This window comes from Lissotriton vulgaris, chromosome 8 (genome assembly GCF_964263255.1).
Source record: "Lissotriton vulgaris chromosome 8, aLisVul1.2, whole genome shotgun sequence".
Classification (NCBI taxonomy): Eukaryota; Metazoa; Chordata; class Amphibia; order Caudata; family Salamandridae; genus Lissotriton; species Lissotriton vulgaris.
Window position 1 is genome coordinate 1,371,809,769 of NC_141696.1, and position 288,358 is coordinate 1,372,098,126.

Here is a 288,358-nt window from a genome sequence, read left to right on the forward strand (position 1 = left end):
GCAAGGAATTTGAGCAAGAAATAGAAGGGAAAAAAAGAAAATAGAAGAACGAAAAAGGAGGAAGGAGAGAAAGAGAAGAAAACATTGGGTTGGAAAGCAGGAATGAAAAAGAATCCGCAAGAGTGACTTAAAAAGACAGAAAGTGTAGGGTGGTAGAAGAAAGAGCCTTGAGGTGGAATCAAAACAGGGCAGCCTTGGTGTTCTGCAACCCGAACACTCAGCAGCACTGGTGGCGAGCTTCTAAGAAAAGCTTTGGGTCCCAGCATGTATTTATTTTTTTCATTTACTTAATTTCTTTACAATTTCAGCACAGATTGCAACATCCGCTCTTTCTCTCTAATTCCACAGAAATGCACCAACAGCAAATGTGCAGGCGTAGTGTTGTCGCCATTTATGAATGAATAGCAAGATCAATGTTGTTATTTTTTTCGAAACTCTCATCGCACACTTCCCAAATTTTCTGCACATATTCTTACCTTGTCCCACCTTCTTCAGCACAGTTCCCTGCTTACACAGTAAGAAACAGACAATAGCTTTCTTTGGCCGCTTCAGAACCGAAAGTTTCAAGAGATCTTCTTTTGTCTGTTTGTTTAATTCTTTTTTTAATGTGAAGCAAGAAAGAAGGCATTTTGTTTTGTGTATTTAATGTTCAATTAAATCATTTATACAACGGATTTCCAGCAGCAGTCAATCGATAGGTAACCAAATCACATACCATCAATAAGCATACATGAAAACAAAAAAAACAGAACAAACCAGACTTACAGGGAAAAAAAAACAGAACAAACCAGACCAGATATGCCTATTATAAACATATAACAGGAACACCTTTGGGATGTGCGATTTCATGAATACAATCTCAATGATGCTGGAGAGTGGACACAGGCGGTTACTGGAATAAAGGTAGTGCGGGATGGGAATGTCTTAGAGTCACACCGTGCTTCTAAAATCCACTTAGCTTTCCCGCTCACCAAACGGAGCAGGGACTGTTCATGTAATGGCCGCCATCAGCAACGCGTGACGTATCTGCTTCTCCGCGCGCGTGCTTGACTGATTGACTCTGGGCTTCAGAGCTGGATGACCTGCCTCCTTCTCACTTCCTTCTTCTGCACCATTTCCATCGAGACAATGGCTTCATACAATGGGACAGGTTCATCCAACTGAGGCCTAATAGAGACAGAAAAAGGTCAGTGGGTGTGCACAGAGAAGCGAACAAACAGCCCCTTCTCTGGTGATGCACATTTCTCGTATTTTACTAATTTAACTTTTATGCGGAATAAAAAGTAAAGTTTCCCAAATGTGCTGGGAAGAAAAGCAATCGAATTCTCCCCCCCCCCCCCCAACTCGGTGAATAGCACTTGGTTCTGTCTTTGAGTTTGCAGCCTCACAACTACACTAGATAGGTAACTATCAATCAGTTCAGCTAAGATAGACCTCTTTACAGTTAAATGACACTGAAGATAACTGGTATGCAAAGAAGCCCATGTGGCAGTCTTCACGATTCCTTCTTGAGATGTTTGTGCGGCCCTAGCAGATGGAGTCTTACGGCCTCCAGATACTCAATCATTTCACATTGACAGATTGTGCACAAACATTATCTCTTAATGAGCACCGTGTAGTCGCTGATATTCTTAATCACTTTGTAAATCAGGGCACTCATATTTTAAACTATAGTTAAACTATGTTAGAAACAACTCAAATTGGACAGTCATGGAAAAAATTGTGTCGGAAACAAACAACAAAAAGAAGCGTGGTTTTGGGATGAGATGGCCAATGTCATAGGTTTTTAGTGTTTACAACATAACCATAAAATGTTTGAGCAAATTTTGCCAGTGACTGCATATATTGATATGAGTATGCTGGCAGTGTCACGTAGTGCTGGAGAAAGGTTCCTATATGGTACCCATTTTTTGAAGTTGACCGGAATGCTCTTCTCCGTGTTCTAACATTGTGTTTCTCCACCAATAAAGACGTAAGTTTCAAGGACATAAAAAGAATAAGTCAGGAGGTTCTAGGTGCACTATTAAGATAATAAAAAAAAACAAAGGCAACAGCACTACTAATGTAAGGATTACAAGTTTGCAACAGCGTAGCATGACTGATTTTCCAAGCTAACCTAAATATTCCAGATGACAGTTTATCCATCACATCTTTCAGGATATCTGCAGTGGAAATTAAGGAATGGATGCACAGTATTGAAGTATAAAGTTAAATATTCAGAAAGTGTGTAGTTAAGAGTGCCATGTATCTGGAGTTTAATGCAAACATAACATTAATCTTAATCTGAGAGACGCACAGCCGCAATGCTTGGAATAGGTATAAATCTAGTGTACCATATTAGCGGGCTCTGGAGTCTGGACAGAGTAGCACCAAGCGAATTCTGAGTAGCTAGAGATTGTTTTACCACATTAGCGTCACAGGAATACCCATTTGCCAGCTCATCTTTATAAAAAGAAAATGAGTCTGAAAGGTAACTGGACACAACCATCTTCGCTGCTCCACCCATAAACAAGCATCTGCAATGCAATAGGTCTCGCATTTACGCCAGTTTGAGCTGTTGGCATTGGAAATAACAATGCCTTTTATTTATGATTTGGTTTTCAAAACATAAATAAAAGGCATTGCCATTTACAATGCCAATAGCTTAAACTCTCACAAATGCGAGACATATAGCATTCCAAATGCTTGTTTAAAATTGTGTGTGAGTGGGGGGGTTGCAAACAGAAGGTAGCAGAAGGAACACAGACGAGGAGGGTGTGGGGAAGCAAAACAGGGTGCGGTGTGGGTAAGCAAAAATGATGACGCAGTGGGGGAAGGGGAACGAAGGGCATAGAGAGGTAAACGATAGACAGAGCAATGTGGCGGGCAGGGGGAGAAAAGCAGATGAGAGAGAGCAAAGTTAAGCTGGGGGTTAACGCACACCCTTTACAGGAGCCGAGGAGCAAAGTGCAGCAAGCTGCTACTGTGGAACTGGAGAGCTGCTCAGTAAAGTGCTCCAATACCTTCCGGTTGAGTTCGCACTTGTGGTTGCGGGAGAGTGTGCCCAAAGAGGCATTTGAGCCAAAGAGTTTTTCTTTTTTGGATCCATTTTACAGTGGAAAAAAATGAGAAAAGAGGGTAAGAGCCCTTTGTTGAAGTCATGGTTTTTAGCAAGTGAGCAGAGCAACAAACCTAAAGCATATTCATGTTTAACATAGATGTTCAATCAGAAAATAAACACGCCAGATCTAGGGGGATTTACATCACGCACCTCTGACCTCCCTTAAGGCATTGTTGAGTTGCCCCCTTCTGTTTCCCATGGCCCCAGAAGTGCTCCCGGTTTGCTACAAGTTAAACAAGCTGGTGGTAACAACTGTACATGAGACCCTCCTGCAGTAAAAGAAACGTATTTAAGAAAATTGTCCTTACAGACTAAAGAAGACGTACTATGTAACAACCGAAGTTAAAGGGCCAGTCCTCATGGGAGGTTACAAATGAAGACAAGGCGGTACTAACGAGGGGCTAACAAGTCTAATAACGAATCAGAAGCCAGGATTTACGAAGGACAATGACACAAGCCAACGAAAAATATGGGCGGAGAGTGGGCGAGATTCAAGTACATATTCTAATACAGCATGGCTCACAGAGCAGAACATGCGCTGCCCAGGCTCGACCTAAAAAGGAAATGGACTCTCACAGAGCGGGGCATGTGTTGTTTATCCAGGCCAAGGACGCACCCGTCCACAGCAAGTTAGAGTGTTGGATTGGCCTGTCCCATAGCGTAAGCCTCCTGCACTTCATTTGCAATGGGTTCATTTTCTTCTATTTTGTGTACCGTGGGTAAGAAAAAAGCTCCTTGCAAGCAGCATCAGGATCAACCAGATAAGAAGCAACTACCAACCTTGCATGCTGACAAAGTTTTCTTGACAGCACAATGGGAGCCATTAGTGAAGACAAAACACAGACTGAGATGCCGAAAAATACTATGCATCCCATTAGCAGTTGACCAGGTAGCCCTGTTGATAGCTGTGATAATACTGTTGAAGACATGACTGAGCCTAAATTTGCAGAGGCAATTTTTCTTATGAAAGCTGAAGTGCATAAGGTCCCTGTTTGAGTCTCATGGTTTTGGCCACTATAGGTGTGACAGGGTATACTCAGACATGAGTCCCTTTCTCACTGCACCATCAGGATTCAAGCAAGCCGGGCCGAAGACGGCTGAAATGCCAGAAACCGGTCCCTGGTAGCTTGTCTCCTTTCTGGTGAAGAATTGGCTTGGTAGTTCAGTCTGCCCTGTTCCCATGATGCACTGGGCCAGGGACAGACAGATTTGCATATAGCCGGGTTCTGAGCTGGGATGGTGCAGTGAGATAAATAACGGTGATGGATCAAGCCCTGATCTTTGGACTGGGTAAGGGTGGTCTGCTTAATTCAGACACTCTGTTCATCACCACCCCCTTTTCTGAATCGTTTTTGGCCACTATAGGTGTGGCAGGGTATACTCAGACATGAGTCCCTTTCTCACTGCACCATCAGGATTCAAGCAAGCCGGGCCGAAGACGGCTGAAATGCCAGAAACCGGTCCCCGGTAGCTTGTCTCCTTTCTGGTGAAGAATTGGCTTGGTAGTTTAGTCTGCCCTGTTCCCATGATGCACTGGGCCAGGGACAGACTGATTTGCATATGGCCAGGTTCTGAGCTGGGATGGTGCAGTGAGATAAATAACGGTGATGGATCAAGCCCTGATCTTTGGACTGGGTAAGAGTGGTCTGCTTAATTCAGACACTCTGTTCATCACCACCCCCTTTTCTGAATCGTGTGTCTCATGGTTACGTTATCTTCTATTCCGGTTTTAGGTCATATTCAAACACGAAACCCTGTACTTAACTCTTCGGTATGACTGCTGCTCAAAGAAAATGTGGCCTTGATAATAAATGCTCTGGACATTAATTATGACACCCTTTTGGTTAGCCTTTTGAAGCACATCCATACTCTGATAATGTTGCTCTTTAAACCTCCTGCTTTGGCAGTTCGTTTCTCAAAAACATAAAAAATTTGGTGAATTTCTGCCGAGTAGAAACAGCAATCCACCAAACCTGTGTCTTCATAATGTTTGGTCAAACACAGATTCCTACAGTGCATGTATTAGTCCACCCAGTAGCATAGCAAGGTCAGGTGGTACCCAGTGCGGACAATTTCTTGTCACCCCGCACACATTGAAATTATTAAAATAAGGAAAAAAAAGATTGTTACACATATTTTTGCCATTTTGTCACCCCCCTCAGTGACATTTTGTCACCCCCCTTAGTGGTGACACTCGGGGCGACCTGCACCCACCGTACCCCCCTTCATATGTCACTGAGTCCACCGAGCCATAAGACTTGGCTGTGTCAATTGAATCAGAGTCCTGTCGAGTTTTCTGGAAAATGGTTCTTTGCCAATCAATTAGATAGAGAATATCTTCTTGCTAAAATCCAGTGAAATCAATACGATGTTTTGGGAGAAAGCCCATAGTGCTGATTTTAGGTCACAAGGAAAGACTTTGCGTTCATAGTGGTTCTTGCATTTCACAAAGCGTTAGAAGATCCAACGTTGCCTTGCAATCAAAATGTAAAAATATGTCTTACGGTTCTATCATGCAAATCCGGTTTTCTTGATGGAACCAAAAAAAGATCTGGTGAAGGGCTAATACCCTTCAAATCTCAATTTCAACTCATGGGTTTTTTGTTTTAAAATCAAAAATGGTTAATACATGTGTGTATCAAAAACTATTTCAAAATAATCCCCTTGTCTAACTGGGAATGACAGATCTGGTTGCAGGGCTTGCATCTGTAACTATAGTTGGACATCCTCTTGCAGACCTGAGAAGGAGTGGACTTTATGAGTGAAATAAAGAAAGAGGGTACTTCTCAGCATTGTCATTTTGGCCAATATTCAGAACCTATCTGATTGTCGTGATTTTCTGACAGACAATATAGGGTTTTCTTTCCTACCAGAGTATCAGATAAGGTCGATGGAACAGAGGAGTCACTATTTTGTGTTGTTATGGTGCTTTCCAGCTAACATGGTACACTAATGACTTGGATTTCCTATGGTGGTAGGACTGTTTATTCTTTTGCGGCTGATGTTGTGGTCAGAAGGTCAGTTGAACCCTGTGTTTCTGGAAACTTTAGATGACCTGCACTGAGAACTGAAACCTAACCTGTTTCATTTTCTCAAAGCCCACTCTGCAGGAGTATCTACGCATCAGAATTCATCTGGTGAATCACTTAATTTCTTAGAACTAATCACTTGATCGGAAAGCAGGAGCTCTTCGATTAGAATCTCTGTTAAATTCAGCATCTTATCTCTTGCGTATTATCAGAAAAATTCTGCATGGAATTCCCATAGTGGCCTGTCGTTTTCCTCCAAAACAGGTGAGGCCACTTTTGTAGTGGCTGAGGCTCAGGCATCACTTACCTTCCAACCTATGGAATCAATTTTATTCCCCACCTTCGCAATGGGAGATACGGATGGAAACCAAGAGTATATCTTTCTCACAGCAGAAACAATCAAAGAATCAGAAGATGGGGTTGATCTAAAAAAAGCAGACACTGCTTCCATAATTATAATTCTTTTGTTTGCAGGAAGCAAACTTTTTAGTAGCAGTCTGGGATAAGAACATCTCTACTGCTGGTTCACTGACATCCATGAGAAATTACAAAAGCTGAGTCCTCTGAACACATTTTGAATTATCACCACAAACAGTGGCCTGAAGAATAGACAAGGGGATCCCACGCTTTTTCTTGGCCAATGCCTCCTGGAAGGTTGTGATATTCTCAATTTGGGGCAGTTTTAACTGTAGGGGGAGGTGAGTAAATAACCGATTAGGAATCTGATGATTGGTCCCTGTTTTGTGTCACACGATGCCAGAGAGAGTGAGTGCTGCACTTTTATGGAGCTTAAATACATAAATTGCGATGGTACAAGGAAGCTCACTTTCTTCTTGGATTCACCTCAGGAACAGGCAGTTTCCTTTAAAGAGGTTCGTGCTTTTCCGAGATTGGTAATCTTGGGGGGAGGGGGGGCTTGGGGGGGGGGGGGGGGGGGGGGTGTTGCCAGTGTTTTTAAGTCCACGCTCTGAAGTGTTTGATTCTTAGGGTGTGAATATTTACAATATGTGGCTCTGTGATCACAACTTGTAGAAATACAAATTCTACGCATTAGTTTGAAATGTATGAAGAATATTTGTATTTCATTTAGCACTCATGTCTAGTGAATAGACTTATATTTGCTGTGTAAGATTGCACAAAAACAAAAAAGGATATGAAGATATTTTCCTTGCTGCCCACTCGATAAATTCCAAACTTCATCGTTAAGAAATGAGATGGTGGCTCCTTTGAGGAATAACAAATGGCTGTCTGGAGGGTCAATCTTTAAAAGTAAAAACATTCTATGTTACGATCCATATGAATTAATATTTGACAAAAGATAAATGCATTATACATTAGGTGTCCGTTTCCAACTTTCGTGCTACAAGTTGCTACTTGCCTTTATTTGAACACACAGAAACTCTGCAAGACGGTGCACCACTCCTGTACATATCAAGGCTTGAGAAAAATCCCAAAGAAACTGACATTGATGGATCAGAATGGATACAGCATGTTATCCTGCCCCCATCCTCCAGGCTGAACAAGGATTGGTGGTGGGGACCCAGAGGCCCTTGACACTTCTTTACATGTGTACACAAGGTGATAGGGAAAAGACTCAAAGGTAAACACCATATGACGTGCATTTGATTAATGACAAACTGAAGTATACAAAAAGTCATGGGTGGAATACTTGAATTATTCTCAGCCACTGTTAATTACTCGGGGCCTAATTCCAGTCCATTGTTATTTTGCACACCGTACCATCTAAGTTTGCACACAGCTATATGCAAATCAGTCTTGACTGTGCTCCGATAGACTCAGTCAAGCCCTAACTGCCCGGCCAGGTGCTCCATGAACCAGAACACAAGAAACACAAGACCGGTTTCACACTTATTAGGGCTCATCAATCAGGTGTAGCTTGGGACCGGTGGCACAGTGTGCACGGGATCCACGTCTGTGTATGCCCGTCCTACCTTGGACATAGAACTCAAGTATACTGTTCATGCTTGACTGTTCTTATTGGAGCAGGGCCAAGACTGATTTGCATTCAGCTGGGTTCAAACTTAGGTGGCCTGGAGTGCAAAATAACAATGGAAGGCTCTATTACTTACCGGTAATCTTCATTACCCCAGGCCCCGTTGTCCTTGTCTCATTCATTAACTAATTGGAGATAACCATCTCCTGACAGAAAAAAAGAGCAGAGGCATGCTGGGACCCTAATACTGCCCCTCCCACCGGGAGTACATAAGCAGTACTTACCCAGCATACCGTCTGTACAACCAAGCACAGACAGGAAGGCTGGCCGCCCAGGAGGGAGGAAGGGGCGCATGAATGGGATGAGGACAACGGTACCTGGGGTAATGAAGATTACCGGTAAGTAATAGAGCATTACCCCCAGGTGAATACCAAAGCAGAAAACCGGCCTTCCGCATTCACAAGCACACCCAGGAAACCACAACAAAACCAGCAACCCAAGGGAGCACGAGAAGGAGAAAAGGAAACCGCAGGGAACAACCGAGCCGCAGCCCAGGACAGCAGGGCCAAAACAAGGACCGGAGACAACCCAAAAAACAGAAGGCCAGGGCCCCAACAAGGAGGCCGCCAACCAGAAAATTCAGGGACAGAGCAACCGGAAGCAAGACCCAAAGGACACGGCAAAGCAACCCACCAGACAAGGCCGCCCAGTCCAGAACGGGAAGGCCCACAGGACACGCCAACCTCAAAGACACGGAGCAAACCGCGACCGTCCCGAAGAAGGCCAAAGAAAGAAGCCAAGACCGGCTAACAGAACACAGGCACAAGCACCCAGACCAACAAGGAAGGAGGAAAGCACAGGCCAGAAACCGGCCCACCCCACCAAACCTAGCGGCGCGCCCCCAGAGAGTCCAGAGCAGGGGCCGAAGAGGAGCGAAACCCCAACCAAACAGAACAGGGAAGGGGAAAGACACCAGAAAAACCCAGGAGGCCAAAAGACACCACAGGGAAGGAGGCCACCAACCAAACCAGGAAGGCCAACAAACCCAGAACAGCAGGGGTAAAGGAGGCCAACCCAAAGACCACAGGCCAGAGATGCCCCCAGAAGCACCAGCCGAAAGCCGACCAACAAAGGAGAGGCCAACAAGACCGGAAACCCACAATGAACAAGGGTGGGGACAGAGCCACAGGCCACAACCCCCAGAAAACCCCCAACCCCAAAAGGGAGGGAAAACAAAGCAGGACCGGAGGCCAGAGCAACCGGGAATACACAGCAGCCCCCATACCAGGCACAGAGGGCAGAAAAAAACAGGTGTCAACACAGCAGAGGCCCGTACAGGAACCCCACACCCAGGCCAAGCAAGCAGCAAGGGCAGGAGCAGCCAAAAAAAGAAACAGCCCCAGGGCGCACAGCACCCAGACCAAAAGCCCAAAAGGCCCGACTCCAGCAAAGCCGGAGAAGAGCCCTGAAAACAGCCCAAACCAGGGCAACAAATGCCAAAGGAACCAGGAAGAGAGGACCAGAGCCAGGCAACCCGACCATGCAGGAGGACCCGCAGGCCCAACCAAACCCCAGAAGGAGCCCACGCAGCGCCCAGGCCAGAGCAAGGGGCAGGGAGGAACAGGGACCCCCAACACACCACCGCCGGACCACACAGTAGGCCGGAAGGAAACAGAGGTAAGCGCCCAAGCGGAAGCCGGAGAAAGCTGAGAAGGCATAGGGCCAGGCAGCAGGAAACCCCAGACAACCCGCAGCCCGGAGGGAGGACCCCACCCAGGCAAGAGCACCACGGAACCGCACCTCAACCAGAGAGGGGGGGGGGGCACCCAAACAGACACACACCGGGCACAAAGCCCGTAGAAGCAAGGGAGGCAGAAGCAAACCAGGACACCACAACCAGGATACACCCAGCAAAACACCCCAAAGAGCAGGCCGAAACAGCCAGGAGGCCCAGAAGGCAGGGTTCGAGGACAACCATAACTAGCAGGAAGCTGGCAGACCCGGAGCCACAGGATCCCACACAGGCCCAACACAGAATAGAGCCCAGGCAAGGACGCAAAGCCCAAAAAGAAGACCAGTATTAAGGAGCGGAAAGCCCCAGCAGGCAACCAGCCAGGCACGGGAACCAGACGAGACCAGAACCCCCCAGGGAACAAACACACCAGGGCGCAGACAAGGCCCACAGCACCTGGCAAACTCACAGAAGAGGGGAAACAGGCGCGGAAAAGAAAGCAGTCGCCCAACAACTCCAGCTAGAGAAGCCGCACCAGGCCCCCACAGGAGGCCCCAACCGGGAACAAACCAGGCAGGAACACCGGCAGAACCAGGAGTTGCAGGCAGGAAATCCCAGAAGCAAGCCAAAGGCAAACACAGGAAGAGCTAGGGCAGGAGCAAACAAGAACAGAAGCAGCCAGTCCCCAGAAGCAACCAAGCACACACAAGGCCCCGGAACAACACCCGAAGCCCCAGGCCCGGAGCAAAGGAGAACAGAACAGGCTCACCCAAGGCAGCACGAACCACCCAGGCGCAGGCAGAGCGCCCCAGGCACGACACCAGGAAGCCGCAAGAGGGACCAAGCGCTGCCCAAGGGACGGGAGGAACAAGCCAAGAACCAGGAGCCCCGTCATACCAATCCCCGACCAACCAAGCCGAAGCCAGGAAGCGGAGGAGCACAACCAGAAACGCAAGCGGAGCAAAGGCCACAACACAACAGCCAGCCCGCAGCGGAGGCAAGGCCACGCGAAAAAAAGAGCCAGACGCAGCACAACCAGCACCAGGACACAACACCCGCCCCGTGACACCCCAAGAAGGAGGGATGCAGAGGGACAGAAAGAAAAGTGGGGAAACCCGCGGCAGGCAAACAGGAACCCAGGGGAGCCAACAGGACCACCCCCATGCACTCCCCCACCAGGAGCCGGAACACCGACCCACCACCAGCCGGGGGCAGGGAGCCGCAGAGGAACCTGAAGAAGGGGAGAAAGAGAAGCGCAACCCCAACAGGCCGCTGCCGAGGAAGCGAGAGGCGACCCCGACACAAGAGGAGCAGAGGGCAAGGTTGAAGCAAGCAGGCAGGGAGACCCAAACAACACAGGGAGCCCCAGGAGCAAGCACAGACAGAGCCAGCAAAATAAAATGGAACCAGCGAACCACAGAGGCGACAGGAACCAATGCCAACCTGCGGGAGGCCACCAAACAGAAGAGCGAATGCCAACAGCCCAGAGAAGCAGCAAACAAACCCAACAGAGAGGAGAAACCCCCAACAAGGCCCAGAACAAAATGCAAAAAGCACGCGAGGCCAGGAGCAAGGACACCACCCAAAGGCAGCGACCCAAAGGAAGAAGGTCTGCGGCGTAAACAGAAAACACCCACCACTCAGACCATGGGAAGAGAGCAGAGAAGCTCAGCCGGAAGAGGCAGCGGTGAGCCACACCACGCAAGCCACCCAACCGAGGGCCGCCCGCAACCAGGAAAAAACCGTGACCCCCAGACCACACACCGCAAGTAGGGGGCGGAGGCCAGAGACCGGAGCAACCAGGCAGAACAGAGAAACCCAGCCCCAACCAATGGTGCACCCGAACCAGGCAGAGCACGCTAGGAGCAGCGCGAGGGAGAGGAGCCCGTAGCATGCGAACCAAGAAGGAGGGGGACAGCAGCCCCAACAGGACGCTCCCAGAGAGGAGCGGCGCAAGCAAGAGACCACAGCAAGCCACCCACTAGGAGCAGACCAGCCCCAGCGGGAAGAACCCCAAGCAAAGCCGGCAGAAGGCACAGAAAGCCGACACTATGCCCCAACCCGGAAAGCCAGCGAAAAAAATCCGGCAGCCAAGTAGCAAGGCAGGAGCCAGAAGGAGCGCCCCACTGCCATAGGCACAAACCCCGGCAGACGGAGAAGGACCCGGACACACAGCCGGTAAACCGGCCGAAGGCAGAGCAAGGAGCCATGCACCTCAACACCACCGAAGCTGGGCAGCCCAAGCAAAAAGCAAACCAGCAGCACAGCACCAGCACGCAGGGAAGCCAGGAGTGCACCGACCGGAATGTAGCTCAGAGGCAGAGCGCATGCAAGCATGAGGTCCCGGGTTCATACCCCGGCATCCCCAGGAGACACCCGCAGCCCAACAACCAGAAGGGCCAGGTAAAACAACTGCCAGAACCCCCGCTCGGACAGGAACCAGCAACACAAAAAGGCAGAGGAAGGATCCACGCCACGGCAAGAAAGAGGCCCCGGGTTCAACCCCCGACATCCCCAGGAGACAGCGGTGCACACCCTGGCATCTGCCATCATGCAGAAACAAGAGGCACGCCATGCAGAAGGGTTGAGAACCCCACTAGAAACTCCAAATGTCGCCAAGACAAGAAAGGAGCCGTTGGCGGGACCCGAACCCATGCAGCGTAGGGGCCCACCACACCAAAGCCACAGGACACTGCCACCTGGGGAGCTGCAAACAAAACGTAGCAGGCACCAACAGCAAGAACGACAACCACACACAAGGCTGCCAAACTCAGCATGACTTTAACATAGTGCAGAATAAAATAAAAACTACTACGCAGGACTTACCCAGGAGGGAAGCCGGTGCAACACACACCATAAAGCCAACAAGGGCCCCTCCCCGCTTCGCACCAGCCCAAGGCACACCACAGGAACCAGGGCCGGGCAGACGGGCAGGAGCAAACACAGCACAACTTCCACACAGCCAGGCTCCAGGAAGACGCACCGTGACCCGGAAGAGACCCGGAGGCCGGCATACCAGTCGCGAAGGGCCGGAGCACCCAATATCCAATCCAGGAAGTAACCAGCCTCTCAGCAAGCCCGACAGGCCAGGAGGCAGGACAGCCAACACCCCAACCGAACAGCAAGGCAGCCGGATGGGGAGCACCAGAGAGGGAAGCCACTCAAGCCCAGTAGGAGCAGCATCAGCAACCAAAGCAAACTTCTGTCGACAGACAAAAAAAACAGACGAGATGCTGGGTAATTACTGCTTATGTACTCCCGCTGGGAGGGGCAGTATTAGGGTCTCAGCATGCCTCTGCTCTTTTTTCTGTCGAGAGATGGTTATCTCCAATTAGTTAATGAATGGGACGAGGACATAAGGGACCTGGGGGTAATAGGATGCTGATCCGAGTAATTAACAGTCGGTGAGATTAATTAAAGCATTCCATTCATCACTTTCTTGTATACATCAGTTTGGTTAAGAGCATGCAATCACCACATCCTCAGCGTCAGCTATGGAAAATGGTGCCTTTGCTACTTGTATTCCTGAATGAAATCAGGAGCTAAATTACAAAAAGATTCATGAATTAAGCATCACAAACATATACTAATTCACTTTAAAAAAATAATATTGGTGATGGTTTACCAAGCTGTTAAAAGCACAGGTCCCAGATTAAATTTTACTCCCAGTAAAACTTGTGCTCCGTTTTCTAAAGAAGTTGCTAAACTATAATTTCAGTGAAGGCCCATTATAGTGGATTATTTTAGCTGAAGGGTCCAGCAATATGTTGAGCTCCACGAATCTCCAAAATGAAAAAAATATTTGTATAAGAAAGAGCAGCTTCACACTAGTCAAGTTTCCTACATCTGACTTCACCTGAAGATTTTCCATTGTAGTCACCCAGTGGCCTCCTATCCCAAGGAGTGTGATAATGTCATGCTTGTGAGGCAGCAGTTGATCAGGACCATCTCCCTTCTGAAATAACTTGACTATAATGAAAATAAGAGAACACGTCAGACATTGATCCTTCTAATGCAATAACAGCTTTAGTGCTTTTTCCCTGTCCCCCGTTCTTTCAGACACTGCAATTCTTAACAATGTGCTCCATTACTTTTAGTAACAAAATCATTCAAGTGGCTGGAAATAATTTCTGATGTGTTATCTTCAAACCCTAGGTCTATCTTGTGAACTCTACAATCACTAGGCAAGCATCCATGAACATTCACGGCCTCAAGAGGCTTTCATGACATCAGGATGGAAGAACAGGCAAAGACTGCTGCCTCAGTGCTCCTATGAATGCCTACTTCAATGACCTATTAAGGCAGGAAGCCCTCCCTTCACATCTTCATCCCACATTCTAGAGAGATTCATTCCAACTTGGTCTGTCTCGGTTTGCCTCATTTAATTTTGATGGTTGGGTTATATTTTTGTTAAATTCCTATTTGTTGCACAGTTGCCATTTCCCATTCAAAATTAGGTTAGTCTTCACAATGTTTTGCTTCAACAAAAAGCAGGGTAATGATGGGTAGCAACTAGCAGGCTCCATTTTGCTACTGGAGTAGAGTTAACAAATGCTCAGGCATGACTGGTCAAAACATCTCGGTACAGTCACGATGGAGATGGAGGAATTGTATCTGATAACAGACACCACTGTGAATAATTGCTCTTTGGCCACAATAGCAGACAGTAATTACGCATTGTTCTATGGATCTTATAAAAAAATAGAAACTAACCTGACTTCTAAACAATTGAAAATCCCAATAGCCTGCATCAGACCTTTTTCTAAACATCAAAACACAGCTTTGGAATGTTTGGCCTCCACATGATAGGTAAATAAGTAATTAAAAAGCGCCATAATGGCAAATAGGCAATATTGCTCTTTCTGATACTGCTGCTGGATTAATAGACTTGTCACATCCTCTGGAAAATCTACTGTTTCTGTATTAAGACCTGGGATTCGCTGACCGAGTAAGCAAGCCCACAGAATGCTGTTGGTGCAGGGATTTGAAATCAGCTACATGCATTGATACTGCATGGAAGCAATGAATATGACCAATAAAAATTGTTCATCACACGTTAAAAACGCAAATAGAGGGTTCTAATGCAAAGTGGAAAGTAGGAACCTATCACCTGTGGCCGGTATAGCTATGAGGAAGGGTTCCATCATAGGCATGGCTTACATAAGCTGTGTACTTATTGGGTAGTTCAACATTCTTTGTATTTAATTTCATTGTAATAACCAGCATATACAATAAAAAACACAAACTCTGCTGAATGGGTCCCATGTATGACATAAGCGTGCCAATATACATACAAAACAGGGAAAATAATTATAATTTCAAGCATATTGTTTTTACATTAACTAAGTGAAGAAAGAATTTCAGATTTTTATTTAACATTTAATGATAATCACTTTGAACACTTTTTAACAGCTGATTTTGGTAGCAACAACAAACCTCCAGCATCAAGAACAATATCCACTCCCAAACCTCCGGTTTCCTCCAGGCAACTTCCTGCGATGTCACCTTTCCCACTGGACACATCTATCACTCGTGCTGTTTGGACCAGAAAGAATAGTTATATCGCGTTTCCAAAAGGAGTGTCAGAATAAAAGCAGAAAAAGACTGAATTCCTAAAAAATGGTGCAAGATTAATCTACAAAATACTTGAAAGAATATACTTTGTAATAAATTTGAGCACGTAGAGTCAGACATGAAAAAATGAACTCAGAACACCACAATCCCAGATCTGTCTTGTTTACATAAAATCTGTACCAAATGGAAAACCATTAAAAAAATGCAGAACTTTCTTCTCTTATATTCTAAGAGGGCAGAACTTTTTTCTCTTATATTCTAAGGGGCAGATGTATCAAGGGAATTTTTAGTCGCAAACGCTGTGATTCCCAAAAAAGCAGCGTTTGGGACTAAAAATTCGCTAAATGGAATGTATGAAGAAAAATGTATAGCAAAATTAAGGAATCGGAAAAATTGCGATTCCTTAATTTTGCATAAGCATTTAAGGAATTGCGAATTGCGATTCCTTAAATGCTATGCACCAAGCATTTCAATTTTGCGATTTTTCCTTAAGAAATCGCAAATTACCACCAACTTCAAAGTTGGTGGTAATTTGCGAATTCTAACACAAATGCACTTTTTTGCATTTGTGAAGGTGCCATGTGGCGCACATACATGTCCTTACGGCATGTATGTGCGCCATATGCGCACACATGTGAATTTCAGGGGTGCAGCAGGGTGTCCTTAGGACACCCTTGCACCCTTGAAATTATTCTCAATTTGTGAATCGCAAATTGAGAATAACTTCCCATTCGTTCCTATGGGCCTCCTGGCCAATAGAAATGAATGGGAAATTATTCCTTAATTGAGAAGGAATAATAAGAAATCGCTAAAAAATTGCGATTTTTTAGATACATACCATTTTGCAATTCTCAACTAGCGATTCTCAAAAAAATCGCTATTTGAGAATCGCAAATAGGTATTTTGATACATCTGCCCCTAAGATTCTTCCTTTGATTATCTCAGATTTGAAAAAAGTTACCACATTCTGCTACACAAGAAATATTATAACATTGGAACGCTGGGCGCTGAAAAATTATCCAGTAACCGGCTGAGAATAACTGCTTTGAAGAAAACTAAAAGGAGGTACATTAAGATCAAGTTCTGGCAAAGCCAAAAGGTCGTGGTCTTTTTTTTGTTGCAAACACATGCAATAGGCATTAAAAGTAATAGTAATTAAAAATGTTGCCCTCTTAAGGTAGCTGGAATATGTTTGCAACAAAAAAATAAAAAATTACTCATCTTAAAAATAAATAATTAAATATATATATTAAATGAAAGCAGATATCAAAAAAGAGATTGGCCTACTAAACCTGGGACTCAAATGGACTGCTTTTTAGGTACATGTGAACAAGCAGCATACTCACTTACACTGAAGTGAGTCTGTCGCTGAAGTGAGATGATCTGTTGCCTCATGAAATAAGCAGTGGTGGGTGGAAGCTAAATGTGTATGGCATTGTCCAGACCAATAGGGCTTACCAAAAGCCCTTGTACATTTATACAGCTAAATCGGTCTCTTGCCATGCCTAAAATGTTTCTTTTAATCACAATATTCTTTGCATTCCTGGTTGTGACTGACACCCACACCTAAGCCTGATTAGGCGCAGATATCATTTTCATTACACTGACATAATTCCATGCAAAGTTCCTAATTTTGCTTTACAGAAATAAGTGACATTTTTGCCACTTTGCATACAGCAAAATTTAGCATGATGTTTTGTCTGTGTGACACGGGTTTAAGCAGAAAATGTCTTGATAAGAGACATCAGTCTCTTGCAGTATCTTGACTAACTTTCTTATGTGGAAGTATGCCCTCACCAGGAAATGTCATGCAAGATATTGGCCCAAGGCATTTTTTAAGCAACTCTCGTAATTTTGTTGACATTTCCTGAAAATATGGGAAGGGGATACAAATCACACAGTTTACACTCAGCCCAGAAACTCAACTCCATTAGAGTACATAAGGGTGTTTCAGGAAGGAGTGTGCATCTAACTATGGTGCAGTAGGTTCCCTTGCAAATGTTTTACTTTAAAAATGTTTAAAGGTTTCACAGCAAATGTTTACCAGAGACCAAAGAACATCTGGTCTCAAGTTGCAGTGCTATTTTCCAAAAACTGAACTGCTCTCTTTGGGTAGAGGGAAAACAGCATCATTAGATTGCCAATGGATAGAAGACAACACCATCACACTTAGTTATCCCTTCAATAACTGCTTTTCATTATACAATTTCTATAGCTATCTAAGGTAAACATTTCGAAAGCAAAACAGGGTCCCATTTGACCCTTGTGTCTCAAAATGAGCAAATTCTCAGCCATACTTCAATCTCCTCAGTGAGACACTTCTGCTTATTCCCATATAAATAATAATCGATGCCTTTATATGTTTGTGGTTAAATTATGGCAATTGAATTTCCTTTGGCTTCCCATCCAAGCATATAACTTATTCACATCTTAGACGTACATGTCTTCTTGAAAATAAAATAGAGGCATAGTAGCCTGGGACTGATGGCACCATAATGGTTACCAGCCCAGAAATGCCTAAATTACAATACAAGTTTCACAAATCACAACCTTCTTTTCTGATGGACAAATTAGCTGCACACCGCCCTGTTCGTCATTTCACTCCTTCGATCTTTAAGTTAGACTAACAAAAAAATGCATCATGGAGGAAGAGCATTTTTAGAGCTGACAGGACAATTCTGGAACAATTTGTCGATTGACCTGAAAAAGCAACCAGAACATTTGAACTCAGCAGCAACTTTCTACCTTCTTGCTGAAAACTCTGTAGAGCCTAAGACTATGCCCCATAACGCCAAAAAGGAATAAACAAAAGCTCATAAAAAACTGAATTAATCTTTTCAACACAAAACTGATATGCATAGTCTAGCAGCATGACTGACCAAATCACTGACAAAGCGATAAAAGGAGTGTGTCTTAGTTAACCACTTCAAGATGACTCAATTAAATGGTACTTACAATGATCATTCATTTGAATGCTATATTTTACTTGAAGAAAATTATAGTTAGAAGACCACTGTTCTTTAGATAGATGAATACAATAAATATATTTTTTTTGTAAAGAATAATTGCCATTACTTTGCATAACTAATTTCAACCTGGGTTTCGCTAGGTCGGAAGAAATTTAAATTACGCCAGCTTCGTTCATGTAATTTCATGTTGTGCTTGTTATGCAAAATTACACCACCTCGCATAAGTACACTGTTTTTCACAGCAAAATTATAGAGTAGGAGTGCAGGAACATAGTGAACAACCGGAACACGAGCATCTGTTGTTCGAAAAAATTGTTTTGCTTTCCTATATTTTAGAACGTAATACGATCTCGCTTCAAAAATTGAACCAAGATGCATTTCATGCTAAAATATAGCACTGACAGATTAGCATTTAGTGTAATTAGGTATAACTGCATGCAATTTACTGGAAATTTAGTTTAATTGAGTGAGAAAACATTACACAAATTTAACGCAGCCCTAATGATTTTCAGATAAATTCCCTGTATATAACTTTATTTCACGTGGGTAACATGAACATTTGGCATTGATCTAGGCCCCTAAGAGCAGTGTTGGAAACCTTGCTATAAACATTATGTTGCGTACACTGTAACTCCGAATAACTATCCAACATACTTAACACATTAAAGCAGAAAATACAGGTGCTGCTGGGAAGACTATTGTTTTATGAGCAATCATACGTTCTAAACAAATATTAAAACATAATAACTGTGGGGCTGTATGCATATATACATAGGCAAGACAGAAAGGAAATCTAGAAAGTTTACTTACTCACTAAAGGTTGCTTAATGCCTTTTGAAAGTGAAAGAAAAGGAGAAGAACACGAGTCAGACTAAATCATTGCATACAAATACCACTCTTAAGGTTTCAAACAAATTCCTTGGTGTACAGTAACTGAATGCACTGCTGACAGACAGTGTTAGTAAACGCCCAAGTGCTGTTAAAGTATTTGCTTGACTTGTCAATGCTCATTGTTTGCAAACTACAGAACAGCATTCGTAATTGGATAAAAACTTGCTCTGAACAGGCCACGAATTACAAAGTAATTTACGTACCGTAGAGAGGTGTGCAAAAGGCTGTATTTACAATTGCAATTTCACAAAATGTGAATTTGCTCTCGTAAACTGATTTAGTCCCTCATACAATGGGTCTACTAGGATACTGTAACTTCATGTGTAAGAAAATCTACACACACAAAGGTGGGTGAACACATACAAGCTAATTTTTTAGAACATTCGTAAATATTTGCAGATAGCTCCACACCCCCAATAAAATTATAAACTTACTACTGCTTAGGGAAACATTAAGAACATATTTGGTGTGGGAAAGTGGAGGGAACTTTTTCACACTTTTGGAGGACCTCAGGAAAAGGGTTTCCCCACGTTAAAAATATATTCCCTAATGAGAAACACCAAAAATGTGAATCTTGTTTGTAATTTTTTTTATCGAGCTTAGGATGCCCAAGAGCGGAACTCTGCATGCATTAATTAATCAGCACATTTACAGTAAAAACAGGATGCAGAACAGCTCATGCATCCCCTATTTCATCAACATGTATGTATGAGAATCACACAAATCAGCCTCCAAACATCCATTGAAAGGGATAGTGGGCCTGGAATTTAACCGGGAAGCTGTATGCAGAGTGGCCTGCCGTCAAAACAGTCACTTCCAAAGAAGGTGCAATGGGAAGTTTAGAGCAGTGTTTTTTAACCTTTTGAATACTATGGCCAGGGGCAGAATCATTACTTGAGGCTTGGGATTCCCGCATACTCAATTCTTTTAAATTTTGAACAAAAACAATACACAAAAATAACGAAATTAGTATACATCAAACAAATACACTTATTGTGAAATATTTTATTCACTATACAAAAAAATATATAAACAAATCTAAATCTTAGCTGGAAGGTTGGAGATTTTAAAAATGTAGCTTTATTTCAAAAAGACAATGCGATGTTAGACTCTGAGATATATATCTTGCTTTGTCTTTTTTGCTCCTCTAACGCATACTTCTTTCTGTCCGTGCATACCAGAGGTGTTTCAATTGATGCCACCAATCCATACTAGCTTCCATTTGCTGTACTTGTGCTGCTTCCACAAATCAAGGTAAGGATACCAACCTAAACTTCTTTAACTTCTAATTTCAAATTCAGGGCATTTTAAAACAATCAATTTTGCTTTTCTTGTAAATGTACTTTATTATTTGCTAATATTATTTAATTTTATAAACTGCTGCAGACCCCTTGAGTACGTGTCCCTTACCAGCCACTGGTTTAGGGCCTTGGTATGTAGGCGGGCTGCGAGGCACACACCATTTAATGATAAATAAAAAGGTGTGGGCTGGCATGAGCGGATACATTACCAAACCGGTCCGAAGTGAAGGTAGTAGCAATTGAAGTTAAAGAGCTGAAGGCCCAGGTAAAAAGAGTCTCGCTTTGAAAATACTTATCCTTAACCACACAGTATATGTTTCCAAGAAACACATTCACAAAAAAAAAAAAGAAAATCAGCACATGATGAATCATAAAATATATCCAAATGCATTTTACTCCTTTTCAGGGTCTAAACATAATGGAGTGGCAATCGATACAAAACAGGGCCCCAAATTTATAATAAAAGGAGGATAAAAAGATGGACCAGGAGGTTAGATATTTGTTCCTATAAAACTTGCGATATGATTGCACAATCACTTTTGCCACAGTATACACCACAACTTAATCGCAGGACAATTGTAGAAGAGAATTTACTTTTCAAAGAAAGTTAAGTTTGCAAAAATAGATATTCATATTGCAGGGGACAACAATTTGACGCGGAAGGACAGATCGAATAAAGGAGAGAGGCAGGTAGAAGCCTTTTCTAAGAAATAAAAAATGGATTTATGGGAGATACCTGGAGTGAGCTACATATAAATTATGAGAAGTTCACATAATAGACATTTGTGTGCACCATACATATTCACATACTGATTACATACTAGTGTGAAATGCATTGGCCTCAGAAACAACAAGAGCAGCTATAGAGAGGATATGGGCCTGGGTTCATGAACTCCTTCAACTAGAATCCTTTGCACTAGAATGGATCAACAATGACAATATACCAGTGCTATGTGTGTTGCTTTCACAAAATATGCCCTATGTCCAGGGACAATGTATTTTTTCAATATCTGATACTGTTTTTTAACACCGCCTTTGTACCATTAGCGTTATAAATCTAATTATTCACATTTCTTCTTGGTCCATAAGCATTTCTACGATTTCCAAAGTTTCAGCATAAGAATGCAGTCCAGTTGTCAACAATTTGTGCACTGTAAAATATGCTTATTCTATATTGTCAATTATTTACCCCACTACGGATATTATGCCATTCCAAAATGCTAACATATGTTTTGCATACGGCTTGTAATCACCATTACCTCTCTAACAGCATTCACGGCAGCCGATGCCAGCGAGGCTTTTCCTGGTCTCAAATCAGTATTTCTGGTCACTCTTTCCTAGTAGCTTTCTTACTTCGTAATCATCATTGCTTACACATTCATCACTGCTGCCTACTACCTCAAACGTACTCATACATTTAAATGTTTTCCCATCCATTTAAATTTAAATCTACTTTTTATATAATCATAAATCACTTTCTCTACGGTTTCTATTTGTAGCACTCATTAACATTCTTGTATGAGCAGTGCAGAGCTATATACAAAACGAAAATAAAATAAAAGATAAATTATTCAAGGTCTGGCTCCTGAAGTCACTTTGATCATTTGCGCTTTCATTAATTTGGAGCGATCTTCAAATATGGCTCGAGGCCGAACAAAAAAGGCAATTCAACAAAATCAGTTAATAAAGGCAGCCTCCACGTGCTACTTTTCCAACACTACACAATAAAATAACCTGTAATATGACATCAAGGAAACAATCCTACAATGCATTTGAAGGAATTTGTTTGTTCTGTAACCGATTCTTCCTTATTGACATCCATTTAGCTTGCGCACCTCTCATCTAGAAATATGGCCTAGAAAAGGCAGATCTGAAGAGCTGTAAACCCATAACTCACTTTCCTCCCGTCTCCTACATAATGGAGAAGCTTCTGGCCAGAGGGTCTCCAGTTTCCTTGAATTCGAGCTCTTAGTCTAATCCTAGGCTGCACACCTCGGAGTCATTCCTGCTGGTAGCTCTATCTAAGCTATATGACTCTTATGGGCTGTCAATTATTAACTTTAAAACTAATGACACATTTGCTATTTTTTGTCTTGTGCTATTTGGCATTCATTTTCAATATATATATATTTTTATTTTATTTTCTTATAATTCACAATCAAACATTCAATAAAGACAGAAGTCCAGTTATCATAGGTGGCATTTTTGTGGTGGTTCATAAGGGCTTCATATATTAGTTCCCTTTCCATAAACATATTCCTATATTCTAGATAAGTCCAGTCATTACAGGTAACCTCTTTTCATTTTCATTCAAATAACAATACCTGGGCCATCAGCTACTGGATACCCCAACATTTACCTTATTGTGCTCAGAATATCTTTCCATAATAAGTCTTAGTTTAAGGCAGGACAACCTGTTTCTTGCAGCAAAGGTCATAATCTACTGGAAAACACCACTTTCAGTTTGGTGGATACTTAATACCAATCAATCACGATTCTCTATGCTCTACACATATAAAATGCTTTGGTAAAGCTCCCGAGACACGGAATCACGCTCACTCCGATATCAGTCGGGGGAAGTGCCGATTCTCAGATGTGACTCTGGAGAAACATGTACTTAATGAAACCTCAATGAGTCCTCCACATGCCTTAAAAATCCCCAGAAGTGCTTTTCCTCAAGGATCACAAAGATTCCTTGATTTGGTTGTCCCCTCATTTCTCTCTTCATTCAATCTACTCTTCTCTCTCAACCAAGGGTTAGAGATTGACAGAGTTAAGTACTGCCACAAAGACACCAAACTCCCAGTTGCCTTGTTCCCTGTTTTAGAAGTGGGGATAGTACCAGGTTTTTTGTCGCAAAGCCTAAAATAGCTCCACTGTCAGAAGCCTCTCACTGATCCACCTCAGGGACTCTGGTTAATGTACACTGAGGCCTTTCCTTTTTACGGAGATCCTCCTGACGCACTGTTTTCCTGTTCAGACTGACTGCCAGAACAGGAAACGGTCCAAATAACTCTCTCCCCACACTCCTCTTCAAAGGCGGAGGGAGAAAACTACCAAAGCAACAGGGCTATATGTCACGCTGGTACTTTTCGTCAACCGTTTCCCCACCGCAGGTTTCCGAGTATGACTGTATTATTTTTTTATAATGCATTAAAAATTTACATAACTGCATCTGGTATGTGTACATTTTTTAAATGTGAATTGGATTAGTGATTTTGTTTCACCGGCTTTGTCTGCTGTCTCGTATAAGTTACATTGGCAAATGTACAATAGACAGATAAATGGAGGTTTTTCGGGGTTAGCAACCATACTTTAACTTACCAACAGTAGGCCTAAGCTTTTCTAGGTACTGCTTATCTTCTACGCTGTAAGCTGTAGAAATCACTTTGGCTCCTCTGCTGTGGGCCAACTGAATGGCAATTGTACCAAGTGGCTGTAAACAAAGATATAGAAACGTATTACAGAGGCATATACTGGAATGTTTATGAAGAACATATTTTTTACATTCTTTGTACCGACCAAGCATTACGCACAAATATAGTTTGACAAACATTACAGCATAACACTGGCTGTCACAAATTATAATTTGAAGCAATATTTGTTTTGTCATGCACAAGCTGTGTGTTGTGCTATAAACACGCCAAACTTGGTGCTGCACAAGTGAAATTAGCAAAAAGCAGGTAGGAATGGGTTTGAATCCCTGGGTAGTGGCTACAGGGGACGCCTCGCACTGAACCTACGTCACCCACTTTCATAGGGTCAGGGGAAGCACTGTACTGTACATCAGGCTGAATATCAGTTTGGCTATCAAAGTATTTTTAGGCTAGGTGCTTTGTTCAGGACATCACTTCAAGGGACACAACTCTCAGAGGTGTGATTGGAAAGTTCACAGAAATGTGAAATACTTCTCAGGAAACAGAAATCTTAGTTTTTTTCCTGCTTTGTAGTTCTGTTTTCTAGCAGCAGTAAGGGTAAGAGAGAAAAAAGTCTAGGTGAGGTGTGAGGAGAAGTGGTTGATGCCACCAGGCAAGCACAAAGGCATCCCAAACAGACACAAAAATCAGCCTGACTGCCAACACACAAGTGTCCATATTTGTAGTTTGGAACACATAAGGACATGGTGGGAAAGATTCTTATACTGGATGATAAAGTCTATATGGATTGAGTCAAACCCCAGTTGTGTGAGGACCAGGGCTCTATGGGGATGGGTTCGCCTGGTGTGCTGGGGTATTGTGCAGAAAATATGATTTTAACCCCTTCGCTGCAGCGGCTATTCCGCATGCAGCGCTAAGGGGGCGGGGGGCCGCGCGGGGCGCCCATGCTGGTGACGGAACCGCTCCGTCATCAGCGGCGGTCGCGCTGTGCTCATGACGGAGCAGTTCCGTCACGGCCCCGCCCGCTTAATGGAACGCTCAGCACAGGCGCGAAATCCACGCCGCGCAGGCGTGCCGAGCGGGACGTGACGGAACCGCTCCATCACAGCACAGCGCAACCGCGGCTGGTGACGGAGCGGTTCCGTCACCAGCAGGGGAGGGGTTAAAACTCACTAGACAAGGAGCTGGTGATCCAAGTCCACATAGGAGTTTTTAAGAATCAAAGAATCAAAACTGGTCTTGCTCATTAGTTACTCGAACAATCACATGATCACTTAAGCTTATCGTATGATTATCATTAGCATTTGAATTACGGAGCATCTCTGAAAAAACCTACATTTTTTCACATGTATTTTGTAAATATATGAATAAAGAGAAACACATATTTATATACATTTTAAATGACAAGTCATATTCACAGAATGACCTCTTGATATATTCAAAGTTATAAATGAGTCTGGAAAAAGAATGACGAGCAGCCAATTTAAATTTTTTAGGAATGCTGCCAGGGTTTGGAAAAAAGCTTGTGATCCTTGATGCAGACCGCATTGAGGCTGTCCTAAACAGTGCTATCAGAATAAAATCCTGCAGTCAGAAGACCTATGGGTGGATTGATTGATTGGTCAATGTATTGCATTGATGGCAGTTCACAGCACACATTTTGGTACAAGTCATACTGTTATTAGTCACTGCCAAGAGAGTTATCACTTTCAAGGACAAACACAATTGTGTTGTTGAATTATCTCTGTGGAAACCGTGGGTGAAAGAAATGAGATGAAGAATATAAGTAAGCTCCAGCTGGTGTGAAAAGTAAGTGGCCTCCATTTCCCCAACTGGCAGTTTGTACTTGTTGTCAATATGGTACATACAGCTTATAACTCATTACGCTTTGTCAGGTAATCGCAATGTCAGATGCTCACCAATGGGGGCTCTCATTGGCAGGAGCCTCCGCTATTGGTCACTTTCCTAGTAAGGTTGCAAGTATTTTCCTGTGCATGCCCTTGCACATAAAACCTGCCACTTTAAGCAGCTTCAACCTTACATATGTGGTGGTGAAAGCAAACACTACCCATGTTTATCCCAGCAGCAATCTTTTTCTTGACAACTTAAGATTGATTTATTAAGTAAGACCCCGTTTGCAAGAGTGTCATTGGCTGTTGAAGGAATTACTCCCTACCGCGGTGTACAGTAATGCCACCATTATGTGTGGTCGTGGCTCTGGGACTGGACATGCAAAGAGCAAGGACTGGTCCGTTATATTCAATTTAATTTTAAGAATCTTTATTCGGCCACATGTGACCATAACAGAGAGAGCATTCATTTTCAAAAGCAAGTGAAGAAATAAATACTAAAAAGTTCAGTAAAAACATGCGATACAGCCAAGCGTTTCAAAACGTAAAAAACACATCAAATATCGAACCGCTGGCTGATTGCTCCTCAAACTTCACAAAGGCCATAAGTTATACAAATTTGAAGCAACAACCTTAAAATTCAGACAAGCTAATAAAAAATCTGGGTATGCAATTAGCAAAGGGAACGGCAGAAATAACAAGACAACATGTAAGGCACAAACTGGTAGCAAATACTGCCGATGGTGATTGGGTCCTTGCTTCAAACAACAGGCAGGGGAAAACCTCACTGAGGGGTAGCCTTCCATTGATTTTCTACATCTCACTGCAGCTTAAAGGAACGATTCAAACCTAAAACATGAGTCATGGCTACTCAACAATTGTAGATGGAATAATGCTTCTCTGCATTTACGATGACCCAGTTTTTTTAGTAGTGGTTTAAGAAAATGTCTACGCAGGATTTTAAGAATTTACCAATATTCTGAGGGGTCAGGAACAGGGCGGGCAATCCTAGTGTATGAAAGGTTTTTGAAATATATTCTAGCCATGGGATTGTACGCCATTTTGTCCAAACTGAGGCAATCTAAAACGGCTCTGGATTGGACCATTCACGAACCCACAATAACAAAGGGGCCAAATTGACCTTATCCGTTATATACTGCAAATGTAGCTCAGAGTGCATAATCAAAAGCTAGAGCTGGACAGGGGTAAATACATGATCCTGCGGCAGATGCGATATTCCTTGACTTGGGAGAGGGGGGATGTCATGATTAACCCATACCCCAGCCCCATAGGTGACAGCTGGAACACAATGGGCATTATAAACACTTAAAAGAGAAATGGTCCCTCTACTAAGCTTCGGTCATGATCTTGTTAAATAAAGCTACCAGGAACTCATGGAATTAAAAGTTACTCCCAAATAGCTGTAGTCATTCACACTGCTGAGCGACTGGCCCATAATAGAAAGCCTTGAGGATGTTTATTTGGCAGGCCCGTATGTTATGATGTGAGATTTTCCGAAATTTGTGACCAGGTCAAAGCTGCTCATGAAGACAACTAAATGGTCCACGAGCATCCGTAGGGCATTGGGGGTGAGCGCCAGTAGGTCCACGTCGTCTGCGTTTAGTAATGTGGGTACCTGGGTGTGGCCAATCCTAGGGGGTGTCACCAGGACTCTCATAATCAGTTGGGAGCATTGGCCATTGATGTAAACAATAAAGGCCCACATGTATGTAGTTTTTTTGTTGTCACAAACTTCCCGATTCGCAGAATAAGGCCATTTGCGACTACAAAAAAAGCCTTTTTGTCTGTACAGAACCCTATTTTTCGATTTGATAACCTCTTACCGAATCGCAAAATGGGTTAGTGATTCGGTAATAGGAAGGGGCGTGTTAAGGGCATCCCTTTCTAATACGACTCGCAGTCCCATGTACGAATGTTTTGCGACCAAAATGCAGTCACAAACCATTAGAATTTTATCGCCTATTTCAAGTACGTGGTAACCCAGTCACAAATGGAAAGGGGTTCCCAAGGTTCCCCTTTGTGAATGGTTGTGAAAACATTTTTTAAGAGCAGGCAATGGTCCGAGGGACCACTGCCTGCTCTTAAAAAAATGAAACTGAAAAGTTTCATTTTTGTTTTTGAAATGCATCCCGTTTTCCTTAAAGGAAAACGGGCTGCAATTCAAAAAAAGTTGCTTTATTTAAAAGCAAAAACAGACATGGTGCCCTGCTAGGTGGTCTGCTATCCCCAGCAGGCCACCATTCCCTCTGTTTTCAGGGATTCCGAATGAATCGCAAATTGCGACCTAGCGCATGAATAATAATGAGGTAGGTCAATTGCAACCCAATTAGGAATAGCTAAATGTGTAAAGGACACATTTGTACATAGGTGTTTGCGATTTCCTAATAGAGATTAGCAAAAATATGTCATTAGGAACCCGCTAAATAAAACCTACGTACATGTGGCCCAAAGAGTAACGGAGCTAAGATGCAGCCTAGGCCCTCCTCGCTTAAGGGAGAATACGGGGACATTTCCCCATTGATGCCTAGACTCACTTTCGCATCTATATCGGTGTGCAGGAGGTGCAGGAAATTCACTAGGGATAGCTCCACTCCCAGGTCTAATACCATAGGCCACAACTAGGTACCTATTCACACAGTCAAAGGCTGTGGATTGGTTCATGAAGGCCAGGCACAGGGGCAGTGCCTGGCATAGATGTATTTATTTAATAATTATCAGGCTCAGATTTAAAGATTGCTCAACTGTACCCAGTCCTGGGCGAAAACCAAACAGGAAGATGGAAAGGATGTTGTTTTCTTGAGCCCGTGTAGCAAGTCAATTAAAAACCACTCTACCTATGATTTTAAATGCACTGTCAATGAGAGAAATTGCCCTGTAACATTTAGGGGACACACAGTCTGTTTTTTAAAGAATGACACAATGGTAGACAGAGCCAAAGAGTGGCGAATGTTTGTATTCAGGCATCAATTAAAAAATGTAATGATCAGGGGGCTACACAAATCAACTCTGCATTTTATGAGTTTGATTGGGACTCCATCTGGCCCTGGAGCTTTCCCATTTGAGCTCTGACGTATAGCAGCTTCTACCTCTGATAAAAGCAGGAAGCGGTGAGTGCTTTAATCTGCTTTGCAGGGAATTGACCATGCCATATTCGCCTAAATGTGATATATGGCACTTAAATGCAAACCCCAATCAGACCCCGAGATGTTACAGTGCAGAAGCGGGTTTTCTGGGGAATTTCTGAGCCCGAGTCTCTTGACTGTTTCCCAAAAGATCTTAATGTTGTTTCTTGGTGCTTCCAGCCTCTCTTGTGCAGGAATTCTTTTCTAGATTTTGGGGTGAATTGGTAAGACAGGCGCAGTCCTAATCGCGTACCAGAGTCTTGGAGTAGCATTCCTTAGTCTATGAAATGCCACTGAGCACAGTTCATCAAACCAGCGAGGATCCGCGCTATCAGGCCGGGAGGGCTTAAGTAGTGAGTTTCTAATGCCAAGTTTTAAGCTGTCATAATGAGCTATCAAAACACCCTTGTTTACATCTGCCAGACAGTTGAGAAACAGAACCTGGAGCAACTTCAATAGGAGCCCAAAGTGTCGCCTGGATCTTTATGGTTCCAATGAGCCTGAGGCCGTCAGAGGAATGCTGTGTAATAGGAATTACTTTAGTAGGGCGTTTTGTGCCTGCTCAACAGCAGATGCCCTGGTAGAAAAAGAGCATTGTGGTCCCCCTGATCGGTCCACACCACCACTCCCTTAGAAAACCAGGGCAGGAAGTTCTTGGTCACAAACATGTAAACAAAGTAGAAGCACAACCAAGCCCTCTAAAAGACGGCAAAACTAGGCCACACCCCCTATAAAAGTTGACAAGATCAGCTAGGCCATGTGCAGCAAAATATGTGAACAATTCTTCCCCCCACCATCTTTGGTCTCCCCGGGGGATTCCTCCACTGTTGCCCCCAATGTCCGAGTATGTTCAACCAACTTACCATTAAAATCGCCACACAAAAGATAGCAAGGCTGGGACTTTATTCCTACTGCAGTAGATTGTAATTTTAAAAGAAAATTAAACAGGTGGGTTTAATGAATACAAACAGAACTGGTGAAGTCATTATGATAAAAATTGATCAACTAAAAAAATGAATATGCTACTTACCAGTATGCATCTGTTCTTGGCATGTAGGGCTGCTAACATTCATATCTTAGCATTAGATCGCCACCTAGTGTTGGGTCCGGATGATCGCACATTGTTGTCCTGGAAGAGTCTTCGAAGTATCCTGAGATGGGTGGCTCCTCCCCTGGACTACAGTGCGCATGGGCATCGGCTCCATCCCCAGATTGTTTTTCGCCATTGTGGCAGAGGATGGAGTGAAAAGTGTAAAGGATGTCCATGCTAATGATTGAATACGATAGTATATCTGCAGCTGCGACAGGCACCGGGGAGGAGGGTGGGCGATATGAATGTTAGCAGCCCTACATGCCAAGAACAGATGCATACTGGTAAGTAGCATATTCAGTTCGAGGCATGTGGGCTGCTAAATTCATATCTTAGCATAGAATACATAGCAGTCCCTCCATTAGCGGCGGTTGCCTGTGCCAGCTGCAGAAACCTGAAAAAGTGTTTTGAGAACAGCCTGTCCTACAGCCGCTTGCTGTTTGGAATGTACATCAACACAGTAATGTTTTGTAAAGGTATGTGGTGTAATCCACGTGGCTGCTCTGCAAATGTCCTCTAGAGGAATGTTACCTAGGAAAGCCATGGATGCCCCCAACTTGCGTGTGGAGTGTGCCTTTGGGGGTATTGTTAAAGTGCGCTTGGCCTTTTGATAACAGATTTGAATGCACTTAACAATCCATCTGGCTATTCCAGCTTTGGAGATCGGGTTGCCTTTGTGTTGTGGTGAGAAGGCAACAAAGAGTTGTTTCGTCTTCCTAAAGTGTTGTGTCCTGTCCATGTAGTACATCAGTGCCCTCCGCACGTCTAACGAATGGAGCATCCTTTCCGCCACTGTTTGTGGGTTCTGGAAGAATGCTGGCAAATCGATAGTTTGGTTGAGATGAAAGTTTGACACCACCTTTGGAAGGAATTTGGGGTTAGTACGTAGCACTACCCTATTTGGATGAATTTGAATGAAAGGCTCTTGTATTGTGAGTGCTTGCAGCTCACTAACACGCCTTAGTGACGTAATAGCAATTAGGAAAGCAACTTTCCACGTTAGGAATTGCAGTTCACACGAGTGCAGTGGCTCAAATGGTGGTCCCATCAGTCTGGTGAGGACCACATTGAGGTTCCAAACCGGAGCTGGCGGTGTTCTTGGGGGAATGACTCGCTTCAGACCTTCAAGAAACGCTTTAATGGCAGGCACCCTGAAGACCGAGAGATGCTGCCTATTTTGAAGGTAAGCTGCGATGGCGGATAGATGTATCCGAATAGAAGTGAACGCTAGTTTGCACTTATAAAGGTGTAACAGATAGCAAATGATGTTAGGGATAGATGCATCTAGCGGGTTTATGTCATTGTCCGCACAGTAAATGACAAAACGCTTCCATTTTGCGGCATAGCATGCTCGTGTTGAGGGCTTCCTCGCCTCCTTGATGATGTTCATGCATTCAGGAGGTAGGTTGAGGTATCCAAACTCTAAGATTTCAGGAGCCAGATCGCTAGGTTGAGCTGTTGCGGATCTGGATGCTGAATTTCTCCATGGTTCTGCGTCAGAAGTCTGGGCGTGAGGCGCAGTCTTTGATGCGGCACCACTGAGAGTTCGAGGAACGTGGTGTACCAGGCCTGGCGCGCCCACGTTGGAGCAACTAGGATGAGTGTCATCGAGTGTTGCCTTAGTTTTCTCGCCACCAGTGGTATCAGAGGTGTCGGGGGAAAAGCGTAAGCAAATTTGCCTGACCAGTTCATCCATATCGCATTGCCCTGCGATTGGGGGTGTGGGAACCTGGCGGCGAAGCTTTGGCATTTTGCGTTTTCCCTTGTGGCGAACAGATCTATGTCTGGACGACCCCACCTCTGGAAGTACGGCTGGAGTACCGATGGATGTATCTCCCACTCGTGCATTTGATGGCTGTATCTGCTGAGCAGATCCGCCATCTGATTGTCCTTCCCTGGGAGGTGTTCTGCCATGAGGAAGATGTTCCTCTGAATGGCCCACTTCCACATGCTCTGAGCCAGGTGAGACAGCTGTGGCGAGTGGGTGCCCCCCTGTTTTTGGATGTAGTACATCGCGGTCATGTTGTCCGTCCGGACTAACACCACCTTGTTGCACAGATGTACAATGAAGGACTTGAGTGCCATGAAGATCGCCATCAGTTCTAGATAGTTGATGTGCATCTTCTGTTGCTGCGTCGTCCATAGCCCCTGCACCGTGTAAGTGAGCAGATGAGCTCCCCATCCCTGGAGGGATGCGTCCGTTGTCAGGATAACCTGTGGCACTGGCTCCTGGAACAGTCGGCCCTTGCAAAGGTTGTGTGGAGTCCACCAATGCAGAGAGGTGTATGCCCGACTGGTAACCAACACTAGGTCTGTTAATTGTCCCTGAGCCTGTGTCCACTGATTTGCTAAACACTCCTGGAGCGGGCGCATATGCAACCGTGCGTGAGGGACTATGAAGATGCAGGAGGCCATCATGCCTATCAACTGCATGAACACTCTTGCTGGAAGTGAGTGTCCCGGTCTGAACTTGTGGATTAAAGACTGCATGCCGTCTATCCTGACCTGGTTTGGTTGCGCCTTGGCCGTCAGGGTATTGATTGTCGCACCCAGAAACTGTCGGACATGTGCCGGCTGAAGGTGTGACTTTGGGTAATTTAGCGAGAAACCTAGGTCGTGAAGGAGGTGAATGGTAGTTGACATGTCCGCGGCGCACTGCTGTTCCGACCTGGCTTGAACGAGCCAGTCGTCGAGGTAGGGGTAGACATGGATGTTCTGCCTCCTGAGGTGCGCTGCTACTGTCGCCAGACACTTGGTAAACACCCTTGGGGCAGTTGTGACTCCGAAGGGTAGGACTTTGAACTGATAATGCGTGCCCTGGATAGTGAACCTGAGGTACTTCCTGTGGGACGGATGTAGCGGAATGTGGAAATAAGCATCCTTGAGATCTAAGGTTGCTAAGAAGTCTCCTTTGTTTAACATAGGAAGAATCTGTTGCAGTGTAAGCATATGGAAATGCTCTGACAGTATGTACAGATTGAGGGGACGGAGATCCAGAATTGGTCTGAGAGATCCGTCCTTCTTTGGAATGAGGAAGTACAGGGAATATACCCCTGTGCCCTCCTCTCCCACTGGCACGAGCTCGATTGCCCCTTTTTGCAGCATCACCAACACTTCCTGCTGCAATAAGTGCAAGTGCTCTGCGGACATAGGTCTTTGCCTTGGCGGAATGTTGGGTGGAGTGGATTTTAACTCTAGACAATAACCGTACTGGATGAGCTGTCGCACCCACCTGTCTGTGGTGATGTTGATCCAGACGGGCAGGAACTGCTGTATTCTCCCCCCGACGGGTGTTAAGTGGTCGGGGGGCAGTGACAGCGAGTCACTGGCTGCTTGGGGCAGAGGAGCGTGAATTGTTGCCTCCTTTGCCGCGTCCCTTGTTGCTGTTTCCCCTGTAGCCCCTCTTGTTTTGTTTGGGGTACGAGGATTGTGCTCCACCTCTAGGGAACTGTGATTGGTGACCCATCTGTCCTCTGGTGATTCCACGGGCACCTGAGCGACGAAAATTATTGCCACGAAACTGCTGTGATTGCAGGGCCCCCATAGATTTAGCAGTTTCAGTATCTTTTTAAATTTTTTCCAGGGTGGTGTCAACATCTGGACCAAACAGTCTCTCCGGATTGACTGGTTGATTAAGTATGGTTGTTTGAATGTCAGGTTTGAACCCCGATATGCGGAGCCACGCCTGTCTTCTGAGCATCACACTGGTATTAATGGCCCTAGCGGCCGTGTCCGCGACATCAAGTGCACACTTTATGGCCGCGTTGGAAATCAGTTGTCCTTCTCGAATAATCATTTTGGTGCCCTCTTGAAACTGTGGAGGCAGGTGTTCGACAATCTGCTCTAGTGTGTCGTAATGTGATCTATCATAACGTGCCAGTAGTGCCTGTGTATTTGCAATACGCCAGAAATTGGCAGCCTGCGCAGCCACTCTTTTGCCTCCTGCCTCTAGCACTTTGGACTCCTTATCCGGGGGAGGAGCTTCACCCGTTGATTGGGAGTTGGCCCTTTTTCTTGCGTTTGCGACCACCAGGGAGTCAAGCGGCAACTGTCCTCGAATGTACGCAGGGTCCGCAGGCGCTGGTCTGTACTTTTTTTCAATACGTGGGTTGACCACCCTTGCCCTGGTAGGTTCCTTAAAGATGTCCGCCGCATGCTTGAGGACCCCTTTAAGCATGGGCAGTGTCTTGACAGTTTTTTCCGAAACCGAAAAAGTGTCGAACAGAAAGTCTTCCTCCACTGGGTCAGCATGCATGTCCACATCATGGTTAGCAGCTGCCCTCTCAATGAGTGCATGAAAACCTGCAGAATCCTCTGTAGGGGAAGCACGTGTACCGAAAGTCTGTGGGTCTTGTCCCATATCTTGGGTGCCTTGGTCCCCAATGACATCATATGAATCTGGCTGTGCCTCAGGTTCATTGACTGGGAATGTATATTGTTCATCTTCAGCATAGCCCTCACTTTCAGAGTGGTCTGGAGACGGTGTCGGGCTCCTTCTTGGAGGAGGCTGGATAGGTTCCATGAGGCCTGAGGCGTCATGTTGGTACTTCTTCTTCTTTAGGGGGATGACATAGGGTTCCACCGGCTGCGAAGTGATTTTCCTTTTGTAAAGGGTTAACTTCCCCGTGTCCGCATCTATGAAGCACTCCGAATCCACTTCTTGGTCGTGCACATGACCTGAAGATGCCCTTGCCGAAGAAGATTCCGACTTCTTTGGCGTCGATTTCGATGAAAAAGCCTTCGGCGCCACTTTTGGTGGTAGAAGGAAGAGGAGTTTACTTGCGGGCTTGACCGGGACGTCTGCCTCCTTTTGCGTCGATGGCGTTGGCGCCGACGAAGAAAAAGCCTTCTCCCTAATTCTTTGCAGTGAAGGAGCAACGAGAGATGCGTCGGTGACCGATGTCTTTGGCACCGACGAGGTGGCCTTGCCTTCGGATGCGACGTTCCGTTGGTCTTTTGGAGGGATGGACGGCGCCGACCTCGAGTCCTTGGAGCGATGCGCCGATGTTCCTGTTGGAGCCGGGGCTGCGTCGCTTGCTTTGGCTGGCTTTGCCGGCGCCGGCGCGCTTGTCTTGTGCGTGCCACCCTTTTTAGAGGATCTCTCCTCCGGCGCCGATTTCGACCCTGTGGAATCGCCGTGTTTCTTCGACTTCTGCGGACCGGAGGTCGACGGAGTCGATGAGGCTGCCGGTTTACTCGACTTTGCTGTAACGACCGCCATCTTAGGGACGATTGAGTCCTTAACTTTCGCTTTCAGTTTCGGGTCGGCCATTTTAGGTGTAGTCGAGACCGCTTCTTTCAGTTTCGGTTTCGATTCCCTCGGCGCAGCAAGTATGTCCGTGGCCGGGCCAGCAGGCGGGGCCGAGGCTTGCGCTACAGGGTCTTGGGTAAGGCCGACAGGCGATCCCGCGACCCTTTCCTGATGTTCGTCAACTTCGGGGCATAGCTCGTCCCCTGAGCTATCTTCCGCGGCCCCATAAACCATATTGTCGTCCCCTACCTCGTCGACGTATTCAAGGCCTTGATCCACGACCCCGTCGTCGTCATATTCCGGATCAGCCTCGACCTCCGTCTCAGGCGGGGAGATTTGAAGATGATGGCTCTGGTCCTCCTCTTCTTGGTCGTCGAAGATGTTTTCTGGATCCGGGGCCGTCTGCTTGGCCACCAGGCGCACCGCGCGCCGAATCGTGAGAGTCTTCTTCGACCTGAAACTCGCACAGGCCCTGCAACTTCCTTCGTCATGGTCTGGCGAAAGGCATTTATTACAGACCGGGTGCACGTCTATATGTGGGTATTTGGACCCACAGAGCGGACACAGCTTAAACGGAGTCCGCTCCATGTTGGGAACTTGGTGTCGAGTCGCGATGAGAAGGCCTCGATGTCCAAAGAGTTTGAAAAACTCCGCTGATTCCGGCTCCGAGAGACGGAAGAACTCGAGACCGTACGCAAACAATACCGACGTAAAGAACCCAAAGCCTTTTGGCCTTTAGAAATGATGTTTTTTCGGTTCCGACGGAGAGACGTCGAGACCGCATCCGAACCCAATGGCGGAAAAAAACAATCTGGGGATGGAGCCGATGCCCATGCGCACTGTAGTCCAGGGGAGGAGCCACCCATCTCAGGATACTTCGAAGACTCTTCCAGGACAACAATGTGCGATCATCCGGACCCAACACTAGGTGGCGATCTAATGCTAAGATATGAATTTAGCAGCCCACATGCCTCGAACAAACGTGTTATGGCTTGACTACTGGGGCCAAACAGTAGACTGTGAAGCAGAAACGGGAATCTGAAGTTCACTGTTACGCAGTCGCCCATGTCGTCAACTGGGTGTGGCCCAATCCAAGTGCATCTTCGGATCATCAAATGGTCAGTTATATTTTGTCAGGCCGTGTTCTGTGGTTTAGAAGAGCCGTGGTTTTTTACCAAATGTACCCACCTGCAGTAATCGGGTTATGAACCACCCACTCTGTAGAGGTTGTCCAAAAACAGCTAAACAGCGTTCATGGTTAGCAGGACCTACTGTTTGACTGAAATGCCTCTTCTCACTTCTGCAGAGGGTGCCCTGGTTAGCTTGACTGCTGTAATGTCAGTATTGAGATTATTGTTGTTGATTGTTGCGCTACCTGCCTACATGAGTGTGTGCCATCTTCTTTTGCCTGATGAGCGCATGCTCTTTTTGCATCTTGTTTGCTTCAAAAGAAAAATGAAATCGAGAAATGTGGAGGAAAATAGACTCATGAGCGAGTGGATTCCTTAAAAACCTCAGTCTCTTTGAGTTATGTGATGCAGCAGCGCTGACGATGAAGTAAACCCTGATCAATGAAATGCGTGAATGTGTTCTCACCGTCTCCAGGGAGACCAGCCACACTTTAATTATTGCTTCTGGGGCCATGAATGAATACACTCCGCTGACAGCAGACCAGCTCATCAATAATGCAGACCTTTATTGCATTACAGTCCATTAGAACACTTACTTTGAAGCATTACAATAACTGCTCCATTTGCTTTAAAGAGGTATGAGAAAAAAAGGAATCGTGTCACATTTCAGGGCACTTGATATGAAAGAGGCTAACCACTGAAAACAATTCTTCCCATCCTTGCAGGATTCCCAGATCGATTTTTAGTATGTATTTAGTCAAGGGACACTGACAGAGGCAAACTGTAATTTAAAATAAGGGCTCATAAAATGCAGAATGACAGAACAAGTACAAAGCGAAATATATACTTATTGTTCCCAGACACATTTGGTGCTACAGACTTCCTGGGGCCACAGAGTGAAGGGGGAGTCAAGGGCCACATCTGAGACACTCAGCTGTGCCTGATCAAGAGTCAGGGTAAAGTCAAGTGATTAACTACAAACTTCTTCCACAGAACTTAACAGAGGTGCAATGTCCTTTACTTCATGGTTGACTCATGCTTAGGTTTCAATACACATTTGAGACAGATGAGAAGCACCGCTTGTGGGAGGTGCAGAGCAGACCCTAAGTATAAGCACACCCAGCCTCGACATCATACTATCACACGCCACGCCTGATAGCGACCCAGCTTATGATTTTCATCCGTTCAGTGTGTTTGCGGTTGATACCACAATAAAGATACACTCAAATGCCCACAAATGTCAAACCGGTTACTACATACCGCCAGCACCTTTGCAGGAGGACAGTCTTTTCAGGTTTCTGACACACTGTGAATCTGTGGGGTATGGAAAGTTTGACACTACTTGGAAGTAAGAAGGTGGAGAATGTATTACAGTCTTAGCCTTGTAAAAACCATATATGGTTACTCTATCAAAATGGCCCACATTTCACACTCACCCTTCTGGCAGATATAGTAAATAACTCAAATGCAACAGTCGGGAAAGGCTTTTTGCATGGGTGAAAACGTAGGGTATATCGATGTGCTTAAACCTATGCTCACTTACAACTGGGGAGCAGGTTTCCTAACTAGGGGAAACACATTCCAAAGGCTCGCCAAGTCATCTCATCACAAGAATTAAAAGATGAAAAAATAAATTGCGAAGCCGATATTCAGAACATATTGAAAAGTGATACATGTTTGTTTAAGGAAGAATATTGAATGCTTTACCTTGCATGAGGCAACAGGAAAGGTTCCTCTTGACATCCTTGGTAGGCATATACTTTCTGGATGCATCACGTGTAAAATCACACCGACTTGAAAGCATAGGCAGTTCCTATGGAAGGTAGCTTTGCTTTGTTTATCATCAGCTTTCATTCAATTGACCATACTGGACATACTTTCCTGACCCGATCTTCATTCCAATCCCATTTTACTTTTCCCCTCTTCCTTCTATACCCCATAGGATGTGTGTTTATGTTTAAGATATGCTCTAGTATCTCATGTTACTGTGTAACACTGATTTTTTCCTATGTTGTACAAGGCTCCTGTAACTGACGTAATTTTATAACTTGCTAATCCTCATGTAAAGAGCTCTGATACCACCGGGTCTAGCCAGCGCTATATAAAACTCTGCAAATAAATAAACTACAAGACTTTAGGTTGCCAATGTCAAATTGTGATAGACCAGTTTGCATAGCAGCCAGTTAAATGGTTGGCAGACAACTGCATACGTCTGGGAAACACTACTGGTGAAACCAAATTATGAATTTCTGAAACTCCTGGAAATATGCTAAATTGAAGAAAAAAACTAAATATATCTAAAACTAAGGAATAAAAAGTGAATTCTTGTAATGTTATATGTATTTTATAGCGCCTTATAACAAGTGTGCATATCCTGGTGTGATTGCAGATGCCAGGTCTTCAGCTTCTTGAACAATTCAAGAAGACAGATGGGGGTTCTAATGTGGTGTGGGAGGTCATTCTATGCTTTAGGAGCGATGTATGAGAAGGCTCGACCTCCTGACCTGCTTTTGTGAATGCACAGGACGTGTGCTAGTGAGTGTCCGGCTGAGCGGAGGTGCCTGGTGGGTTGGTCGAAATGTCTGCTGCTGTTCAGGTAGGTTGGGTCTGTGTTATGTAGTGCTTTCTACATGTGGATGAGACGCTAAGACGGTGCACACATGTGTCTCGGAAGCCGATGAAGTTCTCTCAGGAGAGTTGTAATTCGAGGTCGGTGTTGGGAGTTTGTGGAAAAGTCTGGCAGCTGTGTTTTGGATCGTCTATATAGTCTTTTGATGAGTCACTTGGTGATTCCTGCGTAGAGGGTGTTTCAATAGACCAGTCTGCTGGTGATGAGCTCTTGGGTGATGGTCTTTCCTTAGATTCCCCAGATCCAGCTACCAGGAACCAAACCCTGGTAATCTTTTGTTTTATGATATAGCAAACAAACAGATTTATAGGAATCCCTATGACACAAACGTCAGGCTCGGAGATTCTCTTTTGAACAACTACCAATGATCTTTCAACAGCAACTTTCTGACCGGGTTTGCTTTGGTGTTTTATCTTGAGGTAGATGTGACCAGAGATAGGGCTTTCTTCAGAGCCCACTGGCACAGACTGAGGGTGGGGAGAGAGAGAGAGAGAGAAGAGAGAGAGAGAAAGCGAGAGAGAGAGAGGGGAGAGAGAGGAGAGAGAGCCCAATCTAGTTCCCCATTTCTCTCTGTTGCTTAGCAAAAGTTAGAAGAGAAAGATCACTGACCCAGGTACACTGTAAAATGTAAATGTAAATGTATGTAAATGTGTATTGGCATTTATATAGCGCACTACTTACCCGTAGGGTCCCAAGGCGCTTCGACCGCTGCGAAACCCTTCCTGGCTTCCCTGAGAGATGGTCCCTTAATGGGTATCTCCAGGGTGAGACCAGGCATCCCCGGCGGTCTGGTGGGGCCGTTAGTGAAGATGAGGCAAGCTAATGCCCAGAGTTGCCGAGTGTGATCGCTGATCAGAGTGGGCACCGAGGCGAGAGAATTATCGAGTCTGCTGACCCTGGTCCAGAAACCTGCCGCGCCGGGAATCGAACCCTGGTCCCGGGCCGTCCTCCGCTCTCGGGTCTGCCGCCTCTAACCAGTGAGCCACACTACTTCACCTACACTGCAATGAGAACAGGGACTGTCCCAATGTCATCATCCCTTGGGAAAAGCTTCTTGCCAGTCTTCCAGCCAGGGCCGGACTGGGAACAGAACTGGCCCTGGCAAACTGCTCAGCCGGCCCCCCATGGGGCAAGGGGGAGTGCAGCTGAGCAGTTTGCAAGGGCCAGTTCCAGCTGATTTTGTTACAGGGGGCCGATATTGCCGACCCAGGTAACAAAAACGGCACCCCAGGGGCCCAAATCCGGTCCCCACCCTAGCGGCCTACTGGGGAAACACCCGGTGCCCGCTATGGCCAGTCCGGCCCTGCTTCCAGCTGTTTCTTTATTCACCAACCACTGTTTAGGACTCTGGTCAGAAACAAAAAACAGGTTTTATTTTTCTGAAGGCTGGAAAGAAGTTTTTCCAAGGACTTCTGATGACACTCAATTATAAGGAATTAATAGCTGTGTGAGACTCAATTTTCATTCTGACGGTCTCATCATATAGATATGCACTAAACAATAGGTTTCCTGAAAAAGATAAGTCCAGATCTTTTTGTTGTACCTGTTCGAAAAACACGATCCACTCTTAAACCTTTTAGGAAGTCTGCACCATTCTATTAAGCAAACAAGCAAAGTGTAAGATTATTATGCAAAGCAGCAGCATGCCCACCTCACAATTACCATCTAATGCTGATGCTAACCCCACTCCTAGTTGCACGATTTTTATACATTTTCTACAAACGTTGCTGCAAATGAGAGTACAGGACAGAACATGAATTCGAAATCAGCATGTGCACAGCTTTTTCATGAGAAGAACACATACACTGCACCGCTCGCTAACAATTCAGCAAAATCCACTGACCTTATTATGTGGTTGTTTGTATACTACATGACCCTCGGCAAACATCTACGGATCAAATTGCTTCAATTCCAGGGGAAACTGTTATAAGAAACTACCCATTGTAGAGCAGAGAGGGCTATATGTTGTACATAAATTAAGTAGGCAGCAGAACACATCTTCCTGTAGTTAAGTTGGATTTATTAAGTTACAAAGGATAAGATAAACAGCAGAGTCTCATGACTGCGTACTAGTGTTCGGACTAGCAGCCCTCCAACCCAAGCACTAGTCTGACAGACAGTCTTGGCCGATGACTCATTCTCCTGGTTTTTTATTCCAATGATCCAGATGATGTGGACTAACAAGATCATTTTATTTCAGCCACAGGCACAATAACTAAATCTTCTAAAGGAGTTTGGGATTTCCTTTATGGCGTTTGCTGCAAAGATCATGTAAATGCTGGAGCCAAGAAACCCGATTTTACAGGCTTTAAAAAGCTAGCACGAAGAAGGTTACCTACTGTAAAGGTCATCATTTTCACTAAAGACATAGGTATCAGAATTAAGTGCATGCTTTCACAGATAATTCATGGGGACCAGTCTTTCTGAAACTATTTAGAACATGCCAGGTGGTGCGTGGCCATCACTTCCCTGGATCCATCCACTAGTGGCATCGCTAGAGGGGTGCAGATAGGGTCTGAACCCCAGCTCTCTTTCTTATGGGCACCAAGGGACCTACCACCGCAGCTGATGAATGTGCCAGAAGGCAACACAGAAAACAAAAAAACAGACACAGCGATCTGCTACGCATATTTGTTTATTGATCTACCTTTCACTACAAAGCAGTCTTTGTTCGAAGCAAAGTACAAGCCTACAAATTTGCTTAAAATGTTTAAATCTGACTTTTTATGTATGTATATAATGGACCCATATATACATTAACTGAACCAAACAAAGGTTAAAGTGCCGTTATGGGTAGGAATTGTAATATCTTAATTTGTAATATATTCACTGAAAGAAAACAAATGTTAAAGGGACGCCATAGTTAGATAAAAATGTCAGTTAAAACATACTGTTTTAAACAAACAAAACCAAAGAAATCCACCAGTTCTAGTTATCTCAAGTAACTGTAACTTGTGCCCTAAACTAACGATAACTCGCGCCCCTGCCATGCCCAGTGCTGTTATCAATTATGGTGTATATATATATATATACACCATTACTACAAAATAAATGAAATGGAGTAAAAATTGCCCACGGAGTGCTGGATGGAAAAGGGTCCAGATAAATACAACGCCCGTACCCATGGGGGCACCCATGTTGCATTATCTTCATATGGAAAAAAAAAGATTGCCAAGTCCGCCAAAGGTGCTTGGAAGTATTGGAGGATTGAAAAATGGTGATAAAACCAATAAGGAGGAAAACTTTCAGAACAAAAGACTGGCACAGCCACAACCGAGTGAGCGAAAGGGGAAACCCTGTCAAGAAAGAAAGAAGTCATCACCACCATGTGCGACTCCTCTGTAATGGTGGAGGAGCGTCGCCCCACTGCCAGCAGATGATAAATAAAATGACAATAACACGTTGTTATTATCGTTTTATTTATCTCTGTCAGAGTTAATTCAGTCTAACAGGAGTGGCCTGTGCAGGGAGGAGTACTGTGCACTTACAAGTGCGCATATGTGTATGGCCGACCATCTTAGGCCGGCCAAACACACATGCACACTTTTGTTTCTGCAACCCAGCTGTATTGTACAGCCGGGTTGGAGAAAACCCACAGGCTCCCAGGCATTGTCTGAGTGGCAAACAAGGCAGCTCAGACCAATCGTGGCTCTGCTCTCGTGCTAGAGAGCAGCGTCTGGATTGAGTGGGGAGCCGGTCCCTGAGGGACCATCCCCTTCCGGGACGCGAGGAGCAGGAAGAATAAGGTGTCCGACAGGGGGAGCAGAGCGGAGCGGCAAGTATGTGGTTTTTATTATGTTTTTTCTAATTCTCTAACCTCTCCCTACCGGTTGTTATTGCCGGCAGCCTCCACTGGTCACCACAAACCATAACCGTGGCCAAGGCAGATGCTCTGCACTGCCTAAAGGACGTTGGCAGCATAAGTGACTCACCTTAAAATGGTGTTGCCCTTTTACATATTCAAGCCCAAATTTGAGCACTTGATGGCAAGAATAAACTGGGAAGGAACAGACTTTTTCCTAAACATATCAGGGGTTGAGGACCTACATCATTTTGGTACAACTAAACAGACTGAGCTGGAGAAGACACATCATCAACAATATGTACAATGCAGAAATGTAAAATTAGAGAACATTCATGGCGGGGCTACTTTTTTCTTTTTTGGCAGAGGGCAATTGTTTGCAGGCTGCCTCCTCCCACCCCACTCTGCCTCCTTGCATACCTCCCTCTCCCTCTGTAGTCAGTAGATCCATCTGTGTTTTTAAAGCTGCGTCTGGTGGCTCTAGGGCAACTTCGGAATGAGTTCACAAACATTCGCACCGCCCACGTTTGCTTTCTGCTCCAGAAATTTAACAATAACCTTTAATACAAAGACAAAGCCTCCTCTCTTTAAAAGTCCGTTTCCCCTGATTATTGTGGAACAGAGACTACTTCCTCATACTTGCTATATCTTCCTCTTTCTTTTTTGCGCAATTACTACTGCATGACCTGCCTACACAGGTATTGGGAGAGCTGTGGCATAGCAGCCAGAGCAGATAACGGTTCGATCCCCGGTGCCGGCGGCAACTCAGCTCAGCACCCTGTGACTCTGGGCAATAGCGCACTTAATCTCCCCGAAGGCCGCCAGTACCTTGAAACCCATAAGGGCATAATATGATTGCGCTTTACAAATTGGAATTATTTAATATTATTACCTCCTTGGCGAATAAACCTCATATTTTTAAGTGCTCTATGCCTGGTATGGCAGTTCATTGTAGCTGGCTACAAGCACCACGGTTAGGATTAAAATGTACTGTGGACCTCAGAGTTCATTAGTGAAATGACAATCTCCTGGAAAGGATGCAATGCTTGGGCCAAGCTCTATGGGAGCGAAAAAAACACAAAGGTAAAGTGAAGCCGGGATGCGCTGACCACAGAAAATCAAGAAAATTAAAGTGACGATTAAGCCAGCCAATGATAAACCATGGGGAGGCTCTAAGCCCCTTGTAATCTAATAAAATGTCAAGCATGTGACAACACATGTGCTGTGTCAGGCAAGACCTAAAAACGATTATGTCCTATACAAAGATGTACTAAGTAACACCATGCTCTTTGCTGTTTCATTTTTGCAATAACTTTAAAACCTCTGGCTCTGAAAATGTGGTATAGAAGGGTTGTAGTTAGGGTTTTCACAGACTTTCGGGAACACAAGAATTCCCCTTTGCAGACATTACTTTACCATTTCCCAAATATACTGGAGAGCGATAATTTCCCTATAAAGTCCGGTATTTTATTTTATTTTTACAAGTGAGTTCTGAAGTCAGAACGCAACTGTAATAACAAATTATCATGCATAGGCACTCGTAATATATGCATGAGTGCATGGGTGAGCGACAAAGTACAAACATGATAAGTGATTTAGTACCTAAACTCATCAATCAAAGAACAAGCACCTTCAGTTATATGCCAAACCAAATGCACTGGCCACTGTTCGTTTACAACGGTGCCCAGAATGTAACAAACACAAACGGAGTGCAAAATGCGCATGAAGGGTATAATGATGCCGAAAGTGTGTGGGAAGGGTAGGTTTGTGCCCAGAGTGTGTCTAAAGGGTATACTGAATAAGAAAGAGAGACACTCGCACGCTTATAGTTCCACATAGTAATACCAGATCGCACTGCATCAAATAATCACTTTGACTCTGGCGTGGGGGCCTTCTCATGGTCTATGCTGTGAGTATGGAACTCTCCCACTCAAATCGCCAGCAGTTCTAGAAGCAGAAAACGTATTCTTTCCTCTGCATCTTTCTCAAACTGCTTTATTCCGCATTCATATGCTGTATTAAAATGGAATTTGATTTTATCTACATCAATTTTCAAAGTATAATGGTGTGGCAGCAATGGTTACTTAAAAAACAAGATTAGCGATGCAGAAAAAGTAAGGCACATGAAGCTGCAGATCAGTATCATTGGTTCTCTATATTACGCCATTCTAGCTAACTCTACTGAAGCCTCAGATTACTAATTCATACTGAATAAAAGGGGACACTCAAGGGGGCGTGGCCTACAGGGGGAATGGAGGTAACACGTGTGCAGTGGAAAAGCCTTCCAGTAGCAACTGTTGATGAACCACAGGCCCCTTGATAGCCCGCTGCACCTGGGGAGAGAGTCCAGACCCCTCTCCTAAACCCTTGAGAAGAGGACATTTGTAATACAAGTGAAGGCATGGAGCCCAGGACACAGCAGCCTGCGGAGAAACCAGCGTGATGGCTGTGCTGTCTCCGTCCGCCCGGGACGCCCAGAGCACTGAGCAGCGACCCAGGAAGACCTGCTTCCGGGAATACAAGTGGATCTCTCCGCCACCAACAGCCGCCGCTGGTAAGAAAACACAATGTTCCCACAATGGCACCCGAGGTCCATGCCAATGCCAATGACCGCATTCGGGCCTACACGTGATGTGGATATATGGTGTCCATGACCCCAGATGCTGTGTCCCTTAAAGGACTATAGCCAGGGGGATAGCAACCTCTATCAGGGCACCTGGGCCAGTGGCAGGGGCACGAAACCGACCCGGGGCACCTATACTGCATAACAACCATCAAGACCCCTATTGGTAATGTTGAGGACATTCCGGACCACAAGGCTGCTAAAGAGATGCAACCCAACGGTGCTGCCATGATCCCACGGAGAGGCCCCAGATGTTTTATCCCCTTGGACGCTGAGGGGGGTCTCTGCTGGGACGGCCAGGTCTGGGGTGAGGACTGGCTGCGAGTTTTAGCTGCAAAACCACAGAGGCAGCATCCTGCGAGGGCCCCCGATAAGACTGAAATCCAAACCTGGCTCGAACAGCACCCGCACATTCAATCTAAGAACCTTTGACTCCTCTGGAGCCTCCCCCGGCCCAGAGACCTATGGCCACACGGTCATCGCCAAATGATACCACCCCCTACCGCATGACCAACAGAGAAACCACTGGGGGTAATGTAGACAGTGATGGGGGGTGTATCACATTGCACTTGATGGGGGGGCCCAAGAGATACTAATCCAGTGACGGCAGCACACACTCAAACTGCCACTGGACACTACCACAAATTAAACACAGGAGAATGCAGGCTCAGGCATGCGCCGGGATCCCTGGGGAGACCCCATTGACCACATCCACCGCCAAAGTAGAGTGCAGGGGCCACGCCCCACTCTTAACCAGTCGGGCACATTTCTACTCTCCCCCTCCACACATGGTAGGGTTGAGACCATCAAAACTAAGCAACTTCCGACTTGTGAGGCCTTTAACTATGGGATAGCACTTGGCCAACAACACGGCCTCTGAGCTGCCCTGCAGGGACACTCCCATCAAAGACATGTTGTTCCCAGAGAACGCAAAAACAGATACAGCGACCAGAGCAGATTCCATCTGCTGTTGATAATCCCCCACTCCCTGCGAGTAATGCTATCTCTGAAAGCTTCCTGCAATCGTTCCTTAAAGAAATCAAAGACAAAATTAGATTGATCAGTGCTTACATCAAAGACTATCTGAGGGAGATCCAAAAAGATGTAACAGACCTGGGTAACAGAGTGTGGAACATGGAGCAAACAATGGATAAGCAGGTGGAAAAGGTCCACAACATAGGACAGGGTCTGACTTGTGGAGAAGTGTGGCTCAATGGTTAGAGCGGCAGACCCTGATGCAGAGGTCTAGCCCGGGACCAGGGTTCAATTCCCCGCCTCGGCGGGTCTTGGGCTCAAAATTCCACGGACCTGATAATTCTCGCCTCGGTGCCTATTCCAATCATGGAGTTCCACTCTGCAACTCTGGGCAATAGCTTGCTTAATCTCCACAACGGCCCCCACAATGCTAAGGATGCCTGGCCTCCACCTTGTGGGTGCCCAGGAGTGGACGCCTCACAGGGAAAGCCAGGATGGGTTCCACAGCGGTATTCGTACAAGCGCCTTGAGACCCTTGTGGGTGAGTAGTGGTGAGTGGTGGATGTGGAGGTGATGGTGGATGTGGATGTGGTGGTGGATGCGGTGGTGGTGGATGCGGTGGATGTGGTGGTGGATGCGGTGGTGGTGGTGGATGGGGTGGTGGTTGTGGTGGTGGATGTAGTGGTGGATGGGGTGGTGGATGGGGTGGTGGTTGTGGTGGATGCAGTGGTGGTGGGGGTGGTGGTGGATGTGGCGGTGGTGGATGTGATGGTGGTGGATGTGGTGGATGTGGTGGTGGATGTGATGGTGGTGGATGTGGTGGTGGATGTGGTGGTGGATGTGGCGGTGGATGTTGAGGTGATGGTGGATGTGCTGGTGTATGTGGTGGTGGTGGTGGTGGATGGGGTGGTGGTTGTGGTGGATGTGGTGGTGGATGTAGTGGTGGTGGGTGTGGTGGTGGTGGTGGTGGGTGTGGTGGTGGTGGGTGTGGTGGTGGTGGATGCGGTGGTGGTGGTGGATGCGGTGGTGGTGGATGTGGCGGTGGATGTCATGGGGATGTGGAGGTGATGGTGGATGTGGTGGTGATGGTGGATGTGGTGGTGGATGCGGTGGTGGTGGTGGATGCGGTGGTGGTGGTGGATGGGGTGGTGGATGTGGTGGTGGATGTAGTGGTGGTGGTGGATGTAGTGGTGGTGGATGTAGTGGTGGTGGATGTGGTGGTGGTGGATGCAGTGGTGGTGGTGGTGGTGGATGCGGTGGTGGTGGATGTGGCGGTGGTGGATGTGGCGGTGGTGGATGTGATGGTGGTGGATGTGGCGGTGGATGTCATGGTGGATGTGGAGGTGATGGTGGATGTGGATGTGATGGTGGATGTGGTGGTGGTGGATGTGGTGGTGGTGGATGTGGTGGTGGTGGATGTGGTGGTGGTTGATGTGGTGGTGATGGTGGATGTGGTGGTGTATGCGGTGGATGTGGTGGTGTATGCGGTGGATGTGGTGGTGGATGCGGTGGTGGTGGTAGTGGTGGATGGGGTGGTGGTGGTAGTGGATGTGGTGGTGGATGTACTGGTGGTGGGTGTGGTGGATGCGGTGGTGGTGGATGCGGTGGTGGATGTGGTGGTGGTGGATGTCATGGTGGATGTGGAGGTGATGGTGGATGTGGTGGTGGATGTGATGGTGGATGTGGTGGTGGATGTGATGGTGGAGGATGCGGTGGATGTGGTGATGGTGGATGCGGTGGTGGTGGATGTGGTGGTGGATGTGGCGGTGGTGGATGTGGCGGTGGTGGATGTGATGGTGGTGGATGTGGCGGTGGATGTCATGGTGGATGTGGAGGTGATGGTGGATGTGGATGTGATGGTGGATGTGGTGGTGGTGGATGTGGTGGTGGTGGATGTGGTGGTGGTGGATGTGGTGGTGGTTGATGTGGTGGTGATGGTGGATGTGGTGGTGTATGCGGTGGATGTGGTGGTGGATGCGGTGGATGCGGTGGTGGATGCGGTGGTGGTGGTAGTGGTGGATGGGGTGGTGGTGGTAGTGGATGTGGTGGTGGATGTACTGGTGGTGGGTGTGGTGGATGCGGTGGTGGTGGATGCGGTGGTGGATGTGGTGGTGGTGGATGTCATGGTGGATGTGGAGGTGATGGTGGATGTGGTGGTGGATGTGATGGTGGATGTGGTGGTGGATGTGATGGTGGAGGATGCGGTGGATGTGGTGATGGTGGATGCGGTGGTGGATGGGGTGGTTGTGTATATTGTCTAGAAGCCTTGTATCAGCAGAGCTGGGCATTAGAATCACTCACTCGTGGGTACAGAAGAGAAGGAGGGCACAGTCAATCTTAACGCAGGCAGACACAATGCAGCAGCGGTCAGTGGTCACACAGGGGGCTGCGTGGCGGTGAGGGGAGCGACCGGCCTGGTAAACAGGATAAGGGTAAAGGATAAGTGTAGGCTAAGGTCTAGGGCTAGACTTGGAGTTCCCCATTTGTAAATCAATGGAAAGACATGTAACAGTACATATTAGAGGTTAGATTTTACAATTTAACGGAAAAACGATAGGGATGCTTACAGGATTAACAAATTGCCAACAAATGTTTTATCACTCATCATAATTCTCATTTAAAGTAGAGAATGAAAGCGGAAAAATTAAAATAGAATGGAGAGATGAAAAAAAGAAGTAGGAGGCAAATTATGGAAGATAAAAGTGGAACAGAAAAAATAGCAAGAGATCAAAGTAGCAAGATAGAAAACTAAGAAAAAATAGAGGAAAAAGAAAAAATAATGAGGGAGACAAAGAACAACTAAGAAATAAAGTAAAATAGAGACAGTATGAGACGCAAAGAAAAGAAGATTTGCTACATACTCATAGTACGCAGAGGCAGCTTAGCGGAGAGAGAAAAAGAGAAGAAAAGACAAAGGAAGAAACAAAGATAACGTATAAGTGAGAAAAGAAAGCAAGACAGAAAATGTTGGAGAAACAAAGGCGGACAGAGGGAAAGAGGCTGAAAAAGCTAGAAAGAGAAATAAAAAAAACACAAAGGTAAAGAGGTGAAGAGTTGCTAGAGAGGCTGCAGACCGAGACAGCATGGTGATTTTGCTAGAATCCCTGCAAACGCGGACAGACTTGGAGAACAAGCGCAGTTCGTAGGTAGAGGCCGAGAAAAAAATGCAGATAAGGTACAGAGGAAGAGAGGGAGACAAAGAGGGATAGAGAGCGGCAGAGAGCATCTGCAGAGCGAGACTGTGGCCACGTAGGTAAAGCGCGGCATGGCCTGTGGCTAATGTAGAAGAATGACCCCACAGCGGCAATGTGGCAAGCAGAGAGCAGCATTGTTCTGGGATAGTACCCAGGCGGATGCAGTGCCACTTCGGAGGGACCATGCACTGACATCATTGAATGGGGTACTTACAATTTTCAGCCTGATAGTCTGGCACAAACTGCTCGTCATTGTCAGGTACCTGATTCCAGGTCATTCCCGGCACTCTGCTCTGATGCAGAAACAGTGCGCGACCATTCTCAATGGGGGGCAGACAGCAACAGGAAGGGTAAGGAGGGTGCAGATACCTACAGCAGTGGGGGAGGGGGGGTGTGCCCCCAGCAACAGCTACGTATAGTGTCAAACTCGTTTCCCTTTTGTGTGCCCCCTGGAATCTTCTCAACTCGGCATACCATAACTAAACAGATTGAAGCTGCAAAAGAAAACAACGAGAAGTGAACAGTCCTCACAGATCCCAGAGATGTGCCTGACTGCGTGACAGGAAGGGGGAGAAGCGAGCCAAACTGAGATTTGTAGAACGCGATTTATTCGCAATTAAATATGTGGTTTCGAGGCATTCCCGCGAGTTACTTATTCCATCAAGTAACAGAGACTGAAAAAGAGTTCAGCAGAAAGAATAGTTTTTTGGAATTTATTGAGAGTGCGGTTCACAGGCACTGTGTTTTCGGGAAGCAAATTAACCCATTTTCTTGGCCCCCTCTAGTTCACGACGAGCTGAAGAGAGAGAGAGAAACAAGACGGAGGTCATTGCTGTGGGGAGGGGGGAGGAGAAATGCGACACAGCAGCACTTCACACGGCCGGGCGGCCGTGAAACTGAAAGCACGGCTGGCCGGCTGTGAAAGCCTTTGATGCTGCAGGGGGTGGAGCGGCACCAAGCTGGGCAACAGATGGCTGACAATTTGATGCTGTGCACGCGCATTTTAGGCCAATGCGCTTGCGCATTGACCTAAAAGCGCACGGGCACAGGACCAAATCGCCAGTCAGTTAAAGTCTGTTTAAAGCCCTATAGTCTCGTGACCTCAATGCTTGCGCATTGATAGGTCACAAGACCTAAAAAGTAGGGGGGAGAGGGGACACCCCTGCCTTGTTCCTCTTTCTATATTCACATTTTCAGTAAGACTACCGTTTACTAGGATTTTTGACCTTGGTGTTTTATAGATCTGTTTCACAACATGCATGAACGATTGACCTAGATTGTTTTTAGTCATGACTTTTTCTAGGAAGGTCCAGTTGACTCTATCGAACGACTTGGCGGCGTCGATAGTAAGTATAGTGAGAGGGACTTTTTTTTGCGTGGCTATGTCAATGGAGCTCACGAGTTCATGTGTAACTTCATGCAGTTGTCTTCCTTTAATAAACCCTTTTTGATCTGGGTGAATAAGTTGATTCATTACCTTCCCTAGTCGAAATGCCATGATTTTTGTGAATATTTTGTAATCTGCATTGAGCAGCGATATAGGACGATATGATTCACATCTAGTGGGGTCCTTGCCAGGTTTTAGTAAGATTGTAATTATTGCATCATTCCAGGAGCCTGGTATTTTATTTTGTTGTTTAAAATCAGGTTTATCAGTTCCGTAATATGTGGTAGTAGGGTATCCTTTAAACCAATGTATATCTCGTTTGGTAAGGCATCTGGCCCTGCTGCTTTTCCCTTTTTTAGGGTTCTGATAATCTCATCTACTTCGCTTATTGAGATCTCTTTGTGTAGTTCTTCCTTTTCTTCTTCCGTGAGGGCCATTAGTGGGATGGCTTCTAAGTATGAGTCTATCTGGCTTTCTTGTGGGCTTGTATCTTCAGTGTATAATTCTGTAAAGAATTTCATAAACTCTTGTCTAATTATGTTCTCTTCTGTGCTTTGGTTTGTTTGTCCTTCTTGGTGAATTTTTTTACTTTATTCCTGATTTTATCTGTTTTCAATTTCCAGGAAAGCCACTTACCACATCCTTCCCCATATTCGTGTTTTGCGAGTTTACTTGATTCCCATTTTTTGCGTATTCTGTCTTCTAGTAAGTCTTCCAGTTTTTCTTTCTGATTTTTCCTTTCTAGTTCTAGGTCTTTTTTCTTTTGTATTTCTTGTTCTGCTGCTATTTGAGTGTCAATGAGGTTCATGCTTTTTTCTAGGTCTGTTATTTCTTGTCGCATTTTTTTGTTTTTATATGCTCCTAAGCTTAGCAACTTTCCTCTTAATACGGCTTTATATGTGTCCCAGGATACCTGTTTTGTTGTTCCATTATTATTGTTTTTATTGATTTCAAAAAAGTTTGTGGTTACTAGTTCAATTTCTTTCATAATTTGTTGGTCAAGTAGGATTGCTCTTTCTACCGTGAATCTTCTTTGTATTTCTACTGATTTTATTTGAAGTGTTAATTGGACCGCAGAGTGATCTGATAAATGAGCTGGAAGGTGCATTATGTTTATTACACTACTTGATAAGTTTTGATCAATTAGAAAATAATCAATTCTTGATCTATGCCCCAATTTTTTATTATGAAGCGTGAATGGGTTTGTTGGATGTACCATGTTACAACGCATACCATTACAACTACCTACTGTTACAACGCGACCATTACAACGCATACCATTACAACGCATAGCGCTTTGAGGTGCTGGATAGTGGTAAGTATAATTTACTATTCTAACTCCAGTCCCCGTGGACCCTAGGGAAGGTATTGGATAGTAAATTATACTTATTCCCTATCCTAGAGCGCCCCCCAGCGCAATGCGTTGTAATGGTATGCGTTGTAAAAGTCGCGTTGTAACAGTATTGCGTTGTAACAAATGCGTTGTAACAGGTGTATACCGGTTTGTTTTATCTCCTCTTTCTCTCCAAATGTCTGTTAGTTCTAAGTCCTTTTTAAAAATACTGATCCATTTTCTCATTTTCGGTAAATTTGCGTGTCTCCCTGGTGGGGATCTATCAGTACTTGGGTCCATTATAAGATTAAAATCCCCCCCCCCAAAATTATTGGAGAGGTGGCTTGTATTAATTGAGAGTAGAGTTTCCGTAACGGGTCATCATCGTCTAGATTGGGTCCATAATATCCCACTATTGTGAGGGGGTTGTTCCCTATCAAGACTTTTGCTATTGCCCATCTTCCCTTGTTGTCTACTTCTGCTGAGTCCAGATTAGCTTTGAGTGATTTTTTGATGATTACTGCAACTCCTTTAATATTGCATTTTTATGTGGTGCATACGTGAAAATCTACCCAGTTCAGGGTTTTTATTACTTGATCCCATTCCACTTTTAGTAGGTATGTCTCTTGTAATATTATGATTTTGCTTTCTGATGTTCTGAGATACTCCAAGATTTTGTTTCTTCTGCTTTTTGTTCTCATCCCATTTACATTCCAGGAGAGTATTTTAAAATCTTTGTTTGTTCTCCTCATTTGTCCAGATTTTCCTTGTCATGTGCCCGCCTCGAGCAACCATTTGGTTTACCGTTTATGTAGAAACGCAGTTTGGTATTTACCCATCTTCTTCTACTTTTGAGGATATTTTTTTCTTGGTTTTTTTCCCTATTTTGCGCCCCACCCATTTTCGTGTAATTTTTATGATTTCTTTTTTGAGTTTTACCGTTACCCACCCTGGGGAAGCCTCCATCTTCTTTTCTTTGGGTTAATTCCATAACCCTTAGTGGCTCCGACTTCAAACTCTAATTTTAAGTGATTAAGTGATTTGTGTTTGTTCAGGTATCTGCACCATTATTTATATATGTGCTCAAATATATATATATATATATATATATATATATATATATATATATATATATATATATATATATATATATATATATATATATATATATATATATATTTTTTTTTTTTAACATATTCTAGGGATATTCTTTTTTAACTTATTGGTTCTTCAGCTCGGATTTGGTCTTTTATTAATTCAATGAGTGCTTTGGCTTCTTCTAGGTCTCTTATATTCCTCATTTTATTTCGCCACATGATTCTTAATGAGGGAGGGAATTTCATCTGCACTGTGGCACCAAGTTGTTGGAGTTCTGGCATTAGTTTCCCCAGCTCCCATTGTCTGGTTTGAGAAGCGTTCGACATATCTGATCTAATTTTGAAAGTCCAATTGTCTTTATTGCATGTTCTTTTTTTCAGAGCCTCTCCCAATATTTTTTCTTTCAATACATAAGTTTTAAAATTTACGAGTATTTTTCTTGGTGTTTTCCTCTCTTTGTTTTTACCAAATGGGTCTCTGTGAACCCTTTGTATGTCTTCTTCAAGTAGCACTTTGTCTGCCGAGGGAAAATATTCTGCCAACAGATCTATTATATATTTCTTTATTTCTGTCCCTTCTTGATTTTCTGGCACATTTAGTATCCTTACATTGTTTTTTCTCGCCTGATTTTCAAGCGACTCCATCTTGTCATTTAGTGTCTTGCTCTCTTCCTTCAATGAGTTAATTTCTTTTCGGTTTCTTTCCACCTTTTTATTTAGAGCACCTACTTCGCTTTCTACAGCTGTCACCCTATCACCCAAAGCGTTTAGTTTATTATCTAGTTTCTCACACACTTCCTGAATTTTATCCTGTTTGGCCTCTGATATAGTGAATTTTTCTTTCATCTACATCCATATCTTTTCAAGAAGTTCATCTGTGTGATTTTTGATGTTTTCCTGTGCCCCTTCTTTCTCTTTTTCCACTGTACCTTCATCATCTGTTATTTCCTCCCTTATTTCTACTGCTGGTGTTGGTGTTCCTTTTGTTCCACCCTCAGCCATATTTTCTTTTAATGTCAAGCCTCCTAAGCCCCTGTTTGTTGATTTTTCCGAGTAAATATATGGTGTATCAGTGGTTCGTGCTGTTGTAGAGGTGAACGCGCTTTCCTTTTCTTGCAAGCTAGGGGGTCCTTGAAGTGTCAGATGTAACTGTTTCTGAGCTTGCACTTCCCTTTGTGTACTTTGTTGTGTCTGAACTTTAAAGTAAGTTTTTAAGGATGGAGTCACCCTTATTTTTCCTTTCTGAGACAAGTCCACTTTTCCCCTGGCGGTGAGTGTACCTCTCTCCGTGCTATTTTTTATTTCTAGTTTGTTTAGTTTTCTGGTTCTTTTTTTGCTTTCCCTAGGAGAGATACCCTTTGGATATTGTTCTTGTTTTAGGAAGTTTCTGTTTCTAAGACTATAGCTAGATACAACCTGCTTACTCTGCTTGCTCTGTTGTTCCACTAGTCTAACTTCTTGGTCGCTTCGTAGGTTTTCCCTCTCTTCTGTATCTACATGCCTAAGATTTTTCTCCACTTCAAAATAGCTCTCCCCTTCCACCTCTACCCCTTCCTGTGAATTACTCATATGTTGCTGCTTTGGCTCTTTTCCCGATATTTGTATATTAAATTTAACGGGCTCACCTTTCAATGCAGCTGTGGGGTCCTTGGTAACTTTGTTTTTTTATTTTATATTCCACCTCTAGGGCATGTATGTGTGTCACATGGCACACAAGCCAGAATCAGGGGTGCAACAGGGTGTCAAAGTGACACCCTGTCCCCCTTGACAAATCAGTAAATTTACCGATTCGGTAATTGCCATTGATTCCTATGGGCCTCAGGGCCCATAGGAATCAATGGCAATTACCGAATCGGTAAATACTGATTCGGTAATTACCGAATATTACCGAGTAGGTAATTGTTAAAGAATTATTACCTACATGGCATTTACCGAATTGTAAATACCGAATCGGTAAAATTCGGTATTTACGATTCGGTAAATACCATTTACCTACATATGGCCCCAAGGGTACAGTAACAGGCGTCAACCATACCCATGGTCACAGACCACTCTGGGCAAGAGCAGACCACTGACCAAGACATTGCAGAAACATTTAGACAATATTACGCTTCCCTATATGGGGCACAAAAAATCCCTGAAAAAGGCCCCGCCCAATACTTGCGTGACGTGATGACCGCCAAACTAGTGTAGAGCCAAATTGAAGACCACGAATCTCCGAACAGGCTCGAAGAGGTAATCTCTGCCATTTCTGAGCAAAAGCTCCTTAAATCCCCAGGCCCGGATGGGTTTCCATCCATCTTTTACAAAACATTTTGCGCCACATTGGCCCCGCTATTGGTGAGGGTGTATAACTCGATTGGGTCGTCTTCCCCCATCCGAGCCACGATGTTGGAGGCGCTAGTTACTGTTATACCTAAGCCACTACCGCCCTGTCTCCCTCCTTAATGTAGATCTTAAAACATATATATATATATATATATTTTTTTTTTACTTTATAACTTTTTTAAAACCTTTGTCATTTTCAAAAAAAAGAACAAACAAAACAGTTGCATTACAACAGCACTTAGACGAATTTTGAGCTCCAGAAAATAGCACCACGCAGGGTGCAAATATTTACTGGGATCTTGGCGCAAAGACTCTGCCCTTGTCTTCCGGGGTTGATAGATCCAGACCAGTTGGGTTTTGTTCCAGGCCCCCAGTGATTTGATAATACCAAGTGCCTACTTCACATTATAAACAAATCCGAACGCTTTGAGGTTGAATGCATGAATCTCTCTATAGATGCCGAGAAGGCGTTTGATAGGGTGCAATGGCCCTATCTTAAGGCAACCATGTGCCATTTCAGCTTGCCAGAGAGATTTATAAATGGGGTGCTAGGGGCTTATACCAATCCTACTGCCTCCATCCGGGTAAATGGCTTTACTTCACACCCCTTCCCTATCCAACAAGGAACAAGACTGGGCTGCCCACTCTCACCACTCTTGTTCGCTCTTTACATGGAGCCCATGGCTCAAAGAGTGCATGATGACCCCTTAATATCTGGGGTAAAGTTCGGAGGGGAGGAACACAAAATCAGCCTATACACTGATGATGTAGCAGACACCTTGGAAAGGCCTAGAGATTCCATGCCTGCCCTTATGACCGAACTAGAGCGCTTCGCGCGAGTATCTGGATTTAAGGTCAATGTTCATAAATCACAAGCGCTCAACCTATCTCTCACCCCAGGCACGTTAGAGGCACTTAAACATACGCATCACCTTCACTGGGCTCGAGAACCCATCCCATATTTAGGCCTTTAACTTACAGCCAGCATGCAATCCACCACTTCACTGAACCACACAGCACTTTTAAGACACATACAGTATTACCTCCATAGATTGAGACCACACTTGCGGTCTTGGCTTGGCCGTTTCGCAGCAATAAAAATGGTAATATTCTTAATTAAGACCTTTCCGCTGCACCACCACGCCCCACTCCTCCCTTCCCCCCCCACCACCCACCTCCCTCAGGAGTGCTACATTCGCTGCTGGACGATTTGGAGCGCTTTATTTGGTGAGACCAGAGCCCCAGATTACAAAGAGAACTATGCTATAGGGCTCCAACCAAGGGGCTTAGCAATCCAAAACGTGCACGACTACTACTGGGTGGTGCAGCTGAGACCTCTAGTAGAGTGGTCACTGCCGTCACTGTGGTCACTGAGAAAGACTGACTGTTCATGGACAGAGCCTTAGCTAGATAGCCCTTATGGGGAGTCCCCTTTCTTGCAAAAGCAGCTAGGCCATACAACCTATACTTATCAAAAGTCACGCACTCTACTCCATCAGCTTGGGACAGGGTGGCCATCTCTCAAGGGCTCACTACATTCCTGTCACTAATTACACCGATAGTCCAAAATACCGAGTTCACACCAGGGCTCGATGTAAGAGCATTTGTACAATGGAAAAAGGAGGGCTGCCGGTCAATAGGACACTTCTGTGACGTGGAGGGGCCCCTGTCATTCACTGATTTCCGTACTTAACAAACCCTTCAGGAGAATGAGCGTTTCCGATACCATCAGAACCGACATTGGGTTCTGCAGCTGGAGGTGCGTGGGGGCGCAGAGAGGACCTCTATGCCATTTGAAAAGTGGTTAGTGACGAAACACACAGATTCAAGCCTGACGACAGAACTCTATAAGCTCCTCGGATGCAAACCTGGGACAGACAAATCCCTCGGACACCTGAGATAGGAACGGGAATTGGGCAGGACGCTCTCACAGAAAGAATGAACGGATATCTAATATAGGGCCCGCCATACGGCACGTAGCGTAGCAAATATAGAAACCGCAATGAAAATAGCAACGTATTGTTATCTCACGCCCGCGTCCCAACAGAGGCAACCCGACACGAAGCCCCCTATGCTGGAGAGAGTGTGGCTCGTGGGTAACCCTGATCCATCTACTGTGGGAATGCCCTCAACTTTTAAACTACTGGTCGCAGGTATTAGGTGTATTGATGCCCACTTTGACACCCAGATACCTCGCTTCCCTGCTTACACCCTTTAGGGTCTCCCTGATCCTCTTACCATTCCGCTCAAAACACGGAGGGGCAGGCAGATAGCACTAGCGCTCGGCTGCTTTACAAAATATTCTATCCCATTGGGGGACGACCACCTCACCCACACCGTCAGCCTTTATGATCCTGCCCCTTTCACCTTTTGTTGTCTTTTATATGTTTTCAAACTGCTTCCCTGTCCAACTACTTTTCTCCAATTATTTTTTCAGATCATTTAATTCAAAGGCATTTTTTAAGACCAAATAATTAAAACACTCAGTAATATCACGCAAGATAATCCATTGGAAAGGGGAAGATATTCTGCAGCATATAATACTACACAAATCTGTAGGCCAAAGAAGTGTAAAAGTGGAGGAATATGCAAAATGCTTATTTTAAATCCAAAGTTATTACAGTGAATTAATACTCACACTAGCTCCATCCATTACCAATACAGCTTTTTCAGGAGAGATATGGGAAAGGTAATGTAGGGCTGTATATGCCCGCAATCCATCACGAATGGTCCCAGCAGCGTCATGCCATAATACTTTCTCTGGTTTATGAACTTTAAAAAAAAAAAAGAGGAAGAAAGAAACAAAATTCAAAGAGCTGGTAAAATTGTATAAAATGGATACTTGATATTTGTTTTAAAAATCCAGACACATTTGTGTAGCCTGCAATTAACTTTAATTATAAAGTTCAGTCATGTGACATAGTAAAACAATGTCACTATATATATATTTACATTACACTTGGAGAGTTAAAACACATATATATAGTCATTTCACTGTGTTGAAGCAAATATGTGGCAGTCATCTTTCCAAATGTTTGCACTTACCTTCTGCAAGCATGTCTGAAATAAACCCAGGGGCATTTGTACCATGTCATAAGACTGCGTATAACATATATAATATAAAATATACAAATACAAATACATATATACATATATATTATATATATATATATATATATTATATATATATATATACATATACATATTATATATATATATATATATATATATATATATATATATATATATATATATATATATATATATATATATATATATATATATATATATATATTACCTACTGGTCGCCAGTATTTAGTTATAGTTAGGATTTTTTTCAATGCAAAATCTCAAAATTCTATTTGGAATAACTTTGGCGCCGGTTGACGAATCTGCTTGAAAACTTCCTCAAATTGGCCTCGCGGAGCTCTGGTCCTTCCTTGAAAGTTTCGGGGGGATTCGTCAAGCGGGGGCCGAGATAGAAGGGGGGGTCCCAAAACATGTTTTCCCTATGTTAATTTCCATAGGGCGGTCAAACTCACTTTTAGCCCGAACGGCTGAATGGATTACCACCAAACTTGGCAAAATTGTAGGGACTGGTAGCCCGATGTGCCTTTGCTATGTCTCAAGATATGTGCTCCAGTGGATTTTGAGTAATTTAGGTTCAAAAAAATATATAGATCTATGGCAGCGCCCCGGTACGCGCACCGGGGAGCGCACCGGGCGCGCCACGCGACTTGCGCGCAGAAAGCTGATTGGCGAAACAGTCCGGAGCGGCCGCCATCTTGTGTCTCGGTAGGATCGAGACACAAGAGGTGGCCAAAACAAAGGGGGAAATGACCATAAGGAGGCAGGGTAGACCCACCCTGATCCCCTAGGTTTGATGTGGGGGCTATAAAAGGGCCTCGCGGGGCAAAAAAAAAAAAAAAAAAAAAAAAATTCGATTGTCGCGGAGGGAGCGCCCGGTACGCGCACCGGGAAGCGCACAAAAGAGAAAAAAGAATGCCAGAGTTTAAAATTTTTGGCAATATTTTATAAATGGGAGGTAGTTCTGAAAAGAACTTTTTTTTAATTCTTTTTGTTGTTTTATATTTTTTTATTATTTTTCTGAACTTTTTTTGTATTTTTGAACAATTTTATATTTTTTGGGGGTTTTTTAAGGGAGCAAACAAAAAACAGGGAATTGGAAATGGCTCAACAGGAGCAAAAAAAAGAAAAGAATTACTGCTTCCTTTTCTTGCTGCATTGGTGGTTGTCTACAGCATTATTTATTAAGGTGACACTAAGTTCACCTTAACATAATGTTTTGCCACAGAAAATGCAAACAAATTTGAGGTTGCCAAATTTTTGCTGAAAATTTGGCACCATTTGGCGTTCTTCAGGACCAGAAAGTGAGGGTACAGTAGAGGAAGTGCTGGCCACAGGGGGTGGGTTGTTTCGAAGTTCCTGTACTTCAGCCTGGGCTAAGTTATTGGGATGCCACCTCTCCATGTGGCAGATCATGGTAAAATTACCAAAAGAATATTTCTTTGTGGGATTGCCCCTGGAGAGAACTTTGTCACAAATAAGACAGGTGACTTTGGGGGCATTCACCTTTTTCTGGTCATCAGGAAAAGAAAAGAATTGCCAAATAAAGTGCACTTTAACGTGCCTTTGTCTTGATTCTTCAGGCAGGAAGCGCCTTGGTTGTTGATCCTCCTCCTCTTCTTCCTCCTCTTCTTCTGGTCCTCCAAGAAACTGTGGTGGGGGCCGTCTTTTCTTGGTGGTGGGGGTGCACCAGCTGCAGCAACAAGTGATGCCATTGTTTGCTCAAAAATAGCTCTTGCTCTCTCAATGAAGAAAGTAAGAATGAGGAAAAAAGGAGGGGGCTTTCATTATTTGGAGAAAAAAATGATGAGAACCAATGAAAAGTGTTATTTTCAAGTCACATGACCCGATGCGCTTACGTTACGCGCTCCGGCGCGCTTACGTTACACGCTCCGGGCCGTGCCGCGGAGCGCTTCCGGGTGCGTTTAAGCAGCGCATCATAAGACACATCGCGCGGCTACGCGATACGTCACGCTTACGCGACACGTCACGATGTTGTTTTCGATCGCGACATTGGCGCTAACGGGACGCTTCCCGGTTCGCGCACCGGGGCGCTTCAAAATACTACGCTTTCCGGGGCGCTCACCGGGAGCGTTCCAGGGCAAAAAAAAAAAATATATATACAAAAAAAAAATTGGAAAAATTGTAAGGACTGGTAGCCCGATGTGCCTTTGCTATGTCTCAAGATATATGCTCCAGTTGTTTTTAAGAAAATTAACTTTAAAAAAAATATATATTGGGCTACATTGGGCTATATATATGTTAGAGCCCAAATGTAGCCCAATGTAGCCCAAAGATGGCCACCAGAGACAAAAAAATACAAATGTAGCCCAAATATCAGCCAGATGTAGCGCAACTATAGCCCAATCACAGTATGTACCAGAGTGTTCTAAAGAACAACTAGAGCGCTAACAGTCTTACTTCTAAAGTGAGACTTATAGTTAGGAAGTAGCATTAAAAAAACCTTTGAAATTCACTGAAAAAACCATAGGGTTCACACCAGTTATAGTTAGCGGGAAATTTTACTGACATAAAACCAATGAAATTCCACGTTATAGTTAGTTGGACTCACTATAACTTGCGCGCCTGCAATGCACTGCTGATGACGTCACATATTACATCACTCATGACATGGTCAGTGACATCACTCATGCCATCACTGATGACACCATCCTTGTTACAAAGTGGCAGACCTCTTATCAGCATAAAATAACCTTTGACACACACATTCAAAAATAGAAACTAACATTTTCTTAAAAAAGGAGAAACCAATACCAATTACAACAACTTATTAGGTAATTCCAACATCTACATACACATCCACTCATTCACCAACAGTTCTATATAGTCATTCATATATATATTCACTCATCGTATGTAGTGATAGACCTATACATCCTGTTACACACCGACAGTCATCCAAAAGTTATTCACACACATATTCACACATGCAAAAAAACTATTGAACATCCATTTATTTGCATATACAGCTATACACACACTACCACTTTACTTCTAAGGAAACTTACACATACTTACTCTCTTAAACAATCACTTATAGAAACACATACTTATTTAAACAGGAACTCTTACAATCTCTCACTCTCACATATACTCACTTATATACATCAATACTCACATATACTAGATTAAAACATATGTCGTTACTGAAAAAGACAATAGTGAGACAGTCGTTCACTCACCAACACACACATATACACACTCATCCATCCATACAGTCCTGTACATCCTGTACATATGCTGTCTTCAAAACACATACAAACCATCCCATACAGCCACTTATACACGAAGTGAAACACTGATACATACATTTCAATATTTAAAAGTTACTTGCTAATATATGTATTCACTAAGATACACTTAATAAGGCAGTTAACCAATCAATTCCTTTAAAAACAAACATCCATTTACACACTTATTTAACCATTTATTCTTCCTTCGACCTTTACAAATACATATATAAAACATATATTTTTCAGAAAGACACACATTCACTGGATGGTGTCATCAGTGATGTCATGAGTGATGTCACTGACCATGTCATGAGTGATGTAATATGTGACGTCATCAGCAGTGCATTGCAGGCGCACAAGTTATAATGAGTCCAACTAACTATAACGTGGAATTTCATTGGTTTTATGTCAGTAAAATTTCCCGCTAACTATAACTGGTGTGAAACCTATGGTTTTTTTCATTGAATATATATATATATATATATATATATATATATATGAGACATTGTCGAAGGCTGCAGAGGTTGAGCAGGATAAGGGTCATTGTTTCTCCTTGGTCCATGATGATTCGAATGCCTTTGGGGGCCGCGACGAGTGCTGTTTCGGTGCTGTGGTTCTTGCTGAATCCTGATTGAGTGTTATCTGGAAGATGGTGAAGTTCTAGGTGGGTTGTGAGTTGCTTGTTGATGGCATTTCCAATCACTTTAGCTGGCTAGGCGAGCAGGGAGACAGGTCAGAAGTTGCTCCGTTGATTTGGATCTGCGGTGGGCTTCTTGAGGGCGTTAATTTCTTCCTGTTTCCATTAATCCCAGAAAGTGGTGGACTTGAAGGTGGTGATGATGTGGGTCAAACTGGTGTGGATTGGTGATGTTCCCAGGTTGTGGTAGCGGTGAGGGCATGGGTCCATTGGGCTCCTGAGTGGATGGTCTGTATGACTGGTCCTGTGGTGTTTCTGGCAGGTTGTCCATTCCGTCAGTTGTCCATCTTGGTTGGTGGTGGGTAGGTTAGCAATGAGTTCTCTGGGGTTGGGTTGGTGTTCGAAGTTGCTATAGATATTTGTAATTTTGCTGTGAAAGAAGTTGGATAGGGTGTTGCAGGGTTGTTTGGGGGCAGCAATGTTGCTAACAGTGGCTGAGGGTGCCTAGGGCTGACGGCAAAGTGAAATCCTTGACTATCAAGAAGATCTCCTTGCAGCAGTTAGAGTACGATGCGTTCCACTAGTGCTTTTTCCTTGGTGTCTCTTATTTGGTGATAGCGTCTTAGTCAGCCATGTAGGTAGTTGTGTTGGTAGGGTCGTGGCTGGCTCTCCATTTCTTTTTTAACTGTTTGCAGTGCCGTTTGGTGTCTCAGAGTTCTCCTGTGTACCAGCTGGCCTGCTTATTTGATCTATGATACTTGTTGGGTTTGATGGGTGTGAGGGAGTCCGCGTAGTTCTGATCAAGTTGTTGATGTCCTTGTCAAGGTTGTCTGTGGGGCAGGGTTGATCCGTGCCGAGGGCGCTGAAACAGTCTGTTTTTCTCATTTTGGCCCAGCTGCAGCTTGGAGTGCTGAACCTGGTAAGCATGTTGACTTGAGGTGTGTTGATTTGGAAGTGGATGATGACATGGTCAGTTCATGTGAACAATGAGGTGGAATTGTACTTGATACCCTCACTTGTGGTGAAGATGAGGTTCCGTTTGTTGGATCTGAGACGAGCTAGGCGAATCCAATTTGTGTATATATATATATATACATATATATGTGTGTGTGAAAAACAACAAAAGGGAGTGATAGTGAGTAGGAACACATTGCCTGCATGTAACAGCGCCATTACCCCAGAGTGTCTTGGTAGTTGTAGTTCAGTTTTCACACAAAGTCCATCATGTTATTTTTCAGCTAATGGCGTCTTTTGAAATCATGTCTCTAGACACCAGTGTTTACGTATTCCTCCCTCATCAGAAGGAGAATATATACGGGTTGCTGGACATGCTGTCAATTTTCTTAGGTATAATCCCACTCAAAGTGTGCAGGAGTTCCAAAGCTCGACAGCTTAGGGGTGATCAAGAGAGCCTTTTAACAGTAAAAGTGGGTAGAAACACACTGCCTGCATGTAACAGCGCCATTACCCCATGACATCTTGGTAGTTGTAGTTCAGTTTTCTTATTCCTGGCCATCCAGACCAGAGAGGCAAAGGTCCAGGTGTGAGTTCATGTCTCTGCCTAATAGGTCCGATATGCGACTCACTATTTCTGTACAGGTCCTCAGAATATCTAGGCACTCCCACACCGTGTGTTAGAAGGACACTTATGGCTTAACGCACAGAAGGCACACTGCCCACGAGCCCGGGAACATGCCCCTGATACGCCTGGGTAATTAGATATGTATGACGCAGGTAGTAAAACTGCAAGAGCCTGAATCTAGAGCTACAAGAGATTTCTTAGGTGTATCTTTTGGTGACAGACATCTATTTATCTGACATGTCAGTCTGAAAGCACTGCGCCCATTTAGCCCGTAAATATTTGGTCTTGTCAGCTGCTCTGCGCCCTCCCCTAGGCATCAGTAGGGAGTGCAGTACTATGCTCATAGGTGGCTCTACTTGGCCAAGGTGTTGGCCAGCGTATGTATCACTGCACCGTCAGCCATGAAATGACCCAGTCCAAGCCCATAAATATCAATCATTTGCGCAAACGTGCACACTTTGCCTTGGTCATAAATGCCAGCTCTGGTCCATGAGTGTGTATCAAACGCGATGGCAAGGTCATTTGTACAGAGACCTCTCGTAGCAAGAGTGACACAGAGTACGGATTGGGGCTGCATCCGACGCACATGTATTTGGCCCAGCAGTTTTTGTGACCATGTAGGCTCTTGGTAGCCACAACTCAGGCGGCCTGCTAGTGAAAAACCACTCTACTATTCTGTCATGCCTAATTGGTCGCTCATTTTATGTCCTGGGCTGGCAGGAGTGTGTAACCAACGCATTGGCCACTTCAGTTGTGCTGTTGTATAATACTATTTTTTTGGGAAAACAAAAATGGTCCTGTGCAAGAAAGAATCATGTAAATGAATACAGACACAGTGGATTCTATATTAAAGTGACTTGTCCAGCCATCAGTGGTCAGCAAGTATATTTATAGTATAAAGCAAAATACACAGAGAATATCCTTCGACACTCTCACAGTGTGGGGCACAAGCCTCTACCTCAATTATACAAGAACACTTTTGTACATTCAAAGTGAGACAGAAAGGGCTTTTTAGGCAAAAAAGCTTCAGTTGTTCATTAGATCTCAATGTGAACAGATATTCAAAAATGCACCGTTACATCAACACAGTACATGGTTTACACACTGTATATGGCACATGAATTGGTCGACGGCGTTTCGATCCCACATTTAGATAGCTGGGATCATCATCAAGACATTACATAAATGCCTATTAGTTATAAGCCTCATGAACCTAAAAATTGTGAGAAAAAAGAAGAGTAAGGAAGGTCTTTTTAAAAAAAAAATTGGACTGAACAAGGTGGTACGTGCACAGAAGTGAATATTGACTGGGTGCACAAACTATGCGAATTGCCGTTGTGGAGAATTCAGATAAGCTTGCAGTGACTACTGAGGTGAAGTCGTCGTGAAAGAGTGCATGCTCCCCGTGTTCGAGGATCCTCCATAATCACGATATGGTCACGCTGGCTCCTCGAACACGGGGAGCTGGTATTTTTCCACCACGAATGACAGCAGGAATACTGCCCGATCATGGTAAGATCACGCTGGCTCTTCGAACATGGGGAGCATGCACTCTTTCACGACGACTTCACCTCAGTAGTCACTGCAAGCTTTTCTGAATTCTCCACAGCGGCAATTCGCAGAGTTTGTGCACCCAGTGAATATTCACTTCTGTGCACGTACCACCATGTTCAGTCCAATTCTTTTTAAAAAAAGACCTTCCTTACTCTTCTTTTTACTCACAATTTTTTTTTTTTTTTTGGGTTGTAAGACTTTATTTGCAATTGCCAAAAATATATCGTAGTTCAGTATAACCCGGTGGTTCGTCGTTATCCATACATAAATTCACCTGCATTGTTACACAGCTCTTCAGCCGACAACCTTCCAGTCCGGCAGCATTTGTTGACAATTTACATAGGGTATTCGCATAGTATGTATGTAATATGACTAGTCTTACTTTTATTTATTATTTAACAAAACTTTAGACTCGTTAAGTTTAGATGTTTACTGACATTAAAGGCAATGTACGTTAAGCACTTCATGCTGGTTGGGAGTCCCGGGCATCCCTCCAAACCCCTCTCCTGTCCCCATGTCCTAGTGGAACTTAAATGCGTTCGTGTCCCAGTCCCCCTCCCGACTCCTCTCAACAGTCCTCTAATGTATCAGTCATCCATCCCTTCTTCGTCCCCTGAACTATCTATGTCTTCTTCAAGTAAAGGTTCGCACAGATCCCCCCCTATAACTGTTCCACGGTTGCCAGATCTTATTTCATTTGCGAGGGTTAGCTCTCATTTTGTATACTGCTCGCTCAATCACCATAAGTCTGTCCATAGCCCTGCACCACTGCGCTAAAGTCGGTGTCTCCGCCACTCCCCATTTCTGCGCTATATCCTGCTTGGCAACCATGACTTCAATCGTTACCCATTGCTGCCCCTGACGCGTCAGATCACTTCTTCCCCACACATTCAACATGCATACCCGTGGGTCAGGTCCAAGTGATGTCTCTAGGGTTTGGGAAATGGTGCGCATGACTTGTCGCCAGTAGTCAGTGATAATCGGGCAGCCCCAAAGTGTGTGTATCAGCGTCCCTTCCTCACCACAACCTCTAAGGCAGTCCGGGTGCTCCGCTCTGTGTATTTTATGTAGGGTGGTTCTAGTATAGTAGACTCTGTGCAGTATCTTAAAATGCACCAGTCTAAATCTGGCTGAAACGCCTGCCTCTCGCGGCGATGCCAACGCGGCGTTCCAGTCCGTCTCATCCATGACACCTAGCTCAGTCTCCCATTTCTCTTTTAGCTTAAGCAGAGGGTCTGGAAGATTATTCAGTAGTTTTCGGTAGGTGAGGGATGTGGCGCCTGTTTGCATAAAATCAGTGACCAAACGGTCCTCTAACGGTGAAGATTCGGGGACTGTCAACCCTGGCTCGATAACTGTCATCAATGCATGCCGTATTTGTATGTATCTGTAGGTTTCGTGGGAGCCCAACTCATACTGCTACTGCAATTGTGAGAAAGAGACCATCCCGTTGCTGGTCCATAAATCTCCCACTGTTGTGATTCCAATATTATCCCATTGGGTAAATCCCTTACTAAATCTCAGGCAGCCGAGCTGTTTGGCGTCTCACAATGATGTAAGTTTAGTTCTAACCCCACTCCATTTGAGTCGTGTCTGTGCCTTATGCCAGAGCAGCACAGTGTGTCTGGTTGGGCCAATCAACTTCGCCGTGAGACCTTGATTATATAATGGGGCCAGGAGGCTGTGTGTACCTAGTTGTGCTCTGTCTGCTAGATACGCCGGGTCGTTCTGCGGGGCGTGGATCCACTGGTTTATCACCTTAAGTTGTGATGCCCAGTAATACAACTGTATATTTGGCAGGGCTATTCCCCCGTCATACCATCCTCGATTAAGTTTTATATGTGCCACCCTGGCTGGGCGCTCTCCCCATAACAGACCTGTCACCACCGCAGTCACTTTCCGGAAATAAGAAGGTGGTACCACAACCGGGGTGTTTTCCAGTATATACAGGAGACGTGGCAACGCCATCATTTTAAACAATGATTCAGAAAAGGGGGTGGTGATGAACAGAGTGTCTGAATTAAGCAGACCACTCTTACCCAGTCCAAAGATCAGGGCTTGATCCATCACCGTTTTTTAGCTCACTGCACCATCCCAGCTCAGAACTTGGCTATATGCAAATTAGTCTGACCCTGGCCCAGTGCATCATGGGAACAGGGCAGACCAAACTACCAAGCCAATTCTTATACTGGGAAGGAAACAAGCTACCGGGGACCGGTTTCTGGCATTTCAGCCCTCTTCGGCCCGGCTTGCTTGAATCCTGTGGGAAGGAAACAAGCTACCGGGGACCGGTTTCTGGCATTTCAGCCCTCTTCGGCCCGGCTTGCTTGAATCCTTTTTGGCCACTATAGGTGTGGCAGGGTATACTCAGACATGAGTCCCTTTCTCACTGCTCCATCAGGATTCAAGCAAGCCGGGCCGAAGACGGCTGAAATGCCAGAAACCGGTCCCCGGTAGCTTGTCTCTTTTCTGGTGAAGAATTGGCTTGGTAGTTTAGTCTGCCCTGTTCCCATGATGCACTGGGCCAGGGACAGACTGATTTGCATATAGCCAGGTTCTGAGCTGGGATGGGGCAGTGAGATAAATAACGGTGATGGATCAAGCCCTGATCTTTGGACTGGGTAAGAGTGGTCTGCTTAATTCAGACACTCTGTTCATCACCACCCCCTTTTCTAAATCGTTTTTGGCCACTATAGGTGTGGCAGGGTATACTCAGACATGAGTCCCTTTCTCACTGCTCCATCAGGATTCAAGCAAGCCGGGCCGAAGACGGCTGAAATGCCAGAAACCGGTCCCCGGTAGCTTGTCTCCTTTCTGGTGAAGAGTTGGCTTGGTAGTTTAGTCTGCCCTGTTCCCATGATGCACTGGGCCAGGGACAGACTGATTTGCATATAGCCAGGTTCTGAGCTGGGATTGGGCAGTGAGATAAATAACGGTGATGGATCAAGCCCTGATCTTTGGACTGGGTAAGAGTGGTCTGCTTAATTCAGACACTCTGTTCATCACCACCCCCTTTTCTAAATCGTTTTTGGCCACTATAGGTGTGGCAGGGTATACTCAGACATGAGTCCCTTTCTCTCTGCTCCATCAGGATTCAAGCAAGCCGGGCCGAAGACGGCTGAAATTCCAGAAACCGGTCCCCGGTAGCTTGTCTCCTTTCTGGTGAAGAATTGGCTTGGTAGTTTAGTCTGCCCTGTTCCCATGATGCACTGGGCCAGGGACAGACTGATTTGCATATAGCCAGGTTCTGAGCTGGGATGGGGCAGTGAGATAAATAACGGTGATGGATCAAGCCCAGATCTTTGGACTGGGTAAGAGTGGTCTGCTTAATTCAGACACTCTGTTCATCACCATCCCCTTTTCTAAATAATTTTAAACAATGCCGCTCGTCCCAGCAGTGTTAGAGGGAGGGCTTTCCAATGTCTCACGTCTGCCTTCAAGCGAGCGAGTGGCGGTAGTAAGTTCTGCTCATAGAATACCTCCGCGTCTCGAGTGACGTAGACGCCCAGATATTTAAACGGGGTATTTGCAATCGTCAATGGGCAGTCACTAGGAAGGTTCGGAGCAGGACCCTGTAATAGGTAGATGACCGATTTTGTCCAGTTAATCGTATAGCCAGAGTTTATTCCATGCGTATCGCATAGCGCCAACAACCTCGGGATGCCGGCCTCCGGGTCAGACAGATAGATTAGCATGTCATCGGCATATAGGGAAACTCTATCTTCCCAATTGTCTCCCCACTGCACTCCTTTCAATAATGGGGTAGTCCTAAGGACCGTGGCCAATGGTTCTAGGACCAAAGCGAACAGTAGGGGGGAGAGTGGGCATCCCTGCCGCGTCCCTCTGGCTAGAGGGATTTCTCGGGAGATGTGGCCATTGGCAGCTACGTGTGCGACAGGATCCGCGTATAATAGTCTTATCCAGGAGATGAACCTGGGACCAAAGCCCATATGGGCTAGTACTGCGATGAGGTGGTGCCATTCCACCATATCGAACGCCATTCTGGCATCTAATGATAGTATGGCTGCCGGGTCTATCAGCATGTGGGCTCTCGCTAGTGCTCCGTGCAAGCGTCTGAGGTTCAAAGCCGTGCTTCTATGTGGCATGAAGCCCGACTGGTCTGGGTGAATCAGGTGTGGGAGGTGGGGCATTAGTCTATTGGCTAGCAGTTTCGCCAAAATTTTTGCTTCTGCATTAAGAAGTGAAATCGGACGGTATGAGGTGCATTCAGTGGGTGACTTACCTGGTTTCGGAATGGCCACGATGGTCGCCATTCGTTTATCCAGGGGCAAGGTTCCCCTCTCCTGACTCTCCACAAACATGGCTAGCAGGGGTTTGCACAGCACGTCTGTCATAGTCTGAAACCATTCAATCGGGATCCCATTGGGGCCCAGCGCCTTGCCCGTGCGAAGCGCATTGATTGCCGTCCGTATCTCTTCCACTGATAGGTCTGCCTCTAGGTCGTCCACAGCCTCCTGTGGCAGGGTCTCGGTCTGTACATTAGTAAGCGCCGATATCGCCGCCTCCGCTGTATACCCCTTGGAAGTGATCAGCTAGGATGTCTATAATTTCGGAGGGGCGTGAGTGTATCAGTCCCTCCGCATCTCTTAATTGCAGTATGTTTCTGCTGCCTTCCTTTTTTTTATCTAGCCATGCCAGGAGTTTACTGGCTTTGTCCCCTATATCATACACCCTGTGTGCTGTCGCCTCTATGTTCTCAACCGTCCGTCGCCGAAGGTGGTCGTCATGTAATTGTTGGCAGAGGCGAAGTGTGTGAAGCGTATCCTATGTTGGGTCTGCCATGTGCTCCGCGTTAGCCTTTTCCAGTTTCAGTTCTAAATCTATCAGTTCCTGTTTTTGCGTACGTTTATGTCCTGCTATCGTCACAATCGCCTGCCCCCGTAACACTGTTTTATAGGCCTCCCATAAGGTCGTGGGGGATGTTACAGAGTCTGTATTTTCAGAAAAGTAGTACTTGGTCGTTGTTTTCAAGACCTTACGGATGTGAGGGACCCTAAGATACCCTGGGTAAATTGGATATATTCTTTTGCGTGTACTTTCAGAACATGACAAGCTTAACGTTAGTGAAGAGTGGTCTGATATACCCCGGGGTCTAATCATCATGTCACTTATTGTGAGGCGGCCCTCTCCCAGTATGAGGAAGTAGTCAATACGGGATAGGCTGTTATGAGTTGCCGAGTAATAAGTGTATTGTTGGTCTTCAGGGTTAAGACGCTGCCATACGTCCTGTAGACCTTGTGCCTCCATGAATTCACTAAAGCGGGATGGGCCGGGCGTCTGGGTTTGGACCGGAAACCTATCCTGTGTATTATGAGCTACCGCGTTAAAGTCTCCCCCCACTACTAGATCACCCTCCGGGAGTTCTAACAGGAACCTACCCAAGTCTGGAAGTGCGGCCGCATGCAGCGCCGGTGGAATATAGACAGACACTATGTTAAGGGGTGTTCCTTCCCATTGCCCACATGCCACTGCAAAGCGGCCGTGATCATCAGTTTTGGTGGTCTGTAGTATGAACCGGTATGTCTTCTTCATTAAAATACCTGTCCCCGGGGATACCGAAGTGAAGTCTGAGTGGACTATCATGCGGTAACCTTGTCTATCTAGTGCCTTGCTGGTCCCACCCACTAGATGTGTTTCCTGTAAGAGGACCAGATCATGATTTATCCTTCTGATGTTCTGCAGAACCAACCCTCTCTTTATCTTGTCCCCCAGTCTCCTCATATTCCAGGACATCAATTGCAGTGGAGCCACCGGCCCCGAATGAGGACTCCTCTCTATGTTATTAGTCTGTGCAACTTGTGCCATCGCTTAATTGTAGAGACGGACATGAACTCCAGATGGAACGGCATCAGTAGTCCCGGTCTATGTCTATCCATACGATTGTTAATGTTTGCCTGTAGTGGTGGGTCTATTTGTACCTTGGACTGATGCCATCGTGTCCGGTGTGTGTCAACCAGCACATTGTGCCATGTGATGTACCTCGCATATTCCTTAAGAGTCAAACAGTTCAAACAATCAAACTTTAATACCCCCCCTTTACCCCATAGTCTCCCCCCACCCTGCCCCCCTGCTAAACGGACTTTGAACTGCCCGCCACCCCAATTTAGCAGAGTGCCTAACCCAACCCACATATAAACTCAAAGTTACTTGCTCGTTGGGGGTGAAGAACACTCCGGAGTCAGCGACCCCTCATACCCTCCTCGGAGGTCCTCAGCCCAGTGTCCATGGCAGCCCAGTCGGCAGTTCCATCACAAATAAATGTTCCTTACCCACCGGACTGTTATTCTTCCGTCTCTATGTCCCCGTTGACACTGTCTCTTGTTGGTGAGCATCTCGCTGCCTCAGGTGAGGTAATATGAATTTTTATGGTCAATTGTGTCCCCTAACGTGAACCCCACCGTCTCCATGTACGAGCTTAAAGTGCATGTAACTTCCCTCCTCGACCTGCTATGAAGACGCAAATACATTTGCGTCCAACTTTAATATGTCCTCTTTCAGATCCACCATGAATGGATCGATAATTCAGTTCCTAAGTATGCCTTGCCAACGTCTTTTCATGGTGTACTTCCACGTTTTCCTAGCCCTGCAGAGCTAGGCCCTGATTTCTGCCATCGAGCCTTTTCTGCTCTCTGCCTCCTGAAAGCTGCAACGTGGGATACATCCCTGACCTCTGTCCTACTCCCTGCATGGCGAGCGGTGCCCAGCTCGGCCTGCTTGCCTGCCAAAGACAGTATTTTGCCTTCAAGTTATCAGTATAGCCGAGTTCAGCTCCTTGAAAACACATTCCAGTCTAGCAGAATAGATAAACATTTCCCCGGCTGCAGAGCAAAGGGCCCGGCCTTTCTGTCTCCATGCAAGTAATTCATTGCTCCTGTTACCATGGTAGGCCCATGGCCCCTCGCATTACACGCAGACACGTAGTCACATATGCACGCATTAATAGTCAGTATAGAGTAGCCTCTGCCCAAGAGACCTTTCTTTCTAGATAATATAGTTCCCCAAACACAAGATATCAGATATGATTTAGGAACGAGTCGATCTGACATGCCAGACTTCTGTCTCTTTCTTCTAGTGCTAAATGTCAAATCCCCTGCACCCTCCAGCCTCACGTCAGTCACACGTCATGCTGCTGCGCGTGCATCCTTGCTACAGATTTCTGCTAACATTGCAAGATTCCACTATGTATCCACCCACTTGTGACACTTTCATGTGACGTTTCTAGCACACACCTCTGTGTACGCCCTCGTGCACGCCTTTCTGTTACGTACATGTGTTCTTATCTCGTTTCTCTCAGCTGTTACGCCTTCTTTATCCATCACCATTATATGCATTTACTATATATATTGTATTCTGTTAATAAAGTATTGTCTATCCCTTCCTGAACCTTAATGGTGAAAGGAACATGATACCCTGGTTCGAACCATTCCATTTTATGGAATAAAACCCTTATAAACTCAGATATCACGGATTCTGCCTCTTATTTCCGATTGGGTTATTTTATTGGACTTTACTGCATAGAAATTCCGACGGTAAATATTTATTTACCACATTAATTTGGCGCCCGAACAGGGACCCCTCCCCCACCTTACATGCCGGCGGTGCGTTGCAGGCCTAGCCCCCTGCCACAGCCGTGATGGACAATTACGCGTACCCGCAGGATTTCCTGTATCTCCCTCAGGCCAACGGAGGTGACTGAGACTGCGATCGACACCCAGACGAGGCGGTGAGGAGTGCGGAGGATCCCGACCAGAGCCCAGCCGAGAGAGCAGGATCCGAGGTGTTTAGAGGCCCACCAGTTCCGACGTGCCTGTGACGTCACAAGTCGAGTCGAGTCCAGTCCGGTCCAGCCCAGACGAGTTTTCCGAGGCCTTCCGTTCCGTGCTTCCCGGTGAGTACCGTTGCTGGGGACGCATCTAGACAGGTGCATTACTATGTATCCGGTCAAGACGGGTTTGGGTACACAGACCCGGTCTGCACTGTTTTAGCAGTGTATCTGTACTGTTTAGCAGTATATCAAGTAATTCGTGTCTTCAACGGTTCGATTTTTTGTTTTCGTTATAGAATTCAAGCATAGTTAATATGTGTTCAAAATGTTTCTATGTGATTAATGTCGTGGTGTGAGTGACTGTTTGATATACATTACCGTGTTTCTGTGTCAAAAGTGTGTTCAGGTTCGAGTAAGTGTCAAGTACCAAATATCAAGATGCCATTGTTTTCCAAATTAAGACAGTTAGGAACTAGGAAAGGGATACTAGAGGAAACGATTCCTGTCCCACCTAGGGACACTCCCGGAAATTTTATGTACCATAAGCACGGCTTAGATGCCATATTATATCTAGATTTATGGGTCGATTATACTAAGAACCTAGACGAGAAATATAGATGGCCCGTTACAGGGACATGGGATGCAGATTGCATCATGAGAGTAGAAGAAGCGCTATGGAAAAAGAAGGCCAGACAATCTCAGAAAGACGCCATAGAATTGTGGCGTAAAGAATCGCATAGACGTACAGAGAAAGAATACAGAAAAGCAGAAAAACATAGAGAAGATTCAGATAAAGCCCGAGAAAACGTACTAGTTGAAGAAGGAATACGAGTTAAAGCAGAACAAGTAGACCGACAACGAAACACCCTTGTGAATGGTATGTATCCCCTTTTGGCCGAGGGTTTACCTAAGGCCACTCCGGAAATACCAAAAGATCTGCCTCCTCCATTGGTTCCGACTAAAGTACGTCACAAGACTGCAGCAGACATTTTTATTTCTTCCTATTTAGACGATGTAGCTCCTACATATACTACTACACCTGCCCATGTACCCGCACCACCTGTACCCGTTGACGGCCTCCTACCCCATGATCATCCGCCCCCAGGTCCGCAACAGCAGATCCCTCCAGTTCCGCTACCCGCACCCGTTCCCGTTGTCCCCCCCCGGTATCCAACAAATGCATCCATTAAATCCTTTTGGGACTGGCGTGGTCCAGGACCCAACCCAGCTACAGCAGGTACCGACCCTACAACCAGATTATGCTCAAGCCTCCGCTTTAGGGGGTGCTACAGGAGGTTATCAAACACCCCCACAGTTACACCGAGTTACAATGAGAGATTTAGCAAAGGCTCGGACACCGAAAGGCGTTCCGGCCGAATTACTTAGAAGAGAACTTACAGACTGCAGATATGACTCAGTGCCTGGTACGTCAGGACCCATGTTGTTAGCGTCCATACGTTTGAGACGCGTTACAGATTATTTGATGCTACTACCAGAAATGCCAGAACACCTAGACAAATTGTATTATTTTATTAGAACAGGAGAAGGACCGGAGTCTGTTGCTGAAGCCATGTCACGTCAGAAAGTTGAGACTAAAGGTTTAATAATGCGATTTTTGGTTAATTGTTTAATAAGAGAACAAGATCAGGCAGGTTTTCCGCAAAGTGAGATGAATAGACTGATTAGATGGAGCCAGAATATGTCGGAGGGTAAACATGATAAGGAGAACAGTGTGCATCATATGGTTAGAAAGATCCGTAAAGAAATTATAGATCTACATGCCCAGCGAGCACCTGAAGAAGAACTTGAATTAGACGATCCAACTTCCTCGCAAGAGGAGGATGATATAGAGGATCTAGCAGAAACGTCGCAACAGTCAGACAAAGAGATAATAGCATATGTAGGTAAGGGAAAATACCTTAAGAAAACAATACGTCCAGAAAGTAAAAGACTTTTTCTTTCTGCTATATCAAATCCGAGTTCTCCTGAACATATGTTTCAGGCTACCGATAAAATACTTCAAGATCGAATGGGGTACCATGTACTTAATTCCATGGATGAACAAGAACTAGCTCGGTCCGCAGTACAATGGGCTAACAATTCCAGTACATATAATGATGATACAGTAGCACAGACGTTTTTGAACCTTTCCCCTGATGAACAAAAATTAGCTGGTATATACATGATTCAACATCTCATGACGTTGTTTAAAAGCCAACATTCTGACCCAGGTCCCTTACCGGATATATTAGTAGAACTGCTCTCGAATAGATGGAGAGGCCTAGGTACTGATTTAATTAAAGAAATTCTAGAACATCGACACAAATATAGTGCTTTTCTGAAACCTCAGTTTATGTCAGCTCCACCACCCTCAGAAAGAAAAATGTTTTACTTTGACAGACAGAATCCCTTACGGGAAGTACATCCGGTCAGAAAGGACGATAACACACTAGAACGTGTATTCGTATATACACCCATCACTAAAATGGAATTATTGGAAATGAAGAAAATAGTGCCCAGTCATGATAAAGACCCTGCAGGTTTTCACCGAGAGATTAAAGATATGTTACTCATGGGCGATTACACGTATACAGATATTATGAAAATGTTAAAGGTACTGTTGCCTGCTGGAATTTACGAGAAACTAAAAGAGAAAGAATGGGAGGTGGGAGACACAAAGATTGATTGGGCTGCATTAGAAGTTGAAGAAAATGGTCGTACCGCAGGTTTAGGCCTTGGGGATAAAGCTAAAGCATTACCAGGTTTATTAGTACAGGTTTTGCCTAGACTGTTAACAACTAAAAAGGAAGACTGGGACGCAATCTCAGCCTGTAAACAGAAACACGATGAAGACACTAGTGATTTTTATTCTAGATTCGAGAAATGTTTTATTATTAACAGTGGCCTGAAAACAAGTAGCGAGTCATACCCACACCTCTTTGTATCAAAATTAGTCGAGAATTCCCTGCCTCAAGTTAAGAACCGTGTTTTGAAAGTAGAAAGTACATGGCAAGCAAATACGCCGTCCCAAATGTTACAAATGTTACAGTACCACCAGAATAGAATCAGGGAAGAACAAGATCACGAACAGAGACGTATGAAAGATACGAAAATGAAAATGTTAGTTGCTCAGTCAGTTCCAGCTGACGGTCAGAAAAAGGGTATGACACAGTCAAATAATACGGAGGCTCCCGTTAAAGGGACATGCAACTATTGTAAACAGCCAGGTCACTATGTGAATGAATGTACGGTTCTGAAATACAATATAGCAACAGGAAAAACTAAAGAGAGACCATATCAGCCTAGACAGGACCAGGTCCAACACCAGGTTCAGCAACATATTCCACAGAATGTACAGCCAATGCCTGCTCCACAACAGACAGGACAGACAGTAGCGGTACCACATGCACAGCCCATTGCCGCGACACAGCAAGTTTCACAGCAGATGTACCAGTATGCACAATCTGATTACCCCGATTATCAGCGATACTCATGAAACAGCCTAGAGAGGGAGGTTGGCTTGCCTCTCATTGAAGTTCCTGTAGATCAAGTGGGTCCTTATGTACATAGTCAAGTATTAGGAAAAGATAGAAAGTTTTTGATTGACACAGGGGCAAGCCGAACAACAATAAGTCACGACGAGGTTCCAGGGGCACCCCTCTCAGGCTCACAGAATGTTTCCCTTGGATTTTCAGGACAGCCCATTGTTAATGAAGTATCGAAACCTGTTCCCCTAGCAGTTGGTCCATTATCACGTACTACAGACTTATTGCTCACAAAGTCATGTCCAGAAAACTTGTTAGGTATCAAGACACTGAAAGCTCTAGGAGCTGTAATATGTTGTTCTCCGGAAGGAGTGAGACTGTTTTTGCGTGACTTCAAGGGTCACTATGTATTACGAGATTTTGATGTCAGATTGAAAAATGTACCAGAACATTTGTGGGCGCAAGGCCCAACTGATGTAGGTTGGATGCACATTACACCATACCGAGTTACACTCAAGCCAGGAGTTGTACTGCCCCGAATCCGACAATACAAGTTACCACCCGATGCTGTAGTGGCTTTACTGGAAATCATTGAAGAGCTCATTGCACAGGGAGTGGTTGTAGAAACCGACTCCAATCTATGTAATTCCCCTATCATTCCGATTCGTAAACGTACTGACCCGAATGCACCTCCAGTTTACCGGTTGGTGATTGATTTACGAGAATTAAATAAATGCATTGTACCACAGTACCCTGTGGTCCCCGACATCTCATCATTATTGACTGCTATTGATTCAGAGGCGACGTTCTTTACTGTAATTGACCTCAAGAACGCCTTCTTCAGTGTCCCCATTGATCCGGAGAGCCAATACCTTTTCGGATTCTGTTTAAATGGCCGTAGCTTCAAATTTGCACGCGCACCTCAAGGATTCACAGAAAGCCCCAGCATCTACAGCCAAGCATTAAAAAGACAACTTGACAGTATTCACATGCCAGTTAACACTGCCCTACTCCAGTACGTCGATGATCTGTTGATCACCGCCCGTAGCGAACCTGAATGTGAACATGCATCACTGACGGTTTTGCATTTCTTGGCCGACAAGGGACACAAGGTGTCCCCTTCAAAGTTACAATTCTGTGTTCAGCAAGTGGTGTACCTTGGGCACTTGCTGTCCAAGAGGGGGAGACAGCTAACACCTGACCGCATTGAGTTAATTGCACACCTACCGCAACCCAAGACACAGAAGGAAGTGCGGGCCTTCATTGGCCTCACCTCTTACTGCAGGCAATGGATTCCCCAGTACGCATTTCTAGCCAAGCCACTTATACAGTTGACAACACAGGAGGCAGCGACTTCGACTGTCCTCCCTTGGACTCAGGAACACACACAGGCTTTTTATGAATTAAAGAAAGCATTATGTCAAGCACCAGTTTTAGCAACACCATGTTACAGCAAACCTTTTACACTTTTCGTTACAGAACGTGATGGCACGGCATTATCTGTCCTCACACAAGACCAAGCAGGTTCACATAAGCCTTGTGCTTATTTTTCGAGTACATTAGACCCAGTAGCCCAGGCCCTGCCTGCGTGCTTAAAATCAGTTGCAGCGACAGCCTTAGCAATCCGACAAAGTGATTCCATAGTGTTAGGACATCCCCTGACAGTACAAGTTCCACACTCTGTGGAAGTTCTTTTAAACAGAACCCAGACTCAACACTTGACTATAGCACGACTGACAGGTTATGAATTGACATTGTTCCAGCCACACATAGAAATCAGACGCTGCAATATACTCAATCCTGCCACATTGTTACCCTCGAACATAACAGATCCAGCTCCACATGACTGTATAGAGATCATTAATACAGTAACAAAGCCCCGACGAGACTTGACAGATGTTGCACTGACTAACCCAGACCTGACACTTTACGTGGATGGTTCATGTATGAGAACAAGCACAGGAGAATTAGTGGCCGCATATGCAGTGACCACTGAAACTGAAGTCAAAGAAACACAACGTATTGATACACTGTCTGCTCAAGCTGCAGAGCTCATTGCTCTGACTCGAACCTGTATAGTAGCTAAGAACAGGAATGTTAACATATACACAGACTCACGTTATGCATTTGGAGTCGTACACGACGACAGATGTTGACTGTAATATGCTGACAGATTACCTTGCCTCCTTGATGTCTGCACTACAATCTTGTCGTTCACAGGTGGCTGCAGCCTTTCCTGACAATACCGAGGTGAAGCCACACGAGATCGTCCCTGGGGACCATGTCTTTGTTCGGAATTTCGACAGGAGGAGTCCGCTGGAGCCCCGCTGGCAGGAGCCGAAGCTTGTTTTATTAACTACAAGGACAGCAGTGAGGGTGGAGGGCCGCAAGGGCTGGCTCCACTCAAGTCATATAAAAAAATATCATGGACTGCCGCCAGAGTCAGACTCCCAGCCCGGCCCCATTCCAGAGACTGATACTAAACTCCCACTGGTAGAGAAAACTCCTCAGCAGGAGTACCGCATGAAGTTGAGGTCTAGCAAGTCAGACAGTTTAATTGTTTAAGTCCTCCCCTAGGTGAAGCGGTTAGACAGGTTCCTGACATGTACAAGTTAGACCCCAATAGAGAGAGAGATAGACAGAAACAGCTCAAGAAACGAGAATATTGTAAATCTCTTCGTAGTCACTGCATCGTGACATTATTGATTATGTTTTTTCTGAGTCTTACGATTATTGCTGCAAGTTTATTGTTACACATGTATTTTCCTATTTCCTTACATGCACATCTTTTTCCAAATAGCACTGTCGAGCATACTTTCAGTGAATTACCCCCGCACGAGTTATCTTACCGGCTTGCGCTGCGCAACAATACTTTTATCAGTATGTTACATCATTCCCATCAGACCAGCAATGCTACCAATTGTTGGATATGTGGCCGACTTTCTCCCTATCAGAAATACAAGGGAGTCCTGCCCCTCTTCCCGTATCCGTTCACACATAATGGTTCCTGTGGTGCCTGATTTAGTTTAATTAATTCTTTAGATTCTGATTCCATAGTCTACCAAGGCAGTTGGGTATGGGGAAATCTGAACACAGTTCTGCATAAAGCATGTTATCCTAACAAGGAGGGTCTTCCACAAAGGACAGGGACTGATCTAGAAAATGAAGTATATGGATTAGGTAATTATACACTTAACCTCATGATTCTGAATGTCCAGTCCGATACAGGCCCAGACTTACCCTCTATGTCAGTATTACCAGTCAAAGGCGAATTATGTGTCAGAAAGAATGGTTCGGTACCCCTAGGTCATAGTAAATGTACTACTGTGATCGAATTCAGTGATAAAGGCAAGTCTACATTCAAAGCTACCCGCCATTCCTATTTCATTTGTGGTCAAACAGCCTATATACGTTTGCCACTTGATTGGGATGGGACATGTTACATTGCATTCCTTCTGCCACCTGTTTTTCTAGCTCCACCTGATTATCATAAGAACTCCCGTCTAATACCTAATAGACCCAAAAGAGAACTCCCGATTGTCGACTATACTGAAACGGCATGGGAAACATATACAGATTTCAATAAAGGTTTCTTTCCCTATTTAGGAGCTATCTTCAATAGCAAATCAATACGTCACTTGACCAGAACCCTTGAAGCAGTGGTAAATGAAACTACTTCCGCCCTAGGCAACTTAACAGAGGAACAGTCTGCTATGAGACTTGTTGTCCTTCAAAATCGTCTTGTTCTTGACGTCATCCTGGCCGATAGGGGCGGAGCCTGTAGAGTCATCGGATCGAGTTGCTGTGTTTTCATTCCAGAAAACGCACCGTCAGTATATAAAGCCATAACCCGCCTCCATAAGATTGCAAGTCAGATACACCAGAATCCAGGTACCTGGACTTGGTCCGGTTGGTTCTGGAGCGTGTTATCAGCCTGGGGATGGAAAGTCCTATCCTTCCTCGGAATAGCCCTTCTCATAGTATTCAGTTGTTGTCTATGTATACAGTGTGGGCCAGCGATTTGCGGCTTGTGCGCCACATCATGTTTTCCTCATCCAAGTCCACGTTCTAAATCCCGCCTGAAAAAGGAAGAGCAAATGATGTTATATAAACAAATAGATGGACTAATGAAGATTGATATATCATGAAGGGTCCGTAGGGGACAAGGAGGGAATGAGGTAATATGAATTTTTATGGTCAATTGTGTCCCCTAACGTGAACCCCACCGTCTCCATGTACGAGCTTAAAGTGCATGTAACTTCCCTCCTCGACCTGCTATGAAGACGCAAATACATTTGCGTCCAACTTTAATATGTCCTCTTTCAGATCCACCATGAATGGATCGATAATTCAGTTCCTAAGTATGCCTTGCCAACGTCTTTTCATGGTGTACTTCCACGTTTTCCTAGCCCTGCAGAGCTAGGCCCTGATTTCTGCCATCGAGCCTTTTCTGCTCTCTGCCTCCTGAAAGCTGCAACGTGGGATACATCCCTGACATCTGTCCTACTCCCTGCATGGCGAGCGGTGCCCGGCTCGGCCTGCTTGCCTGCCAAAGACAGTATTTTGCCTTCAAGTTATCAGTATAGCCGAGTTCAGCTCCTTGAAAACACATTCCAGTCTAGCAGAATAGATAAACATTTCCCCGGCTGCAGAGCAAAGGGCCCGGCCTTTCTGTCTCCATGCAAGTAATTCATTGCTCCTGTTACCATGGTAGGCCCATGGCCCCTCGCATTACACGCAGACACGTAGTCACATATGCACGCATTAATAGTCAGTATAGAGTAGCCTCTGCCCAAGAGACCTTTCTTTCTAGATAATATAGTTCCCCAAACACAAGATATCAGATATGATTTAGGAACGAGTCGATCTGACATGCCAGACTTCTGTCTCTTTCTTCTAGTGCTAAATGTCAAATCCCCTGCACCCTCCAGCCTCACGTCAGTCACACGTCATGCTGCTGCGCGCGCATCCTTGCTACAGATTTCTGCTGACATTGCAAGATTCCACTATGTATCCACCCACTTGTGACACTTTCATGTGACGTTTCTAGCACACACCTCTGTGTACGCCCTCGTGCACGCCTTTCTGTTACGTACATGTGTTCTTATCTCGTTTCTCTCAGCTGTTACGCCTTCTGTATCCATCACCATTATATGCATTTACTATATATATTGTATTCTGTTAATAAAGTATTGTCTATCCCTTCCTGATCCTTAATGGTGAAAGGAACATGATACCCTGGTTCGAACCATTCCATTTTATGGAATAAAACCCTTATAAACTCAGATATCATGGATTCTGCCTCTTATTTCCGATTGGGTTATTTTATTGGACTTTACTGCATAGAAATTCCGACGGTAAATATTTATTTACCACACAGGTCCCATCGCTTGAATGTCCGCCCGGTCATCCATACGTTGATCTTTAGTGTTCCTGCCCGAGCGGCGGGGTTGAGAAGTCGGTCTCCAGCCGTCCAGCCAGTCTCGGGCTACTTCCGGATTGTCAAAAAACAATGTCTTGTTTTCCGCCACCACCCGCAGTTTAGCTGGGAACAACATGGAGTACGGGATCTCCCTCTGTCTCAATTCTTTTTTAATTTCCAGAAATGTCTTCCGCTTACGGGCCACCTCCGCTGTGTAGTCCGGGAAGAAGGCCAGAGTGGAGTTCTGGATCTTCACTGGAGGGGATACTCTTGCTGCCTGTAGGATGGCATCCCTGTCCCAGAAGTTAAATAGTCTCGCTAAAATAGGTCTCGGAGATGCCCCTTGTTTTGGCCGTCCTCCGGCACTCTATGCGCCCTCTCGACAGAGAAGAAGGTTGACAGACCCTTAGGTTGGAGTTTTGATTTAATCAAGTCTTCCACGAATAGATCAGTTGCCCTGGTACCTTCAGATTCCGGAACTCCGAGGATTCTTATGTTGTTCCTTCGGGAGCGCCCTTCTTGGTCGTTCAGCTTTTCTTTCAGCGCTTTGTTCTCTGCCGTTATTTTCTCCATCGCCGTTTGTAGTTCAGACACATCCTCCACCAACGATTTTGTGACCAGTTCCAGCGATCCCACTTTTTCAGCCATTTTATGGAGATCTGCTCGTATGAGAGTTATCTCTGTGGAAATGGAGCCCACCGTGGTCTGTACCTGCGTTAGTGCCCGCATCACATCGTCCAGTGTTGCCTTTTTCACCCCTGCGCCATCTGCCGTCCTCGTGGCGTTCAATCTTCCGTCCGCTGGGGGTGAGGCATTTTTGACGCAGGCGTTTAGCCCAATGCGAGTTTGTGTCGTGCCACTTTTGGAGCCTTTACCCGCCATAGTGTCTACTGTTCCTATATAGTTTATCAGTACCGGATGGTATTTCCAAGGAACAATCCAGGGGAGGGGGTGTTGCCGTGTGTTCCCCATCTAGCTGTCACTCAGGCTCTTGCCCCGCGTTTCTACGCTCAGTCAGCCGGGTCTCGGTTGGGGCGGGCTCCGCACGTGGCTCCCTCAGATCTCTATGGTACCGCAGTATATGCGCTCATGGCGGGCATCTGGTCTTTCACATACGGTCATGCAGCAGTGTTCCTATTCAGGGCCGCGTGGCTTAGGGTAGAGGCGTTTCTGATGATGGCACCTTTCTTCGTTGTCCTTATCAGGATTGCGCCCTGCAATTAGATTTAGTGATGCTCAGCTGTTTGGTCGGGCCAGTTGCGAGTCACGGCGCTTCAGCGGTTCCCTTTGTCTGCCTGCGCCGATTGCTCTGGTGTGCCACCTGTATCCCTGACTGGCCGGACTTGTGTTAGTCCCATCCGAGCCAGTCAGCAAGTTCCCAGCAATCGTTTCGGTCACCGCCGCCTCCAGGCTCGTATCCGCTGTCTAAGCCTCAAATACTACCGACCTCGCCCGTCACTCAGCCAGGCTCGCCGCGGGGGGAGTGGGGGGGGGATCTCTCTGGATATGTCCGCCGCCCTCGCGGTCTCTGGTATGCTCTATTGCCCCCCGCGTCGGAACCCGGCCGCCCGGACGTGTCTTCTTCAAGTATAGTGTATTGGCGGCGGCTTTCTCTGCTGCTCCACCGCCGATGGTCCGCTACCTGCCGAGGCACTTCTCCGTCACAATCAGGGTCGCTGCAGCATTCTTGTGGTTCGCCGCGATCCCCACCTTCCGGTCACCAGGCTCTTCCAGTTCTTCCCAACCGGCTTGGTGTCACTTCCGGTCGGCTTCCCCGATCACTGGAGTCCCCTGGTCCTGGTCAGCTCCCGGGCCGTTGGGACACTTGATCGTATCTCCGCCGTCCGATGTCGGATTCGTGTCGGAGTTCTTGCCGCCAGCACTGCCCGGTCCTAGGCCTCCGGTTCCTCCTTCAGAGTTCGTTATTAGCCACGGATTAGGCTACGGATTTTAGGAGAGGCCGCTTCTCTCTCGGAGCTGGTCCTCTAAGCTGCCGCCATGTTCGGCTGCTAGCCACGCCCCCCTTTCTCACAATTTTTAGGTTCATGAGGCTTATAACTATTAGGCATTTATGTAATGTCCTGATGATGATCCCAGCTATCTAAATGTGGGATTGAAACGCTGTCATGTGCCATATACAGTGTGTAAACCATGTACTGTGTTGATGTAATGGTGCATTTTTGAATATCTGTTCACATTGAGATCTAATGAACAACTGAAGCTTTTTTTGCCTAAAAAGCCCTTTCTGTCTCACTTTGAATGTACGAAAGTGTTCTTGTATAATTGAGGTACAGGCTTGTGCCCCACATTGTGAGAGTGTCTAAGGATATTCTCTGTGTATTTTGCTTTATACTATAAATATACTTGCTGACCACTGTCCGGCTGGACAAGTCACTTTAATACAGAATCCACTGTGTCTGTATTCATTTACATGATTCTTTCTTGCACAGGACCATTGTTGTTTTCCAAAGATTCTTCCCTAAGATCCTTTGCTGATCTACTTAGGGTCCCTTGTTGTTTATAAACATACGTTGTATAATACTATTCATAGTTGGGTGCCCCCGTCTTCCTTCTACAAGTAGAAGCTGTGTCTTTTGCAGTACTACTCTTGCGCACTTGCCAGCTTCGATAAGATCATACAGCTGCATTTGCAATTTGGCGAAGGAGTGCATCAGGAAGAAGGAGCGCATCAACAGGACTGGCAGCGCAGAGAACAGATTCAACAGCCATGGAAGGGTAGCATTTTGGCAATGACTATCTAGCCCACTGACGAAGGAGGCAGCGAGCACAAGAGGGGCAAGGACCGTTTTGAAGTTGCAAGTATCCTACCCAGGTTGTATTTCATTAAGTCATCATTATCATGATAAACGTGTACTCCAAGGTATTTAAACGTATTAGCCACCCAAGTCAGCCCATGGACTTGCCGTGCGATAACAGTTTTTCTTAAGAGGAAAAAGGCAGGACTTGGTCGAGTTCACTTTAAATAACGATTGTTCCTGAGAGCTGTCTAGCGCTGCCATGAGGCGTCGCTGGGCTTGCGCAAAAACACTAGTGCGTCATCCACGTATAGATATCTGTTACTTGCTTTTGTGGGGGATACCCCACACCAAAGCTCTTTGACGCAACAAGCATGTCAAATGACAGCCCTGTTGCATGCCACGCACTATATCAGGTTCTGCCGATATGACCTGCCCAACAAGCACCCTGGTCAGAGGTTTCCTGTACAGCAACCACACCCATCGCAGGTACACCGTACCAATACCATAACCTCCAACATCAAGTCAAAGTAGGGTCAACTGAGCGTATTAAATGCTTTCTCGATGTTGAAGGACACTGCAAAAGTTTTCCCACTCAGTGTCTCTACCTGGTCCATCATAGTGAACAATGTATACACATTGAGAAAGGTGCTCCATGTGTCGATGAAACCGTTTTGGACTGCATGAATTAGTGCCGTCAGCAAGGGTAGCAGCCTATTCACGAGGACGCGGCTCAAGATCTTATCATCTTGATTGTGGCGGGACAGAGGCTGTTCAGAGCGAAAGTCCAATGGGGCCCTCCTGCTTCTTAGGGAGCATCACAATAAGGGCCTCTCTCATAGATCTAGGGGAGTTCTCCTTTGCCAAAGGGGCAAGGGTCCCCGGAGCATAGCCAGTAGCCTGGCCTGGATTGAAGCTGGTGCGCCGAAGAGAAATAGGAATATTGCCTTTTAGCAGTAATTTTCCACTGAAAAGGTGTTTTTTGGTTTGCTAAAACCTTATAACTTTTTAAACAAACATGCCTGAAATTAACCATAGAGTTAGTGCATTCTATGCATGTCAAGTTTAATACAGATCTAAGTAGGAAGGGAAAAGGTAAAAGTTAAGGTCAGAAAAGTTGAGTTTCCCATGCAAGGTCCTACAGGAATTTTTATTAAGTTACAATAAAAACTGCAAAAATGTATAACACCAAACTTGTCATGAAACTAAAACTTTCCTAAGAATAGGGTCTTGTTGTGGCTTGGTATAAATTTGCTCAGTTTCCTTACAGATATTTGAGATTTTAAAATGTCGTGGTAGGCTTTAAATGTTTAATCTATTGTATATCATGACCGATAATTTCTGTGGACTGAGGTGTGTGAAGGATTCACAGATCCGAAATGTGAAAAATATACTTATCTGATTGGATGAGAAATCGTTTTTGCCTATTGGCACAAAGGCCTGGTCCCCCTTCGCATTGTCCACAACCTGGTTCTGTACCCAGGCACACAGCGTACGACCAAAGGCTTTGTGCAGTTGGTTTGGGTTGTGGACTGACACTGAGCTTGGATTTGCTAACCACTGCTGACCATTTCCTCATCTCCCTATGACTCTGTGTAAAAGGCCCTTTACTTCAATGTTCTCACCCGACTTCAATGAAGCGCCCATGGCACAAATTAGACCATGACACCTTTACAGCTTTACCGCCAGAATGGCCAACGGACATAGAGGCAGCTGATGTGGCCTTCCGGGGACGGGTCAACAAAGCACTGGACAGCTGCATTCCGGCAAAAGTGACACATGCCAAGTGTATACAAACTAAAGCCTGGTATGATGAGTCTCTGATTGCGGAAAAGAAAAAGTGTAAGATTCCAGAACGGGCCTGGAGGCGATCCTACGATCCCATAGCAAAAGCAAACTACAGGAACGCAGTCAAGCATACCATAAATTGGTCCGGAAGACCAAGGCGGCGTAATATGCCAACATGATCCCTACTAGCAGCCACACAACCATCTTCGCACACTTTAAAGAAATGCTAAAAACCCATCCGCTGCTAACAGCGCCATATCCTCCAATTCTCAATGTGAGACATTGGCCAAATTCTTTATCAGTAAGGTGAAGCAAATCTACAGTACATTCTGCCAGGGGAATGTTTCCTCTGGCCTTTGTGAGAGTCCATTCTCGGACTATGCGACTCACTCCCTCCATGTCCTCCCGCTCTTGTCCCCAAAAGACATGGAGACCCTGTCGGCCAAGGTAAAGTCAGAATCTCAATCAGAATCAATAGGTCACTACTATTGGCGGCGATTTCCAAGCCCTGAAAACATGCAAAAGTATTTACCCTGTTAAAAAAAAACGACAATAGACACGTCACTGCTGGAAAACTTTCGCCTGATATCTCTGCTCCCCTTTTTTGCTAAAATCATGTAATCTAATATCAACACAATCCTGACTCAAAATCTAGAAGTAAACTCAATCCTAGACATGTCACAAAACGGTTTCCGTCCCAGACATAGCACTGAATCTGCTTTACTTGAGGTTAAGGAGCAGGAACGGTCCGCCTTGGATGAGGGCAGAACTTCGGCATTGATCCTGCTCGATCTGAGCGTGGCCTTCGACACGGTCTTCCATAAGATCCTGCTACACTGGCTAGGGGAGATCGGTATCAATGGCAAGGCCCTCACCTGGTTCTCATCCTTTTTGACCGATCGGTCTTTCCAGGTCTCTGCTCCCATTTTCACCTCCTGTGCCCACCCTCTCTGCTGTGGTGTAGCTCCGGGTTCCGCCCTGAGCCCACTCTATTTAATATTTATATCCGCCCTTTGGCTCTCATGGTCAAAGCCCGGAACATCGTCCTGGTATCATACGCTGAAGAAACTCAGCTGGTGTTCACCTTCTCCAGCAACCCGAACCATGATTATGAAATTCCATGGTGATCTCACGGTCATCTCTGAATGGATGGCAGACAACTATCTACAACTAAATTCCACCAAATTAGAGTGGCTCCTGGTGGGCAGAGATACCCAACTGTGGGGCAGTCAATGATGGCCCGTGGCCCTTGGAGCAACCCCTCAACCTAAATCTATGGTCAAGAACTTAGGAGTGCTGGTGGCTGGTGCCCTTTTATTTGAGGGCCACGCTAAAGCAGTGGCAGGTATTTGCTTTGGTCTTCTACGCGGCCTGAAGCCTATCCTGGGACTTTTCGACACACCTACCCGACAGATGATCGTCCAATCCACCGTGCTGTCAAGGCTAGACTACTGCAATGGGTTGCTATTAGGCATTAATAAATCTGTGGCTAAAAGACTTCAATGGGCCCAGAACGCGACGGCCCATATTTGCATTACCTAAGCACAGCCATGTCTCATATCTTCTTTGCCGGCTCCACTGGCCACCTATAGAGCAGAGTCTATTTCAAAGCTCTCTGTATGACTCACAAGTTCTTCTATGACCTTGGTCCTCAAATCCTGAGCGATTTGTGCTCTCCGTACGTTCTGGCACGGGCCTTGGTCTCTGCGGATCTGCATCAGGCTCGTGTACCACGGTTGCGCAGGACAAGAGCAAGGGGACGCTCATTTAGGGCACTGGCACCTGCCCGCAGCACGCCAGAATACTGGAGCTTTAGGAAAATTATCAAGACGTGGCTATTCTCCAGTCACTAGCTTCTCGACATCTGTTATGCTAGACATAGCACTGGGACGCCTTGTTGCTGGGGCAGCCATGCGCTCTATAAATCCATCTAACATAACATAACATAACATAGGGGAAGGCTTATGCAGCGAGGGTTTCTTGTAAGATGGGTTGGAAGAAGGGCCTGGCTGTAAGGCTGAATGCTGAAGGGTTCAACTGTTGGGGATGTTGGATGCAGGGTCTGACCACAGCTTAGATTCTGTGAACAACTTCTACTCCACACAGCCTTTCGCTGTGTGCAAGGGAGTTGACTGCAAAGGAGGTTTGTGACAGCTCAGGCCAACCCTTGCCACTAATGCAAAGGCCATGAGAAGCAAAGGTTGATTGCACATACTTAGAGTGCAATGCCTAACTGCAGAACAAGCCCTGTAGCCAAGACCTGCTGTGATGTCATTAATAACATTAGTAGAGATTTTACCAGTGATATCATCAATAAGGGCATTTCAGATGTCCTCAGTGATGTGTGAGGTTATTAAAAGCACATATGTTAATATCTTATGAACAAAATAATCCACAACTTATTCCTAACTAATTCTTTTCAGTGAAACATGGGTGTATATACACAGGGAGGTGGCCACCAGAACCTGAGCATGGAGTCTGTAGGCATTTGGCTTTCATCTAATTACATACTCTGCGGCCGGTGAGGGGCAAAGGTGTGCCTCGATCACAGCACAAAAAAGGTACAGTAAAGCAGTCTGGGATGTGCCTTAGGGCTGAATGCGGAAAAGTGAATTTTGAGAGATCTGTTTGCTAATGTGGAAAATGATTCTAGCATACATTACCTGAAAGAACTGTAGACATGCAGGTTTGTTGTGTACAAAATATTAATAAATGCACCCAGCCTTTTCCCCTATGAAATACTATGAAAATGATTTCAACTACAATAATGCACTGGCATGGATGCTAGTAGGGGGATAATGTATTTCACTGAAAAACACAAAGGTTAAAGTAAGCGTTTTAGTTAGCTGAAATTGCCAGGTAAACACATAAAATCTAAAGCTAATAGAACACTGTAATTCACCAGTTATAGTTAACTAAAGTAACCATGACTTGAACACTTGCTATTCAGAGTAATGTGATTAATGCAGTCATGTCAGATGTCATCAGTAATGTTATCAATAAATATGTCATGACTGATGCAATATGTGAGGTCATAATCAGTGCATGGCATGTGCGTAGCTTCTGGTCCCACATAGGGTTAGGTGCAGGCCCTGCTCCAAAACCTCCCGCCTACGGCTAACCTCCTCATTGCATGCCAACCAAAACTCGGTCCTAGCTATACCTACACACAGTGATATATAGATAATTTCTTATGTAAACTAGGTCCTAACTAACCTGCTGTCAACCGCCAGTAGGATATATATATATAATGCAAGAAATGACTGAAAATATATAGCCCGACGCATATCGGAGCACTCGTCTCCTTTTCACGGATCAGGTCTCAAGACCACTAATCATGTTTAAATCAAACAGTGTGCTTGATTTCTTCAGAGCATGAACAGTGAAAACATACTGTAACATGGAGCCCAGGTGAACCAACACATTTCGGCCATTTTGAAACTGCTCCTTAATGCCGGTTACATCTTTAACTACGATCATAAACCAGGTTACAAACCTGTCAAGAAGCTATTTTATAGTTTATATGTACTGCTAAGACCAGCTTGGGTGGGAGATGGGCATTTTCTTTTTCTTTTAAAGTAATTTTAACGTATTACAACAAGAACACAAATATAGTAATAATATGTCCGAACTACTGTTTTCCACTCAAATACAACCATTAAGTCTATTTTCATGGTGTATATCGCATTCATACATTTTTTTTAAAGTAATTTTAACGTATTACAACAAAAACACAAAAAAATATGAATGCGATATACACCATGAAAATAGACTCAATGGTTGTATTTGAGTGGAAAACAGTAATTGGGCCATATTATTACTATCATTTTGCAAATGGGTAAATCGTCACACATCCTCTATTATAACCTGCACATACTAGCTCAAAATTGTTAAATACATATTGTGTGTCCTTATTTAAACAAAAAAAAATTCATAATTAAATCATGATATCCCAACGTTACTCCTTATACAGTTATATTTGGGAAACCATCCCACAGTAGTGTCTTAATACGAGCAGCTCCACCCTTGAGAGGTAAATGGCCTATTATATTGAAAATATATCCTGATCTTACACTTAAAGATCAGGGTTCGGAAAACAGCCTCGATACGGTATATGGACTGATCATATCAAATACATGAATACAGGAGCAGGTGAATCCCAAACGTTTTAAACAAGGGGAACTCCAAACATATGAACCCGGTCGTGTCCCCGTGCCTTCTTGTAATCAGGCAAACCAAGGGGAAGGGATGGGAAGAACTTTACAAAAAACACCCTAAGCAGTACCCCTGTAAAGCAAAAAAAAAAAAAAAAAGCTGACAATCAAGCCCAAGTGGGCAAATAAAAGGGCATGCCAACCAGCAGAAATAAACAAAACGGGTTCCCATTGTTACCACTCGTGAGACAAAGGATGCATTAGCTTAGGTTATATTTTCAATACAAAAGGCCATTGACTAGGCAGTAAAGTGCTCATTCCTGAATAGTTGGTGCTAAATGAAGGTCAAAAGTTCAAATTCCAACAGGGCCAATTCAACCTTTGGTCTTCTGAAAGCCTGAGAAATTGAGTACAGTTAATAGTAACACGGTAAGACAGCACTTTGAAAAGACAGTAAGTGTTGTAGTGCTTATATAGCGCACAATCACCCCAAGGGGTATCACAGCGCTGTACACATACCACTCTGGAACCCCTCCTGGCCTTTCCATGTGAAGTGCCCACTCCTGGGCCCCCCATGGTGAGGCCAGGCATCCTGGCGCTGTTGGGGCCGTTGTGGAGATTAAGCAAGCTATTGCCCAGAGTTGCAGCGTGGGACCCATGATTAGAATAGGCACCGAGGTGAGAATTGTCAGGTCCGGGGAAATTTAGCCCAAGACCCGCCTAAGGCGGGAATTGAACCCTGGTCCCGGCAAGACCTCTGCATCAGGGTCTGCCACTCTAACCATTGAGCCACACTTCTCCACAGTACTATATGAAAATCAAATTGGCCTATTTAGGGCGTGATTCAAACACAGCGCATCCTAACTCAAAGGAAGCAAAAGCTACCACTAAGTTTTTCTGATGTCTTTGGAACAGTAGAATATAAGTCAACACCCTGTATCCTAAATTATGTTTACTCAGCTTCCAATTTTCCATTTTTTTACACTATATTTATTATATGGTATAGTGACCAATCATCATTATGCAACTGTTTCAAAGCACAAGTGTATGAAAATCTTACCAAAATACTGCTCGTGAGCAACAATTATTTCATAGAGTCCAGACTCCTTAGAATCCAGGGGCAAAATTCCTACAAAACAAAACAGAAACAGCTTGTGAAATGCAAATACAAATACAATAGGAATATCCTTTTGACAATAATTTGTACCAACCTATTGTTTTGTAAATCTGTTTATTGGACAAATAAGAAGCACATATAATCAGCAGGATTAAAAAAGAACTCTGAATTATAAGCAACCCCTCAAGATGTATATACAGGAGGCAGGAACAGAGGGAGTTTCATAATTAAAAGATATCCACTAGAATAATACATTCCATCATACCTAGGCCATATGGAAGTGAAAATCAGACAAACCGAATGAACAATAAAAAGCAGAACAAGCAATGAAGCTTTCGGTCTGATTTTCATTGTCCATGGTGGGTAGGCTGTTTGAAGCTGGTCTGCTGAGGAGGTTCTCTGAACTGAGAAAGGTTTTAGTTTCCCAGTAAGTAGGTTCTTAATATACATAGGCCTGATGGGGGTTGCTCATTTGACCTAACGGATGACAATCATGTGATACTGCAGGCAATCCTATTTCAAGAGGCTACGAGGAAAGCAGTAACACACTTCTATGGGGCATTATCTGCGCTACAGAGATCCAAAATGGACAACCTATAGGACAGATAGTCTTTGGAACTGGGGAGGGGGCTTGACTCGCAACATGTGAGATACGATTCCATCTTACCCCAATAAGGTATCTCACACTCCAACGCACTGTATCTACTCAATCCCTGTGAGACTACGCTTAATTTATCGATCCACACATAATGTTTACCCAAGTACTAATCATACAGCTTTTTACATATGGTTATATTTTGCCCAGGATTGGCGGTCTGGAGGATTGTCTGCTGGGCCTATACAAAACAATTATCTAAATGCTGCTTTCTGAATTGGGTCAGGTCCTACTTGCAAGGTAAATATCAAGCAATCTCCCTTCCTCCCTTCCAGTCAAAGTTTAAAGACATTGCACACGGGGTACCCCAAGGATCGGCCTTGAGCCCTTTCCTTTTATTAAAACCCTCCACTGGTTGCCAGTAAGAAGCAGAGTGGAATTCAAAGCCCTCTGTACATGCCACCGCATCCTGGCTAAGAAATCCCCTATTCCACTCCAGAACTTAGTGACAAGGTATACACCTGCACGCGAGCTGCGCTCCTCATACGAGGGCCTACTTAAGGTTCCTAGGGTCAAAAGAGCCCGTATGGGCGGACGCTCCTTCCGCTATCTGGCAGCGAAAAGCTGGAATTCCCTCCCTCTCCATCTCCGTCTGGATCCATCCGAATCCAGCTTCCGCAAGAACCTAAAAACACACCTGTTCTCCAGATAACGGATCACTGGTCTCCACCTCGCTCAGAGTTCTTCAGTTGCAGCGCAGGGACATGCTTTGGCGTAACCAAGCGCTTTATAAGCTACCCTTATTATTATTATTATTAATGTTAATCTATGGCCAGTGCTGACTCTGATTAAATCATTTGCAATGTCATTTATAAATTATGCAGATGACATCCAGTTATTACTGTCCCTAGACAATAACAGTACGACTCAAATAGACAGACTACACTCCTGCCTAACTGACGTGCCAAATTGTCCTAGGAGGAATATATTAATACGTGATGGAAGCAAAACTACGTTTCTGAGCTGCTCCCCTTCCAAAGTGCTGTATTCTCTTCCAAATAACTTTTGGGCTTGAACCAGTACTGAGGATCTTATACCAGTCAAGTCAGTCCAAAACTTAGGGGTCTTTATTGATGAGAAACAATCTATGGAAACATACTTTAACAAATCAGCGGCTACTTGCCATGCACTGTTGAGAAATTTAGAAAATATTGTTCCACAACTACCACAGGCAGTGAGAAAACTGGAAGTGCGATGTACAGTTCTAAGCAGAATCGACTAATGCACTGCACCTCTGCTTGGACCCACAGATCATATACTTAAAAGGCTACACAGGATAGAACTGATGGCTGCCAAACTGGCACTGAACACATCTAGATTGGATTCTGCTTCAAGCACCTTGAGGGAGCTTTAACCCAGTTTGAGAAAGAAGTATCTTCATAGCCGTGTGTGTGGTTCATAAAGATGTGAATGGATGAGGGCTGACTACTACAACGGAGATTCTGGTGTATAATCCTTGGATGCTCCTATGATCTTCGTCATCTAACTTTTACTGCTCCTGTGCCAGTGTTACGCGACACAATCATGTTGTCTGTCTCGCTCTATTATCCAGGATGCCAATGAGTCAACAACTGTACTATGTGCTACGGCAGGCTTAGGAACTGAAACGAAGCAAGCTAAATGTTCTTACTTAGAAGAAGAAACTTTTAACATGCTCTGGTGGGGTTGTAATAAAGATAACATCAGTGGACCTCCTCGTATATAGAGCTTTTTGGGGGGATTTATGAGAAGGCTGTTGGATGAAGGTTTATGATTCGGATTACTTTATTCACTGGTGCAGAACTTTTGATTTACTGGTACTGAACTCTTGGCTTGCTGCAGCAGAAATCATTTTTGTATTCTACGTTTTGGCATTTTATAAGGCGCTCTCCAGACTTGGTTTTGTTTTGAATTTAACTTTTTTTCTGATGTATTCCGGGATTTACTTCTTTGTGATTTATGCTCTACACTTCTTTTTATTTCGGGATTTTTCTTTTGATGGAGTTTCTTGCCATTGGATTAAATATCATAATTTATGAACATATCTACCCTGCGAAAAAGGTATAGGTATGCTATCCTAGTGCATTGCACTGTCCTTAAACCTAAACAGTGGCACCATCAAATTATGTTCCTACAATCTATTGGTTTATCGTAGTTGATATTTAAACTAGAATACTGACAATAGTGCTAAAATATCTCCAACAGCCTAGGTTTTGGAGAACAAGAACTTGCTACATAAAGAAAGAAGGCCCTCGTCTGTGTATGAGGATTTGTATCTGTCAATTCATTGTCCCAGGGGGAGGAAAGCATTCAGTTTATTGAACAACTACACTACACTACACTATATATATATGTATATATATATATATATATAGATGGCGACCGTGCTACACTGCTTTTGTAGCTTTTCCCACAAAGTCCTCATTCTACGATGGATTTAAGACTGTTGTTTCACAGGAACATGTGTGTGATCAAGACCTTGGGGCCAAAATGCATTGCATGAGCTGGTGTTTTTGTCCAGAGTAAATGGATACCATTTTCGCAAAGACCTGAGTGCGCATGTTTACGTTTTTATTCATAACATTTTGGAGTTATATGTTAGGTTGGGTGCACTCCCGTCACTACGCGACACCCCCTTTGAATGGAGCAGCCTTCAGCGGACTTCTCTGTGGATATATATGTACATATATATACTGATTCTGGATTGGAGATTGTGCTGATTCATTGAAACCTCATACTTGAGGATGATGGGAGATTAAGCAAATATAGTGGATCCATCATAGCTGGATAGCTTATCCCCCGACATAGCTGATGTCTAGATGCACGGGCAGAGAATAAACTTAAATCTGAACTCTGAATGCTAAATGCTAGTCAACACCACACTTCTAGATATGAAAGGTTCAAATTATAGTTGTTTCAGTACATGGGCATTCAGAACGTGGTATTTAGTCCTACTATCCCAGTTACCGCCACCCATATTACATCATGACTACGGTGGTTATTTATTTCCTGAACAAATGTTGTCCTGACATGAACTCCTATAGGTACCGAAGTCTTGCGTATGCTTATAATTATTATATTATGAGAAGTGTACTTCAGGTTCAGTTATAAATGAAAACATGTCCCCAGACCTAGGAACATTCAGAGGGGTTACCTGTACAACTATGGGCCTAATTCACAAACAACATCTTGGAGTATGAAAAGCAGTACTCCAGTAGTACTACCTCACATATTACAAAATGTAATTACAAAACCTACAATCGAGAATCTTCATCTCCACCTCTCCTAACTTTTCACATGGAGATCTCTGTCCCAGTGTCGGACATTTTTACACGTGTAGGTATATGTTTTATTGGTAGATACGGATAAGGTACCGGCAAAGTGGTGGGATAACGAAGACAAATTAATACAAAATGGATGCGATTATGAGAAAATTAAGGAGGGGTTTAGGAAGGATCATGCAAATCAAAAATGCACACCCATAGGACCATTGCAATTCACAAAATACACTTATAAATTTAATATATACCTATTACTTTAAAAACAGGCTTAAATGTACACCAGCCCAAGCTTTAATGTAAGTCAAGCAGAAAAATGGACAAATACTTGTACTGCACGTAATGTTACATTAATTCATTTAATTTTGTGTTTAAATTATAAATATCATATTTTATATTTATTTCTATATATTTATGTGTTATGGTCAAATAAATGTATTTAATTAAAAAAAGAAAGAAACAAATTATTTCCCCCAAATTGTCTTACAAGGAAATCTCCACCCCTGTGGCAGAGATTCCACAACCCGCTGGAAAGTTACTAATAGTAACTTTACAGTTATAGAATAAGTTTTAGGAGGTCAGTGCCATCATTTGAGGGTGTGGATACTCTTAAGTCTAAATCTGTGTGTTAATCTCTACTCAGAAAAGAAGAACAGCAAAAAAGTGTAGCTTTACACCTAAGTGTAGGAGTAGATCTACACGTAAATTGATCTGCTCATGTAGATTTAATTTTATGAATAGGACCCTAGGTCTTCAGTATTTGAAAGGAGCAATACTAAAAAACTCAGGACGATAGGTGATTCCATTCCAAACTACAATGATTCTGTCATTCTTCCACACGCCATCAGAAGTACACATTGATTGAGCCTAAACAATGGCTGCTTATCCTTGCTTACAGTAGGCTTCACCTTTGCCTTTGGGCAATATTTGACATTAACTCAGATTCAAGCTACAACTGACCCTTCACTAGGATACCAAGCATGAACATTTCTACACAGTAACACACATCCACCCCATCATACACTCTCAATTCATTCAGATAAACTCTGCTGGCTCACGGGTCAAGTACCCTGCACCAGTAGCTCATCTAGTCTAGGACTTTTTATTTGCATTCTATAATTTGCACTCCTTTTGACCATCCTAAAAAATCCCAGAAAGCAAAGAAAAACCTTGGATTGCATAAGTTGTTAACACATGGACCTGGGAAACCTTAGAGCTGTGCTTTTTTAATATAATGCTGTGGTATATGATGCTTTATGCCAGGTTGGTCCAACATTGGTTCAAGACGGCCGGAATCATATCAGATTTCCAGAAGCCATATAAAATACATAGAATTGATAAAATTAAATGAAGCTCAAATATGGTCAATGATTATCTTGCCCATCAGACATGGCGCAGGAGAAACAGAATGCCAAGGGTTCGCTAAGAATTCATATAAATACAATAAGGTGGAACACAGTCACTGAGCTGTGCCAGGTTATATGAGCGCTAGTCCAGCATGGCAAAATGCAAGACCCTAACACCAAGTCTCAGCTTTGCTCAGCTCTTACTGATTCAGGCTGGAACAAAAGCATCCTGCTCCCTGTGAAGAGAAAACACATTTTATTTTCTTAGATACGTTATGTTTTTTATTTTCTACCACGTAAATTGCTGGGTTAGGCATCAGTAAAAGGGTGTGTTACTGAGCATTGGACTTTCCAGCGTCTAGTAAAAAGCATTTCTGTTTAAACACCTAAATCCCTTCTCCTGTGTTGAAGAAGCAGCGTCGAGTGGCAATAAGTGCATAAAGTCAAGTATAATTTTTGTTGGGGCGCAATATGTAAAATTCTTTCACAGTATTCAAGTGAGTCTCTCTTAATGCTCCCTGTCTAGCCCTTGCTTCCTCTTAAAAAGTTGGCTCTAGCAGCCTCTAATAACTGAAACAACATGTAACAGTAGTAATAAGGCCGGCTCTTCATACTACCCTTTTTTAATCACTTTCTCCCCCTAGGCACATCTCATCCACCTTCCCTCCTCATGAAAACATAGACCACCTTTTCAAGACTATTCAGAACGTAGTTCGGCTGTAGTTCTAGCCTCCAAGTCTGGTTTTGGCCTAGCTTAATGGATCAGAAGGCTCGGATTCTCTCTTCTTCCCAATGAGCATGAACGCCCTGTCGCTTAGAGACCTTGCTCTCCTCGCATCCCTCAAGGTCCTGTGTGTGTCTACATCAGATGGTGCACACAACCAGATCCCAGGAGAGATAGCGAGACAGGTACACCTTCACCGACAAGTCCTACTGTCATTGTCATCGAACAATGGGTTTGCTGCAACGTTATCCCGGTCACTACAGCTCCCTTGTCACAGTGCAGCAACCGAAAAGGAAGTGTCTGTGTGTATGCCCAAGGCGCCAACATGTCCTCAGAGGGCGCCCCTTGCATCCTCAAGCCTAATGTAAGGGACAACCTCAGGTACTCCCCGATACTGGCCAAGGAGTTAGCCTAGCAAACCCAGATGAGTTAGCCTAGCAAACAAAGATGAGTTAGTTTAGTAAACACAGAGGAGTTAGCCTAGCAAACACAGGTGAGTTAGCCTAGCAAACATAGATGAGTTAGCCTAGCAAACATATATGATATAGTGTAGCAAACATAGATGACTTAGTTCCCACAAGCCTCTGAGCAAAGGTGGCAAGAGACCACTGCCTATCTCCAACACGATTAGGGAGCGCTCAACCCTACCAGGTGAGAATTCGTGAAGAGAGACAGTTATAACAAATGGCAAATCCTTCTGTAAGATGCAATCAATAATAGTATGGAGTACAGAGTTTTTCATTGTTTAGAAATGCTTCAGTTTGCCTGACAATACTGTGTAAAAGTGATACATATTTCTATTAATGTGTGCTAAATTAGCAATTTACCTTCCAACTGATAGTTATTTAAATTTATTGCAGTCTGAAACAGCTTTTCATTTGAATTAAATCAAATCAGAGATAGTAATGTTGACTCGAGTAAGACTGCACCTAAATTACAGCAAGACAGATTCATAAAACTCCCAGCTTTAATGTAGGGAAAAAACTCAAATAAGCCTGCGCTAATTTCTGATTCAATTTCACATTTTCAAGGAATTCTCAAAGAAATCTAGAGAACGCCTGAGAAGTTGTGACTGTCGCAGATACCCAGAGGTACTTGTATGGATAACTATTTACACCCTGAAAACAGATTTACTTTTTCTTATACAACTACCTATAAAAGGTCAGTAAATACTACAAACTTCTACGTTTGTGGGTGTATGCACCATTCACGAGTGGACTTGCCCCAAAACACCTACAGATTTGCTCACGTGAAATTTTGTACACGAAATGCTACTTATGAATGTAAATTCACACGCTTGCTGGTTTTGGGTATCAAAAAATGGAAATCAGCAGTCATAGAAAAATGACATTCGTGAACCTATGCAAAACCCAAGTGTGCACATACCTGTTTGAGTAATTCTGAGTGAGGTAATTTTGTAAGGAACTCTCAGGAAGACTATATAATAGTTGCTCAATTTGAGTCAGTTATACTGTTACTGTCAAATAGCGTAAGCACCCAAGAGCCAAATGTAGGTATCGTCGGATAGTCAAACTTATACCCACTACCTCAGTTGGCTTGAAAGTGGCGGAGTTGGATCTACCTTGGAGCCACAAGAGGACACCGCTACAGGTAGCAGTCAGGAATACACACTATCTGAGCAAACAAGAACTAACCAAGATGGAAAGAGCCCAATACCACATTGTGGGTTTAAACCAGGACGTGGATTCAAAAAGTGCAGCTGACTGTATGCAAGATAAACACGAGAGATAGCACACTTCTCACAGGGGACCAACCTAGTAGATCACTCGTGGACTGTTTCCCAGATCACTTCAGGGAGTTCTAGCTCAACACCAGTCTAAAGAAGGTGCTGCATCTTCCTCGTTCTTTCCTAAAATGCACAGAATGCTGGAGTTCGCTACAGGGCCTGGACATCTTTTGTGTTCATACAGGATTGTTCATCCCTCGACTGGTAAAACACTCCCTGCTTCAATCAGATGGGCATCCTGATGGGCATCCTGACAAACAGCTGGCCCTTTCAGCAACAGTTTTTTTCCCATAGGCTAGTGTGTCTTCAAAATTATGCCAAGGCAATTTTCGTATATCTGACTTTTGCAAGCCACACCTAGAGTCCACATACCAAGGTCATGAGGTTCAGTTTTAGCAGGACCTTCGTCTGCTAGCTACACCTTTCATCTCAAATCTACTTATTCGTGGTCATAGTGGTTTCTTGAAAGCAAGACGCTAGAAAATATACAAACTTGTGCGACCACTGGACAGTGCTTCTTCGCATACTCCAGATTGCTGAAACCTACTGAGAGAAAACAATAGAGCTAAAGGGTCAGGCAGGAGAACACCCTTTATATACCTAAGGTCATTAATGCTGCCCAGTGTCACACAATGCCATCTGACACTCAATGACATACGTAACACAACCCAGTTCTGTGATAGGGAGCATCTAAAATATTAGAAGGAATAGTATCCATCAGAAAGGATGGTCACATCACAGCACCAATGTTGCCATCCGAATCTGGAATTATAGTACATAATAGAAGTGGGCCCTTCTGATGGCGCATTTGAAGTTGACTTTGGAGTGCATTCTCAAAGGATTAGGCAACTATTGGAATGTTGCACTCTGTTGCCTATCACTATTGGAACCGACAACGTGTTCATCTTCCAAGAAAATACAACAGTCCTGTACTGAAGCTGGATACAATGAAAGGGCAAAGTTAAGATTAATCGGAGGTCTATGATCTTGATATTCCTCATGGAGAACTAGACTGCTGTTCTATTCAGTTGACAAAAGTGGACATTGTTTGGAGGTCTATAGCTGTGAACCTGCTGTTAATACTGAAGATTTTCAGGTATTGAGCACCTGACTGAAAGTGATGTTATTCTTCTTTTAGTGTGAACGAGCAACTGAGAAAGAACTGAATGTATTGGTGTCTTGCCATGTGTGGCAGTTTTATCCTTCTACAAGTACCAGAGATGTGTCATTGTCCAGTGCAACTACCAGGTTCGTGTGAGCCAGGATCAACTCAATGGCTTGGATTTGCATGTTTATTGAGTATCTTTCAGAAAATGTGCATCACTATGATCACTTGTAATCGGCACGCCTTAGTGAACTCTTTTGCAACGGGGGCTGTTGGGAGTGGGCAAGTTCATATCAAATTGGGAATCCGAGCAGTCCATACTTAAGACAGGTATGTCTGACAAAGTGGTCTAGAGACATTAGTGATGAGTTAAAATTAAAAAATGACTATGTACAAAAGGGCTCTGCTTATTTTAAATCCTATTTATTGTGAGAAATATTTGACCTACCTTACATAGTTATATACCATCTGCATGCCACTAAGGTAGTGCTGGATGGTATAAAAAATGGGGATGTCACACAATTGCAAAGCATAAAAATTTAAACTGAATAATAGAAAGCCTATTTGAAAGAGGAGTATTCTAAGTTCTTCCAAATTCTGTATTGCTGAAGAGAAGCTGCCATAACAAATCCTAGGTACCAGTCCTGGTATATCTACTTATATGAATCACAAGATGCCATAATTCGAGCAAATGTGCTTGAAGGTTTTTAAGGTAACCAATGTAAATGGAATTTCAAAACAGTAATTCATTTTCACATTTGTGTATATTGAAAGTTGTAGAATAATGTTTAATGCAACTTAATGTCTCGTATAAGCTTAGGGTAGATTGGTTAAAAAAAACATCCACAGATTATCCTAGTACCCATTTTACTGTTAAGAAATATCATCATTATTAGTTGTAACCAGCCTCCATAACAAGTGTGGAACACTGCAATTTTATCATTTGCAACTTACCCACCACCTCATCGTCTACTTGAAAGAAGGAGACCTTGGATCCCACTATGTACCAAATACACATAAAAATATTCCAGTGAGCAAATAGACATTATGTACAATTCTAAGAGAAATCAAGCACTGACATGTTTAAACAACAATGATATAAAAATGGTGTGTACAACATGAGATAAATGCAAGTGAGATATATATTCTTGGAAAAATCTTAGTTGATTTGGCCTGCTGGTCTAGTGATCCATTTCTCACTTGGGATGAGGAGATAGACTTGTATGTTAGGCTTCTGCAAGTGGTGGTGTGGGAGCTTTTGGTTGGCCAGTGAGTCACTGCTAGTTGCTCTTGCACACAAACCAGCTACTCACTCCAAGGAAGGCTGGAAAATACCAGAATATCATCAAGCTAAAGGAGGGGAAAATACCTGTGGTCACACTTTTCATATCCATTACTGTCAGTGGAGTTATCTGTAGCATGAAGTTGCAGATGGCACTGGGCGTTCTCTCTAATGAAGATAGTTAAATGTCACTGGTAAACAGAGCCCAAGACTGCAAAAGAAAGGGAACTTAAGATCCACGTCTGGGTAAATGAGGGTGAGTAGCTAAGGGTCAACTCAAGGGACAAGTATGTGTGTAATATTGGGGCAGTGCAACAGAAAAGATACAAAAAAATAAGAAAGACAAATGATCATGGTAATGAGATGTGAGTTGGTGATCTCCAAAAATGAGTGCGGTAACCTCATGGATATCTGTAACCTGGTAAACCTCATTTGGGAACCGGTAACCCCATAATGAAGATCATAAACACACTATACAGAAATGAAACCAAGGTCTCTGGCTAGAAAAAAATGTTCACGATGCTCTAAAAAAAAATGTTCACATTTTCTAAACACACCTGGAAGTGATAAAACAGAGAACTAATGCACTATAATAGAGATATGGATATGAAAGGTTCACACACCGCTTCTGTTTACAAACAGTGACAATTTAAATAAAGATGGTAGCAAGAGTACAGAGTGGAGTAGAGCGACTAAGTGGAGTAGTGTGGCGTGGCATTGGGTGGCATGTAGTGGCATGTGTGACGTGGAGAAGCAAGAGTGATGTGGACTAGTATTCCATTGTATGGCATAGACTGGAGTGGCATTGTGCAGTATGGAAACTTGCCCAAGTTGCCATTTAATTGCCCTATTGTGCTTCAACGCCTGGTCAATGCTAATTAATGCTATATAAATGCAAATATAATACAACACATAAGGTTACCAATTATTTCAACTTACATCTAAGTAAATATCTGACGCCTTTGATCCTTTTATAGAAGCTTGTTAGAATGTAAAACGCTCCTGTGAGAACCCATTTGTTAACAAATATATGTGTTCTAGATCGGAGGAGTCTAGTGGGAGAGGGAGTGACATATATCATACCAGTTGGGGATAAAGAAGATGGAACCAAGTAGCGGCAGTGAAGGAAATAGTACCTGAATCGTAGAGTGATCAACGGCTGGACACTAATTGACTTGAATCAATCTGTGTTTGGTCCTTGCGCCACAGAAAGAAAAGGTGACGCTTGGCATACACTCGCCAATTAGAAGGCAGCATAGAACAGTGATAATGAAGTCAACTAATGGCAAGCAATGGGTGGGATTAAAGCCCTTTTTTGTAAACAATGCCCCTCACAAGCGCAGTGCATGCACTGTGCAGGCAAGATCTAAAAATATTAGGAATAACACAGCCACAGACTGGGTTGGAGACTTTTATTCTTACAATTTAATTTGATTTAGTATTTATATATTCTAACGTAAGAGATTTATGGTGTGTAGCAAGTTGTTTCCGCTCATTTAGTCCACCAGGATTTTTCACTTTTGATTACCCAGCTTTTGAACCTTTACTGTGGGCGAGTCTCACTACCCAAGTCTCACTCACTGTAAAGTCACGGTAATTGGACTGAGACTGTTTACTGCCAGTGTCAACCTTTTAAGATAAGTTCCTTAAGCGCCCCAAGGGAAAGGGCACAGTACTGGTTACCAATGAACTTGGTTTGGATTACATATGTGAGATTACCATAGTGCACAGTCAAGTAATTGCACAGGTAGCCTGGCACCGAAGAGACTCTGTAAGGATTGGTAATGACCTACTGTAGATCTTATAATATTAATGAACATTTATAGATAGGTCAGTAGGTCTTACTGGAAAATCGATAGTGCTTTCACTGACTTATACGTAAAGGCTAAATCTGCCCTAAGATGTAGTTTCACTCAACTTAGGCATACACAGTCCAGCAAGGTGTCAAACGGGTAAAACATACCCTCAATTTTGATTTTGTCGATCTCAACACACAAAATAACATCGTATGGGTCTTCAAGAATTGTCATATTTCTCTGGTTCAGCTCATAATCAGATTCTAGACCTTTGTCCCCCCTTACTGGGCCAAGTTAATTACTCTAGTCCCCAGAAGAAGGAACATAAGTCTTCAGTGATTGACTTAGTTCTGGGAAAAGAAGGGCTGGAGAGAAAAATCTGCATATAGTCCCACTGTACCTGGGCAGGCCTATTGAACAAAAGGAGGAAGCACAGATCTCTGGGGCCAACACAGGAAAGGCTCACCTTCGAAGTTGTAGTGGGAAGTAAAGAGGCACTGCTGTCAGCTACGGACGTCGCCAAGGCCCAAAAAGGAGCCCTTTCTGATGAAAATTTTAATTTGCCATGGTGCATTGTCCAAAAATGCTGTACAGGAGGGTGTGAATGATGATGTTTCCTCCTAGGATTGGCCAGGGATTCCTGTCATCTACAACTTTCCACCCCCAAATAAAAAAAACCTGCATGAGGGAGAGACAGTTGAGAAGACCCTGCATCTGGTAGACAACGACGGAGGATTGGATGACCAGCTGGAAAGAGAAATCACCTAATGTTCTACCAAGATGGACTAAGGACTTTGTAATCAGTTGACCAACAGGACTAGGATTGGTCATTCCAGGGCCAGCGGCACTAGGCCCCTTATGCCTCCCAAGGAATAGTTGGGAGAAGCTCTTGACTCTACTGCCCCCCCGGGAGCTTTCAAAGACTGCCATAGGGACTGGGAGTACAGGCAGGAGGGTGTTCTGTTCTGCCTGCTGGTAGTGGAGGCAATGTAAAAGATGCTCCCAAAAGCAGAAGAGGACCACCAGGAGCCAGGGAGAGGAGAAGGCTGTTGCAGGAAGCCAGAAGACCCAGCTTTCCGCAAAGACATCCTAAATCAGTTACACAGAATCAATAATCGAAGGTAAAAGGTTCAAGAAAGTAGAAACTCTATTTAAAAGCGTTGTGAATTGATCATTAAATTAGTGTAATTGCTCCTCTTATTACCTACAAACATTTCACACAGAGAATTGAGTAACCAGGAGGACCTAACAAATTAAAAAAGTCAGGGGCATCTCACGACCAGATTTTGTTTATAAAGAGACAGCCAGACTGTTATTCACTATTATCAGCAAAGATATGACAGCCATACAACATATAGGATTTTGAATTGGTTATAAGTGCATACATTGAATTATAGGAAGACTGATTATTTTTTAAGTATTTGCTTTTGCCTATTCTATTGAAAAACATCATCACGTGATAAACTTACCCTCTAATACAACACCGGCGATTTCCCTTCCCACTGGCAAACACTCATTTTCCAACTTGATTTCTGATAAAAACTGAAAATATGAAAAGACAATTAATGAGTATGCTTTCCCTCATACACATTGGATGCTGCCCGAGTAATTACCAGTGGTCCACATTAATTAAACCATTTTATCCTCCAATTGTTTGTATACTTTGGTTCTAATATAGGCTTTTCATTCTTTTTTCATAAACAAAATATTTACCTGTGACATTAGTGAACTGCAAAAATAATCCTACTATTTGAAAACTTAAAAAAAAGCTTTACCAAGTTGTAAGGCCTTGTGTCACTGATATCTCCCTTTTTTAAAAATAGCACCAAGGAGAACATGAGGAGACACACCTACACTCCCCCTCCCCCCACACATACATACATACAGAAGGCCAGGCCTCTTCTTTCTTCACCATCACCCTCCAATCTTAAGCCCCAGCGTTGGAAAGTTCTCACCCCAAGCGGTAATTAGATCTTGTAAGTGGAAAACAGAGGACCGGTTATGGAATGCATAAGAGGGCTTTCACGAAGGCAAAACAGAAGTAAACCCATGTCAATAGTATAGCCAGAGAAGGTGGATGGAAATACAAATAAATGAAAGGCAGGCTTCAGAATAAAAGCAGCAATTTGCATGAGCCCGTGTTTGGACTAGACCAAACCAAGGCAACACTGTAAATGATGGCTACCAGCCAGCAAATCTTCCCTTTCGGTTCTTAAAAACCTATGTAGCCAACTTGAGCTCTATCATTATCTATAAGATGTCACTCAGCACCTCTTGTGAAAAACACTGCCGTTTTCACAGTCACCCATCTGAATTCCATGTATTGTTGTTTTAGAGTTTATCCTGTCCATTCAAGACCATTACCCGTGCATTTCTCGCTGTACATTCACCATGACAACTTAGTACTGAGTGTTCCCAAATCCCCCCTAACTTTCTCATGAAAGCCCCTAGAAGATTAATGCTTTCAATAGGACAGGTCCTAAGTACAGTCACTAACACCTTTTGGCATGACACGTTTAAATTCCAGTAGAGGGTTTCCCATTTTTCACTTAATTTGATATTGAAAATGTAACGTAGGAAGATGTAAGCCAGTTATATAAAAAAAGAAAACCTAGTAGTCACCTGCTGGTAGAGAAAAGTACTTGAGAAAAATGGATAATGGTCCGGTGAATGAACAAGAGAGACAATCGGATTCCAAAGAGAAAAATAAGTGGACTGATCGGCACATCATGTTTTGTGGTCAAATATATTTGCAGGGTATTTGAAAATGCCTATTCCAGAGTTAGACTCGCTTAAATTTGTTTTTGATTTGATGGTAACACTGGAATTTAGCATTTCTATTTTTTAATAAGGGTATAATAGTTCAGTGGCTCACCACCCTCCCTAGATCAGGCCCTAACGCACTTCGCGCAAGCCTCGGGATTGCGGGTTAACGCAGCAAAATCTATTTTCTCACTGTTCCTACAAGAGACTCCAGACCTGGGATATGTCCTTGGGGGAACTCCAGTAGCATGGTGCACTGACCCTTTTAGATACTTGGGGGTGCATGTCTACAGTACCAGGGTAGACTTACTTGAAAGGAACAAACTTAGAGCCACCACAGCCATCCAGTCACAAATGAATTTCTGGAAACCCCTTCTACTGGCAATCTCTGGGAGGATTGTTCTTATCCAAATGGTAGTGCTCCCCCGCCTCCTTTACTACCTTACCACTCTGCCTATAATTATTTCCCCTCCATACTTCCGCCTATGAGAAAAGACTATGAGGGACTTTATATGGGGGACATCAAAACATAGGGTGTCTATAGGGAAACTATATTTGGCTGCGGAGCTGGGGGGATTGGCGGTGCCTAATTTCGAGCACTATTATTTAGCCTCTCTGCTACAATGGGTTGCTAGGTGGCTCTCATCTCAGTATTAGGCACACACAGCTTCATTACAGCGCTCAATATCGCATCAGGTCTTACTTTATGTTTTTCATCCATGTGCGTAGCCCAGGCCCCCTGATACGCTCATACTCACTGTAGATTATAAATGCTTTCGTAGGAGCCTTTTCCTCACCAGAAATACCACCCCATATGCGCCCGCTATCCCGTTATTAGGAACACCATGAGGGGACATTCACACCACATCAGCCGAGCTACCACATTGGGCCGTAGAGGGCAAGCAAGACCTGGAAAGATCATTTTCAAGATGGCTCACTCATCCTATAACAAGAACTCATAGCGGAGGCGAACTTACACCCGGGACAGTTTTTATTGCAACGAGCACTTATAGCCTTGCTGTCTTCTAAGTGGGATACACTTGCTCAAGAACCGCCTGCACACCACACACTACAATACCTTCATGTGAAGGAAACTGTGAGACACTTGACACGATGGTTCGAATCCTCCCTTAGTCAGCACACGGTGGCCGACCTGACCCCTCTGAGGCAATACTGGGAGGGGGCCCTGGGGAGGGCATTCACAGACAAGGAGTGGATTCTGTCCGGGGCAGTCCGACATACATCCCACGTAATCAGCGGTTTGAGCAAATCCAATTCTTTGTGTTATCAGGCTTATCTCACCCAAGCTCAAATCAATAAGTACTTCCTCAGCACAGATGCATCCTGCCCTCGATGCCGTCAGCTAAATGTGGACATTCTTCATATGTTGTGGAATTGCCCTGTCTTAGAAGAATATTGGAGCAGTGTGGCAACCACACAGGGAACTCGCACATCTCACGCTGTCCCAGCCAGATGGAAGGTGCATATACTACACCTTTTCAGCAGAAATAAGAAACACAGGGATACCATCCGTTTTCTCGCTCTGGGACTAGTAGTGGCAAAATGCTTGATCACCAAGTGATGGAAATTCCCTCTGGCACCTTACACATTATCCTGCCACCGGTCCCTACTTAACTGGGCTAGGGCGGAGGGAGTGACTCTGCACAGAGAGGACCTACTTGGTATCCGTAAGTTTCCCCTAGCATCTCAATCGGATACTATGGTGTCGAAGTTGCAGGACATAGTTACTAACACTGGGGAGCCTCGAGACGGTATCCAGGTCTGACAGCCAGCGCTCACCCTCCCTGGGCACATGTGTAGAGTAGTGCCACATTCTAGAGATGTATGGCCCGCTTCATAATGTCGTTGTCATTGAGCCCTGATGGGGACAGTCCACTCTGTTATACCACAAACGGCAGCAGGTCTCAAGCGACTCCCTTACCCCTCCTTTGATTAAGTTGTCTTCATTTTGTTGTACCCTTTGTCCACAGTTTAGTCTAGGATATACCATGTCTGAAATGCCTAAAGACTGTTCAGTAGTAAGACTCTGACATTGTTACGCCCTCTATACAGACACTGTCACGAATCTTCTCTCAGTATCCTGTTGAATTACTAATACAGTACTGTACTGGACATCGTAGCACTTGAAAGTAACTATACATGGTATCTATGCATTGTTCATATTGTATGATTAAAATGAGAAAATGTCAATAAAAAGATTTTAAACAAAATAATAGTTCAGTGGCTCATGAGGTTAATGCCTCCCAATTTTTTGATTGATACCAAACAAAGGTAACACTGTAAGCGATAGCTATCTGCCAGGATGTCACTCAGAACCACTGGTTTATTGATTGTCTAGGTCCTGCTTTGTCTCCAAGTTCTTTCCTCTTTATGGCCACAGTTTTTCATTTTTGAAAAAACTAATCAAGAATATTATAAAACTCACTGATGACAAGGTCAGGCTCAGAAATGGCAATCACAATAGCAACATAATTTCCACAGTTCTTTTTTTAAAATATATTTTATTTTTTACCCCCAACAACAGACCTCTCTCGAAAGTCCACTGTGAAGGTGTTCTTGGTGTTTGGTTAATTTTAATGGTAAGAATCACCGGACTATGGTCTGAAATCACCCTGGGTAGCTTCTCCACTTGTGTCCCAGATAATAGACAATTAGTTATCAAAAAGTAGTCAAGCCGGGGAGGAGCCAAGATGGCGGCAGAGACGGACGTGTAGTCTCCCGGCTCCCCGAGCCTTTGTTTCCTGCAAAGATATCCTGTCTTCTATCCTGCGATAGTGCTACAGCGGGATGATGGAGAAAGTGCACTGTTGTTGATGGTGTTTCTCCAGTGTCCCTGCCTGCCTGCTAGCCGGAGATATTGACGAGCTGAACCGACGGCTTTTACCTAGCCCTGGAACCGGGACCCGTGTTACTGTGCACCGCCGGAGGCTGCTGGAGCTACGTGGGTTGATCGATCTGGGGCGGAGCGGGCATCCTGCACCACGCTACTTGCTGTGAAGGAACCTGAACCAACCCTTTAAGCGGAATGTGAACATCGACCGATTGGGAGTCTATTCTGCTGCTCCTTCTTTGTGTGACGCTGAAGGTGAGCCGCGCTGTGCTTCCCCCCATATCGGCGTTGATCCGGCTGCCGTGGCTCACCCCTAAGTTTGCTCCTGCCTTGAGTCGAACAGGGGGGAACTTTCGCTGTTTGTCACCCATTGTTAGCGGGCCCAGACTGTACCGGAAGATTGGACCCCAACCGCTCAGTGTAAACTTCGCCTGCGCGCCTTTGTGAGCCCCCTGACGGAATGGTCATGGCGGCTGGCTCCTCTGGGGTGATGGTGGGTTACACCTCGGCTCCTGACTGGGTCGCCCTGCATGGACTCGAGCGGAGTGTGGGACAGTGTGCTGCACCTCGAATTGTGGATACAATGGAACACCAGTCTGTTTTAACCTGCACCTCGGTTCTTGCCGCTCTTGCCGAATTGAGAGCAGAATGGCGTGAGAGCTCTCGAGCGCTAGGAGAGAAGCTTGACGAAGCCGCACTCGAATCGGGATGTATATCGCCAGCCTACTTTCCTCGCTGCACCGATCGGCCCCCATTATGCCCTGACCGAGATACATTGTTGTCGCGCGAGTGCACAAAGGAGCGATTTTCTGGCAGTGATAATGTTTGCGGACTGTTGTCTGCCTACCCCAGCGATGCTACAGTGTTTCCTTCCCTGCTGAAGTTTGCAACCTCGCCCACGGTATCACTATTCTTGCTCATGGCTCCGCTGGCGCAGCAACTGGTTATTTTGGCTGCCTACGCCTTGCAAGCTCCGAAAACATTTCATTGTACTCTGCAACATCGGGCGAACCTGGAAACGCCACTCCTCTGGGTCGATGGAACTGCTTGTGACTGGCGATGTCCATCTTGTTTTTGGGCATCTCTTACGTGTCGAGTGCGGCCATTTTGCCCCTTTTTTCTGTCTGGGGCGGGCCCTCCTCGGGAGCCATGTTCGGGGGGACGCTTGCGAACTGGCCAGGGCTAGGGGATTCCTCCCTACGAATTGTGTTTGATTGGCGGGTGGTGACTCGGGATGGGACGCTTCCTCAACACGTGCTGATGTGCTATGGGATGACTCTCCCCATTTCATTTTGTGCTTGATGCTTTCTATTCTTGCTATTACACATGGGGCTGGATGTATTTTATGGCTGGGGAGTACGGGAGACTTGGGATTTGGCCCTCCTCTGGTATTAAAAGGTTTCCTCTTTCTTTTCTTCCTTTCCTTCGTCTCTATATTTCGGGTTCTTTATTGGGCGACAGGCACACTGCCGGGGTGGGGGGGGGGGGTAGGCCGTAGCCTCTGCATGCGTGTAGGGTGGGGGGTGGGGGGTTGGGGATTTAGTTTCTTCCGTTTTTAGTTTCTATGGGCCTTATTTTTCTCTTTACTCTTATGCGCTTTTCTTCTCTTATTTCTGTCTTGGGTCCGCGAATGGGTTTAGTAGGGGGTGGGTGGCGGTGTACATGGAGCACAATGGCTGGTTGATACTCCTGTTGCTTATATTCTTGAGCCGCCATGCTGCTTGGGGGGCGTTCGCTTCCATTGTTGGTTTTCACGTGATGATGTTGCCTGCTCATGTTGTGAAGCGATTGCACGGACTCAGCTCTCCTTGGTTTACTATTCTTTCATTACTTTATATTTGGAACAAAAAACCCTTAAAAAATTAACCTTCAATGCTCCTGTTTCTCGGTGACACGGTGATATCCAGTGTAACGTTAATTGATTGTCATTTCGTATTGATGTGCTACTGAGAAACTGTATTGCTCGCACTTGTGCTCCAAAAGGTATCGTGGCCGGCCTGATGGTTGTGGGCCCGTATTTGTTCTTCTATTACTGCACAATAAAGGATTACAAAAAAAAAAAAGTAGTCAAGCCTGACCATTACTTTATGTGGGGCGGAGAAGAAGGTACTTCCATCAAGATGGGGATGTAATTTTACCCAAGGATCGACCAGGGCATTGTGTGAGACCATATCCGCTAAAGCCCTAAATACTTTCCTTTTCCTACCTCGGTAGGTCGCATCTGTTCGTGTAAATGAGCTCTCTAGGTCGTGAATATTAAAATCTCCACAACATACTATGGGTTCAGACCACTGGGCTAACTCCGCATCAAGGAACTGGAATACATCTGGGTCATCTTCTGTAGATCAATAGATTGTAACTAATGTTAATTTCTGCCCCCTAAAACATATTTCTAAGATAGCCCATCTTCCCCATTTATCTTCCTTCTTCTTCCCTACTACCACATCCCTTTGTCTACCCAAAATTGCTACCCCTCTGGTCCTGGTTTCCTGTTGAGAACTTGCCAACACCTTAAACCCTAGTTGCTCCAAAAGATATGTCCTACTTAATTCTATATGGGTCTCTTGTAGGCATATCAGATCTAATCGCATAGTTTTTAAATACGCTGCAACTCTCATCCTCTTATTCGGCTCATTTAGACCACATACATTGATTGATGCTATCCTACATGCCATTGTGCTAACATTAGTAAATGCCACAAAAAATAAACATTATTTATCATCATCAAACCAGACTGTGTGCTTCCAGTAGTTCTTAAATACGTAACAATGTGCCAAATCTTAAAAAATATTGCCGTTCCACCCCCCCCCACAGCCTCCCCCTCCCTCTCCACCCCTGATCTGCCCCCCCCCCTCTCCTTTACAGGCAAATAGGTCAACTGACCTATGTGTGCCCGCCTTAGGTTGTGCAAGCCGCATCCCTCCCCCGCTAATTTCAATTACTTTGCTGTGCTCCCCATAGATCCCTTTCTCTCTTATCCAAATTCATGTGTAAGTATCCATAACTCTTAACCCCCCTTCTGCTTCCTCATTTCTTCCAAAAAGAGCTCAGATTTGATCTCAGAGGTGAACATCCAGGTTTTCCCTCTCACAATTACTTTAAGTCTGGCTGGGTAGAGTAAATATGCTTCCATGCCAAGGGCTTGAAAAGGAGCGATCATCTGCCTTAACTTCCACCTCCTCTCTACAGTGAAATGACAGAAGTCAGGCCTGGCAAAAAAGGTGTTGTCTTCAAAAGTCCTCCTACTCTCTGGCCTTGCCTTACTCAAAATCTCCTCTCTGAGCAGGAAGTTCCCAATATACACTAATATTGCCCTAGGGTGGTTTTTCTGGCCATCCCTCCCTGCTCCTCCTGTAGCCCCGGCTTTCTTTACTGTGAATGGGAACCTATGCGCCCTCTGTATTTCTGTTTCCCATTGCCACTGGGATTCTGGAAAGGCTCCCTTCAAAAGATTTATCACAAATTGCCTAACATCCTGCCCTTCTGACCCTTCCGCCACACCCAGTAAACGAACATTGTTCCTCCTCTGTCTATTTTCAAAATCCTCCATCTTCCAACGCATATCCTCCGCCATTTTTTCCTGCTCTGTCATGAATGACTGCCATCTCCCAACATCATCTTCCGCTTGCCTGTGCGCTCCTCAACCTCTGTTACCCGGTTCACCAGTTCATCATATAGTTTATTGACCTTCCTTAGGCTGTTCTGGATTTTCTTTGATGCCTGTCTCGCTCTGCGGCTCTCTGCCCTTGCTTCACTTTGCATCTGTTTAAGAGTCACAAACAGGGTATTAAAAGGGTCTCGTTGGGAGGGGATAGTGCCAGCTGATGCTCCCTCCGCCATGTTTTCATGTACATCTTCCTCCTGGTATACTTGCGAGGTCGCTAAGTAGTCCCATAGGAGCCGTTTCTCTAGTTTAGCATGTCTTTTCTTCATTGTGGACTCTTTCTCCGACGTGCTAATGCCTGATTCGGTGCCCTCCTGATCATCCTCCTCTGTGTTAGATTCTGACGATAATGCTGACTCTGAATCTTCATTCACTGAATAGAATTCTCCTTCCCCTTCTAGAGAAGTACAATCTCCTCCCCCCTGGGGATGTTTGCTACTATTTAATTCCCCTAAGAGGTTCTGATTTACTAAGCTCTCTCTGCTGCCCCAGGAGCCAGTCATTTTCTTTGAGGCATTTATCTCTTCTTCCACTAGCATTAGGGCTCCGAGCATATCAGCAGTTGTGCCTCCCGTATTCCCCAAGCCATTATCCAGCTTCCCTCCGCTCTCCCCTTTACCTTCATTTTTGTCCAGCGTCTTTGACTGCTCTTCTCCAGCGTTTGCTCCGCCAGCCTGCGCTACTGCAGTGTTCTGTCTTACTTTCGGCGCCGGCTTAGCCCGTTGCCTAGCAACCACACTCACAGAATCTTCGCCATCAGCTACGTCCTCGAGGACGTTTCCTGAAGCCGGAGTGACAGCGTCTGCTACGCGGAGGGAATCCGGCATCTCTGCTGCTTCGGGGAGTTTTGCTGTCAGGATCTCCGTCATGGTAGGTTGCCGCATTCCCGTTTCTCGGGTCTTGTGTTCGTCTCCTTTCGCTGGATTGCCTTTGTTCGCGCAGCGGGCCTCCCCTGTACTGTTGTTTTTGGAGATCATGCTCTGCTTCCGCAATTCTCCTTTCTTTATTTTCTCCGGTGGAGGGGGGGGAAATACTTTTTTGATCGCGCCGGTATTCTTTCCTGCCGGAGTATCTGCCTTCAAGCTAGTAGCCGTCCCTATCTTGACTGTTGCTGGGGGGTCGGGTATCTTTTTACCCCTCTCGCTCACCTTCTCTTGGTTAACAACACGGGCGGGTATTTTAGGAGCCATGAGGTGCCCGGCTAAGATTCTCAGTATTGCTTCCTTTACTCGGACCCAAGACTGTCCGATTCGTAGTGCTTGCTTCTTGAGATGCTGGGTTCTGGGTATCCCTTTAAGCCAACAACATCCGAACTCCATCAGAAGTAGTCTCATGGGTAGCACAGCATTTTTCCTCGGTACATCAATTCATTGTGGGAGAGGGAAAAAAATGCGACCTCAGCACAACATTGCAGCGGCCATCTTGCCTCCCGGGTTTGAAATCTAATTCTGTCAAGTTGTACCGTCCCAGCTCCCTAATAGATAGTTTGGTGAAGATCATAATTTCCACAGTTCTAAGGGGCATTAAAGCATTAAATACTAAACCAGGGTTCTCCAAAGAGTAGCTTGTGAGTTACTGGGAGTATACCAGCTACCTGGAAGTAGCTACCCTGTGTGCCGCTCAGCCTATTAAATTATACGCTTTTGCTTGGTTGAACCCCAATTGAAAGTGTGTATTTGAGAAGAAAATGTGTCCTTTTGCAGAATTCACGCACTGTTTGGAGAAAAAAGGTTGAATTTCCAAAATATATTCGAAGCTGATATATGAATTAAATTGAAATTAATGAAAAATGATCTGCTGTAGGGGAGACCTATTAAGAACATTATTAACTTGGCGCTAGGGGCATTATAACTATGGCTGTAAGGTATTACCCCTGTAGAGGCATGCCACATTACTTGGGTCGCGCATTCGAGACCGCTTGTATATACTTTAGTATATACTTATATGTGTATGTACTTTGTGGGCTCTGGAGATGAGCCCTAGGACTTGTCTGCTACTGTTTAGGGACTTTTTTTCTCTTCAACTGTCTCTATTTAACTTTCTTGATAAAAAACAACGAGTAGATGGCAGTAAAATACCAGAATTGCTTTCTGCTTGTTCAACTGCCTCTATTTAACTGTCTTGATAGGAAACGACCAGTAGAGGTCAGTAAAATACCAGAATTGCTCTCTGCTGATGGACTTTCTGTTGTAACTAGCATTGTTATGTTTACCCTCCATCCCGTGTTCCCCCCTACCTCCTTACAAGATATGGTACGGTCCACTTGACAGCCCGGCGCTCGCTATGGAATGTTGACATAGCAGCTGGGTTTCCGTGTTGACAAGCTGACGGCATTCTGAGTGCTTATTTAATTAATAAAGTTCTTATCAACTTGCAACTGCATTCCTCATTACTACAATTTCTGGCGACGAGGTGAGGAGACTGTGCCAGGGACAGTGGATGCCGTTTCCCTGGTGTGAATTGATTGCCTGTCAACGAAGGAAAAAGAAAATAACGGAGCCTGGGGAGTAAAGAAATGGAAGGAGCGAGTGACCGCTGTTAATTGTCACGTGAAAAATAAAAGGAACACAAGTAAGGGAATACTGTAATTGAGTGCAAGTCCGACCAGAACTAGGCGCTGGCAAGACAAGTGGGGGAAGAGGAGGAAAATAATGATGACATTTACCCTAAATGTGATGTTTTACTTGATGGTGTGAAGTTTAGTATGTATGCTGATTCATGTTCCCCATACACTTTGGTAGACAAGAATGTGTTTGAGGATAAATTTGCTAACCATCCTGTTAAAATGATGCAACCTGACATCAGTCCCAAGGGGTACAACAAAGGAAAAATCCCACTAGAGGGCATGGTGACAATGAGAATCTCATTTAAGGATAGACACACGGTGGGAAAGGTGTATGTATCCACGAGTGGCTCGACCCTATTGGGCTGAAAACACCAGAAGCAGTTGGGTATGAAACTAGATCCGAACAACAAATTTTCTGGCAACAGCCTCTATTTAACTTCCTTGATAGAAAACGACCAGCAGAGGTCAGTAAAATACCAGAATCACTTTAGAATTCTCTAGATTCCAGTCTATAGAAATTGTCTTCCACGAGCACCTGCAGACAATAATATATTTTTTTAGATCTTGTATTTTCATTGATATGCCCACCGAAGGCCCTGATTTTATATTAAAAACTGAGCTTTGGGGGCCTTCAGCCTTAGTCATTCCCCGAGCACAGTCCCCAGTTGTGTGCTGAAAACAGCAGCACTGCCAGCTGGGAAGGCATCAGCAAGAGCAGTTTGGAGAGCCGGGGTGTTAGACCTGTCTGCCCTTTGGGTAGCCCCTCCTATTTATTTATTTATTTTTGTCCCCTTTTTGCCCCTCAAAACCCTTAATTTTTATGTCCACTGAATTTTTGTGGTGTTGTCCTAGGGGTTAGGTGTTCTCTGCCCTCATGGTCCTTTTTCCTGAGGCCTTGACGCCTTCCTGACTAGATTTACAACCCACAAAATGGTAGCCAGCAACTGCCACCTTAGGGACTGGACCCATGGGTTAGTATAGGAATGTTCCAGAACCCTCTGGATCCTTCTGGACCCTCTTGGGACAGCCTATATAAGGCGGAATGTTAGGCGACCATTTTGTGCAGTGTTCAGTAGGTGCTGTGGAGACTGGACATAGGAGTAGTGTGGCAAAGTTGACAGAGGAGAGGTGCATTAAGCTAAGGGAGATCCTTCTGTAGTTCGACTACCTACTTGGATGACGTTCTCCCCCTGCTACTGGAGCCAGCCCTTCTAACGAGGAGTGCTTCCAGTCAAACTGCAGGTGCCCAGCGCGCTTAGAGACAACTGGAAATTATTGGGGGAAGCGAGGCGCAAGAGTCCCTGGAAACGTGCACCCACTTACAGTGTGGAAGAAGCTGTCGCGTTGGCCCCAGGTGCCTGCTGAGTCCCCCATCCGCGCTGAGGTGCACCGTCATTGTAGTGCGCTTCTTCCGTGGTGGCTGAGGCAGAAGTGGGCAAGATCTGCTGTCGTGCTGGCGGAGGCGGGAGAACCCCGCTGAGGCTGCCGAACAGATGGAGGAGTCGTCTCGAGCGGACTGAACAGCTGTATTGCCGGAAGCAGAGAAGCGCCGCAAGCGGCGTGGCGTCGTGTCAGGAGGCGGAGCGGAGGTGTGGCTGGGGAAGACGAACTCAGCCGTGACCCAGGAAGAGGCCGTCCGCCCTTGAGAGAGGCGGAGAGAAGGCGGGGCCTACGACGAAAGGAGCCGGTGGAGGAAGGGTTCCTGAAGACTCGTCGAGTGCGGTGAGGAGCGCCGGATTTCCATCCCCCCCCCTGTTTCCTGAACTGTAGTGGGGAAAAGTGTAAGACCCCCAGCCCCAGCGAGGACGGAGCCATCGGGGACAGAACATTGAGCCAGCCAGCTGTCTCACCAAATAAGCGGGGAGAGTGGGCGGAGATCGCAGGAGCTACTGTGACGGATCCTTCGTCCGCCGGCAGTCCCGAGAGAGAGGCAAGGGTGTAGGTGCTGTCTGAGTTTTGGGTTGGGAGTGAACGGGCCCATTCCTTAGTTGCTCTCTCGAAGTTCATCAGGAGCGTGTGGAGGCCCGGGGTGTTGACAGGGTGACACTTTGGGCAGGAACCACGCTTGACTGAGGCCTTTTCATACTTGAATGCTGACAGACCCGAATTGGGGATTTTGTTACCGGTTGAAGCTGAGTGTAGTCATAAGACCGTAGAAATCCCCCATCGCTTTTTCTGCCTAGAGTGAATTATTACGCTGACCAGTTAATGTGAACAACTTTCTACCTGTACTAACTTACTATTGTGAATTTCTCCTGAAATGAACGTGAAATGTTCCATTGTGTAATTGAACCATTGTTCTAATCTGCAGGCAGCCTTTCAGTTAACATCTCTTGGTTTCCGGAGATAAGATATCAGAGCTGTGGAAGTATTACTGAAAATTTGCCTTTGGCAAGAGGGGTAATGTAAAGAGATACAGTGGATTAACGCACTGCTCCTCCTAATTTAAATGAAAGTTGAAATACTTGGTAAATGTAAATTGAACCGGGCTCTTTAGAAAAAGAAGTCCTGCTGATACCAGAGCCAAGGTGTAATCTTTATAATGAAATGTATTGAATGAAGTGTAACTGTAAAACGTATTGAAGAAAGGATAAAGCTTTTCTACTTTTATAAAAAAAAAGAAAAAGGTGTAGTGTCATTTTTGGTTGGATGGGCACTGAGTTACAGAGTGGGTGAGACGCAAACTTTACACATGTACTTTGGAAATAAGCCTTCCTGTTTGGTGCCAAGCTACCCTATGTGACTTGGGTGTTCCCTAGGTCCAACACGGGGACCCCCTGAGAGACCTTGACGGTGACTTGGCGTGCGTTGCTGAAAATGGGGCCCAAGCGGTGACACCAACGGCGAAGAAGGGGGAAGGTGCCCGAGATTGGATCCAGGGCCGAGAGGAACACAGAGAGACTGTAGCTAACTCCGGCAGCGGACCCCACAAGACAAACTGTGAGTAGGGCTTGAGGCGCCAAGGGGGTACGGCAGCCGTCGGGTGCGACGCACTCGGGAGCCAAGGGGCCTGGCCACGAGAAAATCAAGAGCGTGGCTTCTGGGCCTTCGCGAGGCCCCACCATGTCACCAGAGGCCCTGACATGGGGATCCTGCACTGCTGCCGCCCAGCTCTAGGGAGTGACAGGGCCCAGGGACTACTTGGCGGAGGGCCGGCACACAACCCCTCGGAGTATCAGCAGGGTGGAGACGACAACAGGCCCAGGGGATAGCAGACCGGAGGGCTCATCACCGCAGCAGCGCAACGCTCTGATGCACGGTCCAGAGGCTGGCACCGGACGCATCTCACCACCGCTATTGTCGGAGGCAGGCTGCAGACAACAGCGGGGCAGGGGAAGACACAATGCTTCGGCGGTGCTGCGAGCTACCCACCCTCCCTGCTAACCGCTACAGATACCCGCATTGAAGTGCATCATCTGGGCTGACACACGCAGACACACCAGGACCAACCAGCGCCACCCGCTCCAGTGGCGGTTAGCGCTCAGGGCCTACCATTTTTTTTGTAAATATCTTTTTATTGCAGCCATGATGGATAGATACACAGTACAATTTATGCCATTCCCCTTGATGCTCAGTGTGAGTTCCGCTCCCACTCCCCAGTATCACACAGCCATTCAGCTCGCACCCCGGAGGTCGAGCGGCAAAGTCGTAGGTACTTAGGAAACTGCGTTAGAACATTCTGTGCGTGGCTACAGCCAACAGGTGGATGGGAAACGGCAACGCTGCTTCTCGGACCTAACACTCCCTCTCCTCTGTCCCAAGTCCAGTTGAGGCCAAGAGTTCCTGTGCAACTCCCTTGAACATATCCCCCTCCCCTTCCCCTAAACCCCCTCAACTTTTCCTACCCCGCCATCCCCGTCCAGGATTCCCCCCCCCAACTTTCCCTGCCCCCTACCCAGCCCTCCCACCCCCCCAGGCGTGCCAGAGTATCACCTAATTGAACTCTCAACCTTGTCACCAAGAACAGACCCGAAGCATGGTACCAGGATCCGTCTGCAATCATCCGTAAAACATCTCGATGGAACGCAAGGGCAGTGCAATAGCCGAGCGGGTCTATGCCGCCCCCCCGTCAGGCGGGCGTCCCTCTGGAGCCGGGCTATGTACCGGGGATTCCTCCTCCTCCTCGTCCAGGAGCGTGAGATCCAGGACCAGCCCCTCCCATGCCCTGGCCCTCTCCAGTGCCAAGTCATTGTCTATCCTGAGCGCAGCTCGCAGGCGAAGCTCACCCTCACATCTAGCCCATTTAAGCAGTTCAGCCTTCCAGCGCTCTACTACTGGGCCCCGGGACGCCTTCCACTGGGACGTAATGGCCCGCTTCGCCAGGAGAAGCCCCAAGTCCAGGAACTTGCTAGTGACTTTGTTCTTTGATGTGTGTGGGAACCAATGTAGTATGCAATGTGCCATGGTGAGTTGCAGGTCCCTCTCCGTCACCTCCCTCAGGACCTCCACCACCTCCCCCCAGAAGGGCCCCAGCTCGGGACAGGACCAGAACATGTGTCGGAAATCTGCGGGATCCGCCGGGCAGCGCGGGCAGGACGCTGGGTGAGCCGGGAAGTACTTATGTAGTTTATCAGGGGTCAGATACGCCCTATGTAGGACATAAAAGTGCACCAGCTGGAACCTTGCGTTGCGCGTGCCGTTCCGGGCCCCCTCCAGTATACCATTCCAGGCCTCTTCGGGGATCTCAGTCGCCAGGTCGGCCTCCCATTTCGTCTTCAGGGTCAGCAGCGGAGCGGTGGATTCCGAGACCATGCGTCGAGTCAGGCACGTGACCGCTTTGACCGTCCCCGCCATCATTACGACGTACTGACATCCCAGGGACAATGGTGGCTCCGAAATGCCCGCCCCCCAGTGTTTGCGGATCGCCGCCGTTAAAGCCGCATGAAGAAGAAAGTCCCCACCCGCCAGTTCGAAGCGGTCCTGCAGGAGGTCGAAGGGCAACATCACTCCATTTTCGTACAGGTCGCCTATGGATGACAGCCCCTGCTGGTCCCAGCCGCTCAGCCCGCGCCACGAGCCTCCATGCGGAAGCGCCCCGCAGAGTCTAAGCGGGATCTCTGGTGCGTAAGGAACCGCAACACCGCATCTCCGGCGATATCTGTTCCAGCATTTCCGGGCCGTCGCAAACTCCTGGGTGAGGTGGAAGTCCCCCATCGGCAGTCCCAGGACAATCCGGGATAACACCTGGACCGGACCCGCCGGTTCTCCTGCTCCATCCTCCCCCCTCCTGGCCCGAGCCACCCACTGTGTCAGCCATTGCAGCTGCGCCGCTAAGTAGTAGAGCTCGTAGTCCGGCGCCGCTAGACCTCCTTCCGCCCTAGGGCGGAGAAGCGTGGCATGGGCCACCCTGCGTCTTCCCGACCCCCACAGGAAGCCGATGACCATCGATCGCAGCCGCCGAAAGTAGCTCGCCGGGATCCAGATCGGGAGGGTCCCGAAGAAGTAAAGCAGCCGCGGGAGGGTTACCATCTTGAGCAACGCCACCCTGCCCATAAGTGACAGTGGGAGCGTGCCCCAAAAGTCGAAATTCTCTCTAGTGTGCCGTATCGCCGTACCGATATTGCCCTCAAGGATATCGGCTCTGTCATGGAAGATCGAGGTGCCAAGGTATCGCAGGCTCCTCTCTTCCCAGGTCACTCCCTCTGTAGTTTGCGGGCATGCCCTCCGTGGGCGGGCCGGGAATAGGTGGGACTTCTCCCAGTTCACTCGGAGGCCCGAGATTCTGCCCAGCGATTGCAGGAGGGCCTTAGCTCCTCGCAGGGAGTCCGTCGAATCCGCCAGGAACATTAGCAGATCATCTGCGTATAGTGCGATGTGGTGGTCTTGACCATAGACGTCCAGGCCCCGATACGCCTGCCCCAGCCGGGCCCGAGCCGCCAGCGGCTCGACGGCCAAGGCAAACAGCAGGGGGGAAAGAGGGCAACCCTGACGGGTGCCCCTGCCCACTCCGCACATCTCAGAGATGATCCTCCCCGTCCTGACCCTTGCCGTCGCGTTCGTATAGAGCAGCCTCGTCCAATCTACGAAGCCTTCGCCCAGGCCCAGCGCTCGCAACACATGGAAGAGATACGGCCATTCCAGGCTGTCGAAGGCCTTCTCCATGTCGACAGCAAACACCACTGCCTCATCCCCGTCGTAAGTGTCGGCCTCTAGTATGTGCAGGAGTCGCCGCACGTTAAGCGCTGTGTTGCGGGCCGGGATGAAGCCCGATTGGTCCGCATGTACCAGCATGGGCATGTGAGGGAGCAAACGCGTCGCCAAGATCTTGCTCAGAATCTTATAGTCCAGGTTGAGCATGGACAGCGGGCGATACGCCGACCTGTCCCATGGCTGCTTACCCGGCTTCAGTAGGGGGACTATCAGCGCCTCTCTCGTGGACGCCGGGAGGCAGCCTAGCCGCCTCGACTCGTTGTAAACCCACGTCAGTCGGGGCGCTAGGAGATCCGTGTAGGTGAGGTAGAATTCCGTCGGGAATCCATCGGTGCCCGGCGTCTTATTTCTTGCCATGCTTTTGATGGCAACCCGTACCTCCCTCTCCTCAATCTTGTCCCCAAGTCGCTTTGCGATCTCCTCCTCCAGCTCCGGTAGGTCAAGACCCTCCAGAAAGGCCCTAAACTCCTCCGCCGACGGGAGGACCCTGCTGCGGTAGAGCTCTGTGTAGTAGTCATAAAACAATGCGTTAATTCCCTGTTGATCGAACCTCGCCGCCCCCGCCTGGTCTCGGAGCTCAAGAATGACCGAGCTTCGACGGGACGGGTTGGCCAGCCAGGCCAGGAGAGCCCCCGATTTGTCGCGTTCCGAGTGCGCTCGCGTGAGGTAGGCCTTGTAGTCAAAGCATCGGAGACGCTCCACTGTCGCCGCCACCGCCTCTCGCGCCCCTAGCAGGGCCTCGTGAGTGTCCGGCCGCTCAGGTCTCGCCCTCTCTAGTCTCCGCAGGGTCTCGTCCTCTCTCTCAATGTCTTCCAGTAGCGTTCTCCGCACTCCCGAAGCCGTTGCAATGCACTGGCCCCGAAGTACCGATTTGAAGGCGTCCCATTCCGTCGCGGCCGACCCCGCCGTACCCGCGTTCTCCTGGAAATATGCCTCAATGCCCGTGGCAATCGTGGCACGGAAGAGCTGATCGTCCAGCGCCTCAGGGCGGAGCTTCCAAGCCGGGATCTTCGGGCGGAGCTGCGACCAGCGCAGCCGCATGAGGAGCGGGTTGTGGTCCGAGATCGAGCGCGTGAGATACTCACTGTGGCACACCTCCGCGTGCACGTCCTGCGAGCATAGTAAGGCGTCGATGCGGACATGTAGTTCGTGGAGAGCGGAGAAGAAGGAGTAGTCCCTGTCCGACGGATGGTTAGCCCTCCAGGAGTCAACCAGTCCCCACCGGCGCTGCCAGGCCGAGCGCGCGAGTGCAAGTTTACCAGCTGGTGCATTCGGAAGGGGAGGGTGGGATCTATCCAGGTTAACGTCTGCCACGCTGTTAAAGTCGCCGCCCAGGAGCAAGGGTTCCACCAGAAACTGAGCTAGTTTATTGGACAGTTGTGCGAGGAATGCAGGTTGGTCCACATTTGGGGCGTATATGCAACCCAGGTTAAGGTCCCTCCCGTCCAGCTTGCCGCGCACCATTATGTACCTCCCCTCTGGGTCAATCACCTGTTGTGTGCATTGGTAGGGAATCCCCGCCCGCACCCAGATGGCCACCCCCCTAGCATAAGCGGAGTAGCCGGTGTGAAAGACCTGCCCCCTCCAGCGCCGCTGCAGTGCCCTCCCTTCTTTGTCCAGCAGATGGGTTTCCTGAAGGAAGGCAATGTGTATGCCCCGCCTGACCAGGTATGAGTGGATCTTATGACGCCTGTGCATCGAGTGCATCCCCCTTACGTTCCATGTGAGACATCTATAGCCTAAGTCGGATCCCATGGCGAAGTCTGCCAAGCCCCATCCACTCCATTCACTCTCTCGGCAACCCCCCCAGCACGCCTAGGTCCCCCCCCCGTCCCCCCCCCAACCTGCACAATCAAACTACCCCAACTCCCACACCCCCGGACAGACAACCAACGTGGAAACCCCATCCAAACTCAAGAATCAAAAAGCGTATCACTACATAGTAGGGCTGGAGTGGCAGCGATACCGGCTCCAGACAGGTCCGAAGCCCCCCGCCCCCGCCCCACTACCCCTAACAACAATCAGGAGAGGCCCCCCGACTCACCCCGTCCCCCACGGTGCCAGTGCGAAGTCCCGGGGGGGGGCATCCGCATCCCACTGCAGAGCGTCCAGAAGCGGTCCCCCCCCCCCACCTACATGTCCCATTATCTTACTTGTGCGGCCTAGGTCTCACGCTCCTCCTCAGCCAAGGATACCTTCCGCTGTCTGGGGGGTCACCACCGGCAGGTCCGTCTCAGAATGTTCGTGCCCACTGCTGGAGCCAGGGCTGAGAGTGCTGTCCTTCGACTGCTCAGATGCGCTGCTGGAGGGGCTGGCGTCCCCCTGGCTGATGGCCGCCACCGCTTGCACCGCCTTGGCTCGCTCCTGCTGCCAGCCCGTTGGGGAGCCAGATCGTCGCGTCGGTGTCCCTTCGGCGGAGTGTCTCCTGGGGGGGGTCTGCGGCGTGGGGCCCGCGCCCGGTTCCCCTCTCGCGTCCAGCCAACTCCAAGCTTCCTGCGGCGTCAGGAAAAAGTGAGTGCGATCCCCATCGACCACCCGCAGCCGCGCCGGGAACAGCATAGCGTAGGGCAGGTGCAGTGATCTCAATTTTCGTTTGAGCGCCAGGAAGGAGGCACGCTGCTTCTGCACGTCTCTGGTGAAGTCCGGAAAGACCATGACCCTGCTGTTCTCTATTCTCAGGTCCGGGATTTCCCTCACCCTCCGCAGTATATGGTCTCTGTCTCTGAAGTGCAGCAGCCGCAGCACAATCGGGCGCGGAGGCACCCCCGGTTTGGGGGGACGCGCAGGGGCCCTGTGTGCGCGCTCAATGGCAAAGAACGGCGAGAGTCCCTCCGGGGCCACCTCGGATCGTAGCCAGCCCTCCAGGTAGGTGACCGCATCCCGCCCCTCTGCGTTCTCAGGGACCCCCACCAGGCGGAGGTTATTGCGCCGAGAGCGTCCTTCACTGTCCTCTGCTCGGAGCTCCAGGACCCGCACCTTCTGGGCCATTACCGCCAATGACGTTTTGAGCTCCGCCACGTCCCCTGGCAAGGTTTTCAGGGCCACCTCCGAAGTCGTCACCCGCTCCTTCAGTTTCCTGTGGTCGTCCTTCAACAGGCTTAGGTCCGACCCGATGGTGTCCATGCGCTTCTCAAGTGCCTCCCGCGACGCCACAATCGCCTGCATTATGTCCCCCAGAGAGGGATCCCGTGGGCGGGTCGAGCTCCCGGCCCCTTCCCCCGGCGGGTCGTCCTCGGCGAGGTGCCCCGGGTCATCCCGCCTCAGGGCCTCGAAGCCTTTCTTCCTGCTGTTGCCCCGCACCATCCTGCCGGTCGGTGATCGTCAAGCGCCCCTGCGGTGGCCACCGATGCTCTCCCTCACTCCGTCCTTGGTCCGCCTCCGGTCCGCCGTGCCTTCCGACCACTGGGCCTGCGTCTCGTGGGGTCCAGTTCAAGGGCCAGTCTCCGCCGGCGTCGTGTGGCACCAGTGCCCCTGGTCCGGGCACCTAGAAGGCTAAGGCAGGGTAGGCACCGATGAGAACCTGGCTCAGGGCCTACCATCACACGAATCAGCCACTATTCTCGTTCACGCAGCGGTCCACTGAGCTGCCCAGGTCCGAGAGGCTTGCACCAACGGGGCTGTTGGAGCAATACACTGCCTGAGTCCGCAAGGCGATGGGGCCCCTGCTGCTGTCCCCTCCACGACCCCCCCGCGAGACCACCACATAACCGCACCGGGGGAGGCAGTGCGGTTCTTGCAGTAATGCGCCTGGCCTGAGAAAGCAACGACGTGAGCAGGAACCCGAGACCTGACTACACACCTATAGCAGCTGGGAAGCAGGGGGTACTCACAAGCAGTAACGGCGGTGCATCTTGGGCCGCCCTCCCGCAGGCAGGCGTGGACCTCGGTGGGGGGCTTCTGAGGAGAGGACGCGTACATACAACTTGGACCAACAGGAGAACTTCACGCAACCTGACTCAGAGGGGGTACGGTGACCTCATTCCCCCTCGAGGGACTTTTGGACCCCCAGCAAAACCATGTAGGTGTGCATCCGCGGCTTTGGACATGCGGGGGGCAACATAATGGCCACGATGAGAAAGAAGGGGGAGAGATCATTGAAAGAAATGCTCACCAAAGGCCAAACAATAGGGGACCAAGGGGGCCTCACCTCGCCAATTTCGAAACCACATAATGAAGAGCAAGGGGACGTGCCTATCACCAGGGCATTCCTTGAAACACTTTACAACACGCTTCGGGACGATTTTCAGTCGCTAAAGCAGGAAGTAGTGGACGAATTGAGAGAAATGCGGCGAGACATCGACGAGCTGGGGGAGAGTGTAGCCACCATTGAAAATAACGAAAAGTCCAAAAGTGAGGAACTAGAGCTTCTACAGCAAGAAATCATACGCCTAAAATACCAACAGGTGGATTTACAGGCGCACACTGAGGACCTGGAAAATCGGTCCCAACGCAATAACATCCGTGTCAGAGGGGTTCCATTGCGAGAAGAAGGGGCGGATGTGGCCGATACCTCCAGGGCCTTTTCCGGGAGATTCTGGGGGCGACCTCCGATTTTGAGATCCGCACTGACCGAGTGCATAGGGTAGGAGTGGGGAGACGGGCGCCGGCCCCCCGCCCGATATTCTGGCCTTTCTTCCAGACTTCATGCGGAAGGAGCGCATTCTAAGGGAGGCTAGGCTAAAACAGCCTCTCCAACACCTGGGTCACCCCATAGCCCTATTCAAAGACCTGGCCTCCATCACATTGCTGAAGAGGAAAGCATTTAAGGAAGTAACCGCCTACTTAAAAGACAAAGGAATGCAATACGCATAGGGTCACCCCGGTCGCCTGATCTTCAAATGAAACGGCAAGATACAGCAGATGCGATCACTCCAGGAGACTTGTGATCTTCTAGGACTGGCCCACTGCAGCCCAGAGATCTCCCCGCCTCCTCACCGAGGCCCGCGACGAATGGATGGCAGAGAGTGGGTAGACGGCGCTCGCCAGCCGCTGAGGCGAAACCGGACTACATCACTATGTCACAGGAAAGGGCGGCGGCCCTGGAGGCGGTGTCCAGGGACACCACTATTCTCGAGTAACCTGAAACAGCACGTGGGGGCTCGAAAGCACTGAAACACAGCTGGCTGGGGGCAGAGGCGGAGGGACCGGGTCGGCTGGGCTACACGAAGACCCTGCTCTTTCTTCACCACATGCCGGCAATCTTGGAAGGCGGGCATTGCACAATGGTAACTTGTTGGGAATGTCTAGTTAGGGTTAGGGCGGGGGGAGGAGGGTGTTGGGTAGAAGGGACTTAAAAGGGACTCAGTTAGAGGGGGGGTGTTGGGGCTTGGGTAGGGGTAAAGGGGTAGAGGGGTAGAGGGGGACGGAACCGGTGTGCGACCAATGGAGGGGATTTACGAGAGGCGGCTAACACAGGCAGATCCCCACTGACAAGTGTGCCCAAATTTATACAGCCATCATGACGGGACCTGCCATAAATGTTATCACCCTTAATGTCAAGGGGTTAAATAACCCCACTAAAAGATGGGCCATCTGGTCATATTTAGAGATTTCTGGCGCCTCGATATGCCTCCTGCAAGAAACGCACCTACTGTCAAAAGATTGGCATAGAATGAGGTCCCAGGCGTTCCCTCTACAGTTTTACTCCTCCACTACTGATAAAAAGGCGGGGTTGCTCTATTGTTTGCTAAGCATTTCCAGGGCACGGTGGGTGACAAGGTGGCAGAGATTAAAGGTAAGCTGCTGGCAAACAGGGTGGGGGTGGGCAGCACTTCCTTGACCATAGGGTCCCTCTATGTCCCGAACTGAGGTCAGGAAGCATTTCTCAAGGGGGCTCTGTCGGAGATTCTAAGTCCCCAAGACAGGCACATACTTGTGGGAGGCGATCTCAACCTAGTCATGGACCCGGAGACAGACAGGTCGGGCCACCGCTATGGCTCCACAGGAGCAATATCGACAGAGAGGAGGAACTGGATGATCCGCAGAGGACTGTTGGATCTCTGGCGGGAGGCCCACCCTCAGAGCTCACAATACTCATTCTACTTGCACGTGCACCGTACATATGCCAGGTTAGACCACTCTATTGGCTCCTCGGAAGTCAACGCTGTCCACTGCGTCTACTAACGCAATGGACATCTCCCCGGCTGCGCTTTCTGACCCACAACGCTGTGTTAGTGATTATCGCGGTCCCCCGGACCAGGACACACAGGTGGAGGTGGCGACTGCGAGAGGCCCTACTACAAAGACAGGGGGTGACCCAACAGCTACACAAAAGCATCTCTCAACCAACGGCAAGCACACACACCCTTGACCGCGTTGTGGGGGGCTCCTAAAGCTGTAGTGAGAGGGGAGCTAATAGCCGTCTCGGCGGCAGAAACCAAAAAGCGCAAAGAAAAGAGGGAAACACTCACTGCTAAGGTAATAGAATTAGAGAGTTGCACTGGTGCTCCTAGGATATGGCGGTAATTGAAGGCCGCCAGATCGCAACTCGCAGGCATCGACCTAGACAGAGCCGAGTATGCAGACCTGCAGCTCAAACACACCTACTACGTAGGAGGAGATAAAACAGGGCGTCTCCTCGCAAGCAAGCCTAGAGCTTGTGTTCAATGGTCTAAAATTACTACCTTACTCAACACTCAAGGAGAGGAGGTTGTAAACAATGACCAGATTGCTGAGGCTTTAAGGGACTTCTATGCCTCTCTTTATAGCAAGGACCCGAATATTGAAGTAGATGGGGAGGCATACTTACGACAGGCGGCGACGACAGCTATCAACGCAATACTAGACGGGCCTATTAGGATAGAGGACGTGATAGGAGCCATTTCCAGATTCAAACTCTTGAAATCTCCATGGCCAGACGTTTTTTCGGCAGGTTTTTATAAAACTTTTTGCCCGCTCCTAGCGCCGATTTTAACCCGACTTTTTAATTCCTTTCAGAGGCCTGGTTCCATACCTCCAGACATGCTGAAGGCGGATATAATTGTATTGCCCAAACCGGGGAAAGATGCCACCCAATGTGCTGCTTACAGACCAATACCAATACAGACTCAACCTAGACCTAAAACTTTTTACAGGGGTCCTAGCAGCAAGCCTCGGACCACGGCTACCTGGTATAATTGAACCAGATCAGTCTGACTTTATTCCGAACAGACAATTCAGCGACAACACTAAACGCCTTATGCACCTGATCGACAAATCCCACTATACAGGGCTGGATGCCATGCTACTGTCGGTAGACGCCGAAAAGGAGTATGACAGGGTGGACTGGGTATTTTTAGACAAAACGTTGGCGCATTTTAGAATCGGGGATCACTTCAGGGCCTGGGTTGCAAGCTGCTACGACAAAACGAGGGCAACGATATGAGTTAATGGTATAAGCTCGCGACCGTTCAACATTAGACGGGGCAAGAGGCAGGGGTGCCCGCTGTCACCCCTCCTCTTTGCACTCTATGTAGAACCCCTAGCATACAGGATCCGAGACAACCCTGATATCGCAGGTATTTCCTTCGGAGGGGAGCATAACAAAATCAGTTTATACGCAGACGATATACTGGCAGCGCTCGATTCACCCAAGCGTTCTGTGCCAGCATTCCTGTGAGAAGTAGAGGCCTTTGGGAGGGTGTCAGGCTTTAAATTAAATAGGGGGAAATTGATGCTTCTATCTTTAGGTCGCAACGCACCCACGCTACGAGGCGTATCTCCCAACTATGGGGGTCTGCTACCCAGTCTACTGAACAGTCACCCTGAACTACACAAATCTCACCTCCCAAATACATGGGGATTTGAGGAGATGGCAGAAACAGACACTTTCACTTCTCTGCCGCATTGCGGCGGTAAAGATGTCCATACTACCAAAAATACTATACATCTTTCAGACCATTTCAGTGGGGCCCCCCACGGGGAACCTTACAAAGGCTGCAAGATGTAGTGCAACAATTCATATGGGCCTGGAAGCGACCACAGATACCCAGAGACTTATCCCACCGACTTCCAGATGAGGGAGGACTGGGAATCCCCAACATACTACGATACTTTCAGGCAGCGCAACTCCAATACTTAGTGGAATGGAGCTTGCCCGAATCGGAGAACAGGTGGCTCTTTCAAGACAGAGCGATGGCGCAGACATCCCTCCGGAAGATACCTTTCCTGAAGTGGCCTGACTGACTGTCATACCTCAACAAATCCCCAATCACCTGTACTGTGATGCGCGTATGGGACACGGTTGCGACTAGGAGGGGGCTCACTTCCTTTCCCTCACCACTCACGCCACTATTCGACAACCCTGAATTTATTTCGGGGATGGAGAGTGGAGGGTTCCCGCAGTGGCGTGCCTCATAGTGCAAATCTGTGGGCCACTTATTCGACCTCGAGGGCTTTCTTAAATTCTCTGATCTATCACAGTTATATGACCTCAAAGACCCAAACAGTTTCAATATTTCCAAATCAGGCACTGGTTGATGCAGTTGGAGATACGCCCTCTAGTTGTTAGAAAACTGACAACCTATGAGAAATGGCTTCTTACTAAGAGGTCAGATTGAAAACTGATCATCGAACTCTATAAGTTGATTGGTCCCCAACTCTCCATCAAGAGTGACATTCAAATCCCCCCCACAGATTATAGCCGATGGGGGCAACAGGTAGACCTTGTTCCATAGATTAACATAAAAATCGGGGTCGTCAGCATTGGGGCCGTAGACATTAATTAGCGTAACCAGTGTGCCACATAGCTTACCATGTAAGATGATATATCGACCATCCACATCAATCTCTTCATGCAGTGAAACAAACGGTACAGATTTCTTGATCAGAATCATAACCCCTCGTGCATATGCCGAATAATTTGAGGCCAGCCGAGTACCAGCCCACTGTTTACCCACAGTTTCAGCCGCCCTTCTCCTAAGATGTGTCTCCTGTATGAAAGCCACTTGTGTTCCATGCCTGTTAAGAAATGCTAACATTTGTCTAGATTTCTACGGACGATTCAATCCTCTCACATTCCAGGTAATACAAGTAAGTTTACCCCCCCTGTTCATTTAACCAAAACCTAAGTATATCCTGTAAGCATTTGGAAAGGTTCAATGCCCCACAGAGAGTGCAGAGCAGATGGTAAGCAAACAAAGAAGAAACAGCAGGTAATGCCGCACATGTAACGCCCCCCAGTGACCAAGATCGACTCAATTTCTGTCCAGCCCAATCCAACCCCCAATCACAACCCTCAAAACAGATCGCCCTGACCCTCAAACTCCGAAAGCCCAACTTCCCCCCTCCACCCACTTCAGCACCCCAAACCTGCCAAAGCTGTCCCCTACCCCCTAGACCCCAAAGCCCCAACAGTACAACCATTAATGCGTGGGGATCTCCCTTGTGTCAGGGGCGTAGGGACGCACAGCCCTCGCTAGTGAACTAACGAAGAGCAGACCGTGGAAACCATGTGAACATCCCACCCCTCCCACCCCAACCCTGCAGCGGCTAGAATAGCAAAGATTCAGTGTTCAACAGCGCTCAGCAATTGGTGTAAGGATAGTACTAACAGCACCACACTACCACTCATAGTACATGGCAGATAAACAGCGCCTCAATGTAGTGTCCAGTATCCTTCGCACAGTTCAGCAATGGACATACCAATTCAGTATAAACCCTCCCCGACATAGCCACCCCCCAGTGCAAATTGTCATATGAGACCTGGTCAATTGGCAAATCAACATAATAAATGCGCAACCAGAAAGAACCCAGTGAACGCAGCATACACAATAGTCAAAGGTGGCTGTCAAGCAAGGCGTGTTCAGTGTGAACAGTCTTCCCTCAGATCAAGGAAAGGGACCGCATGGCAGTAAGAAGCCGAACAGCAGCACGTGAATTTCGGCTATTCGTTAATAACAACAGTGCGATCACTTAAGCCACTTCCTCCTGCAAATCCTCCTCTCCGTCTTGCGCCACATTTGAATCCCTTTTACGTTTTTTCTGTTTTTTGGCATATTCCATGGCCGCCTTGGGAGAGGCGAAGATTTTGTTGTCCGAAGGAGGCCCAATCCGAAGCCTCGCCGGATATAGCATGGCGTACGGGATATTTTCGGCGCGAAGGAGCGGTTTTACTGAGGCGAATTCTTTTCGCGCCGTCTGCACCGCTACTGTGAAATCTGGATAGAATTCAAGTTTATTTCCCTGATACTCCACGGTGCCTTTTTCCCGTGCAAGACGCAAGATGACATCGCGATCTCTATAGTTGAGAATTCGGGCGATGACGGGGCGAGGCTGCGCCCCCAGCACCGGCCTCTTCGCCAAAGAGCGATGTGCGCGCTCCACAATGAACACATGCGACAGCTGGTCAGCCCCAAATATGTCCACCAACATGCGCTCCATGAAGTCCTCCATTTTACCCACATTCGTAGATTCTGGCAGGCCCGTGACGCGGATGTTATTGCGTCTGAACCTCCCTTCCAATTCCTCATTCTTTGCCTGGATGACCGCCAAAACTCGCTCCATGTTAAACACTTTAGTGAACACCGTAGCCAGCCCATCCTCAGTGGCAGACACCCTTTGCTTAACTTCGCCCATTCGTTCTGTTTGCCGGTCAAACTGCGTCGCCATGTGGTCCAGCCTGTGATTAACCGCTTCCATGGTGCCCTCTATGGACTGAAGTGTCTTTTGCATCGGCACCAGTGTGGCCTCCAGGTTAGGGGTACCACCAACCGCCCCGGGGGAGTCATTGTCCGTAGGGGCCTGCGAAGATGACAGCGCCATTTTTTTAGCGTCAAAGTTAAGTTTGGGCTGGTTCCTCTCAGGCCTGCCCATGGTGATACGCAAGGTCCTCCGATCGGCCCAGTAGCAGTAGCCCAAGGGTAGTGTACCCCCCAGTGACCCTCTCTAAGCAGGTCCGCCAATGCCCAGTAACCGGCTAGGCCGGAATGCGCCTGGCCTCCCCCGCCGTCTTAAATGCAGCCGCCAATCAGGGACACAAGGCGCCGATCCCCATAGGCCAGGGCCCCTCTCTCGGCCCGTGCAGCAGCTCAGCCGGTACTCCGCAGTGCAGGCAGCGACCACCCACGTGTGTACTGTCTTCAGATCTCCCACTGCATTGCCTCTCTGCCAGGGTGGGTGCCCCGCCCCTGCCAGGCGCAGCTCGCTCGGCGCGGCCTAGTGCGGCCCAGTGCCACCTCCGCAGCCCCGGGCTCACGTAGAGCCCCACCTCACTCACCGCACGTAGCAGGGCCAAGCTCCGGGCCATGGGATCGCCGCTCCCTCCCGCCTTTACTATTCGCTCTTGTAATTGAACCATTAGCGTGTGTTCTGAGACAGCGATATGCGGACGCTGCCCTGAAGTTTCCTCTTCGGTCTCTGGCGGTGTCCATGTACGCCGATGATATGGTCCTATATGTGCAGGAGCCTTCGCGGTATCTGGAACCTGTACTGCGTGAATTTATTCGGTTCGGCCGTCACTCGGGTCTTTCCATAAATTGGGAGAAGTCTGTTATATTACCACTCACTGACGTTGCAGTCCCCTTCCCCTTGGAGTTCCCGTTGGAGTGGGCCGTGGAGCCGGTGCGTTACCTTGGAATTTGGATGCATGGGGACAGTCAGGAAGTCATTAGGGCTAATTATGTAGTGGCTATTGCTAAGCTTGAGGATCAGGTGGCACGTTGGATTCGACTTCCGCTCACATTTGCTGACCGTGTATCTCTCATAAAAATGGTGATTCTTCCGAAATTTTTATATCTTTTTGTTAATATTCCTCTCCCGCTTAAGTCGCATTTCTTTGCTAGACTGCAGTCTTTGCTGATAACACTAGCCTGGGCCGGTAAGAAACCAAGAGTGAAATGGGATGTACTGACTAAACCATATGACTTGGGGGGCTTTGCCATCCCGGACATGAAACTATACTACTTGTGCGCTCAGGAGCAGTTTGCTGCTTATTGGCTGTCGGCCCCGCCGTATACGCCACATGTAGCGCTTGAGGCTAGCGCAGTTATGCCTATTCCATTGAAAGCAATGATAGTCAACTCACACTCTGTGTTTGAGAAGGGGGAAGTAGACACGGTGCGCTCCACTGCTAACTCCACTGCTAACTCCACTGCTAACGCCTGGCGAGAATTGGGTAGACGGGCAGACCGACTGCGGTTATATGCCCCAGATATGCCACTGCTGTATCACACAGAGATTTTGGTCTCCAGTGAGATTGGGGCTTTGCAGGTCCTTCAAGGTGCGGGACTCAACACGGTTGGGAACCTTTTTCCAGGTGCCTCTTTTCTCTCATTGCAGGATATGACGGATTGTTCCCCGAACGTTGTTATGTCCACATTTATATATGCCCGGCTCCGAGCTGCTATACACACCTTATATCCTACATATCCAGAGGAACCATTGTCGCTGGGTGCCTTGCAATTGCTATACACTGCGCCGGATAAAGTAAAATTACTCTTCAGACTATATCGAGCCTCGCAGGAGGACGAGGGTGGAGGTGCAGTGACGGCGAAGGCTAGTTGGGCCGCGTGCTTACCTGACCCGCTAACAGATGATGAATGGTCTGAGTGTTGCTCTATGACGGGGGGGTTTGTAGCCAACGGCAACTTTCGCCTTATCCATTATAAATTTTTACATCAATGGTACTACACACCAGTACAGTTAGTAAGGTATGGTCTTCGAGAGACGTCTCAATGTGTTCGATGTGGGATGGACGGTGCAGACTTTGTACACTTGGCCTGGGGTTGCGCAAGTGTGTATGCTTTCTGGGTTGCTGTGACCGAGGCACCCTCTAAAATGACGTCAGCGGAGGTTGCGCTAGATATCTGCCTGTGCCTGTTGGGAATGGCCTCCGGTGTGCCTGCAAGTGTGAGGCGATTGATAATATTGGCATTACAGATTGCTAAACGTAGAGTGGCTATGACCTGGGGAGGGAGACGTGCGCCAGAAGTACAGATGTGGCTGCAGGACATGGCGTACTGCAGGGATCAACTGGTTTACTATTACGAGGGGCTCCCTGCGAAGTCGCGCCCACGTGATTTCTGGGGCCCGTATACGGCGTATATGCTCTCCTTGGATGAAGACTATAGCACTAGCAGTGTGCATGATGGTTCATCGGCAGGGGAGGGAGGCTCGGTGTAGTTCGATGCAGGGGGGTCCACTACAGTGGAGTGCCGGATGCGTGCTGCGATTTCTCCCGTCCACAGATTATCTTCTGACGCCTACCTGCATAGACATGTGGGTGGGTTATGTGTGCCACTGCCATGTTCTGCGCGCAGATCTCGACGATTGAGAACATTTGAGGTGTGTTTCCCTGATGTACTATACAGCTGAGTGATGGTTGATGCTTGATCTAGACCTTGAGCACTGTGTAAAGCTGCCAGGACCTGACTCCTGGGGTATGGGGTGGTGGGTTGTTGGGGTATTGAATTGTTAGTTATATAAAAGCACAAAATGAGACCATATTTACTGTGTACAACGCCATTGTAAGATACAAGTGAAACCTGGAGCTCAGAGTGATGACTGCTTTAATGTGTGTCAGTAGGTACTGTTGACCGTCATTAATTGTGTGCTTCTCTTTTACCGCTGCCAAATTGATTGCGGCCGGCCCTATCAACGGGTTGTAGGCCTGTTGCTGTGTACTTGTATCATTTGCAATAAAGGTCTTCAACAAAAAAAAAAAAAGTTGATTGGTCCCCCAGACCTTCCGTGGCCCTCAGCCTGTCAGAAACGTTGGGAGAGAGAGTTGGAGAGAAATTTATCAGAAAAGGAATGGCAAGCTATATATTATAGGGCAAACCATACAGCCAGGAACACAGCGAGCAGGGAGGCTGCAGTAAAGGTCGCAACGTATTGGTACTTAACACCAGTCAGATTGAACAAAGGTAATCCTAACCGCAGCCCGACCTGCTGGAGGAGTTGCAATGAGGAGGGCACACTGACTCGCCTCTTATGGGACTGCCGGGTAGTAGGGGGTTACTTGACACAAGTTCTTAATGACATTGATAAGCACTTCGACACCGAAATACCCAGCTTCCCTGCCTATACACTCTTAGGGCTACCTAACGCACTTACATTCCCACTGAAATCCACTAGGGGGAGACAGATGGGACTGGCAATGGGAGCAGCTGTTTAACACATTTTATCGCTTTGGGGTACACAGAACCGCCCTACACACACAGGCTGGCTACACAAACATTGGTACATTGTCGGTATGGAGCATATACAAGCTCATCTTACCCACTCTTCGGCCTCCTTCAACACTGTATGGCACCCTTTAATATCCCTATTGGTGCTAGAGTTTAACGAAATCACATGCCCGAAATATCTACGCCTCCTACGACTTACAGAAACTTTGGCCCCAGAAGAAATCTCCAAATGATAGATACATCCCAGTCCTCATGTACGCTAACTGAACTTGATAAGACATTGGCACACTGGTTCCAGGGGAGGGCGGAAATGAATTCAGTGATCTCAGGATTACGTGACCACAATACATGCTGTAGGGCAACTTTTACAACATGCGATCTTTACCATCACTTTGTAGATCTTTGCTCATCAAGGGCCAGATGTAGGTAATCCCAGATTACCAATTCTTAAATACCGAATCATACCGATTCGGTATTTAAGAACAGAAAAATGGGATGTAGGTAATTTTTTCCCAAAAAATTACTGAATCAGTAAATTTAGGTATTTACCGATTCGGTAATTGCCATTCATTCCTATGGGCCTGGAGGCCCATAGGAATGAATGTCAATTACCGAATCAGTAAATACTGATTCGGTAATTGGGGGAAACATTGAAGGGTGGCAGGGTGTCACTTTGACACCCAGTTGCACCCCTCAATTGTGTATGGTTGCACATGTTGCAGACATGCAACACGGCACTGTTGGAAAAGCAAAAAAAATGCTTTTCAAGGGTTTTCATTATTTACCACCAACTTCTAGTTGGTGGTAAATAACGAATCCTTAACTGAGGAATGCACTAACTTTAGTGCTTCCTACATTCTGGATTCGGTATTTTACTGAATCTGTATGTTAAGAATTCAGTATTTTACCGAATCCTTAAATTACCGATTCAGTGAAATACAGAGGGCCAGATGTAGGTATCGAAATACCGGTCGGAAACGTCCGAAAATACTGATTTTCGGCCGTTTCCGACCGGTATTTTGATATTGAGATGTAGGGGCATGTTAAATTACAGAATCGGTAATTTTACCGAATTTGTAATTTTTCCAATTCGGTAAAAAAACGAATTGGTAAAATAACCGATTCTGTAATTCAACATGTAGGTAGCACTGTAATCAGTGCTACAAGGGTTTAAGCATTTGTTATTTACCACCAACTAGAAGTTGGTGGTAAATAATGAAAACCCTTCAAAAATATATTTTTTTGCTTTCAAAAATGTGCCATGTTGCAGACGTACATGCCCTAAGGGCATGTATGTCAGTAACATGTGCACCCAGCACAATTAAGGGGTGCAACAGGGTGTCAAAGTGACACCCTGTCCCCCTTGCAAATTCGGTAATTTTACCGAATCGGTATTTACCGATTCAGTAATTGGCATTGATTCCTATGGGCCAAGGCCCATAGGAATCAATGGCAATTACCCAATCGGTAATTACCGAATCATTCCGATTCGGTAATTTCAAAAGTGAAATTACCTACATCCCATTTACCTACTCTTAAATATCGAATCAGTATGATTCGGTATTTAAGAGTAGGCAAATCGAGATTACCTACATCTGGCCCCGAATCCTTAAAAAATGCCACCCACATCTGGAAAGCCCAATACCGGTTGGCAACGGCCGAAATTCGGTAATTTCGGCCATTACCGACTGGTATAGGGCGAGCTACATCTGGTCCCAAGTTCCTTGAAATAACAATATGCTGGTTAATTCATTTGGGGCTACACACAAAATGTACTTTCGTTTGGTGAAGACGTCCAACTTAGGCTCAGTCACTTTTGGCATTTAAGGATCCTAAAGTGATTCTGGGTAAATTAACAGGGAAAATTAGCAGTTCGGTATCTGTGAGAAATCATGAAAGAAACAGGTGGTGTAGCTCCATTATACCAGCCTTTGGGTACACTCTCCCTATCCCCCTCTCTTAAACCCTTTCATCTACTTTGTGGAGCTAGTCTCTAGCTAATTCCGTTTCTTCTAGTGTTTGTGTTTCCTGCTTGGGTAAAGTCCACCCTCTCACATTTCCTCTGTCTGTAGGGTGTTCCAACTTACTTTTCTTTAATCCCCAAGGGACCTGGAGAGAATGTCTTTTTACAAAGACAGTTTGGGATGCAGAACACTCTGGTTTCAGGATGTTTTGAACCACAAATCTAGCCCTTACAGTTCTGAAGACATTGTTAGTTGAAGTTTAATATCAACTTCATTTTGGACTGACCACTGGCAAGTGGCTTCTGGCGCTGCATTTACTTTCTCTGAGCCCCCATAACGATGGGAACCCCAACACCAGAAAATCTCCACAACAACCAGCAGATTTCAAGATCCAGGCAAGTGAACTTCAAGGCACCCTTGGTAACCTAAGGTGGGAGCTGATGCTCCGTATTCTTTGTTCCACTCTATCACTGCTAAAGGGACCAGTCGAGCTTTCAATTGATCCCTGGATAACAGGGTTGTGTTAGTGTCCTCAAGTGGACATAGGGCGCAACAAAGATTTTGTTTTGCTGGAGGAGGATCTTCTTGTTTGGGTGGTGGGCTTTTTGGGAGAGCCAGTTTTCTAAGGCTAATCTGAACAAATTGTTTTTTTTATTTTTGAGAATCCTTTGAGGATGGCCAGTTTGCATCCATGATCATGGATACCAAATGCCCTTCAGTCAGCTGACAGACAAGATTTCTTCTACTATATTTTATCGCCTGTGAGAACTGAGGAAAGTGGTGTTATTATATGGTGTGGTTGTGCAACCTCTCTGCATAATACACTTAAAATACTATCTTGGGTCCAGTCAGGCTCAATCGTACAACCGTTAGCTCAACCCTGGGTGCGTGGCTTCGAGAAGTCAGGCTTAAAGAAAGGAATAAGATGAAAGCATTTAGAGGTACCAAAACAATTAAATAAGAAAGTAACACAAGTAGGAAATCTGACACCAATTTGTAAAACTAGATCTTATTTTTATGAATTTTAAGACACTAAAATGGGCAAAGTTCGCCAGAGGGTTCCAGATATATTGATTTTTAAGTAGAACATAAATGACTGCTTTTCACTAAAAATGTAAATAAGCATTGGCTACTACCACGTTAGAGGAAAATTTGTACTACTTTTATAAAGTTGTGTTCGGGTACTCCAGCCAGAAGCAGGTCAAGGCAGCCAGTAAGGATCTGCAGAATTTTTACCTTGTCACTTAAGCAGTCTCAAGTCCAGTTCCAGGGTCTATGAGCAGACCGCCACATACATCATAGGGGTGTTCCTGATACAAAGCATACAGGAAGCTGTAGGATGCTGAGGATGCTCTGCGGTTGTCGGGGAGCTTCTTTGGACTACTCTTCAGTCCATGGTCAAGGTGCATTTTGTTACATGAACCATTTGCTAAGTCATGTAGCAGACTTGCCCTTCTTTTCTATGACAAGTGTCCCAGGATCCAAGGTGCTGGCAGTGACATAGTTCTAGTTTATCTAATGGATCACCTGAAGCAGCTGAGACTTATCAGGAAAGGCAGGTAGGGAATAATTTTCCTCAGTGTTTGTTAGAATTCTGACCAAGGAGACTGATGAAGGGCTTCGCTTGCCAAAAATGCATTGGGACTGCACAAGCATGATCTGCCCAATTCTTTATGTGGTCAAGACATGGAAGTAAATGAATTCTTATGTTTGATGATTGGATAACATTGATGAATTAATACATTCAAATTGAGAACGGACCAGCACCTCAATATTTAATTAACATTGGATTACTCCATCTTCAGATATTTTGCTGTGCATCCCGGGGACGTTACAACTGGAGTGGCTCTTTTCCTTTATCTCATAGACAATGTCAGTGGTAACCCTTTTGGGGACAGAAGTGCTCTCAATTAAGGGCTAGTAGGCTGCATCCCGAAGGAAAGGTGCCCAGGTGAGGAGGAAGGCCTCTGTCGTATCCTATAAGTTATAGATGACCTGCTCATAGGAAGCTATCTTGTAAATGGAAAACAGCCTTTACATCAAGGTTTTTACCTCTTTAACCCTATACAACGCATTTTTAGCACAAATATTTTTACCACGATTATGCATTTAAAACACATGCCAATACAATGCATTTAAGGTAAGTTGGGGGGGGCCTCCCCCACAAATACATTGTTTAGGTTTTGCCAGGCGAAAACCTAATGAGAATAATGCGGGAGACAGGAACGGCCCCCGTCTTTCATTGGCTAGCTCCATAAATGGAGGCTAGCCATTGGAAGACGGGCCTGTCCGTCAATGCCGGACCAGATTCGGGGGCGTTCCCGAGATTTTTTGGCTTTTGGCTACGTCATGCTACGTCAGCCAAAATCCCTCGGGAACGCCCCCGAATCTGGTCCGGCATTGAGCCGGCACCCGCCTTCCTGCTTGCGTGAGTGCTTTTTTTTTTGCCTTATGTCCGTGTGTGTCTGTTCCCGCTCCCCCCCCCCCCTCCGCTGTCAGTGTGTGGCCGTTCCCGCCCCCCTCCCGCTGCTTCTTTCTATTCCCACTAATTTGGTGCTCCCGTGCACACGCTATTTCAGCCCATGTCTTCCGGGTTCTGTTTACCTTAACGCTTACACTGTCAGAAGAGTAATGCAATCCCGGTCCCAATCACAACTTGAGCGGGTAAGCTCTGTTTGCATCTCAGAATACTTTCAAATTTCTACCCTTCACTTATATTTGACCGCAGCATTAAGGATAACTATTCAACATGTTTACTTGGGTGTTCCTTCTATTGCCTTTGTTCCTAAGCTTCACCCTTTCGTTCTTTAACGTGTTTTGTTGAATGGCTCGAGGGCATTTCTGTATTTCACTCTCGGCCGATAACTTTCATTGGTAATAGAACCGCGCTCAGAGTACATTTCACACTATCATTACTAATTTATCACGTCTTGTTTACTTATCGTCTTTTTTCACTTTATTCCCTCCTTGGTGCACATTGATTAGTTTCTTCCTATCATGTACATACGCAAGTCCCTTTTCCATTTCTTTGCTTCAGAGAGCTGGGTACTGACTGCTCTAATTTATACGAAGAACATCTTCAGTCCTGCTCTTTAATAACCAGCTCCCGCAACAACTCCCCGTGCCAAGTCCTCGCACACACTCTTTACATAAAACGATATTCTGCTGCCATTGGAATTTCGTGTCTTTAAGGGATGCCTTCGTGGTGTTGTGCTTTTTTGCTTCCGAGGCGGCACTGTTGGATGTAACTGAAATCGTTACATTACCTTCTATTCTTTCAATTCGCTGGAGGATTTTAAATCCCTTTAGCTGACAAGCATGCCTTTCATTGAATAGCAGAGGCATTCAAGTTTGTTACGCAGCGAGCCCCGGGGGAAGCAGGGCAGATGCAGGGGAGAGGGAAATGGAAGGCAGCCTCTGCTTGCACGAAATGTGGTTTTCAGCGCAGAGCGTTAGGTTCCCTCCCCCCCTCCCGCTGTCTGTTGCCCCCGTCCCGATGTCTGTTGCCCCCCCGCTGTCTGTTGCCCCCCCCTGTCTGTTGCCACCCCCGCTGTCTGTTGCCCCCCTCCCGCTGTCTGTTGCCCCCCTCCCGCTGTCTGTTGCCCCGCCTCCCGTTGCCCCCCCCCTCGCAGATTTGTCATTTTCCTAATGCAGCTTCAAGAAGCTCACGCGAGGGCCTCTGTGCATGGATGATGCATCCGTCTTCACCGCCTGCGAATGAGCTGCGTGAGTGTGGCCTAATGTGGCATCCCCGAGCCCAGTGACACTCCTCCAGGGCCGGCGGCGGCGACCAGTGCCGAGTGCTCAGCTCAGTAAGTGCATTTTAATGACAACGGAGCTGGTTAATGGCCGAGGGCGGCTAGTTAGTAACCCGTGGTATTTAATGGCGCTGGAATCGCTGAACGTGGATGGTCTGTGAATTAACAGGAAGGCCTGGTATGTGGATGAATCTGGATTCGAGAATCATACGTTATAGGATTATTTAAGGCAGGGTCCTGCGTGAGAAGGGACAAGAATGAGGGGGTGCATGCAATAAGAAATGTTTTGTGCAGTGCCACAGGGGCACCCTGGAGCCACTCAGGTTCACCATTACTAGAGGGATTCTGCACATGGCCTGGGGGGGTTGCCAATGTGTACGTGTCTTTGGCTTTTTTTAAAATAATAAATAAGAGGACTATTTCTGTCTATTAGCAGGCATGTCTAGCCAAAAATAGTGCTGCAAACATTCCAATCCGCGATCCAATCGAGAATGTCTTCGTTTTAGAGGTTCCTGCTGAGAAGTATTATTAGCCTCCAAAGGCACGCTGTCTTGTAAGTGATCAGCTGTCAGATACATGCTTGCATGCTCGCTTTCTGAGATTTATAGATATAAAGGTATTTGTTTGAAATGTTAAGATTCATGATTCTCTCTCCCCTGCACAATGGCCTCTTTACTATACTAACAGATTATGTTGTCGACGCCGAGACTCGACCCTGGCCCCCCAGCTCCATAATGTCTGTGTTCCCGTTCCTTCCCGCAGCCCCCCCCCCCTCCTCCCGCTGTCCGTGTCTCCGGCCGTCTGTCCCACCTCATTTACATTAGAACATCTTCAGTCCTGCTCTTTAATAACCAGCTCCCGCAACAACTCCCCGTGCCAAGTCCTCGCACACACTGTTGCCTGCTTGTGCCTGTGTGCCCCTGTTGCCTGCTTGTGCCTCCGTGTGCCCCTGTTGCCTGCGTGTGCCTCCGTGTGCCCCTGTTGCCTGCTTGTACCTCCGTGTGCCCCTGTTGCCTGCTTGTGCCTCCGTGTGCCCCTGTTGCCTGCTTGTGCCTCCGTGTGCTCCTGTTGCCTGCTTGTGCTCCGTGTGCCCCTGTTGCCTGCTTGTGCCTCCGTGTGCCCCTGTTGCCAGTTTGTGCCTCCGTGTGCCCCCGTTGCCTGCTTGTGCCTCCGTGTGCCCCTGCTGCCTGCTTGTGCCTCCGTGTGCCCCTGTTGCCTGCTTGTGCCTCCGTGTGCCCCTGTTGCCCGCTTGTGCTGTGTGGGTGTGTGTGGAGGGCTCTGTGTGGCTGTGTGTGTAGGAAGCTTTGTGTGGCTGTGTGTGTGGGGGGCTTTGTGTGGCTGTGTGTGTGGGGGGCTCTGTGTGGCTGTGTGTGTGGGGGGCTCTGTGTGGCTGTGTGTGTGGGGGGCTCTGTGTGTGTTTGTGTGTGTCATTTGCGAGAGATAAAGCTAGTGGCATTGTAAATGACAATGCCATTTATTTATGTTAAAAAAAATATAAATAAAAATAATGTCAAGAGCAATGCCAATAGCTCTAACTTTAACAAAGGTAAAACCATTGCATTCTAAATGCTTGTTTTTAACCCCTTCCATGCTGGTGACGAACCCCAGCCGTCATGCACTAAAGTGCTCGTGTGCTGATGACGGCTGGGGTTCGTCATGGCCCGCCCCTGTTCGTTTGTTTACCGCACAGGGGCGGAAACGTGCCAGCATGGAAGGGGTTAAATATGAAAACAATGTGTGGTATTGGCATGCGTTTTAAATGCTTTTTCGCTGTAAAAAACATGCGCGCTAAAAAATGTGTGTAAAAGACATGCAAAGTTTTTTGCATGCGATGTACCGTTGTACAGCCCTGGTACATTGTCGACAACCATTGATCATGGGAGGGGGTGTGAGGGAAAGCCAGTGGCGAAGATTGCATATCTTAGCCGTATGCAGTAGACGGCCCTGAAGGCAGAAATGGTCTGGGGAGGTCGCTAGATCATGTAGAAGGATCAGAGGACGAGGCGGGGTGACGTGATTAGTATGGGTGTCGCACAGTATGGTGCCGACTGCCTGGCAAAAGGGTTGTACTGAACGGCAATCACAGAGGACGGGTTTCAAGTCACATCGGTTGTGGGAGCAGCATCAGCAATTTGCATGAGTTAACAGGCAAGCTGCCCGCAGTTTTACGGAAGTTCAGTGCCAGTCATGCAGTGACCTATAAGAGACAGAACTTCAATCATGCCTCCCAGGCCTCACGTTCCAATGCCTCCAGAAGATCCACCCAATCCTCCGGTTTATAGTCTTTTGAAGTCTGATTTACCTTGTGATACAGAGGCCATTTAGAAGGGGCAGGGAGCAAAGATGATGTCTCAAGAGGCTATGGAAGCCAGACATCACCCCAAGATGCGACCCCACGTTCTAAGGTAGGAAGCTACAAGAGAGGGCTGGAGGACCCAGGGCCGCACACTCAGGCGACATTGAGGCAATGTCGGAGCTGTAACTATAGCCAGTCCTGATGGGATGGGAGACTGAATTCTTTGCGGAGAGGCGCGAAGGCTTTAAGGGCACTCTGCTCAAGAACTTGATTTAGTCCTCAAAGTGACTTTAAGCTTCCAAACATCAAACTGCTCAGGATACGAGAAACATATGGGGCCTGATGTACGACCCTATTTTGCATGCGCAAACGAATTTGCGACCAGTTTGCGCATGTAAAATGTGAAAGGGCTATGTACAATTGCTAAATAGCGAGTCGCAATTTATTTGCGACTCGCTATTTAGGAATTGCAAGTTGCTATTAGGAAGGGGCGTTCTCTTCTTAATAGCGACCGCAACCCCATGTATTAATGTTTTGCGACCACAATTGCTGTCACAAAACACTCGCAAATTACCACCCTCTTCAAGAGGGTGGTAATGCAGTCACAATTTGGAAGGGGTCCCCAGGGGACCCCTTTCACTTTGTGACTGTCTCTAAAAAAAATTTTTACGGGCAGGCAGTTGTCCCAGGGACCACTACCTGCCCTTAAAAAATGAAACAAAAACGTTTCAATTTTTTTATTTTTAAATGCATCCCGTTTTCCTTTAAGGAAAACAGGCTGCATTGAAAAACAAAAATGCTTTATTTAAAAGCAGTCCCAGACATGGTGGTATGCGGAGCCCAGCAGGCCACAATCCCTGCGAGGGCCTGTCATTCCCAAAGGCTTGCAAAGTGCGAGAGGCTCATTAATATTCTTGAGCCTCGCAATTGGCGACCCCACTGGGAATCGCAAACAGTGTTAAACACACTGTTGTACATGCCAAATAGTGCCAAGCAAATTGCGAGTCGCAAATGAGTCGCAATTTGCAAGGCGCTATTTTGCACGTCGTACATCTGGCCCATAGAGAACTACTAACGCATGCTAATTTTAACAGTTGTGTATTACTTATGAAGCCAATGATATCAGAAAGTTACATTTCCACACATATGTTAGCATGGGCCAACCAACTATCAAACTATAGAGGGAATTATGTGAACATTATCCATAAATATATTGATTGTGATAATCATGTCACACATCTGTATTACTTTTAGTGCTTCACTAGCAGTCCACAGGTCAACCAACATGTGTGCCAAACATAATTACTCAACAGTGCCACTTGTGATCCAATACTATTAATCAAGTTTGTCCAAGGCAAAGCAGAGTTCAATTGGCTAACTATTGAGGTTGGGCATGTTAACCCATAGGTGAAGCACCACCTGTTTCAATACTTTGCTGCAGGTAGCAAGATTTATCAAAAAAGCTCTGGTTGCAGTCATCAGCAAAGGATACTTGGATTCTAATTCTGTTTTCCCCACTTGACCAAAAAGTCTGCAGTTGTAACCAAATTTTAACTAATATTTTAAGTTTTGTCACAGTTACAGGTCCCACAGTTACAGGTCCCCCAGAATCCTGGTCAACAGCAATAACATTTTTAAAAAGGGAGATAGGTTGAACCCTAAATGTTGTACCCCAATATCATTGAGAGACACCCCATGTAAGCCGATGGGCAGGGTTCTACTTGACCGCCTTGAAATTTGGATAGTGGAAAAAGGGAAATTCGCAGATATTCAATATGGTTTCAGAAGGGGCTTGGGCACGGTGGAGCAGTCTTCATCTGGAAATTAGCAAATAAACTTTGGCAAAAAACACCAATCTATATCTGGGCTTCATGGACCTGACATCGGCCTTTGATTGTGTGATGAGAGGGAAATTATGGCAAAAGATGTTAGGTATGAGCATAGACGCTCCCCTGGTTCATTTTGTAGCGCAGTTACATCGGGTTGTCTCTGGCAGAGTGAGATACGGGCGGATGGAGAACTATCACCCCTGATTAAAATGAACAGTGGTGTTCTGTTTTGTTTATATGTGAATGATTTGGAGAGGTTTTTGAACGAAGGGGCAATTGATGTGCCAAGAGTACGTTGGAGAAACCTCCCCGCATTATTATATGCCGATGATTGCATATTAATCTCAAGAACAGGTGTGGGACTTCAAACCCTTGTCAATAGATTTAATGAATTCATGAGTGAGTTTGGTCTAAAGACCAATTTCGCCAACTCACAGGTCATGATGGTGGGGAAAGCTTATCACAAAATGAGACCTTGTTTCATCAATAATTAAAAATTATCCCAGGTTTCAAATTTTTGCTATCTAGGCATCCCATTTGACCAAAAAGGCTCCTGGGCCCATCTCCAAGAGGTCAACAAAAGGAGCTTTGATAGAACACTTGAAAACCTATTCAGGTTCTCTAGGAAACTTGGCTGGAGACCAACCAAGTCCCTCATTAACATCTATACCGCCTGATGTTGTGCTGTGATCCTGCACAGAGCTGGGGTGTCGGAATTTTGTAATTCCTCCATCTTACATACCATGGAAAATGTACTCCTCAGAAGATTATTGACTGCCCCCCCCAGCTTGCCTTCTATCATATGCCATCAGGGATTGGGGTTAATTCCCTTGGCAGATCGAATACAAAGTGCCCCAATCATGCTATGGCGCTCGATTTGAGTATATGAAGAACCAGCCCTCAACCAAGAAAGAATTCAAGATTGTTTAAACTGTGACCATGCACACAATATTCCATGGCTCGGTTATGTGAAGACCCAGCTGGCTCGCATGGGGAGGCAGGATTTCTTTACAAACCCTTCTCTCATTACCTCTGTCACAAAATTACAATTAAAAAGAGATTTTTTAAATATTTTAAGTGAATGCAGAGAATATGTGGAGCGTAGTAAAAAAACAGGTAGCCACTACTTACCCCTGGTTACCACTGAAGGACTCGAACCATATCTTTTGTACCCTTATAGACATTTCAATTTTTTTGATCTCACTAGATTCAGATTTGGCATTGCCCATTTACTGGTGTCATACCCGAGCTACACATTTCATGATGCCCATCTAGATCCTTGCCCCTGCGACTGTAATTCAAGCCAGAACGTACTGCATTTCTTTTTTTTGTAAATTATAAAATAAACCACGCAGGGAATTCATTTAACTACTCTTGAGGGTTTTGAGCATTAGAAAATGTAGGCCAACTTCGTTCTATCTCCGACTATTTTAATCGGAATATATTTGCAAAATGATATATAGGTTTATTTCTGCTGCTATTCGCTTGAGGAGATCAGTTGGAAAATAGTTTCCCTCTTCTCTCCACGGCCTTGTGTTGCATGTTTAAAATGATTACCTGCAACTTGCGGAGGTTTTTTATTTTTTAAATCGGTCTCCCGGCATTGTTTACAAAAGCACTGTGCACTCTAAAATGACCGTTCACAACATAGGTGAAACCTAAATCTTATTGGAAAGTAAATGAAAACAGGATATTAGATTCTATTTGACTGAAACCTGTCCGCCACTTTGAAAGCCACTATGCACTTTTTTTATATCTTTATGCTTTGTTTAAATACTTTTGTCAACTAGGAAAGTTTTTGTATTCACAAAAGGCACCATGCACTTTTAAGAACGACCGTCTTACCTCTGGGGTAAAAAAAAAGCACTTTAATAATGACCATTTACAATATAGTATGTCTTGGTTGAAACCCAAATTTTACTTTTAAAGTAAATGAAAATAGGACAATGGATTCTATTTGATCGAAACTTGTCGGCTACCCTGAAAAGTCACTAGCCACTTTATTAAATGTCAGCATGCTATGTACTAGCATTTCTTTTGGTTAATTAGGAAAGTATTGTTTTAACAAAAGACACTATGCACTTTTAGGAATGCCTGTTTGACTGTGACGTCTGGCTGTGTCTGAAAAATAAAAATTGCCCTTTTGAGGGTGAAAACTGATAATTAATTTTTTCTGACCTGACCCGGATGTTTATGACGTGTTCTTTTTCATGAATCTTACGTGAGTCAAGCTGCTCTCTGTTAGTTTTATGTTTCTTATGTATTTTATGTATATTTTTGGTTTACCCAAAAAATTAATAACGTTTTTTATGATGAGGATGATGATGAACTAAATCCAATTATAGCTCTATGTCTCAGTTTCCGTTTCGGTCGATGTTTCGAAAAACAGGTTAGCCACAATTAAACCAGGACCACAGGGATGGCATCAGACGTGAACAGGTTTTTCATATGTTACATATGGATTTATCACTGCCTTGAGAAAGCCCTCGGGCAATTAAGCGCCACGGGCAAAACGCATGTTAGCTGTTTGTCTTCTTCCTTTGTTTGTGAACCTAATCACCCACACAAAATAAACGGATATCAAACGAAGAAATGCAATTTGGACGACATCATTTTTAACACTACAAATATGAGTGCATCCTTCTCCCTTTAAAACCTTGGCTAGCCATAATTAAAGATGCACTAGAAACACAATACAAAAACTCTACTTGTCCTGATAGCAGTATCCAAACGACATGTGATAGTTGCCACAAATACTTTTCTTTTTTACCATTTTATGTTTATTTTTGAACAAAAACATATTTAAACAAAAGAAAATTCCATCAATCATCCACATTACAGCCTCAAAGTCGTATTATTAAAAAAAGCAGATGATGGCTCTTTTTTTGACATATGATCGGATAAATACCTTTGTATCTACAGAGCTCAGTGCACATGCCTTGACGCTTATCTTCAGATAATACTCACTCGTAGGGGGAAGATTTTCCTACAAAGATGAAAAAGATATGTAACAAACATCTAGGTTAACATAATTAATCGTACTGTATCAAGTATACTTCTATTAGCATTTATTTCGTTTATGATTTAATTTCATTCAAATTGCAGACATTAGAAAAGTGCACATAATGCGCTTATTATTACAGTGCAACTAAAGGACTAAAATAAAAAAAAGGAAAAAAATATAAATTATTATTGGAGAGGAAGGGGTGCATTACAATTAGTGGCCCATATTTATATGGATGCATTACAATTGGCGGTCCATATTTATATGGATGCATTACAATTGGTTGTCCATATTTATATGGATGCATTACAAATGGTGGTCCATATTTATATGGAAGCATTACAAATGGTGGTCCGTATTTAAGTCCCAACACTTGTAATTGAAGAAGATTAAGCAGTGGCAGTGGAATGCATATTCAACAATAGTCCTGACTGTGCCAACTCTAAAGGCCTTCTGTGAGAACCTTGGAACTTCCTTAAGATGTAGTTCTATCTTCCATGCAAAAAGTCTTTGTTGCTTTATGGAGAGCTCAGGACAACTTTCATGTTGTTTGCAACCTTGTTGAGTCTACTTGTCTTCCAGGCAGATGAATAACACACCTACATATTCCTGCCGTACACACCCATCAGGTCTCTTTGCTCTACAAAAATTGTTCTTATCTATATATTCACAGGAACACCCTCTACGTTTCCTATCAAGTTACTGAACATGAACACTTCAATACACTAGTTCTGTGTGCTCCTGACCTCATATCTCCCTGTTCCCCTTCTAAATTAAGGTACAACTACTCCTTGCTGATTATCATAGCTTTGACAGAGTGGGTTACCTATTCTTTTGTAGGACAGTCTCCACCATTATCCTTCCTTCACCTTCTTCTCATATCTTCCATTGGTCAGACTTTCGACACACAACAACTGGCTTTGTAAAGTGAATAAGCAGGCACCAAGAGAACTTTTGTCAGACATCAATAGTATGAAATGAGTGTTTTGGACCCAACAAGGTTTGAAAGAGAGTCGTACAAAGGAGTGGTTGCCTCCAGAAGCCTATAAAGCAAGATAATGGGCGAGACTGGAACAAGAGCAAGGAAACTCATTAATGAAACTCAGGACAGCACAACGCAATGTGCACGATTGAAGAATAAGGCGCCAGCTGGTGGTTCAATGTGGTTATGCCTATGCTTGGTACCACCCAGATGCACGGATCCCATTTCTGCGACCGGAGGCCGATTGGCGGCTGTCTTACCCAAGGTGAACCCAGGAGTCTAGTCGACATACAAACGGTTTCGACCACTAGCTGGGCTTGGAGGAGGCTCCTTTGCTATACGGGCAATTCAACTTTATACTCATCGGCCCTTCCAATGCCGAATGCTCGTTGGCTCCCCATAACAGGCGAGAAGCTCATACAACGTACACTGACTAAATTCGATATTGCCAAAATAGGCGATTTATATCCTGGTGGACACATATTTTCTGCCACGGATGACACACGTTTCAAGTCAAGTTAAAGTCAGAAAAAATGTATTTCGGTTGAACAAAACCATAAAAGATTCACGTCATTATTAAAAAAACAAAAGGAAACAGTTTAGAGCCCAAAAATTTCAAATCATGCCCACTTTCACATTCATTATTCCTTAAAAAAAAAAGATCTTTTGTTGCCAATTGCAGTATTAAAACAACAAATACATGTTTTTCTAGTTAAAAACAAGAAAAAGCATTTGCCATTCGTTAGAATTAATACAATGAATGGTTTGCAATAAATATACGTTTTTAAAACATACTTAATATAAACAGTAATACTTCCTTTTCCTATACAATATATAAACAATCCTTACACCAATTCTTGTCCCCTTCACCCAATTTCCAGCTACTATATTACATCAAATACACTAGGCTATGTCTCTATGTTCTCAGAGTCTAAGACCCCGTCTCCTTCGCACTATCTCCACAGAGAAAAGGTATCTACTTACACTAAAGACAATGGGTTGAGTAGTCTCGCTTCTGAGAACTCTTTCGGCATCACAAAGATGCCGAAAGCCCAGAAGGCGACAAATCGTTTTTATCCATTTCTTCCTTAAATGGGTGTAGGCCGAACACAAAAATACTATATGTGCCTCGTCCTCTCTTGTTCCCATACTGCAGAAATCACATTTTAGATGAGTTAATTTGCAAACCTTTTTCATCACAATAACACCGAAACACATAAAGTAAATTTTGCAATCCTCTAGTTGTCTGTGAGATTAAAATAGTGTCATCTGCAAATAACAATGCCGGCACATGTTCGCCGCCCAACTTGGGAGAGTCATGCTCGCAGCCCAAGAGGGTGTCTGGTATGTCATTGACATACAAGGAGAATAGTGTGGATGCCAGCAAGCATCCCTGCCTCACACCTCTCCTTATGTCAATGCGCACAGTCAATTTTCCATTTGGTCCCCATCTCACCCTGGCGTAATTAGCCTTGTGAAGATTCATAACCTGTTTCAAAATATTCCCAGGGACCCCTTGGTCTCTCAGTCTCGACCACGGGGCACCTCTGGGCACAAGGTCAAAAGCGGCCCTGAGGTTAACGAAGCCCACATACAAATGTCCCTTCTTTATATTGATGTACTTCCAAATGATACATAAAAATCTGAACACTTGATCGACAGTGCTAATTTTCCCTCTAAAACCAGTCTGGTACTTGGTTAGAATACTAGTTTCTTCCATCCAAGAACTTAGCTTAATTAATACTTGGTGTGCAAAGACCTTCTGAAGGACATCAAGTAGGCTAATAGGTCTGTAGTGGGCCGGGTTCATTCTGTCGCCCTTTTTAAAAATAGTTACTATGTCGGCGCCCCGCCATGTCTCTGTCTGGAATTGGCGCACCCCTTGCAATGTTATTGCAAACACAATTTATATATGGAGCCCATAGCATGTTTTCGTGTTTCCACAGGTCCCCCGGTATCCTATCCGGCCCAGGTGCTTTCCCGGATTTAGTTTCCTTAATGCCTACAATAGTTTCTGCCATGCTAAAGGTCAGAGGTATCTCATTTGGGGCCGGCCCTATTTCATGATTGTCCAGTATGGGCTCATTTCCAATCGGGAGGTATAGTGTTGAAAAGTGTGAGGTCCAGACTTTGGCTTTGAGAAACGTATCCCTGGCGGGGTTTCCATCTCAGGTGCCCCTAGCTATCATTCCCCCAAAAGATACCTGATCGTTTGCTTTACATGCTTCAAGCAAATCCGACCAAACTTTCCCATCCCAACTTTTTTTTGCCTTTGCAAGTGTTCCCTTGTATAGTCTCCTTTTCTCTCTAAGCATTGGTACATCGTTACATTTTGTAGCCGCTATTAATTCCTTTTTGGCATGGCGGCAAGCCTTATCATACCAAACGTCCCCTTTGGCTGAATTTCGCTGGCCTATTTTCATTGGCTTGGTGGCTTTAGTTAGTATTTCTCCCAGTCCCAGAGTCATTTTTTCGTGGATCATTATAATACGGATCTCATGTCTGGGACATTGTCGAAAGGGGACAAAAGATCAACATACAGATCATAGATTTTTTTTAAGTATTCTCATTCCCCAATACCACTGGCCACTTCAATGCTCTGCGATTATTAGACAACAGTGGGTCAATGTTGGTCTGCTGGCTAAGAGATCCTCCCATATGGGGCAAGTCAAATAATGCCGAGCCAATATTCAGGTTGAGTGGGAGGGGATCACTTTCGATGCGCTCATCCACTACGAGGTCTATTGCCATCGGCCAGAGTGGAATTGAGACCAATATATAGTCCAAATGGCTACTGCAGGTACCCCGCTGAAAAGTTGGTCTGCTTGGGCTATCCGAAGAAAGGCGCCCGTTACAGGCTCGCAATCCGTGAGCCGCAGTTAAACATAAAATCTGAGCTGCGGCCTTTGAGCAAGCTACTGATGTTTCAGTTTCAATTCCAGGGATATTATTGGCATTATCCTCCTGATCAAAGATATTTTCTAAACCAATTATAGGTTCAAATTTTCTATTGAAATCTCCAAACTACTTTTTTATTAGCTCCTGTGAACCTTATTCCCAGAATATCTGGGCTATTAGAATCAATTTGCATAAGATCTAGACCTAGTGTAATTTTTGTCCAAATTGCTAGGTCTCCTGAGGGTCTTCCTTTGTTTACATTGGTAGCGGGCACACTAAAAGATCTACATCCAATTTTATAAAGGGGTTTAACAGCCGAAGTTTCTTGAAATAATATAATGTCACCACTCTCAATGCATTCTTGCCACAAAGGGTCACTCAGATTCTTTTTCGACCAGCAATATTCCAGGACCTCAATTTAATGATGATAGTACTCTGTAGGTCAGGAATTCCACCTTCTGCATTTGTGTTCCCAAGCGGTGCTATTGTCATGGGTTCATAGGTAGATCTCAATTTAGACCTAGCCGGGGGATCGCCTTTGTTTTTATTGACCTGATTTGCTCTTTCCAGGTCAGGGGTATTAGTAACTTCTAGTAGAGGTGAGGCCACTTTTTTAATCTCCCCACCTCTGCCAGTTAATAATTTGCTATTCAAGGTTTCATCAGCAGCTTTATCGCTCAACTCAAAGTCCTTCCCCCTCTTTGCTGGCGGTTTAGAGACCAGCTGAGGGCAAGGAAACCGAGGTACATCAATTTGCTGTCTTTCAATAATCGTTTTATTATTGTCGCCCACAAGAGAACTCTCCTTTACAAATAACAAGCTTACGTCCTGATCTCTCAGTCAATCAACACCTTCCATCCCATACAGCTCTGTAAAACGATTAAAAATTGGGACACCTAAGTTATTCTCAAAGGTTCCCATTGCCCTTCTTTCTTGGATTTCTAGGAGGTTTTTGGCCGATCGAGGTGCTGGTTGTGGATGATAAAAATAGCTTAAATCAAACGTGCTAATCCCACTTTTACCCCTTAGATGGTATTGGTCGCAGATGCAGCTGACTACACGCCTGTCCCTAAAATGTACAATGACAGAGTCCCCAGGTATGTCCTTTGCCTCACCCAACCTACTCTACGTGCAAACAGAACATTGATGTATTTTGGGAGTGGTCTATTCTCGTTTAACCAGAAGGTTACCTTGTTTTTAAGCTCAGGTTAGGTTTCAGTTTGACCATTTTTTAACTCTGGAACCCCCGTTAATACAACGACGTACGGGGCCGAGTCGGTGGTAGGTCGACTGTTTTTAGGCAGGAATTTTTCTGCAACATGATATCAGTGTTATTAGTGTCTTTTTCCATGGCGGGGGTTTCCTTAGGCAAGATTTTTGTGATTTTTGGCCTTGCCTGTGTCTCCTTCCCTGGCCTTCGTGGGTCTCTATCAGAACCAGCTAGTTCCTCCCCAGGAGTTGTGGAAGTCAAACCGGTGATGACAGGAGCCACAGAGGACAGGTTATCTGTTGCTTGGATTACCGGCTCGCCTGCCAGAGCTACTTTGGATTTCTGAGCATTTGCAATAGATATAGTCTCAGTCAACATTTTTAAGGTATAAAAATTATCTACAGTAGATTGTTCGAATCTCTCTAACCTCTCACTAATTTGTTTTGATCTTTTCAACAAGGGGTAGGATTAAAGACTTTACTAGTTGCTGCACCTGTGCCATAAATCCATCAAATAATTGTGGCAAGGGAATAATTGGGTCATCCCCCGAGGTGCTAAATGGGAGTGGATGGGGAGTAGGTGGCAAAGCTTCTGGTGTTGATATGGTGTATACATTAGCCACCCCATCTTCTATTGCATTGTGTGATGTTTTTGACATTTTTATAATTTTGGGACATGTCCCCTTTTGGACAAGCCCCTCCTCGTTTCCTCTTTGCAGTACCTATCTTTTTGTCTATGTTTGTCTTTGTAGTGGGGTCTGTGGTAGTGCTAACGGGTAAAACCTAATTGCTAGGGGCATATGTTATAGCGTGGGGGCTAGTTCCATTTAGTCGAGATGTTTCTAGGGTGCTTCCTTCTATATTTTCCCAATTAGCTCACTCGCTAATGGAGAAATTTCTGTTGACATGACCCTCTGATTGATTTGGGGAAATAGACAGCATTAGTGGCCCTAAGGAAGACCTCATTGGTTCAACCGAAAGGCGGCGCTCGGTTAGAGCAATTTCATGCTCTAAAACCGAGGTCGGCCTGCTAATAAAATTATCCAATGTACCACTTATGGATCCCCCACCCCTACTCTTTTCCCCTTCGAGCCGCCATTGAACAGATACCGTAATGGTCCGATATGAATTATTAAACAATCACGTAGCAGTGAACCCTAGCATAAAAACGTATAACAATATGCAATCAAAACAAGGCAGGCCCGCTTTCAAATCCCTGCAGCCAAGTACTGCAGTCCTGTTATGTTTAAAGCTTACTGTCCGGAAATATAGATGATAATGGGGTGGCCCCGCCCGGCCTCCTCTAGCCCCAGACGGCCACAGACGGCCCGCCTTTGCCCGGGCTTAGCCCAGCGTCACCCGCCCGTGTCCCGCGATGCGGGAACTGCAGCGGTCTTTTCAGCGCCGCCTGGCGGAAACCGGCGTATGCGGCGTCCGGCCGCAAGGGCACCTGGGAGATGTAGTCCCCCCCTCGGTGGCCGCGCACTGAGGTGAAGAGAGGCAGCAGCATCGGGGGGGACCAATGGCAAGCGTTCCCATAGCCCAGGAAAGATGAGGAGAAATGCCCCGGAGGAAAAGTACGTCCTGGTGAGTTTTGTGTATCCAGAGTTCCAAGCAGCACACGCGTTACCATGATGCCACATCCATGGATCACTTTGTCCTCAGAAGACTTTATTCAACATGAAGAGCTACAATAGTCGGGCTTCTGTTGGAGCCGGACTCATTTGAGCCGCTGACTCTACTCATTGAGCAGAAGAGTTGTACACACATAATTTCTAAACTTTACAAACTATGCATTGCACGCGTTCCTAGTGTGGATGACAGGCTCCGTTTGGAATGGGAGACCGACTTGGGGCATCCGATTTCGGATGACCAGTGGTCCGCCTGTTGCAAGGTTACGAAAATCATGTCATTAAACAGTTGCCATAAACTATTACACTACAAGTTCCTTTGTAGAATTTACATGACACCGGCTAAACTACATAAAATAGACCCAGAAAGGCCTCAGACATGCCGGAAATGCGGCACACAACACGCTGCTTTCGCCCATCTGGCCTGGACATGCCCCCGCATTCATGTATCGTGTGACCAGGTGCACAAAACGCTAGGGGGCATTCTTGGGCTCACACTGGTGCCTATCCCCGAGGTGGCACTGCTGGGCTACACGGTCAACCTTCCTAAAGCAGCCCGTAAATTAGCATCCCTCGGCCTCCTCCTGGCAAAACGTGAAATAGCATTGCACTGGGGCAGAAGGACCTCTCCCTCGACACAAGGCTGGCTGAATAGTTTAGCGTTCTGTAGTACAAATAGTGAAATCTATTCTAGCCTGCTTCCCAGCACAGCACGCCCTAAAGATGTCTGGGGCCCATATTAAGCGTATATTGCCACCCTGAACAATTCTTCCCTCTCCCAGCCTCACTGAGGGATAGTACCCACGGGGATCGCATAGGACACTCAGGCTGCACACTGACATGCATACACGACAATACGCTGCATAGGATTATTGAGCTCCACATCACTTAAGCCTATCCCACATCTCCAAGTACTCTAAGACGAAGACATTAATGGATAAAGGATGCAGATCTGCTGCTTAGATAGAATGGTAGGGATCTTTTTTACACAGATTGAGCTGTTAAGAATGTAAGAGCATGTATTATATTCATGACCTTATGTGTTTATAATCTGATGAGTCACCATTGTGTATTAAGAGGAGAAATGTATATGCTCCATTGTTATACGTGTTATTATGTGCCATGTGCAAATGCAACAAAAGAAATGCTATATTTGATTGTTTTTATAAATCAATGAAAAATAAAGTTATATATAAAAAAAAGAATAAGGCGCCAGCCTCATGGGGAGAGGTGAGACTGTAGAAGGAACACCTAGCAGATACCATATGGAGTGTGTAAAGGACTCAGACGGCAGGAAGAGCTGGACACTGTGTCTCTTCGTATAGCACTACGGCTAGCGATATGTGGCAAGTTGTCTATTGGTGATGGGAGTAATGTCAGGCTTCATAAGAGGCAGACAGGGGTTACTTGATAAAGCTCAAGGCTGAAAGGCACAGTGACACAGTCAAAGGCGCACAGAAGGACATGAGATGTCCCACTATCACTCACCTGGACTCACAGTGAGAGACCTGAACATGCTCACCGTCAGGGACTCATTGATACACCAAGGGAAAGGAAGGCACAGTGATGCAGTGATGTAGGGACATTCAGAACCGACTCATGATATGTAGAATTGCAAGCTTCGGTCACTCAGAACAGGTTTAATACATGCAGAAATGCAAGTTTTCTTCACTCATAACAGGTTCTACACGCAGAATTGCAAACTTTGCTTACTCAAAACTTGCACAGGACATGTGCAGGAGGGTGTTTCCCTCACTCAGTATGCGTCTTCCACATGTGAAAGTGCAAGCTTCCCACACCCACAGAATGTCCAGGACATGCAGAAGTGCAAGCTTGGATCAACCATAACAGGTCTAACACCTTCAGAAGTACAAGCTTTTCATACTCAAGTTGAGGTATACACATAAAGCTTCACTCAAGAAAAATAGATCAACCACGTGATGAAGTGTATGCTGCCCTACTAGGGTGGAAGGCTCTCTACCATACAGAACATCAGAGAGCTCCAGGAGATCAACTGACTTCTTGTAATATTGGGAAACAATTGAATATGTTCTTTATAAGGAAAATCAGAAGCGAGGTGTCACAAGGAGATGGAAATCATCTTTAGCCCCCACGATACAGAGTTGGAAAGAATAAGTTGAAAAATGGGGAATGGCGGAAAGTGTAGCCATTCACAGAGAAGAAAAAAAGAGGACTGAGAAAGGAGCCTATTGCTCTGAGATGGAACATCCTGTTAGAACCTTTTAAATTTGCTGACATATTCAACCCCTGAAGATATCATACTACCCATTTGCGAACTCTCTCCATATCCACAGTCTTGTTACTCCTACTCACGCAGCAGCACTTACTCCCCATGGTAAGAGCTGGTGATAGACACAAGCATGACCCCCATGTTTTTCATTGCCTCGAATAATAGTAGCCGAAATACTGTGTGCAATTAATATACAGTATCTTTGGAACCCTCAATTCAATCCAGTCCCTCTTCTTAGTGTTTATTTCTTTTTCTGTGGTGCCCGTCAGCAGAGGTGGTGGGAGGGGAGTTTAAAATGTTACATTTCTATTTCATTCTCATTCAGTCAGGTATTACTGTTGATGTGTTAGCAGGGAAGATAGCTAATGTACCTTGGGTCATGGTCAGAATGGGCAATGTTCTAAACACTGTGCGTCTGCAAACACTGAGGAAGAACTAAACATTATAGATAAGCACAAACCTACACCGCTCCCATGTTCATATTCTTGGTCCTGCTATACAAAAGTATTTTTTATTTTTTGTAATTGGAAGAAAATGAATTAAACTTGTTTAAAAAAAATCAGTAAAATCAAAAGCACTGAGCTACAGGTTTCATGGTAATCATGGTAACCATTTGCAACAAATCGGTGATTATCAAAATCATGTGACATTTGGTGAGCATATAAATGACTGTATTTTGAAAGCAGTTCCACTAATCAATAACTTATTACCTTCTCCTATGTAGCCTGCACCAATCTGGATTACTGTATCCATGTCTATATAAGCACACGGATATGGTTGCCATTACTAATCTGGTGCTTCAGAATCTGTGCTCAAAGTACTGAGGATTCGAACTGTTGCCTGGGGGGGTGACAGAGTCTATTGTGACTATCAATCCGCCACATTGATTTATCACCAAAGACCCCATAGGTGCTGGGCAGATTGGATCCCTTTCTGTAGCTTGAGGATATCCTGTCTCTAACTCCTTTTTAGGACGAGCAGTGCAGTTGAAATTCATTGTTGAACATTAAGAGGATGTGCATTCAAGTAAGGTGATCCAAATAAACCAACCCCTTGGACAGAATTCTGTAAGATGCTCTTCTCGTTCAAGTGGGTAAATCTAAAAGTTAACTTTCTAATTCCCAAAAAAGATTCTACAAGATTGCAACTGCAATATTTCCAGCCATGCAGAAGATAGAGAAACATTTCCAATGGACCTGAGGCACATACAATGCATTCTTTCTTAATTTCTAGAGTCACTAACTATAAATACATTAGTCTGGCTGGTTGAATATGGGCAGTTATCTCTCATTCCTTTCTTATGCCACCTCACAGTGCAGGCTCTACTATTGTATGCACATTTTCTAATCATTTACCGCTCTTAGCTATGCAGGGTGTCTACAGTTGTTGTTACTCTAACAACTAGAAATAGTTTTTTTAATATCTAATGGAGAACATTTTCTAATGCTGATAGACATGGGAGAGTAAAGATTTTCCTGTATTAATTAAGGGGGCTTCGTTGCATTGCTTCCCAAATGACCAGGTCTCTCTCCCCAAACAATATAAGAATCAACCAAAAGGTACATCCACATATTTTCTCTACCTGCCGTAATTTTAGTAGGTTGCCAGAAGAGTTTGCAGATTGGCAAGTCTGCAGTCTCCCTTGCTGTTGACTAGAGCACTCATCAGATACCAATACTGGTTGCGTGGCACACTATGGGAATCACAGAAATGTAATGTATGTGTTGAGCCATGCCCCCTAATTACATAGGCCACATCACTTTTAGACACCCCACCCTCTCCCCCACACTTTTTCATCCCATTTAAAGCCATGCCCCAACCCACTCTTTGCAGACTGAAATTCTGAGGTGGGATATCGGGTTGCATGGAACTGTTTCTCTGCTACCACACTCAGGGTTGACTTTAGCAGCAGTGAAACACAAATGTTACTAGAGTTCACGACCAGTCGCATACTACGCGTTTCCCTGTTGCAGGAAGTGAACCCACTCCAGTCCCCTAGATATTACAACAGAGGGGAATAAAAAGTAGATGTTTTGATGCTGGGGCCCACAGGGAGACATTAAGCTGAGGCTGCCAAGAAGCTCCTTGAGTGGAAGAGAAATACCTGGAGAACTCACGTAGCCCCCATTTAACTGCCTCTTTTTGTAATTTCTTTTTAAGCTTCCACAATGCAGAAAATGTCCATGTGGCAAAGGTTTGTATAACAATGCAACAGTGTGAAGCACATGGTTTCACAACATCACACTCTACCAACAACTGCAGGCAAGAAGTCAAATAAAATATTAATATTTTGGAATAAAATAAACATGACTTGCCATTAAGGCTTGGTGCCAGCATCCCCACCTGCCGCCTGATTTCATAGTCATAAGCACAGTGGTGCTGGTGACATTTGAAAGTGGTGAGGCTTAACATTATTGTCGTACTGCACTGTGGCAAGCGAGCGCAGCGAGCGAGCCCGAACAACCTACAGGGGGTTTGGTGGGGTTCTCCCCTGAGAAAATTTTGAAAAAAGATTGGACAAACGGTGCACTTTCAAGCAAATTTGAGGAAGCAGGATGCTTAATAAAGCAATTAGTGCTGGGGCAAATAAACATAGATCAGTCACTGCACCTCCTTTCCCCTCACTCCACAGAGACCCATGCTTACACAGTACTGTGTCTAAAGTGCTTCCATCTCGCCTTGCATCAAACTCAACTGTCCCACCTTAACTCAAAGGAAAACCAGAGACTCAACCCTGGCAGCCTCCCATGACACGTGCACATACTCTACAAAGGAAATAAACACTAAAGTACAAAGTTATCGCATTTGTAATCTGCCCTTTTACCTCAAACACCTGTTTCCTAAATTCCATTAAACGCCAGTCATAACCTGCAATGAGGCAACTAGATGGTGGAACAGAAGGGATTTAAAAATAAACGACATAGGAAACGCCCGGCAGAGTTGTTCAGAAGTCTGGGATACACATTCTAGCAGAAACGCCCCCTCAAAGCACAAATGTAACCTTTATTCCGTAATCAACACCATAAAATGCATAAAGCAGCTAGAAGCGGAGACAGGCCCCCGTAAATTCTTCTGTAAAAGCAAAAATGTTTTTTGCGAATGGCACCCCTAACACCAGTAACAGGCTGTCCTCTCATGTGTACTTGACTCCCTTTTACCTTTTTACAGTGCTTTTTAAGTTATCCATGTCAGCTACTAATATGAAAGTAATGCGCAGTTTATATCTCCCTGTAGAAAAGGCGCGGAGAGCCCTGCCCATTTTCATATTAATCAAGCAAGCGCTTCTCAGCCACTATACCTAGTTGTTTAGTTCATGCACCAGCTATAATACAAAAATACAAACTTACTGCTCACAGACAGGAAGTTTCAAGAAGGGAGAAAAAATAAGAAAAGCTACAGGAGGCTGTGTAGTTGGCAAACAATCCTTGCAGGTGGCTAAAATGACAATGTGTAACTGCATAGCTGCTTGAGTCCAGCTATTCATTTTACAACTTCCTCCAGATCGACTGTCCAAACACCACAAGCAAAGTTGTCCCCCAATCAGTTTATCAACTGTTTACTTCTAAAAAAACAACACCTCCGGGTGGAAAGGGTTAGCCTTCCTTATTTTATGACGCCAGCTTTCCACACATGTATTTGTGTATGTACTAAACATCAAGAAAACGCACAATTACGAAACGTGCATTCTGTAACGATAAACCAGTATTTAGAAGAACCTTCTGTGTGCCTGTAACAGAGTCTTGGTCAGAAGAAAGCCTCATTGTGTTTCACACAGTAGGGTTGGTTCTGCGATATTCTAAATGCTTCACAGCATGCACCATAAGCGTGGAAGGGTATACTCAGACGTGAGTCCCTTGCTCATTGGACCATAAGGATTCAAGCAAGCCGGGCCGAAGACGGCTGAAATGCCAGAAACCGGTCCCCGGTAGCTTGTTTCCTTCCCAGTGAAAGAATTGGCTTGGTAGTTTGGTTTGCCCTGTTCCCATGATGCACTGGGCCAGGGACAGACTAATTTGCATATAGCCAGGTTCTGAGCTGGGATGGTGCAGTGAGCTAAAAAACGGTGTTGGATTAAGCCCTGATCTCTTGACTGGGTGAGAGTATTCTGCTTAATTCAGAAACTCTGTCCATCACCACCCCCTGTTGTTTAATCACAGCATGCACCGGGCACTTACCAGAGTAACAAGAACCGTACACACTCTCTACATCCTCGAGGTTATACCGGAACCTCCACCTGAGATCGGACCCAAAGATGTCTCGCTCCTCTGCAGGTTCCTGTTAACGAGACTAATAATGAGGCTTGGAATTCCCGAGGGACAACATGGCTGCCTTGGCAAATAAAGGTGCTATTGAACGGAAATGGCAAACAATGTACAGGAAAGCAATGCACCTGGGATACATGTAGGACATTTGCACGTTTTAAATAACCTAGCCACCAGCTGCGGCCGGCATGCTCGTGGGAGGAGGGGGTGGCGCGGTTGTTCGCGGGTAGGGAATAAAAAAAAAATGTTATGTATCTTACCACCCGGTACCCCGCCGCCTCTGCTCCTGGCTGGTGTAATGGTGGAGCCGGGTCACGCGTGATCCTGCAGGAACAGGAAGCAGCGAGCCGGCAGCCTCCCTCCCCTACCATAAGCCAATCACAATGCTGCAATGGCAGCGTTGTGATTGGTGAGGCGCAGCGGAGAGCACCCCAGCAGGGCACTTAATGGGAGGAGCATGCAGCTTACATAGAGAAAAAGGGAGAGTGTGCATGACTGGGTTGGTCGGCCCTGAGGCCGACCAAACAGTCAGCACCCACAACAGTGGGCAAGCCACTCCATGCCCCCAACTGCCCTCGAGCAGGACCGCCCACCCGCCCGCCCCAACCAGGCACTTCTGCTTTCTCACAGGGCGAGAAGCAGAAACATAAAATGGTAGTTTTACCATTTTAAGTTTCTGCTTCTTGCACTGCAAGAAAGCAGTGGGACGACGCCCCTACACCCCTATGGAGGAGCCGCAACTGCATAAGCCACTATGTCTGCCCAACGGTGTACTATCTGGCGCGGGCAGGGTGCAATCCCTATATTATTAAGCTTTCTTGTGCACATAAGCTTTATGACCCAACCCACCTGCCTGAGACCTATCGCTTGTCTGAGGCCTACCATCTGCCCCTAGCATTCAAAGAAAGAATGAGTCAAGGCATACTCATCTACCTGCGAACACCTCCTTTGCTGCATAAAGTTAAGATTTATTGTATTGTATTGTAATTGCTTTTATATAGTGCTTACTACCCCTGACAAGGTGTCGAAGCGCTTTTTAAACGAGTAGCACGCTACTCCGGAACCAAAAAAGGTTTAGTGGTGAATCAGTATAGTGAAATGAAGATGGTGAATACAGAAAATTAGGAAAAACGTACCATAATTATGAAACCACAAAAACACAATTACAAAAATATAGTAAGCACAAAAGAAAGAAAAAATATCAGGAACCGGTGACCAAAAAAACAATATCAAACAGAGGTAAAAAAAAACAACCAAAAAACCGTGAGGATGATTGGATAGACCTAAATAGGGCTGCTAGCTCTAAAGACAGAAGCTCCAGTCTTTTCAACCTCTCTTTAAAAATGAACATCCGACTAGCTTCATTAGTGTAGATGCAAATTATGCATTTGGCATCATCATGTGATGTGCGCCATGGTCACTAAAGAGCATTTTGCACTCAAGTTAAAATCTCACATACCTCTTCCTCAGGGGTGACTAGACACAAAGACAGAAAAGCATTGTTAAAAGTCCCAATGTCAATGTGAGGTGCCACATTTCGCAAAACCTGATGAACTTCATGAATTTATCAAAGATTTGGCAAGAAAATATAAAATATGCAGGAAAAACAACATTCAGCAAGTTTGCATACCCCATGAAAATAAGTCAGAAATTCGTCAAAATTTGGCGTCCATAAGTGACTTTTCTTAGCTATCGCATGTCTTGAAGTACTCACATGCATATCTACCAATAAAGAAATATAACAAAAGTATAGTTCTGCACGTGGAAATATGATGCATCACTGTGTCAACACAAATCATTTTTCATTTGGTTTCTACACAGGGAAACTATTTGTTCCCTGTGGAAAACACCTCTCCTAACTCTTGGCAAATATAGTGGTGTTGCCTCTCTTTTGCACGGTGTAAATAGATTTACTCTTGACAGAGTAAATCTACAATTATTTTCAAGGCAGGAAAAAAGCCATATAAAAATGCTGTAACTGCTCACAAACTTGGAAGTTTATTGATGACGTTTGTTCACTTCTAAAATGTCATCCTCCTGGTGTTATTTTACATGTGAGTAAATCCAATTAGGAGTGTAAATTCATTTTTTGTGAATTTGCAGTTGTAGACTAAGTTATTTGCGTTTCTAATTTCAAGGGAGGTGTGTAAACAACTTTGTGAATCGAATACAAAGATTTCTCAAATGCAGTGTAATGGGTTTTAAGATATATTTTACTGAAATGGCAAGAGTTAATTTGCAACTTTGAACCAATGTACTACAAAAACAAATGGTCTTTCCAGGTTTTCAGCTGCATGAAACTCACCCTTTCCTGAAAAACAAATGTGATTTCCTCTCCCACTGTATTCTGCTGACAGTACAAGCCCTTCATGGTGATCTGGAAAGGTATGAAAACATTACAATACAGCACATTTTACACAATTACAGAACACTAATAAACCATCTAGGATCCTCAGTAGCAATTTTTCCTGTTGTGTACAAAAACAGCTCTGACAAAAATAATCTTTGTGCAGTAGGTAGACTTTACATTCCTAGAGCACTTCCACATGATAAAAGTCACTTATAAGGCATTTGATATATTTGTTTTTTTAGTGCAACATTCTGACTCTTCTATGATAATCTCATATCTATTCCAATGACATTTTCACAGCCGCCCACTTGTTTTGGAGTTTTTCTGCTGAATGTACAAATACTTTAACTATCAGTTGTACAAGCAATAACCAAACAAACACATTTGCGCCCGTTCCCATTAGACAACTGGCATAACCTTTTTAAAGGATGCATGCCTGCCATATTACAGAGTGCTTTTACAGCGATACACCAATAAGAGACAACACAAACCAAACATTAAGACTCAAGAAGCAGACTAACAAAAATTAAACACGTTTCCCAAAGATGAGATGAAAAGAAACGCATATTAAGAGATGGACTGTTCCAGAGAGTTCGCGCCAGAACACAGAAAGATGGGCCACTCCTACGGTACAGGAACATGGAACCTGTAGGTAGATTTTAACATAGAGGAAAGCACACAGGGGTTTATTGTGGGACGTCCTGCCTTCTAATGTGGAAGGTAGGTCAAAGAAACTCCAGTAAATAAAAGACAGGGGTTGAACTCCAACAGTCAAGAGGCGGAGCAACCAAAGCTGGTAAGTGGCAACATCAGTCTGGAAGCTGCACTGGTAATCACCTAGAGCTACAACAGCAAAGGCCTAGTAGCCAGTAGCTCCAAATCTATTCTGTGTTAAAGAGCATTACTGTACTGTCACTTTACCCCTATTGCTAATAGTCATAATACAAACTGTACAATTATATTTGAAAAACACACAGTTCTGTAACATTTTTCTTTTGTAAAATATTTGTTATCTTTCAGCAGCGCCAAGAAAAAAATATAAATAAATATATAGAACTTAAAAGCACCAATGAAAATATGTTCAAACACTGAGCCTTTTTATGATAACTACACATTGTAGAGGTTTTGTTTAACTATAATGACCTATGTTATAGCTACCTTCTGGTGCTGCACTTACATTCACGCTTGCTTTCAACATAAAGGTGTCCTATTCTCATGTACACTTGGTGCAATGCATGTCGCAGATGCCAAACTATTGTTCAATTAAACAAATTACCAAGTCATTAAAAAGTCCTCCACATCTTCAATAAGAGGTCGGCAGAATCCATCCACCTTTTCAGTGTGAGTGGATAGCTTTGTTTCCAATGCCTGGCTATTATTTTTGCTATTACCACCAACATTTTGCACACCTTAACCATGTCCAATCTTCTAGTTTCAGTCCCAATACCAGTGCCCCAGGGTTTGCTGACAAGGGGAACCCCATAATTTCCATAATCGGAACCAGTACCTCTTTTCACTAAGTCTTCACTAAGGTTAGGTCATTCCCATCATATATGAATTGGATTCCCTATTGCTCCACATCTTCTCCAACATTTGTCAATAATGCTACTATACATTTTATTTAGCCTTTCTGGTGTCATCTACTAATTTATCACGATTTAAGACAGGAAACCCTAGGTGGAACTGATTCGCTGTTCGATAATATATCCCTCTATAGGTTGCCTCTCCCGATGTATTAGCTCCTATCATCATTTCCTGTTTTCAACATATATCTCCGTTTCTGTGAAGTCTTCTGGCCTGACTAGTTGTATCTTTTAGGCACCGCCCCTTTTGTGCAGCAAATTGTCATAACTAATTCCTCAAACAAACAACACATAGTCAATTGCCTAGAGGTTGCTAGTCTCTTAGATCATGCCTAGTGCTTTCTCTGGTATCCCAAATTCATATTTACATTATTTGAATGTCTTTACCTGAACTCCAATATACAAATCTGCTGAAATTCTATAGTCTTCCAAATGTCATGCCTCAAACTCGTACGCTAAGCTAGCTGGAATGAATCCCTTATAGTAGTAAACAGGCGGAGACAGGCACGTAGTGTGTTTCTGCGACCAACTAATCAACTGTTTCCCATATTTACAGTGTGGAGCTTGAGATATGACTGGAGTCTAGCTCTTGAGACCTTGCTTCATTAGGGGGCCATAGTATATCCCAAAGTGCTGCCCTGACTTCTGCTCTGTCCATATGAGCCCAATGTCTACTTGAAAGCCTCAAGGATTATTCTTCTACCATACAGATTTGTGATACTCTGTAGTACGTTTTTACATCCCGAAAACTCATATAAATCTCCCTTATTTCTGGGTGCCTATGGGGACATTTCCAGAGACCAGTGTTGGTTTTAATTGCCACCAAAGGCCGCAGAGCATTCTGTTTGCATTTGAAAGTGGAATTGTGTATTTTAATCAGGAAACTCTGAAAGACAGGAGTAGAGTAGGACTTGTAACCATTTTTACTGGCTCTAGGCAGAAACTAGATAAACGACGACTTTAAGCTATTTTTGTATACATGTTTTTTTATTGATTTTTGTATAACAAATATCTTGTGTAACAGAAATCCCCTGATTCTCCCTCCAATAGTGCTGTCTCATTCAGCTCCCCTCGCTCGCCCCTTTATGTATTAGCAATCACCTGCTTTCTACATGAAACTTTACTAAGTAGTCGCATTCTACAACAGGTCTTTGATCGCCTATAATGTTCACATTTTGATCTCAATCTAAAGCATTACTCTATCTAAAGCATTACTCTATTATTCTTTTTCCATGTCAATGTGTTGCTCCATATCGGTTAACACCAGTTTCCATGCCATTCTATTATTGTTGAAAAAGTGTCCTTTCTTCAGATTCTCCTGGGATTTTTTGGATGTACAACGTTGTGAACTTTGCCCTGCTAACCAGTGGTAAAGTGCTTGAGCTCTCACTGTTAAACATAGTAAACTTGGTATAAACCTGATTGATATATTTCATTTACTGATAAGACCCTAGTATGTGATACGACATGTACCAAGAGACCGTAAACTAAATGCTACTCATGAACTGTAGCATTTATTGTCCTAGTAGTTCTGTAAAACTTGTCTCCAGGCAAGGAGCCTGGATGTGCAGTTTTAAACTGCCATTGCAACCATGCAAACTCAACCTTTTTCTAGGCCTTAACCTCCTTTTTTTAATACAAAACAGCAGTTTTCGAAACAAATCGAGCCAGACTATGGAAAAAATGATCAGAAACATTCCACCAGATTTATTAAATATGATTATTAGACTGCACGAATGATCCTGGACTCAGGTTGAGCTAGACAGTGATGGAGCACTATCTCGGAAAATCTATTCACCAAACGGACTGCGGTAGGGCTGCATTTTGGCCCCATTGTTGTTCTCTATTTACATATCGAATATTACTGAGGCTCTGCAGGCTGTCCAGGCCTTCCCCACAAAAATTGGCTGATGTTGCTTTATGCAGACACACGGTATTGTTAGTTTGATGTCAGTAGGTTTACAGCAACAAATCAATTCATTTGGTAGATATTGTAAACGTAATGATTTAGGTGTTAAAATTGAGAAACAAATGTTGTTTTCTAAGAGGTGGTGTAAGAAGTAAGCTTTCGGGTGGTGTCCAGGAATATAAGCACTTTTTCCTGTTATTTAAAAGAAAATGTAGGTCCCATGTACAAAGAGTGTCACAGAGAGCATGAGTAGTAGCGAGTGCCCTACAGAGGCTGAATGGTGAGTTGTGATTCAAGTGAGTGGAAGTACTGAAAGAAGCCTATAATCTGAAAGATACAAGCCTGATGTTGTACAGTTGTGAAATTCTAGGGAAAAAGTCAATCCAACAGTTTCAGACGGTGGTAATGACAAATTGGAGAAGCTGGTTACTACTTCCTAAGGGGTCTATAGATGGTGGAGTATGAAGGAATTGGGCCAGATGAGTATATTATTTAAATATTATCAAAGGCTGTTTTATTATATTGATAATTTGGAGGTGGGCGGGCCTGGTACATTAAGGCAAGTAATTAACTCCATTCTGAAGGAGCAAAAGATACTACAGTGCCAAAAGAATTTACAAAGTGAAATAAGAAGATAAGAGGTCGGTCACATACCTAAAATGGTTAAATTTCAAGATTGTGTAGGAAGAAATTGATAAATAGATGGGTGAGGGAGAAGGATTTTTTAAGCGATGCTGAAGACTATCAGTGGGATCCTCAATTTTGCTTTTTGAGATGTCTCAAGTTTTAGTTAAAATGCAACCCTATTTGAAGGACATAAAATTGGGAAATACCAGGATATATGTCTTGATGAATAGATTAAGGCAAATCCCGATGAGCTGAGAGTGGAAGATGGGGAAGAACAAGAGTGGTTCCGCTATCAGTTTAAGACATTTTTCAAAATTATTTTAGATAAAGATAACTCTTTGATTTTTAATTAGATTTTTAATGTGATTTCTACAATTAGAAAGGAAGTGTATATATATTATAGGTGAGAGGGGACGAGTGAATTAAGTAGAAAGGATAGTAGTTAGGAGGTATTGGATGAGCCCCAATCAGCATAAAAGGACTGGGTGTTTGAGTACTGATTGCAATTTATATATGGATAAAAAGTACTATTGTAGGACTGAGCTTTTCTTATATTTTTTAAGTTGGTTTGAATTGTAATGTAGTATATTATGGATAAGGTATATGCCACTGTGTGTGTGATGCCTACTTGGAACATGATCGAACAAAAAATAAATACAAAAATTCATATGATTGAGCTTTTAAAAAAGAAAATCATGTGAAATAATACTTATGAGTCACCCATTAGTTAGGCCGTAAAACCCATAGGATAGGGTGCATGTATTTTAAATAATAGGACATGTATATTTAATGATTTACCCTGGCAGCGAAACCCCCCCCAAACTCACTTTTCACTGAGGCAAGGCTGACTCCTATAGGTTAACACTGGTTTACACTATTACATTTAATAAGTGCTACATATACAGTTTAGGAGCACCCAGAACAATGATTCAAAGACTCATGTTAATAGTAATTTAAAATCCAACTTAATGGTCAAGTTAGATGTTATATAACTATTTTGGAAATTACACTTTTATAAAGTTGTAATTTTCCTGCCTAGAGCCAAAAGGGTCTTTCTGTGAGTGTACATCGCGTCACATGATTCCTAAGACTCCTGTGTGGTGAGATGTTGATTGCTCTCGGACAGCAGACAAAGGTTTCTGTGTGAGGAGGTGTTTTTCTTCCTTGAGTAGGTTGGCCCAGGACTTGTGCCCAGTCCCTTCCTGAGCTTCTAAGTATGTCTTCACGGTCACTGGCAGATGCAGCTTACACCTGGGCCTGCCTCCCTTTCGACTTTCTAGTCAGGCTGGCACCAAACTCAGTGGGAGTTGAGGAACTGACCAGAACTGGTTTTGGGGGCGGGGGGGGTGGACAAAGGCTTGCATCCCACCTGCAGGCTGACACTGGGCATAGAAGTGTCTCCCTCAGACCTCTCTCCAGAACACACCCAGAAATGTGAAGACCAGAAGAAGTGCATTCTTGGTGTCTGAAACCTGCAGGTGAACTGGACCTACTTCTCTTGAACCCAGGACCCCAGAAGTGACTCCAAGTGTTAGTTGGCTGACCTCCTGTTTGAGCTACAGGGACACAACACGCTTCCAGGGGTCTCTCTACGTGCAACTCCCCAGTTCAAACTGCACCTGACCTGGACTACGATGCTGAACTCTGTTGGAGTGAGTCCAACCCCCAAGTGGTGCCACCCCAGCCCCGAACTCTTGGCTGGTGTTAAGAGTTTACTCCTCCTGCCCCCAGACCAGAAGAATTGGGACTTAGAAACTTTTTGCCTGGAGAATCAACAGAGACTGTGATAGCCGGAGAAGTAGCAGCCATCAAATTGACAGTTTCATTGACAACCGCACCAGCAACCAACCCATTCTTCAACAGCCTGCCGTCATTGAACCCCACTTTGGATCCAGCTTGCCCAACCGTCGTCTAGTCAGTGACCACGTGTTCTCCGTAGGCAGACTTTCCACTGAGACAAACCTGCTCCCTGTAGCCGGCCTGCACTCCAACGCAGTCGACCCTGAGTTTTGACCTTGACCTAGTCTAGAGAGGTCAGAAAACTGCAGTGGGCGCTGTGTGCTTTCTGGTGCTATTTTCAGTTCAACCTTCAAAAATTCATATTTTTGATTTGTGTTGTTTTGTTGTTTTGCTGTTATTGTATTTATTACAGCATTCTCTATTTTTCTAACTTACTGCATAAATATTCTACACATTGTCTCTGTTTATTTAGTGACTTTAGTGTTTCATCCTGAGAAGGACTGCAATAATTATTCAAGGTAGGTTCTCACTCTTCCTCCAATTAATACTCCAATTTTTTACAATTACCACAACTCCCACTGTGTAAATTTTTCCTCATCCTGCATTCCACCATCAGCAATTTAACAATATCTGTTTCCCACACTTTGTAGGTTGGTGCCACACTTCTTCCATTTCACATACATATTTTGTCTAACTATTGTCAGAACCAGTTGTACCACATTTGTTGCAGCGCAGGAGTGTTAACTGAAGGGCACCACCCCGCCCAGCAGGAACGTCCGGGCCAACATCGCAAGTTCCTAGTTTCCACCCCACTTCATTACAATATTTGTGTATTTCACCGCACTCTGACGACATGCGAATGTAATTTCACATATATGTCCTATATTTTTGTAATTTTCTGTTATTGTCAGAATCCATTGTTTTCATTAGCTTTGAGGTCAGTCCTGCGTATACATTTGTATTGTATAAGTTTGAGTCTAGCATTTCTGGTAACCTTCCTGCAGTTTGAAAACATGCGGCACCATGTCTGTGCTCCTGTATCTTCCCGTAGATCTGTGGCCAAGTTCTCTATCACTTTATTCAATGTCTGGCTCTCACAACCACCAGATTCAGATTTGGCAATTTTAGGAATTCATTTGTCCTTTTGAGGGGGTACCTAAATTACTGGATTGTGAGGGGTTATTATCCTGTTCATTAAGTCCAGACTTTTTCCATCATAGCGTTATGACAGATACATAGGGTTTTCAATGTAGCTCTATTCTCTGTGGGCAGGCGGAGGAACTGTCTCAAAGATCAGAGACCAGTTAGGGAGTCCAAAGAAAATGTTGGCAGCTAAATTGTTACTAAATTGAGGTTTCTGTAATTTGTCTTTAGGACGGGCTAAAATTCAGATGTCATCAATGATAGCATATTAATCCAGGAAGGAAAACATGGAAGAACCATTCCTAATATTTTTTATTGCAGAAAGCTTGGCTACTTAAGCAGAGCCATCTCATTTATTATCAAAAATAAAACTTGGGTTGCGTGCTCTCTCCAACTCGAAAGGCCAAAGCCACTACTAGACCTATCGACCTTACATGATATAGATCTTTCAACAATCAAGACATGCTTCTTATCTGAATAGAGTTTAAGAAGGTTTTACTGCATCTACCCTGTACCTGAGGACATTAATTTTTATTAGCCAATTTTTTTGACGCGTTCAAAATGTACCAGTGTACAAGTTGTATGTTGAAGAAGAGTTACATTTAACATATTTGAGTTGATACATATCTGGAGACAGTGCAAGGCAGGGGCAGTCTCACTGGGACAGATCAGGAAAATGGGTTGCTTACATTGAAGTGTTATGAGGTATAACATATTGTCAATCCCTATCACAATAGGAACGATACGTTCATCCCCTCCCCCTCCCCGGTGACCCAGACATTACCATTTTTAAGCAGGGCAGCCTACAAAATCTGGATCTATATTCCAGAGCTGCAGCATCAGTGGGGGGTAGGGGAGAAGCCATGGATGGAGAAACCGGTTTCGCTAAGAGCGAGGGAGCAGGATGTAGGAGAGAGCAGACGCAGATTCTTGATAAAGAAGCTAGAGCTGTCAAGTGTCATCTCTGGTGTGTGATATGAAGTCCAGAAGGATCGTGTCTCAGAAAGATGCTAGGGGGTATTTCCCGTAACCCTCTTCTTTCCTCTTGTCATCTTTTATCCTGGGGACACATACATTACCTAGACTAGGGCACTTTGGTACCTAGTTATACTGTTTGATTCATCCCTGAGCAGGACCCCTTTGGTCAATGGGAAAAAAGCTGATTTTACAGGGGCCAACGCAGCTGTTTTTTATTTTGCTTCTAAGTTGGCCAGAAGACCTATTAGGGCAATATTGCAGGTTTACTGCCAAATGGGTCTCAAAATTGGCTTGTGAGAATGAGATCTGGCGGTATATCAAACAGAACCAACTGCAGACCGTTAAAAATATTTTTCTAAGACAACTTGTACGTGTTTTCCAAAGCTTTTCAACTTTTGCAGTGCATGAGGAACTGGAAGTAGAATATGTCCCTGACATAATGACACTCCGCCCACTTCTCCTTTGGAAAGATATTTGGACAAGGAACAATACTAAGCTGAACAAACAGATATTGAAAGATTGCATTTCCCTAGACCCCTCTGTGGTTCCGTGGATTCTGAACCTGTACATTGGAGGTCGTCGTATCATGATGATTTTGGTATCAGTGGACCGCAAATGACGAGTGCGGTATGTACGAGTGTTTTCGTCATTACCGATCAATGGGAACACTACGTATTCATGGATTCCGTTCTGAACCCTCGGGTTCCATATTGTGTGCGGCAGCCATTTTGTGTGGTTGCCCTCACATAGGCCGATGACTATGGCCGAACGAGTCTTTGGGACACGTACACCTTTAGCTGACTTCTGTGTGACCTGGACGAACTGACTCCTTGCCCGAGGCTCATCTCGTTGAGCCAGTTCCTTGTTAGGCAGCTGGTCTGATAGAGATCAAAGAGCAGGACATTGCTGAGTTTATGGTACATGCACACCCTTCTATCTCACTTCTCATCTGTTTCTGTTTCTTCCTTTATGGCTTAATCATTGATGTGGGTTGAGGTCTTTATGATGGGTTTTTCCGGCCCGGCCGAACAGGAATGTTGGTGTTGGACAGGCCACATGAAGGGCTCGCTCCCTCCCCGCCCGACAGGGCCCGGGCACCGGCTCTCCAGGTGCTACCCACAGAAGCAACTCGCAAACCGTCCCCTACGGGACTCCTGCTCCCGGACATCTCTGTATTACTGGCCCGGGCCACCGTCAGCACCATTGCCCGGCCCGGCCGCCATCTTGGACACTGCACCACGAGGCCGCGTGGCCTCAACTCGACCCCAACCCTGGGCCTGGCCAGGCCCCGACAGCCCGGCACCACCATCCACCAGGAGGTGAACGGACCACTTGGCAGGTCAATGGGAGGAAGAAGTGTCGATGGCTCTCCCCCGCCAGGTGCCGATCGCCCCCAGCCTCCCCGGGCACTGGCTCCACCCCCCTGCTGGGTGTCTGGACTCCCTCATCCCGGACCTCCCGGCCTCCAAGTGCGAGGGTCCGGACATCAAAGGGCGCCAGACCTATAACTGGGGCAGCTCCAGAGCAGGATGGCAGTTGTATCCTGGAGTCGAGAGACACCGAGAAGAACTCATCCTTGACGGACTGCTGGCGCTGCCGCAGCCCTGCCTTGTGAACTGTCGTCCTGCCGCTGGCGCTGGCGCTGCCGCGGCCCTCTGCAATCTACCATCTTCGTTGGGACCTGCTGGCGCTGCCGCGACCCGTTGTAACTACCATCTTCGTTGGGACCTGCCGGCGCTGCCGCGACCCGTTGTAACTACCATCTTCGTCGGGACCTGCTGGCGCTGCCGCGGACCGTTGCCACCTTCGACCACTCCGGGATCTGCTGGCGCTGCCGCAACCCGTCCTTCAAGAACGCCGAGCTCGAGGATTGTGAGCTACCCATCATCTCATCGTAACCACCAGATTGGTAATAAGACTGTCCCGCTACCCCTTTCCCATCCAAGAGACTAGAATCGAGGGGACCCCTGAGTCCAGACCTCCTTGTACCATTCTACCGTACTTCAAGATTGCTTATAAAGAACGTTAAATCTTATCCTTGTGTGGTGCCTATTCTGTGGGGGGGAAGTTACTGGTCTGTACGATCGCTGGAGACGGCTCTCCCCGGAGACCTCTCCCCTTGTCCTCGGCCGACCCTCCAGGTCCCGTCTAACAGTTGGTTTTTGCTTAGTCATGTCTGGTGGGCTGGACAGCGGAAAGTGGGATTGTCGTTATGCGATATGTTTGAAATATCACTCTACGATTGGTCCATTTGAACATAACTGATGCTAGCCTTGAATGTTGCCTGAAGCATGATTTTTGGCATGAAAGACGATGTCTCGCTCCATGAATTTGTGCAGTCTCTAGCGAACCACTCGTGTTGTGCTTCGTAGATTTCTGTTCCTGGTTGCAGCCAATAAAACTTGGTCTTTGACGTCATCAAGAAGTGTCCTGTGTCTCTGTTTGCCAAGGCAGGGGAATCCAAAGACCTCGGGCGTTATCCCTGGCGCCGTTGGGTTCAATAACCCGGTTCTTCAGCTGGCGCCCAACGTGGGGCGACTTCAGCGGTTCCGGTCCAAGCCTGACGATCGTGAGGAGCTTCGTGTGGAAATTCTGGAGGAAGGCCTGCTACTTCATCGACCCCTGTAAGTCGTCGTGGTCCGAAAGTCTTTGCTGCGAGGTTCCCCGCTTTCCGACGGCTATGAAGGACTGCTGCCCTGACTGTCGCCCTGTCTTGGAGCCATTAGACGATTTGTAGAGCGAGACGATAGACGGGTCTTCTGGTGACGCCATCGACATTTCAGTTAAGTATGAGCGGAGCGTCTCCCAGTCCTTAGTTTGGTTTGGTATCCCTTCGGGATCGCTTTGATTTGGTACCTGCAGGCCCCAAAGCCGAGGGACTTGTGTATTCATGAGACTATCGTATTGAGATTTTCCTTGAAGTTAGAAGCTAGACTAGTGAGCAAAGATGCCTGGTCTTAGCAGATTTGGAAAGATATTTTGTTGTGGTTGTACTAGGGATTCCCGATTGGAGGATTTGTGTCCGGTTCCTCCGATTGGAACTCCGACCTATGAGCTCTACGTAAAACATGGAGTGGGCTCCATCACGTATAATGAGGTATGGATCAAATATACCAGGAAAGACGGTGTCCTACAGTGGCCCCGTTATGGTAGTTTCGAAATAGAGATTTTAGACAATCTCGAAGGTAAACTGTTCAAGAAGAAAGCCCGGCCGGCAATGTTTGACTCTTTCCGCTTATGGCGAAAGGAAGCCAAACAGAAAGAAATTAAATTAGCGAAGCGAAATAAACGAGAACGAGGTCCGTCAATGGTGCAAGCTGCTATACAGTTTAGGGATAATGAAGAAGAACAAGAAAGCGAACAGATGCTTAGGCAGCGTAAACTTGCGGTAGACAAGTGCTACCCAGCTTTGCCACCTCAACAGCAAGAAGAGAAGAGAAGAAAGATCTTATGAAAGATCCTTTAATGTCGCACCTACGGAGTTCGCCACCCCCTTATGTGCAGAGTGCTACGGCACCTCCGCAAGTTGTAGTTGCGCAACCTCCGGTTGCTTTGCCACCTGCGATTCCTCAACAGCCAGCTCCTCTTCCGTTGGCTCCTATTCCTTTGGTGCCGCCTTCTCAAGGGCCGCCAACTTTGCTACCTCCTTCGTCTGCTATTCCTACACCTGTGTTGCCTGTTCCTCCTATTACTTCTCCAACGTTGGTTTCTTCTCATTCTGCTTTGTCTCCTGTTCTTTTGTCAACTTCTCCTTCTGCTTGACAGAGAATGACTGATGCTGTTGCTGGTCCCTTTTCTCCTCTGTTGGGTTCCTAGGGTATATCTCCTGCACTCTCAATCTGCACTACCACTCGCACTCTCAATCTGCACTCTGCACTCTGCACTCTGCACTACCACTCGCACTCTCAATCTGCACTCTGCACTCTGCACTACCACTCGCACTCTCAATCTGCACTCTGCACTCTGCACTACCACTCTCAATCTGCACTCTGCACTCTGCACTACCACTCGCACTCTCAATCTGCACTCTGCACTCTGCACTACCACTCGCACTCTCAATCTGCACTCTGCACTCTGCACTACCACTCGCACTCTCAATCTGCACTCTGCACTCTGCACTACCACTCGCACTCTCAATCTGCACTCTGCACTCTGCACTACCACTCGCACTCTCAATCTGCACTCTGCACTCTGCACTACCACTCGCACTCTCAATCTGCACTCTGCACTCTGCACTACCACTCTCAATCTGCACTCTGCACTACCACTCTCAATCTGCACTCTGCACTACCACTCGCACTCTCAATCTGCACTCTGCACTACCACTCGCACTCTCAATCTGCACTCTGCACTACCACTCGCACTCTCAATCTGCACTCTGCACTCTGCACTACCACTCTCAATCTGCACTCTGCACTACCACTCTCAATCTGCACTCTGCACTCTGCACTACCACTCTCAATCTGCACTCTGCACTACCACTCTCAATCTGCACTCTGCACTCTGCACTACCACTCTCAATCTGCACTCTGCACTCTGCACTACCACTCTCAATCTGCACTCTGCACTCTGCACTACCACTCGCACTCGCAATCTGCACTCTGCACTACCACTCGCAATCTGCACTCTGCACTCTGCACTACCACTCGCACTCTCAATCTGCACTCTGCACTACCACTCGCACTCTCAATCTGCACTCTGCACTCTGCACTACCACTCGCACTCTCAATCTGCACTCTGCACTACCACTCGCACTCTCAATCTGCACTCTGCACTCTGCACTACCACTCGCACTCTCAATCTGCACTCTGCACTCTGCACTACCACTCGCACTCTCAATCTGCACTCTGCACTACCACTCGCACTCTCAATCTGCACTCTGCACTCCCACTCTGCACTCCCACTCTGCACTCCCACTCTGCACTCCCACTCTGCACTCCCACTCTGCACTCCCACTCTGCACTCCCACTCTGCACTCCCACTCTGCACTCCCACTCTGCACTCCCACTCTGCACTCCCACTCTGCACTCCCACTCTGCACTCCCACTCTGCACTCCCACTCTGCACTCCCACTCTGCACTCCCACTCTGCACTCCCACTCTGCACTCCCACTCTGCACTCCCACTCTGCACTCCCACTCTGCACTCCCACTCTGCACTCCCACTCTGCACTCCCACTCTGCACTCCCACTCTGCACTCCCACTCTGCACTCCCACTCTGCACTCCCACTCTGCACTCCCACTCTGCACTCCCACTCTGCACTCCCACTCTGCACTCCCACTCTGCACTCCCACTCTGCACTCCCACTCTGCACTCCCACTCTGCACTCCCACTCTGCACTCCCACTCTGCACTCCCACTCTGCACTCCCACTCTGCACTCCCACTCTGCACTCCCACTCTGCACTCCCACTCTGCACTCCCACTCTGCACCACCACTCTGCACCACCACTCTGCACCACCACTCTGCACCACCACTCTGCACCACCACTCTGCACCACCACTCTGCACCACCACTCTGCACCACCACTCTGCACCACCACTCTGCACCACCACTCTGCACCACCACTCTGCACCACCACTCTGCACCACCACTCTGCACCACCACTCTGCACTACCACTCTGCACTACCACTCTGCACTACCACTCGCACTCTCAATCTGCACTCTGCACTACCACTCGCACTCTCAATCTGCACTCTGCACTACCACTCTCAATCTGCACTCTGCACTACCACTCGCACTCTCAATCTGCACTCTGCACTACCACTCGCACTCTCAATCTGCACTCTGCACTACCACTCGCATTCTCAATCTGCACTCTGCACCCCCACTCTGCACCCCCACTCTGCACCCCCACTCTGCACCCCCACTCTGCACCCCCACTCTGCACCCCCACTCTGCACCCCCACTCTGCACCCCCACTCTGCACTACCACTCTGCACTACCACTCTGCACTACCACTCTGCACTACCACTCTGCACTACCACTCGCACTCTCAATCTGCACTCTGCACTACCACTCGCACTCCCACTCTGCAATACCACTCTGCACTACCAATCTGCACTCTTAATCTGCACTCTCAATCTGCACTCTGCACTACCAAACTGCACTCTCAATCTGCACTCTGCACTCTCAAACTGCACTCTCAATCTGCACTCTGCACTCTCAAACTGCACTCTCAATCTGCACTCTGCGCTACCACTCACACTCTCAAACTGCACTCTGCACCCCCACTCTGCACCCCCACTCTGCACCCCCACTCTGCACCCCCACTCTGCACTCTCAATCTGCACTCTCAATCTGCACTCTGCACTACCACTCACACTCTCAAACTGCACTCTGCACCGCCACTCTGCACCGCCACTCTGCACCCCCACTCTGCACCCCCACTCTGCACTCTCAATCTGCACTCTCAATCTGCACTCTGCACTACCACTCACACTCTCAAACTGCACTCTGCACCGCCACTCTGCACCGCCACTCTGCACCGCCACTCTGCACCGCCACTCTGCACCGCCACTCTGCACCGCCACTCTGCACTCTGCACTTTCAAACTGCACTCTCAATCTGCACTCTGCACTCTCAAACTGCACTCTCAATCTGCACTCTCAAACTGCACTCTCAATCTGCACTACCACTCGCACTCTCAATCTGCACTCTGCACTCTCAATCTGCACTCTGCACTACCACTCACACTCTCAATCTGCACTCTGCACTACCACTCACACTCTCAATCTGCACTCTGCACTACCACTCACACTCTCAAACTGCACTCTGCACTACCACTCACACTCTCAAACTGCACTCTGCACCACCACTCTGCACTACCACTCTGCACTACCACTCTGCACTACCACTCTGCACTACCACTCTGCACTACCACTCTGCACTACCACTCTGCACTCTCAATCTGCACTCTCAATCTGCACTCTCAATCTGCACTCTGCACTACCACTCTGCACTCTGCACGAGCAGGGAGACTGTGTTCTCTCCTAGTGAGTGCCTGCAGCTGGCAAAAACAAGGTGTGAAAAGCCCGGGTTTCATGGTTCGCTGGAAGGTGCACGTCTAGCAAGGTAAATTCACCATATTATTAAAGATGTGGTTGACGAAGACTAAGGTCATCAACATACATAATGTACTGACTTTGAAGCGGATATCCATTTGAAAAAAAGAGAAGGTGTATTTATTTATCTCCCCTGTTATTCTTGTTTTTATGCTGCAGTTTGCAGCTAGGACATAATTCCCTGAGCTATTTCACCTGTAGTCTAAAACATGCGGGTTGTACAAGGCTCTAAGCAACAAACTCGCTATCCCACTAGTCTATGTTACACATAAATATGTGATCTAAAAATATACGCTATATTCTGAAATAGGCATATTAATCATTTGAACTATTTTAACATTCAAACCTACGACCAGAGGTCACACACAGATCTCTCGAGCGCAATAACCACAGGTTGCATCTTACCACTATTATACCCCAAGACTTGCAAGTCAGACAGTTGTTTGCAGCAGCTGGTTTATCCCCAAAGAACATTTAATGTAGTCTGTAACCATTACCGTAAGCCCCGGACAACTTTACATTTTGTCAGATTTTTTTTTTTTACAGCTGAGGGTATTACTGCAATACGTAGCCTGCCTGTCCTGAAGTCTTCTGCTCATGGTGCCGCCTTCTGACAATCGCCTTTACCCAATTGGTAGGTTCCTAGATCATATTTCCCCATTAACCGAAATAAAAAAGATGACCGAAAAACGAAGCATAAGAAATCACGGTCACCTTCAAGGGGTGGAGCGTGTTAAGAACTTTCCTCAAACTTGTGTGCGGGTGCAAACTGCTTCTAAAAAGCGTGCTAGCAGTCTTAAGCGAGATAATGATTTATTAAGCGGTGACGTTTTTGTTTAAGAAAAGTTCTTGAACTACGAAGAAGAGGCAAGTCTTGTTGGTGGCCACAACTTTAGTATTTAAAAACCCTCCAGTCACATTAATGACGTTTCGTTGTTGGCAGCCATTCCCTCAGATCTGCCCTCCTCTGAGCAGGTCATCCATCAACCGCAGCAGAAGAATAGCGCGCCGTCACCGACCAGCACTACGGAAACAAAGAGGCCACATCACGCCTCCCAGCTTTCACCGCCTGTTGCCAAGAGCCCTTTCATGCCTCCAACTGCACTCATTTAATAAACACAAACCGAAAAAAAAACACATCAATTGTACACTTCCCTTGCATGTCGCCTTTGTGATTTAAACACATGCATGCAAAACGGACCCTGTCAGAATTAAATTCAACTCGTAGAAAACTTTACTGCGAGAGACCATTTTGAATTCGGGACTATATAACAACTGAACTTGTATTCGAAACAGGCCGTGGTTGAAACATTAATCGAGCTGATGTAACCTACCTGAAATTACAAGTCATAAATTCATAACAGACGTGACAAAATGTTGTCTTTTCGCTATGACACTGATTCGCTATGCCTGTGTGCACGTGAGGAGGACGCGCGCCCGACAAACTCACTGCTCTATGGTGAACGCGCGCACACCATCTGGAATGCATTACACGGCCACCCTGACAGCTCCTAATTAAGATTAATAAGTCTTCCGTGCACGTAACCGCACACTTTATGCGATGAAACTGAAATAAATGACGGACGAAAAGTAAATATAGCCTCTCACGTCAAGGCTACTAAATAGACAGCACAGCGAAGACGAATCACTAGGCAGATGCCATAAAAAAAACGGCGCGTACTAAGGAATGTGCCAGCCTGGACCCCTTTCAGAATTCTTTTTTTTTTTAATACAAAAGAGCTCGGAAGCTACGCCCCCACTTCGTAGTGACGCAGGCCCGAGCCCTAAAAACGAACTTTTACTTTTTGGTTCCAGACTGCTTGTATTGCTCTCACAGGACTGGGTTACTTATAGGATGCAAGTCAGCTAAACACTGCTCGGACAGGGATGGGCCTAGCTTTCTACCCCATAGTATGGATTGAGGCCTCTAATATCCTAGACAGATTAGTGACTTTTTGTTACCAGTGTAAATAAACATTGTTCTCTGACAAAGGTGGTAGTTTGGGATTCTTAGGAGTACAGCCCTACCCAAAGCTCCAGAGTTGTTTATAGGTTCCTCTGTTCCCATTGCTATGACATAGATGGGTCTTAACTTTCTACTCACAAAGTATTGATTGTCGCCTAGTCAATATGTGACAGATTATTGATATTTGTTTACCAGTTTAAACATAATTCTCTGGCATTGGTAGTTTTGGATCCCTAGGAACACAGAGTTCCAGAGACAGGTGATCAACTGTATATTAGCGGCCCAACCCTCCTCTCCACCTCGACTTCGTAATTCATCGACATAAAAGCTAAAGATTTGCAAGTATTTCTCATTCCAAGCAATTTCATGATACATCTTTAATGACAGTACTTGGTTTCAGTGGAGTGACCATCTCTACTTATTAGATGACCAACGATACAAACATTATGCAAAAGGAAGCATTGACCCATCACATCCAATGTGGAATTATTTGACGCAAATAAACTGGCAGATCCAGCCGGAAGGCGTTGCAATCTTCTTTCTATTGAGTCACTTGTCGGTGACCAATAACACAGAGAAACATTAAGATGATTGTTATGAGTTGTCCAGTAAAACCGTAGCCAGGATTACTGATACAGCAGGTTAAATTAATTACTAAGTTTTCAAAGGACTTTCCCAAGTTTGGCACAGTTTTCACTAGATATGCTCTGCCAGTGTTTCACTGGTGAAATGTATCAAATGAAAACACCATAGGTTTGGGGTTTTGCCAGAACTCGGGATTCATGTGAACTTATTTTCCCAACCAAATCGATAAAGTCTGAAGTCTGAGAGTGTGGGCAACAGGCTTTATGAAGGAGGTGTAGCTATGAGGGAGGCAAGCAGGCCTTCCAATGCTGACCCTTAAGGGCACAAGGTGTGTTGCTCTTTCTGCCTGCAGAAATGAGTGAGCAAGTAATTTAAATAGAGAAAGTTGTGGCTTGATCAGCATGAAGACCTATAATGTTTTAATTGACAAACTACAAACTTCAAGGAACCAAGACCCAAAAATCTGCAAAACATGAATAAAATGCTGAACTTGTTGGGATCGAGGGTTGTGTTCAACTGTACTGTATTTTTAAACTCCAGTTAATGGGTGCACCAGCGCAAGAGGAGTCATCAGGCTGTGTGTGACTCTAGTAGAAAATTCTGGGTATGGTAACCTTGTTGTGGAGCCTAGCTGTCTGTGGTAGAATTTTATTATTCATTTAATTTCTTAGTTGGAGTTTTTATAAATAGCATTTGGTTGCCTTCAGGCCACTGGATGGCAATACCCTTACTGCTTCAATCGTGTTCGCATTGTGTCAGATTGGCCTCCGGGAAGCGTTGTTCAAGAGGTCAGAGTGAGTAGTCACTCTGACCACTTGAACGATATCAATTAAAATGTATGATATAAAGCCATTTTGGAGTAGAAGGGCCTGCCAACGAGAAACTATATAGTCTGTGGAGAAACTAGAGGCCTTGGCTTGGTGGTCTGCCCACCGAGATCTGCTGGATGATCTGTAGTCCTGGGTGGGGTAGGGCGCTAAATCATTTAGATATCTACATAGTTCCAATCTAGTAAGAGGAGCAATTGAGCACTTTGGCAAAGGCTTCCATGAAGCCGAAATTCAACATTGCTTTTGACCACACAAAAAGAGGTGTTGCTGACCCCAGAGTGTTGTTCTTCTTTCAGGAAATATTTTGTTGAATATGGGAGGGATCCCGTAAACTGTCGCTGGAGTCAGCACCAGTTGGTGGAGAAGGCTGCTGCGTGTTGGTGTGTGTCATTAGCCTGCAATCAAATATGAAAATTGGTGTTTCTCTGTGATTTGGATTAATTGTCCAGGTATTCTAAGCAGATTTGACTTCATGCATGAGAGTTGCCTTTGGTCTGCAAGCTTTAAATTTTCCTTCAATTGAAACGCCTGAAAAAAATACCCTTACGCCTGCTTTTAGCCAAGGTCCAACGTGATGATTTTTAATGGCAATCCCAAAACCAATGAGAGGAGAGGGGAGCAGTTGTGGAAAAGGCCCTTAGTTTTCGTGAATGGATATACATAAACCAAAAGTGGAGAGTGTCTCCCAAAACAAGCTGTCACTATGCCCTGCTCCTTAGTGCTCACTAAGCACAGTAATGTGTTGTTATAGAACACTCCCCCACATGTTAATTATGTGGCATGCTTCATCATCGGGTCCTCACCTGGTAATCAAAGGTCACACACTGTGAACACATGGGAGGGATATCCCTACATTACTAGCAAAGAAGAATAAATATAACAAAAAATGACCTAGGGGTCTAGGTAACTACTTACTGCACCAATGCTCAACCTCGTATTGGGAGGGAACACTTTGATTTGCTCTATTTGTTTTTTGTTATTGAAATATCTTTATTCGGCAACTTGATCACCATAAAAGAATACATATAAAATACATTCCAATACTCCCATAAAATTCTTAAAATACGAATTAAAAAAAAGGAGGTACACCACAGTCACTAAATTGCTACCAGCGGTTGTATCTTCAGAGCGTTGGTCCCCCCGAGTGCAATTTCAATAAACGGGAGCGCGTAATCCATGCACTACCCAAGAACTTTGCCACCCCGCATATCATGAAGGAAGATGAAGAGTCCGTAGAGAGTACACGCAGTGCCTGGCTATGGCACCTCAACCCCAGTTCTCTGCAAACAGGTTTCAGCCAAAATTTCCGCAACCCTTTGTAAGCTGGGCAGGCAAAAAATAGATGGGCCACAGACTCTGTTGGTGCTACACAGCCAGGGCATGAACGCATGGGGGCACCAGAGTTTAACCAACTCACCGTGAAGTCATGCACCGGAAGCGTCCCATATCGCAGTTTTAGATATAGTGCTCGATCTAAGGGTTTGGTTATCAGGTCGAGGAAGGGCTCCAATTTTCTCACACATTTAAATAACAAAAATTGGTCCGTGAGTGAGCCCCCATCCGTAACCCTCAGTGCATTACTCTGTACCCAGTCCCAATATAACTTTTTGATCACCTCCTTGGGTGGCGGCAATTGTGACTCCCAAGCATCCCTTAGCTCTAACTTAAGAACCATGCCTTTCAATTTATTCAACCATCCTATTTTTTTACCCGTGTCCAGTTGGAGAAGCTCATCCAACCCCTCGCCATATTTTGCAAGCTCCTCAGTTCTTCTTAAACGAGTCCAAAAGAGCAACGGGCGTAGCCTTACCAAGTCCTTTAGTGCTCTTCTGCCCAGATTTAGTCTCAGGGGGATTAGTGGGGTGGAAGCAGGAAGAGCCACCACCTTCCTTAGAAAATTATTTTCCGCTGTCGAACGATCTGAAACATTTTCGAACCCCCAGAGTTCAGAGCCATATAATGCAGCTGGAAGAATCTGACCCTCGTAGATGGCCATGGCTCTATTTTCTTGGTGGGGTCTTAGAACAGAAAACGTTAACCCTAACCCACTTCTTTAATAACAGGGGCCCTGTGATATGGTTAAAAACGTAAAATGGCACAAAGAGGCATTTACTGAGCTAGTCCAGCATGTTTCATCTGCTTCACAACATGCGCAGATTTCATTAGGACCTGTAAGACCCTTGTCCCACTAACCTATACTGATCAGGAATTATGCATCTGCATGCATTCCATGCAAGAGATAGTTACCAAACCCTTCTATACAGGGTTAGTTGATTGAAAACTGGAGATTATCCACTTCCAGAATCCTAAGAAAGGGAAAGGAACACAAAAACTAAAAACACATCTGCATTAGAAAATGGGTAGTTTAAACAATGAAACCTGTGCACTGCACTACACACTCTAAAACAGTGAGATCTCGGACCTTAGAGATACCATCATCTATGAGCCAAAACAAGTGACCTGGTGTAACTTAAAGTACCTGGAACAGCAAGTGAACAAAATACCATGCAGTCATCTCATTGTCCAAGTGAAGTCACACAGTGCCTCACATATCCATAAACAATGAAGAGAGTAAGTGCATGAAAGTAAGCCATCAGGCTCCTAGTGTTTTAGGTGTGGGACATATATGGCAACTGAGATTTTCCAGGCCTCATGGAAGCAAATGCGGAGGCTTGCTGGGATCAAAAGCCACACACTGTGAAAACATGGGATAGATTGCCCTACATTACTAGCAAATAATAATAAATATAACAAATGACCTAGGGGTCTGGTTGACTACTTACAGCACCAATGTTCAGCGGGTACTTTCAAAAACAGCTCTATGGACTGCATCTCCCAAACGTGGTTGAGAGGCAGCTCAAGCTAGTCCTTAAATATTGCAATGTGTGCTCTGATGATCAATTACACCTGCAATCATTTGAGAAAAATGGCTCCCAGTCAGCATGGATCACAGCGGACATCTATAATATAATAGGTTTAACTGCTAAATGTACTCATGTTTCTACTCCTTCCAGAATACACGTCTTATATGGATAGGATTACCCCCCATCAAGCCAAAACATTACCTTTCAGTTTAAGAATTGGTATTCTTCCTCTTAATTCACACACTGCAAAATGGATGAGGGAAAATGGTCTTGTGGATGAGTGTCCCTTCTGTCCTTCAGTCAAGGAAACTGAGGCCCATTTTTAGGTCTCGCAGACCTGCGTTGCAGCGCGCAGGCACTGCTCGCTCTGCAAGGGGTTTTGGAATCAAGGAGATTTCAGAAGTGGGCTTGAAGCCTCGCCCATGATTCTGATTGGCTGTTGTCATCTTTTATGGTAAACGCTGGCCTCTGATTCAAAATGAGGCTTTTTTGTTACCGCCCTGTCTCCTTTAGGCCTCGCCCATCCAGACTGTATTGTTTGCTTGCGGCGTTACACTGTCCTCGATATGTAGGTGGGGAGCACTATTTTCTCTAATTCTTACACTGCTCATCAGCTGCTCTGCTTCCCCCATCGGTGGCTGGACACGCAGAGTGGCCGGAGGTGCGCTCGTTCTATACAAAGTCCCTGTGTTTGCTCTGGCTGTAGGCACTGTTTCCTTTAATGAGTTTCTCAAACTACAGGCATGACATGCTTTTCCGTAACAATAAGCGCCATGCGCGTTTTCGCTTTCATTATAGCGACGCATGCAGACCTCACATAATATGTAAAACGGCGGTCACGCGCTTGTTTTCTTATGATTGGCTGGCCTGAAACTTCTTTACAAACATCCATTACTCCCGGTTGTGAACACAGCTTCCACATGGTTTCGCTTGCACAGCGCTTCCAGCACGTAGATATTATATATCCTTAAATGCCGATCTTGATTAATCCGTAGGGTAGAATCAGCTTTCTGTGTGCTGTCATTTGTAGTTTCACTTTTATGACTATTGCCTGTTCCAGTTCGTTTTTTTGATCACGCTGTCATTTTTTTTTTTAACATTGCTTGCTTCATGAATGCGCAGTTTTTGCATTTTGTGTTTTCAACTTAGCAGGCAGGTTTCCAATTGAAACGTTGTATATTGTATCAGGCGCCAGAGTCAGCAGTGGCTGTACTCCGTTATGGAACCTCACACCAAAAATCCTTTCCGTTCCCTAAAGGTTACGCCGGACCTATTGAACATGGTGGCCGCTGTAGAGCTTTTTTGGGAGAGGTTGTGGCGTAACGGCTAGAGCTGCTGACTTTGGAGCTGGGGGGAAGCAGGCAGCAGTCTCTGAGTCGGCTCGCCGTTCTGTGATTCTGGGCAAGTCACTAATCCCCATACTTTCCAAAAATAATATGAACGATGTCTTTAATGTAACTGGTACCTGTGTAAAGCGTTCCGATACCTTCAGGGTAGAGTTTGAACAATAGGGAATTGCAAAAAAAATATTTATAAAACATTTGCCAGGCATGCAGTTGCCTCTTGGCTCAACTTTCGTTACAGGGCACTTAAATCCAGGCAGTGGAGCTAGTGTGGCATGCTCATGCGTTCTTAATAAGAATATGCCATTACAGGATGTCAGTTCGAAGGGATCTATTGAGGGCTGTGAAAGAGGCACATGGGAGCTACCATTCCCACCAGGATCACTACGCTCTGCCTCCCTCCTGTTGCTTTTGTGTCCCCTCCAGCCCTTGTTGTTTTCACACCTCCTCCTCTGTTGCTTCGCTGGTTGCCCCCCATCCTTCCCCTTGTGCTTCCACTGCCCACGTTCACCTTAAAGAAACAAAACAGCATGTGCAATGCAATTGCTTTTGCATTGCTGAAAGTTTGAGCTTGCATTATTATTAGGAACGCGAATAGCTCAAACTTTCAGCAATGCAAGACCTATTGCATTGCAAATGCTTGTTTATTCTTCTTTACCCCGCTCTAAGTGGATTATTTTAATCTGTTGCCTTTTGGTATGTAGTTGGTGTGCTTTGGCACAATGTGTCCTTAGATCTGACACACATGAACAAACAGCTGAGATACTTAAATTGAGCCTGGTACCTAAGGGCATGTTGTCACACTAGTAGTTATCAGATTGACTGATCCTACTATATGGATAGATTTGCCACCATTAAGCTAAGACATTATACTTTTGTTCTAGAAATGGTACTTTTCCTTTTAGTTCACTTACTGCAAATTAGAACGGGGTAAATCGTCTTGCGGATGAGTGTCCTTTCTGATTTTCAGTTAAGGAAACTGAGGTCCATTGTAATTTTTCTGCTCCAAAATATCTCTTACCCCGCTTTAAGTGGATCATTCTGACTTGCTGCCTTTTGGTATTTATCTACTGCGCTGTGGCACAGCCTGTCCTCAGATCCGACATACGTGAACAAATACTGTTTGCCTTGTTCAGATACCTAAATTGGACATGATATGTAGGGGCAAGTTGTCCCACAAGACTGACTAATTATAGAGATTGAGGCCAATACGTGTGCAATTATCGCCTTCTTTGAAACTCAATGCATTTTATTCTTGACTGTTAATCTTAATCTGATATAGCACACAAGTGGGCCTTTCCTAAATTTTTATTATACAGGTTTTTTTAAGAGCACTTTTCTTCGTGTACTATTTATGCAATAACTTTGTATTGTATTTGGTATTTGTGAAGCGCGACATTCATCCCAAGGGACATCACGGCGCGAGGACCAAGGCAGTGCAGTGGGGGGGAAAAACTGGTTATTCTAAATTGCTGGATCGCGAGGTCATTATCTAGGAAACAGAAAGGTTTTCAATTTCTTTCTAAAAATCAGATACTTGTCTGTCAAGAAAAGGTTCAATGGGAGGGTGTTCCAAAGTACCGCAGCTGATTTAGAGAAGGATCGGTTGCCCATCCTGACTTTGTTCGTGCATTTGACTGTTGCAAGGGCCTGCAGGCGCGATCTCAGGTTGCGTGATGGGACATGGAATTTCATTTTGCCTTGCAAAATGTGTGGGCCTTTCTTATGTAAAGTTCTGTGTGCGTAGCAGAGGAGCTTAAATGTAGCTCTTTGGCGAACAGGTAACCAGTGTAGCTCCTTCATACAATAGGATGCTGAGCTATATTTGCTTTTATTGCAGATCAGTTTAGTAGCAGCATTCTGGACTACCTGGAGTCGAGAAAAAAGGTATTCGGCCATACCAACATAAAGCGCATTTCCGTAATCCAGCCTGCTCAGAAAAAGGGTCTGAGTCACTCTTTAAAGGAATACAGGGGAAAAGCCTCCTGAAAAGCTTCAGTGTGGCAAAGCCTTTTCCGCACAGCGTGCTTACTTGATCCGACATGGATAGGGTATCATCAAAAATTATGCCCAGATTCTTTGCAGTATGCTTGGGTTCTGGAGCAGTGGCTAACGCTAGGGGCCACCAACTGCTGTCCCAGATTGAGTGAGCACCCCCGAAGAGAAGAATCTCTGACTTTCCGGCATTTTGTTTTAGGCAATGCTCGGTCATCCAGCCAGTAATTTTGGTAAGGCAATTAATTAGGATGCTCTTAGTGTTAACATTGGTCGAACTATCAGCCAGGGGGATCATTAATTGAGTACCACCAGCGTATGAGCACATATCAAAGCCCCTTTTCCTGCTGATGTTTGCCAGAGAGGAGACGACGTGTTACAAAAGTGGGCTCAAGGAGGCTCCCTGTGGAACTCCATATTTAATAGTCTTTGGGGAAGAGCTGCAAGATCCCATTTGGATCTTTTGGGTTCAATTTTCCAGAAAGGATGCAAACCATGACAGGGCCTTTGAGCATAGCCCCCTTTTCGTGGAGGATTCGTAATAGATTATTATGAGATACGGTATTGAATGCCACAGTAAGGTCCAAAAGAATTAGTGCTACAGCTCTGCCTTGGTCAACCAGGGATCTGATATTAAGCGATAGAGCAAGTAGGGTAGCCTTGGTGCTGTTATTGGCCCTAAAGCCAGTCTGCGAGGGATCCAATAGGTTGTTGGTCTCCAGGAAAAAGGTAAGCTGTCCATTAACCAAACGCTCCAGAACTTTGGATAGGTATGGAAGTTGGGAAATCGGTCAGTAGTTTGCTGGATCGTAGATTTCGAGGCCTGATTTCTTTAATAAAGGGAAGACCACTGTTTCCTTCCTTGCTCTAGGGATTGATTAAAAACTTTAGTAACTTGGGGGCATAGAGCTGACACTAGTCGGGAAGAGATAAAATGTGGACAAGGATCAAATGGAGATCCTGCCTTAATCAATCAACCAATCAAGATATTTGTAAAGCGCGCTAACTCACCCGTGAGGGTCTCAAGGCGCTGGGGTGGGGAGTGCTGCTGCTACTGCTCAAACAGCCAGGTCTTCAGTGGCCATCTGAAGGTTAGTAGGTCTTCAGTCTGCTGTAGGAAAATGGGGAGGGTGTTCCAGGACTTGGCAGCAAGGTAGGAGAATGATCTGCTGCCGGTGGTCACTCTTCTGATGCGAGGTGGTGAGGGCGAGGTCGGTGGATCGGAGCTGGCGGTTCAGGGTATAGAAGGCGAGTAGTTTGTTGAGGTAAGCTGGTCCGGTGTTGTGGAGTGCTTTGTGTGCGTGGGTGAGGAGCTTGAAGGGGATCCTCTTGCTGACGGAAAGCCAGTGCAGGTCTCTTAGGTGGGGTGTGATGTGGCTGTGGCGAGTGATGGCGAGGATCAGGCGTGCAGAGGCGTTCTGTATGCGTTGCAGTCGTTGCAGCGGTTTGGCCGGGGCTCCCGCGTAGAGGGTGTTTCCGTAGTCCAGTCTGCTGATGACGAGGGCCTGGATGACCGTTCTTCTAGTGTCAGTGGGGATCCACCTGTAGATCTTTCGGAGCATGCGGAGAGTGTTGAAACAGGAAGATGAGATGGCGTTGACTTGCTTAGTCATGGAGAGTGTTGAGTCGAGGATGAATCCCAGGTTGTGTGCGTGGTCAGTGGGTGTTGGTGCTGCTCCCAGGGCAGTCGGCCACCAGGAGTGGTCCCAGACAGAAGGGGTGGAGCTGAGGATGAGGACCTCAGTCTTGTCCGAGTTCAGCTTCAGACAGCTGTTCTTCATCCTTTCGGCGAGGGCTTTCATTCCTTCGTGGAGGTTGGTTTTGGAGGTGAGAGGGTCCTTGGTGACTGAGAGGATCAGTTGTGTGTCGTCTGCGTAAGAGATGATGTTTAGGTCAAGCAGTCTGGCGATGTGGGCGAGTGGGGCCATGTAGATGTTGAACAACGTCGGGCTGAGGGAAGATCCTTGGGGTACGCTGCAGATCTTGGTGGCTTCGGATCGGAAGGAAGGGAGGCGGAAGCTCTGTGTTCTGTCGGCGAGGAAGGAGGTGGTCCAGTCCAGTGCTTTGCCTCAGATTCCTGCGTTGTGGAGGCGAGTGTGTAGGGTGCGGTGGAAGACTGTCAAAAGCGGCTGATAGGTCCAGGAGGATGAGGGCCGCGGTCTCGCTGTTGTCCAGCAGGGCCCTGATGTCATAGGTGGCGGCGATGAGGGCCGTTTCAGTGCTGTAGTTTCTGCGGAACCCGGACTGGGACGGGTCTAGGATGTTGTTCTCCTCGAGGTAGCGGGTCAGTTGTTTGTTGACAGTTTTCTCGATGACCTTCGCCGGGAATGGGAGCAGGGAGATGGGCCGGAAGTTCTTGAGGTCCCTGGGTTCTGCTTTGGGTTTCTTGAGCTGGGCGTTGATCTCGGCGTGCTTCCAGCTCTCGGGGAAGGTTGCGGTTTCGAAGGAGATGTTGATGGTTTTGCTGTGGTGGGGTGCGATGGTGGCGCTGACTTTTTTGAAGATGTGGTGAGGGCATAGGTCTGAGGGGGAGCCGGAGTGGATGGTGCTCATGATTTTGATGGTGTCGTTGATGTTGGTCCAGGTTAGTAGGGGGTCGCCGAGGGTGGTTGCCGTGGGGTCTGAGGCGTCGTTGGCTGCCTTGGTGGACTGGTTGTCGAAGCTGTTGTGGATGTCTGCGATCTTGGGGTGGAGGAAGGAGGCCAGGGAGTTGCACAGGTCTTGCGAAGGTGGGATGTCATTGGTGCTGGAGCTGGGGTTGGGGAGTTCCTTCACGATGTTGAAGAGCTCTTTGCTGTTGTGTGCATTGTTGTTGTGGAGGCGGTCCTTGAAGGAGGTTTTTTTGGCAGATCTGATGGTGATGATGTTGGCGTATGGCGTTCTTGTGAGCTGCTTGGTTCTCCGGTGTCTGTTCGTGGCGCCATTTCTTCTCCAGCTTTTGACGGTTTTGCTTGAAGGTCTAGAGGTCCGCGGTGAACCAGCTGGCAGTCTTGTTGGTGCGACTGTTGGAGGGATGCTTGATTGGGGCGAGGGTGTTGGCGCAGTCGTTGATCCAGCGTCTGAGGTTGCTGGCGGCGGTGTCGGGGTCGGTGGGGTATGTGGGTGGGCTTCGGGCGAGGGTGGTGTGTAGCTGGTCTTCGATGATTTTGCTCCAGCAGCGGCGGGGGATCTGTTGGGTATGGCGGTGCGTGGTAGGCTTCTCCAAGGTGAAATGGACGCAGTGATGATCGGTCCAGTGGAGTTCGGAGGCGTGGCTGAAGGAGACATGGGAGCTTGCGGAGAAGATGGGATCAATCATGTGTCCGGCAGAGTGGGTGGGAGTCATGATGAGCTGTTTGGGTCTGAGGTTGTCGAGCAGGGTTGTGGAGTTGGTGTCGTGTTGTTCTCGAGGTGGAAGTTCAGGTCCCCGAGGAGGATGTAGTCCGTGGACGCAAGGGCGTGCGTGCTGACGAAGTCGGCGATGGAGTCGCTGAACTGTGATCTGGGTCCGGGGGGCCTGTAGATCAGAGTTCCTCTGAGGGTTGAATTGGGATCAGTGTGGATCTGGAAGTGCAGGTGTTCGTCGGAGTTGGTTTGCAACCTTGATGGTGGATTTGTGGCGATTCCACCTCCTACTCCGTTGGTGCGGTCTCTGCGGGTGATCTTATAGCCATCTGGGAAGGCTTTGGCGATGTCGGGTGCCGAGGAGTCGTTCATCCAGATCAGGAAGGTGACGTCCGGGGAGGACGTGTCGAGCAGGTCCCAGAGTTCGACGGGGTGTTTGCGTGCGGAGCGGGTGTTCAGGAGTATGCATCTGAGATGGTTGCGTTCTGTGCTATAATAATAATAATAATAATAATAATAATAATAATAATAAGTAAATGTATAAAGCGCCTGGTTACGCCAATCGGCGCGTCGCCGCGCTGAAGTAAGTGGGAGAAGCAGATCCCCAAAGCCTAGACCAGTGGCGCACAGGTCTATTAATGTAGTAACCGGTAAGCTTTAAGCTCTCTCCTAAACCTCATCTCAGAGGGTTCTAGCCGAAGCTCCGGAGGGAGTTTGTTCCAGCTCTTTGCTACCAAGAGCCGAAAAGATCTACCACCCATCCCTCTTGACTTTAGGGACAAGCAACAAGCCAGCCCTGGTGGGTGGGTTTGCGGGTCTGCTCCTGGTGAAGCAGCAGTTCCGGCAGGAGAAGTGTCCTTGGGTGAGCTGCGGGCGGCCTGGAAGCAGGAGTGTGCTCGTCCGGTGTGGAGTGCGTTGAGGGTGCGGGCATAGTAGTGGAGACGGGAGCTGTGGCATTCGCGAGGGCCAGGGGTTCTGGCGCTGGGCGTGGTCCAGGCACGGACGGGCGCAGACGAGCTTGCCTTAGGCATGCCTTTGGTGCACCAGCGGCCGCCTTAAGAAGGGGAGGTGGGTGGGAGGAGCAGCTGGGAAGAGGGAGCGGGCGGATGGGTGAGCGGGGGGCGGGGCGGTAGGGACGCAGCGGCTGGAAAGTGTGAGCGGCAAAAGGATACAGAAGGCAATAACTGGCACAACAAAGCAGGTGGAATGAAAGGAGGAGAAAAAAACAAGCACAATTAAACAATAATAGACAATAATAGGCAGAAAACTGGCAAAACAAGCACGTAAGCAACCCTTTGGCCTACCACCGGCCACCAGGGATGAGGGGGGTCCTTACCAACGGTATCTGCAAACTTCACGGCCGGGCATAGTTCCGACGCAGCGCCGCACCAGCAGCAAAGGGCCGGGCCTTGCCCGGTCTGTTTCCCGGCCGGGCTTGGCTCCGCCGGGCCCCTCCCACCACCAGTGACGCCCTCAACAGCGCCAGGAGGCGCATAAAGGCAGCGCCAGGGCCGAGTCTAGTGGGGGTCCTTACCAACGGTATCTGCAAACTTCACGACCGGGCATAGCTCCGCCGCAGCGCCACACCAGCAGCAAAGGGCCGGGCCTTGCCCCGCCTGTTTCCCGGCCGGGCTTGGCTCCGCCGGGCCCCTCCCACCACCAGTGACGCCCTCAACAGCGCCAGGAGGCGCATAAAGGCAGCGTCAGGGCCGAGTCTAGTGGGGGTCCTTACCAACGGTATCTGCAAACTTCACGGCCGGGCATAGCTCCACCGCAGCGCCGCACCAGCAGCAAAGGGCCGGGCCTTGCTCCGCCTGTTTCCCGGCCGGACTTGGCTCCGTCGGGCCCCTCCCACCACCAGTGACATACTCAACAGCGCCAGGAGGCGCATAAAGGCAGCGCCAGGACCGAGTCTAGTGGGGGTCCTTACCAACGGTATCTGCAAACTTCACGGCCGGGCATACCTCCGCCGCAGCGCCGCACCAGCAGCAAAGGGCCGGGCCTTGCCCCGCCTGTTTCCCTGTCGGGCTTGGCTCCGCCGGGCCCCTCCCACCACCAGTGACGCCCTCAACAGCGCCAGGAGGCGCATAAAGGCAGCGCCAGGGTCGAGTCTAGTTGGGGTCCTTACCAACGGTATCTGCAAACTTCACGGCAGGACATAGCTCCGCTGCAGCGCCGCACCAGCAGCAAAGGGCCGGGCCTTGCTCCGCCTGTTTCCCGGCCGGGCTTGGCTCCGCCGGGCCCCTCCCACCACCAGTGATGCCCTCAACAGCGCCAGGAGGCGCATAAAGGCAGCGCCAGGCCCGAGTCTAGTAGGGGTTCTTTCTAACGGTATCTGCAAACTTCTCCGCCGGGCATAGCTCCGCCGCAGCGCCGCACCAGCAGCAAAGTGCCGGGCCTTGCCCCGCCTGTTTCCCGGCCAGGCTTGGCTCCACCGGGCCCCTCCCACCACCAGTGCCGCCCTCAACAGCGCCAGGAGGCGCATAAAGGCAGCGCCAGGGCCGAGTCTAGTGGGGGTCCTTACCAACGGTATCTGCAAACTTCACGACCGGGCATAGCTCCGCCGCAGCGCCGCACCAGCAGCAAAGGGCCGGGACTTGCCCCGCCTGTTTCCCGGCCAGGCTTGGCACCGCCGGGCCCCTCCCACTACCAGTGACGCCCTCAACAACGCCAGGAGGCGCATAAAGGCAACGCCAGTCCCTCGTCCCGCGGGACGCGCCGGGCGAAGCCTGGGCAAAGGGCGGGCAAAGGGCGGGCCCTCTGTGGCCCTCAGAGGCCTGAGGAGACTGAGCCAGGGACCCTACACTTTTTAATCTGGACCTTTATTGTGTACCATTCACGTGAGACTTTATTTTTATTTTTTATCTTCGTGTATTTCATATGAGTGAGTAGTGGCTCTTATATGACCTTGCATATTGCTTTATATTGATATAAGATGTCTAAAACTAAAAATTATAAACCTGTAAATGGTGCCGGTACCATTGACCACTATATGGTGAAGAAAGTAAGTCAGATCAATAATGAAAGACATGCTTCACTAGGGAAGGGGACTTCGACACTGGTTTTACCAGACTTGTCTCCGCAAAGGGTAATCAAAGAGGATGAGGCAAATACGAGCGGAATAGTCAGAGTAGATCCACAGACGCCCACCACGGTGAGTGTCGAGGTACATTCAGTCCAACATGCCCTGTCAAGCGAGGAAACAGGCGAAGCTCCGCCTGTCATTAGGCCGATGCGAACCTGCAGGATAGCACATCAAAAACGGTGGGGGAAACATAGCACTAAAAGAAGGGATCAGGACGGTAAAGGAACGAATAGCCCTGTCATAAACCCCTTTGTGTTCACAGGAAATAATGATAGTGGTCCTAACATAAATGCTGAACAGTTTGCTTCTCTTATTAAAAACTTAGAAGCAACATTTGTAGCAAAATTAGAGGAGGTGATTAAACCACTGACCATTCAGATAGAGAGCCTGGTCACGGAAGTGGCTAGGCTGGGCGGCCTGGTGTCTGCACACCAGGCTGCACCCACCAGTGGTAGGGTTAAGGCTGGGGGAAGAGGGCAGGAGGTGACGAGTGCTAAAGATCATCAGAACACTCGCAATACTGTTGCAGTAGCTACTACTGTGAATGATGCACCAAGTACACCAGTCGTCCCAGTAGCACCTGCGTTGTTGACACAACCCAATTTAGCCCCACGAAGTGGACCAGCTTCAAGGTCCACCAGGAATCACCGTTACTTGAATTTACCACCTGACTGTGCACCGTTTGTGGTGGTATTGACCAACGTTCCATCAAGTGGTACTCATCCCGCCTCACCATATGATGAATCTCACGCATCACTGAAAAATAAGACAGTAGCATGGCTTAACAAAAATTGCGGCTTTCCCACCTCTTATTCAGATCAGATAATGGCAGTAAGGAGGGTGAACTGGGTAGGCCCGTCTAAAAAGTTGGGAAATGGGGATTGCATTGTTGTAAATTTTAAACATCCACAACATGTGGCAACTGTTATCTTAACAGCATCCTCATTATTAATCACGAGAACAGTATTTGTGTGCGCCCGCTGGGATACTTCTATGCACACCTGTGCAAACCCACCCCCCAACAAAGGATAACTAGGCGGGTGTTTGAACCTCAGACTCCAGCCATGGATACACAATTTATATATAACATTACTAATCCATGTGGGCCTGGAAACCTGCATGAAACCTACAACAGGATCACTAGCGCTGGACGCTACCACCATGGGTCTAACATCTACACACAGAACAGGTATGATGATTTGTCTGGACTCGAGATGTGTGATTGACGGGAGGCACCTGCGGCTCAGGGCACTGTGGCTTCAGGTGAACCTATACCCGTACAGAACTTACTGGACATAATATCTGGATGTTTTGTTGTCTCATGGAATATTGAGGGTTTGGCTGCCAAAATTGCAGATGACAACTGGGTTAATTACATCAAGCAATTTAAGGTCCTCTGTTTACAAGAAACTTGGCTTGTTGAGTGTGATATTTTCCTGGAAGGGTACAAGGCCTTCTATGTGCCAGCCACTCCATCTGTTAGGGGTAGACCAAAGGGGGGACTTGTGATTTTTGTTTCCATTCTAGTCCCTTGTAAAATGCGCAGAATTGAATCACAGTATTCTGGAGTGATGGGCTTAGTTTTAAATGGAGATAGCTGTCGGGCTGGTTTGGTGAATTTTTATAATGCAACTAATGATAGTGCAGGTTTTAATCAAATATCGCTATTGAACTCTGTTATTACTACTTCTATGAAAGATTTCGGTCATAATCTTATGATCATGGGAGATTTTAATATGCATCCTTGCGGTGATCCATTGAAAAAATGCTTAACAGATTTGTGTTGTGAGCGCCTGGGAGGTATACACATGGAACATACAGTGGATGGGGAACTTTGTAATGATTTAATGAACAACTTTGACCTCTCACTGGCTATGTCACTCAGGGACCCGTTAAAATGTTTTGATATTCCTACTTTCAAAGGGCATGGCCGGGGCACTTTTATTGATCATATGATAGTCTCACTGACGATGCAGACTTTTCTGGATTCGTTCAGTATTGAGCAAAGTGAATTCAGTGACCATAACCCTCTAATAATTCGTCTGAAGGGACCTTGGGTTAACAAGGGAAATCAGAACTGTAGCTCAGGTAGGCTGTGTACAACAGATGGGAGGAGGCGACTTAAATGGTCAATGGTTACCCCAGATCTTCTTTACAAAAATATTGTGGATAAATGTACTGAGGATATTAAGAAATGTACACACGTGGGGAGAGATCCCAGGCAGGTGCTCACTGCCTATCAAAACTTGTCGGAGAAGGTGTCAGAACTCATGACGGCCCCTGCATAGAACTTGGTGAAAGGGGGTCCTAGGTGGTTTAACCACGATTGTACCAAAGCCGCACGTAATCTCAGGTTAGCTCTGTCAGTCACCCCGAGAAATCAGGAGGGTGTAAAACTGTGTCGGAAAGAATACAAGTCTGTTATTGCATCCCGTAAGGAGTTTTTAAGAAAAGAGGCTTGGGATGAAATACTTGACCCCTCCACCTTAAATTGTAGTACTAAATTCTGCGCCTTAGTTAAAAGACCGTTTCTGGTAGAAGACCCGGGTGATGGACTAGATTGCTGCATAACTAAGGAGGAGTGGGAACTTCATTTTAGAAAATGGTATCACTCCGCGGACCCTGTAATAGTTGATGTTTTACCTTATGACAGGGGCGGCACACTTAAATTTGATATAAGCGAGGTAATGGATGCCATAGAAGGACTTACAGCTAGGAAGGCCCCTGGACCAGATGGAATCCCACTGGATCTCTATAAATCAGATCCAGGTTTTTGGGCACCCATCTTGGTTGCTGTATTTAATGCAGCTGCTATAGTGGGCTGTCCCTTGTCCTGGGGTTTATCAACAATTGTCCCTGTGTTTAAGAAAGGTGACAAGGGCAGCCCCCTCTGTTATCGTCTGATTTCACTAATAGATTCCATGGTCAAAATTATGGGGAGGATCTTACTGCAGCGTATATCAAGCTGGACGTCGGACAATAACATCATGTCCATCTACCAATATGGCTTCTGTAGAGGCCGGTCCACCATAACCCAGTGCCTCAACCTCTTCCTTATATTGACTAAATATACTGTTGTGCAGAAGGGAGCCGTCCACCTTGCCTTCATGGATCTGTCATCGGCCTTCGACTGTGTTAACAGGGGAAGGCTGTGGCAGACCATGCGGGAGAAAGGTGTGAACACAGTGATCGTGGATTTTCTGGTGGACTTGCACAGTAACACCAGTGCAAATGTTAGGTACTCAACAAATGGGGCTACTACTGGTAATTTTAACATTAAAAAGGGAGTGCGCCAAGGCTGCATCCTGGCCCCATTTCTTTTAAATTTTTATATTAATGACTTAGATGCTGCACTTCAGGAGGTAAAATCAGATTGCCCTAGAGTTGGCAGGCGGGGTATTCCTGTACTTTTATACGCAGATGATGCGGTTTTAATCTCTAGAACGGAAAAGGGTCTCCAGACACTTTTGAATGCTTTCAATATCTTTATGACAAATAGAGACCTATTGGTCAACAATTCTAAATCATATATAATGCATGTTGGCCAACAACGGAAAAAGAATTTTATTTTTAAACTTGATGATGCTCGGCTCCCCATCACTCAAACATTTTCAGATCTAGGTGTCTTATTTGACACAAAGCTCAGCTGGGGTCCTCATGTAGCAAGAAAGAAAGGGGAAATGACAAGGGTAAATGCCTCTATTTTTTATTTTGCTACAAAACTGGTGAAGAAGCCAAATACTGCAATGATGAAACTCTATAATGCCAAATCGATAGCGACCGCAGTGGTATACAACGGTTACCACGCATTTTTTACAACGCGATACCGTTACCACGCTACTTTTACCACGCAGGTCGTTACAACGAAATGCGCTGGGGGGCGCTCCAGGATAGTAAATACTTTAATTTACTATCCAACTCCTTTCCCTAGAGTCCACGGGGACTGGAGTTGGAATAGTAAATTAAATAATTTACTATCCAGCGCCCCTCCACGCAAGTCGTTGTAACGACTTGCGTGGTAAAAGTAGCGTTGTAACGGTACGCGTTGTAAAAGTACGTGTGGTACCGTCATACATCCGACCGCAGTATATGGCAGTGAGCTATGGGGCTACGTAAGTGGTGAACAGTTACAAGTTACTAAAAACAATTTTCTAATAGTCTCCTCTGTGTTCCAGCCAGCACATCGAACTTAGCGCAAATATATCAGATAGGTACTGAGTCCCCAGTTCTTCGTGTACTGCTGAGACCACTGACATGCTGGGTAAAATTGTGGCTAAATCAAGATATTCCGCTTACCCACCTGATTGTGAAAGACCTTGTGTCTCACGACAACTCAATGTGCGTGCCCTGGTTAAAATACCTGAAATCTTGTTTTTTGAGGCTTGGATGCTTGAATCTGTTTGAAAACCCCTGTGGGATTGTGAAGGGAGATATGGCAGCAATTAAGCGGGCTTTTCATATGAATAGGAGGGCCCAAAGAGAAGGGGAGGAACTTACGAAACCTAATATTAGGAAATATGTTATGTTAAAAACCTGTGACACCATGGAACTATATTTAACATGCACCTTCACTTCTCACGAGAAATTTTTGCTGACGAGGTTCAGGTTTAATATTTTTCATCATCTTTTAATTAGACCTAAATCTGATATTTTTTTATAAAACTGCTGCTCCCTGTGGCTGTGACGGGAACTCTCCACAGGATATGCTGCATTTTTTATTTTTATGTATGTTTTATGAATACCCACGCAGACGTTACCTTGTTGCTCGTTTAAAGAAATTAAATTTTAATCAAATAAGGCCAGCCCTTATGTATGTACAGCTTTTGCACAGTAACAGTGTTCTTCATGTCTTAGAATTTTTAAAATTAACTGTCAAACTGAGAAAGTTCCTGGATCAGTGACTTTACACCTCTGAAGGATGATAAGCTTATTTATGGAAAGACCTTGTATTATGTTGTGATTCCAGTATTAATAGCACTTTATTGTTAATTTCGCCTACTTACTCATTAATGAAATACGCATAATATGTACTTTTGTAATTGTGATTTTAAATATGAAATATTTAATGTATTTTATATGTGTACTTTTATGGTTTGAAAAATAACCGAAATAAAGTCTCTATTGAATTGAATTCAATTGAGGCAAAGGTGGCAGCCTGCGGGTGGAGGCGGGCCTCGAACTGTCAGCAACAGCAGCAGCTGGGCTCAGGGCACAGCACAGACTAGTGGAGCTGCGCGGCGTGAGGAGCGACCTGCCTGGAAACAGGGTCATGGGTCGCTCAGTCATAGATTTAGCTACCTGTTCTTCTGAAAGGGGGTCAGCATGGCCAGATGGGCTTGAGCTAACATATATGGGGTGCCATATTTTTCCAGTTCACATTGTCATCCTCAGGGGGATTGTTAAAAGATGCGTAGATTTTGGTCACTTTGTCTGTAAAGAAATTATTAAGTAGCTCGCAATTTTCAGATGTGGGTGCCATGGTTTGGAACAGACTAGTGGGCTTGAAAAGTTCTCTGATTACTTTGTAAAGTTCTTTTAACATTATATTGTTATCTTATTTAAGTATGTTTTTCTTACAACTATTTTTTTTGCTACTATAGGATGTTTTAACCTACTAACAAGTTGCATATAATAGCGCAATAATCTTTATGTTTGTAGATCAGGGTTATTTTATTGCTTAATGCTGGGCTGTACAGCGAAATATAATATGAATTTGCTATGGCACAGGACACATTGGGTAGATTTCTAAATAGCTATGCAACTTATGGTTATTAATGAGAATTAGAATTGTTTACTTACATTTTGCTTATCCAATAATCAAATGTGCATAGATTATCTTTTTAAACCAGTATCTTTTGTGTTGTGATTTTTCTGTGGTTTATTTGCGGATATTTTATATATGTGAATACATGTATGTACTTTTATGGTTAGATATATTGGTAACCAAATAAAGTTATACTACTACTACTTCTACTCATGTTTCTATCCCTATTCCTATGTTCAGACGCAGCATTATTTGCTACTGATGGCTATAAATTAATTGCCCAATCCTTTCAGTCTTGACCCAGAGATGGAATATCTAATAGAGACTCCCAAAATGCGAAAGAGAAAGCCATAAGTATACACGCAAATAAGAAGGCGTGTGTCGAGCCTAGACCGCTGTGCTCGCTAGACTGCCCTAATTAGTGGCGACCATCTTGAAATTCTCAGCGGACCTGCATAGGCGCGTGTCAGACTGGACTGTTGTTGTAACTCATCTGCCCTTTAAAGTGGGAATGTGGCAGCCGTCTTGAAATTCTCAGAGGGAATCCAATACTAATCAGTGTAATACCCTTCATTTAATTTTTGGGAACAGCATAGTAGTCTTTTTAAATTATTAACATCAGATAGCTCTAATCTAAAATAGATGAAAATAGGCTAATGCTGGGGAATGCAAACTCAATGTTTCCCCAGGAAAAATAAACAAATATGAGCCCATGTGCCAATGGAATATCCAAGTTTCACCGATATTTTCCCTTAACACTCTCTGTGCATACACTACGAATCATTACCTATCAGTATGTCATAATGTGAGCCTGTAGTGGATCATTTAGTGACTTCTTACATAGAAACCCATATGTATTAGTTCAACTGGGCCCAATGAATGTTGTCACTCAGACCGTGGATGTGTGTGCCCGACCTGTATATCCAGCGATGTTCTTTTTCTATAAGTAGTTTCCTCAAGTCGGTTTTGGTTTGGTGAGGCTGTATGTGTTCTATAACAGCCCATGAAAATCGCTGGTAGTGTGGTTTGTATTAATGTAATGTGTGGCCACCTTGGTGGTTGGTCTTCTACATCAGATATTACTCCTATGCTCACTGATCCTCAACTTTTCTCATGGTCAAGCCCACATATTTCTCATTACATGGACATGTAATTAGATGCATTACATTTGTGGTGTTGCAATTAGTGTGTTCCGTCGGTAGCCACTTGTGTTAGTCCCAATTCCAATTATGTGCTCTTCTTTGTCAAACAAACAAACACTACACCATTGGCATAGGTGATGATGTCACATGACAGGTGGGAGGTGCCCTATGGGGCAGGGTATAGTGACTGCTTGTTTTGGGAGACACCCTCCACTGTTGGTTTATCTATTCCAGTGATAAATGCCATGGCTACAAAGACTGAGAAACTGAGTGTAATTTACCCAGAGAACACCGTTCTAGGGTTTGCTTCCACAGCCGACCAGTTAGCACCCCCCCCCCCCCCGAACCTCTGGAAACCAAAGACTGACTTTAATTTTTATCTAAATAAGCATATGGGAACAAGAGCTTTGCAGATGCTGGATGTGTGAAGGGAAGTTAGTTGAGGCACTTGAGGAATTTGTTGAGCTTTGAATTTTCGAATACTCTTTGGTGATATTTGGAGGAAGAGACTAACTGGTAGAGAGCTGTCCAGGAACAGTCATCTTGCAGTACAGAAGGTGGTATCCCATCTCTGATTTTTACAGTTGTGGGAGCTAGGCAGCTACTGCAACGAAGAGACCCATATTGGATTTCATTAGCCGAAGGGGTTTCTCGACTGAGGAACAAATCATCACTAGGCGTCCAGGTGAACGGTTAGCTTATGCCTGCTTCTGTGCTACAAGAAGAGAAACTCCACTCCACTAGCATTAAAGGGATTTAAGACATCCCTGTCAAGAACAAGAACGAGAAGTGTAGCTATCAAGCTCCAACTACTCCACATCCCTAACTACTTGAAGACGTGGTTAAACAAAATGAAAAGGGGATGAAGAGAAATAGCAAGACAAGTACAGCGTACTTGTATGTGCAAACCTCTTGAATGCTGAACATTATACAAGGAAAAGAAAGACAGGTAAAGCTTACTTGTAAGGGCAAGTGCTGCACATTATAAGGTATTGTCTCAGAACGTCATGTATCTTTATGATAATAATAATAATAATAATACAACAATATTGTTTTGCAAATAAACTCTAAAGTGTATGTAATGCTTGTTTGCTTGAAAGAAGAAGCTTTCAAATTTGCTGACTTTAAAATGGCATTACTTCTGTCAAAAGAATAAATTGGAATAAAGCAAGGTTTGCTCACAGATTTGGAGATGTATGGCAGCCGAGGGTGTACTGAGGCCCTCGTTGGTCCACTTTGGTTCTCCTTTAAGTGTTACATTTTACAAAATTTAGCAGACTTTGTTTTAGCCCTATTACTTTTTACATATTTTTTTTCCACAATATGAATCTTAAGTAAAGCTGCACATGCTGCTTGTTTTTAGAAAGCTTTCCCTGCTACAAAATCTGTACTATTCGTTCAAGGCTCTGAACATAGAAAGAGATATCCTAGTACATACAGTTTCCACTCGGAAACAGCTTCTAACATCTAGACGCATCAGAGATGTATCTCTAACACAGTGGTTTCATTATATTAACACTGCACTGTTCCTGTGCGGGTCAGAGGGGGCACTCCAGCCACAACTGTCCTGGGACGGCTCCAGCTCTACCAATTGTGATCTTCTATGCTGATCCTGCAGAGAGGGATTGCCAACCCAACTCCAAACCAAGTCATTCAGTCTATCCCAGTCTATCCTAAGAGATCAGGCAGATGGTACACCCAGTATGCTCTAAGAATACGGGTAGCATTAGGTAAGAATACAGATAAATAGAAATCAGTCTGTCATAGTTGGACTGTTTATTCTTTTCGACATGTTCATAATGCAGGTTACTTTGCTTTGTTTTATCTGCCAAATAATTGCTGCACATTCTTACTATGCAAGACTACGATTGTTTCAATAAATGTATAGAAAACTATCTTCGTATCTTTCCTGTGTTTCACCAAGGACGTGCATGAGTAAGCGACGATAGGGGTAAGATCTGTTTCCACAATTTCATTGGGGATAAGAGTGTTATGTTCAAGGTTGCCAAATTCCCCAGCCACCCCAGAAGGGTTAGGGGTTCGGGTGAGGCACTGTGAGATAGCTAGGAATTGGGCCAACATTCTCCGATGGTGTAAACTGACTCACTCCCTGAAGTCTGAGGTCCTGTTGTCATAATACACAGTCCTACATATTTTAGTGTGAACCATATAACAGGGGCAGCAACAAGAAAACAAGCATTTGCAATGCAATAGGTCTCGCATTAGGAAAGTTTGAGCTATTGGTATTGTAAATGACAATTTTTTTATTTAGGTTTTGTTTTTGAAAATAGCGAAATTAATAGCTTTGTCATTTACAATGCCAATAGTTATAACTTTCGCAAATGTGACACCTATAGCATTTGTAATGCAATATGTGTTGTATTTACGTGACGGGGTGCGGGGGTGTGACGGGGTGCGGTGGTGTGACGGGGTGCGGGGGTGTGACGGGGTGAGGGGGTGTGACGGGGTGAGGGGGTGTGACGGGGTGAGGGGGTGTGACGGGGTGAGGGGGTGTGACGGGGTGAGGGGGTGTGACGGTGAGGGGGTGTGACGGTGAGGGGGTGTGACGGTGTGGGGGTGTGAGGGTGTGACGGGGTGAGGGGGTGTGACGGGGTGAGGGGGTGTGACGGGGTGTGACGGGGTGCGGGGGTGTGACGGGGTGCGGGGGTGTGACGGGGTGCGGGGGTGTGACGGGGTGCGGGGTGTGACGGGGTGCGGGGGTGTGACGGGGTGCGGGGGTGTGACGGGGTGCGGAGGGTGAGGGTGCGGGAGGGTGAGGGTGCAGGAGGGTGAGGGTGGAGGAGGGTGAGGGTGCAGGAGGGTGAGAGGGTGAGGGGGTGTGAGGGTGTGTGAGGGTGAGAGGGTGAGGAGGGGTGAGGGTCAGAAGTAAATGGTAGCAGGGCAGACATCATAAGACAGAGAGATGAGACTGCGTGGTGACTGCGCTGGTGAGTTTCATAATCAGGAGGGGCAGAGTCAGCACAGTCTGCGAGGGATCAACATGTCTAGAGGCAAAGCATAGCACAACTAGAATTCCCAAAGATTACAGCAGAAAAGGCTACAGTATTAACAGCACCTATAGTGGAAACCAAAATGTTGCTCCTTACCTTGGAAATCTAGTTAATGGCAGATGTGTAAGTGACAGATTCACTTTTTTTTTCCAACCAGATTTTGTTTTTTTCGAGACAGTCGATACACGTATATACTGCTTATTGTTCACGTCATATTTTGCACTTTTTGCACGTATTATACATAATCATTACTCTCCGGCGTTCTTGGCTCAACATTCCCTTGTAACAAAACGTTCCCCCATGGAGTTGCGCTTGAGTGGATATTTGCAATCCCTGTGTGTTATTAGGTTCTCGTGGGTCAGGCTTCCGGTCTCCGTGTGTGTTACAGTGTTGGCCAGATTCAGATTAGGTGTTCTCCTCATCCGCTCCCTTGTTCTAGGGAGGCTGGCTGCGGAGTGCTTGCCCCACTACCATTGTCCTGCCTGCTTTGTCCTGCCTGCTGGCTATCAGCTCGCTCACCAGTCCTTCCCACGCTCTGGCCCGCTTTACCTAGCCCCCCTGCTAGCTTCCCTAAGAAGTAACTTGCCTTCAGCTCCTGCCCATTTTTCAAGTTCTTTTTCGAGGTATATTAGATTATATATAGAATTTTAAAATGAAAAGGTTTAGTCTACTGCTACCTAAAGAAAAGTAAATGAAATATGAATACAGGGCGATCTGAAGTAAGAGAGGAGATGCATTTCAAAAAATTGGTGAGCAGTATGTTGAGGGTTACAGACTTATTAGCTGAAAAGCGAAAGCTCCTTGTGTGGCCAGATAGTCCGGACCGAGAGAAGGAATAGAACTGGTTAAAGGCTAATGTTTTAACACAACTGTGGATAAAAGATCACAGATATTTGTAGAATATGTAAAATTCTAATGTTGTGTTGATCGCAAGAGTGCCGCAGCGCTGCCCGCGGCGACCCGGAAGCTCTTGGCCGGCCGGCCAATCCGCTCGCGGCCGACCGGAAGTCCCGCCTCCCGAGGTCCGCGAGCTGCCGGCGCATGGAGCGCCCTGCCGTCCGGGGTAGCCCGGGTCCACAGGAGGGGGCCGGGGAGAAGGAGGAGTGTGGCGCCTGTTGCGGGCTCCTCTGACCTGAGGGAGCCCCGATTTAGATGAGGAGACGCGCCGTGAGGAGCCCCGCCGGAAGAGCGCAGTCGGTGAGTGGGGCCCAGGGCTGATGTGAAGTGCGTGCGTGCCTGTGTGTATGCCTGGGGGGGGAGGAGGGGGGAGTGTGTGCGCGCGTGTGTGCGCGAGGGAATGTGTGTGCGCATGCGTGTCTGTGTGTGATTGAGAGAGAATGCGAGGTAGGGGATAGTGTGCCTGTATGTGTACCTGTATTTGTGCCGTATGCCTGCGTGTGCATGCGTGCGCCTGTGTGTGTGTGTGCGTGCATGCAGAGGGGTGGGGGCTGCCTGTGTCTGTGTGTGAGCAAGGGCTTTGCACCGCGCATGCGCAGCTACCAGACGCTCGCTCCCGAGGTGAAATCTGACCTCGTCAAAGCACGCGTCTGGCAGCTGTCCACATTCCTAAATACGGGCCACAATAGGTCTGAAGCAGACACCTTCAATGCTCACGCATTGAGGGTAGGTCTGCTCGACCTAAACAGACTGAGATCTAAGAAATACTTCAAGATCAAGTTTTGATGGGAAAGTATGGTGAAAGAAAGGCATGGGGAAACCCCATGCACTTTCAGTTAACCAATAAAGAACAGGAGAACATTTAAAATAAAGTGCAAGAGATTAAGCTTAAACTGCAGCACTGGGAAATACATGCCTTGCTCTTCTAGAGCAAAGTAATGCATACATTTACAAAAATGATTTGGCAGAACATCCGAAAATAATGAAATATTGGAGAATACCAGTTTGAGGATCAAAATCTAAATTCTCCACTGTGTCTACCACTACCACACCATCTCCCATTGACAACTCAGTCAAAGGCACACCAAACATACCTGTATTGCCCGAGCAAGGAATAACATCCTGCCACCATAAACCTGCTTCAGGACCCAACTGGACCTCCATATTCCCATCAAAGATCTCAACACTCCACATTTGTCAAGAACCTTGGTCATTAACCTCTAAGTAGAGAGATTCTTTCTGCTGCTTGTCACATGCCAAAACGTCTAGACAAGATTCTGTCTCAATACAAGCTCGATGGACATAGCACACAGACATCACATGGCTATCACATCATGGGGAGTGAAAAAGATATCACGTCTTTATTTTCTCAAGACTGCAATGAGAAATAGGGACATCGTGACACTACACAGATGATTTATGGGTAACCTTCATTACATGGAATTCTAGTCTGCCTGAACACTGTCCTTGTGTTCCTTTACTCACAACAGCTTTTATGATTTTCCTTGTGCTCTTTTCCTCCCTGCCGCTTGGAAGTGATGTCATTCAGTAGTTTAGTTATTCATAAAGAGAACGGTTACCTAAAAGGCTTCAAAGAACTGACACATAAACTGGCCAAAAGAATAGAGAATCATTTAACAAATCAACGCATTCTGTCAATTGAGGTCTTGATGCTTGAATGGAACAAAAACGACTAAAGCACCTGATAAAAAATAATGTGTAAATGGAGTGCTTAGAATTGGAAACATGGCAAACTGATAACATAGGGGTGATCTAGAAACCTCAGCAGCGCCTAGAAGCTTTTCAGTCGTTGGCACTTTATAAAATCTGATTTGAGTAGAATATGGGAAAAAAACAACTGAGTAAACAAGCGTGTAGCTGGCACAGCTGACCTGGTGCCCCACATCATGTGTGACATCTTCAGCCAGCCCTGTTTTTAGGTGGAAACCTTCCAGACAGCTGCTAAAAACATATTCGGTACATTCAGATACCTTTCCTGGGAAAGCATTCCTTCCGTTGCTTACCATTGACTTTGTGGTTTGTAACTCACATTTTCTGGCTTTATATTTGCTGGCTTTGTTTTAGGCTGTCCAGATTCAGTTTGTCCCTTCTAAGAAGCAAAGACTTTTCACACCACCTCTCCTTGTATTCTTCCATGAGCGCTCCTTTCTGTTAACAGGCCTGTAAATCTTGTTCTTATCTTGTCACATTTGCTGGGCATTCAAAGACAAAGGTCAAATGTCAGGCTCGGTCTTCCCAAGGGAACTTTTCGTTTACTTTTCTTGCCCCGACTCTAAAGTTAGACTTATGTTACAATCTTCTGGATACAGTGGGCAGAGGAAAGGGGTGTTTTTTCCTAGCACACGACACTGAGGAACCGGAATTGATTTCCGGTTATGTAGCGCATAATCGATTATTTAGAATTATCATGATGTCTCTAGATTACTCACCACTAAGTACGCAAACACTAGCATACACTCGAATTACAGTAACATAGGGTTCTAACATACACTGCTTTGCACGTTTTACACTTGCTTGACTTGACAGACGCCATTTTGTGGCCTCGCTCGAAGCCCTACATTAGCACACCGTATTCTATTCTTACACCGAAGTCGTTCCCCTGAGAACAGCCCAACTGTTGCAATACTGCTGTCTCAGCTCGTTAGGCCTGTCAAGGTTATAGGTAGCAGGAGGAGGCCCGATGGGCACATTCCGGGAGGGGTGCAGGGCGGACTGTCTCGGAGTTAGCAGAAGGGAGTCACCCGTACGACCTTGCTAATCTAGGATGAGCTAAACCAAGAGCGCTTTGTCTCCCATATATGGTCTTTCCTTATGCACCAACCTGTACCAATTTGTATTTTTCCATCTTGGGTAACGGTTTTGAGACTGTAACTGCATATATGTGATGTTCTGATAATGTGCCAGCAGTCTTCTTGGCGGACCTCGTGGGGTTAGGTCGCAAGGAGCTCCTCTGGCACAGTTTTGTTTGTTATAATAAACGATTGGACCTTCTGCACTGCCAACCGACTAATTATTGGTAATGGGAATGGGATTGGTTGTGAATATAACTATAATTGGGAGGTGGTAAATTATTTTCGGTACTTGAACAACATTTAAATGAAGTGTGAAAATTTTTCTGAACATTTCAGAATTAGCAAAGAACAAATGAAGGACATTTTTAAATTCTGAAGTATGTTGGAAACAGATTCTTTAATATGATCAAAACAAATCAATACAGTAAGTGATCCTGTTTCCACACATTATCATTTGTGCACTATATCATAAAACTGTATATATGTGCAAATGTAATAGTCATTTCAATTCAAACGGTGTTGTCTGTAATGGCAGTATGCTACCACACCAGGTTTACTCTATTCAACGCCACTCCACTCTATATCACTTCACTCTATGCCTCTCTACTCTTCAGCACTCTACTCTATGCCAAAGCACTATACACCACTCTACTCAACACCACTGCAGTCTAGGCCACTCCACTTTACTCTGCACAACTCCACTCTATGTCATTTCACTCTAATGCCACTCTGCAACATTGCACAGTATGCCAATGCACTCTACTCTGTACCACTCCACTCTATGCCCCTATATTCAACGCCAATCCACTGTACACCACTCTAATCTACTCTGAACCACTGCACTCTATCCTGCACCACTCCATGCCACTGCATTCTACTACACTCTATTCTGCACCACTTTACACAACTGCACTTTATGCCAATCTACTCTACACCACTCTAAGCCACTGCACTGTATGCAATTCTACTCTACACCACTCTGCTCAGCAGCACTTCACTATATGCCACTGTATTCTTTACAACTACACTCTATGCCACTTTACTCTGCACCACTCCTCTCTGCATCACTACACTCTACAAACATTAGGAGATGATGGACGGAGCGCTGAAACTTTTCAGACACTCACCCCCAGTCACAGATCTGGTTTGAATCCATCATCATTCTTTAGCTCACTTCGCCACCACAGTTCAGACCCAGCTATTTGCAAATCAGTCTAGGCCTTGTGTCTCATGGGAACAGTCCAGCCCGAACTGCCAAGCCAGGCCTTCCCTGGACCGGAAACAAGCATCCCGGGACCGGTTTCGGGGTATATCACCCTTCATCAGCCAGGCTAGCTTGAATCCAGTGTTAATGCTGACAATGTAAACATTCTCCCCCAGTCAAAAGATCTGGGTTAAATCCATTGTTCTTTTGCCCACTACGCCACCCCAGTTTGGACCCAGCCATATGCAAATCAGTCTTGACCCTGTGCCCCATGGGAACAGTCCAGACCGAACTACCAGGCCAGGTCTTCACTGGACGGGAAACAAGCATCCCGGGACCGGTTTCGGGGTATGTCACCCTTCTTCAGCCAGGCTAGCTTGAATCCAGTGGCACAGTGAGCAAGAGACCGACATCTGGGCATACCCATCCCACTTAGGGCGAAAATTGTTACAGCAAACAAATGATGGACGAAATGCTGACAATGCAAACATTCTTCCCCAGTCAAAAGATCTGGGTTAAATCCATCTTTTTTTGCCCACTACGCCACCCCAATTTGGACCCAACCATATGTAACTCGGTCTTGACCCTGTGCCCCATGGGAACAGTCCAGACCGAACTGCCAGGCCAGGTACTCCCTGGACCGGAAACAAGCATCCTGGGACCGGTTTCACGGTATGTCACCCTTCTTCAGCCAGGCTAGCTTAAATCCAGCGGCACAGTGAGCGAGGGACCCACGTCTGGGCATACCCATCCCACTTAGGGCAAAAAGTTTTACAGCAAACAAGTGATTGACAGAATGCTGACAATGCAAACATTCTCCCCCAGTCAAAAGATCTGTGTAAAATCCATTGTTCTTTTGCCCACTACGCCACCCCAGTTTGGTCCAGGGAAGACATGACTTGGAAATTCGGACTGGACTGTTCCCATGAGGCACAGGGTCAAGACTGATTTGCATATAGTTGTGTCTAAACTGGGGTGACAAAGTGAGCTAATGATGATGATGGAGTCAACCCAGATCTATGACTGGGGATGAGTGTTTGAAAAGTTTCAGCACTCTGTCCATCATCTCCTTGTGTTTGCTTTGTCCACCTTAATACAAGTTCCATTCTAAAAGCTACTGTTGGTTAAAAAGCCAGAAGTCTCCCATGACATTGGGAGACGTAGCAATGTCCATGTAACACCTATTCGGTAAATGGTTAAGCAGGAGAAGCCCGACCGCCTTCATATGCTCAATTGAGTGTCTGAGAGTCCCACACTCAAACCATGCGCAACATGAAATGCGTGTATTTGTAACAAGTGCGAGCATGAATGTCAAACTGCGCCGTGATCACACTTCATTCCAAGAGTAGTTTTGCTAAGTGTTTAGGAAGCAAACCCGGAATAAGGAAAAATGTTTATTAGTAGAGAAGGAAGATTTACAGCTCATTGAGTCAGCACCGAGAGGAAAGAGTGGTGGCTATGAGAACAGTGCTTAGAGCCTGGCCCGAACGTGTCCTTCGCGCCTTTCCCGTTCCATCCCAAGCACGCAAATTACGGTTCTCTATCAGCACATCCTACCTATTCTTTTCTCTCCTGGGATGTGTTGCGAGCCCTTCCTGTTCTGTGAACCGGGGTCCAGACACAGTGTGACAGCGGGTCTTCTCACGGAAAAAAGATCCAATTAAACGTAGACAACTCAGTTACAAAGGTGCAACCAACATAAAAAAAAAAAAGAATTCGTGGTCCAAAATAAAATATATGAAGCTGTCTTGAGATCATAATATAAAGCTCACACTTGTATGAGAGTGGAAGACGGACTCGACTAGGAAGCACTCCTTCAGCTGTCTGCAAATAAAGCAGCCATTTTGGAATGGCACACTATTCCTTTCAGTAGAGAGTTAGCACCTCCCTATATTACTGCAACATAGCCGTGGGTTTCACCATATTTTTTCTGTTTGGATGTCACCCCGTTTCCAGAGGCGTAGAAACCTGGGGGTTAAGGGCGGGGGGTTTATCTCCCCCAGATTTTCGAGTGGGTGTTGCAATCGACACTGTGCTCACAGAAGTGGAATTGAAGATTAAACAACAGAACAGGTCTATTTGAAGCGCATTTACCTGTAGAACAAATACTGCCCAGACTCCAATGCCTCTTTGGTTTCTTTGTTTTGTTTTTTATTTAATTGAGGTAATTGAAGTGTTGAGCGAGCCCCTCCCAAAATCCTTCTCTTTGTCAAGCCAGGAGATTATATTATGGCTCAACACCTCCGTGACCCACAATTAAATAATTTGCAACAAATAAATAGGTATTGGAGCCCCACTGGGGGTGTTACAGCTCTTCAAACAGACACAGCTATACAGCAGGGCCCTAGCTGCCAAGGTTTAAGATTGCTATGTGTGACGTTTTCATAATTTCAGTGTAATTAAGAGTGACATTCAACAATTATGAGTGACACTTGCTCACGAGCAAAATTAAGTGCATGGAAAGAGCTAAATATTCTAAATTACTTTTGTCAATGGGAATCACTACCATATCTGGGAACTGCCCAAAACCCCTGAAATAAAAGGCAAAGATGCTGATACCAATGAGACAACTGTTCAGGGCACCAATATCGCATTGTAGCAATCAGAAATGTAATAGCAATTGTGCTTGTCTGAAGTATACAACTGTGGAGACAGCCATGGGTAAGCATGATGAGAGTAGGGTCTTCATTATCCACACACGGACACTTACTTGAGTTGAATGAGAGGCCAAAAGCAGCAGAAACCCTCAGTGATCAAAGCAGCTGCTTATAACCTAGCATGGGTATTGCAGCAAGGCACGTGACGTCCATGGACAATGATCAAGTGTTTCATCCAGTGAATATGCAGTGCTCTACGGTCAGTTACAACACTTAAATTAACATCATCAAAACATGTAAGCCGAGCAGATTGAAAGAGTCAGTCGCTCACACGATAACATCCATGTAGGAGGTGTTCTTTTGAGCCACTGAAAGAGTGGAACGTTATCTGCAAAAACTCACAAGATTCCCTCCAACAAGAAACACAGGCAGAAATTATTCATGGCTGCACGTACAAGTTGTCAAAATGTTTCCTATGCTCCATTGCAAAGACCAAATTAAATGTTTGAAATGGACCCATAACCGCAGAAGGAGGAAATCAGTAAAATCGGGCATTATTTTTCAAGCTGTTTAGATAGAATGCAATTTGCAATGGATACAGTATTAAAGTGTGCAAAAAACATAAAGGTAAAGAAATTATCAATGACCACATCTTATACACTCATGCCCTTTCACTTGTTTTAATTTACTACAGTTAAGTACATGTTGCTGATATCAAATTAACACACTGGGTTCAATGGCTGAGTCTAATATAGGTGACTTTCAAGTCATTAGTTGCCTTCTAAACGAGTGGCATCGGCCGGGGAAGATGATCACGGTGTTAATGCACTTAGCTTGAATTGCTCAACAGTTAAAGGGCGTGGATACAAGATAGAGGGTATAAGTACCAAGGCGTTAATAACTCTGAACAGGCCTCTCGGACTTCCTCTCTCCTTTCCTAGCATTTCAGATCTGCTACTCCACTGCCTCTTCCAAATATTTTAGTGCATTTCACATTTTCTTCAAAGATGTCTAATTTGCTATTTTTCAGAGCTGTACTGGGGCTGAAAATAGGCCCGAACTCCAAAAGAAAAGTGAGCAAGTAGCAAATCAAAAAGTTAAAAAATAGTGGCCGACATTTGCAAATCGGGGCAGTTATGGACTTGTAAAAAAAGACACAAGATCTTGGTGTTTTTGCAAGGTATGGGAGGGTACACACTTTTGGGCTTGCTGCAAGGGATGTTTATCGTAATATCTGAGAAATCAATGGTACCTCACCAGTCAACTAGACCATGCGAGAGAGGGGCTATGGAGAGATGAGCGGTACACAAGAAAACTATAAAACCGTCCCACACTGATCATCTCACGAGTCCACAGCCACCGTTAAGTGTGGTGTGATCGTGCCACCATACCACCATCGAGCTTGGGACACTGTTTAGAAATAACTAATGGGATTAAAAGCACTGGCTCCTGAGTTTCTTGTGTGTGCATCAATGTTCATGAAATAATAAAAATGTCAAAGCGGGTGACTAACCTTCCTGCTGCCATTCCACATGTGCCTGGGGGGCTCAAAGCTGATCGCTTCGGCCAGCAGCTTTGTTAACACATCTTGAGCTGCCCCGTTTCTTGCGCCTTTGAGATGGAGGGTTCAAGTTCAAGTTAAAATTTGTATAGCGCACTACTCACCCAGAGGTTCTCCAGGCGCTTGAGGGAGGGGGGTACATTACTTATCGAATATTCAGGTTTTTAGTTGTTTTCTGAAGGAGAGGTGGGTCTGTGTAAGGCGGAGGTGGGTGGGGAGAGAATTCCAGGTCTTGGCCGCTAAGTAGGAGAAGGATCTTCCCCCCATGGTGGATCTTTGGATGCGTGGATTTGCGGAGAGGGCTTGATTGGACGATCGTAGTTGGCGGGTGGGGGTGTAAAAGGACAGGCGCGTGTTGAGGTATTCGGGTCCTAGGTCGTAGAGGGCTTTGTGTGCGTGGGTGAGGAGACAGAACGTTATTCTCTTGTTGACAGGGAGCCAGTGGAAGTCTTTCAGGTGACCGGAAATGTGAGCTTGGCGGGGGATGTCTAGGATGAGTGTGGCTGAGGCGTTTTGGATGCGTTGGAGTTTTTTCTGTAGTTTGGCTGTGGTTCCGGCGTAAAGAGTGTTTCCGTAGTCCAGTCGGCTTGTGACCAGTGCATGGGTGACCGTCTTTCTTGTTTCGGGCAGGCAGGTCAGTCTCCTCTCCTAAGGAGTGTCCCGCTCGGGTTGGCAGCAGTTGCGATAGTTAGGAACCCGCCACATATTTGGTATTTCGCAAAATTAAAATTTTGCCTGGTGTAATCAGTCGCGCACTGGAAAACTCATTTCACGCTTTTCCAGTTGGATACTCTTTCAGCAGCTGCACACGGTCCGTGTTGTGACTGCTTATCTGGGCTCCAGCATCCGTCGTAGTCCGTGTGTTTAGGCTCCCATTTGCGTGAGGCAATCATGTCCGTATGGCGCTGCGGTGCAAGCAGACCTGCCATTTACCACTCGTCTGCCTACGAAGCCACGACCCCCGTTTGCGCCAAAGGTGGCAGCAGAACGTAGCATACGTACTGCCCGTCCCTGACGTCAGGCTGTGATTGGCGCCGCGCCGGGCGGGAAAGCACTAGGGTTTTTAGATACATTGTAGCAGCCTCACTGCTGTGATGGTGCTACTGGAAATGCGCGCACACAAGCTAGCAGAGTCTAATGGCCAGTAGTGTACTTTTAGCGCTTTGACAGCAGAGAGAGTTGCATCAAATGTGTGACAATGCATTTCAGTGCGGTGATGCGGAGAACCACACTGAAATGAGTTAGTGTCACACTTGATGCGTGATAATTGACAACACTGCAGGGCTTTTGAGAGACTTGTTCTCTAACTGTGCTTAACCATTTTTTTTCTCAAAATACTTTATTGATTTTCACATGGTATACAGAAATCATATATCAGGGTAACCATAATGTATCCTAGGTAAAGTTTTACATATGAATACATCGATTGAGGGAAATGCGCCTTTATGGCTACCGTGAGACTAATCACATCAAAGAATGACAGAAAAAAAGAAAAAGAAAGGACAGCCAAAAGAAAGGAAAAGGGAGAGAGAAGAGAATAGAAGGGAACCTTCAATGAAGACAGAATGATGTAACCCTATAATGGTTGAATTGCACAATTTGCATTTCTTCCATGCGGCTGGTCACATCCCAGTCAGGTAAAGTTAAAGGCCGTTGCTTATAAGGTTGAGTTCTGAAAACATGCCCAATACCTTTAAACTTAACAATAGCCTACATTTTGTGTGAGTTGGAGCTGCTAAGGGTATTTTGTTTCTGGAGATTTACAGCAGTTGTAAGAGATGTACTTAGAGTTTCTCGTTGCTCAAACGGGTGTTATTTTCCATATTTATGTTTCCCTCTTCTTCATTGCTTTATTTTGCTCAACGAGAAAGTGTCACTCATACTTGTCAAAAATGCCACTCATAATTGCACTGAAATTATGAAAATGTCACACATAGCAAACTGAAATCTTGGCAGCTATGAATCAGGAACCCTGGGCTTAAATCCCAGCTTTCCCACTTGAACCTATTTTATGAGCCACAGAACATTAGAGTCATAAGAGACTGTTGGTTCGGCTCTCTCCAAGGTTGTCCAAGACCCCCCCCCATCCACAAGAAATGTAGTGTCTCCTACACCCTTGTCCATTTCAGTCTACTATTTTCCAGTTGCAAGCTCCATATCAAGCTATGCTTGAAGATGATTTTGTTTATTGCAAGTAGTAATTTACAGTACTTTCAGATACTAAGTACCTGCACTTTTTTGTGTTATTCTTTTAATAAGCTTTATCAAAAACAGTTTACAACCATATCAATAAAGCAGACTGATTACAGTCAGTATGTACATGTTAGCCACAAAACTGGTTTCTACCATCAATAAGCCATGTGACTACTCCAAAACAAATGTACAGTGAAAGAGAAAAGCTAATAAACCTAACCCCACCAACGACAACTACCCCATACACACATCTCACCCTCCCGAGCCCAAGGGGGAGAAGTAACGGAGGCAGAGTCATGAAAGGCAGAGAGAGGGACTTAGTCTGCAAATATAGCTGCATTATCTTTTAAAAGCCAATCTTGCACTACAGTGGACAGAGTGTGCTTGCCTCAGATCAGTCATGGGTGTAATGTATGCCGGCGTCACATAGAAAAGCTCAAGAAACTATAGAATGTCCAAAATGCCACAGCCAGACTGGTCCTTGACATCTCCCATTGCAGCCACATCATGCAACACCTCCGACAACTCCACTGGCTCCCAGTCAACAAGTGAATCACCTTCAAGCTCCCCACACATGCCTACAAAGCTCTCTACGACGAAGGACCAGCATACCTGAGCAACCACCTCGCATTCCACGTACCTGCCAGACAACTCCGTTGGGCCCAACTCGCCCTAGCCTCTATCCCCAGGATCCTCAAGACCAGAAGCAGGGAAAATTCACTCTTCTTTTTTTTATTGTCCTCATGTCACTACCGATTAGCACTTGTCGATGCGCCCTTCGTGAGTGCCCAGAATCGGATATAGGTTAATCAGAATTACTGGGTTATCTATTTTTTTTTTTTAAACTGAATTCTTCCAATTTTGCCAGGTAGAGGCTTCCGGATGAACCCAAAGTTCACAAATTTCTCTACTTGCTAATAGTATTAAGCAAAATGTCAGATAATAGTGATTTACTTGCAGATCGCATTAATCTTTAATCTTCTGGAAAGTCCCAAACATATTAAATCAGGGCTTACTCTACGTTGACACCCACAGAGCGCGATATGGTCTTACCCACTGCTGACCAGATTCCTCCCAATTTAGAGCAGTTGGCAAACATGTACGTCATCAGCATCTCCGCAACCACATCGCGTACACCTTAGATCTGTACTTCCTTTAATCTTTTCCAACCTTTTTGTTGTCCAGTAGATTCTGTGCAAGTTAAAAAAGTGTTTTTTCTTTAAAGCAGCAGATTTAACCACCAAGTGCAGCAGGATACTTGCCATAAATCTGCCAGCTCTGTGTTAGGCAAGCATCCATCCCATAAACTGTGTGGTGTTTTCATTTCTGCCAGCTCTGCGTCAAGAAGAAATTGATACCATAATGCCACCTCTTTTTTTCTTGCCGCTACAATCTGAAGTTCCAACTCCATTTGTTTTGAAACTCTTTCCAGTCCGTTCAGACTCTTGAGCCAGGAATTGATCTGGTAAATTTTAAATCTAGATATTGCACCATTTGTCTTATCGAACCAGTAGATTCAAGTTAGCTTTTGTCCATCATCTATCAATTGACCCCACTGCCTAACATCTAACTTATTCAATGGTTTTGCTAGGCTATCTAATAGACATTCAGGCGTGCCTGGAGAGTCCCATATAGGGGATAGACTGTTGTAGTAGGGTTTCCCCAGAACCGATCTTATCTCATACCAAGTTCTTGCAGCTGACTGTAAACATTTTAGTCTGACTTTTTAGAAAAATGTTGAGGCCCCATATTTATAAGAGAAACCCTCCTCAGGGAGGCCGACTAGCATAGATTTAAACATAACCCCTATTAAAGAGTCATCAGGCCTTTGTAAAAGCATTCTGCCATTTTTAAGTTGGAACGCCCAGCAATAGATCTGGAGGTCGGGAAAATCCATACCTCCCAGTCCCATTTTCCGTCTCAGCTTTTTCCATGAGAGGCGTATTCCTCTTCTTGCCCATATGAAGGAGGAGATCTTCCCCTGTAGCTTTAAAATAGTTTTCTTTTCAAAGTACAAAGGGATTTTATCAAAGAGAAAGGTGAGTTTTGGAAGGATGGACATTTTCACCAAATTAATACGGCCATATATCGTAAGTGGAAAATTATTCCATCTTTTTAAAAGTACGTCTATCTCTTTTCCTACTTTCTCCAAATAAACAGTTGCTATCTTCCCTAGATCTCTCATTATTTTAATCCGCTGGTATCTTAGTTCCTCCACGCATTTTATTTGTCCACTGTCTTGGTTCCAAATCATTACTTCAGTTTTTTCATCATTTGCCGCATAACCTGCCAATTTACCAAATTCTCTCACTTCCGTCATAAGTTGAGGTAAAGTTGATAGTACGTCTGAGGTGTAAACCATAAGGTCATCAGCATAAAGCGAGATTTTCCTAGAATATGCACCAATTTTGAAATGTTTAATCTCATCATTTAACCTTAGACTTTGGGAAAAAGGCTCCATGTAAAGATCAAACAAAAAAGGAGACAGAGGACAACCCTGTCTTGTACCTCTCTCAATTTGCACAGTGGTATACAAGCAATCATTAACTAGATTATTTGCCTTTGGAGCACTATAGATTTTAAAAATAGTATCTATCAGGTTTTTACTGAGACCAAAATGTTCTAATGTGACCTTTAAATACTTCCAGTTAACACGATCAAATGCTTTTGCAGCATCTAGTGTGACAATTGCAAGAAGAGCATTAAGTGCTACAGCTAAATCTATAGAACCAATTAGGGAATAGTTAAGCTCATTCATATTTCTCCCAGGGAGAAACCCTTTTTGATCTTGGTGGATCAACAGCCCCATTACCTTATTCAAACCTGCGACCAAAGCCCCAGAAAATATCTTTGAATCATTATTGAGTAACGATATTGGGCAAAATGATTGGCAATGTGCCGGGTTCTTGCCTGGCTTCAAAATTAAGGCGATAACTGCTTCATTCAATGTCAACAGAATGGGACCCCCATTTATCAGGATACAATGAAATAATTTGACCCACACAGGGATGATCTCTTTCCATAGTAGAGAATACATTTAGATTGGGATCCCATCTGGGCCAGCAGCTTTCCACTTCTTTTGCTTTTTCAAAGTGTCCAGAATTTTGCTACCATCTATTTCTCAACCTAGATAGAGGGCCTGTGCTTCTGTCAGTTTAGGAACTGCTTACTAAGGAGCCATCCTAGTATTTCTTGCTTGGTTACCTTTAGATCTTCTGTTTATAGCTCCTGAAAGAATTTAGTAAACTCAGGTCTAATTTTTTCGCTATCCTCAACTATTTGTCCAGAATCTCCTTCTAGGATATTCCCTATAAAGTTTTGGTTTCTATCCAGCTTTAATTTCCAGGCCATGGGCTTCCCACAGCATTCCCCTTGCATAATATCCCTGGGTCTGCCCACCTCCCACTGCTCAGTTACTTTCTCTTCCATTGTAGTTCTGAACTTCAGCTGTAGCTCTTCAAGCTGATCTGCCCATTCCTTTCTTTCTACGCCTATATTATCTTTTAATAGATTTTCCATTTTACCTATCTCCTCCGCTATTTTATTAAGGTGTTTTTTCTCTTCCCTAGCCCAATATACGTCTCAACTATGCCTTGTATATATCCCATACCGTATGTATGGGTGCTGACCCCAAATTCCCTAAGAAGTCCTCAGTGTTGCAACGCACCTTCTCTATTATCTCAGATTCTAGCAAAATCCTTCTATTCAACGTCCACCTACTAATTGTTTGAGTCTCTTTACTCAATTTTTAGTAACAATGCTGCATGATCTGAAAGATGTATAGGCAAATGATCTCCCGGCTACGAACTCCGCTTCCTTCCTATCCATAAACGGGTAATCTATTCTTGAGAAATGCCTATTCTACTTACTATAGAAGGAATAACCTCTAGTTCTACCCTTCACTCTATGGATGACACAAATTCAAATTCTCTATTATATCTAATAAGTATGCGGTTAGAAATGGGATCCCTGGCTGGCCAGGGCTTGCGCCAAAGTCAGTCAGCGACCACCACTCCTAAGTCAGGGCAAGGGAGTTACACACCAAGATAACCCCTGCTCACACTCTAGGTAACGTGGCGCGAGCAGCAAGGCTAAACTTGGAGGTGATATGAGTTAAGTATTTGCGCACGCACCCCAGCAACAACACCCAAGGCCCACCACAAAGGAAACTCCACACAAGGTTATATATAAAAATAGCCTTTGTATTACCAAAATACATTAGATAAAACACACACTTTACAATGTGCCAGGGGCACGGGCAGAATTTACAAGGGATATTTTACAGGACAGGGCCACCTGGACCACTGTCATGGGTATGCACTTTTAGAACTTAGCACTTGTAGAAAGAATACTTAGCAAAAACAATACTCAGCACATAAATCATAAAATGACTTTAGCATCAAAATTGCGCATGTAGCACACAACCAGGACTTCCTGGTAAGGGGTAAACCCCTCCTACGTAACCCTAATCACTCTAGGCAAATCACGCAGGTAACTAGGACCTTAGTCTCAGGACCTATGGGAGGAAAAGCACTCACCTAAGCATAATCACATAGCAAAGGGAAAGAAGCAAAACACATGATGTATCAACACATTCAGAGATGTAGCAAAAACAATTGCGCAAAACTCACATTGGCACATCACTCATAAATGCGCCAGAATCACATAAGTCACCACCTGTGACTGTCCCTAGGCCAACTGGCCTCTCTAGGGCTAGGACGCCCTGTGTCCCAAAGTCAGGGGGTCTAAACGTGGCAGCTGCCCACAAAGTGATGGGCAACTGGTGAAATGATGGGGCCAACGTGGGAGCCTCTCTAGGCTCTGAACACTGGTGGGGCGAACACGATGTGGGAGCCTCACAGGCTCTGCAGAAACAAAATGTCCCCCTGAGCCTCTCTGGGCTCTTAAAGATACTGGTGGCGCCTGAGCCCCTCGTGGGCTCTCAGTAATCAAAATGCCCCCTTGAGCCTTTCAGGCTCAAACACAAAATGCGCCGTCTCGGGAGCCTCTCCGGGCTCAACAACACAGGTACCCCCAGGGCCCCCGTGGGTCTCGCACCACAACTAGGGCGCCTCGAGCCTCTCGTGGGCTCAGGAAACAATAGGGGCGCACTGGAGCCTCTCTGGGCTCCTCTTCAACCTTGGGCGGGGAGCCTCAACAAATATGCCCCCCAGGAGCCTCGGGCTCCAACAACAATTCCCCTCACTCGGGGAGAGAGCACGAGTGGGGGGCGGGCACCGGCAATGTGCCCCGACGCCTCCCCCTTCCCTGGGCCACACTGCGCACTCACCGGGACTCTGGCAGGCGGGGCCTCCTCTCTGGGACGGCTCCTCTTCACCGGCGGCAAGCAGAGGTCCGGGGCTCTCCTCACTCGGGAGCCTCGGCAGGACCTGCAGGCTGCTTCCTGCTTCTCCGCCTGGCCCCGTCCCGCTGTAATTCGCCTGACTTCCTCTGGGACCGCCAATAGCAGCGCGGCCCTGGAGGTATGGAGGCGGGACTTCCGGGTCGCTCTAGGCAGCGGCCCGACCACGGTTTCGATGTCCCTGGGCTGCGGCAGTGATCTTGAGGCAATGCCGGGTGGGCACCGGCTTCTGAATAACTACATAAACCGGGGCAATGCCGGGTGGGCACCGGCTTCCAAAAAGGGCAATAATCCGAGGTGAGCACTCGGACATCAAACGGAAATGCGCCACCAAAGCAGCAGATGCCGGGTGGGCACCGGCTGGGCTCCCAAAGCGCTAACAACGAAGGCAAGGCGCTCCCAAGCGCCACAGGATAAATTACAGCGCTCACAGCGCTAGGAGCCCACTGAAGCGCTCTCAAGCGCTAGGAAAGGGGTTTCAGCGCTCCCCCGCGCTGAAGTTCAGAGAGCAGCGCTCTCAGTGCTGTAGGCACAGCACAAGCTCCAGCAGGGGCGGGAGGCAGGCAGGGGGGGCAAGGCTGGGCCAGAGCCAGCACACTGGGTCTCCAGGCAAATGTAAATGTAAATGTGTTTCGATTTATATAGCGCACTTTAACCCAGGGGCCTCAAGGCGCTTGCTTAGGGAACCCGTCCTGGTATTCCCCTGTGAGATACCCCGGCTGGGTATCCGCAAGGTGAAAGCCAGGCATCCCGCCGCGAGGGGCCGTAGTGGAGATTAAGCAAGCTATTGCCCAGAGTCGCAGAGTGTGACCCCGTGAGTCGAGTAGGCACCAGAGCGAGAATTGTCGACTCCATGGAATTTTTGAGCCCGAGACCCGCCGAGGCGGGGAATCGAACCCTGGTCCACGGCCGATCTCAGCTTCTGGGTCTGCCGCCTCTAACCACTGAGCCACGCTTCTCCAAGTGGCGGTCCTCCTGGCCCCAGCAGCAGCAACAGCCCCCTCTGGCAGGATCCAAAAGCAGAACAGTTTCTGTGGGGACACAGCCCCATTTTTATACACCTAAATCCTTTGTCTGTAGGTGCAGGGTGGGGGAGAAACCAGTCGCAGCTGCTTTTGAAGTACTCTGTTTACCTCAACCACCCTCTCTATTCACTGGCAGGGCTTGGGTCATCAGTCGCACCACAGGGGGCGGAGCCAGCATTGTGTAGGGAAAAGCCCAGCCCATTCAGGACACAGGTACACTCCTCCCCAGCCATCAGCATGCTAATCTCCCACTCACCACCGGGGCAGACCCATCCAGACTCCTGGAGCCAGGCTCACCAGCCTGCTCCAGCCAATCACACGCCAGGCATATTTTACACTAATATGCCAACTCCTGGAAATGGCATTTCTACATATGACACACTCATGCAACACACACCATTGCGAAGCATTCACTCTCACGAGTTCGCACATATCACATTCGAACCTGTACACCCCACGCATCAGGAACTACCAGGGACACATACATTCCCCATGCATTCCTATGGGAGGGCAGGCCTATCTCATTACATGCACTCAGAGTGCGCACGCACTTTCCACTGGGACACAGTGAAAGTGCGCAGAACCCAAAAATCACCATCACCAGGTCACCATTACAAGCAAAAAGTCTAGGGGTGAACCTGCCATAAGGGCCAAGTCCAACATATGCCCTCATCTTGGTGGAGGTAATTTGAGTCCTAACTGATGACCTGTCAAGATCATTATTCAATAGAACATTAAAATCCCCACCAAGAATAATAGGGGATTAGAAGTCAACCACATTAGAGAAAAGCTTGGTTATACGTGTTACATCATCTATATTTGTGCTGTAGTATTTCCCTAGAGTATATGTCACTAGTGCTCTTTTGATCAATGCAATTATCCCCCGCCCTCCCTCATCAGCTCTATATCTAAGAAGCTCAGTCCCTGAGTTTACCCTTAGTATTATTACTATCCCTTTAGTACAGTGAGTTTGGTCGGTAGATACCCACTTTGCAACCCATTTTTTTAGACAGAAATTCTCCTAATTCGTGCCTCAAAAGGTGTGTCTTCTGCAACACAATAATTTAGGCGCTCTGATCTTTTAAATGTTGCGCTATAATTCTCTGCCTTCTTTTAACCCGTAACCCATTCACGTTCCAACACAAAATCTTCAAATCTTTCTTATTCATACTTCTTCCACTTCCATTTCCTTATTTGATATCCCGGCGGACCTTGTTTTAATGATTTATAACAGGCACTTCTTTTACTGACTAGAGGACAAAACATTGTTCTCCCTATGCTTCCCACCCCTAGTGCACCCTCCTGTGAAAACCCTCCCACGGGAGGGAAAATTCCATCTTCTACCGCATTGCCAAGACCTCGAACACCCTGCCCCTCCACCTCAGGCAATCCACGTTGCTGACCCAATTCAAGAAGGACCTCAAGACCTGGCTCTTCGAATGATTCTACACCCAGAGGGACCAGCAGCACCCCCCACCCCCTTGTCAACATTCAAAAAGGAAGCTAAGACTTTCCCAATTGGCAAATTCCTACCATAAAGACTCTCAGTGCACTGAGAGCTCAGCTGCCTAGCGAAATGTTTTTGCTCCTTACTTGAACTCCACCTGTGTAAGCCGGTCTTGATATCTTTGCAGTAACCTTGCGTTCTTGTAACATGGTCATTTGCTCATCATTGTGCATCTTTCGTATTTCACTGTCACTTGCCCTGTGTCCCTCTAGGGTGCCCTTGATCTCCCATTCCTACTCTCTGTAAATAGCTTGTTATCTCTGCAGAGTGTGCTCATGATCGAATATTGTAAATAATCTGTTATTCAACCAAGTTGATGCATGATCGCCTGTCACTTCTTATGTAATAGCTTGTTAAAACTCCTATTCCGAACTTTGTAAACAACTTGTTATCTCTGTAAAGCGCTCTGATACCCTAACGGGTCACTTTCGCTCTCTAGAAAACACTAAATAAATAAATATTAGAAGCAAAAGAAGGTAGACATAAAAGTTGTTAAAAAAACTATTTACTTCTACTTGCAAAGCAGTACAGGAGGATTAACCCCAGAGGCCAGCCCCATATGTGGCAGTAGTCACTCCTTTAGCCTTATATATTTTAACCATTTCCTTGATAGGTCGACTGCCTAATTTGGAGGAAAATCTAAAAATCCCCTGCAAAACCCTACTCAGTTTAGCTTGATATTTAAAACCTGTTGTGCCCATGAGCAATTACCCATAAAAAGAATGCCCAAATAACAAAATTAGTTTACTGAAATAATTAGGGTAGTTTCAATAAAAATGGAACACAGAGCGTGGCTGGGTTAGTCTTGCGCAAAACCAATTTAAACAGTAAGTTCAACAGTAAATTGCACCAGGAAAGGGAGGGAAAACGGCCACTAGCGTCCCCACAACCTCCTCTGTGAAAACACAAAGAATACAAAATAAAAAAATAGCTGTCCCCGAGCACTATGCAACAAATATCAATTCTTGAGAGAAAAGGAAACCAAATCAGATTCTTTCCATATTGTAAATTCTTTAAATCAGTACTTTTATTTTATTTTCTCTTCTCTTCATAAACGGCAAATTTTCGTCATATGATCAATCTTCATATAATATTCATTGAAATCATACAAAATGTAGCCAGATAGACAAAGCCGAAACATGTTTCGTCACGGGAAACAATCACCCATTGACTTCTTCAGGGCATGAAAGACTCCTCATGAAGTCATACACCACATTCCAGGTATGACCTGTCTATGATCCAGAATTATATAAGACTAAATAGCGTCAAATTATCTTCAAGCGGTCACCATTTCGCCCATCAATAAACGATACGATATCTCCTTCAAGTCGTTATGGTTCAGACAATTAAAATATATGTAAGAGTTTTCTGGGAGAGTACACCCGTCCTCCTCGCTATGTCAGTACGGTAGTAGGAAAATAAAACTACCGTACTGACATAGCGGAGGACAACGGGTGTACTCTTCCAGAAAACTCTTGTGGTGTTTGGTGTTACAATATGGAAAGAATCTGATTTAGTTTCCTTTTCTCTAAAGAATTGATATTTGTTGCATAGTGCTCGGGGAGAGCTATTATTCAATTAAAATGGTTTGACATGGCTTTTGCTTTGGCCCACAGACCATGGTAAAAGGTTCGGATTTGTTGATCACTATTTTCTTAGAGGCTATAAACTCTCCAAAGGCACTCATCAGTCTCTGCAAGCAACCTTTGTCCTCGCTAGTAAAAAAACATCATCAGCGTATGAACTTGTATAAGGATTCGAGCAGCCCGAGGAATGTTGACTTGCAGAGACTGCAGGTGATTATCCACCCCATTAATAAAAAAAGAGCACAATAATGGGGCTAGCACACAACCTTGTCGAATACCTCCCTTCACTTTGAATTAATCGAGCATTCACCTGGGGCCAAAATGAACTTGGCTGAATAAATTCTCATCAAGGCGAGAGAGAAATTCAATATTAGGCCTGGGTGCACCTAAAGAAATCAATGTTGACCAAAGAAGATTATGGTCGACCAGATCAAAGGAGCTACTTAAATCTGCAAAGCAAATATATAGGACACCTGACGTAGCTCTAGTATATTTCCCTATTCGTTTTAATTAAATATTTTTATTCAAATTACAGATATAACAACAAAGAAGAACAGATCTGTAGTGTCCTGGTTCTGACTTAGAACATAGCTCACCGTTTCTAGATTACGGGATCTGGATAGTGGAACATGATGTTGCTTAAGAATGTAAGCAACTGGTCAGTTGACAGTTGCACAGCTTGCATGCTGATAGGGTTGTTACTGCTGTACTCAATAAACCTATCTTGAGTCAACTCTACTTTGCTGTTCATCTCTCTTCAATCGTCAACCCTATCTTACAACATCTACAGTATATCATGTTTGTCGATACTCGTGCATTACAGTTCACATAAATGTAAACATCATTGACAGCTTGAAATCTACTGCCCACCAACCAAATAACTGACCCTAATTCTAAGTTGTCGGGTGTATACCCTTGCAAGACATTGACTAGGCACTCCTCTGCAACTAGTAAACAATCTCTCAATTTCTTTACCCAGTGCCCATGTTCCCCGCCCCTCTCAGTTGCATCAGATTAGCCAACATGCGTAAGGGTTCCTATATATCTTCTGGCCTTGAGGCTAATGGGGGTAATTCTACATAGGTCAGTGACTGTTCCTGCCAGAAACGTAGGTCCTGTATCCAGTCCTTAAATTTGGGTGCCCGCCCCTCACCCCATCTGAAGGCCACTTTGCATTTGGCTAACAGTAGCCCTAGCACTACATATTTCCTGTAGGCGAGTGTAATCTCCTCTATGTAGAGCAGCAATGCCGTGATCAGTGATGCAAGTAGGGGAGATCCCATCATTTATATTACCTTATTATTAACTACAGATTATTACGTTGTGTTGCAGTCTCCAACTGCTTCATTAAACCAGACTGTACAGGGGATAAAATAGATTGTTCTTGTATCCATTCCTCCAGCCTTATTAATAAAACTCTACTGATTACTTTATCGCTGAGGAGTCCAGGAGGGAAATTGTGCGACAATTTTTAGGATCTGCTTTATCCCCCTTTTTATATATAGGCACAATAGTAGATATGCTGCAGGAATGTGGAATTATATCTATAGCAGCTGCATTAAACACCCTAGTTAGGATAGGCCCCAGAGTTCAGTGGCAGGTTTGAAAACATCTACTGGTACCCCGTCTGGGCTGGGGGCCCGTCCCCTCAACACTGGACTGGATTTGCCAAAAGGACTTCTTCATATGTGATATTCAATGGGAGGGGTCCCAATTCACACAAACCCCCCTCCCCCTCCCGGACTCCACCTTTCTCATCCCCACTACTCTGTCTAAATATTTCAGACACATTTAACACCCTTGTATCACAAGGAACAAAAGAACAAAGCTCCGGAATATCATAATTAAAAATAAGGTGCATTAAATGTATTCCAGAATAACTTGGTGTCCTTATTTTCTGCGGCAAGAGCCAAATCATCCCATGCTTCAGCCTGAAGTGTTTTTTTCATTATAGCCAGGGCCTGTTTATTTTGTTGCCGAAGAAACTTAATAACCAGAGTATCCCATGTGGAACTACAAACATATTTCAATGACCAGAATCCCTGGATACAGGCATGGTCAAAATATCCCCTTTTATTATTCAGCAATGCATTCAGGCAACGGGTCAGATATGAGTTTATAGAACTAATAATATGGTTTCAATTTTCCACCAGCAAATTTGGTGAAACATTTTGCTGGAGGCAATAACTAATTTCCATGAAATTAGTCAATACTATTTTTTGTAGAATTTTGCTAGGGTCAATGCCCACCCACGTAATTCTTACATCATTATTCCTATTGGGAATAATACTATTCACTATAGGAAATGAATCACAATTCTTGCCCCAAAAAAGAAAGGGTGATATAATAGGATTGTGATCAGTTAGAGCTGAGGGTATGATACTGAGGGTACCACACATGATATTAGCTCAAGCAGATGCCAGTACATGATCAATGATTGTCAACAAATTTCTTATAGTGAAATCATGGAACTTACTCCCCATAAGCATTACAGCCACACCTCAGTAACTGTAGATTGTATTTAGAAATTATAGATTTCAATGCATCCCCAAACTCATTATGGCAAAAGTGGTCATTCCCCACCCCTTCCTGGTAAGTGTTTCTGCATGCCTGTGTAGCGGATAGTACACAAGCCTATAATAATACAATGTTTCCATGGATAAAACGTTAAAAGACTTCAAGGCCATGATTAAATGCTGTAGCCTCTCTACTACGTGTGACATCAAAATATTGTTGTAAAAAATCACTAATACCAAATCTCTTCCTCCTTTTTTATTCAACCACAATATTTCAGAGTGTGGGACTACTGCTGAAATTTTCTTAACATTCACAGAAATGTTATTAGAAATAAGAACCTGGAGCCCTCCTTTAGCTCACCCAACCTGAGACGCTATAGCTCCAAAAAATGTGTAGAAAACCCTTCTACAAATATTGGACTTGTGCACCAGGTTTCTTGAATACAAATAATATTAAAACCAGATATACTATTCATCCAATCAGCATTGCCTATCTTACTCATTATGTATCAAACAACAGAAGAGGAAGGGAAAGGGAATCACTCTTCTTCCCCAAATAGATTCTTTCCAACAACAAAAGAGTGACTATTGGCGCATAAAAACACAAAATGTGAAACTAAATCAGGGGCTGGGTGTGATGGGGAAAAAACTTTTGTTTTTTAAAAGAACCCTCACTCACCAACCTAGTTGGTGACATGCTTCATCATCGGGTTCCCACCAGGGAAACCAAATGTCTCCCTGGTGTGCTGCGACGCCTGAATTACAGCAGAGCGGGTTATCTTGGACTGTGTGATAGTGCAAAAAAGGAGGTGAGTAGTGTGGAAATTAAAAGATGGCGAGCTGCACCCTGAAATAATTTTAATAAAAGGGCAGCCAGCAATCATTAAAAATAAGTGGAACGGACACGTGCTGGCCTATAAAGTGAGTCAGCTAAATCCTAGATTAAATGTGAATAAATGGTCGACAACATTCGGGACGCGGACGTCTGCACTATAGGTCGAGTGAGGGGCACCCCCTGTAAAAAAATGTTACATGGCAAATAATCCTCTGCCGCGGACCCCATGACTTGAAGCCATTTCTTTTTTCACATTAGGGCTCTTGGAAATTCCGGTAGCGCCCACTGGGTAAAACCGTGAGTTTTACCACACACACACTCCTCAGGTCAGGGTAAGCCTTAGCGTGCGTATACCGCCAGGGGAGTACTCTTGGTCCTGATGAAAGCTTTTCTAAATTTGCAGTTATAAGTTGAAACATGTCGACCATTTCTTCACATTTAATCTAGGATACAGCTGACTCACTTTATAGTCGAGCACATGTCCGTTCCACTTATTTTTACACCTTGTATGCCCCAGGCAGTGTCTGGAAAAGCATTTACTGAATGCAGCCCTATCTGCCCCAATACACTACAGCCTGTCTGGGGAGGTGCTAGCAACTCCCTGGACAGGAAACCTATTGTCCAGGCCTCCCCTGCCGGAGTTTCATCCAGCAGCAGGAGGTCAGACTCGTGTCTGTGGCAGCAGCATCCATTTTGTGATGCTGAGGCTCTGTTTAACTTTAACCGGGTTTACCAGTAACAACATGTCTTCTCCCTCTAGAAGGGTGGAATGCTACCCCCGCCACCAGGATTGGCGGGGGGTAGTATTCCAAAGTGTTTGACACCTTACACGACATGTTTTGATAAACCCAAACCAAAGTTAGCATTAACCGCGAGGATTATAATGCACTTAAGAGTATATGGTATGGCTATATCATAGAACAGCTATAAGGAGATGGTTTCGAAAGCTGCAGAGGGGCTCAGATCATGCTAGGGCACCCTCTCACATAACACCAAGCACTCTGCCTCCAGGATTGAAAAGGCATGCCATAGGTGTGACTTAGAGGGTACTATGTGTCTATATAAGGTAGATATATGTATACTATATCTAATTAATGGGTGATTACACCACCTTACCCAGGCTGTGTGAACAGACCTGTGGTGTCAGTTTGGCGGGCCAGCCAGGGGTGGCATAATACATGCTGCAGCCCTCTGGTAGGCCTTGTATGCACCTATGCCCTGGGTACCTATGGTACACTACACAGGGACTCACAAAGGTGCCCTAATACCCAATCTGGTATGTATCTAAAGTACATGGTATCAATTTAGAGAGAGAACAGCTAGGCTATGGTCCTGATTAGCAGGGCCACAGGCAGTCTAAAGTCGAAAAACCAGAGAATCACAGCAAAAAGTGGGGGTGACCATAGGAAGTAGACCCTACTCTCCTACAATGGTTCTTTTAAAAAACAGAGGTTTTTCCCCATCACACCCAGCCCCTGGTTTAGTTTCACATTTCGTGTTTATCTTACTCATTAGCCCACTCACATTCCATGTTGCATACGTATACCTTTCATTCCAAATAATGACTTACGACATCCATAGCTGGAGAATGGGTATGTAGACTTCCAGAGCTAGATTCGTTATTTCAATTAGCCCCATCTGACTTATATTCAACTGTCATTTCCAGCCCTGGAGTACATACAAGATCCCTAGGAGCCCCCCAGAGTACAGCTTGTGTGTGGGTGGGGCCGGCCTGACGACACACTGTAAAAGCGCGCATCGAGTCCTGCATCGCGAGAGAGCTGAACAGCAGTGGGGGCCTTGACTTAGCCAACTACATAGTGCCAACATCGGCCATACCCCAAACAGCTCACAACCTTTTCCCCATAATAACAGACACCACACCATGTTTTGTTGGAGAAAGTTGTTGCAGCTTTATTTTGCATAAACATTATGCCAACATGTTGGGTTATCATACGGGCGATCCATGGTCAGGCCACCCCTCGCAACCTGCCCACCTGATGAGCCATGCACCCCCCGTGGTGTTACCGCGGGAGGCGTTGTCAGTATTGGGGGGAGAGCTAACCCCCCTTCCCCCGGCGGACCTCCAATCAACCCCTTACTCACGCCCCCTCCTCCTATGGGGGGGCGGAGCTTGCAGGCAACCCCCGGTTACTCAGGTCCACAACCGCCTGAAGGACTAACGGAGCTCCCGTCGCTCTTCCAGGATCCCACCGAGGATCTCCCTAGGGGTTAATTGGCTCTCGCACCCTTACTGTGCTCCTGTAGAGGGTACCCTTCTGTACCTTCCAGCGTTGGATCGCCCTGTAACTCCGCCTGTAACACAAAGCAACATAGTATTAGGTAACTCACCCCCCCCCTGCTGCCCGACAGCCGGGTTAGCGGTAGAGAGGTAAAATCATTGTCTGGGCAGCAGAGCTCGTCCGGGGCCAGGAGGGAAAGGGTCCGACCACGAGGCAGGTCGGGGTCAAAGAGGGCGCCAAGCCCACGATCCCAAGCTATATGCCTAAGGACCCTCCCTCCGCCGGAAGTGACATCACTCGGGACCCCCAGGGTCCTGTACACTAGACCGCTCTTTATGGGTCTGTGCCATCATGTGGCACTAAGAGTGGCCGCCCTCTTAGGTGGCCCCCTGCGGTGGCCCGGGGCAGCCTGGCATAGTGCCAACATCGGCCCATATACCCCAAACAGCTCACAACCTTTTCCCCATAATAACAGACACCACACCATGTTTTGTTGGAGAAAGTTGTTGCAGCTTTATTTTGCATAAACATTATGCCAACATGTTGGGTTATCTTACGAGCGATCCAGGGTCAGGCCGCCCCTCGCAACCTGCCCACCTGATGAGCCATGCACCCCCCGTGGTGTTACCGCAGGGTGTTGTCAGTATTGGGGGAAGAGCTAACCCCCCTTTCCCCGGCGGACCTCCAGTCCACCCCTTACTCACGCCCCCTCCCCCTATGGGGGGCGGAGTGTTGCAGACAACCCCTGGTTGCTCAGGTCCACAACCGCCCAAAGGACTAACGGGCGCCGTCGCTCCTCCAGGATCCCACCTAGGATCTCCCTGGGGATAATTGGCTCTCGCACCTCTACTGTGCCCCTGTAGAGGGTACCCTTCTGTACCTTCCAGCGTTGGATCGCCCTGTAACTCCGCCATGGCTCTGGGTGTGGCCACCGCCACCCCAGATCCCCCACCTTCTAGCGCTCTTATTTACAACCTGCTGCTATCAGTGCTTCTGCTAAATCTAGCAGGAAGAGGGCCATCCCCACTTCTGATAGGTGTGTACCCTCTTCGTCAAAGCAGCCTGTGCATTTTTATTGCTCTTTCGCTTACAACCTGCCACTACCAATGCCTCCGCTAAATCTAGCAGGAAGAGGTCCATCCCTACTTTGGATAGGTGTAAGCCTTCCTCTTCAAAGCACCCTGTGTACTTCGCATGTAGCAACCCATGCCTGACCAAACCAAATCCTCTTTGCTCAGTGAATTTGCCCATTGCGCTGTTCACCCACCTGCACGAGGCCTCCAAGCCTCCCCTGACCTTGCGCCCTGCCAAGATAGCCTCGGGGTAAATTCGGAACACCATATCTTTCAGGTCCCCCGCAAGTTGCTCAATTCGCCCAAAGTGCTCCTCACCCTTGTAGTGTTGTGCATGCAATAATGACAGACACTACTTGATATTCAAGGAGCTTTATTAACACACTCCTTCCTTGTCCCTGTCCCTACTCTAACTGCCCCTTTCCTGTTCGTGCCCCGCCTCTTCCTCCCCCCCATGACTCCGCCCATGCCCAGCTACTAGACTGCTCAAAACATAACATCTCCCCCTTTGTTAACAAAAGAACGGACTAACTTTATTCAAGTTCTTCAATCAGTCTTTTAGGTCTGTGAATGTTTCTTCTCGGTCGCAGACTCATACCTCCGGCATCCAATTCAGCCTCAGTCTGCTGATCAAGTCTTTGGGTTGTGCCCACTTGACTGGGTCCTTGTGTGTCCGATATGTCTCTATCCTGTTGAAGAGCCTCTTTCAGGCCCGGCGTGCATTTTTGAAAGTGAGACACATTTCTGGTAATGTTTCTCCTTTCAGATGCCGCTGTAACCATGGTGCCCTTTTGTTGGGTGATAACCAACAGCTCGTCTATGAACATGCAGTCTGTCTTTCGGGATTGCTCTTGTTTGACCACCACACAGTCCCCCATCTGCAAGGATGGAGACTTGGCTCGCCGTCGAAAGTCCGCATATGATTTCATCTTGTTCTTATTGGTGCGATCAGCAAGAGCCACCTCTTGGTGGACATGTGTCGGAGACACTGGTCGCAGAGCACCTTCCCACGTCGGGATTCTGGTTCTGATGGGTCGCCCCAGCATGAGAGTGGCCGGGCACTTTCCAGTAGTGGCATGTGGGGTAGCCCGATAGGCTCGCAAGACTTCGTTGAGGGCAACTTGCAAGTCCTTCTTTTCAAGCGTGGCTTGTTTGAATGTTTTCTTCAGAGTTGCCATGAACCGCTCAATAGTGCCATTAGACTGTGGCCACAGAGGCGTGACCTTTCGATGTCTAAAAGTAAGGTGTCGTGCAAACACACTAAACTCCTGGCCATTGAACGGCGGACCATTGTCCGTTTTGAGTTCCTTTGGGACACCCCAGGCGGCAAACACCTCATCAAGTACTGCGATGGTGCAGGGGGCATTAGTGGAGGGCGCAAATTGGGCTATCGGAAACCTTGAGTACTCATCCATGATAGCCACCACATACTTGCCCGATTGAAGGGGTCCGGAAAAGTCCATGGCTAGTTCTTGCCAGATTCCATTTGGTAGTTTAGTCATTTGAAGCGGGGCCGGGGGTTTTCCATTGCTGACTAGTTGACACTGGGGGCAGTCTTTGAGGGTGGCCTCCACCATGGAATCAAGCAGCGGGAACCAGACTCGTTCACGGAGATTTCTTTTGGTTGCAACCACTCCCCGGTGACCTTCATGAGCCAGGTTGATGACTCCTTGTCGTAACTGCCTCGGGATGACAATCCGATGGACTCCCAGGAGGAGCCCCTCCGAGGTGGCAGATAGCTCTTCGCAGATGTGTCTGAACGCCTGCATTTCTTGCCGGACCTGAGGATCGGTCTTCTCTTCATCACTGTCGTGTCTCCATCGATGGGTGCGCAGTCGACGCATGACTTTCTGAAGAATGCCATTGGGGGCAGTGGCTTCCTGGATTGCCTCTAAGGGAATGGCCGGAGGTCGGGCTGATCCTACTCCAAAATGGATGTATTCTTCAGCAATTGACGGAGGCGAGGCCTGGGATTCCTGAGGGCGTCGGGACATATAGTTCGCAGGATTCTCCCCTTTCCCCGGTTTGTGGATGATTGTGTATGTGTATTCCTGTAGGCGCAGGCCCCAACATTCTATCCTAGGTGGCATTTTGGCATTGGGGTTGCCAAATATGGTGACCAACGCCTGATGATCTGTTATCATGGTGAAATGCTTACCATAGACGAAGACGTGAAAGTGCTCACAAGCCCAGACAACTGCGAGACTCTCCTTCTCTGGTTGAGAATAGACCTTTTCTGTTTCAGTCAAACTGAGACTGGCGTAGGCCACGATGTGCCGTTGATCATTGTCTTTGTCATACTGGGCCAAGATGGCACCCAGACCTACTGGACTGGCATCCACTGTTATTTCAGTCTTTCTTTTGGGGCTAAAGTATGCCAGATTGTCTGCAGCCTCAACAGCCTGTTTGATTTCCCGGAAGGCCCTCTCACATTGGGAACTCCACACAAAAGGTTGTCCTTGCTTGGTGAGAGCTCTCAGGGGATGACTGATGGTGGCATAGTCTTTGATATATCTAGCACAATAGCTTGCCATGCCCAGAAAGGAACGAATGTCGCTGACATCTTGGGGACTATTGGTGGCATTGAGTGCAGTCACTTTCTCCGGGTCAGGCCTCATGCCTGCTCCCGAAAACACATGGCCAAAGAACTTGAGAGTGGATTGGTGGAACTCACACTTATCTTTATTTAGAGTCAAGTTGGCCTCCAGGAGAGCATGGCATACTCGATCCTGCGCCTTATCATGCTCCTGCGTGTTTGACCCATATACCAGGATGTCATCACTGTAATTCAGCGAGTTGGGTATGTGTCTGATGGTTTGTGGAATCATTTCTTGAAAGATTTCAGCTGCTGATGAAATGCCGAAACTTAGTCTCTTGTATCTGAACAGACCTAAATGTGTAGCGAAAGTCGTTATATATCTTGATTTTTCATGGAGTTCCAGCTGGTGAAAGCCCTTGTTCAGATCAAGTTTGGAAAATACCCTGGCTCCATTCAAGGCGGTTATCATGTCACTCAGGTGGGGTCCTGGGTGACGCTCTCTCTCTATGGCAGTATTGGGAAGTCTCATGTCTACGCATAGGCGCACTTTGTCTGGAGTGCCTTTGTTTGGGACTATGACAACAGGAGACACTATGGCGTAGGACCATCTGTCTTTTCAATGATGTCAGTTTGTAGCAGCTCCTGAATTTCCTACTCCACCGCTTGCTGAAGATGAAAAGGCACTCGTCGAGGGTGTTGAGCTACAGGGCGCACTTGATCATTGATGTGGAGGCGGATTTGGCATTTGTTCATTTTGCCTAGCCCAGTAAATAATTTAGGGAACTTGCGAATTATGTCCGGGTCATCGCTGACTCTGTAAAGGATCTCCACAAGGCGGAGACATTCTGCCGTCGGCAGGCTGAGGAGGCACTCCGCCTCGGGACCTTCAATGACATGGATATGTGCTGTCACTGATTTATCTTCGTGTGTGAGAGTTGTTTCGAATTTGTCCAAGCATGAACTGTGTTGCATGAGTCCCCACTTTTATGTCCAGAGGAGGATACCTTTTTAGTTCATCAGGGTCTGATACCATGCAAACATATTCATCAGTATAGTTAGACTCTGCAGACGTCGATCTGGACTCTCTCGACGGTGATCGTTTCGGTGAACTTCTGGTCCACTGAGATTCACGAGAGTCTTGGCTGGAGCGGGACGATCCAGAGGATGATATCGCCCGATCTTGCACCGCTTTGGCGTGGTGTCGTCTGGGGTCAGACTGTCGCCTGTTCGTTTCACCTCTCCTTTCTTTGTTATATGTTCCACACATTACTTCAAAGTGGTTCTTGCGCCCACACTTGTGACACTGTTGACCCATCGCTGGACAGACATCTGAATGCGGATAATCGTATCCACATCGATAGCACTTTCTAGACCTGTCCGATTTCTTAGGAGGTTCGGCCTTCTTAGCTCTCCGGCTAGACTCATAGCATCTGCGTCCTTTGTGTTGATGACGAGAGGCTGGTCTGGACCTTCTTTGCTGTTCACCTGACCTCCTGCGAGTCTTGGTGCTGTGCGTCCAGAAGGTCTGTTCCTTTCTCTCACTTCTTACTGTCTCCATGCACTTGGGTGTTCCTCCGCCTGATCATGTACCCTTGTCATTTCTTCTATGTCGTCAAAGTTGTGGCTTTTTCTGAGCAACCTCCTTCGGAGTGTTTCGGAGTGACAGCCTTCAATCACTCGCAGTCGAATAGCGTCTTCCATTGAGAACGCATCAAAGTTGCAGTACTGAGACAGCCATCGTAACCTGGAGATGAAGGTGCTCATCATTTCTTCTTTGTCTTGACGAGCTTGATGAAAGACATATCTTTCATAGTCCATATTCCTTTTATGTATGAATTTCTTGTTCAGCGCTTCTTTTGCTTTGGCATAAGTCCCTTTGTCATCTTCTGGCAGCTCTTTAATCACTTTGCCGACTTCTTTGCCAACTAAATTACGCAGTGCAATGAGTTTCTCTCTATCCACAGTGACCTTTGACCCTTCAAGATAGTCCTCAAAATCTTCTAGCCACTCCTGCCATCGAGGGCCCATGATCCGCCAGCCGCCAACATTAGTGGTTCAGGGGGACGCAAATGTGATATTCGAGGTTCAGTCGAGGTAGCCACTGCAGCAGTGCCATTCTCTGGGGGTGGATTCGACATCCTTGAGCGTGATTGGCTACGTCACCTTTTATTTTACTGGTGCCAGTCGTTTTGTCAAGACTCGTTGTAAGGTACTACTGCTTGTTTCGCATTTACCAATGCTTGTTTGTGTTTGCCAATGCTTGTTTTTGCATTTACCAGTGCTTGTTTTCTTTCGCCAGTGCTTATTTTATTTCGTTTGCCAATGCTTGCATTTGCATTCACCAGTGCTTGTTTCACATTCACCAATGCTTGTTTGCATCTGCCAGTGCTTGTTTTTGCATTTACCGGTGCTTGTTTCGCATTCACCAATGCTTGTTTGCATCTGCCAGTGCTTGTTTTTGCATTTACCAGTGCTTGTTTCACATTCATGCCTGACTTCAAGATGGCCGCCGCTAGTGAAATCTCTGTTTCTGCGAGATTTAAACTTCATTCATTCTCCTCGCTCCGATCCAGTTACTGAGACTCACCGGATTGCCAAGCTTGTCAGCAGCACTGTAGCAGCCGCGCTCCACTCGCTTTCCCTGGAGCTTCTTCACGAAGGGGTCACGGTAGGCTCACGATGCTGCCGCTTCACTCGCTGCCACTTCCGACGCCTTGCCAAGTTGCACGCATCCGGGGTGAGCTCCCGTTTTGGCGCGAAGTGACTTCTCGGCTGCAAACTTCTTTTTGCACTCACTCGGCAGCGCTCCACACGACCGACGGATCGTGGAACCGTCACAGCTGTCGCTGGCCTGGGTCCTCAGGCGGCGATCTTCTCTGGGGGCACACGTGTCGCGACGGCGACTACTTCTCGGTGCTGCCCAGGGACAGGGCGCTCATTTCCTCACTGTGGGTATGGCAGGTTACTTCATCACACCCTCGTCGCCAGCTGTAGTTTTGTGCATGCAATAATGACAGACACTACTTGATATTCAAGGAGCTTAATTAACACTCTCCTTCCTCGTCCCTGTCCCTACTCTAACTGCCCCTTTCCTGTTCGTGCCCCGCCTCTTCCTCCACCCCATGACTCCGCCCACGCCCAGCTACTAGACTGCTCAAAACATAACATCCCTGTGCAGCAGGCCCCTGCGCCCCAGGTGAAACCAACTCATCACCCCCAAGGTGTCTTACCAATAAATCGGGTGATGAGTCCCCTTTGCCCAATTTGAGGAATTTTTCGCTTCAGCTATTCCTGTGCATGTCGGGAGTTCCCAGCCCCTGACCCTTCACTTCCGGCCTGCTGCTGCCACTGCTTGGCCTTATTCTAGCAGCAGTAGGATTATTGCAACTTTGGGAAGGTGAATCCCCTGAACCTCAAAGCCCCGTTGCTCCTCCAGGGTCCAACGTGAGGACCTCCCTGTGGATTTTCGGCTTTCGCACCCTTACTGTCAGTGCTTAATTTGTAAAATATTAAGTGCAGGTGCTCAGATTTATTTTTAGGAGTCCACTCCCACTTTCACTGGCTCCATCCACTTCCTCAACTGGCTCCGCCCACTCCCTTTATTGGCTCCACCTACATCCACAAGGCTCAACACATCAAAGCCTCCTCCTCACTTCTTGAGATTTGCAAGATGCTGAATACATGCACCACAGGGACCTCACTCCTGAACACCTGTCCAAGCGCCTGTATACCCTTTCAGGTGATTAGTGCACTATACAAATCAATATAACATAACATATGAAAAACCTATGTAAACAACTCAAAAGTGAACTCAAATTAGAGAATGTGTGTACATCTAAAAATGTACCTTTAAGAAAGGTCGTTGGAGGACTTGAGGCAACTTGGCAAACTAAAGAGAATGCGCGTATACAGTGTTGTTTAAAAGAAAGGAAAAGATGAAGGAATACATTAAAAAGGCAGGAACAAGTGCAGGCAGGAAGGGGAGTAAAGAAGTGAGGAAATAAATAAGTAATGGATAAAAGATGGAAGAAATAAGAAAATGTGAAAGGAAGAAATTAAGGGATAGATGGAGAAAGGAAGTGAACGATGTGTGATGGAAGAATAGGAAGAAGAAAGGATTGAAGGAAGACAAGCAGCAGAAGGAAGGGTTGAGGATAAAGGAGGAAGACGAAGGGATGAAAGAAGGATCTACAAAAAAAGGAAGAAATGAATGGAGGAAGGAAAAAGCTATGTAACAAAGGTGAAAGGGTGGGGAATGAATGATGATGTACATAAGCAAGAATGGAAAGAAGAAAGTAGGCATGGCTTGAGGTGCTGAGGAAGAGAAAAAGAAAAAGATTAGAAGAAGGAAATAAAGGAGGTTAGGGAAATGGATACAAACATGAAAGGTACTGGGTCAAGGGGGGACAGAGGAAATAATGACTGAGGATTATTACAAATAAATTAAAAGAAAAAAAGATTAAAATACATTTCTATGTCCTTAACACATCATGTATGTTTGTAAATCACAATTTCGCTAGATTAGCCTAGCAACCAAATTCAAAATGCTGTTATCCAACTCTAAGGCATTTATTTTTTCCTCCCCAGAAAGATGAAAGGCTGATTGGCCACACCAAGATTTAAATTTATGACCCTCATATTCAAACATTTCACCGAGAATTGTTACATACACACAGACAAAAAAAGCACACACACTCTCTCACGCTCTCTGTTTTGAAACTCTTCAAAATATTGAGCATTTTTACAAATTATTGCAATTTAGCTCACTCAGTACCCAAACCAGTCTGCATTACTTTCCTTCTCCACTGCCCCATAGACCCTCCCATGCACCCTGCTTTCCGTATATTGTGTGTTAACATTATATGCCAGTGTGGTTGTTTGGAAACTTGAAGTTCACCCCACCAATCTTACTGACCAATAGGCGATGGCGTTCAAGCCAGTGGACAAATTAATGTATGTAAGGTGGAAGAAGGAGAAGGGAAAGAAGGGGGTAAATTTTGAATGTCGGTTAACATTTGATGGAATCTTTCAGCTTTGGTTTGATCTAAATCTATTGGACCTAAATCTTTTATTTCAATGGAGCAGCATGCCTTCTTCTCCAGTGACTTTCAGCACTGTTGTTTTAAGGCTTGGTCATCTTTTGAGACATAATATTTTGGGACCCCAGGGGCGTGGGCTGTCAATTGTGTAGCAAATGCAGTGGCTGGGAGGGCGCCTCTGAACTCCAAGTTTTGATGTTTTTACCGCCCAACAGGAACGTTTAGGCCCCATTTTCTTTGCTAGCATTAGGGCCCATGGGAGCCTTGCTATGCCACTGCCCACTCCCTCTTCATTTCTGTACCCTTTCCTCTTTACTATAAGTTTGAGCCTGTGTGATGTACTCCATGTCTGCACACCAGTCTCTGTAGAGCGCCTTGTTAATTTCTAGCTCACTTTAAGCTAGAAAAATACAGCAAAGACATGTATGTGCATAGAATATAAATCTGAAATGTACAAGTCCATTGTGTTCTAATGTATGCATTGGTATTTGGACTAGGATGAGGAAAACGCCTAGTGAGATAGGAGAGTGATGTTTTTCGCCTCCCCTCGGGTCGGATCTACAGCACACTGAGTGCCAAAGTCAAAGAGCAGCCTCTGCTTCCACAATCAGAGGAAAGAAGAAAATGTGACCAGATCAAAAATGACTCAGCACTCACACATTCCAGAAGCCAAGACGGTGGCCCGGCAATATAGTGGGATGTGAGAATGAAAACACAGACCATAAAAACAGTGTAATTCGGTGCAGTGGTTGTGTTAAATAATGTTCCCAAATTGAGAGAACAAAGCATGTAAATATACAAGAATAGCGCAGAAAGATGTTTTTTACAGAATATTTTGAGAAAACAATAGGTTGGAAATGTATGTTTTAAACACAATTCCAATTGTACGTCCTAAGGTGGAGTGTGTCTTTATATTTTTCCCATTGGCGAAAATGATCTCATGCACATTAGTAAATAAATTTTCACATTTGTACAGTGACCGAAGTAGTACTTTTTAGGTCTCGCCCTGGTGAAGCGCGTTCTCGCCGCTAGAACTTTAGTTGACAGCTCAGCTTACAACGAGGCAAGAGGAGACAAGAGACGTGCACGCGCAGCTTGCCGTAATCGGATCAGGTCCCGCGAGCGTTCACCATCTCCTGTCTCCTTTAGCCTCCAACACACACAGGCACACATCTGCCTGCTTTTGCACACGCACGCGCGCACACACACACACACACACAGACACACACACACGAGTGCACCTACACGCACGCACACACACATACAGAGTCACACACCACACCTCCCCCGCCGCCCCCCCACACACACACGAGCGCACACACGCACACATACAGAGACCCCCCCCTACAACTAACCCCACTCACCGCATCAGCGCCACTACAGACTCTGCAGCCTCCGCGGGGCTCTCCCTCGGGCAAGGGAGCCCCGTGTCACCACTGCTCCTCTCTGGGCCAGCCACTTCGTGGGCGCGGGCTTCAGAAGACGGAAGTCCCGCCCCACAACAGGTTTCGGTTTCGCTCACGTCTTGTGTAAACTTGTAATGATCTCTGGGAGTTTGTCTTTCTAAAACGGAGACGTACATAGACCGAATACGCCCAACTGTTGTCTAGCGTTAGCTGGCTGGAGACTGGGGCTTCGTACCAGGCAACTCACCAGTCCTACCCGCCTAGTGTTGCTGGTAAGCCGCTTTTGTCTTCTTGTTCACTTCACTCCCCACACTCTCCGGCTTCTATGCCCTCCGTTCATTTATCCTCTGCTGGTCTAAGCAGGAGGGTCTACCCCATTCTATTTTTTACTCCTCGTTCTCCTACGACCCTTTTAGAGGTTGACTTGAAATGTTATGCGCTGCATCTTATTTGTTTCCAATATATCTCTTTTAAAGAAACACTTTATTTTGGGGTCTTGTAGCAGTGGAATTCATTTTCTTTTCTTTGAGACCGATGACATTTGTATTTACAATGCTGCATCTTCGTTTTTTGGTGTTATATTGTAATAGTTTAATTTAAATTGAACAATAAAATCTGTATTCCTTTTTTAGTTCATCATTCTTTTGTAGTGTAAATGTTGCAAACGCGAATAATGAACGATCTATTTTAACAAATGGCCTACTGTCAACAATGTTTTAATAGAATGTATTTTATCAGTAACTATATTGCATAACAGCACTGTAACTACATAGGGTCTGTAATTCGACAGCTGTGGGAATTAACATTTTAAAACCAATCCGGCATAGAAGATGTTATGCGGCGAACCCCTTGTGACTCGAAATCCATACATTAAACTGCCCACATGTTAGCGCAGAATTAGTAATGAATACGAATGTGTGTGCAGATCTTTGGAATGACAGGCATCGAACCTCAGTATGCAATAATTTGAGTGTTGGAAGCGGTCCGGTCTAGATTACACATAAAAGCAACGTTTTCCGTCCAGGAGCTATGGTGTTTTTCACAAACTGTGCTGCGCCTCGTGTATTATGAAATTGCAGGAAAGCCGGTGCCCTTATGGTAAACTGACTTGCCAACCCGTTAAACGTATTCACCCTGTGAAAAGCGGCTAGAAGAGGGTGGCTGCCGGAGGCGCCCTAGAGGGGCAATGGAAGCGGTAGGTCAACAGAGGGTGTGTGACATAGGGCTCGTTGCACCTAAGAAGCCTCCCCTTTCAAAAGTACAACAGCTTTTGTCCCCTCTGCTGTTCTGGGGTTGACGCAAAACACTGGAAATCTCCTTTCGCGAGACTGTGTGACGAGAGTTGAAAATTATGACAGGACTTAATTGCAGAGATAATTACAAGGCTTGACGTTTGACTACGAGTCATTTCGTGTGTCTATATGAAGATCTTAAATGGAGTTTTAAATCTCTGATGTGGGCTTGGAAGTATTTCTTTGTAGTCCTGGGGCAAACTAATGTATATCAAAACCACAAAAGGTGATGGAAGAAGGTGTCGGAGCGTGCAGATGAAATACTGTTGCACCCTGCCGTCCCCTACCTAGCTGGGTATTGCAGATGAATAGAGTACCTGCTGCTATGCCAGACTCATTTTTGACATCCCATTATGACCTGCAATATTACAGTTTTCCGTGACACCTAATGTGATGCGTCATTTATCCCGGTATGGCCAGGTCGATTACATGTCTACTTAATACATGTCATAAGCAATGTGTTTTGTTATAATTATGAACCTGTGCATACAACTTGCACCACAAACCTAATTGCTTGTGACCGCCTAATAATGGTTATTATTTACCAAAGCTGCTAATTTTATCGACCCCAACAGAATGAGTTTGCCGTCCAGGGTTTCAAACTTCTGCCTGTGGGTTATATGCATATATTTTTGGTAGTCACATAACTCCCCCCAGCGTTCGCTCCAGGATTCTGTTACAGGACCGGAGGCTTCAGATTATGCTTCTCAATCTTTACTGCAATAAACACAGCAGCCAATGAAAATGGATATTTTCATAAATACCAGTAAAACAAACTACATTTCCCATGAGTACACATGAGTATAGGCACGCCCCATAGTCCATAAGAACCCTTTGCGTGCTCCCATCATCCTCTTTCTTTGCTGCTCACAGCAAGAGTTAAGTGCACTTGTTTATTAGTCCCCTCACTCTGCTGTAGCATGGGGCATTGTTAATTGATTGTTATGATATTACTCTTTCAATTTAATTGATTGTTATGATATTACTCTTTCAATTTTTGTGCTATTGTACTAGATTTATTGCTAGCTAAACTGTGTAATGCGATAGGGACGCTTTTAGTGGCTTTGGTGCAATTGCATTGGTTTGGTAAAACTTGCCTACGGAGCTCGTAGCGGCGCTTCGTGACGATCAGGGACTTCTCTTTTGCAGCTGGCTTTCTGCCGGTTTTGTAGCTGTCCCGATCGTACTGCGAGCGCTTTACAGTGACGGTCTTTGACCGGCAGGGAGCCAGTCGCTATTCCTCAGAGGAGCCCTCTTCCCCGGCGGCGCTTCAGCGCGGGTTCGGGCACCCCTCGTACGCCCTTCCCGTTGTGGCCGGGTGGCTCACGGCCGACGCGCGTGCCCAAAACGCGACCAAATTGGGCTTGTTTCTAGTTGGTTTTTGGTGGTGTTTGGGCTGCGCGCCTCGGCACGATCTCCTAGCATACTGAAAACGCATTTACTCGGCGTTTGTACACCGGCAGGCTCCTTGTGTGAACGCCTCTTGTCTGAAGTGTGCAGAGGTTGTAAAAAACAAGGCTTTTTGAGTGGGCACACGCTCTGGATATATCCTAGCCAAGATCTCTGATCTTATTGATTACAGCATTGCTGAGGGGGTTTGGGTAACGTGAGACAACTGTGAGTGTGCTGTGGGCTGACCCCCCCCCCCCATTACCCCTCCTGAGTTGTACAGTGGGATACTGTACCTGGATATGTATATACTCCACATTTAATAATATGGAAGAGTGGGCTCAGGAGGAGGAGTATTATGGAGGAGAGGAGGAAGTTGGAGATGGACAGCAGGAGGCTGTACTAGAGGACAACATTGTTGAGGCCCTAGATGCCTCAGTCCAGGCTTCAGTGAACAAAGCCATGGAAACTAAGGTTCCTCAAACGGTGCAGCAAGCACTAGCTGTGGCTCTTCGCCCTATCAGGAAACAATTAGAAGGTTTTGCTAAGCGTCATGGATATGACAAACCAAAAAAGCAGAAAAAAGCGCAGGCCCCTTCCACTGCCACTACATCGAATTCCCAAGATCAGTGGCCGCATTCTCAGCCACTGGCGTCTTTGCCAGCGTCAGGTGCGGTGGAACACACGTATGCAGGCGGTAAGGCGAAAGCTAAACGCCCGACCCCGCCGGATACAGATACTACCACCACTAATACAGACACGGACACGGATACCTCTGAAGAACCTCCTCCCCAGAAGAAGGCCAAAGTGGCCCCTAAGGAGGCACCCAAACCCGCGGTGGACAAGGTCAACACCCCCTTCACCTTTGACCCTTCGGACATTATGCACCCCCGCTCCTCGGACTGGGTCCCGGCCCAGGCGGTGTCTGAATAGCTTCATGACAACTTGAGAAAGAGCTTCTCTAGAGAAGTACGCAACCGCTTGAAATCTGAGTGTCCCCGCCCGGATCTACAGGACAGTGTGGTGGAAACTCCAGAGATAGATGCCAGTATGCTGACCTTCCTGAAAAAGTTCTCGAAGGACCCCAAACGTGGACTTGACCGGGCTTGGCGGGGCTGCCAAGATAAAATGCTCGACGTTGTGGGTCCCCTAGCAAAAATACTGGAGATGGCTCTGGCGGCCAAGGAAGGTGCCACACCAGTTGACCCGGACATTTTAGCAGGCTGGACTCAGTGCGTCATCTGCCTCATCGGTAATGCGAACTGCGCAATCTCGGCAGAAAGCCGCAAATACTTATTGCCTAGAATGGACAGCAACCTGGCGGAACTAGCAGAGGCAGAACCAGGCCCCCTGGCTGATGGTCACCTGTTCGGAGACCGATTCGTCAAGGACGTATCCAAGTACGTGGGAACTTTCACGGTTTCAGAGTGGCCCTCACCCAGAGTATTTTCAACAGGGACATTGTTGAGGCCCTTGTCAGGCCGGGGCTACCAACAAGGCTCCCAGAGAGGTGATTATGGCTGCGGAAGAGGAGAGTGGGATTCCTTTTACCCGTCCCGCAGAGGCTTCAACAGGGGCCGTGTCCAATCTGGAAACAACAGAGCCAATTTTAAATCCCAGCAAAAGACAGGAGAGTGTAACAGATCTCTCTCTGCTTCCACTGGGGGGTCGCACACGACATTGTCTTCCACAATGGCAGACCTTGACTCAGGATGCCAGGGTTCTACAAACAGTACAAGGGTTTCAGTTAGAATTTTACTCCCATCCTTCACAAATGTTCCCTCCCCGCCCTCTCCCTTTTTCCCAAAAGATCACAATTTCATAGACAGAGAGGTCGCAGACTTGCTGCAGAAACACGCGATTGTACAATGTCAGGGCAGACCTCGCGGTTTCTGCAGCAACGTCTTTATTGTTCAGAAGAAAGGAGGTGGCAACAGGTTAGTGCTCAACCTCAAGGAGTTCAATCAGTACATTACGTACAACCATTTCAAAATGGAAGGTATTCACCTGTTGGCGGATCTACTGCAAGACAGAGATTGGTTAGTCCGTCTAGATCTCAAAGATGCGTATCTGTCCATACCAATTTTTTCTCCACACCGCAGATTCCTGCAGTTTCTTTGGAACGGCCAATGTTACGAATATTCGGCTCTTCCTTTCAGGCTCTCCTCAGCTCCTTGGTGCTTCACCAAGGTAATGAAGCCTGTGGTGGCTCACCTCAGAGAGAGGGGGATCAGGCTGATAATTTATCTAGACGACATACTGATCATGGCGCAGAGCCAATCCACGCTCGTGCAACACTTAGACATGACAACGTCACTGCTGCAGAGCTTAGGTTTTGTCATCAACCTGAAGAAGTCGGTGATGGTTCCAACCCAGGTGATAGACTTTCTAGGGTTCACGATAGACTCTCAGGCAGCACATCTGTGCCTCCCCCAAGCGAGGTTGAGGGACTTGAAGAAGGAAATTCAGAAACTGCTGGACAGCCAGACAGTCACACTCAGAGCGATTGCCAGAGTAGTGGGAATATTAGCCTCGTCCATTCAAGCAATATTCCCGGGCCCTCTTCATTACAGGGCTCTTCAGCGCCTGAAGATCAAACATCTTCAGAGAGGACAGTCATACACGGACTCAATTCCACTGTCGGAGGAGGTCCGAACGGAGCTACAGTGGTGGCTCGGACATGTAGAGGCATGGAACGGCAGGGCAATCTTCGGATCCCAGCCAGAAGTAGTAATAGAGTCGGACGCCAGCAGATGGGGCTGAGGCACGCGCTGCCGAGATGGGGCTGAGGCACTCCGCTGCGGAGGAGGCAGAGGGTCAACGCAAGAACTCAAATTGCACGTAAATTGCTTAGAGCTGCTCGCAGGATCGTTTGCGATCCGCACGTTATCCCCGAAACAGACATCTTGTTGTATCCTACTGCGAGTGGACAATGTGTCCGCAGTGAGATATATCAACAAGTTGGGCGGCATGAGGTTGTCTCTTCTTGTGCAAATGGCCAAGGACTTTTGGCATTACTGCCTCGAGAATCAGATCTCGGTGATAGCGGAGTACATTCCGGGGCAGTCCAATCAGGTAGCGGACTGGAATTCCAGGCACATCAGGGACTACAGCGATTGGAAGCTGCTCCCACAAGTGTTTCAGTGGTTACAGACAATTTGGGGTCATTATCAGACGGACCTGTTTGCCTCCAGGCTGACCTACCAGATTCCCAGGTTTTTCAGCTGGAGACCGGATCCGATGGTGACTGCTACCGATGCCTTTCTCCAGGATTGGTCGCAGGGGATTCAGTATGCTTTTCCCCCGTTCTTATTAATCCCAGAGTGATGACACAGGTGATCAGACAACTGGCGGAAGTGGTCATGGTGCCACCGTGGTGGACGTCTCAAGCTTGGCTTCCCAAACTGTTGCAGTGGAGTTGCGACCGCCCTCGGTTGCTGCCGGACTCAAAGTGGTTATTGCAGGGCCCACGTCAGGAGCAGCATCCTCTGCTGCTGGAGGGCAGGCTAACCCTGATGGCATGGAGGCTTTCAGGGAGCAGTGGCATTTGCCAGGAGTTTCGAGCGAAACTTCAGAATTCATCAGGCAGGCATGGGCACCCCCCCCAGGAAGCGCTACTCCGCGGCCTGGAAGAACTGGGTGGATTGGTGCATGGGAAGACAAGTGGATCCCGTGGGGGCAGGGCTTCCCCACGTGTTGAATTTTCTAGCAAATAAGGCAGCTGGTGGCTTAGCCTATCGCTCGGTAAACATTTCTGCAGGGCATGTCCAGATAGACGGGAAGCCGGTAGGCATGCACCCGATGGTTTGTAAACTACTAACAGGGATTAGGGTAGCTAATCCTCCCAAACCCAAATATACGGGTTTGTGGGACGTTTCGCTAGTCATTTCATTATTCAATAGATGGCCGGACAATGTACTTTTGTCTAGAAAGCAATTATCAGCGAAATTGGCCATGTTACTTTGTTTCTCAGCATGCAGAAGATCTTCGGACGTGAGAGCACTCGACGTTACAGGTAGAGTGTTTACCCCAGAAGGGGTCTCTTTTTCTATTACAGGTCATACCAAAACGATGTCAAGACATATTGATTATAATGCTTTCCATGACAATGAAAAAGTATGTGTAGTTAAATGTTTGAAAGCATATGAAGAATGTACAAAGGCCTTGAGGCCTCAAGGTTGTTCACAATTATTGATTGCTGTGCAAAAGCCGTTTAGACCTGTGGCAGCCGCCACAATTGCCAGATGGCTTCGCTTCATAATGAAGGAAGCAGGTATTGATACGCAGATCTTTGGTGCTCATTCAGTCAGAGGCGCTATGGCGTCCAAATCTTATGGTTTGGGATCTAGTATCCAAGATATCATGCGATGTGCAGATTGGTCTTCTGAATCAACGTTTAAAACGTTTTATTACAAGCCGGTGGGAGATATTACTTCTGTGGTTTTTAATGAGCGTTAAACTAGCCTAATCTGAAGCCTCCGGTCCTGTAATAGAATCAAAAATTTGCTAGCATTCGCACCAAGAATTTTCAATTCTATTAAGGACAAGGAGGCGAGGATTATCCCACCCGGCTTAGTTTTACAGTACATAAGCTTACCCACCCAATTATGCAGTGATTACGGTGGTTTGTTTCCTTTCTTTCAGGATCAGATGAGAAGTCTGACTGAGCGACGACGGACATCAGGATGTTGGCCCGGAAACCTGGTTTTTCTTCCATGTTGGAGGAGTTATTCGTATTCAAGTTACTGTTGGACTTGGTTCGCCTCAAAGAAAGAGGATGATGGGAGCACGCAAGGGGTTCTTATGGACTATGGGGGCGTGCCTATACTCATGTGTACTCATGGGAAATGTAGTTTGTTTTACTGTTATTTATGAAAATATCCATTTTCATTGGCTGCTGTGTTTATTGCAGTAAAGATTGAGAAGCAAAATCCTCGCCTCCGTGTCCTTAATAGAATTGAAAATTCTTGGCGCGAATGCTAGCAAATTTTTGATTCAGACTTGTGATTAGCAGATTTTCACATTACGATACTTTAAAGCTACAATGTAAAAATAACTATCGTAATACAGCAGTACATTAAATACATCAAACATTTGCATTTTCAATGTATAATGTAAAGCTGTATTAAGACTTCTTTTAGCTGTCTAACAAAATTAAAACAAAGCATTTGCAATGCAATAGGTCTTGCATTTATGCAAGTTTAAGCTATTGGCATTTTAAATGACAAAGCCTTTTATTTATGTTTTAAAAAGGAAATCAAAAATAAAAGGCATTGTCATTTGCAATGTCAATAGCTCAAACTTTTGTAAATTCGAGACCTATTGCATTGCAAATGCTTGTTCTTTCTGCAAACATTGTTGCATGATTCACTGGCTTAGCGGGTAAATAATGAGAGGTGAAATAGTTGAGTTGCAACCAGACACATAAAAATGTAAGAAAAGCAAAAAAAAGCTTTTGCTTTAATATACATTCATGTAAAATGCCAAGATTCAATCATTTGTCAGATGATGGTTTCGATGACGGCATGAACAAACAAAATTAAATGAAAAGATTTGTGGCCTCCTGGAAGACAAGCCATGTGACACTTCTATATAGGGAAATGGAAACACATAGTGCCGCCATCCAGACACTTGGTGCATGTGTCTGGTTAAAATTGAAAGAGTAAGTCTACTTTCATAATGCCCCGGTACATACTTTCCTCTACAGTCCGTCCTCTAAAGTTACATCAGACTACTTCATGCACCACTCTATTTCCCCATCAAGCGCCCGACAGAATGTTGCTTCAATAATTTTAGATGCCAAATGCCTTAGTAAAAAGTAATCAGTATAGTTAAAAAAATGAAGGGCCTCATGTATGAGGCTATGCGTCACTTTTACGCCGCCGGTGCGTCACTTTTTGTGATGCACCAGCAGCGTCCAAAATGTGCGTTGTTGCACCATATTTACAAAGTGACACATCTAGGTAGATGCCTCACTTTGTAAACCCCTGCACTACATTATACCTACGCCAAGTATAATGTATGCAGGGGGGGGCGTTCTGACGCAAGAAAGGGTCATAGAAGTGACGCAGTGAAATCTATAAGACTTCACTGCGCCACTTCTAGGACACAAATGCGTCAATTTCTTACGCCTGCCTCACAGCAGGCGTAAGACTGACGCAGGCCCTTTCACATGGGGCTTGCCCCATGTGAAAGGACACATTGCTGGAGTTGCGTCACTTTTGTGACACACCCTAGCAATGCGTCACTTTTGCGCCATACAGATACGTCAGAAATACTGACATATCTGTAACTCCTTGCGCCATGATGCGTCATACTGTAAATATGACGCATCATTGGTGTCGCAAGGAGGGTGCAGTGAAAAGTGACGCATCGCTGTTTTCACGCAGCGATGCATCACTATTCATAAATGAGGCCCGAAGTGTACATCCAGGCCAAAACATAACATGAGCAATCAGCGTGCATGCCTACATACAATATATTCATTTACCAGCCGCTGCAAGTTTCCTTTTCCCTCGGTGGCATGACTTTATTTTAGGTCAAGGAAAGGTGAGCCTTCACCTGTGTTCACAAGTCAGGGACGACACCAATGCCGCTTGGCATCATCTTTTGGCTTTAAAGCTATCAGGTGTCCGAGCGCACATTCATTGGCACACAATTTCGAATGAAAGAAGAAGCTGAATATGAACCAGAAGTATATTTATCCAACCACTTTATGCCTTCAAAATGAAGCTACCCTGTGATTGGTGAGACTGTGCGTGCTTTCACATTCACACTGCCTGTAATTTCCTGATTGTGCACCGAGGCAGGCCTCCCATCCAATTGTGAAGCCACTCTCCTCTTACTAAAAAGAAAAACTTGAAAGGGGCATCTAGATTGGCTGAGACACGAAATTCAAGCACTCCATCTAAGAACAGAGAGCTGCTTTCTCTCTTTCCTCCGTCTCTCAGGCAGTGCAGCTGGGAGACCTCAAAGTGTGCTGGATAGACGAGCCAGAGAAAAGGTGAATCTGTCATGCGCTGCTGCACCGTTTAATCCACGGCAGCAACAGCCTTCAGCCTTGTCACTTATGACTATGAGTAGAACAGGGAACGTGCACTACAGGCAAGCAATATTTACTGGGCACACCCCAGAGGGGAGAGAAATTCTATAGACCAGGCCCTGGGTAGTAAGTGCTGGTGCTAAGCACCGGAAAGCACCGGCACAAATTAAGCACTGCTTACTGTGCTCCTGTAGAGGGTACCCTTACTGTACCTTACAGCCATTGAATTGTCTTGTAATGCCGCCACAGCACTAGGTGTGGCCGCGCCATAGACCTAGTTACCTATAGCCTGTTCAATCAGAGGCCTCTCTCAGCTCGATCAAGGACATGTCCTTTCCCCCTCTGGACAGCTGTGCTGTCCAGCAACCAAAATACTCTATCAGTTCTGCCGCTCCACAGAACTGTGAACTGTATCAGTAATGTCCCTGAACCTCTCAATCATCACTGCAAACTATGCTATGGAGATGTCCCTATTATGCTCCATCCTCTCCATTTCAGCATTGTCAAGGCCAGTCGCACCCTCCTGGGAATGGCTCACTCGCGCCTCCTGCACAAAGCAAGGCCTATCTATGTGAAGCCCACAAGCTTGCATTTATACCAGACACTGTATCAGGGTTTTGTTGACACAGTTTGCTTGACTGCAGAGTGCACATTGCTCTGTCCCGGATATGATTATTCTCTACTCCGTTTCCAGCTGCCAAGCTGCTGACCTTGCCCGCTCCAACCCTGGGCGGATTCAAAAGAGGTTATACTGCAAACATAAGCAGCTGCTCTTGCTAATGATGTTCCTATACCGAACTGGTAAATTCAGTGCTGTACTATATCACTTACACATGGTGCAGCCCCCTCGGCACATCACATCAACTTTACAAACCCAGGAGCAAGTCTGAGCTGGCTACCCCAGGTCATGCTGCACCCGCCTTACTCTAAGGAGCTCCACCCCATGGTGCATACGTCCCCTCTCCCCTGTTGTGTGCAAACCCTATAGTGTGTCACAAGTACTGACCTTCAGACAACTTCTGGAAAAGACCCCTGGGCACCCTCCTAAAGATACCATACTAGTCTTCTGCCCATCTACCTTTGTGGTTACCCCTCCTGTGACCTAAGAGCTGAGGCCAGTATTCGCCTAAGGTACTTGAGCACAACTGGGGCTGAGGTGTAAGGAGGTCAAGTTAATAGCTCAACCGCTACACTGAACACTGCTTCTACTCTCCCCTCCAAGAAGTCAGAAGCGGGTTGGTCCATTGCATGGAAGTCGATCGATCAAAGGGGTAACTTATTCTGCTGCTTCGTGGACTTCCGTGCAGCATTCGACCTGGTGGACAGGGAGCAGCTGTGGTCAACTCTGATAGGGTATGGAATACAGGGGGACCTGTTAGTGCGGATCCAATCACTGCATACAGAAAAATGGGCACAGATAATATTGGATGAGGAGGGAGGATTGTCTGAGAGAATCCCAATAGGAAATGGTTTAAGGCAGGGGTGTGTTCTTGCCCCCTTACTGTTTTCCCTGTTCTTAGCAGACCTGCCCCAAAAATTAAGAGAGGTTAGAGGGGCGAACCCGAAAATGGGAGGAAACCAGATATCATGCCTTCTCTATGCCGATGATCTGGTGATTATGGATCAGACGAAGATAGGCCTCCAGAGGAAATTAAATAGGTTTAAAGAATATTGCACAAGTAAAACATTAGTAGTAAACATGGAGAAGACAAAAATTGTATGTTTTGGTAGGAGGAAAACTAAGTTCTCATGGTACCTTGATACAGCTTTGCTTGAGAGGGTATCTGACTATAGATATTTGGGAATATGGTTTTCTGGAACACTGAAATGGTATACACACTTGCAAGCACTAAAAATGAGTCATTGGCATCTGTGAAAGGCCTAAAAAGATTCAATAATACATATGGAGAAATGTCGGATAGGCCGGTCCTAAAAGCCTACCAAGCAATGGTCCCCCCACAATTTTTGTATGGAGCTGAGATTCTTTACCTAAGTGGTAAGACCTCTTGGGATAGAGAGGAGGGAAATATACTAAAAAGTTTATTCCTGCTGCCTAAATTGTCTATGGTGCAGGCAGCAAGACTTGAGCTGGGAATTACCTCCTGGGCTATAACTGCTTGTATGGCCCTTGTACGTTTTTGGCAGTGACTGGGAGCAGGGGAGCTTCTTAAAATCTCCCAATGGGCCAAAGAGGAAATTGCCGCTAGCGAGTTACCCTGGGGAAAAGAGACTAGAGCATCAATAAGCAACGCATATGGGGTACTCGATCTGAAGCTATGTCCTCCACAAGACAATTCAACAATAGGTACGAGAGAATTAAGGCTTCAAGGGTCCGATATGTCCTGTATTTATGATCGGGAATACCTTTTACATAAAAGCTCGGTAGCCCACATGACATTGGCCTGGGAGACCGATCAAAATTTCCCCTATGTGGACTGGCTACCAAGTTACAGTCTAAGGCGGAAAGTTTTAAAAATACGAATTGGGATAAACCTATGCTATGCGAATAATGGAGTCCGAAACTTTATGATAGGAGGTAATGGTAAATGCACTTGTACATTAGGTACCACGTGTGATATTTTACATATTTTACTGGATTGTATGAGGTTTTTAGATATGCGAAAGGAGTTTTGAAGTCCGATTTTTAAAAATTATAAGATCATGAACAGGAGGCAAGCCGTTAACCTTCTGGTCGAAATGGGTAATTTAGATATAGCCTGTGCTCTGGGGAAATATATGAATAAAGTCAAAGCGTTCCTCAAGAGCACAGAGTAAGATCTAGAAAGGCTCCTCATTAATATTACATAAAGGTGGAAGAATCTGTATATGTATGAATTAAGTGATTTTAATAACTTAGAATGTTATAATACTCCGATTTTAAAAAGAAAGATAAATTATATGTATTCTGAGGTGCAATATGTTTTTGATACCGCTGTTTTATGCCTGTTGTTCTCCTATTAGGATGAGATGTAAATCGTACTTTTATGGTTGTAACAAACCCAATAAAGTTTTGTTTGACTGACTGACTGACTCGGGGAGCCGGACACCGGACACCACATCCGGTCAAGGGGGCGGAGGGCAGAAAGCCAGGAGCGAGGAACGAGTATGGACGTGTGGATGCGAGGCTACAAGAGGATACAATAAAGGCGCCTGTGCACTATACCTGATTAGCGTGTCTTTACTTGGGGGGACATCTGTGGATATTACAACTGGCGACGAAGGTCTTGACGAATCGACGTGTTGTCCACATCGAACTGCATCGTGAAAAAAAAAACCAGGAGGCCACCCTGGATCGCATCGCGATGAGAAACGGAAAGAATCTGGCCCCGACAGCTGCGAGAGAAAACTCGTCGGATCCTGGTAAGCACTGTGTGCGAGCGCGCAAAGTGAAAGAAAGTGGCGCGAGCTCTCGCAAGAGTCTCGGTGGCCATTTTAAAGTCAGGCGGATTTGACCAATCAGCACGTGAGAAAGAGGAGCGGCCATTTTGAGGTCAGGCAAAAGCCAATAGGAAGGTGAGAAAAGCCGGCGGCCATTTTGAGGTCAGGCGAAGTCGAAAAACAAGCAAAAGAGATCGAATAAAGGACTAAAAGAACACAGAGAGCTGCATTAAGGTCGCAAATGAAAAGGAAACAATAAATAAAGAGCCAGAAAGAGCACAAAGAAAGAAATAAAGAGACAATAAAGAAACAAGTGCCAGAAAGAGCACAAAGAGGTAAACAAAGAAAAGATAAAGACAAGAAGTAAAAGAAACAAGTGCCAGAAAGAGCACAGAGATGGAGGATGTGAGAAGTTGGCCTGATATATAATGTTCACTTTTCTAGTGAGCACTTTGTATCAGTCCAAACAACCCTTATTGATGATTGGTTGTAAGTCAACCGTAGACCAGCTATCCTAGTAGCATGGACAAGAGCAGTCTTTAGGCTAGACTCTAGTCAACCAGGTGCTGATGCAGAAGCTGATTTTGACAATTATTTAAGATTTGCTCTCTCATGAGGGCGTGTTAAGCCAGCTGTTATACCATCACATATACCCCTTGAACACCAAGTGAAAGGACACCACACAAGCTGTTATGAAAATAAAAGGATATTTATTTAGAACACAACAACCCTGGACTCTTTATGAGGACAGGGTGCTAAGCACAATACAAAGCTCTTAAAGAAATACTGAAAGTCGCACAATTTACACAAATGCCAGAGGGGCACGAAAAACCATATACTCTACAAGTGGAATGCGAAATTACTAACAGGTAAGTACTACTCTAATAGACTTTAGGATCGCTAGGACTGGACTACTGAACCTTCAGATTACTAGCAGGAGGCCTAGGGAGATCGGGTGCAGAGTGTGCACTCTCACGAGGGATGCGGGTCAAAGTCTATGGATGCTAGATTCCGTAAAGTTAGTGTTATCGGACGAATCCGACTAGGTAGAGCTGAAACGAAAAAGGATCTGGACCTTTGGATAGTTAAGCTATGCTGGAGCACCAAAATGCTCAGGTTACCTAGCCCAGAGGCTGCGGCTGCATAGGTCTGAAAAGACGTCGGGAATCCTCGTTGCAGTCTATGGAGCCTGAAAGAAGAAGTTGCTGGCAGGCGACCAGTGATGAAGTTCGATGGGATCCAAGCCTGGATCGGTGATGGAGGATACCTGTAAGCAGAGGGGACCAAGTTCTGAATCACTAGCCAGTGATTAGATGGGCACCAGGATGGCACCGGACGAAGTCACCTCGACCAGGTGAGTGGGCGACGCTGGGCTCTGCAGTCTCTCGGACCAGGAGGCGTTGTCGGCGACCAGGATGGAGGTGCGAGCTGTCCCACGAAGGTATCTGCTGTCGACGTCGCTGGACCCAGGATTAGGGCAACAACTCTTGGCAAATGCAAGCCCATGCGGTGGACTCAAAATGGTGTCTGGAGTGGACCAGGAGGGTCCGGGGTGCTCCTCTGTTGGAGGGGAGCAAGGGCCAGTCTGGAGCAACTAGACCAGCGGTGTTGTCATCGTGGTGCGTCGTCAGGAGGGCCACAAGCCAGCAGGTAAGTAGCCGGACAACGCGGTGAGCAGCAAAGAGCAGAAGGGCCCCACGCAGATCTCGTGGATGCTGGGGGGCTGGACTTCGGTGCTGGAGCTGCTCAGGGTTAGGGCTTCTCGACCCCCAAAGCACTCACTTGAGGATCCCTCGGCGGTCGTGCTGGATAAGCGTAGTGCAGTTCTGAAGATGGCCGGTCCCTCGAGGTCTCGTCACACCCACGAATCTCAGCTGGGCTGATGATGTAGGTAGAGGTCAGAGGTGCTAGGGAAGCCGGGTATCGTCATGCTGGTCGGTCGGATTCCGGAGGAAGGACGTGCAGCAAACCGCAGTGTTCTTAGTTGGTGCCCGCAGATGCAGGGTGACTACTCCTTAGTCACAAGGGAGAAATCTTGAGAAGAAGTCGAGAGTTCCTTTCGTAGAAAGTAGTTTCAGGATTCAAAGATGATCTAATTTGGAAAGGTCCCCGCTCCCACCTTTATACTAAAGAAAGGGGCTGGTACGGGACTAGGTCCTGCCCATGGGTGGGACCAGGAAGGGGGGTGGTTACACCCCTCTCCCATGCCGGACTTTCCGCAGCTCAGGCCTGGAACTGGTTCTAGCCGGCCTATGCATAGTGAGCACCGGGGTCCCACTTGCAGTCACCTTCCTCTAAAGCCCTGCCTCCCCAGGATACACAAAACCCTGTCTGGGATGGTGCTAGCACCGCCCCGGACAGGAAACCCTTTGTCCAAGCTCTCCTCGCTGGAAGGACTCCCAGCAGCAGGAGGTCAGACTTGTGTCTGTGGTGGCAGCATCCATTTTGTGATGCTGAGGCTCGAGTTAACTTTAACTGGGGTTCACAGTTACACACATGCCGTGTCCCTCTAGAAGGGTGGAATGCTAACCCGTCGCCAGAATTGGCGAGGGGTTAGTATTCCAATTCGTATGACACCTTACTCGACATGTTTTGATAAAGCGATACCAGAGTTGGCATATAACCGCGAGGATTATAATGCACTTAAGAGTATATGGTATGCGTTATCATGGAACAGCTATTAGGACTTGGTTCCGCAAGCTGCAAACGGGCTCAGCTCATGCCAGAGCACCATCTCACATGATTCCAAGCACTCTGCCTTCAGGATTGTTAAGGCCTGCCATAGGAGTGACTGATAGGAATCTATGTGTCCATTTTAGGGTTAGATATAGGTATACTATATCTGAAGCAAAGGGTGATTACACCACCTTGCCCCAGCTGTCGTGCAGCCAGTTGTGTCAGATTTAGATGGCCAGCCAGGGGTGGCATAATACATGCTGCAGCCCCTGGTAGGCCCTGGTTACACCTATGCCCTGAGTTACAGGGTCTGATAAGGTGGCCCAGTACCAATTGGATATGTACCTAAGGTACATGGAATCCATTTTACAGAGAGAGCAGTAGGCCTGGGGTCCTGATTGGCAGGGACCCAGGCCAACTATGTCAAAAACCAGCTAAAACACAAGGCAAAAAGTTGGGGGCAACCATAGTCAGGGGCTACCTTCCTACAGAGGAAATAAAGAAAAGAAATACAAAGAGACACATAAGACGAAACATAGAGAAAAGATAAATGTCAGAACCAAGACAAAGTGCACAATACCGCAGACCCCTCCCATTCAATGTATCAGAACCACAAGTGGGAATAAGAAGGGAGCGGTGGATCTTAAGATTTGAGAGATACATGGAAGCAACCGACGTAGTAAACGAAAACAAGTTAGGCCTGTTCCTAAACCTAGTGGGTGAGGAAGTAGATGAGCTGTTAGTGACTTTGCCAGCAAGCGAGACATCAACATACAAAATACTCATCAAGTGTTTGACAAACAAGTTTGATCCTCAAAGAAATGTCGATTTCGAAAGATACACCTTCACCATAGCATTCCAACAACCTGATGAGTCCTTGGATGGTTTTGCAACGTGACTAAGGAAGCTAGTAACACACTGTGAGTTCGACAAGTACGACAACGAGCAAGCAATCCGTCTAAGGATCATTGAAGGGTGTTGCCACACAGAATTCCGCACAAGGATACTAAAGGAACCGACATCCTTGGGGGACATTCTAACACTGGCGAGAGCTGAAGCAAGAGCACAGATGCATGCGAAACAAATGGAGCAGGCACACCGCATAACAGACAACAGCCGCGCTGGCAACTGGAAGAAGGGACAGAATGACCAAACAACAAGGAAACAACAAGGGTCACAATGTTATAAATGTGGAATGGAATTTCCACACCGAGGTGCATGTCCAGCATTAGGTCAGACTTGCAGAAAATGCAACCGAAGCAATCATTTCGCCAGTATGTGCCAAGGGGTACAGTTCAGAACCGAAAGAGGCCAACAAGGCCACGAATGACGACAAGCAGGCATGTCAGGCACATTGAAACAACAACCAGAAGCTCATCGTTGGAGTCAGGACGTGAAGAAGAAGAAGAAGAAGAAAAGGTGGAGCGACCTCATGACCACGAATGAAGATAAAACTGAAGAAAGCATTTGTCTAGTAGACAAGAAAACAATCAAAAAGACAGAGTCTGTGACTATAGACATAGGGCCACATAGAGCCAGGTTCGTGCTTGGCAGCGGTGCCACATGCAACATAATGTGCTCATCGGAATACGAACAGATGGAAATAAAACCAATGCTGCAACCATCAAGAGTAGAAGTGTTCATATGGGGCTCAAGAAGGCCAGTAACGAACCTAGGAAAATTTACAGACAACCTGACATACAAGAACCAGACGATCACAGAAAAGATTCATGTGTTGAGAGGGGACATTCCAGCACCGTGCCTACTAAGTAACCTCACAGCCCAAGTAATGGGCCTGCTTGCGATGACATACAACATGTCAGAAAAAGGAAGCATCTTAAAAGAGTATCCAAGATTGCTAAAAGGACTAGGGAAACTAAAAGGGCGAAACAATAAAACCTGTAGCTCAACACCACTGGCGAGTTCCGATACACCTGCAACCACAAGTTGAGGAAGGAAAAGAGTCACTACTGAAGCAAGATAACATAGAGCCAGCAGAAGGACCGACACCCTGGGTGTCACCCATAGTGGCTGTGCCGAAGAAGAACACATCAAAAATCAGGATCTGTGTCGACATGAGGATACCAAACACGGCCATTGCAAGAGAACGACACCCTGGGCCTCACCTTGATGATATGATTAGCTCCCTAACAGGAACAAGACGATTCTCCAAGCTAGATCTGTGCAAAGGATATCACCAGCTAGAGCTAGATCCGCAGTCAAGATATATAATGACATTCTCCACACACCTAGGCCTATTCCGGTACAAGCGTCTGAGCTTTGGGATATCGTCAGCAGCTGAGATATTTCAAGAGACCATCAGGCAAGTGATAAGACCAGTAAAAAACAGTCTGAACTATAGCGACGACATCCTGGTCTTTGGCAAGCCAGACGAGGAGCACGACAAAGCCCTAAGAGAAGTATGCTAGAGGAGGCCGGACTCACACTAAATGAAGAGAAGTGTGAATTGGGATGAGATGAATTGGTGTTCTTTGGGCACATCTTTTCAAAAAAAGGAATGCGACTGGATCGCAGCAAGGTAGAAACTCTGGAAAAAGCGAAACAACCAAGCAACGTGGCAGAAGTCAGGTCATTCCTTGGCCTATTGTGCAAGGTACATCAAGGACTTTGCAACAGTGAGGGCACCGCTGAGGGAGCTGACAAAGCAAGGACAGATTTTTGCATGGACACAAGAATGAAACAAGGCCTTTGAAGACATAAGGGAGTCTGTGACGGCTGTCGATCATCTGGCATATTTTGACCCACTGTTGTGGACTGAACTGAGAGTAGACGCAAGCCCAGTAGGATTGGGCGCAATACTGGCCCAGCACAGACCAGGAAAGGACTCACCAAGATGTGTAGTGGCTTATGGAAGCAAAAGCCTATCGGACATTGAGAGAGCATACTCTCAACCAGAATAAGAAAGTTTGGTAGTTGTGTGGGCATTCGAACATTATCACTTGTTCATATATGCTTTAAGCCAAGCTTTAATAACAATCTATGGGAATCCAAACGCCAAGATACCACCCAGGATAGAAAGATGGGGAATAAGGATTATGGACTACAACTTCAAAATAATAAATAAGCCTGGAAAAGAACACAACCCAGCTGACTATATGTTCCGGCATCCTCTGCCACACAAGGCTGAGACCACGACAATGGCGGAGGAATATCTGAACTTCATCCTGAGACACAACACGCCCACTTCCATAACAAAGTCAGAGCTGGAACAAGAAACAAAACGAGACCCCACCATGCAAGCAATTCAGAAAGTGACGAGACAACAAAGGTGGAGACATATAAACAACAATAGCACTCTGGATCACGGAGTAATAAAGGAGGAATTGCTAGCATTCAAAAAAATTAGCGAAGAACTATCTGAGACTGAAAACGGCATCCTGATGAGAGGAACAAGGATAGTGATGCCCCGAAAGCTGAGGAAACGAACAATAGAGCTGGCACATGAGTTACATCGAGGAATAGTGACAACCAAGAAAATGCTGAGAGAAAAAGTGTGGTTTCCGGGACTGGATAGCATGGTCGAAGAAGCTGTCATGCGTTGCCACATCTGCCAGGTGACGGGACCCCCACCAAAGCCAGAGCCGCTGCACATGTCTGAACTACCAAAGCCAGTGTGGACAGAATTGGCGGCCGACTTCTATGGACCACTAGAGACAGGAAACTACCTACTGGTCATCATAGATGGATTTTCAAGCTTTCCAATAGTGAGGCAAGTGGCATCCACGTCCGCAAACACCACCCTACCGATAATGGAGGAGATATTTGCTGCATGAGGCTTGCCCCAAATACTCAAAACTGATAATGGTCCACCATTCTCGGGAGAAGAATTCCGACGGTTCATGGAATACCTCGGGATCAGGCACCAGAAGATAACACCACTGTGCCCTCAAGTGAATGGAATGGCGGAGCGGTTCATGGGGACCATAAAGAAGGCAATTCAAATGGCTAAGTTGACACAAATATCAACAGGACAGGCACTATGCCAGGTACTGAGGGACTACAGGAATACCCCTCACAGCTCCACGGGCCGATGCCCGGCTGAACTAGTTCTAGGTTGCTCGAGCAAGACCAGACTGCCACAAGTAGAAGCAAAAATGAGTGCAGACCGAAGCGACATAGCTGTCAAAGATGGAGAGGCGAAGGGAAGGATGAAAGCATATGCTGATCGCCGGAGGCATGCCTCTGATCCAAAAATAAAAGAAGGAGACACCGTAGTGGTGCGGCAAAGGCAGCAAAGAAAGTCTGACAGCACATCCTACAAAGAACCACTGACTGTGACTGAAGTGAAAGGACCAATGATAACAGCGGCGGCAGGTCGATACAGAATAACAAGAAACAGCTCACACTTTAAGGAACTGAAGACAGAAAGGGAAGAAGTGCCAACAGAAGCTACAACATCAGTGAAGGAGGAAATTGATGAACAACGAAACGAAAATGAAACAAGACCAAGAAGAACATGGAAGATACCGCAGAGACTAATTGAAGAGATGTAGAGTGACCAGATCTCTCTCTCTCTCTCTCTCTCTCCTTCTCTTTTTCTCTCCCTCCCCACATCTTTCTCTCTATCTCTCTATCACATTCAGCACTCACCAGTGGCGGTCACAGGACGCGTCATGAAAGCATGTTGTTTGTAACAAAGGGGGAGGTGTCGTGACCCAACAATGGGGCACTAGGACCCACAGGGTCAAGTGACTCGGGGAGCCGGACACCACATCCGGTCAAGGGGGCGGAGGGCAAAAAGCCAGGAGCGGGGAACGAGTATGGACGTGTGGATGCGAGGCTACAAGAGGATACAATAAAGGCACCTGTGCACTATACCTGATTAGCGTGTCTTTCCTTGGGGGGTCTTCTGTGGATATTACAGGGGCGTTGGGATGTTGCCTCCCTCCCCCGCCCGCAGCAGCTCCCTTGGCGTCTCTGAACTTAAGTAAACTGAATCAGTTTACTTAAGGTCAAAGATGACGAGGGAGAACGGACAATCCTGTCAGTCAGCATGACTTCGGACCGCCAACCCCCTACCGGCTGTGAGATAAGTTTTTTATATTTAATTCAGAAATTCCCCGGCCCCCACCGTGCGTGACAACCCTGTGGCATCGTGGTTCTCTGTGCATCTGTGCTTCATGACATAGCTGCGCTGATGTCATGAAGCACTGGAATCTCCTGCGCATCTCCTAGAATGTTATGCTTTGTTCAGCAGGCAGTTGTAACCCTACTTTGATGCTGGCTGGATGTTCACCTGTGGATGGGATCTTTCTTCTGAAATAAACCAGAACTTATAACCTTCAATTTGTGGATTCCTATTTTACATTTGGCGACACAGGATGGGATATATTGGAACAAGAAAAGATCTCAACACCTACCTCCAATAATTTATTTTTTTTTTTTAAAAACGTTTCCACAAACTTTATTTGGAAAAATTTTCATGAGGTACTCTGGTGGTATTCAACTTAAGAAGAAGACAAATACTTCGGTGGCATTCAACTTTAAAACAAGACTTCAATTTCGTCTTTCTCTTATGGTAAGAGAAAACAGAGTCTAATATTTTTTTATTGACTCTCACTTTTGGCTATATTTAGCAGCGTGATCATTTTTTTTTTGAGAACTTCGCGACCATCTAATTTTACATTTTTGCGTTGTTTGAACACAGCGCCTTCAATCTGCCTTCGATCGGCATCTTTTGAAAAACCTTACCTGCCCAACGTCCTCGCGAGCTGCCTTCTTGGAAGAGAACGCCATATCGTCCAAGCAGCCTTCAGAGAATTTCGAAGCTTCGGAAACAAACAAACCAGCTTCCTTCATCTCTACGTCTGTGTGCAAGGCTTGCTGGGAAGGACGTAAGCGTGCCGCAAAGTACCTTGGGAGTGACGCTGACGTGGGCGCCATCTTGTGCTGGTCATTCTGCTGCTTTCTACTTCAGAGTACACGTCTTACGCTCTAATTGCGTTTCGTGACTCTGACTATTTTGAACATTTTGAAAATTACGCTGAAGTCTTCTGTCTATTCAATGACTGCCACGTATTCTGCAAACATGTAAAGGTACTGTTTTGACTCTCGTTTTCTTCTCCAATATTTCAACCATTTGTCCATCTTCTGTGACACACTCACTCGAAGCTGCTTTTGTGTGTCCTGCTACTGTGACACACACACACTAAACTCTCACTGCACTCTTACTGGAAGCTGTTCTTCTGTGTGCACTTACTGTGACACACACACACTAGACTTAATTTTTGTTTGTTTGCTTTGTTTGTTTTGTTCATCCATTTTATTAGCAACATGCAAAATGTAACTGCCCCCCCTTTCTTCTTGTCCTCACCTGGGGATCCACCTATCAGATGGAAAAAATGGCGAAAAGTGTTCGAAAGGTATGCAAGGGTATGTGGATCTAGCTTGAGTGCCGAAAGAAAGACAGCTTTACTTTTACATTGTCTGGGGGCAGAAGGACAAGAAGTATTCGATCATTTGCCTGATCTTGATGATGGTAATTTAAATGAGTATGAGATATGTATTGCCAAGCTGGATGAACATTATCTTCCTAGAGTCAGCACAATTTTAGAAAGGTATTATTTTGGTCGGAGAACTCAAATGGAAGAAGATACAATTGAGAATTATATAACAGCTTTAAGAAAGCTTGCTTCCTCATGTAAATTTGGTGCAAGTCTTGATGAGCATATAAGGGATCAGTTCATGCTTGGATGTTATATTGAAAAAGTAAGGGAGGAATTGTGGCAAAAAGACGAGCCTTCTTTAGATGAAGTGCTTACTATTGCAAAGAGAATAGAACATTCTATCAAGTGTGTGGAAGTCATAAAGAAGAATGGTGAGAACAAAACTGCTAAAGAAATAGTGAATGTTGTAAAATCAACTCCTAAAGTAGGTGACAATCACCAGAAAGAGTTTAAAAGTGAAAATGTTTCAAGCAAATTACCCTATAAAAAAAAAAGAAAACAGTTTTGATTTCTCCCAAGTAAAATGTTACAGGTGTGGTAAAATGGGGCATTTTGCTACGGATAGACAATGTCCAGGTTGGAAGGCGTATTGTGGTAAATGTAAAAGAAAAGGACACTTTACGACATGCTGTAGAGGGGGAAACTACAAAGGTAGAGTGAATGAGATATTTTATGATTTTGGAAATGAAAGTAATTCAGATGAGCACGTAGATTGTGGTCAAATCTGTATACAGACTGTAAGTGCTGAAGAGGCAAAGAATTCTCCTTCTGATGAAATTCTTGTAGAAGGTTTTCCCACAAAAGTTTTGTTTGATTCTGGGGCAAAAATCACCATTGTAGCAAAAGAGTTTTTCTTGAATAAGTTGGGACAAAAGCTTGAACTGTCTCGCCCTGATATAAGGCCTTTTGGATATGCTGGACAACCCATTAAATTACTTGGGGTTTTTGAAGGGATGATCAATTATAAGAATAGATTGACCAAAGCAAAGATTTATGTTTCTCAGAAAGGAGATAGCATAATAAGCTGGTTTGCTCTCAAGGATTTGGGCGTAATACTTGATCCGAACTCCACACCACCTATTGTTTTAAAAGAGCCTTTTCCCTGCACTTCTCAAACTGTTTCACTAGTCTCTCAGGATTTCACTAGTGAGCTGAAAATGAAATTTCCTAAAGTTTTTTCTGAAGACTTGGGGTGTCTGAATGGTTATTGTCATCGTATCATTTTAAAAAAAGATGCTGTACCTGTTTGCTGCAAGGTACGAAATGTACCTGTGGCTGTCAGGGAACAGGTTAAAGCTGAACTTGACAAACTTGTCAAGGGGGGCATTATAGAAACAGTAGAGGGAACGGAATGGGTTGCTCCGATTGTTGCAGCTAAAAAATCGGACAACTCTCTTCGTCTCTGTGTTGATTTAAGAGAGCTCAACAAGTGTGTGGTTACAGATCATTATCCTTTACCCAAGATTGCGGACATGCTTATGTTACTTAAAGGTGCTAAAATTTTCAGCACCATTGATCTAAGGTCCGCATACCATCAGATTAGGTTGGAGGAGGATTCGAAGGATTTGACGTCTTTTGTGACACCTTATGGCACTTTTAGGTTCGTGAGACTACCATTTAGCTTAGTATCAGCCGCATCCGTTTTTCAGAGGGCGTTAGAAAAGGTTTTAAAAGGTTTACAAGGTGTTAGAGTCTATCAAGACGATATTCTCGTGTTTGGCATGGATAATTCGCAGCATGATTTTAGGCTCTTTGCTGTGTTAGAAAGACTATGTGGTGCAGGTTTAACTGTCAAGATTGAGAAATGCAAGTTTAGGAAAACTTCCATACACTATTTGGGCCACACAATCACTGAAGGAGGAATTTTACCTAAAGAGAATTTGATCTCTACCATTTCTAAGATGTCTCCCCCAGAGAACAAGGAAGAATTGATGAGTTTTTTGGGCCTTGCTGAATATTATAGCAAGTTTGTGAGGGATTTTGTCTCTTTGTGTGCCAACATGAGATATTTGTTGAAGAAAGGAGTGGAATTCATATGGGGAGAAAAATGTCAGCACGAATTTGAAGTCATCAAGGAGAAACTAGCCTCTGCCCCGAAGTTGAGCAGTTTTGATCCTTCTGAAAAATCTATCTTGATTACTGATGCAAGCTTGAAAGGTTTGGGTGCGGTGCTCGTACAGAAATTTGAAGGTACCGAGAAGGTCATTCTTTTTTTGTCAAGGAGTTTAAAGGGAGCTGAAACTCGCTACTCGGTGATTGAGCGTGAAGCACTTGCTGTTTACTGGTCAGTCAAGAAGCTTAAAAACTTATTATGGGGAACCACCTTTGAGGTTAGGACGGATCACAAGCCGCTTTGTGAAATTTTGAAGAAAAAGGGTATTGATGCAGTGTCTGGCAGGATCACGAAATGGGTTGTTGGGTTGCAAGATTACAATTTTGATGTAAAATACCTACGTGGAGTGGAGAACAAGGTGGCAGATGCTTTATCTCGCCTTGTTCCTGTTTCGGAGACTAGTGGTGAGGAAGATTTTGATGAAGATGATGAAATGGTTTGTGTTGTAGAGGAGGCTGTCATTGATAAAGAGAGGTGGTTGAGGATAGTACAAGAAGATTTGATTCTTGTGGAGGTGCTTAAGCTTTTGATGACAGGATGGAAGGTTAAACCTAAATCAAACAAAGGGCTTGAGAAATTTTGGCATGTTAAGGATCAGCTTTCGGAGCAAGATGGTTTACTTTTTAGGGGCACTAGACTAGTTCCACCCCTAGCTCTTCGGGATAAGCTTATGTCTTTAGCGCATATTGGACATTTAGGAGTCTCGAAAACCAAGGAGATTTTGAGGAGGTCATATTGGTGGCCAAATATGGATTTGGAAGTGGAGCGTAAGGTTAGGGATTGCATAGATTGTGCTCTTAGTGAGAGGGTGGCAAAACCTAAAGTCCAGCCTATGGTAGTTAGGGACAGACCGAATGCACCTTGGAAAGAAGTTGGTTTAGATATTTTGGGGCCTATTGTCTCAGCTGGTTGTGAGTGGTATGTTCTTGTCCTTGTTGATTTCTTTTCCAGGTGGCCAGAAATTGCCATTACTCGTGGTATCGAGACTAGGCATGTGGTGGCTTTCTTGGCCAAACTTTTTGCAAGGGAGGGCATTCCTAACACCATTCTCACGGATAATGGTCCTCAGTTAGTCTCTAAAGAGATGGAACAATTTCTGTTAGAACAAGGTGTTAAACACAAAAAATCATCTTTGTACCACCCAGAAACCAACGGTATAGTGGAGAGATTCAACCGTGTCCTTAAAGAAACTATCAGGATGGCTAAGTCTGCTGGCACAGACTGGAGGACAGATGTTTTTAAGAAAGTTAAAGTTTATAGGATATCTCCCCATGCTGTTACTGGGAGGACCCCCTTTGAACTTTTTAGATCGCGTACTCCGAATACCCTTGTGGTGCCTGCATGGGTTAATGATCTGCAACCGAGTTCTCCTGATGTGAGTGATGATTGGATGTTGCGTGAATCTGCTAGAATTGAGAATAGAAAAAAGATTTTTGATGCAAGGAATTCTGTAAAAATCACACCTGTCAAAGTGGGCGATTGGGTGCTTATTAAGAATCCCTACAAAAACAATAAGGCTCTTTCTTCTACCTTTAAGAAGCCTATTTGTGTCATCAAAGTTTTTAAGAACGCCATCAAAACTGCAGACCATCGAGTTTGGAATTTGAACAGGGTGGTGGTGGTCAGAGATGATCTTGTGGAGGCTTCTTCTAGTCGTGATTGTCAAACTACTAGAGATGAACCTTCCTCACTTCCTCGCAAGTCTGCTGGGGTTTCTCATTCTCCTGAGTATTTAAAAGACTACGTGACTGTGTGATTTATGTTTTAATGATTACTTGTTTATCTTCATAATTTTGTTCTTGTTGTTAGAAGGGAGATGTGTGGCATTGTGGTTCTCTGTGCATCTGTGCTTCATGATATAGCTGCGCTGATGTCATGAAGCACTGGAATCTCCTGCGCATCTCCTAGAATGTTATGCTTTGTTCAGCAGGCAGTTGTAACCCTACTTTGATGCTGGCTGGATGTTCACCTGTGGATGGGATCTTTCTTCTGAAATAAACCAGAACTTATAACCTTCAATTTGTGGATTCCTATTTTACAAACCCTCCCCCTATTGCGATGTATGCGAGCCGCGACTGTGTGCTGCATTTAATCACAAGTAAACATAATAAGCAGTTTTATTTTTGGACTTGAAACGTATTAATAAGAGCTTGATGGCAGAAGTGTACAGCATTACTCCACGAGGGACTGAGCCACTCAAGAATGATAGTGTACTCGCATGGCATCTTTTCACAAGCGGTACGTGGAAATAGAAACCATTAACATTGTCAGGAGTTACCCTGAAAAACTGGCATGAATCCGGTGCCTTGCTAGTTGGAAGCCTGGATAAACGGGTCAGCTTGGTTCCCATTCATGGTTTTGGTTAGATGCTCATCACACGGTTTATGGGGATGGGTAGCAGTCTGTGTGGATGACAATAGCACTACAATTTCTAGATGCATCTCTGTCTTACTTTGAAAATGTTACTCAAGCACTGAGACTGTTGAAACCTAGATTTGTCGGGATATATCGTTTAGTCTTTAGTAATGACTGGAACAGTAAATGCAAAGCCACCATTCAGCCTCCAGATTAGACGGTGTCACGCAGCGGAACTTTCTTGTAGTGAAATGTTTTGCACAGAGGTGTAGAGAGCATCGATAAATGAAACTAGAAGCTCTCAGTCTAGTTGAAGATAGTTAGCTTTGCAAACCTGCGTCCAAGGATACCCTGTGTGTGCGTTTCTAAGCACCAGAGGTCTGTGAAACGCGGCATTCTTCACCACATCCGAGTGGTCTCTGCCAGGGGAAACGGCCACTACAACACGGCCGTTTCCACGAAAACCTTTACCACGCACGCATTACAATGCCTGCGTGGTAACAACAAGAGGATTTACCACACATACCTTTACTACGAAGTACATAGTAAAGGCATGTGTGGTAAATGAAAAAAAAGGAAGTTTGGGGGGTCTCCCCCCCAAAAATAAAAAATAAAGCGTGGGATTAAAAAGAGGGATTGGGGGGTCTCCCCCCCCCAAAAAAAAACGAACCTGAAGTGCCGAAGATGAAGCAATCAGCGTCTTTAGAGAGGAAATGGAAAGAATCTTCTGCTTCCTAGTTACGACGTACCACCGACGTAACCAACGAAGATGGAGAGAAGACGAGTTAAAAAGGTAAGGGGAATTTTTGTTTAAAAAAAAATAAGGGTTAAGGGCAGGGGTAATTATAAGGAGTGGAGGCTGGGGGCATGTAAGAGGAGAGGTATAACCTTTAACAAGAGTATGCCCTCACCATGCATAAATTTACAACGAAAAACGTTGTAAATCTGTGTGGTAATGGGCAATTTGCTGCGCTCACCACAACATGGGAAGGATCCGTAATAAAGGGGGTTTATAATTATTAGGTAATACATAAATTCCAGGGTCAAGCTGGGGTGATAAATGCAAGGCTGGGAGAGGCTCGACAACAACCTGTGATTCTGGGCAAATCAGTAGGGAGAGATTGAAGTGATTTGAATGTGTTTGTAATGAAACGCAGCTGGGGCTATTGTAAAGCGCGTGTCGTTGCTTCGGATTGAGTTTGCGCATCATAAAAAAGGATGTGGTTAGTTTATTTCTGTTCTTGGTTTGCTTGTCTGTCGAAAGACTCTTCCTGCGCATTAGGCCAATTGCCACTGCCACAGCATTGCACTTATTGCAGAGAGTCAGTCGGGGAGTGAAAGGCCCGCGGCGTGTATGAACAGCTGGACGGCAGTGTTCCTACTGAACGGCCATATTGCATGAACCCAGCCTGCCTCAGATCACAGGCAGGGTCAGCGCTGCAGCGCGCACACCGCATACGAGGAGGAAGCGAGTTGGGGTCTGGGAAGTCAGAGGGGGTTTGTTTATGAACTTGTAACCTCTCACTCTAGGATGTCCGGGCCTGGCCTCAGGGCAGAGGCACTCGACAGAATGTTTCAGGCAGGTCACTGTCACGCTAATATTAGGTGTTTAAACGTTGTCAGGCCTGCAGGGTTTACTTTACAATCCTTAACATGTTGATTGTGAAGCACATGTGGGTCAGGCAATCTGTGCCATTAACTAGGCCAATCAATGGTCATTAAATGGCAACACAATACCACCCATAGCTAGAAAAGAAACGGAAAGAATGTCTAGAAACCACTCTAATGTATCTGATACACTCGAAGTTTAGCCAACCTAAAATATACCATGAGCTGGCATGTCACCCTTGACCCGGCTTCAGGGCCTGTCACTCCACGCTCTGCGCGACTCCCCGTGAGTGTGTCCAGGCTTCCCCGCTACTGCCGCGAATTCGCCGCTGCCCTGCAGCTGAGTATTCTGGGCCTCTGTTTTTTTTGGTTTTCTGTGCCTGTTTTTGCTGTCGTATTGTACTGTTAATTGTGTCTTGCCCCCTCGCCTTCATTTCCCGCTCTTCCTCACCCCTGTGCCCCGCCCCTTTTTCTTCTGTACCCCCTTCCCATTTGTCGACCCGCTCCCGCCTCCCAGCTGCTCCTCCCTCCCACTTCGCCATTTATGGCAGAGTCCACGCGTACGCGCAGCGTTCACGCCCAGCGGGCGTGCCGATTGTGCGCCGAAGGCGCGCCAAAGGCAAGCCCGTCTGCGCCCGTCCGCACCTGGACCGCCCCCAACGCCAGGACCCCTGGCCCTCGACGATGCCAGCCCACCCGACGGACTTACGACGCAGCCACCTTCCACGCACTCAACGCCGGCCGGAACCCCGTCTGCTACCGAGCCACCCCGAAACGCACCCACGGACCCTTCACCTGCCAAGACTGCAAGTTCACCGGCCTCCGAACATGCACCGCACCCGCCAAGACCAGCACCAGCAACAATCACCTCAAGTGCATCCTGCTCAACACCCGCTCCGTCCACAGGCACACCATCGAACTCTGGAACCTCATCGACACAACAGCACATGTCGCCTTCCTCACAGAAACCTGGATGAACGCCTCCTTAGCCCCTGACATCGCCATAGCCATCCCGGACGGCTACAAGATCACCCGGAGGGACCGTGTCAACCAAACCAGAGGAGGCATTGCCATCGTCCACAGAAACACCATCCGCGTCACGACCAACTACGACAATACCCTCTCCGCCGCCGAGCACCTTCACTTCCAGATACACACCGACCCCAGGACTACCCTCAGAGGCACTCTCATCTACAGACCCCCTGGACCACGCACACAATTCAGCGAAGCCATCGCAGACTTCACCAGCCCGCATGCCCTAACCTCCCCAGACTACATCCTCCTAGGGGACCTCAACTTCCACCTGGAGAACAACAATGACAGCAACACCACCACCCTGCTGGAGAACCTCTCCAACCTCGGACTCAAGTAACTGGTGAGCACCCCCACCCACTACGCCGGCCACACGCTTGACCCCATCTTCTCCTCCAGCAAGCACATCTCCTTCAGCCACTCCACCGGACTACACTGGACAGACCACAGCTGCGTCCACTTCGAGTTCAGGAAAACCACGACCCACCACCACCCGCAACAGGTTCCCCACAGAAGCTGGAGCAAGATCACTGCCGACCAGCTCACCACCTCCCTCAGCCAGAACACTCCCACCAACACGACGGACCCCAACAAAGCAGCCGCAACCTCACAGAATGGCTCACCATCTGCGCCGACGACCTCGCACCACTGAAGAACCCACCCAGCAGACCCGGCAGCAAGAAAGCCCCATGGTTTACCAACGACCTCAAAAACTCCAAGAAAACCTGCCTCACCCTCGAGAAAGTCTGGCGGCACGACCAAACAACAGAAAACATGACAGCCCTCAAGAACACCACCAGCTGATCCACTCCACCAAAAGAACAACATTCAAAGAACGACTGGACAACAACACCCACAACAGCAAGGAACTCTTCAGCATCGTTAAAGAGCTCTCCAACCCCAGCGCCTGCAACAACGACATTACACCCTCGCAAGACCTCTGCAACTCACTCGCCTCATTCTTTCACCGCAAGATCGCCGACGTACACAACAGCTTCGACGCACAGGCCACGCTCCCAACTGCCGAACCAGCACACCGAACCACCACCCTCTACGCCTGGACTCCGGTCAGCACCGAAGACACCACCCGCAAAATGAACACCATCCACTCCGGCTCCCCAACCGACCCCTGCCCACACCACATCTTTAACAAAGCCAACTCCATCATCGCACCCCAACTCCGGGACATCATCAACAGCTCCTTCACATCTGCCACCTTCCCAGAGAGCTGGAAACATGCCGAGCTGAGCGCCCTCCTGAAGAAACCCACTGCAGACCCCACGGACCTCAAGAACGTCCGCCCCATATCGCTCCTCCCTTTTCCTGCAAAAGTCATCGAGAAGACTGTCAACATACAACTCTCCGTCTTCCTCGAGACTAACGGTTCCCTCGACCCCTCGCAGTCCGGTTTCCGAGCAAACCACAGCACCGAGACCGCCCTCATCGCAGCTACCGACAACATCAGGTCCCTGCTCGACAACGGAGAAACAGCTGCCCTCATCCTCCTGGACCTCTCAGCAGCCTTCGACACTGTATGCAATCGCACCCTGATACAGCACCTCAGCAACACCGGATTCCACGGAAAAACTTGGAGTGTATCATCTCGTTCCTCGCCGGAAGAACCCAGAGAGTCCTCCTCCCACCGTTCCGATCCGCGGCTACCGAAGTAATCTGCGGCGTCCCGCAAGGATCCTCGCTCAGCCCCACCCTCTTCAACGTCTACATGAGCCCCCTCGCAGCCATCGCTCGCCAACACAACCATAACATCATCACCTACGCCGATGATACCCAGCTGATCCTCTCCCTCACCAACGACCTCGCCACCGCCAGAGCCAGCCTTCAGGAAGGAATGAAAGACGTTGCAGAATGGATGAAGCTCAGCCGTCTGAACCTGAACTCAGACAAGACGGAAGTCCTCATCTTGGGACCATCCCCTTCTGCCTGGGACGACTCCTGGTGGCCCCCGGCCCTTGCCACCGCACCCAACCCAACAGACCATGCACGCAACCTGGGCTTCATCCTGGACTCCTCCCTCATGATGACCAAGCAAGTCAACGCCGTCTCGTCTTCCTGCTTCAACACCCTGCGAATGCTCCGAAAGATCTTCCGGTGGATCCCCACCAAAACCAGGAAGACGGTCACCCAGGCCCTCGTCACCAGCTGTCTAGATTACGGGAACACCCTCTACGCTGGAACCACAGCCAAACTCCAGGAAAGACTCCAACGCATACAAAACGCCTCGGCAAGACTCATCCTGGACGTCCCCCGTCACAGCCACATCTCCGCCCATCTGAAAGACCTGCACTGGCTCCCCGTCAGCAAGAGTATCAGGTTCAGACTCCTCACCCACGCACACAAGGCTCCCCACGACATGGGACCCAAATACCTCAACAGCCGCCTCACATTCTACACTCCCACCTGCCAGCTCTGATCCGCCAGCCTCGCCCTCGCCACCGTCCCACGAATTCGCAAAGCCACCACCGGAGGAAGATCCTTCTCCTACCTGGCGGCCAAGACTTGGAACTCCCTCCCCCACCCACCTTCGACTGACCCAGGACCATCTCTCCTTCAGGAAACAACTCAAGACCTGGCAGTTCAAGCAGTAGCGACTCCCCCCCCCCCCCCCTCCCAGCGCCTTTAGACCCTTACGGGTGAGTAGCGCGCTTTACAAGTCTGTTTGATTTGATTTGATTTGATTTGAGTCACTAACTGAGTTTCTGCTGCCTCACTTCAGTTATGTGCGTTGGGGGTTGAGCAGAACAATGCATTTGACTCACTCTCTAGTTGCATTTTTCACTGTCATATCACGATATGTTAACAATGCTATTAAATGTCCTGAGCCCCGTGTTTATGGCCTGACACGTGTCTGGTGGTTTGGCAAAAGCACCCTTTTCAGCTCCTCCCAAATGCACACAAAACATTCAAGGAATTTGTCAGGGGATTAACTTTGTGTCCCGTCTGGCAAATCACAATAACTTGCCTTTCCTCTGTAGCGTTCGTTTTATATCAATAAAGAAATCTGAGGTACCCAGCATTGGTATCTTAAGGTTTGTTATGAAGTTCTGTAGTTATATTGAATAGGCAGTCCCAGGCAGTGTGGCTCACTGGTTAGAGGCGGCACACCCGAGAGCAGAGGACGGCCCGGGACCAGGGTTCGATTCCCGGCGTGGCAGGTTTCTGGACCAGGGTCAGCGGACTCGATAATTCTCTCGCCTCGGTGCCCACTCTGATCAGCGATCACACTCGGCAACTCTGGGCATTAGCTTGCCTCATCTACACTAATGGCCCCACCAGACCGCCGGGGATGCCTGGTCTCACCCTGGAGATACCCATTAAGGGACCATCTCTCAGGGAAGCCAGGAAGGGTTTCGCAGCAGTCGAAGCGCCTTGGGACCCTACGGGTAAGTAGTGCGCTATATAAATGCCAATACATACATACATACATACATACCTATGTATAACATCTCTTTATCGATGTCATAAAACACTTTAATTATTGCTTTATTAACTTTCTTGTTTTCTCAAATATGCTTGAAAATGCACAATTTGCCCAATATTTTTTCAACATTTTCTCGGGGGGAGAACCCCCCTTATGACAGTCAGGCTGATGTGCACTGCCCCCAAACGTTTACGCCTCACTACTTTTAAATGTCACCAGCCGCCCCTGTTTAGATATGGTCCCCAAGAATCCGAGGGGTGGTAATCACACCCAGGCCTTACGCAGATTGGAGTCTAAGTTGATTTTACAGGCTAGCAGTGCCTTTCCCACAGACATGAACAATGACGAAGAATTACATGTGCATTTGTAAATTGCTGAAATTCTCCAAGGCTCCACTCCTGATGAGGAGTTTCCAGAGCTGTTCCTTTGGAACATTTAAGATTAAAAACAAATTGTTATTTTTTCATTTTCTCACACTTTATTAGTTATTCACATTATTTGCAAGAGATATGTTTCTAATGGATCATATGTTAATTGATCATTAACAGTTATGGAATTCGCAAGTAACTATTGTCCTTCTTTTGGCAGAACATTTAGATTGGAAGCGGACATGGATGGAAGAGTAGTCACCTTATTAGAAGTTAAGAGCACAGGGAATCAATTAGCTACTACAGCCCTTTCTCCTTATTAGCAATATCCCTAGAATGGCATACGAGTCATTTGAATTATGGCACTGTCTGTAAACCATCGTTATCAAATTTAGATGGGAATTGGTTGGCTTTGGATTGAAAAATTAAATGAAATGATTTACTCTTTGTTGGGATTATGGTCAGCGATTGATCATATCAAGGTACTTCACCTTGATTCAAATACTAAATGGGGTTCATAAATATTATTGGTTATTGTACTATACCTTGATAGTCAGCGATATAATTTGCCAACAATGCTGAAAATACATGATTGTTCATTGTGGGATGACATGGGTAGTTTTTTCTACGGCACTGATGCACCAGCACTTACTAAAGTTGTATCACTTTGAAAACAAAGAGGAAACTTCTGAGGAACAAACATAAATGAGAGTACTTAACTGGGACTGCAGATGTTCCTCCGGTGGTTTCTTCAAATGTTGTATTTCCAATATGACCCTTGATTTACATATAAATTATTATGTTTTGACAACCATTGAGTATTACCAAGTATACTCAGTGGTGCTGGTCCTACCTTTGCGGCAAACCTTTAATGAATCATTTGATAGTGGAATATTGCCTTCTACGATGCGTGAGGGTGAAATTTGTCTGATTCCAAAGCTGGGTGGGGATGTACAGGACCCGGCGGCATACAGACCACTGACTATGATCAACTCAGATATAAAAATTCTATGTAAAGTACTGGCCAAAAGGTTGGGACTGCACATGGCTCACTTAGTTCATGAGGATCAGTGCGGCTTTATCCCAGGCCGTAGTACGTCAATGTACTTGCGACGGTTGGTGCATCTATTGCACGAGATGCAAGGGGCCTCTGAGGACATGGCGTTGGTGTCTATTGACCTTGAAAAGGGGTTTGACACAGTGGACTGCGGGCACTTGCTGGAAATTCTCGGAAACTTCTGGATTGGACCACGTTTTTGTAGATGGGTTAAAATACTATATGCAAAACCCGCGGTGTGTATGTGAATGGGTAAAACTAGGTCGGTTCAGTGGTCAGTGGTGCGGGGCACGCAGCTGGGGTGCCTGCTGTCGCCGCTGGCACTATCTATTGAGCCCAAGGCAATATGGGTAAGACAGGAATTGGGCCACTGGGGCATACAAATTGGGCACAGTACGCACCTCATCTGGCTCTATGCCAATGATGCGTTGTTCTATGTTACATCTCTGCTTGAGGCTATACCGCAATTACTAAGATTGACGGACCAGTTTGCAACTTATTCAGGGAGGCTGTTGCAACGTCATCCTGTGCCCTAGGCACCCCCCAACTTTTTGCTGACTGATACTGGTGGTAACTGATTTTAATTGACCCTGGGCTCTGCCTAACCAGGCCCAGGGCCAGTGCTATGTTGAAAGAGATACATTAGAATACAGTTAAAACACCTACATACACTAGGGTACACAATGGTATGGTTGAGTACACCTGTGATTGGCATGACCTCCCCTATAGGCCCCTAGTATATAATAGGGCAGGGGGATTGAAACTACCTAGAATTCCCCAGTACCCTGGGGTATGGTAGTTTAGAAGCCAGCAGCCTTTTATTGCACTTGCATGTGTGCCCTGCTGAAGATTGAGGTCAGTTAAAAACAGCCTTGTATGCCAGGACTGCTTTTAAAAAGTAAATTGTGCCCAAACTCGACTTTGGTGTTTGGGGCACTTAAAATGGATAACCTACTATGTTTTGGCATATTAGGGACCCCAGGGTCTCCCCTAGGTATCCCAGGAGTGGGGGGTCAGTTATTTATAATGTACACCCTTATAAAAGGAGTTTTTATGCGCCTGGGTAAAGTGAAATTTCACATTTCACTCCCCACATTGTGGTAAAGTGCTGCTCAAATTAGACTGTGATGCTAGGAGCACTGTAGAGGGAGAATCTGCAATATTTCTACAGATTCAGAACCCCTAAAGTCTCCCCTAGTTGCACATGGGGTGGGGTTCCTGTAGATATAAGGCAAGTACTTATGAAATATGTTTTTGTAAGTCCTGGTGCTGGAAAAATGTCCAAGTCATTTTTCCCATTGCAAATTCACTGTTACATAGGCTAACATGGTAGAAAGTTATTGATTTATAACTATTGATAGGAGAGGGATAGTAATGCCATTCAAAGACTTCCCAGAATGGTATTAATAAATCCAACAATATCACATTGTTGAATTTCTCCTAAAGTGTCCATATATGAAGTTATAAGACTTTCTTGCTTGTAGGTCCAAATTCAGCCTTCCAGTGGTCTGCCCTTATTGGTCAGAGTTAAATGGATTAGCCAGGCTGCCTTGAAGAGGTGATAAAGAGCCCCTGGGGTTAATTAGCTCTGCTGGCAGGGCAGTGTGCTGTTCCATAGGAATATCAGGCCAGGGGGAAGGGTCGTAGACTATGCGCTTCAAAGGGGAAAGCAGAGGCCATTGTCATTTACAGCTCTGAACTTCCCACCTTAGGCAGATGTAGGATTAAGGAAGGTATGAGCAGATGCAGGGGGGATAGTCTAAGTAAATCAGCCATCCTAGGGGTGTGTTTAGCCAGCTCTCACCTCCTTGCTGAAATATCAGCCATTATGGATTTGGAAGATTTGATGCACTCTGGGACAAAATAATGCCACACTCTACAGGATGTGGTCATAACTTTGAGGAGTTACCTTACTCCCATTGGTCAGAAGTGACCTCCTGCATGACCCAGAGAACTTGGAATATGTATCTGAGAGGAGCAGAGCCCTTCAAATCTGCTGCTTGAAACTGAAGAGAATCAGAAGGGTCTGTCTGTGCTGAAGATTTTGAAGTGCATTTCCAAAGGCCTGGACTCTGAGTTTGCGCCTTTTTTTCATCATTGGAAACTACAGCCCTGTGCATCAAACCTGCTTCAAATGGACTAAAGAGTGGACACCCTGCAAGCTACAGGTTAACAGAGCTCACCTGGACATCCCCACAAAGAATTCCCAGCCTGCAGTACCAGTGGATTTGCAAGGGATTTGTTCAAGTGGATTGCGGAATTGAAGTTTCACACATTCAAGGACCCTCTTGGAGATTCCAGAACCTTGGATTGTGTGTTGGATACTTTGGGACCCGCAAGCAGCACTTCAGGAAGGAGTTCTAACTGGACCACACCTGCTGGAGAAGGCGGCACAACACAGTGGTGAGAAAATCTACAGAACAATTTCTAAAGGTGTGTCCCTGTCAGAGAAAACAAAATGACTAAAAGGGGCACTGTTGGTTTCTAAGCCCCAGAAAGTGACTAATCTTTAAAAATTCATATCTCTGGTTCCCTACAGTAGATTTTTTTTTCGTTTTGGTGTCATTTAAAAGATAATAAATGTGACCTATTTTTATAAATTGGTGTTGGATTTTTATTTTGTGTTGTGTCTTAATTATTTACTGAAGTTGTGTTTTTCAATGCTTTACATACTTGTCTTTGAAGTTAAGCCTGTCTGCTCGCAGCCAAGCCACCAATGGTTGAGCATAGGAATACTTTTCTAAGACCTATGCTGAGTCCTACCATGTGTTAGTGGCCTTATTGCCAGTGGCAGACCTACATTTGCCCCTACCAATAACTCACTTTCCAAAATATGTGCATAAACAGGTGTAAATCCGTGGCATTCCCCCTAGCAGGACTGAGAGAGAGTGAGGCTGGGAGCTGCCTAGACTGGGACTAAGGTGGGAAACAGACTATTTTAGATACCTATGGGTGCAGGAATCTCATGGGGATGCTAAGCTGATCCAGCTAAATATGAATAGGTTGGTTAAGTCGCTGAGGCGCTCCGTGAAATTCTGGAATACGCTGCCATTGTCACTAACGGGTAGAATAGCGGTGGCAAAGATGGTGATGCTGCTGAGATGCCTATATGCCTTGTAGAATGCGTTGGGCCCGATTCCTGCCAAAGTATTTCAGCAATTTAATTCTCTCCTGGAGACCCTGCTTTAGGCAGGAAAGCATTGCAGTGTTGCGCTGCGGGTGCTTCAGAAGTGGTATGAGGAGGGTAGACTTGGGGTTCCCAGGTTTGATCTTTATGATTACGCGGTGCACCTTCAGAATGCTATGCAGAGGTTGGATCAGGGTTATCATTGGGAAAGGCGTTTACTTGCCGGGCGAGTGTAGCCAGAGGATCTCCCTATGATTTTGATGGAGGGTGCTGGGGTGAACGTGGAGCTGCCGTATGTGGTTACGCAAACAGCCTGTTTGTGGCAGAAATTTGTGGAATGAGTGCTGGTGCAGGCTCCCTTCCATCCGGAATTGTCCATCTGGCAGTTAGTTCCCGTGCGTAGGATGGTGGAAAACATGTCTTTCCAGGCATGGAGAGAGGGTGGCTGCATGGTGTTGGCAGTCTTATATATTAATGACACCTACCTTACGTTCGAGCAGGCGCATGAAGAATTCGGCCTGGGTCAGGGGCAATATCTTCAATATGCTGGCCTGATGGAAGTCGCTAAGGTGACATGGCCAGTGTATCCAGATATGCCCGAACCACAGAAACCTTAGACATATTGCTAACATATGGAGGTGTGCGCAGATTGGTGTCTTTGTTGTACAAGACCATGAGGGCGGACTCGGGATCCTTGGCCCTTAGGGCGCCTGGGATGTGTGGAATGTGGATTTGCAGGTGTCATTGCAGGAGAGAGATTGGGTGAGAGCATGCACACAAATGCGTAAGGTGTCCAGCAATACCCAGTTGAAGTTGCTGCACTATAATTTCTTGCAACAAGTGTACATGACCCCGGCGAGGCTCCATTGTATAGGTGCCTCCCGTTCGCATGAATGTCCTAGATGTCATAGACCCCATACGGGGTTCATGCATCTAGCATGGCATGTCCACACGTTCATCAGTATTAGTATATAGACTCGTTAGCGCCGGGACACCTCACCCAGAGGTAGCTGTTTGCGCTCTACAAGCATCGGTATTATTATTATTGGCTTGATGTAGAAGCGCGATTCCGTGGAGGGGTGGGAGTCGCGCTGGAGGCTACACCTGAGCAGTGCCTTCTAGGGTTGGTACCGTAACGCAAGAAGAGAAAAATGGCCAACAAGTTACTACAGCTAGCATTGGTGCTGGCTAAACGAAGGGTTGCCATTTGCTGGATGGGTGAGCGGGCCCCCTCTTATGTGAATTGGCTGAGAGATGTAGGAGAGTGGTCATTGGCTGATGAATTGCATATGAAGGCCTGCCGTAGGGATGACAAGTTGGAAGAGGACATAGAAGGTTGGAGAGAGTTATGTAGGGAATTGTTGAATCCAACGGGGTTAGGCACTGAACAGACTAGTGAGTCCGATGGGGACAATAGAGTAGGAAGGTGGAACCTGACTATATGGTTACCCCCACTTTTTTCCTGGTGTTTTGCTCGTTTTCGACTTAGTTGGACTAGGACCCTGCTATTCAGGGCCCCAGCCTATCTGCTTTCTCTATAAAATGGACTCCATGTACTTTAGGTACATACCAGATTGGTTACTGGGTCACCCTTGTGAGCCCCTGTATACTGTACCATAGGTACCCAAAGCATAGGTGCACCCTAGGCGTACCACGGGCTGCAGCATGTATTGTGCCACCCCTGGTTTGCCTTCCAAACTGACACCACAGGTCTGTTCACACAGCCTGGGTAAGGTGGTGTAATCACACCTTACTTAGATATAGTATACCTATATTTATATATATATATATATAGACACATATACACGTATAAATCACTCCTATAGCAGACCTCGACAATCCTGGAGTAAGAGTGCTTGGTTTTATGTGAGAGGGTGTCCTAGCATGAGCTGAGCCCCTCTGTAGCTTCTGGAACCATCTCCTTATAGCTGTTCTATGATATAGCCATACCATATACTCTCAAGTGCATTATAATCCTCGCGGTTTATGATAACTTTGGTTTGGCTTTATTAAAACATGTTGTGTAAGGTGTCAAACACTTTGGAATACTACCACCACCACTCCTGGCGGCGGGGGTAGCATTCCACCCTTCTAGAGGGAGAAGACATGTAGTTACTGGTAAACACGGTTAAAGTTAAACAGAGCCTCAGCATCACAAAATGGATGCTGCTGCCACAGACATGAGTCTGACCTCCTGCTGCTGGACAAAACTCCGGCAGGGGAGGCCTAGACAATAGGTTTCCTGTCCAAGGAGGTGCTGGCACCTTCCCAGACAGGTTTTAGTGTATTGGGGCAGCGAGGGCTGCATTCAGTGAATGCTTTCCAGCACTGCCTGGGGCACACTACTCCATGCATTTCCCAGTTCAAACCGGTAGCTGGGGCACTGTGCCCCAGCTCTGGCGCGAAACTGGACAAAGGGAAAAGGGTGTAACCACCCCTCCCCAGGTTCACCCATAGGAGGGACCTTAGCCATAGTCCAGCCCCTAAACTTAGTATAAGTATAGGAACCCAGTCCCTAGGACTTTAGATTACCCTGGACAAAACTTTGAAACACAAATCCTGGACCTTCGACATTCCATTTCGACTGGAAGATGGAAGACATCTCCCTTGTGGTGAAGGAGTGACAACCCTGTTCAAACAGGCACCAACAGCAACTTTGCCAGTCTGCATTGTAGAGGCTCCCGCCGGATCCCGAAGGATCTATGACACAGGACATGAACTTCCAGACATCTCTGATGCTGCTTGACGATCCCAGCAAAGCTGAGACCTGTGGCGGACACGAGAGACATGGGACTGGAACTCCTGGACATCTTGAATTTTGCTAACTGCATCGACTCCCGAGGTATCTCGCAGTTGTGCATTGGGGTACAAGAAGCCCCAGACTCGAGCACCATTTGCGCCGAAGCTTTAGCCTCCACACCCCACAAGTGTCCAGTGGGGCCCGCTCTTGCATTTCAGCTCGACGCATCTTCCCGGTTCCTAGTTCATTGGCTAGTGAGCCCCATGAAGACTCCAGTTTGAATCTAACTTGCTTCCCTGATTGCTCCAGTTTTGCTCCAGCTTCCCTACAAAGGAGAAGTGCCACAGGCCTTGCTGGTCTGCACCGAAGCCAATCTTAATATTCTGCATGGATGCGTTTGCCAAGGCTTGTTGGGTCCAATCTGAATACCAACACCGCAGTCAACTAGATCGTATGTGGAACAACTCGAATCCAGCTCCTGGTTGTCATCGACACCTCCTAGACCTCGTGGCTGAAGAGACAAGCTTCACCTCTTCACCTGAAATCACCCGGCATCGCCTGGTTCCTTCCTGGTCACTGGCAAGTGACCCAGACTCTGTACCTTCTGCTTCCAGGTTCTTCAGATCTTCGATCCACCCTTGGATCCACCCGGACACTTTTCCTCTGGCCGCCTGCAGCACTTCTTTGCAGAACTCCATTGAAAACAATGACGAAACCCGACACCAAAAGACACCTATGCACCCGGCTTCCCTGGGTGAGGTAACACAAGTGCTCCCGTGGGTCTTGACTCTCGAAGTGTCCTTGTCTAAAGGGGTTTCATCGTAGTCCATCCGGAAGTATCCTTAAACAGTAACTTTGTAACTTGTTCATTTCCCATAGAAAGTCAATGGTAACTCGCGGCTGTGTTTAGACACTGCACGCGTCTCCCGTGGGCCTCCTAATTCCTAACCTTTGGTTGTTTAGAGTAGCCCCAGTGATTCCCTAGGCCCTAGGCCTACTTTCTATTTCAGACATGGTTCTTATACCACTATTTTAGTATATGGTTTGTGAGGCCCCTAGGGCAAAACGTATACTGTGCAACTTATCGTATGCTAATTGAGTAACTTGTTATTGTACTTTTACCTCTGACCTCATAAAGAGTGCAGAGGCGTTGTGTTTAGAATAAATACATATATATTTGATATATACCTTGTGTGGTGTACTTTCATTTGGGTCTCAAGGGATTATAATTGGTAAAACAACTTGCTTAACATCGCCTACGAAGTTTTAGCCTGATAACTGCTGGTCAATGCTACCACTAGGATAGCTTTTTATAAGGTTGACTTTACAACCACCATCAATAAGGGTCGATTAGACTGGTTCAAGGTGCCCACTAGAACTAGTGGACATCATATGCCAGGCTAACTTCTCACAAATAGTATGTAAACGCTAGTGCTTGGGTCAACCCTATTTCTATATGATGCGGAATCTGCTGCTAAGCCATGAAAAGTGTTAAGTGTATTTAACTGTGCTAAGTGCTTGGGACGCTAATGCGTGAAAGAAGAATAAGTCGATGGATATTGTCTCCAAGGATTCTGTATATGACTGCTCAAAATGTTATAAAGTTCTTGAAAAAAATATGTTTCGACAAACATGCCATTTAGAAACAATGCAATTATTTACCTCTTTTTCATGCACTTTAAAAATGATGTATGACTATGCTCGAATAGTCTGTTGTTTCTGTTAATGGTGTAATGCAAGCATCATTGATGACGCGATGATGTTTAAAAAACACGGGAACTCGGCATACAAGTCATGAGATCAAGACCGCCATTGTTTGTCCGAATAAATCAATTTATACACCACAAACTGGGGTGGCTCGTTCTTTTGCCAGGAGCTGGTAAGGACAGTGTGAGATATATATATATATATATATATTTTCCTCCGGGGGGCGGAACTAGCCGTGAAGAGTGATGGCCGCATTCTAAGCGAGCTCTTCTCGGACGCCCGACAAAAGTGCTACAAAATCCTACCATTAAATCCTACCAATAAATGGACGCTGGCAGAAAAACCCATGAGGAACAGCTGAGGACGAGCCCAGGCACCTAGCTATGTCGACCGGAGTCTCCTGGTACGCACTATAGTGGAGAACAGTATGCCGGAACAGATGCAGCCTACTGAGCAAAAGTGAAACTAAAGCCTCGGGCTGTGGGGCTGTGACAACTGGCGAGGACCGCTGTGGTCGGAAGCGCTGACCCAAGTGTGCAGGTACAGCTACGGTCTTTGCTTTATGGGACGGTCCCCGGAAAACTACATGGCGGCGAGGGAGATGCGGCGGAAGGGCTAATGTCATCACAGTGCTACCTGCAGATCGATTGAAGGGCTGTCCCGGGGGCGATCGCGGCAGGGGTGTGACGGATGCGGCCTCCGTGCAGGCAGGGAGAGAGGTGAGCCTTTGAATGCTGCCGCGGACGAGCGGAAGCCTCGTCGAGGTCATTTTCATATGCAGGAGCGGGAGGGCTCTGTGCGCAGAAGCCGAGTGACACCGACAGGAGGTGTGTGGTGCACCGCATTTATGACGAACCCTTTGGCCCCGAGGCGGGGAGAGTCTCCGTTGCGCCGGCTGCCGGTGTAACCCCCCTGGGCTCCTACGAGCTGGCGCACCAGCGAGGATCTGTTTCCTGGGGACAAAGTTTTCCTGCAACTTAGGGGTGCTGCTGTGTAGTATTGGAAGACAGGCTGCAACTCTAGTGCGAGAGGAGTCCGCAGTAAGATTGGGCGGCAGAGGTGCAATCTCTACATTACACAGGTTCTGGAGAACTGCAGAACTGGGGGCACTATCTGGTGGGACAGACCGGGCAGCTGAACATACCCCCTAATTACTATTGCAACACTGGCATCCTCAGCAGGCCTGGCACTGACCGGCGTTGGTGAGGCCTACACGCCAGTCTTTAAAAACACAACGGTGCGAGCAGCCACGGAAGCATTGCCTCTTGGTTACAGTGGATTGCCTGGTACATGAATAAAGTGGCAGTACCAGCGGGGGACAGAGGGTGATAGTGATACTAGACCACATAGTCATGGTGTGTCATCTAAGGAACCAGCATTAGCAAAGAAGCTGGACCCTGCTCTTGCGGAAAAACAGAGGGTTGGGGTGGAGTCAGAGGGCTATTCAACAGCTACACACTCCCAGCTGTATCAACACATATCAGCTCACAGACGGCATTAGGAGAGACAAGATCAACATCTACCCCGGAACAGTGCGTCTACAGGCACAATAACTGCATCATGGGCAAGACGGACCAGACTCAGTCCAAACTCACTTTTGACCAGGCAAAAAAACAGTCAGATCAGAACGCAGACGATCAGTCCTCGTCGCAACAGTCAGCGGGAGCTGCGGGCCGAGGCACGAACGATGATGTACAGGCTATGTTCACCACGATTCAAGCGTCTCTGACCAACATTGATGGGAAGATAGATTCGCCGACATATAGGGTTGACATGATGTCTGAATGCCTAGACAAGCATGCAGAACGAATTGACATGGCTGAGCATAGAACATCTGAAGCGGAAGATAACCAAGCGCAAATTGACACGAAGCAGACCAAGATGGAAAAGCAACTAGTGGCAATGGCTGCAAAAGCAGAGGATTTGGAAGCGAGGTCCCACAGAAACAACATCCGCTTAGCGGGAATCTCAGAAACAACGAATAAGGGAACGATGGAACTCTATGTAGAAAAGCTACTTGTTTCTCTGCTAGGATGTGAAATGTTCTCTGACATATTTATAGTCGAGAGGGCACATAGATCCCTAGCGCCGAAGCTACCGATTGGATCAAGACTGCGCCCAATAATAGCGAGAATATTAAATTATAGTGACAAAGATGCCGCGCTCAGAAAGGCCAGAGAACTGTGTAAGCTGAACCACAACTAAATGGATATCTCAATATTCCCAGACTTCACGGCGCCTGTACAGGAAGCAAGACAGAGGTTCGGAGTGGTGAAACAGAAGCTGAGAGACTTGAACATACAATATGCCATGCTCTATCCAGCAAGAATTATGGTTGATGGTAAGGCGCGGATCTATAATGAACCTCAGGAGGTATAGAAGTTCCTAGAACAGAAGAGACAAAAGAACGCAAGGATGAGATCGCCAAGAGGAGAGCAGGGAGATCAACCCACCACATCGGATGTGGAATGATAAAGAGGTACAAGTATAAAAGTCTACTCAAACACCTGCTGATCCTTAACGGGGAGACCGTGGGGTTAGATGCCCATTTGTCACGACGGACGCATAGCCCTCCGAGATAACCTTCTTCCTGGTGCAAACACTGAGGCAAGGGTGCGAAGCAGGAAGGCACACTCTAGCTGTTGAAGGTGCCTGAGGCGTGCCTGAGGCGGACCATTTAAGCTGCGGGACTACACTGGTGTCTGGGACCAGATACGTTTGCATTTTGAACATTTGTTTGTTGTGCATCCGGGACACTATGTTTATTATGAAAGAATTCGGTTTGGTAAATTATAAGAGGTTATCTTGCATGTTCCTGGGCTAGTGCTCGGCTGTGGGGATCCACGTAAGTAGACTGGTTAGAAATATGATGTGTCAGCCCCAGAGTCTGCCATATGAGCTACTTGGGCGTTCACCCATGTGGAAACAGCTCCACAAGAAACGGGGCGGCAGCTCCGACCCCTCAGTGTGAACCACAACAGTTAATTGATGTTTTTTTTGTATGGTTTGTTCTGGGGGGAGGGGAGGGTTGTGGGTATAGTGGGCATCAGGGGATTTCGTTCTGGGTTTGACGCCGCAGTTACGGGATGGGTGAGTGGATGGTGGGAGGGGGATGTTACAAGAAAAAGTTCCTGACAGCATCAGACAAGCGCTTCACAACTGCTATACACCGACACTTCACATATCAAGGGGAGGGGACTCCACATTGGAGAGAGTACAACAATGGCGAATAGACACTCAACTACCCGTAAATTGAAATTCATGACATGGAATGTCCGCGGAATGCAGAATCCGCAGAAGATACGCAGAGTTCTGGCATACTCAGACAGACATAAGGTGGATGTTGCCTGCATACAAGAAACACACCTCAACCTCCGATACAGACACTAGGGTGGGCACAAGATGGGCGATGAAATGTTGACCGGTGCTATAATATGCCTAGGACCACGTTGAGAGACTTTAAGTGAAGACGATGATACTGTCCACCCCTACAGAACTAAGGGATATAAAAGATAAGCCTTGATGTCTGTAAATAATGTGATGGAAAATTATATTGTATGAGCTTGAGATGTAATGTAAACGAGGATATCCTTTTTATTGTTGCTGTCTGGAACTAATAAACAAAGGTCAAAACAAAATATATATATATATATATAGTCCTCCACATGCCCAGCGATTCCAGTATCGTAAACAGGAGAGTACTCGCAGGTCCTTGTTAACACACACAGGTTTACCATCGCCGCTCTTCCTTCCTCGCGTGCAATCTCCGCGGTGGTGAGACGCTTTCTATTCCTCCACACGCCCAGCGATTCCAGTAGCGTAAACAGGAGAGCACTCGCAGGTCCTTGTTAACACACAAGCCTCCTGGTCTGTCTCTCTCCATTTTTCAGCGCATAAGCGAAGAATATGAATTACAATGGACAAAGAATAAATATTTTAGATACCGTATCAAAGGGAACCATATAGAACACTTCTCTGAAGAACAGGAATTAGAATGGATAAAGAAGAGGATAAAATATATGTCATATAAAGATTTTAGAGAAACAATTACCATTGAAATGAAGAAGAACACAAGAATAACAAGATTTTAGAAAAATTATAACATCCCATTGCGCGAAAAACCCCATGGGGACATCGGCTCGTGCCAAGTCCCCCTGGGACCCATCGCGCAAATAAGGACACTCCACACGACTCTGCTAGATAGCATAAAAGGTCACTTTTATTATTAGGACAGCCAAACACAGACTCCGCAACATTACCTTTATTAAACATACACCTAGTAAAATTTCCCCAAAACCTTTTATCAAATTGGTATACATCACCATTCCCAATTCTTTATTATTTGCCAACAATCCATAACTTGTTTAATACCAAACCAATATTATTTCCAACT

The 288,358-nt window shown here is 46.0% G+C and overlaps 1 protein-coding gene across 3 annotated transcripts; it reads right to left on the reverse strand.

Moving 5' to 3' along the window:
- Positions 1-619: 619 nt before the first annotated feature.
- Positions 620-222,477, reverse strand: CRYZL1 (crystallin zeta like 1). 3 transcript variants are annotated; one of them, XM_086935341.1, is made up of 14 exons: positions 222,335-222,466; positions 164,782-164,853; positions 149,148-149,225; positions 105,763-105,835; positions 102,170-102,214; positions 92,325-92,393; positions 58,398-58,531; positions 23,875-23,986; positions 19,169-19,189; positions 15,252-15,350; positions 13,672-13,784; positions 7,278-7,390; positions 2,117-2,155; positions 620-1,167 (listed from the first exon to the last, which is right to left on the reverse strand). In XM_086935341.1, the coding sequence occupies exons 2-14, from the start codon at positions 164,845-164,847 to the stop codon at positions 1,068-1,070; spliced, it is 1,062 nt and encodes a 353-aa protein (XP_086791467.1). In that variant the 5' UTR covers positions 164,848-164,853; positions 222,335-222,466; the 3' UTR covers positions 620-1,067. The 3 variants fall into 3 exon arrangements, with proteins under 3 accessions (XP_086791467.1, XP_086791468.1, XP_086791469.1); XM_086935342.1 differs by lacking the exon at positions 222,335-222,466 and adding an exon at positions 212,251-212,584; XM_086935343.1 differs by lacking the exon at positions 19,169-19,189 and having other exon boundaries at positions 222,335-222,477.
- Between the last annotated feature and the right edge of the window lie 65,881 nt (positions 222,478-288,358).

What these genes read in the sequence shown, in the direction of transcription:
- CRYZL1 (XM_086935341.1), bottom strand. Translation starts at nt 164,847, where the DNA reads ATGAAGGGCTTGTACTGTCAGCAGAATACAGTGGGAGAGGAAATCACA. An exon ending in CATTTGTTTTTCAGGAAAGG is followed by an intron (nt 149,226 to 164,781) that starts GTGAGTTTCATG and finishes TCATCTTTGTAG; the next exon opens with GAAAATCTTCCCCCTACGAG. An exon ending in TGCTCACGAGCAGTATTTTG is followed by an intron (nt 58,532 to 92,324) that starts GTAAGATTTTCA and finishes TTTTTTTTAAAG; the next exon opens with TTCATAAACCAGAGAAAGTA.